This window comes from Eubalaena glacialis, chromosome 15 (genome assembly GCF_028564815.1).
Source record: "Eubalaena glacialis isolate mEubGla1 chromosome 15, mEubGla1.1.hap2.+ XY, whole genome shotgun sequence".
Taxonomy (NCBI): domain Eukaryota; kingdom Metazoa; phylum Chordata; class Mammalia; order Artiodactyla; family Balaenidae; genus Eubalaena; species Eubalaena glacialis.
This window is the reverse complement of record NC_083730.1, coordinates 68,019,064-68,301,349: the sequence shown is the minus strand read 5'-3', so window position 1 is coordinate 68,301,349 and position 282,286 is coordinate 68,019,064. Positions and strand designations below refer to the sequence as shown.

Genomic DNA, 282,286 nt, shown 5'->3' with positions numbered 1-282,286 from the left:
AGCTGGGTCAGCAGGGCCGCTTCTCCTAGTCAGGGGCCGCGTGCAAGCAGGCGGAGGCGGAGGCCGTGCGCCTGGCCAACGAGATGCAGGCCGAGTACTGGTCTGTGTCAGCCAAGACCGGTGAGTGGGCGCGGGGCTGCCGCCATGGTGATCGGGGGTGGGGGGCCCTGCCCTGGATGGGAGGAGTGGCACACCTGTGTTCTCTAGTGAGACCCCCGCGGCTGCTGTGGGGCACATCCATCCCGTCCCTGTGAGGTCACGTCCAGAGTCTCAGGGAGGCAGTGGTGGGGCTGGGGTTGGAACGCAGCCTCACCTGTAACCACACCATCCTCCTGCCCCTGACCTGGTACAGGTGGGAGGGGCCAGTGACCGGCTGTCCCTCCCTTCCCCAGGTGTCATCATAGAAGGCACTCAAACATCCCTCACGGCCCCCCAGCCCTCCCCCACACCCCACCCAGTCTGCCCCAGCCTCGCTGGGTCTCCGGGCCCTGAGCTGCCCTCGCCCACAGGCACTGCTTACCCCGGCCCCCAACGCCTCTGAGCCTCATCATCCTCATCTGGGAAGTGGGGTGTTGCTGTCAATCTCGTTTTATTTTTAATGGAAAAACGTGTTTTAAATGATAAAAGCCATATGATTCACTGAGGAAAAATGAGAAAATGCAGAGAAGCAAGGAACAGATTTTGAAAACAGGTTGTTGGGGGGATGAAATGAAATAACTTTCAGTGCCTGGGGCACAGTAGGCCCCAAGGCTGTGGGGACTCGGGAATTACACCTGGGAGTCCTTACCCCGGGCGAGGGGCCACCGTGGACACCTGCCCAGGGGTTGGGTGAGGCAGCAGGAGTGCGAGTGGAAGTACCACCTCCAGCCCAACACAAAAAGGTGGCAGCCCCCATGTCCAGTTCCCTCTGCTCCTTCCTGACGGTGTCCCTGAGGCTGTGAGAACCCACCCTCTTATTGGAGTAACAGCATGTTCCCTGAGAGCTCCCTATGGGCCAAGAAGGACTGCCCTGTGCGGTGGTATAGGTTGTTAACTGCACAAGGGCAGTATGCGTGTCGGGGGCTGGGCCCGGCCCTGTGCCCAGATGGGTGGTCTTGTCCTCCTGGCGGAGGAGGCACAAAGACCCCACATGGGGGCCAGTGGCTCTAATCCTCATGGCTGCCCGCTGGAGAGGTGCTCAAAGGTTACAGGAAAGCAGGCCCACACAGCTCAGTGCCTGGCCCACGGGTGCTCAGTAGCAATTGATTGGAAGAGTAGATGCCGGGAAACCAGGGCTCAGAGATTTTCAGGAGCGGCCAGGGCAGGTGGCCAGGGTGGGGAGCCCATCCCCTGCACAGCGGGGGGCTGTCCTGGCTCCCACACTGCTGGCTCCCCCACCCCCTACTGCATCCATGGGCAGGGGCAGAGATGGCCGGGGTCATGGCTGTCCCGTGCCCACAGGGGAGAATGTGAAGGCGTTTTTCAGCCGCGTGGCCGCCCTGGCCTTTGAGCACTCGGTGCTGCAGGACCTGGAGCGGAGGAGCAGTGCCCGGCCGCAGGTCGGCGACGGGGACATCATCCGTACGTGCAGGTGATGGGCCGGGCTGGGGAGAGGCTTGCGGCCTGAAATCCGCGTCCACCACCCTCCGGCCCAAGACTCAACCATTCCCTTGGCTTGTCGCCCTCTGCTCTTGGCTCCTGGCTGCCCCTTCCCCCATCCCTCTGACCTCCAGCCTGCAGCCTCCCTGCCCACCTGCCAGCTCAGACGCCCACCCCCATCAGCTGCAGGTGCCTGGTTGATGCCAGGTGACTTCTCCCCTCATTACAGGGATGGAGGGACACCCACCCGAGACCCAGGACAGCAAGAGGCCCTCCAGCCCAGGTTGCTGTTAGCTGAGCCTGCGTCAGAGGCCTCCACTGCCTGCATGCGTGTGGGCAGTGCCTCCAGTGACCTGGAGGGTGACATGGAACACCCACCGTGCTGAGCCCCAGGGCTCCGCCTCTTCTCTTTAGCGGATCGGGAGCCAGGGAAGGCCCCCAGTGGCTGCCCAGCTGGTGGGGGCACTGAGGCTGTCATCTGGAAGGCCAGTTGCACTTACAGAGTCACCCGACAGCCCCCCGGCCCCGGGAGGCTCAGCACCACAGGCACAGACACGTGCCCCCAGGCCCACAGCGCTCGCCCTGGGCACAGTCAGCATCCCCTCGGGCCTCTTCCCCACTTTCCTGGGTCGGCCTCGGAATCCTCCTCATCTCGGTGGTCCAGGCGAGCGGGACTTGCTGAAGTCAAGGCTCCCTGTTTGCTGCAACCCGGATCGGGCAGGAGCACCCAGGCCTCCCCTCCCCAGCTCCCGCCCAGAGCGCCCAGCCCTCTCCATGCCCTCGTGTTGCTCCTCCTCAGGGGCTACTGAGCCCCCACCCACCCCACTCTCCCCAGCCCTGGGTGTGTGCCCCCCAATCCTGCCCTCCATGGCCATAGGCAGGTGGCACGTCTGGCTCCCGCCTGTTTCTCGTAGATGGTGAGCATTTCTCGGGCAGCCAGGTGGTTAGCCGCCGGGAGACTCGGCAGCTTCTGTTCATTCCCCCTTCATTCCCCCTTCACCACACTTTTAGCTCTCCTTTTTTATAGATAGAAGATACTTCTTTATATAAATCACTCCTAAAGGAATGGCATATGTGCTTATTGTGAAACGAGACAGCACAGAGCTCTGCATGCAGTGACAGTCCCTGCGGTCCCGGACGTAAGCCTCGTCTGCAGCGGGTAGGACTCCTGTTCCTACACAGCACGGCCACGACCTCGGCGCCTTGTTTGCTGTTAAACCAGAGTGACCTCTCCCCACGCCCACAGGGCAGGCCGCATTCCGAGGAACTGCCAGAGCGAGCCTGCATGTCCCTTTAGCAGCTGCAGGTTTGCCTTCATGCAGATGGGCCAGAGTCCATTCACCCTGCCCGGCCGTGGGACAGTTGGCTTGTGTCCAGCTTTTAGCTTTTTTTTAACTGAAGTGACCATCCTCATAGTTATAGCTTTGCACACTCGGGATTCCCCACAGAGGCCTTGCTGGGCCTTTGGTGGGCTGGCCCACCAGACCCAGTTTTGAGGGGCAGGCTGTCTCAGGGTGCACCAGGACCGGGTTTGGGGCACACCACAGACAGCGTCAGGATGGCAGACCCTGGTCAGGTGGGCTGGCACCCTCCCGGCTCCGTCCCCCACCCCTCTAGGCCCCAGGACTGGGGGGCGGTAATGCACCCTGCTGTCACTAGCCCCCGAGCCAGGACCACTGTCTCATGTGCACCCACCCCTCCAAATGGCCCTTTGTGAAACTCTCCTCCTGTTGCTCCGTGTGTGCCCAACTGTTCGGTGTTTCTTCTGAAGTGGCAGAACCACTTTGCTGTGGTTCCACTGATACCACGAGTCCACAAAGACATCCTCTACAAGCACTTAAATTTCTGGGGCGGAGACCCAGGGCCTCATGCGAGAGCTTCAGAGCCATCCCGGGCCCCTTCCCTCCTTCGCTTCTCTCACCCTGGCACTCGAGGCCCCTCAGTGGCCGCCCCAGCCCACCCTGCAGGCCCCTGTGCTCCAGCCTTCACCCGTGATCACTAGTCTTTGCAGGTGCCAGGACTCTTCTGTGCCCGGCAGCTCAGGCACGCCTTCTCTGGGAGGACTTCCTGGAGCCCGCATGGCTCCCGCAGCACTTGTTACTTCTGGGTGTGGTGTCCATGTTTGGGCTTCTCCCCCATCCCCCCCTCCACCACCTTGTGGGACCCTAAGAGCCAGGGCAGCAACCCTGTGACCTCATCTCCCCAGCATCTCCTAGACAAAAGGCCCCCGGCAGGTGCTCACCTAGATGTAGTAGGGAGACAGGAATCCCGCTGAGTCTCCCGGCAGACACATTCACTCTCACCAAGATGCCTCTTCTTGAACCTCCTGGGGACAGTCCTGTGCTTGGCCCTCCTCGGTGGCCAGAGGCGGATGTGCCCACTGCTCACTCAGAGGCTCCTGAAGTCAGGCAGCAGCCAGTGAGGGCTGTAGGGGCTCAAGCGTAAGGTCTGTTCCTGGGAGGAGCTTGGTGAGAGCCAGACACAGAAGATTCCAGGGAAAGCCGTGCAGGCCTGGGGAAGGAGTCACATGCAGGCACCACCACTGCCTCCAGCCCATTGGAGGTGGGAATTCTGGCCCATAGCAGGGGCCACCCAGGAATGGGGCCATCCAGCCTCTTGGGGGAGTAGCCAGAACCCCCATTTACTGAGCACTCAGTGGAGGGGGAAGAAGCCCCTTTCATCCCAGTGACCCTGTGGCCTGGGTATCAGGACCTCCTGTCCCCGCCTAACTGGAGAGGAGGCTGAGCACAGAGCCCAGGTGACAGGATGCAGCTGAGCACTTCTCCTCCGCATTCCTGGTCCCTCCTCTGTCTCCGCCTCCCACGCCAGCTTGCAGTCTGATCCCAGCGGGAATCCCACTCCAGGTCCCACACCTGGTCCTCCTCAGGGTCCACAGCAGAGCTAACGAGCTAATCAGTCGCTCCCCATCACACCCTGCTCCCTGAGCCCTGTGATTTTAGTTGGTCCTTCCCCAGCCCCACAGCCACGGGACCAGTCTCTGCAGTGACCCAGAGCAGGGTGGGGGTCTCGGCCTCCTGGCAAGCGGGAGCCTCCCCCTTCCCCGACACTGCTGTGGCCTCTGGAGGGAACGGGGGGCCTCGGATCCACCCAATGCCCACTTCGGCCTGACGATGGGATGGGAGCCACTCCCAGAGGGACTGCGCTCTCCTGAGGGACCCGGGCAGCCTAAGCTGGACACCTGAGGTCACCTGAGATGTAGGTAATGGAGCATGGTGATGGGCAGGGGACCTGCTCCACTCACACCCTCACACAGATAAGAACCTGGGAGAGGCCAGGGTGACAGGCGTTCCTGGCCTGGGGACTACAGAGGGGACTCGGGGACCCAGGAGGCCCAGGGTGGGGACGAGAGGTGGGGTGTGGAGTGGGGGAGATTTCAGAAGCAGCAACAGCTCAGAGAGGGCCCTCATCTTCTGAGCCTTTGGGGCTCCCGGAGACGGGGGCAGGGGGCCCTGGGCGCACGTCACCCAAAGAGGCCCTGAGACGAGACTCTCCCAGCAGCCCCCGGGCTCCTCTGCCATCTGCTGTGGCCTCCCCTGTCACCTCCCATATGTCGGGCAGACAGGGAGCGTGGCTGTCCCACGGCCTCCTTCCAGGCTCCACCCCCTCATCCAGACGCCTCCCAGAATTCAGGGCCAACAGCCACCTGTCTGAGCCTGCGCCCCAGGAGGGAGCAGGGTAGTGCGGCCTGTCCCCAGGCTGCTGTTTGCAGACCCTTCCTTCTGCTCCCTGATCCCCAACAGGTGGATGGCACCCCTGGCCTGAGGGTGCTCTGGGCCTCTGGCCACTGGAAGCCACAGCCTGCACCATGTCACTGGCCGTGCCTTCAGGAACCAGCTCATCTTGTCCCAGCCCCTTCTTCTCTGTGAAGCTGGAAATGGCAGCCTGGGCACTCGGCCGGGATGTCCCCCGCTGCAGGGCTTCATCCAGAATTGATTCTGCAGGAGGTGGTGGAGTTACAGACAAGGGGGCCTGGGAGGAAAGGCCCACAGCTCACTTGTTCAGAGACCTTGGCCAGGGAAGTCCCTCAGAGACCCCGGCTACCCACTCTGGGCCGGGGCTGGTAACCTGGAAGAGGCACCCCGCCAGGCACCATCCAGCACAGAGCAACGAGCAGGGCTAGAGAACAGCTGTATCGATCGCCCCCATTTTCTGATCTTGCCCGCAGCTCCCTGGGGCTGATGGATGACAGATGACAGATGGGGGTCATGTGGCCATATCCCGTTTGGAGGGAGCCCTCCTCTAGCCTCTGCCCCCAAAGCGGGTGGGGAGGAGGGTACAGACAAGGCAGGGAAGGAGCAAAATATGGTCCCCACTTATTGTTGTGTGAGACCATTAGCAGTCACTCCCCATTCCTCCCATCCCCTATCCCCAGGTGACCACCAACCTACTTTCTGTTTCTATAGATTTGTCTATTCTGGACATTTCATGTAAATGGAGTCATACAATATGTGGCCCTTTATGACTGGTTTCTTTCACTTGGCATAAATTTTTTCAAGGTTCATCAATGTTTAGCATGTATTGGTGCTGCATTTTCTTTCATGGTCATATAATATTCCACTGTGATATTCCCATGACGGACGTTGGGGTTGTTTCCATCCCCAGGGTTCTGAGGCATCGGAAATTCTGCGTTCTGTCCAGTAGAGGGGGCCGTTGAGTCCCAGCCGCTCCTTCCAGCAAAGGGACCGGATATCCTCGGGGAGGGGTTGCCAGAACATTGGTCTGGGTTCAAGGACCACTAGAGCTGCTGCTGAGGGTACGAGTGTGTGTGTGTGTGTGTGTGTGTGTGTGTGTGTGTGTGTGTGTGTGTGTGTGTGTGTGTGAGAGAGAGAGAGAGAGAGAGAGATTGTGAAATGAATTATAGAGCCACAAAACCATATCCCAGAAAATAAAGGAAGTTGAGGAGGGGACATCACCAACAATCCCACTTTCCTGTTCCATTTTAGTTTTTAGATGAAAAAAAAAACCCCATCTTTGGGAGTGGTGGTGATTGTGGTGATGGTTTTCACGGGTGCGAAACCCCTGATGTGACATCCTGCAGCCCACACCAGCCTCACCCCCTTACCCAGCTGTTCCTCAGACACACCCAGAACTCTGAACTCCCCATCTTTGCCTGTCTGTCCCCATCTTTAGGACCAGCTCGCCGGCCAGCCTTCCCCTGACCTCTGCCTCCTCCTGGATGCCCGCCCTCAAGGCCCACACACCTCTGCTGTGGCCTGGCTCTGCCTGCCTCACCCTTTCCTCCCTGGGCTCTGCGCTCCCACCCGGGCCAGCACTGGCTGAGCACCTACTATGTCGTAAGCACTGGGGGTTCACTGGGGAACAAGACAGACAGACCTCTGTTCTTGGAAGTTTAGATCTAGCTGGGGACAGACACCAAATGGGGGATTACAGAGTGTTATATACATGGACCCCACTTTCCTCCTCATTCTTCCCTTCCTCAGGAGGGAGGAATGATAAGAAAGCTCTTCGGGGAAGGACCAGAGACCCAGGGTAGGAGTGCTTTCAGGGAAGGCTCAGAGGATGGGATGAGTGTCCTTGGGGCCAGAACAAGCTGTCCCATGGGGAGATAGCCACTATCTTGCAGTGTCCTTGTGCCCAACAAGCCACTTGCTCTACCAAGAGAACAGAGCTTGCAAACCCAAACCAAACAGTGTCAGAGTTTCTGATATGAGCTTGCTTATGTGTACAATATTTAAGGTGGGGCTGAGTTGGGGCCTGCAAACCAGAGAAAGGGACACTTCACTGATGGATGAAGCCACCCCCCGCAAAGTATCCTCTTCTTTCCCAGGTGTTTAATGATAATGTCCCTGATGAGCCCACAATTCCCCCTGGAAAATGAGAGACCCTGTCAGCAAGGGGGAAAAAATGTTTGTGCTTTTGGGATTCTCCGTGCTGACAGCCAGGGAATGGGGTTTTGGAGGCCTGGGTTCTAGTCCTGTCGGACCCACTCCCTGGGTGATGGGAGCAGGTCATCCAAGGAAGGCAACTAATACTGATGCTGAGCTGCTGTGTGCCATGCCCTGGGAGGTCAGGATTTATTATACCCGTTTTGAAGAAGAGGTCCTCAGGATGTGAGCACTGCTGGGATTCCCGCCTCGCATTGCTGGCCACAAAGTCAGGGCATCAACCCCTGTTTCCTCACCTGCAAAACAGGCTTTACAAGGGCCCTGTTGGCCTTGCAGAGGAGTGGGAGGGGACATGGGGCCTGGGAGGGGTGACAGCAGGAGGGTGGAGAGCCTGCAGGGGGCGGCAGTGAGCTGTGCCTGGAAGTGTCTGCCAGTCCCGCCCCCAGGGTTTTCCTGCCAGTCTCCCAGGGCACCAACATTAAAGGCAACCATGGAAGGAACAGCACATGCTTTATGTTTGCCCTATCTGGTTGCCTTACACATGGTGCTCACATCTGACATATGAGGACAAAACTTGGGCTCAGAGAGGGGAAGGGAATTGCCAAGGTCACAAACAGGCCGGCCCTGGGCTCTGTTCCTCTAGGTTAGATGTCAGGGCATCCGCTCTGGGTGGCACTGGAACTGCGGGGAAGGCAAGACAACCCCTCACATCCGTGCAGGGACAACAGCCGCGGGGGCCTGGGAGGGGGGTGGGGAGGTATCCTGGTTCTCATTTCAACGCCCAGGAAGCAGGCACAGAGGGGCAGAGGCGGTCAGGACTCAAGCCGGGTTCTCTGGTCGATAAATCCTGTTTCCGTATCCCCTCACCCAGCAGGCTGATTGGGGTATTTTCACTTGGCGCCCCTTGGACACCCTCCAGGGTGCTGTGTGTCTAAGATCTCTGGGCTTCCCTGGGGGACGAGAACAGATTTTGTTTCGCTGCCCGCCTGGGCTATGCTGTCTTCCGCCCAGCCCTGCGCGTCCCAGTGGAGGCTGGCGACCCCTTCAGAGGCAGATTACAGAGATAAGTTCGGAGTCAGGCAAACACCTGGCCCAGGACCGCAGGAAGGGAGACGTGGGTGTTGAGTGACCTGGGGAGAAATTCCTATTGATTATCTCTGTGACAGTCCCGTGTGGCAGATGTTGCTTCATCACCCACCCCGGGACCCCAGCGCTGGAGGTCCGTTGGCACCGCTGGGTGACCTGTCCGCTAGGGGCGCGCTCAGCCGTGACGCCGGTGAGGGGCTGCCGGGCTGGGGGGCAATGCGGACCCAGGGGTTCCTGTCGCAGGAATGCAGAACTCGCCGTCCGGGCCTCGGTTTTCCCAGGCGCGGGGACGCTGGCAGGGCCACGGCTGGGCGGGGGAGCGGCCCCTTTAAGAGGCCCTCCCGCTCGGTCCGCCGCGCCGCGGCCACCGCCCCCCGGCCCTCCCCTTCCTGCGGCACCGAGTGCGGGCCGGGCGCGAGTGCGGCGTGAGCGGGCGGGCCAAGCGCAGCGCGGGGAGGCGGCGGCGGCTGGGCGAGCCCGAGGAGAGCAGCGCGCCGGCGGCGGCCATGGGCTAGTGGGCCCGGCCTAGCGGAGGTAGCGCCCACCCTGCGCGCGCCGGGAGCCCCGCACACAATAGCGGCGCGCCCAGCCCCGCGCCCTTCCCCCGCGCTCGCGCGCCCGCCCCTCGCCCCGCCCCGCGCGCGGGGAGCCTGGCCGCAGCCTCACCTGCCGCCCGGAGGGGGCGGGCATTGTTCGCCAGCTGCCGCCACCGCTGCCCCGCCGGGGGCATGGGGGCCGCCCGGCGCCCCGGGCCGGGCCTGGCGAGGCCGTGGCGCCGCCGCTGAGCCGGGCCCCGCGGCAGCCGGGCGGCGCAGGTGAGGCCGGCCGCGCCATGGTGGACCCGGTGGGCTTCGCCGAGGCGTGGAAGGCGCAGTTCCCGGACTCGGAGCCGCCGCGCATGGAGCTGCGCTCGGTGGGCGACATTGAGCAGGAGCTGGAGCGCTGCAAGGCCTCCATCCGGCGCCTGGAGCAGGAGGTGAACCAGGAGCGCTTCCGCATGATCTACCTGCAGACGCTGCTGGCCAAGGAGAAGAAGAGCTACGACCGACAGCGCTGGGGCTTCCGGCGCGTGGCGCAGCCCCCCGACGGCGCCGCCGAGCCCCGCGCGCCGCGACCCCAGCCCGCGCCAGCCGACTGCGCCGACCCGCCGCCCGCCGACGAGCCCGAGGCCCGGCTCGACGGCAAGGGCTCCCCGGGCAAGGCCAGGCCCGCGGCCACGCGCAGGCCCGGGGCCTCCGCTCCCGCGGACCGCGACGACCGCGGGCCCCCCACCAGCGTGGCGGCCCTGCGTTCCAATTTCGAGAGGATCCGCAAGGGCCCCGTCCAGCCGGCGGCGGCGGACGCCGAGAAACCCTTCTACGTGAACGTCGAGTTCCACCACGAGCGCGGTCTGGTGAAGGTCAACGACAAAGACGTGTCGGACCGCATAAGCTCCCTGGGCAGCCAGGCCATGCAGATGGAGCGCAAGAAGTCCCAGCAGGGCGCTGGGCCCGGCCCTGAGGACCCGCCCAGGCCCTCCTACCGCGGGCGCCTCTCCGAGAGCAGCTGCGGCCTCGACGGCGACTTTGAGGACGTGGAGCTGAACCCGCGCTTCCTGAAGGACAACCTGATCAACGCCAATGGCGGCGGCAGGCCCCCCTGGCCGCCCCTGGAGTACCAGCCCTACCAGAGCATCTATGTCGGGGGCATGATGGTGGAAGGGGAGGGCAAGGGCTCGCTCCAGCGCAGCCAGAGCATCTCGGAGCAGGAGAAGCGCCTTACCTGGCCCCGGAGGTCCTACTCCCCTCGGAGCTTTGAGGACAGCGGAGGCGGCTACACCCCGGACTGCAGCTCCAACGAGAACCTCACGTCCAGCGAGGAGGACTTCTCCTCGGGCCAGTCCAGCCGCGTGTCCCCGAGCCCCACCACCTACCGCACGTTCCGGGACAAGAGCCGCTCACCCTCGCAGAACTCCCAGCAATCCTTCGACAGCAGCAGCCCCCCCACGCCCCAGTGCCAGAAGCGGCACCGGCAGGGACCGGTGGTCGTGTCCGAGGCCACCATCGTGGGCGTCCGCAAGACGGGGCAGATCTGGCCCAGCGATGGGGACAGCTTGTCCAGCAGGCTGCTTCAAGACGGCACCTTCCATGGAGACGCAGGTGGGTACCTCTACCACCCTGGTGGGCACAGCTGCCCTTGGCTGGAAACCACTGAGCAGTAGGGAATGCGGGGAGGAAAAGGTGGATAGTTTTTGGAGTGATTTTCAAATACTGTTGTGGACTGGAAGGATTCTTACTGATTTTGAGCCTGAACAAACTACATCCCACCTTCCTCCTGAAGGCAGATTCCCAGTGTTTGGAATGGGATTGGGGTGGGAGGGGTGGTGTGTGGGATGGTCGGTGGCTCCTTCCTTTGGGTCTGAGCTCTGTGCTTCTTGTGGGAGTTCTCTCTGTGGGTTGGGACCAGGATGCCCTGGGCAGTCATCTCCTTGCCTTCTGATTCCCCCCACCCGAGCAGTAGGGATGGTATAAAGAGTGGGTCATCTCTGCTGCTTGGATGGATGCTTTTAGCCGGGATTGATCCGTGTCTTGGGCAATCCCCGCCACCTGTCCTGGAAGAGTTATATGACACGTTTGGGGAACCCAAGAGGTGCCAGCTGCTCCCAGGCCATAGGAGTGTCAGGTTCGCTTGCTAGTCAGAGCAGGTGAAAATAGGAATGAAGAGGAAGTGAGGTGACGGACAGTTCTGACTCAGTGGGCCACTGAAGATCCACAGGGTGAAGATTTTATCCAGGGCTGAAGCAGGGCCACGCCCGTTCTGATCTGCCCAGTTTTGATGAGAGACATCACCCATCATTACTCACCTCTGCGCATCTTACCCAAGCTCCATTTTCTGATCCATCAGTGTGCTCTTGCCTCCTCGTCTTCCCTGCCCACTGATGCTCATTTTGGGCTCCTAGTCCACGGTCTGACTCCTGGCCCTGAGATTAAACCTATGGGATTTGTGTATATAGTACGTGTACACATTTGAGTACAAATACCGTGAGGCGCAGGGGTGATGGGACTGGGTTTTGAGATCCAGGCACAGTTCGTGATTGGAGTAAGGAGAGGGATTTGGGGGGTGGGGGTGGGGGTGAGGCAATCGGGAGTCTCTCAGAGTCCTGGTCCCTGTTGGGCTGATCCGGTTTTCTGCTCCATTGATTTTTCTTTCTCTGCTGATGGAGTTGTATGTGCTTCGTTGGTCAGCATCCTCTTGAAACAAGTGAGGCTATTTTTGGCTCTGTGGAGTGGCCTCTTTGCGATCAGTGCCCCGTCCTGTTTGTTTTAGGCACATCTAGTTGCTGACTTCATCTGCTGCTGGGGTGGGCTGTGGTGTGTCGCCGGGATCTGTGGCCTGGCCCAGCCGCATCCCCTGAGTCCCTCGTGGGACGGGTTGGGGGGAGGCCGTAGTATTTAGAAGCCTGCTTTGCAGGCACGTCAGCTCCTCCGGGGTCTGGAGGATTGCCCTGTGGTCGCTGGGCACCAGCCCCGTCTGGCCAGCTGTCGGCTGAGCGAGCCAGCTTGAACTGGTCCTCGGCGCCCGCCAGGGTGTGGGAGAATGTCGTTAATAAAGCAGAAAATGAGGCGTTTTCGTGGAGACCTACAACCTGAAACCATGATGTCTTGCTGGGGGAATTCAGAGTCTCCAGGGACCGGGGCCCTGTTAGAGGGGGTGTGTTTCGGGGCCCTCCCTGCGGGCCGTCTCCCCAAGCTCACAGCTCCTCGCCTGCCTCTCAGCCCCTGCACACAGGAGAACCCGGCTCCGTGGGTAACGCTGGGTAGGTTCCCAGCCGAGGAGTTAATTTGACAGCTTGGACCCCACTCTTAGCACTTTCTGGATCCTTCTCTGAAAGTCCTCAAGGTCCCACGTTCTCTCTCCTGTTAGGTTTTGAAACTCTTGGTGTTTTTAGCTCCGGGAGCCTGTAAACTCAGTACCCAGCAGGCTCCTCTGAGCGTTGTGGCTGGAGGGGAAGGAGGGACCCATTGGCCCGGCCATCTGTCTCAGTCCTGACTATTTACCCATGTTCTTTAGATGCCTGCTGGCCAGGGCTGCGCCTCTGAAATGTGACAATGAGGAAAATCGCTGTGGGGAGGGAGTGGAAGTCACCTAATTCTCTGACGTGGCTGCTGCCGACATGGGGGCCCGGCCCTAGTAGCTTCAGAGCCTCTTTACTCTCGTATTTCTGAGTTGAGGAAAGGAGCTGAAATGACCACTAGCCGCTGTGCGCCAGGCATGGTGACAACATGCTTCAGGCAGGGCCCCCTGTGGGCTCTCCATCACCCCACCTGCTCCACATCTGCAGGTAAGGATGCAACCAGGAAGTGGCAGAGCTGGGCCTCCAGGCCCCGCGGGAATGCAGAACCAATGTTCTTCCCACTGCCCCACACATGCCTGAAAAATGCGAGTGGGGTGTCTAGGGGTCCTTCGAGCTCCGCACACCCAGGGCCCACCGGCTGCGAGCTCTGCTGTGTGCAAGCCTGTCCCTCCTACAGTACGGGCTGCGTAGAAGGAGAGAGTGTGGTCCTTGCCCTCTGGGAGCTTACAAGTTAATGGGAGATAGGAACACACACATCACTTATGTGTTCAGAGGGCGTGCCATCAGGGAAGCTTCTGGAAATAGCTGCATTGGAGAGGGGCCTTGTCTAGGGGCAGAGGGTGGGGGCTGCCGTCTGCCCCTGAGGAGCAGTGGAGCAGAGGCTTCTGTGACTCTGGACTGTGTGCTTTGTCCTTTATTTATTTATTTATTTATTTATTTTGTGGTACTATATGACATAAAATTTACTACCTTCACCCACATTAGCCGTTTTTAAGTGTACAGATCAGTGGCATCAAGTACGTTCACATAGTTGTGCTACCATCACCACTGTCCGTCTCCGGGACTTTTCATCTTCCCGAGCTGCGACTCTGTCCCCATCAAACAGCAGTGCCCCCTCCCCCAGCCCCTGGGACCGGCTCCTCTACTTTCCGTCTCTATGATTCCATGACTCTTGGCGCCTCGTCGCAGGAGTGGAATCACACACATTACGTGTCCCTCCGTGTCTGGCTAGTTTCACTTTGCGTTGTGTCCCCAAATGTCATCCATGTGGTGTCACATCCACGTGTGCGTCTTGAAGGCAGGGATCCCTGGTTCATTCCTGGGCCTCCCGTGGAGCCCAGCTCAGAGCCGTACACACAGCACATCCCCAAGATCCTGTCCTCCTTTCCACAGCCGGGGGGCCGGGTCGGGAAGATGGGAAGGTGGCTGGTCATTGGGAAGCGTCTTAGCTGCGTCCACCCCTGTCCCTTAAACTCCTTTCGAGGACTTTGGCCACCCTTTCCTGAGAGAGGTCACACAACCAAGGACCTTTCCTCTTTTAGGTCTGAGGCACCCCAGCCCCGTGTGTCCCTTGTGAGATGGGACCCTGGATCTTGTGTTTCTTCCTGGGCGCTTCTGCAAGTGGCTGCCCTGTTGTTTCACATTTCTGTTAAGCAGCTTAATTTGCCCTTTGGATTCTGGTGACATGTTATCATCAGAATGATCACAGCTTTGTTTTTCCCTTGGGTGGTTGAATGGACCAGCGACGAGCGTGAGTAACTGTGGGGCAGGAAAAGGTCACCCAGGCCTGGCTTGGGCTCCACCGGCATCTCTAGACCAGAGCCTGCCGCCACCTCCAAGTTGAGTGCAGGCTCCTCCCCGGGGACAGAGGCAGAGTCCGAGACCATTTAAATCATCACCAGGGTGGAAACGGAATGTAGATCCAATTTTACAAGGATTCTCCAGCTTGGGAAGGATGACTTTCATGTTTTGGGAACAGAAGGAAGCATTCTGGACCTTTCACTGAAGAAGGAGCTGGGAGTGTAGATTCGTGTGGGTCCAGGGGTAGGTGCCCCCCCATTCCTCCCTGTTGCTTCTGGCTTCAATAGCCGCCTCCCCTCCCTGGCTGGGAATCCCGTGGTCCAGCCTGCCCTGTGGTTTCAGAGGGTTCCACTTTCACGGTGAACGGATGGGCATCTTCTCCAGTTGCCAGACAACAGGCCTGAGTTTTCACTGAGGCTGCTTTTCAGATCAAGGCTCAGGAGAAGGTGGTGGCAGATTTAATTAACTCTGAACCCCACGGGGGTCTTGACCCCGACTAGAATTATAATCCCTGTGGCTCATGTAGGATTTTTTCCTTATTCTTGAAAAAATGTAATAACTTTAATTAAAATAACTCATTTATGTAACATGTGATAGGTTTTTCTTTACTGTGGTAAAATATATGTAGCAAAACGTGGCATTTTCACCTTTTTTCCGTGTTCAGTGGCATTCTGTATATTCATGCTGTTGTGTAACCATAACTATCTCTAGAACTTTCCATCATTCCTACCAGAAACTCTGTATCCATTACGCAATAACTCACCTTTCCTCCACCCCCAGCCCCTGGCAACCACTGCTCTACTTTCGGTCTATTTTCTGTGAATTTACTTGTTTCACGTACCTCATGTGAGTGGAATCATGTAATATTTGTCCTTCTGCGTCTGGCCTGTTTCACTCAGTTAGGGTTTTGAAGTTGCTGGGTAGCGTTCATCCTTGATGCCCCATCTCTGGTTCTTCATAGGTGTCTTCTCTTCAGGAGAACACCTGTTAGCCATGGCGATGTTTCCTTGGCTTTCACACCCACGTGTTTGAAGCAGCCCAGTATGTTAGCGTTCTGGGGCAAAATGCCACAGACTGGGGGCTTCAACAACAGAAATCTATTTTCCCTGCAATTCTGGAGGCTGGGAGTCCAGGATCAAGCTGCTGGCAGGATTGGTTTCCTCGGAGGCCTCTCCTTGGCTTGTAGGTGGTCCTCCCCTTCACATGGTGTTCCCTCTGTGCCCGTGGACCCCTGGTGGCTCTGTGTGTGTCTAAAATCTCCTCTTCTTATAAGGACATGATTCAGATTGGATAGGCCCCACCCTGATGACCCCATTGTAACTTAATCACCTCTTGAGAAACTCATCTCCAAATACAGTCACGTTCTGAGGTGCTGGAGACTAGGACCTCGACGGGTGAATTTCAGGGGGACACAGTTTGGCCCCCAGCACTCAGTGAGTCCCTGATTGGGCAGCAGAGAGATGGTGTGTGTGTTGTGCTCACCAGCCGGGTCTTAGGAGGAGTTCAGGTGGAGCATCAAGCGGCGCTGGGCGGCCTGGTGGGCCAAGACCACCCGGCCGGTGTCAGGAGAGCTGCGTCCTAACACTTCACGTGGCCACATCTCTCTCCTCATCTAAAATGTTAGGGGTTGGACCCTGTCGTTGCTAAGATCCTTTCCTTCCATTCTTTTTCTTTTCTTTCTTTTTTTTTTGGCCTCACGGCTTATGGGACCTCAATTCCTGGACCAGGGATTGAACCCGGGGCCACGGTAGTGAAAGTGCTGAGTCCTAACCACTGGACCGCCAAGGAAGTCCCTTTAACTTTTTTTCTTTAAAATTTATTAACACAATTTTTCCACGTCTTTCTTCTTTACTCTGGTTTGTACCTACGTTTCCTTTACTAAGGCAACCACCTGTCCCCCGTTCAGGCACTCAGAGGTATTTATTGAGCATCTACTAAGTGCCAAGCACTGTCTCCTGGAAATTCTCTCTTGCCTTTATTCACGGGTTTGTGGAAAGGCTTCTTACCATGCGCCTTGTCTTTAAAAAACCAGTGCAGACAAACAAAACCTTTGTAATGTCCTTGCATCTTCCCTGACGGTGTATCTTTCTTTAGCTGTATGTTTGCAGCTATTTCCTGTGAATCCTGTGTCTGTCCGGCTTCCTTCTTCAGGGTGGTGAGATCCTCTAGATAAAGACCTACCTTGGTGTCTTGTGTCTTGGGTGCCGTGGTGTTTGTGGGTCACGGATGGAATGAGACCCCCATCTCTGAGGTTTCTGTTTGGTCTGGCCCCTCCCTGTTCGAGCCCCACTCCGCTTTCCCCCATCTAATAATCGGCATTGATTTTGGGGAGCCTGATGACACAGGTGCCCCAGCAAGGAAGCTGTTAGCTTTGGAGATGTCCTGGAGGTTATTTTTCCTTCCTTGCTGAGGTTTGGGCTCCTCTCAATCAATCCCAAGAGCTTCCTGAATCCCCGGCCTGGGGCCTGCTAATCAGCTGTCTTGGATTCTGGTGCCCCCTGGCCACTGCCACCTTGCAAAACAGGGACGTGGCGGTGGCGGTGCCCCGGGGAGACGCGCCTGCCAATGTGGGGCGGGGGCGGGGACTGCGATGCCTGACTTGGGAAGTAAACATGACTTTGGTGGAGGCTGTTTCTCGTGCCCTCAGAACATTCTTGTGAAGTGGCTGGAGTGAGATTATACGCTGTCGCTGTCGTCAGGTTGGGTCTGAGGGGGTGTGAGACACACACACCCGCCCAAGGTCAGGCCGTCAGTGGAGGGGCCGGTGCTGTCCTCTCTCCTAGGCTGGGGGGTGATGCCTCTCGCATGAGAGTGGGCACCGAGTGACCTCCCCAAAGGTGGAGGGGACCTGATCAGTTGTTTGGCAAACAAAAAAAACCTCCCGGAAAATGCTGTAACCCTGTACATCCTCCTGGGGCACCTGGCTCAGATTCCTCCAGCAGGTCACGTGGCAGAGCGCCCAAGAGGACAGACGTGTTGGAAGGACACTGCCTGTCCATCTGCCTTTTCCCTTCAGCAGTCAGGGCACTGGGGCAGGGTCGTGGTGCTGACAGGCTCTGCTGTGGGCAGTCCTGGGAGGTGCAGAGGGGCAGGGGCTGTCTGGGAAAAGGTGACAGAGGTGGCCGGCCGTGTGCACAGAGGGGTCAGCGCATGGCCCAGGGAGCACTAGGAAGGAGCTGTCAGTGGCTGGGAGACCGTGTGGAGACACCGGAGGGAGCGGGAGGGCCCTGCTGCCCCAGCTGCCGGGGGGCTTCCCTGGTGGCGCAGTGGTTAAGAATCCACCTGCCAGTGCAGGGGACACGGGTTCGATCCCTGGTCCGGGAAGATCCCACATGCTGTGGAGCAGCTAAGCCCGTGTGCCACAACTACTGAGCCTGCGCTCTAGAGCCCGCATGCCACAACTACTGAAGCCCGCACGCCTAGAGCCTGTGCTCCGCAACAAGAGAAGCCACCGCAATGAGAAGCCCGCGCACCGCAACGAAGAGCAGCCCCTACTCGCTGCAACTAGAGAAAGCCCGCGTGCAGCAATGAAGACCCAACTCAGCCAAAAAAAAAAAAAAAAGGGCTGCCGGGGTTAATTGGTCTGCCAGGGGGGCAGGAAGAGATTTTCTGCGGGTAACACATGTACACATACCAAGGGTAGCCTTCTGGAACATATGTCCACATAGTCTGGGGAAAGAATGCAGACCTTGAAGGTAGGAGACCTGGACATGCCTGAGATCCAGCATGTGGCTTTGTACGGGGACTTGGTTCTGTCAGCTGGAGAGGACGCCCCCTCCTTGGGGGCTTGGTGGGAGCCTGAGTGCCCAGGATGGTGGCCCCCGGGATCTGGACCCCTCTCTGGTCTCACAGAGTCACCCCCTCAGGCATCTAATGTCAGTTGATTGAACACCACTTAGCAAGCAATTTTAAAGGAGAAATGCATAATTCAGTAGGTGCAGGCCTTTTCACCCACTGGGCTCAGCTCCAGGAGGACCCCGGGGTCTGCCGGGCCCTTCCTCCCCCTCTGTTCCCTCTCCTAATGTGTCCTCCTGGGCTGAGTGGAGTTCTTAGGTCTTAAAGGTACAGTATGTGTGTATTTTTCTGCATCATGGCCCCAAAGGAGAGCCAGCTGCTTCACCTAGTGGGCTGTTCGTCGGCCCAGGGCACCTGGGGCCGGGCACGCCCCTGTGGGGTGGAATGGGGTCTTCTTGCAGTGTTCCTGGGGGCCTGGGAAGCTAGGAGCTGCAGGGAGAGAGAGACAGCTTGATTTTTCTCATAGGGCCCCCCCACCCCCAAGTTTGTAGAGAGAAAGCTTAGAACCACTTGGTTCTCGTTTTTAGTGATTGTGAGGCCGTTAGAAAGTAAGAACCACAGACTTTCTTACTTCAGTGAGAAACAGAGGAGGAAGACAGGAAGCCACGAGAGTGGCTCACGCTCGGTGCACTCAGGCTGCTGTGTGGGCTGCCCAGGGCTCCGCCAAGCAGAGGGTGCTGCCCTGGGTCGTGTGGAGGGGACACAGGACAGCTGGGCCCCATGTAGCGTCTGAACCATTTTCAGTGTCTAGCTCAGTGACATCAAGTATTGGGTTGGCCAAAAAGTTCATTTGGGTTTTCCATACCATCGTAAGGAGAAACCCAAACGAACTTTTTGGCCAACCCGATACATTCACATTGTCGTGCCACCATCACCACCACCATCTCCAGAACCTTTTCCCAAAATGAGACTCTGTCCCCATCAAGCAGTAACTCCCCCCTCCCCGTCCCTAGCCCCTGGCACCCCCAGCGACCCGCCATCTGTGGATCTGCTGTGGGGCCTCTCGGAAGTGGACTCACATGGCCCTTGTCCTCTTGCGTCTGGCTTGTCTCACTCAGCGTGATGTCTTCACCGTTTCTCCCTCAGGCCTCGGTGGTGGTTGGACAGCAGGACCACGACCAGGCCAAGCTGACCGAGGCCTCTGCTCAATGGGGAGGCACATGGTGCTTGGGGAGCGGGCTGCATCTTGCACAGCACCATCCCTCACAGGGGTCCCTGAGGAGGAGCAGCAGGGATCCCCATAGCTGAGCTGTCTGAGGCTTTAGGTGAGGAGCTGGGGGAACCTGCAGGCTCGTGGTTGAATAGATGGGGCAGTCTTCATCCCTGGCCCTCCCCAGTCTCGTGGAGTGGCTGTGCTGTGAGCGGGGACGTGCAGGCTGGGCCAGCCACGCTGGTGCCCCCCTCTCCTGTCCTCTCCGAGGCGCAGGGGTCCCCGTGCTGGGCTCAGAGCCGTTGTCCAATTGACTGGAAGGCCCTGCGACGTGACCTGTGAACTCTCTTAGGTGATGCTCGGCATGGCGGCTCAGCCTCTGGGTGTGTGTGCAAGCCGGCATGTGCAAAAGCAGGATTCGTACCTGCTCAAATCTTAGACCAAAAAATGTAACTCACTTATGAATGTTGACTTCTGAAAGCTTTCCACTTTCTCCCCTAGGAACATGGGTGGAAGTGTCTGCTTTGGGGCCCCGCGGGGTGGTAGGGATGGTCTGGATCCGAGACCGCCATGCCTGTGGGCGCCCGTTGGGAGGCCCTGTGGGATAGCATCTTGCTGGGGGCAGTCAGATGGGCCCCCTCCCCCACCAACCCCCGAGGCACCTGGGCAGCCGCTGTCAGAATTCAGCTGTAAAGCTCCAGGGTGTGATGATGAACATCAGTCTGGGTACCCCTCCTGTGGTATTTTGTCAGCACCCAGATGGTGCAAGTCGCTCTAGAGCAGACTCTTCTCTGCGGAGGGGCCAGCGAGACTCCAGAAGGCGGGGTAGGGAAGTATTGGAGACCCGGTCCGCGCACTGCTTGTCACCTCCCAGCTTCCCCTGCCCCGTGGGCCCTGTGCTGTTAATCCCTGCTATGTCTGCAGTCTTGGGGTGCAGAAACCCCGGCAGGGTAGCAGGGAAAGTCAGAGGGCTGAGACCCGGCTGCTGGCTGCCTGGGAGAGGCCCTTTATTCTAATCGCTGGGCTGGGACACTGATTCCGCAGGTGGCAGGTGGGAAGCCATCCCAGTCGGCTGATGGGGTGCGGCAGGCAGGGGCATGGCTGCCAGAGCCTGAGTGCCCTGCTGGGCGCCCCAAGAGTAGGGGGGACGTCTGGGAGGAGAACAGAAAGTGTCTGTCTCTCTCTGTCTCTGTCTCTCCCTCCTTCTCTCTCTCTCTCCCCCTCTCCCCTCTTTCTCTCTGGCCCCAAAGCACTGGGCCCCCTCAAGTATGTGAGTGGATCAGAGCCGGTCCTAAAGGAGGAGAGTCACTTTATATTTATTGAATTCCAAGGCAGGCATGATGGGGCATGACAGTAAATAAGACCTTGGACATCAAAGGTCAAGGCGAGGCTTTCTTGGGGGAGCTCCCTCTGTCATCGGGGACACCCACGCCGGCCCCATAGGGCTCGGGGGCATGTAGACCAGGCAGGAGCAGCGGGTCAGGACCCTTGTACTGTCCCTTGGCTTTTCCCTTTCACAGCTATTTTCAGGGGGCTTTTTAAAGGCTGGGCTGGGCTGTGGTTCACTTGGGAAGGGTCTGGGGGGTTCATTTGACTGGGGCCTCCTATGGGTCAGCGGGACAGCATGTGACATCTAGGGGCCCACGTCCTTCCCGGTGTCCTTGGACGTGTCCAGGCTGTAGCTTTACTCTGCTCGGTGCCACTGAGCCCAAAGACTCAGCAGGAACTGGGGGGCATTTGACCTGGTGGAGATTGAAGGCAGTGTCTCTGTCCTGGTTGTCCACATGGACCGCCTCTGCTGTAGTTAGAAAAATCACACACATCCCCACAGCTGGTCACTCCTGGCAAGTCTGATTTGTGAGGTTCTTCTTGTTTTTGTTTATCGATATCAGTTTCCCTGGGTCAACAGTCCAGCATGGCTTAGCTGGGTCTCCTGCTCAGGGTCTCCAAAGTCTGCAAAGTGTCGGCAGGGGCTGCATTCCCATCTGGGGCTCCACATCCCCTCACCAGCCCAGGTTGTTGGCAGAATCAGTTCCTGGTGGTTGTAGGACTGAGGTCCCTGTTTTCTTGCTGCCTGTCGGTGGCTCCCAGCTCCCAGAGGCCTCCACTCTTCATAAGCACTTTCTACACGGATATCTGATTTCCTCCTCCGAGCCAACCTGGATTTCTGTAAGTCTCCCTGGGTGATCTCCTCTGCAGCCAGGCTTGAGAATTGTCCACCTCCGGAGTCCATGAGCACTAGCTATGTGTCTTGAACAGTTGTCATGTGGAAGAGGGAGTAGATTTCTTTAGGGTCATACCTGGGAGGCTGGTCTGTTACTAATGGTTAGAAGCTTCAGGGAAACACATTTCTGCTCAGTGTTAAGGGAGGTTTTCTTTTCTTCCCGACTTTACATAAAATCATATCTCTGATTATTTTATGTAGCTGAGATCTAGCTGCACTGGGGGTCCTGTTTTTGTCAATTAGCGTGAGCATTTTCTTGTTTTACTGAATATTTTGTAAACATTATTTTTAAAGTCTACATTATTATTTGTAATAGAGTTATAGCTTAATTGATCTAATTTTAATGAATTTTGTTGGACATTTAACGTTTATTAAATGTAGCTCGTTATTATAATGTTTCAGCGAACATCTTTTTTTTTTTTAATGAAGCTTTATTGAGATATAATTCACGTACCATACAATTTGCCCATTTAGAATGTACAATTTGATGGGTTTTGGTATATTGCATTATTAACTTTTTAAAATTATGTTTTTGTGTGTGTATGTATATATAAGCATAAAACTTACCATTTTAAGCATTTTTTAGTCCATAGATCAGTGATAGTAAGTACTTTACATTGTTGTGCAGCCATCACCACTGTCATCTCCAGAATTCTTTTCATCTTGCAAAACTGAAATCTGTGTCCTTTAAGCAATAACGCCCCCTCCCTCCCCCGGCCCCTGGCACCACCATCCACTTTCTGTCTCTGAATTTGACTGCTACAGGGACCTCACAGAAGTGGCCTCATACGGTATTACTATAAACATCTTATTTCATTGAGCATAATGTCTTCGAGGTTCATCCATGTTGTAGCATGTGTCAGAGTTTCCTCCTTTTTTAAGGCTAAATACTTATCCCATTGTTTTGTACTTAAACCACATTTTGTTTTAAGTACAATTCAGTGACATTCATTAGTCAGTGAGCATCTCGTCTTTTTACATGTGTTTCCATTTGCATTTCCGCTCCCTCCTTGAGGGTGAGCATCTGTCAGTGGATTTAGTCGGGGTGTGGGTGGTTTTAAGACACTTGATATCTGCCACCAAATTACCTTCCAGAAACGCTGTCCCAGTTTACCTGTGGTTTTGCAATGAATCCTCTGCTGTCCTCTGACTTCTTTCTTGCCAAGCTGGGTCTCACTATAACTCCTGATTCCTTGGTGCTCCCCAAGCACTCTGGATCAAGAGAGGCTCAGAGCTGGGGCCACACCAGTCCTATCTCTCATTTGGGAAGATCTCTGAGGCTACCAGCTATGTGACAGTCCTTTGTCAGCTCCGTGGTCCTTGGCAGGGAAGGAACTCACTGTCTCCTTGTTTAGCATAGAAGATGCTATCTTATTGCTGCTCTGGGCTGCTTGTAATCGAAACTGAAAAGCACCTCAGCCTCCCTTGCATGCATCCTGGCCGTGGATTGAGTCAGCTAGACAGCATTGTCCAGTTAGTTCTGGCCCCTGGAGTTCCTACCTGCCTTAAGGGAAGCTCCAAGGAAGCCAAACACTGTGATGAAAAGGGATTTTACAGAAGGTAGTACGTGGTTGCACTCAGGCTGCAGAAGCTGGCAGACGCGGGGCCGGGGCAGCAGGACGCTGTTGGGCTTGTCAGGTCAAACACCTCCCTGTGCCTGAGGACTTGGAGCCTGTAGGCTGTGTAGTTGTGTAGGCTGTGTGGTTGTGTAGGCTGTGTAGTTGTGTAGGTTGTGTGGTTGTGCAGGTTGTGTGGTTGTGTAGGCTGTAGGCGGGGCAGGTACATACAGGAAGGTCATATCTGGAGGGTGGGCAACGTGGTATAATGGCCTTGGGGAGGAAAAGAGAGGGATGGACTCTTTTCCATGCTGGTGAGTTGTCTTCCACTGCGGATGATCTGTCTTATATTTAAGTGCTCGCTGCAGCTGAGAGCCAGCACTTGTGGAGTTTTAATCATCACAGCTTGTGAGCTATAGAGCTGGGGCTCTTACTTGCTCCCTCCTCTCTGTTGCCTGTCTTGGCTGTGCCATCAGCTGCTGTTCTGATTCTGAGTAAATCACTTAAACCCTGTGGGCCCCTGACTCCCCCCCACCCCCCACCCCATAAATGAGGAAGCTGCACGGTAGCATCTTTAAGATCTCTTTAGTTTTGTGATTCCAAATAAAATTAAGTCATGTTGCTCTGAGTTGCCAGCAAGTCACTTGGAAAACCTTACTGGCGGGTGTCCCGAAGCAGTCTTCCCGTAAGACCCCAGTTGGGTCTGGCTGCCTGCAGTGACGGGTCCAGGGAGCCCGTGGTGGGCCAGGGGGTGGATTTGGCTCTGCGTGTACATTTAATGGGAACCAGGATGCTTCTTTGCTGGTTGATTTATCTCCCTTACTGCCCACCGGCCAGCCCTAGGGTCGGCCCCCAGGGCGGGCACAGATGCTCAGGCTGTGCAGGTGTCACCTGCGTAGCGTGCTGAAAGGCATAGCGTGGACAGCTGGGAGGGGGGGCCCAGCCTCAACGTGAGAGAGGGTGAGGGCAGCGTGGAGGGCGTCTGCCGGGGCAGAGGTGGTGGTATCCAGGCAGGTGGTTGGCAGCGGGAAGCCTGGAGGTGCCAACTGGTGTCTTGCCAGCCAGAGCACAACCCTGCGTGGTCAGGAACGCTTGTGCTGAGGCCAACCCTGAGACAGCGGGGCTTGCATGCAAGGCTCTACCTGCAACATCTCTGTGCCGTGGGGTTGGGGGACTTTTGGTACCTTGGGGCCATTGTTTTCCTGCATCACAGATGGCCAGTCCTCAAGCAGCCTGCTGCCTCACAGGCCCCACCTGGGATCAGAGTCTGAGGGGAAGCTCTCTGTCTAGTCCCTGTTACTTTCTGAGCATCCTCAGTGTCTGCCAGAGCAAGGACTGTCTTGTGCCCGGGCTGGCCAGCCCCAGGGATGGGTTGGTCAGTCTGGAGGACACGAGGAGGAGAAGGAGACCGTGCTGACCGTCTGCACTGCCGTGGGGCTCAGATGCCTCAGCAGAAGTCCGTGCTTTCCTTCAGGACTTCTTGTTTGGTGAGCTCGACTGGGACTCCCAGGGACCCCCAGAGTGGCTGGCATTCCCTCTCTGGCGGTCTTGCAGGAGAGAGGACCCCTCCTTTTACTGGAACTTTGCACTTGGGTTTGGCTTTGCGCTTTGTAATAGAATCCCGTGTGCCTTCTGGGATCTGAGCCCCACTCCACCCTGCAGAGAGCTGGGTGGTACCCGCCATTGGCAGAAGCTTAGACCGGTCAGAAGGTTCCATGGCAGAGCCTGGATTTGAACCAAGCATGGTTCTGTGAGCCTCTGCCCTTCACTGTGCGGTATTGGGGTGGCCAACCTTTCCTTAAAGAGCCAGATAATAGCTAATTTAGGCTTTGTGGCTGAGAGGCAAAATTGAGACTATTAGGTAGGTACTTATATAACCACTTAAAATGTAATCACTTAAAAATCGTTATAAGATCCATTCTCAGATCCTGGGTCACACAAACGGGTAGTGACAGGCTGGGTTTGGCCCGTGGGCCAGAGCTTGCTGACAGCTGTCCTGCAGTGCGCTGCCTCCTGATTCCTGGTGATTGTGAAATGAGATGACGGAGCCGCGTGTGGGTGTCTTTCCTCTGTGCTCGGGAGCCCTTGTGAGGCAGGTAGGGTCAGTCCTCCTGTCCCCGTGAGGCCTCCTTCCCCCAGGAAGTTGCGGGGGCGGGAAGCAGGGGTGGGGAGCGGTCACCAACAGCGCCCTGTCTCTCCCCCGCATCCTGCTGCTTCCAAATGTTTATCCCCTGAAACCAGGCTGCCCGTGGGTTCATGACGGTTGAAGCTGGGTGATGGGAATGGTATTCGTGATACTGTGCTCTCGATTTTGTATGTGCTGGCAATTTCCTGTAATAAAAAGTTAAGAAAATAGTCATTTATTGATCAAAGTTATAAAAGAGAACCCTCCAGTTTGAGAGAACAGGGTGTTGGAATCCTGAATCTTTCTCAAGCTCCACATATGTGTGAGTCGAATCTAACTCATCTGTTCCCTAGTAGCAGATGTTCCGGGAAAGCCAAGCTGTACTTGAGCCACTCCATCTATCATCCATCCCTCCATCCATCCATCCCTCCATCCATCCCTCATCCATCCCTCCATCCATCATCCATCCCTCCATCCATCCCTCCATCCATCATCCGTCCCTCCATCCATCATCCATCTCTCCATCCATCCAACCATCTGCCATAGTCCATTCGGGCTGCTATACCAGAGTACCATAGATTGGGTGGTTTATAAACAACAAAAATTTATTTCTTGGAGGCTGAAAGTCCAAGACGAGGGTGCCAGGAGATTCAGCGTGTGGTGAAGGTCCACCACTTCCCAGTTCATAGACGGCTGTCTTCTCACTGTGTCCTCACATGGCAGAAAGAGTGGTGGATTTCTCTGGGGTCTCTTTTATAAGGACACTAATCCCATTCATGAAGGTTCCACCCTCATGACTGAATCACCTCCAAAGGCACCCCCTCCTAACACCATCGCACGGGGGATTAGGTTCCGACATACGCATTTTAGGGGGACACAAACATTTATTGCATAGCTCCATCCATCATCCATCCATCATCCTTCTACCATCCAAATATCCATGCATCCATTTACTCATCATCCATGCATCTGTCATCCAACCATCCGCCTATTTGTTCATCTGAAATTTGTGTAGCACCTGCTGGGGTCCAGACTCCATGCTTAGGCCTCGACACAGTCCATGACCCCAAGGAGCTCATAAACACTGATAAATGGGGGCTGCGATGGAGGTCAGTACCAGGTGGGCACCAAGAAGGGGTAACTCTGCTGGGTTAGCTCTCAGAGGGCATTACAGAGGGAACGGCCAATTGGTTGGGTCTTGAATGGACCCCACTGAAAAGGAGAGTGTTAGGCCATTGTGGGGGATGGGGAGAGGGGGCATTTCAGGCGGAGACGGCCTGTGCACAGAGGCCTGGAGGAGTGGGACAGCAGGGTTCTGCAAGGCTTGGGACAGGTGGAGCATGGCTTTGGGATAAGGGACTGGCTGGCGATGAGGTGGGGAGATCTGGTGTGCCTCCCACCCTGGGCCAGAGAAACCCCTCAGTGACGCCTGCATGGAGGATGGGGTGAGTATGGGGTGGGAGAGCCACCCTGCAGCCACGGGCCTTGCTCGGTGCCCCGCCCGGGCCACTGTGGGTTCCGGGGCCCCTTCTGGACAGAACTCCTCCCCAGCTGGGCGGCTGCCAGCCTCGCTTGGGCCGAGCAGGTGGCTTACCTGCACTCACCTTTGCTTTGGCTTCTTGGCTCACGGACTCCTGTTGGGGAGCAGCGGTCCAGACATTGTGGAGTTTTGTGTCTGCCTGCAGAGCAGACGCGCTGGAGCCTCAGTGTTGGTGGACCTTTGCGCTTCACTTGGCTCCTCCGGGCCGGGGTGGGGCGGCTGTCTGCACTGCACACCTGCGGCTGGAAGGGCAGAGACAAGCAGCCCTTTCTCCTCCAGGGCCCCCCTCCCCGCCTGGCGTGTGTCTGCACGGTGTGGCGGGTCTGTGGCTGCGTGAAGGCCATGGCTGGGGCTGCGATGCCAGGGCCTTGCCTGCCCTAGAGCTCACGGTCACTTAGGACAGTGGGAAAGAGTCGTTGGGGTTTGTTTGTTTGTTTAATTGTGGTAAAATACACATAACATAAAATTGACCGTGTTAACCATTTCTAAGTGCACAGCTAAATGGCATTAAGTATATTCATGCTGTTGTGCAACCGTCTCCACCATCCGCCTCCAGAAGTTTTCATCTTCCCGAACTGAAGCTCTGTCCCCATTAACACTAATGCCCCCCGCCCCCCAAACTCCCTCCCCCGGCCCCTTTCAGTTTCCATGCATCTGACTCCTCTAGGGACCTCATGTGAGTGGAATCCTACAGTATTTGTCCTTTTGTCCTGAGCATAATGTCCTTGAGGCTCATCCATGTTGTAGTATGTGTCAGAATTTCCTTCCTTTTGAAGGCTGAATTTTATATATTCCATTGTACGGATGGACCACATTTTGTTTATCCATTCATCTGTGGATGGATACTTGGGTTGCCTTCACTTTTGGGTGTTGTGCAATCATGCTGCCGTGAACATGAGTCTCCAAATTCAGTGGTCTTTTTTTTTTTTTTAGCATCAGAATTTTACATTTGTTTGCCTCCCCCTTCAGCTGTTTGGTTTGTTTATTCATTTTTATTGAGATATATTTGGCATTTAACATTGTATTTGTTTTAGCTGTACAATGTAATGACTTGATAATATGTATATGTTGCAAAATGATTATTGCAGTAAGTTTAGTTAACACCTGTTACCACACATAGTTACAAATTTTTCTTTTCACCTATTTGTTTTTCAATCAATTCCCTTTTCTCTTTTGACAGATTTCCAATTACAGGAAATTTTGTCCATGTTAGGAAAATGAAATTTTGAGCTGAGGGTTAAAAAAAAAAAACATATAAGTTACCTGTTCTTTTTAAAAAATGCCAAAGATTCAAAAGATGCTGTGATGTCAGTAGAGGTATATGTGCATTGAAATGTAATTCACAGACAGTAAAAGTCACTCTTTTAGGTGTACTGTTCTGTGAGTGATGGCAGAGTGGTGTAACCACAATCAAGATACATAAGAGGTCCGTCACCCCAGAAATTGCTATCACCCCCAAAAGCTCTATCACCCCAGAAACTTCTATCACTGTGTCTCTTGTATACACCTCTCCCACCCCACCTGCAGCCCCTGGCAACCACTGATGTGCTTTCTCTCCCTCTGGTTTTGCCTTTTCCTGAATGTGGAATAAATGGAATCCTACATTGCGGAGCCTTTTGGATCCAGCTCCTTTCACTTCGGGAGGGCACTTGTGCCTCATCCAGGTGGTTGTGTGATACCTTGTTTCCTCTTGTTACTGAGACGTTTTTTCATCAACTGATGGGTGGACTGTTCCTTTTCCTTTCTGTTCTGTTCTAACAGCTTTACTGAGATGTAACTTACATCCCGTCTAGTTCCCCTGCTGCACGTGTACCGTTCAGTGGCCTTTATAGATCCACAGATTGAGTGATGCAGCCACCATCACTCTCTAGTCCCAGAACCTTGTCATCACCCCCAAAGTAACCCCACACCCATCAGTGGTCTCTCCCCACTCCTCCCCTTAGCCCTGACACTGCTTTCTCTCTGTGTGGATTTGCCTTTTCTGGACATTTCATACAAATGAGTTCTATGATATGTGGCTTTTGGTGGGCACCGCCCTTTTTTATGGTTTCTTTTGGAAGACCTGTCTTCCAGGCCACCCCGCATCCTGGGAGGGCAGCTGGAGGGTGAGGAGCTGCTCCTCATAATATGTGCCCAGCTCCTCCCCAAGCCCAGGCCTTTCTCTCTGGGTTTGGGGCTGCTCCCCGCAGGGTACCAGGGAACAAACCCCTTTTTCTCCTGGCTCCCCTTCCCCATAACTGGGGTCCCTGCTCTCCCGTCCTCGGCCTCCCCCAAGGGTTTGGATCCCAGAGTGGGCAGGTGGATGGGAGGTCTGACCCTTCAACCTCTGAGAGGGGCCTGCAGCTTCCTGGGTGCCTCTCTCTTCCCCGTGAATCCAGCTGCTGAGTCCCCTTTGTCGTTTTTGCCGCCGGATTGTCCCGGCCCCTGGGAGGGGGCTGAGGCAGGAGGAAAGCTGCCCGGCTGTGGCTGGAGGACCGCTGCTGGGTTTGGCAGACACGCCAGCTGTGCAGGAGAAAGACCTGCAGGGTGGGCTGTGATCACAGTTGGATCCCTTTGCTGCCCATTGTCCTCGGCCTGTGACTGCTGACACGTGTCCCTGGGAACCGCTGTGGTATTTGGTACCTACAGGGACGCCCATTGTCCAGGGCCCCGGGCCTCAGCAGGGAGCACGCGGGCTTCTGGAAACTTCTCAGAGCTGTCGCTGCAGGTGCGCCAGCCTAGAATAAGCCCCTGGGGGCTGGGCTCTCCCAAGGAGCACAGTTTTTACTCTGGGGACGCAGCGGCTTCTGGCACCGGGCGGTGGTGTAGACATGTGTTCGTGGACCGGGCCCTCCCGTGAGCATCCCCCCCCCCCACCTCACGACCTCCATGGGCTCTGATTCTGACGGACATGGGCGTTTATGACTGTGCTTTGGTTTATCCCCTTGTTTGAAGAGCAAGCTGGATGCACCTGCTCTCGGGCCAAGAGCCGTGGCAGCTGCAAGCTGCACGCCTAGCGCCGAGTCTTACTCAGACCGAGGGATGAATTATTTGCTCATAAATCAGTGTCTCGTCTACAGAGGACTCAGAGAAGTGAGGGCCAGCGGGCTTTCTCTCCATCGCTGGGAGGGTGGGGGCTACAGAAGGCACGAGAAAGGACAGTGCTCTCTCTGGAGACTTCCAGGCTCCCCCACCCCCGGAGCAGCATCCTGGGGAGGCCCTGCGAGAGCCTCCCACGTGTGGGCTCATCTGCCCATGGTCCCCTTGCTAGTCTGGGTGGGGCCTGGCTGTAGCAGGGCAGCCATCCCGGAGGAGATGCACTGACCCCTGCAGCCCTCAGGACCCTCACGGCCCTGGGCTCAGTGGGAAGGTCCCAGGCACAGGTGGGCACTGGCCAGGCTGTAGGTGGCAGCACTGCTGACCCAGCTCCCAAGCCCTGGGGTCTGGGTGAGGCAGGGGCTGGGCTGAGGGGTGTGGAGAGCCCCTCCCTCAAGGGACACAGAGCTGGGGACATCACTGGTCATTGCATTCACCTGACACTCCGTCGGTGGCCGCTGAGCAGGAAGGCCACGCTGCCAGTTAGCATCGTGAGAGGCAGGGAAGAGCAAGAGATCCCACTTTGTCACGTCGAAATCTTCGGGGGACTTCCCTGGAGGTCCAGTGGTTAGGGCTCTGCGCTTCCACTGCAGGGGGCACGGGTTTGATCCCTGGCCGCGTGGTGTGGCCAAAAAAAATATTTCTTTTCGGAAAATCCGTGTCTGAGAATGCAAGAAGGATGGTTACGTTTCCTCATCTGTAAACTAGAAGTCAGAGCAGTCATGCGTTCTGGGGCTTGTGTGAAGGTCCAGTGAGATGGTGCACACGAGGAAAGCACTTAGCCCGGCTGCCGGCGTGCCTCGGTGCTTCATAACACTTGTTATTCTCGTTTTATTGTTGTTATGACAGAGAGTGGGGAGGATGTTGGCTGCTTCATCAGCTGGCTGGACATGAGGGTTTGTTTTTTTTTTTTAAGAGACCGCCGTGGAAGATGACAAGCTGCCTTTTTCCATCAGAGTTGGAAACGCCCAGAGTCCATTTCCAAGCAGTGATTTTTCAAATGCTTCGGTTTTGTTCTAGGAGCACAGCCCTTCTTTTCAAATGACATTTTATATGACACCTCAGTACATGAAACAGATGAAAAGGGTCCCCGCTAGCTGAGCCCAGCCCCGCTCGGCCTCCCACCCCTCCTGGCCTGGCGGTCTCCACGTGGCTCCGAGGACCCAAGTGTGTGCTGTCCCGGGGGTGGCGGCCGAGGGTCTGGGGGCAGGTTCTTCCTGGAGGTCGGTGTCCTGTGTCTTCTCCAAGGTGGAGTCGGCCGGGCAGGGAGCCTGGCACAACTTCCTTCTTGGAGCAGAGGAACAGACTCGGTCCCCAGAATGACCAGCTCTTTTCGTCCGCAGATGCGGGGTGAGGTGAGGGGGCGCTCTGGCTCAGAGCCTGGGTGTGAGCCTGTGTTGTCCAAACCTGCATTTGGAAGGGGTTAAAGACAAGACTTCTGTCTGTCACAGAACTTTGCTTTTTTTCTTCATTTAAAATTGTGATAAGTGACACCTTAGTGGCATGAAGTACGTTCGCATTGTCGTGCAACCATCAACACTGTCCAACTCCAGAACTTTTCACCTTCCTCCTGAAACTCTGTCCCCATTAAACACTAACTCCCCCCTCCCCTCCCACCCCTGGCACCCCCCTTCTACTTTCTGTCTCTATAGATTTGACTGCTCCGTGCACCTCACAGAAGTAGAATCCTACAGTACTTGTCCTTTTGTGTCTGGCTTATTTCACTCAGCATAAGGTCTTCAGGGTTCATCCACATTGTAGCAGGTGTCAGAATGTCCTTCCTTTTTAAGGCTGAATAATGTTCCTCTGTGTGGAGGGACCACGTTTTTCTTATCTATTCATCCATCGGTGGACCCTTGGGTTGTGTCTACGTTTGGCTGCTGTGAACGTGGCTGTAATGCTTTTACTCTTGATTCCTTGCAACCAGGACCCGCCTGCAGGAGCACCCAGGGCACCACTCAGCTGCTGTTGATGGGGGATGGGAGAGGGCACCATTTTCCTGAGCACAGCCCTCTGGGATGTAGCAGGTGTCTGATGAACAGGGCAGGAGTTCTTGGAAAGGGGTGTTTCTGGTGGCAAGTCCCACTGCCATTTCCAGCCACTTTCTCTGCCAAGGAAACTTGAGTCAGCCGCTCCTGGGATGTGGCAAACCTCCGATCAGGTTCCGGGGAGATGATGGAGTGGTTTTCTGGGTGATCCGCCTCCCCCGAGCCAGTCAGTGACAACGCCAGTGTAGTGGTGGGACAGGGACACCTGTCCCTGTTTGGTTTTGACACTTTGCTTCCTGAGTGGAATGGGGTGGGCAGGTGCCTTCCTCCCAGCAGCACCGACAGTGTGGGCTCAGCCCTGGGGTGGACTGTGGTCCTGCCCTGCAGTCAGCAGTTCAGGAATTGGAGGCGGGGAGCCTGCCTTCAGGCGATGGGGATGTGTAAGGAAGCTTTGGGACCAGGGAGTCAAGGAATCAGGCAGTGACTGAGACTTCAGGCATTGGCCCTTTCCTGGAAACCTGGGTCATTTTCTAGAATAACCAGATTCCCTTGAATTTTGCCAGGTTCAGGAAATCTGGCTGAGCTGGCCTAGCTTCAGAATACAGATGCCTGGTTTCTGCAAAGCCGAGTTTATTCCCAGCCCCTTTCTCTGAATTCTCAGTGTCTACATTGTTTAGGAGTCATTAACATGTTTATAAGCAGAGACCCAGGAATCCCACCCTAGATTTTCCTAAGGAAATAGGACTTTTTTTTCCCTTTTCCTTTTGGTATTATTATACGAGCTGATTCATTGTATTCATAACAGTGGAAAGCTGGAAATAAACTAAAACTAGTCGCGCAATAGGAAAGGGGTTACATTAGCTGGGTGGACTATGATGTAATCAGCACATGGTAACAATGAAGATTATGTAGCCACGTGTAGCTCCTAAGTAGAAAGAGTGACACACAGAGCTGTATGTGTTAGGATTTGTATCTGTCATCTCTTGCTGTGTAACAAACCATCCCCAAACTGAGTGGCTTAAAAGAGCATGATTTAATCTCTTGTGACTCTGTGTGTGTATTGGTGGGTGGTCACCTGGTGGGGACAGTGGAAGGCTGGGACCTCTCTCTCCCTGTGATCAGCCCTCATTCCAGCCTTAGTGCCTTCACACGGAGCCTGGGTTCCAAAGACAAAGGCAGAAGCTGCAAGGCCTCTTGAGGTCTGGGCTGTGGAACTCAAACCCCATCACCTCTGTCATATTGGTCAAAGCAGGTCCCAGGGCCAGCCCTGGTCCAGGGCGGTGGAGAACTAGGACTCGACTCTGCCTCTTGACAGGAGGGGTAGCAGCATCCCATGGCCACAGTGCGTGGACACAGGTGGGTGTGATTCCTGGTGCCCTGGTTATGCTGCCTTCTCTGGGGTTTTAGTTACGTGGTCACAGGAGAGGGACTTCTGGGATTGTGGGAAAATGAACCTAGGTGATTGGTCAAGGAGGTGAGGATGTGGGTGAGTTCTCCCTTTAGAGTCTTGCTACTGCCATGTTTATGTAATAGGCTTAAAATAAAATTCTCTGCACGCCAACCATTGGGTGCCTAGCTTGAGAATGATGGCGTGGGGGGCCCAACTGTTAGGTCCCCTAGACGTGCAGTCTTGGCTGGTGCAGGACACTGGGGCCTGGACTCTGGGAAGAAGATAGTAAGTAGGCGCCTTCCAGCTCCATTGTGCCTTGTCACCTGGACAGAGGGTGGATGGGCCTTGGGCAGCACGAAGGGACCCAGGCCATTGGAGGTGTTGGTTGACCACCTTCAAGAGGCAGGCGTGGCCCCAGCCAGCACCAGCTGAGCATCCTCATAGGATGAGGGGGCATCGCGGGGCCCCTGTTGTCTGAGGACAGTGTGGGCAGGAGGTGTATTTGTCTATCCTCCCGGCTTTCCTTTTTAGGTCATTGCTGTCCTAAACAAATGGTTCTTTGTACTTAGCTTTCAAGTTTTGTGTGAGTTTGAAAGTGTTTCAAAATAATAAGTTAAGCAAATAAATGCACGGGAAACCGCACTCCGCCTACACATGGGACGGTCGTGAGGACTGGAGGGAGGAAGGGCGTTCCCACGCAGCCTGGGCTCTGGGCCGTGGCCAGTCGGTGGGTGTGAGATCCTGCTGGAGAGAGAGCCGTGGCCCAGGTTCCTGAATCTCCGCCTCATGGAGAAAAGTTGGGTCTTGCACAACTGTGCCCAGGGAGCAGGGAAGCGGTCTGGACCTGCCCGGAGCTCATGGGCTTTGCTCCAGGGGAAACTCAGGCTGTGGATTAACCCTCCTCTGATCAGAGAAAATCCCCCCTGTTGCATGGGGACCTGTCCCCTTCTTGGCATTCCTGTGCTCACTGTTCTCTTCCTCCTGGGCACCCAGGCCCTCAGGACCCCACTGGCCACCCCCTCTGGCCTGATCTTCGGGCCCTGCTGGTGCCCTGGCTCCCCAGGCGGGTCGGGGGCAGGGGGGAGCCCTCAGAGCTGGGTGAGCATTCAGGTCTGCTCCTGCTGCTGCAGGTGGCCAGCCTTGGAGCTTCTGTCTCCTCACCACCCCAACCCCGTCCCCCAGGAACCCTGTAAGGATTCCGGGAGGTGACCCAGAACAGGGCCTGGTGCCCAGCTGGGAGGAATCACCCAGAAACTGAGTTCTTTTCCCTGACCCACTGTTTTTCAACTTTTTCTTTAACAGCTGCAGAATCCTTAGCCAGAATTTGTGAGACCCCCAGGATATAAGGCAGATGAACCTGGTTGACACTCCCCCCTCCCGTACATCGTCCCAGCTTGGCTCCCACCTTGGGGGCCGCCATAGGGTCCGGACAGCTGGGAAGGCACTGCCTCAGGCCCTCCTGGTCTCAGGGATGACCACAAGGAGGGGTCTGGTCCTCTCTGCAGCACAGTGGACCTGGTTGTGAGCCCTGAAACTTGTCTGGGGCAGTGGTGGCTGAGGACCAGCCTGACGGTGTGCTGGCAATTCAAGCCACAAGGGACTGGACAGGCATGGTGGACCCTGGTTCTCATAGTGGGGATCCTTTGCTTTCAGCCCAGGACATCCAGGTGGTGGCCCAGGCCCCAGCGCTGGGGGAGGGGAGGGGAAGGGAGAAGAGGTGGAGAGGGCTGTTTTATCCATGCTGGAGTGAGCCAGCTCCGAGGGTGAGTGGCTGTCAGCAGCTAGGATGAATCACCTATTTACTTGTTCCATTAAGAGGCCCCTGGCCCGTGGGAGAGATCGCTGCCGGCCCGGCTTGGGAGGACGTGGTGTTTACAGGGCCCAGCGGGTGCAGGGCGAGGAGCTGGCTCATGGGAAGGACCTGCAGCATGCCCGCTCCTGCCCTGCCCCTGCCCCTCCGGTAGTGACGGCCATGGATGGACAGAGGGCCAGGCCAGCTCCACAGTGAAAACAGGAAATCTAATCTTTTAAAAATAATCCGGGGGGAGGGGAGAAAGTGGAGGAGCAGAGAGTGTGAACCAGCAGCAGGCGGGGCGGCGGGGAGCATCTTCCAGCGGCCAGGGTTTCTCAAGGCTGGAGATCCAGCGAGTCAGCAAAAAGTCGAAGATGCTCAGTGGGCGGAGGGCGTCTTCCAGATCTGTCCCTGACATTAGATGCTATCTTAGCAGCAAGGCTCCTACCCGGCTGCTCCCCACTGTGCTCCAAACCAGCCCCACACAGAGCCCAGCGGGCAGGCCTGACCCCCACCATGACTGTGATCCGTCCTTCCAGCCCGTGTGCACACCAGACTGTCTTCCCAGAGCCCTAGCCTCTGCGCTTCCCAGGCAGGCAGGCCTGCAGGACACCTGCACTCCGCTTCCCCAGCCTCGTGGGAGCTGCCCTCGGAGCAGAACTCCCTGCTCCCCACCAGCACTGAGATCCTACTCCCTTGCATGCCTCCCAAACCCCATCTCTTCGCCTGGAATTCCATGCTCCGCCATGTCTCCACCTGCCCAGATCCATCTGTCCTCCGGGGCCCAGCTCTGATGCTATTTTCTTCACAATCCTCCTTTGTCCCACCCCACGTCCCTCTCTGCCCCTGGACCCCGCTCCCTCCTCTGCCCTGTCCCGGCCCCTCATTCATGCCTCCTCATGCCTGTCCAGGCTCTCCAGTGCTTATATGTGCACCACCTTGCCACCTGGGGCGTGGAGGCCTCCTGTTACCACCGTCACTGCCCATTGATGGTAGGGCCCATCCGTTGGCGGTGGGGCAGGGTCTGCACAGACCAGGCCTCCTTGGGTTGAGCGTCTCACTCTAATGAGCTCACGTCACCTTATTGTCTCCTGGTTCCAGCTGCCTTGACAGTGAACCAGAATTGCTTTGGCTGCAACACTTCATTCTTCCCAGTGTATGAGGATTTCATATCCATAATTTACTCCCTTTCTTACAAATTGGAGAATCAAGACGTGGATGTAAAATGACCTGCTCACACCCCAGGTGGAGATGGCAGGTTTCTGATGCTCTACCCTAAGGCTGACCCTCCCCAGGGAGAGCGGAGGTACCTTTGCTTCACAGAGGAGCCCTGGGTGGGCCATTTCCGGCTCCCCCTGCCCGGTCCTCACGCTGCTTCCCACCTTCTCATCTTCACCCCAGTTCCTTCTGGCAGTGGTGTAGATGGTGGGTCTCCTGCTTCTGCACACACACCTCACCCCAGGGCGGATGGGAGATGTCTTCACAGAAGGGGTCCCAGATGATGGGTTCAGAGCAAGGGGCTGGGGATCCTGTAGGACCTGGGGGGAGGGGAACAGGTAGCCCCTTTTACCCACATGCCTGCTGAAGGCAGAGGCCAGATAAGGGCACCCACGTTGCTCAGTGCCTCTTAAGGAAGGTCCCAGCTCCCTCAGGTCTTTAGGGATCTCGCTTCCAGGGTGAAGGAAACTTTATTTCTTAAGACTCAGGACAGATCCCCCACTATTGGCGAATGTAGCTTTTTTCCCGGTTGGGTTCACTGGTTTCTCTGCCTTCGACAGGCAGCTTTGGGGATGAGGGAGTCATCTTTATTATGAAAAGTGACACTTGTCCAGCGTTCCCACACGCGTCCCTCCTGTCGGTCTCCCTCCAGAGCAAGCTCCCCGAGGCCTGCAGTCACAGCCTGCTGTGTTCACTCTCGCATCCCCATTGCCCAGAGCAACGCGGAGCACGTAGTAGGGGCTCAGTTAATGTTTGCAGAGGGAAGGGAGACCTGCCTGTCTCATCTTGGGCCCCCTGCAAGGCACAGTGAGGCACAGACAAGTTTGACACGGGCAGTTTCCAGCCTAAGTGGGAGATGGAACACAAATATTTGAGAATTAAAATGAGAAGTAAAGTGATAGTTCCCAGCAGATGGTGGGAAACGTTCTGTGACTGTCAGTAAATTGCACAGATGCTAAGTGCTGTGAAAGTGCAGAGCAGGGGGATTGTTCCAGCACGGGCTGAAGTGTGGAGATCTCGTGGAGCAGGGTAAGGGAGGGTGGGATTTGGCAAAGGGCGCAGGAAGACGTGCCTGGGTGGGAGGGGGCAGCTAAAGGCCCCGAGCAGAACAGAGAGGCCGAAGCCGGGTCATCGGGGCCTGGGACACTGGTTTCAAGAGCCTGAGCCTCCCTCTCGGGCAGAACAGAGAGGCCGAAGCTGGGTCATCGGGGCCTGGGACGCTGGTATCAAGAGCCTGAACCTCCCTCTCGGGCAGAGGTGGGGTGGATACCTGGGCGGAACTCCTGCCCTCACCTTGGTCCCTCTGAGTCTCTGGACGGCATCTCTGAATAGAGCAGGGGAAGGGGCATCATCTAGCAGTGGGACGAGGGATCAACCAAGGGAGTCTGAATGAGTGCACGAGGCTGTGGGTGTGCACACGTCTGTGAGCGCATGCACATGAGTAAGCTTGTGTGTGTGTGCATGTTTCTGTGCCCATGCAGCCCATGGGGGAGAGGAGCAGCGGTCCGGGGCTGGGCTCTGGCCCGTCCACACAGGCATCTCTGAGCCTCATCTCATAGATGAGGACGCCCACTCCCTCACATGCCTCTGAGAACATGAAACGAGAGCACGTGCACAATCCTGCGTGTGGCGGTGCATCCGCAAGGGCTCTGAGACCCCTGGAAGGCAACACACAGCAGTGGCAACAGGTACTGGCCAGGTGCACTGCCTCAAACCAGTGAGCATCCTAGCGTCTTCGCAAGAGAGCCATTGGCACCTTGTTTTCAGAGAAAAGCTGAAGGTTTACAAGTGCAAGCCATGTGTCCTGAGCCCCAGAGCTGGCAAGTTGAGTTGCAAAGCGGGGTCCACACAGGCAGGTCTCCCCGGCCAAGGCTACCTCCTGGAGCCTCATGGGTCCAGCCACACCCTGAGCTGGATCCCCAATTTCAGACACCCTGGGACTGAACCCAGAGTGGGCTGGGGCAAGGCAGTGCTAATCTGGTATTTTACGCCAGAATTTGAGATGTATCGGATGTGAGCAGATGTCAGAGGCTAAGGAACAGACCCGGAGGTGCAGGGTCTCAAAGTCTCATTTTCCCTCTGGAAAACCTTCTCTGCCCAGGAATCCTGGGGGTGCCAGGAACTCACGCATCCTGGACTCACACATTTGGAAAAGGGAACATAACGCCATCTGTTCCCAGCCTCCCCCCACCTGACCTTCAATCATCCCTTCGGAAAAGAGAGACAACAGACAAGCCGGGCTCACTGCAGGCCGGAGGACTTGTTTCATCTCTTCACGTTCCCACCAGTGAAGTGGAGATAGTGACAGCCCACCCACGCACCCCTGGGGTGACAAGCAGGCCCCGGGGTTCCCCTGCCAGAGGGGGACGCGTCGAGAAGCACAAGCATCATTTATCGTAATTATTAGAAGCCTCGGCTGTTCACGTGGTCCAGCCTGCGACGGCTGCTGGCACTATGTCCCAGAAAACCACACCACGTTCTCCTGCCTGACTGCACCCTCGGTGCTGCCCTCTACGTCCACGCCAGGCTGAGGGCTCCACTCTGGGAAATGGGATGGGGCCCACTCTCATGGGGCTGCTGGGAAGGTTCTTCCCAGGGCTGGGAGCCATGTGACAGCAGGGCCTGTGGCACCTGTCGGGCCGCCGTGGGCCGGGGTGACCCTGGCACGGTGATCCTGTCCCTCTGGTCCACTCTGAAAGCCACCATCTCAGAGCCACCCACCAGGAAGGTGTGGCCCCCCAGTGTCCTGGACACGAGGTGCTTCCCCACCCCTTGGGGTTCAGGGTCTCGAAAACAGCTGAGGAACCAGGAGGGGAGTAAGCTGGCGAGGATCTCTGTCCAGATGTGAGAGGAGACGGAGGACTAGCCTCAGCTCTTGACCTGAAACTTGAAACTGTCATGTGGGAGTTACCACCTCCAGTGATAATCCCAGTTGTCATTGCGGTGTGACAGCCTGCTCAAGCCCCATGGCTCACTCCGCAGTCGGCCAGGCTCCTGTCCTGCTGCCCTGGCCCGTGGGAGGAAATGGGACTGGTCATGCTGCCCCCAGTGGGCACAGCTGCCAGACCCCCACTTAGGGCTCCAACTGGCCACCCGCAGGCCACCAGGAGAGCAGGTTCCCATGGGGCCTGGGGTATTGGTTCTGAACACCTCCTGGGGAAAATGAGTCCTCCAGAGAGACTCAATCCGCAGACAGGGCAGCATGGACCACCACGCAGCAGGAGGCCCTGGGCCCATCAGGTGTAGATCCACTAGGAAGAGGCCCTTCCCTCAAGAATTGTGTTATCCAGGGAGGACAAGGCATCCGGAAGGGCTCCCAGGGGTACCTGACACCAGCTCTGAGCCTGGAGCTTCTCCCAGAAATACCCGTGTGGTAGAACACCAGCTTGGCTCAGCCAGATCACCCCCCCCACCCCAGCACGCACGCCACAGGCTAGCAATTCCTGCGGGTGCTGTTAAAGGCACAGAATCTGAGCTCGGGCTTCCCGAACAGGCCTGGAGAAAACAAGCCCGACTCCTGGGCCCCAGTCCACTGCCTCAGGTCACTGACCTGATGTCTCTGTCCTTCCAGACCGGGCACTGCCATCCCCCTGCACAGGAGAACAGTGGAGACCAATCAGGTCACACGCCCATGCAGCACATGGCACACAGCAGGCACCCAACAGGTGTCAGTCCCCTTTCCGTCACCATGAAGGAGCCCGACTGCTTATTCCCAGGGCTCTGCCCACAAGGACCCTCCCCACATTACACGCTTTCTAAAGCATTTCTGAGACTCAGAATTAGTCCCAGCCATGCAGGTGTATGTCTCCAGGTCTCGCCTTACTCCAGCCTGAGACGCTCTGCTCTTGGGTGGGGGCTGGGGAATGTCACCCAGGGCAATCAGACGGTGGAGCTGGTCTATCTGGATGGCTGGACTCGAGCCAGCAGCCCCCTCCCACCCCTTCCAGAGAGGCCGCGTGCATTAGCACTGCAGCGGCAGTGCAGACATGCATCCCCTGGCCTCCTAGCTACTCAGCCACGGTGCATCCTGGGGAGCAGACGGCCATGCCCCGAGCCACATGGAACTGGACGGCGGAGCTCAAGGAACCTGTGTGGTGGGACCAGCCTTTCTCTGGGGGGCATTGGAACCTGGCAGGCACCTGGGCTGGCCAGTGCCCAGCGAAGTGTCACATGAGAGGCCTCAGAGTGGGGGTGACAAGCCAACCTCTAACCACTACGCCCTTCAGCCCTGGGGAGTCAGCCCCCACGGGTGCAGCCCCTTGGCCTTCGGGGGGAAGGCACTCCAAGATGCCCCCTGAAAAATCTGACCCCCTCACCCGCCAAGGGTCACTCCCCCAGGTTCTTTCTCCCACCCACCGTGCATGAGCCCCTTCGACTTTCTACCCACTTCACAACCTGCATCCAGATGCTAGAACCCTCCTTACACACTCATCCGAGTCCTGTCCTTCCTCAGACCACTGACCATCGGGACACAGAGGCCATTTGTGGAGGCACTCTCCCCCACCCCACTCACTCACCAACCCAGGGCCAGATCAAGAGAAACCACACCCACACGTAACCACCAGCCCACGGGGGTGCTGGACCCACAAGGCAACAGGCTGATAAGACAACGGGGTACAAGTGCCGTCCACCTTCTCCAAGAGCCTGGCTATGTGCTAGTCTCTGCAAAAGTGCTCGCACAGATTCCCCCCCGCCACCGCCCCTCCCCAGTTAACGGCCACCAGAGGACCCGGCTGGGTTTCAGGACATCTGAGGGGTGAGGGGCTGGGCTCACTTCTGAATCACAAAAACCGGAAGTGATTTTTTGGGTTAGTGACAAAGGGAGAGCCTCCAGCATCTGCCAGGGACCCCACGTGTCCATGGTCCAGGCTGGCACACCTTGCACAGCAGGCGAGGTCACCGTGCTTCCTGGGGACCCAGAGGGGAAGCGCTGATGGGGAGGGGGCGTGCCGCCACCACTTGCACACGCAGAACCAGCACCCAATGCAGCCTCATGTGTTGGGAAAGGGGAAGAAAAGCAGCGATGGTGTCTTCTCTGTTTCCAAACAAGAACAGCCTGTCAGCACCAGGCAGGGAACTGCCAGCGCCAGGAGGGGGCCGGCGGGGGCGGCGTGGAAACACCTGCACGGGCTGCTCCATGCACATTTCAAGAATCAAGCATTCAAGCGGGAGCCGGGGTGCACGCGGGCCCTCAGGATGCTCAAACGCAGACACTCTGCTCGAGGACGTCAGGGGCCTGGGAGACCACGACAGGTGCAGAGGAGCCCCACGGGAGATTTCCCACCAGATCCTGAGAGTCCGGAAAGATTCTTCTCTCTGAGGCTCTGGACCAAGTCCAGGCTGAAACCCTCTGAGTGGATCTCCGTCCCTCCACGTTCTCCCCTTCCTTGCAAAGAAGTGTCTGTGTGTGCGTGAGTGTGTGCATGTGCATCTGTGTGCGTTCTTATGTGTGCACATGTGTGAGGCACGTGCACCCACCAAAGGGAACCTAACCCAGCTTCTCAGACCGGCAGCTCCCACTTGTGGTCACCAAACTGACGCAGGACAGAAGCCCCTTGGTCTGGCCCCCGACGCAGGACCTCGTTAAGGAAGCCTCCCCACATCCTTACAGCATAGCCGCAATTGTGTCCCCCTCCTTGGCCATCTCCCCTCAAGGCTGAGGGGCCACATGTGCCCACAGGCACATCAGGTGGGCTCGCTGACTAGCCACAGGGACACAGAGCTGATGAGTGACCTCCAACCTGGTCAGGCCCCGTTTGCCCCAAGGCACCAACCTTTCCAGGTGGCAGGATGGCCACCTCCATGCCGGTTGGCTTGGGGCAGAACTCAACCTGCAGGGCAGAGCAGCGCTTGGCTCCAGCCCAGCCCCACTACTGCCCAGCTGGGTGACCTTAGCAATTTACTATGTCTCTCTGGGCCCCTGGCTTCTCATCAATAAAAAGAGGATTCAGCTGGTCTGCTGGCCTAACGTCCTGAGGGGGAGGTGCTGGGCAGTGCTCTTGGCAAGGCAGCATCCTGGAAGGTGCCTGCCCAGGGGCCTTTGGGGCCTGGGTGCTCAGCCCAGCTGGGCCGGGACTCGAGATCAGCACACTGTCCTTGGCTGAGCACTGGGTCTCAAGGCTTCCGACTGCTGGAGAGCAACATAAAAGTTAGGGGCTCACGCTGAGGTCTGAGTTAATAGGTGGAGAGCAAGTCCCTGGGAGGGGAGGCTGGAGAAGATGGACAGGGTGGCGTGCAGGGGATGAACGGCCTTCGGACCCGCTGAGGGCGCCCCAGGGAGCAGGCGGGCAAAGCAGGGCCACGGGGGGGAACCGGAAAGGGCTGAGGAAGAGGGTGGGAGACGCCAAAGACTTACTCCTCTGGGACTTCCCTCCCCCACCTGCTGTTCTAGCCTGGTGTCCGATCCTCCTTCTGAAAACGGGACAAAAATGTGGGAATGGGCATGGGTGGGGGCATAACTCAAGGGCCCATGTGCTGCACGGGCCCGGCCAGATGGGGCAGGTGGCTAGAGTATCCGGGGAAGAACGCATGGCGCGTTCCTGCTGGATTCCAGGCTTGCTCCTTACGCCAGCGGGCAGTGGCGGGGAGAGCACAGCCAGCTCAGCCTCCCTCCACGTGCACTGCCCGGCCCTCTAGGGAAATCATGTTAGGGAAATCATGTCGGATGCAAAACCCCTCCTTCCCGAGGCACCTACCACGTGCCAGGCTGTTACAGACCTTACTGCAAATCCCGGCATAGCCCTACAAATTCCTCAAATCACTCCCATCTGACGATGGGAAAACAGACACAGAGAGGAACGATCACCACCTGACACCCTCTGCCCCTCCAGATGGTCCCAGACACTGTGCTCCCTGCTCCACCCATGGCCCCCACCACAGAGAAGCAGGAACCCCATACCACGGGGGGCACATGCCACAGAGGACCGCTATGCGTCTGGGACAACTGCAGGGGTGGGTGACAGCTGGCCGTGGGGCTGCTGGGAAGGCAGGGCTGGCTCGTAGGACAACTTCTGGCATCCCCCGGTCCCAGGAATCCCCATGTTGGCAAAGGTCTCCATGCACAGGTGGCCTGAAGCCTTTCTCCCCCTGGAAGTGCGGGCAGGAACTTTAACGTGCAGCTGTGGCCACCCTGTGAGGACCTCTGAGTCAGGCCTCAGAAATCCACAGAGGGTCCTGCAGCAGGGCAGGGACGGGCCCAACCAGGGCATGCGTCCGAGGAAACCGGGGAGGCAGAGAGGGGCTCCCAGCATCACAAGCTGGACACCGTCCTGGTTGTTAGGGACACGGGGCTCCCCCGAGGGCCGGCCTGAATCTGCAGTGCAAGTGTCAGCTGGGCCAGGCTCGGGGGTTTCAGGAGGGACTGCAGGAGAGCTCCCGGGAGCTCAATCCAGGGAGTACCTCCACACACAAAGGAGGAGAGTCAAAGGCAGAAGTGTGAACTCCCAGTTCCAGGGGAGGTGGAGAAAAGTGTACTAACCTTCCCACTCGCCCCAGCTAAAATTTCTGGACAAGTCACATGAAATAGCCGTCCAGGGGCTCTGAAAGGCAGATAGGAACAGGAGGATGGGGTAGGAATCTCAGGACTTGAGGGATGTCCTGGCAGTGACTTCTTTGTTGTTGTTGTTGTTGTTTGCTTTTTTTAAAAACTTTATTTCTTTTAGAGCAGTTTTAGGTTCACTGCACTTTGAGAGGAAGGTCCAGAGATTTCCCATATGCCCCCTGCCCCCACGCAGGCACAGCTGCTGCCATATCAATGCCCCCTCCCCCCACCAGAGTGGGACATTTGTTACCATTGATGAACAGAGTCTGGGTTCCTCTCAGTGGAACCTGCTGGGACCCCCACCCCCACACCCATGCCCATAACCACTCCAGGGCTGACAAGGCCGCCCTGGGGCTGGCCTGACGGAGGCTCAGCACAGCAGGCACCAGGACCTCGTGAGATGGTCCCGCCTCCCGGGAGATTTCTTCAGTTCAAGAACCATCCCAGAAAAGAAACCTCCAGTAACTCAGGGCCTTGGACGTTCTCACAGGCTCTGTGCTGCTGGGATCTGATGAGCCAACGATTTGTGGGGGGGACCTGGGGGGGAGAGAGCTGCTGAATCAGAGAGGAGGAAAGGTTTTCTTCCGGGGGCCGACAAGGCCAATGCCAGTCACCAGGCATATGGTTTACCCTTCCCAGAGCCCTCCCCAGATGGGAATTTCTCACACTCCCCTGACAGCTTTTCCATGTTTAACCATGCTTGCAGTCAAGATGTTCTTCCTTCTGTCCCGCAGGCAGCTCAAACGCTGGCTAACTCCCCTTTCTCTCCGTGAGGCTGGACCACAGGGCAACACGCCCCGGCGGCTCCCTCCTCACCTCTGTGGTCAGGGGAGCCACACGGCTGGGCCTTGCTGAGGTTGAGCATAATGACAGCGCCTACTGCCACCGGGCACACTGTGCAGAGTGGAGAATGCCAACAGCAAGTGGCACCTTTAGTCCAAGGCTGCAGGCCGTCCAAAGCCACATCTTCACCTGCTTTCTTCAAGGCTCTACTTTATACTCTTTCAATCACTCAGTGTGTTCGGGCAGCTCAGGGTTTGCGTGGTTTTGGCTTTGAGGGGACTTTTTCAAGCTCAAGGTGAAGCTGTGTTCACAGCAGGCAGCTCCCTGTCACGGAAGCACATACACAGCCGCCTCCAGATCACCACCGGCCGATCCTGGGCCTGGTCCCCAAGCCAGGTTTAACATCAGTTCCACCCAGACCTAGATCTCATGACCCAGTTTTTCTGGCCCCTTTCAGGTGGAAATGAGGGGGCTGGCATTTTCATATTAAACCTATTTTAAAAGATAAAACTGCCGAGAAGAGACTCTCTTTACATAGAGCCATTATTCTGGGGCCTCTCCACCTCTGCTTTTTATCCTAAACCAGGGGTCAGCTACCTTGTTTCTGCAAAGAGCCAGCTAGTAAACATTTTCAGCTTTGCAAGCCATGTGGTATCTGTCACAACTACGCAACCTCATCATCACAGCGCGAACGCAGCTGTATGTCTTGCAGAGACCAATGAGCTTGCTGTGTTCCAGTAAAACTTTATTTACGAAAGCAAGCCGTGGGCTGGATTGAGCCATAGTTTGCTGACCCCGGCCCCAGTAACCGGGAGAAGTCCCCACCACCTTCCTCTCCTCAGTTGCATAACCTGGCTGTTTCTTGCCATCACCATAGACCTAGAAGTTTGTTATGCAGCTTGGGAGACTCTTCCTTCAACTCTGCCAAGAACCCATCAGCACAGGTGACACACCATAAGACAAAAAGAATGTATTAGCTCCCTTCACATGCAGCAGAGGTAAAACACACACACACACACACACTCACACTCACTCACTCTTATAGAAGAATGACTTTGGGCCCTGTAGGAAGAATATTTCTAAAGGGGAAACTCACATCAGTCATGGCAGAAAGTGTGAGCCAGAATCTTGATTCATATAGAACAGAGATTGTGCTGGAAAACAGCACAGGACACTTGTAGGAAATGAATCACTTATGGAGCCTAAGGAGGATGTTTGTAGGGTTTCTCGGGAGACACCCCACCCTGCCCCTCCCAGAGGAGGGGCTTGCACTGCACCAGGGCCTCCAGGTCCCAAGGAAGGAGAGCAGGATGGGGGCCAGGGAGCTTGCCAGGCTGGGTGGAGCGTGTGTTTTTGTAGGTTTTATTTGCCTGTTTTCAAAAGGACTGAGGCAGCTCTCAGAAATTAAACTGTGAAATAAGACCATGGGGAGAAAACAAAAATGAAGGTCCAAAGAGTGTTTGAGGTCCCTGGGGTGCATGAACTGTGCCAGCTGGCCCCCAAGCTTCCTGATGGCAGAGGCCAGAAAGGTAGATGAGCCTTGGGTAATGGCTGCCCTCAGAGGGGGGAGCTGGGACTCAGGAAGACTGGGGGCCGGCAGTCACTCACTGTGGACTCCTTAGGCCTACGGTTCTCCCCCACCCCCTGATCTGCTGGAGCAGGTGATGCCAGAGGTTGAAAATGAGGGCCAAGCCCTGGGTCACCCTGGCCTCCTCCAGACCCACAGGGATTTCCCCAAAATCAAAGCCCTGATCAGCCTCCAGCACAGACTGAGCAGGAGGGCACTCAGCCCACGCCCTCCGAGTCCCCGGGTGTGAGAGCCCCAAGCAGGGGCCCCGCAGTCTGGTCTCCGGCCGGCTGTCTTTGCTTTGGCAGAGCCCACGCCCTGCACCTGGCCAGCCTGCCGTCGGTGGGGTCAGAGAAGCAGGGTGGGGTCCACCGAGTGAGTGGTCCTGGAGCTGCACAGAGAGGAAGCCCCCAAATAATCACCACCTGCACTGCTCTGGGCTCCAGTGATGCCTTTGGTCCAGGTCCCCCATGGCCGGAGTCCCCTGTATGTACGTGGAAGGGGGCGGCCAAGGCACAGGAAAGGCACAACCCCAAACTGCTTCTTGCACTGCTTCACACACGTCTCTTGGGAGCTGACCTCAGTTCCACTCCAGACACATTCGGGCACATCCTCCCCGCAGCAGCCAGGCCAGCTGCCCCAATGCCGGCTCTGCAGTGAGGTCTCCGAGACTGTCCCCGCACCATGGTGCCAACAGGACCAGAGAGCACTTGGCTCCAGGCTCCTCCCCACCTCCCCCCACCCACTCCCGCTCTGGGCTCATTGTGGGCTGCTCTGCCCAGGTCCAGGAGGGAGTCCCTCCTGCCCTGATGAGCGAAGGGGCTCCGGGCAGACACGGCACCACAGCAGGCGGCAGGTGGGGAGTGGGCTCCCCTCTCGGCCTCTGCCCTCCCTTGCTCACAGGTGGCTCAGAGTTCGGGACCTCTGACCCTCCCGGAGGCAGAGGTGGAAGCTGAGCTCTGGAAGAAACGGTGTCTACCCCAGGCGCTGCCAGCAGCCAGCCCCACCTGGACCCTGGTGCTGCAGGCAGGTCACCCTGAATGTCCCCTTGTCCAGTCTACTGAGAGCTCTAAGAACAGTTAATCAAGTCAGCAGTACAGATGCCACTTCTGAGGCAGCCCTCCGGACAGGAGAGCCCTGGGGGCCAGAGGTGTGTCCCTGGACAGCAAGAGTGACCATGTGAGGCGGCTGGTGCCAAGGGACCCGCACCCACGCCATCTTCCTGTTGTGGAGTCGGTGCCTTCATGCACCCCTTCAGCACCAGCTTCCTTTCAACCGCGTGGAAAGGAGAGAGAAACGGGCCCTCCGGGCCGGTGGCCGAGATAAGGGTACTCTGGTCACTCCCCCTTAGCTGCTCGTGGAGCTGGGTGCCAGGGCCTCTGCCCGTGGGAAAGGCAGGGCCAGGCCTCGCTTGGCGGACAGGGGAGGAAGAGGGGGTGAGCCCAGGGCTCATGCTGCAGGAGGAGAGGGCCAGAGCGCCCAGTCCTCTCTGTGTGGGGAGGTGGGTGGAACAGGTACAGTGGGGGCCTAGAAACAAAATGCGGAATCTCAAGGCCAGGGCTGCAGCCCCCTGTGCGCTGGGAGGGTGGAGGTGTGCCGAGCCCTCCTTGGTTTGTAGACAGCCGTCCTCCTGTTCACAGGGCGTTCTCTCTGTGTGCCAGTCTGTCTCCAAATTTCCCCTTTTTGCAAGGACACGATCATGTTGTGATTGTGCCCAACCTAATGACCTCATTTCAACTTGGAAAAGGCCCTGTCTCCAGAGAAGGTCACACTCTGATGTACTGGGGTTAGGACTTCAGCATAGAATCTGGGGGGCACAGTGCAACCCGTAACACTGCCCTTCTTTTGTTTGTTTGTTTCTTAAATCTCCAAACCTGGGTGATCATTTGTGTGTGTGTGTGTGTGTGTGTGTGTGTTAAAATATACACAACATAAAATTTACCACCTTAACCATCTTTTAGTGTATAGTTCAGTGGTGGTAAGTACATTCACGTTGTTGTACAACCATCACCACCATCCATCTCCAGAACTTTTTCATCTTCCCAAACAGAAATTCTGTCCTTATTATAACAGTCACTCCCCACTCCCCTCTCCCCCAGCCCCCGGCACCACCATTCTACTTTGTGTCTCTGTGAATTTACCTGACCTGGGTACCTCACAGGTCGTGGACTGATGTCCCCCTAAAGTTCATCTGTTGAAGCCCTAACCCACAATGGTAGTAGTGAGCTACGCTCACTGTGTCCACGAACATGCAACCAGACAAGGCCGGATGAGGACTCAGCCAGAACTCATCCATCTGCACACCAGGAAGAGAGCTCACCCTAGAACCAACCCAGCTGGCGCCCCATCTCACACTTCAGCTCCCAGAACTGGGAGAAAATAAGTTTTTGTTGTTTAAGCCACTCAGTATGTGGGATCTTGTTATGGCAGCCTGAGCAAACCAATGTCTCCAGACAAGTGGACCCTATAGCATCTGTCCTTTGTGACTGGCTTATTTCACTTATATAGTGTCCTCAAGGCTCATCCATGCCCCTCACATAGAGCAGAACTTCCTTCTTTTTTAAGGCTGAGTGATGTTCCATTTTATCGCTGGACCGCATTTGGCTTATCCATTCCTCTGCCGATGGACACGTGGGTTGACCCCACCTTTCAGCCGTTGCAAATGATGCTGCTGTGAACACGGTGTACACGTACCTCCTCTCTGGACCCTCCCCAGGCTTCCTGCAGGAGGGGCAGTGCCGAGGCGGAAGTGGGGAAGGTGGGTCCTCCTGCCCGTGGCTGGGCCCTGGCCTGGCCTCCATGTGATGTCCACCAGATAGGGAGCCCTTTCCTCCTGCCATCTTTTCTTTCCTACCCTCCGTGTTTCCTCTTTGGAGTGGGAATGGGCTGGGGGATGGGGGCATAGCCATGCAGTGACCATGACCTGGCTCCTGGCCGGGCACCTGGGCCAGCAAGGAGGGACCATGCTGATGGCTTCCCCTCCACTCCTAGACCACGGTCCTGTGCCCGGCGCTGCCCTCTTGCAGGTGCCATCCTGCTGCCTTCACCACTGCGCCCCTCCCACCTCCTTCCCTGAGGTCTTGGCCTCAGGCACTGGGAACTCAGCATCCCCTTCACTGTTCCTCCCTCCATCCAAGCCCCTTGGTCTGGCCCTGTCTGTTGTGTGTCCATGTCTTGCTCTCTGTTCCCACTGAAGCTGGGCCCTCTACCAGTTCACCTGGAGTGACCGTCACAGAAGCCTCCGGCCGGTCCCACCTCCAGCGCCACACCCAGACATACTGCCAGTGTCACTGGCTCCCGGGCCTCACTCTTGCTCCAGACCTTCGAGGCCCCTGAGTCCTCCTAAATGAAGCCCGAGTCCTTGGCCCGCAGCCCACAGCCTCCCCAGGAGGACTCCTGCCGCCTCTTCTCTAGTTCCCAGCACGTCACCCTCCCAGCCTCCCGCATGCGGGACCCTGGAGGCCCTGACCCCCTCCATTGGGCGTCTCTGCTGGCTGAAGGCCCAGTCGTTCTTCTGTCTCATGTGGACCTCGCCTCCGTAAAGCCCTTCTGGATCTCTCGGGTCAGTCGTCTCTTTTCTGACTCCGTGGCACCACTTCCAAGCCATGGGCTATGTCTGTGTCAGTGTCCTGTGGCTGCCGTAACAAATTATCGCAAACTGTGGCTTAAACAACAACTGTGTGTGCTCTCTGGTTCTGGAGGCAGAAGTAAGTCCAACGTGAAGGTGGGGCTGGGCCGTGTCCAGCTCTGGTGGCCCCGTGGACTCCTTGGCTTGTGGCCGCATCATTCCAGCCTCTGCCCCCATCCTCACACGGCCTCCTCCTCTTCTGTCCTTCCTGCCTCGCGTTCTGGGGGAACTAGCGTCTGCCCCCTCACTCCATGGTCACTTCCTCGGGGAGACGGTCTCTGCTGCCCGCCTGAGGGTCCAGCTGCCCCTCATCGGTGGCCTTGCCATGATGCATGTGTCACGTGACTCCTGGGGTTCTGCAGACCCCGGGGGCAGGGGCTGGGCCTGTGGTGCCCGCCATCGCGTGCCCGGCACCGTGCCCAGCATGAGTCAGGGGTGCCCTACGTCTTGGCTGAGTATTGGGTGCTCAGTACATACATTAGTTTGATTGTCTGAGGCCAAACTGCCGCCGTGGTCACAGAGTCAGGCTGTGCAGAGTAACAGTCACATCATCCTAGCCCGAGGGCTGCAGCTTCTCCCAGCTGGTGCTGCAGCCTCCGCCCGCCCCTCCCGGCACCAGCTGGCTCCGGCCCGGGCCCAGAGCATAAGTGATCTTTCCCTTCCCGAGGATCTGGGAGCGGAAGGCACAGGTGGGTCCTTGGAGACAGAAGAGAGTCCTTTGATAATGTTCTAGATGCTGATTGGAGAGGGTCCTCGTCTGCCCACACTGGGGGCACTCGGACTTTAGTGCTGAAAGTCCTCAGCAGAGTTGACCTTCAGGCGATTCAAGCTCCACCCAGCTGGAACCCAAACCCTGGGTGGGAGGGGCCGTGGGAGCTGTTGGCCCATCACCCCAAGAGCTCAGCCTGGGCACCTGGGGCTGCCTGGAGAGTGGGGCTCAGGCCCCTCCCGACTGCATTTTCCGACCTCTTGTGGGGACTTCACCAGCCTCGGGGCCTTCTGTGTGGCACACGCTGGTGTGAATTGTGAGCTCCCCCTGCCCGGGCAGTTGGGACTTGCCATGCTGGCCTGGTGATGTCATTGTCGGGGTGGCAGCATGAAGGCTGAGAGGTCCTGGTTCCTGGGGTGCCCTCTCTGCCCCTCCTTCTCCCACAGAACCACGGGCTCTGACGGCAGGCTCTCGCCAGGATGCAGCGGCTGACTGGATGGGGGATGTCTCGATGGAAAGGATTTTGACCCACGTGGTGTAGTTGCAGGAAGGGACGGCTGCCAGCCTGACGGTGGAGGAGAAAACAGAAGAACCACCCAGATATCTCAGAAAGCGCAGCAGCCTCTCACTGCCCGTGGGTGGCCTGGGGTTACAGTGCCAGGCTGTATTGACCTCTGTCCAGAACGATGCTCCGGGCCTTCAGGAAATGGCTGGATTATGTTCTGAGGTCCCTGTTTAAGAGAGAAAAACAGGTCTGTTTTGTTCTGTTTTGTATTGAGATGAAATTATACAGCAGAAAACTAAACATTTTCAAGTGAACCACTCACTGGCACTTAGTTTATTCACAATGTTGTGCAACCACCACCTCTATCTAGTTCGCAAACATTTTTTTTTTTAATATTTATTTATTTATTTTTTGGCTGCGCCAAGTTTAGTTTCGGCATGCGGACTCTTAGTTGCGGCATGCAGGATCTAGTTCCCCAACCAGGGATCAAACCTGGGCCCCCTGCATTGGGAGTGCAGAGTCTTACCCACTGGACCACCAGGGAAGTCCCCCCAAACATTTTCATCACCCCAAAAGGAAGCCCCATACTCATTAGGTACCTGGTTTCTGTCTCTATGGATGTGCGTATTCTGGACATTTCATATAAATGGGATCAGGCAGTATGTGGTTTTTGGGGGCTGCCTTCTTGGCATAATGTTTGGGAGATTCATCCATGCTGTAGCCTGTGTAAATACTTCCTTTCTAAGGCTGAATAATATTCCCTTGTATGGATAGACCACTTTGGTATATCAATGTGTTTATCCATTCATCAGTTTTTTTGTTTTATTTTATTGGGGTATAGTTGACTTACAATGTTGTGTTAGCTTCACGTGTATAGCAAAATGATTCAGTTATACATGTACATATATTCTTTTTTAAATTATTTTCTCGTATAGATTATCACAGACTATTGAGTAGAGTTCCCTGTGTTATACAGTAGGTCCTTGTCGGTTATCTGTCTTATATATAGTGGTGTGTGTGTTCACCCTAGGCTTCTGATTTATCCCTCCCAATCCATTCATCAGTTGAGGGATAGTTGTGTTGTTTTACCTTTTGACTATTTTGAAATATTGCAAAAGAGAGTGCTCTTTGAACATTCTGGTACAAGTTTTGGTTTGAATACCTGTTTTCATCTCTTTGAGTTACATACCTCAGGAGGGTAATTGCTGAGTCATACGGTTATCAGTTCGGCTTTTTAAAAATGTCTTCGCTTTGAAATGTGTTTGCAAGGTGACCGAACTGGGCAGGTCACACGGCGGACCTGGGCGTAGTTTTTCTCTCGGAGACTCAGTTTCCCTGTCTGAAAAATGGGCATCTGGAAGTTCCTGCCCCCTAAGGGGATGGGGGGGGATTCAAGGAGATGATGTGGGTGGGTGGCCAGCCCTGTGCCTGGCCCAGAGGCTGTGCCGGGCAAAGGTCAGCAGGTATTTGGCAAAAATACCCACTTGCTACATCAGAGATTTGAGGGTTTTCCACTGTTTGGGGAACTTACTTCCCTGTAGCACCACAAACATCCTCTGACTGTACCCAAGTTCTGCTACAAATAAAGGAGCCAGCCTTGGACACCGAGCCCCAGGACCAGTGGCCCGTCCCACAGATGGAATCTGCTCTCAGCACACAGGGCAGCAGGAGGAGGAGGGCTCAAAGCTCAGGATGAGTGTGGGGTCCAGAGCCAGCTGTGTCCCGTGGAGCCTGTGGGCCCTTTGGTGAGACCTGGACCTCCCTCCCCGCCCAGTTTTCTGAGCCTCTCCCAGAGGGGCGATGCCTACCTGGCAGGACCCCCCAAGGATGTGAGCTACTGTCTGTGAAAGTACCCAGCACTGCACCACCAGCACCACTGTGCTGCTGCCCTGGGACCAGGAAGGGGTGCGGGACCGGGAGAGGAGGGCGGGAGCCGGGAAGGGGGCTTCTGCAGACACGATGCGATGTGGTGAGGGCTCCAGGGCTGCCTCACGCTGCAGCTGGCTGAGACGCCGGAAGGAAGCCAGTATTTGATCTGCTTTTAACTTTGTGAACAAATACGGCCCAGCCTCTGCTGGCGGTGTAAATGGGGATGGAGACCACCCGCTGCCGGGGTCTTCCTGTCACCCCACCCGAGTTCCTGGTGCCCCTTTTCCTGTTCTTCTTTTTTTTTCTTTGGCTGCGCCACGCAGCTTATAGAATCTTAGTTCCCAGATCGAACCCGTGCCCCCTGCAGTGGAAGCACAGAGTCTTAACCGCTGGACCGACAGGGAAGTCCCCTGTTGTGTCCTCTTGACCCCATGTGTATTTATCAGCGAGCCCCTCCCTGCTCCCCAGGCGTCTCTCCGTCGTCCCTTGTCTGTTCTGGGCAGGGAGGGCTGAGAGCGTAACCTTTGCTCCTCCCGAGGGCCTGCTCCAGACTCACGGGGTGGGGAGGGCACGTTGACCTGAGGATGGGACGGGGCTGGGATCTCGCAGCAGCAAGGCAGCCAAGGTGGGAACCGGGGACCCTCCAGGCACCTCGGGTCCGGGAGGGCCCCCCTGCTCGGCTGCCCCCAGGAGGTGAGCAGCCAGTGGTCCGGGCACACGTTTCATGGGAGTCCTGCAGCGGGGGTCCCGCAGGGCCCGGCAGAGGCCTCGGAGGGGTTCTCGCTCCCTGAGGTGCAAAAGCAGAAATGGGGAGGGGCGTGTCGAGGCTCCTGGGGGCCCTGTGAGGGGCTGAGGGACTGAGGCTGGTCCAGGGGCGGGTGGCGCTTTCCGGGCTGGTGTGGCGTGGCTCTGCCAGGGCAGGGAGGACAGCGTCCGGGAGCTGCAGGCGCGGATCTGCGATGGGCCAGGTCCTCCTCTGACCTCAGGAGCCCGGCTGGCGGGGATCGCATCCAGCCTGGCTGGAGAGAGTGCAGGTGGACAGGGAAGAGGCCCGGGAAGGGGTGTGTAAACTCAGAGGAGAGGGGCGGCTTGGACCCGGCGTGCGGCTCTGCCAAGTTGACGGGTGGGCAGCGTGATGGCAGGGGCTGCCCTTGAGGCTGCGTTTACAGAGAAAGCCCAGGCTTCCCTATTGTCTTTATTGCTCAACAAATACACAGGTGGGAGGGTGTCCTGGAGCCTGGGTGGCCATCACCCAGCCCTCTCTCAGGGAGCACACCCTTGGAAGTTTCAATTCTGTGCTTACTTTGTGCGTATTTTAGATGTGATTGCCGAGGGGCTGCTAGAGATTAAGGGAAGCCGCCCTCGTCCGCTCCCCCGGTACCGCCACCCCACCATTGCCACTGGTGGGAGGGGCTTAGGAATGTGTCATGTACGTAACATAAAGTGGACCACTTTAATCGTTATAAGTGTGCCGTTCAGTGGCATTAAGTACATTCACATTGTTGTGCAGCCATCCCCACCATCCATCTCCAGGACTCTTTTCATCTTCCTGAACCAAACTCTGTCCCCATTAAAAAATAACTCCATTCTCTTCTACCCCCAGCCCCCGGTAACCACCGTTCCACGTTCTGTGTCTATGAATTTGACTGTTTAGGGACCTCATATAAGTGCAGTCATAGAGTAAATTTGTCTTTCTATGACCGGCCCATTTCACTTAACATGGCATCCTCAGGGTTCATCCACGTTGCAAGCAGATATTGGAATGTCCTTCCTTTCTAAGGCCGAGTGATATTCCGTTGTATGGATATATGGATAGACCACGTTTTGTTTATCTGTCGCCCATCGATGGGCAGGTGGGTTGCTTCCACCATTTGGCTCATGTGAATAGTGCTGCTGTGAACTTGGGTGTGCAAATATTTGTTCGTGTCCCTGCTTTCAATTCCTTTGAGTGTATACCCAGAAGTGGGATTGCTAGATATATAAGAATTCTATGTTTAATTTTTTGAAGGATTTTTTTAAACCAGCGTCGTCCTCGAGGTGTAAGAAGGGGGTGTGATCCCCAGCCTCTCAAGTTTTTGCTCTGATCCCTGGCACCCCCTGGAGCTGTTCCACCTTTGGAACCTTTCCTGGGTAGCAGGAGTGCCTAGCACAGGGGTAGTGACCTAAGTCTGAGCACTGGCGACCCTAGAAATCTGTTACAGAAAAACATTTTATTGAGCAGGAAGGGACCCCACTGGGGACAGAAAGGGCTGGGAATAAAGGAGCATGTGAACCTCGGGGCAGGGTGCATGCTGCTTGACTCTCCATCCTGTTCTTGCTTCAGGGAGCAGGTCTTCCTGGGTCTCTCTATCCTGCCTCCTGAGACCCCAGGCAGGAGGCTCTTTGGGAAGCCACAGATTGCTGCTTTTAGTTTCAAAAAACCCAGCTCCCCCCTGGTTTGTGGTGGTGGCCGCTGACAGTGGCTCAGAGCAGGAGCCCATGTGGTAAACTGCTAAGGCTTCTCTGCACCCTGTCTCTGCTCCTGCATCCTCCTCGGCTCGCACAGTGCAGACTTTTCTTTCTTCAGCTCACAAAGGGGCCCCTAAGGATTGAGCAGAGGAAAGTCATGTTTTCTTCCAGGCCAGCTTCAGCCCTGGGATGTTCAGGGCAGACTCTCATTTCAAACCTCAGTTTCGGAGGCTCCTTGCTTATGGCCATTTAGTGTGGAAGGAGGCTCCTGGCTGAGGAAGGCTCAAACAGAACGACGCAGGTTCTAATCTGTGGCAGTGGGCAGTGGGGGGACGGGGTGGGTCACTGCAGGAAGAGGCATTCGCTGCCTTAGGCAGTTAAACCATTGCCCTCTCTTCAGAATGGCTCACCAAGCAAGATTCTGTGGGGTCCACCTCCTGGCACCATGCTGCAATCGCCGGATTTTGGGTCTGGGGCAACCCAGATCTTCGTCCGACTTTTCCGGAGCGTGCTTTCTCTTGGGAGCACGTCTGGGGACTGGCTTCTCTGGTTCCACCTTTGCTGGCGTGGCCAAAGGAACATCCCCGTAGGCCCGGTAGCCACCAACCAGGCAGTATGTCTCCCCATGCCAGCCCAACTGCGTTTCTCCACACCCTCGGTTGAGGACACGGTAGTGACCAGGTATAGGAGGAGAAACGGGAGCCACTGCTGCTGCAGAGAAAATCAGAACTGATCAGTCACTTCTGCTGTACACAGTCTCCTGCCAGAATTTCCCTCTCTCATGTCTCTCCCAGTTTCTGGCTGAAGACCTTTAATCTACTTGACATCCAAAACACAGCCTTGGCCCATCACCTCTATGAGTCCCTAGAGAAGGGACACTGGCTGCAAAAGCAATTCCTAGAGCCTACGGCTGCAGCACATGAGGAAGTCTCTTCACCGTTTCCAGGGAAAACAGTAGAACCCGAAAGTAATTGCAATCATGATCCTCTCCATCTCTCCCTTCCACAACAGAGAAAACATTTCTTGCAGTCTGTCACTTCTGAGGCTTTAATGGAAATGTCTTTCAAGGTTTGGAAAAAAATAATCTAATATAAATTGGTTAAGAACCCCTCCCACCTTGGCAACCCCTCTTGGGCCCCATTTATACTGCCTGTTTCAACCACACTGAACTCTAGCCCTCTGATACTTTTATCTAGATTAGAACAAGGCCAAATACAGAGGCAGAGTGATCAGGAGACTGAGAACCGCGTTCTGGGTACCAAGCCTAGGCTCACATCAACCTAGCCTCCTGGGACACCATCTCCTCAGCCCTCCAGTCTCATTAGCACTTCAACACCCCTCTTTTTTCTTCCAGTCTTCCCATCAATATGGCACCACCCTCTCCCCTAGTACTCAGCAGCTCAGGATGGGATGTGTCTGAGGGCACCGATATAGATGTCTACATGACAGCACAGAGGTGCCTGGGTTTGAAGGTGTGTTTCAAGAGTGGCCCTCTTCCTCAAACTGCTCCATTTACCATTTGCCAGCAAAAATGCACTTGTGTTTTGTTAGGAGGCCAATCAGGAAAGGGTCTGAATGGAAGCATCCTGTAGCCCAAAGGGGAAGGCTACATTTATAAAGATCAGAACCATCCTGCACACTTGTCCAGGGATGACCTTTCACTTGTCCTCAGCAGTGAGCGCTGTGGGTCCCTGAAGGTGTCCCAGGTCACTGGTATTACTTACAGCTGGGAAAGTGCTCAGGTGTATGTGGTGGGCAAGCCCCACAGGAACATGTGGCAGCCAGGGGAGGTTGTGTGTACACCATGCCTCCTGTACAGATGCCCGGTCTCAGTGTACCTGCTGCACTGCCCTCCCAGGGAACAGAGGACAGGTTAGAGTAAATATAGACGATCCGGTCAGACATTCTCTCTCAGACAACCAAAGAGATTGGTATCTGGTGGAGAACTGGCAGGGAAGTTTCTCTGAGGGCAGCACGTTGGCATAGTTACCCTGCCATGGAAACTGTGAGAAGGCCTGTGAGGTCATCATTACCCAGTGAGGTCATATAAGGAACCTGTGACTTGAGGGGCAGGCTTCAGGAGGAGGGGCAGTTTTGTGGAGGAGAGTAGGGTGGAGGCAGAGGTACTCTGCCTGGCCCCTCACACCTGGGCCTCCCCACCCATGCCCTAGTCTAGTAGACACCCCACGTGGGGCGTGCCGGTGGGCTGGCACAGCCCCAGGGGCCCCAGGAGGGCAAGAGAGACCCACATTCTTAGATTGGCTTGAGAGGCAAGATTAACGTAAGAGACAGCTAGGTTGTATGGCACTGACCCTAAGAGGCAGAGATTTGTGTGGACTGGGGAATCAGGGAAGGCTCCTTGGCAGTGGGCCTGAAGGACAAGTGAGATTTGGACCCATGGGGAAGAAAGGGAAGACATTCCAGATTGGAAGAATAAAAGCAAAGACACACTCTCCTCGACCTTGTCCTGCCCCAAATATAAATTCATAGAACCCTCACATTTTCACAACTGAGGACTGAAGAAAACCAAGAGGTTAAGGGGCCTACCCAGTGTTACACAGGTAGTGGAGAGGTGTTCTGCTCAATGGTTAGGTTCATGTTGGTGCTCCGGATTTACAGCTGATAGGAATGTGAGGACAAGCTCATGCCATTTCAAACATTTCCAAGTGATACTGAGAGAGATGTTAAAGGTGCAAAATGAGGGTGCTGAATGACCTCACAATGTGGGAATGGTGGGCCCATTTTAATATGAAATTCAAAGCAAATTCATGACAAAAGGACATAATACAAATTGACAACATAATCATTACACTCCCCTCTCCCCTAGAAGTAAAAATCATTATAATCCTCTCTCTCTGCACCATGAAAGGATGAGATAAAGGCTCAGCAGCAGCCCCTGTGAAAAACATGGTCAACACTGTGAAGGGGTGTTACTAAGATGATTTGGTCCGACTCAGAGAAGGAAAGAGACAACTCTGCCCTTAGCCTGATCAGCCCCACAGGAAGGAACCACATTGGGGGCAGCCTTTGAGAGTTTGGCAATGAGAGAGAACCTTCTTTAGGAGGGGACTCCCTGTTGCTGACCTTGAAAAAGCAAGGATGGGACATTCGTTTACTGGGGCTGTTGCAGAGGGGATGTGCCCAGGAGGTAGAGACTGCTTGGACTACTGTTTTAGAGGTTGGGCCACCCTGGTTGAGAACCACAGCACCTTGTATTCCTAAACTGCTTGAATCAGCGGGTGCACATTAGGACAGACGAAGTCAGGCCTCATTGGAGCAGACTGCCTTTGGGAGTGGTAGAAGGTAAAATGTGAAGGGGAATGCTCTGGAGGAGGTTTGTCATGGCAGGTGGGCCAACACGAGACCATTCAGATTCTCCAAGGCTCCAGAGATTACTTGGCTGGGAGCATCCCTCTGATGTGGTACGGGGACTCCTACCTTAACAGGACCTGGCTGGGCATCTGGGGGAGGCAGAATAAATGGTTTATTAACTTAAGAGAGCGAGAGACTCACCTGGGGGGTTCCACAAAACCACTTAAAAAGACTTGTACCTGGATTCTTGAGCCAACCCTCAGAAAACTTACCTAGATCTAGAGTAGGGCTCAGGAAGCTGCACTTTTAATAAGCTTCCTGGGCAGTCCCACCACAGTGGTCCATGGATAGAGTGACCAAATTATTGTGTATTCTCGGTTGCTTTTGGGAGTCAAAGTGGGCAATGTTAAAAACTGCAGCAGGCATACGTATAAACAGGGAATATTCAAGGCAAACAGAGGTGTATAGTTATTCTATGCATGAATCAGATTTGAGAAAAGCTAGCCTGGTGGTTAAAGAACACAACCCTTGGGACAGACCAGATTCTGTCCTACTTACTTGTGTGATTTTGACCAAGTTCTTTTATCCTTCTGACTGTTTCTTCATATGGAAAAGAGCTATGGCTGTACATTTAGCACAATATTCTCTTTTGGCAAAGGTTGCTCTGGGTCCATTTGTGTTCTCTGCAACTTAATCCTTTCCGGTGTGCAAGCATTTTTAAGTTGTTTGGTGAAGTATTACATTTGACTTTCAACTGTTCACTACTTTGGGCAAAGCTTATATAATGCTGCAGAGACTAGAACATATGCAGAGATAGTGAGAGGATGTTATAAGCTTATTCTGCCAGTTTATAAAAAAGTTTAACCTTTTCTCCTCTTCCTCCGCCTGCCACCAAGAGATGAGAAAGAAGGCAGAGCCTGGAAATGCACACCAAGCAATACTTCTGTGTCAGTTTGCCTTTTATTCCTCTGCCAGTACTTCCCAGAGAGATTTCACCAAAAGTGCCTAAGCTTGCCATGGCCATTGTTGTGAAGAAAATTTCTCTCTATTGCTAGTCACATCCCCTTTTCCTTCTCCTGGGCGCTTAATGGATGTTTGGGGGCAGGAAATAAAATTTAAACTAAAAAAAAAAAAAAAAAAAGAAGGGGATGTGACCTGGGCACCGACTGGGGACACCCCCCCCCCCCGAACTGACCCAATTCCTTCTGCTTTTTTGGAGGGGGGTGGGGGCTGCCTTTTTTCCTTGCATCGGAGGATGGATTTTAGATTTGCAGAGTGCTTGGCTGGAGGCTGCTGAGCCGACTTGCCTGGAGAGGAGGTTTCAGATTTCACTGTGCAAACCTTTTTCCACACTAAGCCGGGAGCTGTGACTCAGCCTCGCTGCCCCCTCCACTCCCTCCCCTCCCCTCCCCCCTCCCTCCCTTTCCCCCTTCCCCTCTGGCTCTGAGCATTGGGTTGAGCCGCCTTCATCTCGGTGAGCCTCTAGAAGGCATGGGATCCCAGGCCCATGCCCACTTCTTTCCTGTGTTTGGCTTCAGCTTTGGGTAGAACTTTGCAGGAAGTGCCTGGCCTCTGTGGCCACCGTGTCACCAGGTGGCCAGGCCCAGAGAGGTTTTCCCGCTGGGTGTTGCTGGCAGAGGAGGGGAGAGCAAGGCCTCTCTCTCACTTTGCTCTGGTTCTGGGGAGACAGTGCCTTTCCAAATCCCCAAATAATGCACCTTGTGCTCAAGAGGAGGGAGACCCCTGTGGTGTGGGGACCTCGGGTATGAAAACCCGCAGGGTGAGAGGAAGGCAGGTCCCTGTGTGCTGGTTAGAAGCGGGAGGAGGCAACTGAGGGCTTTCTTCCCACCCGTCACACTTGGCATCGGAGCAGTCTTGGGGGGTCAGTGAAATGAGGGGTGCTGAGTCCAGATGAGCTGGACAGTGGGCTGAGCCCTCAGGTGGGATGCAGGAGGGGTGCCATCCAGAACTCAGGCTTAAAAGCATCAGTTCCTCAGACGTTGGTTTGGGGAGGTGTGTGCAGAGGGAAGACAGCTGGGTTTTTAGTTGCCAGGGAGCCTCCTCACTACCCCATGGCATCTGGCTGCAAACCTGGCCCCTCAGTCTCACCTGGTGGGTGTGAAGCATCCACGTCGGAGCCGCTGGTCCCCCTGGACACGGGCCAGCAGACCCTCACGGGGTGGGGGGGATGACTTGGTTTTGCACCAGGTTTTAGCCCGGATATCATGGAACCAGCACGTGGTTTCACAAACATGAATTCTTGCAGTTCTTGGGGTGAGCCTTGGGGCCCTGAGCCTGACCCTGAAGTTCTTACTGGAGACTCAGTGTTGACTTGACCTTGGTCGTGAGCTCAGCGCAGTCACGGGCCTGGAAATCAGGTGGCGTGCTCAGTGTTCTTCCAGGCGATGAAGAATATGTTGACTTTTTAAGATTGTTATTTTTAAAAAACAGTTCAAAGGTTCTTAGGATATGTGGATGCTGGTAATTCTGAGCTAATGGAAAAGCCGGGCCCAGAGGAGGAGTTGGGGGCAGAGGATGGGACCTGTTGAAGGAGGTGGGGAGGGCACGGCCGGCCGCCCTAAAGAGTGACAGTGATGTTTTAGAGCCGAGGGGACCTCTATCCATTGTCGAGTTCACGGGCCCAATTTTAAGTCAGCAAAACTGAGACATGGACGGCTTAAGTGAACCGCACCATCTCAGGTGTGCAGCCCACTGGACAAGACCAGAGCCTCTCGCTTCTGAGACATTCCCACCACGGCTTAGAGCTGCCCACCTGCCCCACCTGGAGGATGAGTCCCAGGTTGCAGGGCCAGAGCAGAGAGCCCCGTGGCCCAGGGGGACCATTCAGGTTCACGGGGAGTGAGGCCCTGACAGCTGAAGCCTTCCGCCCGTGCCCAGCTGCTGTGGGAAGCAGCTCCCGTGGTTGGCAAGTTTCGAGTAGGGGTTGCTGTAATTTAGAAAAAGAAGGCCTCGTGTTTATTTTATTTAAACAAGCAAACAAACCTGTGATTCCCAGAAGGAAGTGGAAGCTGGAGTCAGACCTGTTTGGAGGGTGGGGTACAGAATTAGGATTCTGCATTAACAGGGTTTTGTGTTTTTTAATACAGTTGACCCCTCCCCAGCTGTCCTTGGGGATGCTGAGTGAAAGCTAGTTAAGTGCCTTTGCAAATTCTCAGGAGGAGGAGGCAGAACTTGACCATGGCCTTGGACTGTCCTGCAAGGACAATACAAAACCCAAAGTCCAGGGGGTCTGTGGGTGATAACCCAACACAATGATCTTGGTAACTAAAGCCCCTATGATGGTCCGTGGATTAAGGGTCCATGGGATTAAGAGGTACCAGGGTGCCTCTGTGCAGCTCTTGGGGTCCTCCTGCTACACTCACCCCAGAACTAGCCTCTGCTGGGACCCTCCTGTGGACACACACACAGGCAGAACCCAGCCTGGCCTTTGCGGCTGGCACCTGAGTGCAGACACCAGGGACACGGGTGGATCGGCATGGCAACCAGCACAGTGCCAGGCCGGGTGGGGGTAGTGCAGGATCTCTGCCCTGGCTGTCTGCTGGAGTCCCATGGGAATCTTTTACAGCCACCAGGTCCCAGGCCACCCCAGGTGTCTGACTCGGTCTGTGTTGGGCCCGCCCATGTTATGTTTTCAAAGCTCCCCAGGTGACGCTGCCCTGTAGCCAGGGCTAAGGACACCTGTTAGAAGGCGTGTGACCAGCTGGGACCGGAGGTGGAGGAATGGGGTGAGGCAGATGCGTGGGAGGGAGCTGGGACTTTGGCCATGTGGGCGCCCGCAGCTCGGTGGCCGGTCTTAGCCTGCAGTGAGCACCTGGCCAGTCCAGCCGTGGCTCCTCCCGGCTGCCCACGTGGGAGGAAGTGAGAACAGCCCCGTTTCAGGCTCTGGAAGCCGGAGAGTGGCCCTGTGCTGGGCCCTGTGCCCACCTGGCCTGGGCAGTGTTTGGTGGTGGCAGTTGTTGTAAACTGGTGACTGACCTCCCCGGAGGCCACCTGTGCTGTAGCCTTGGGCTGCTTGCAGGTGAGTCACAGTGACGTGACTTAACCCAGTTGGGATGACCTCTTGGAAATCCCGGGTGCCCTTTGGAAGGAGTCGAGAAGTGGCCCTCATGTGAGATTTGGAACAGGCTGGGCCATTGTAAGTTGATGTCCCAGTGAGGGGGTCCCCTGAATTAGAACAGTTCTGGGAACAGAGCTACCAAAGGGCCAAGGGCTTGGAAGCACGTGTGGGCTTTGTGGTTTGGCCTGGGATGGGGCTGACTGCCGTCAGGTGCCTGTAGGAAGGTGTTAGCTCTATAACTAGGTACCCCCAAATAGGGAGCCTGCTGTAGCATAGGCCACTCTCTCTGCTCACAGGGACACTCAGCTGGGAGAGGCCTGCATCCTGTTTCCTGGCCCTGCACCTAGGTCAGCAGGATCAGGTCGGATCCCACAGACAAGGTAAAAGGATGTCCCTGACAGCAAGACACTGGCATTTGGGGTCCACCTTTCAGGGCCCCCTCCCGCTGCCCCACAGCTATCGAAAGCCCAGCCTCGTGTCGCCTGACGAGGGGGCTGCTGCTTCGTCCCCTCCTCGCGCTGCCGTCTTTGGCCAGTCAGTTGTGAAGGTGAGGTCAGCCTACCTGAGGCCCCTGTTCCACGCCTGTAGGTGACCGGTGGGGCATGGAGCCCCTCTCCTGGCTCTAACACAGGCTGCTTCTCTGCAACGTAGATGCACCATTCGGGACGCCGCCGGGGTACAGCTGTGCCACGGACCGGGCCGAGGAGCAGCGCCGGCACCAGGACGGGCTGCCCTACATGGATGACTCACCCTCCTCCTCGCCCCACCTCGGCAGCAAGGGCAGGGGCAGCCAGGACGCACCGGAGTCCACCAAAGTGGTGAGTCCCGGGGTGGGAGGGCGGGTGCCAGCAGTAGCAAGTGGGTCATGGGGCAGCCAACAGTCGGCAGTCAGTTACTAAAGCCCTTATTCCCCCATCTGGTGCATGGGGACCACCTGCTGGAAGCATGAGCTGGGGGATTGTGGGGCTCTGTTGGCGGGTCATGGACGAGGCAGGCAACCCGTGCTGAGGCCCAGAACTCGGCTGCCGTCTAAAGCAGCGGAAACTGGGGTGGTGGCCCCAGCAGGGTGCCGAGCAGGGTGGTGTCCGCACCCAGAGCACTGGCCCCCTTTTGCCAGAGGAGATGCTGAGATGACTCATCCACTTTCCAGGGTCTTTCTCCTGAGGTCTCATTGTCATTAATGATCCCGCCGTCACCTCCACTCTACAGATGGAGAACTGTGGCCCCGAGGTCCATGGCGAGTGCAAGCTGGCACATCCTGCAGGTGCCTCTCTCGTGGGCACACGGCTGGGGTGGTGGCGGAGCTGGTGTGCCAGCCCAGCCTGGCTCAGTGTCCTCACGCTCCCAGCGGTCCCATGGCTCAGGCGGGCACTTCTGAGGTGCATTAGGGCCCAGCCGGGCACCCCTTTGACCTGTCGGGATCTTTCCTTTTGGGCTGAGAGGGTGCTGTCCTTGGGGCACCTCTGTCTTTCTGGTCCCACTGTCCCTGAGGACAGACACCTTCCCCCTTCTGCTTAGCTTGTTTCTGGGTAATCTCCACTCTGAGTTTAAAAATGAGAGAGAGGGACTTCCCTGGTGGTCCAGTGGTTAAGACTCTGTGCTTCCACTGCAGGGGGCACAGGTTTGATCCCTGGTCGGGAAACTAAGATCCTGCATGCTGCATAGCGAAGCAAAAAAAAAAAGAGAGAGAGAAAGAGTGAGAGGACTCTGCTTTTCCCTGTGGCTGGAAGCATATCTTTTCACTGCAGTGGCCTCTCCGCTGGGCTGGCGCCTAAGCTGCAGAACTACTTCTTTCTTTTGCTTTTGTGATTTCTGAAGACCGCCGTGCTGGGCAGGCTTCTCATCCTGAAACGGGGGTGGGAGGGGAACCCATGTGTAATGCATACCTCCCTCGTGCAGCTTCTTACCAAACAGCCAGTTTCACCATTTTACAGACGAGGAGACTGAGGTTCAGAGAGGCAAAGTGACTTGCTTGAGGCCACACAGCTACCAGATCTGAAGCCTTCCCCACCCCTCAGCTGACAGTCTTTCCCTCAACTGCCTTGCCTTTTTTTGATGCATCCCCTTTCTTCCTGCGTTGTGGGTGTCACTTGGTACAGACAAGCATCCTTACGGCTGAGCCCTGAACTTGGACAGTCGTCCCTGTCCATCTATGGTCCCTGAGGGCTGTCTTCCCCCCGCACGACCTTGCTGTACTTCAGGCCCCTTGAGGAGGCTGCTCTGCCCTCCCTGTGCCCCAGGCCCTGTGCGGCTGGATGCCCACCTACCTCTCCCTGGGCTCCTGCCCTCAGACCCCTGCCACACTGACTTGGGGTTCTGCCCCCACCTTTTAGCCCCCAGTTGAGGGGCTTATCTGCTGTGGAGCCTGTCCAGATCCAGGTGCTCACCCCCTCCTGCCTCGCGGAGCCCACAGGCATTTCTCACGTTACACACAAGGCAAGAGGCTGCACCTGCTTGCCAGGCCTGGGGGCTCCAGTCCCCAGCAGGCCACCTGGCCCAGAGAGGTGTCAGGAAGCACCTGGGTGAGATGGGGACCTGATCAGAGGAGGGCTGCACTGTTTTGTTCCAGAAGCCCCGTGGTTAGGTGCTTGGAGCCCCAGGGTGGGCACCCTTCACTCCCCTGGAGACAGGCACAGCCCTGACTTTCTGGGTCCCCCGTCAGCTCTGCAGTGAGACTTCCTTCTTTCATCTTTGATTATGGGTTTGAAGACGATGCAGCTGTCACTTTCTAGCACCCACAGAAAGCATGGTGGTCTTGAGGTCACAGCTGCCTCATCCCCATCAGCCAGGGGAGGGGTCCCTGCTCATCCCTCTCTGTCCCTACCTTCCTGGGTGGGGCTCATCCCCGGCTGCCGAGCTTGGGCCCTTTGAGCGGTGAGCTGTCAGGAGGACCTTCCTGGGGACTCCATGGCAACTTGGGGGCTTGGTGGCCTCCTGGGGTGCAGGTCAGCTCCATGCATACCCGTCCCCAGGGGTGGGTAAGGGGTCAGCAGAGGCCAGGCCCCCCCCTTGCCTGGGGCACTGTGGAAAGGATGCAGGTGGCCATGTAGGGTAGATCCTGGTGACCGAGGCTGTCCCAGCGACATTCTCCATCCCTGGTCGTTCTCAGAGGTGCCTGCCAGTCTTGTCTGTGTTTCCCCTGGACCCATGACTATGCAATGCCAGCCAGCGAGTGTCAGGATAAGGATGAGGGTCTGGGCATCACCCCTGGCTGCCATCCTGTGGGGAGGCGGTGTCCTTTGTTCTGCAGCTGTGCTGACCACCACATCCCAGCCAGGAGCAGCCCAGCCCTCACGGCCCAGGTTCTGCTCCCCAACCACCCCAGGCCCCAGGGTGGGGGTGGGCCTGGCAGCTGGCTGGCGGGTGGCAGTTCTGTTCCCTGGGTCCCTCCCTCAGCTTCCCTACCTTGTTTCGCCAAACCCAGTTCATTTTTTATTTTTTATTTGTTCTTTTAGCCTCAGGGTTGTGTTGCTTTGCCCTCTCCCCTCCCGGGCAGCAGTGAGAGGAGGCCTCCTTCCTTCCTTCTTCCACTCGCCCTTTTCCTCCAGCTTCCTCCTGCGGTCTCCCGTCTGGACTGGGTGCATTCACGCGCCCTTCCCAGCGCTGGCACGTGCCGAGGTGGGGTCGTAAACATCGCTGGTCCCCGCCCTGGCCTTTGCTCTCTCTTCTGCACTTCCCCTCCACCCTCTCTCCTCCGGGTGGGGTGGGCCAGTGTCCAAGCCGAGCCGAGCCGTCCTTGTCTGCTGCCACTGGCCCGTTTGAGGCTCAGAAGAAGGTTGTAGTCTGAGGAGAGGTGCCCTCGCCCCCGCCCAGACGTTCCCTTGAGCTGGCTGCGCCCTTTGGAACGGAGAGCTGGACGGGGCGCTGTCCTGCCTACGTGCCTTTTCCGCCCGGCTCTCCAGGCCGCGGCGGTGGGAGCAGCCCCACTGACCGTGCTCACAGTAGTGGGGTTGTTCCCGGGCGCACGAGCCTTCACCCTGGACCCGCTGGGAGGCACGTGCAGGGTCCGTGCAGGGTCCGCTGGGAGCTTGCTTCCCCGAGGCGCCTCCGCTCGCGACGTGGCCTCTGTGGTCTGAGGTGAGAGGAGATGATGGGATCCCTCCACCCTGCACATCTGTGCTGATGGTGGTGGCACTGGGGGCCCAGGGCAGGCTGCATGGATGGTCCTAGACCCCAGGACCTGCTTGTCTCACGGACAGGGGTTCCCTGGAGGGGCCCTTGGAGCTTCGTAAAGATGCGGCCAAGCCAGGGCCCAGCCAGCGGTTCTGGATCCTCTCATTGGTTGGTTTATTCTGTGAGTCTTCGTGGAGCACCTGTGTGTTCCGGGCGCTGTGCCCCAGAGGCTCCCATCCTTGGAGCCACTGCCCAGCATGGCCTGGACGGGGGCTGTGGTGTGGGATGTGGGTGTCCTTTCCCCGGAGTGGCTCTAAGCCAAAAATCTGATGGCTGTCCCCCATGTGTGCACACACAGGTGTCTCCCATTCACCCACAGGCTGGGAAACCAATGACGGAAAGCGCAGGGCTGTTACGTCCCCTTCTCTGGACACAGGGCCCCAGCTGTCTGGCGCCTCCCTCGGACTACAGTGAGGCCGGTCAGCACAGGCCGGGCAGAGGGAGGGCAGCCTCAGCCTGGTGGAGCACAGGCCATGGGCACGGCCAACCTGACACCGGCTTGCCTTGGTGGTGGTCCAGGAGCAAGTGAGGGGTGTGGCCAGGAAGTCAATGAAAACAGCACTTTCATTGCCTTTGGAATCATCATCTGTTTTAGTTTCCTGGGCATCTGTAATAAAGTACCACAGACCGTGTGACTTAAACAACAGAGGTTGATTTATCCCAGTTCTGGAGGCTGGAAGTCAGCAGGGTTGGTTTTTCCCGGGGCCTCTCTCCTTGGCTTAGAGATGCCCGTCTTCTCCCTGTGTCTTCCCGCTCTGTGTGTCTGTGTCCTAATCTCCTTCTCTTGTTCTTTTTTATATTGAGGCATTGACATATAACATATTCGTTGTAGGTGTACAACATAACGATTCAATATATGTATATATTGTAAAATGATTGCTAACCATAAGTCAACATCCATCACCACACGATTACAAATTTTTTTCTTGTGATGAGAACTCTTAAGATCTATTCTTTCAGCAACTTTCACGTATACGATACAGTATCATTAACTATAGTCACCATGCTGTTCATTACATCCCCAGGGCTTATTTATTTTATAACTGGAAGTTTGTACCTTTTGATCGCCTAGTCTCTTCTTAGAAGGATACCAGTCATTTTGGACTAGGGCCCACCCTAATGACCTCATTTTAACTTGATTACTTCTCTAAAGACCCTTTCTCTGAACACAGTAACATTCTCGGGCACCAGGGACACATCGCCCCCATAACACCATCACAAGTAGGGATGGAATGTGGTCTTCCAGCCTCTTGGACCCTACCCCCTGCATCTGCATCCAGGGGTGCGTCAGCTCTGTGCTTCTGAGGCAAAGGCAGCAGAGCATCACCCCACATACAGGAGGGGCGTTTAGTAGTAGGGAGGGGGGACCTTGCCGTAGCCCACATGTATGCGGGTCCAGAGTCTGGAAAGCAGGCTCAGAAGAGCAGGTTCAAGGGACAAAGGCCCTGAACCCAGGGGATGGGGTTTCCCTTGGGCAGGTGGCCACAGCCCCCAGCCCCACCACTGTGGCTGGGAGGGAGGCGGTGCTGCCTGGGCCTGGTTGGTCCAAGGGTCAGGTGGCAGTCGCACAGAGGTCGGCGAGGCAGGTACCAGGAGAGGAGAGGGGAGCTGTGGAAGGAGTCGGGGTGGCCGTGTGGGGGGCCCGACGCCCCCTGGGCTCAGCCTCTTCCAGGACAGCCACTCCTCGGTCACGGGTAGAAGGTGTGGAGAGAGGCCTTGCCCACCCTGCTCAGCTCCAAACTGCCCGTTTCCTGGTGTCAAGACCAAGGGTGGCCTTCGGCTTAGCTGGATGACCATCCAGAATTTGCAGCGACCACAGTCGAGCTGACATGCCGGGACTCCCGTGCCTTCCTAATTTAATCCCACCTGGAACCTTCTTGGGAAGCTTGTCCTCAGGTTGACAAGCCAGCTTCCTCTCTGAGAGGGGCCGCCTCAAGCACCCTCCCCCGGGTCTGATTTTTGTCTCTTTCTCCTGCAGAGTGAGCTGGACTTGGAAAAGGGCTCGGAGATGAGGAAATGGGTCCTGTCTGGAATCCTGGCTAGCGAGGAGACTTACCTGAGCCACCTGGAGGCGCTGCTGCTGGTGAGGAGGGTGCAGGGGCTGAGCGGGCAGGATGGGCCCTGGCGAGCTCTGCTCATGCGTCCCAGGTCCCAGGTCAGCCTGGGAGCAGCCCACCCTCCCAGGATCCTCGACACACCTGTGGGCAGGCAGGACATGCCACCTCTGTGGAGGTTGGGCCTCCCCAAGGGGCAGTGGATGCCAGTGAAAGACTCGGGTACCAAACCAAGCTGGCTTTAAATTTTTATTGTTAATGGAATTTTAAAAATAAAAGCATGTATGTCATGTGACCACAGTGCACTTGACAAGTGGCGAGACCTGACACCTGTGCTGCCCCACCAGTCACCTGTGCCCTCTTTCAGCCCATGAAACCTTTGAAGGCTGCTGCCACCACCTCTCAGCCGGTGCTGACGAGCCAGCAGATCGAGACCATCTTCTTCAAAGTGCCTGAGCTCTATGAGATCCACAAGGAGTTCTACGATGGGCTCCTCCCCCGCCTGCAGCAGTGGAGCCACCAGCAGCGCGTGGGCGACCTATTCCAGAAGCTGGTGAGTGACCCGGAGCAGGGACCCGGCAGCCTCCTGGGGGTGACAGGGTGACGGGGTGATGGGCGGGGGCCAGGCCTCTCCCTGAGCCTGGTGCCACCTGCGGGCGAGGCTGCTGAGGGCACGATGGGGAGGGAGAGTCCGGGACACATCTTACTGCCTGGGATGCCGAAGGGGGGCTGCGGGGAGGGGGCACCGCCACAGCACCACTGCTGGACCCCGCGTGAAAGCAAGGCTTCCCTCCCTCTGCTGGCCCCAATGCCATCTCTGGTCCTTTCCGGGTCCGCTCAGTTTTACTCAAAGTTCCCAGTCTCCAGACTGGTCCCCTGTGGACCACAAAGAAGCCGCTGCCCTGGGAACAGGACTCAGACTCTGGGCAGGGGGACTGGGGCAGGCAGAGCCTGGAGGGGCAAGCACAGGTGGGGACAGCGGGGGTTTGTTGTACTTTATTTCATTTTTGCAGTTCTATGAATTAAAGGCTCTTGAATTAATCAAGAATTTTTTTTAAAAAAGTAGTTTGGGGAGGGAAGGTTGGTCAATAAAAGTCAGGGTCATACGAGAGGAGCCCTTGGGTCCCCAGGGGGTCCCTGGCTGAGGAAGTGGTGAGAACAGGCCTTCCGTGTGGCCCCAGCTCCCGCCGCAGCCATTTTGGGGACCTGGAGGCACATTTAATGCTAGCGACTGTGACAGCAGCTCCCTGGAGCCTTGCAGGAATCAGGACGCGTCCTGTGGACAGGCTGGAGGAAGGCAGGAGGGCTGGTTTGTACCTGGGGACGGCCATGCCGGGCTGTGAACCGAGGGACCATGAGGCCATCTGGTCCCCGGGTAGTGGGTTCAGCTCTGATCAGGGGGCTCAAGGGGGCCTGCGGGTGCCCTGTCTCACCTGAGCTGAGGCAGCCCCACCAGGCAGGTCCCGTCTCTACCCCGTGCAAGTGAGGAGGCCGAGGGGCAGGAGGTCACCTGCCCAGACGGTACCCCTGGTCTGTCTGCCTCCAGGAAGAGTGCTTTGCCCTGCCTTCAGGGGCATAATACTGGAGGGTGGGTGGTGCTGGATGACAGAACAAGGGTTTCTGCCAGGGCTCAGTGGGCCAAAAACTGGCTGGGAGTCCATTCGGCAGACGTAGCTCTGGGTCCCTGGTTAGAGGGAGGGAGAGGCGGCCGTGGGGGCAGGTCAGGGACCTTCTCTGGCCATTTGCTGACCTCGGGGCCCACGAGGAGCCAAGGATTCAGCTTTTAAAAAGTCAACGGGATTGGGAAAATCTAGTAATCAGATGAAGCGGTTTGGTGGACCCCTTGGCACTGGCCAGGCCACCCCCGGAAGGGACCAGGCTCGGGTGAACACTGAACTGAGACATGGGTAATGTAGAACTTGTCCCAGCAGAAGGGGTGGTTGAGGGACCTGAGGATGATGGAGAAAACTCTCAGATGGAGCTGCCGGATCGATGTTTGTCTTCCAAGGTGTGAGGTTCATGTGTGAGGAGCCCCCCACCTCTGTGGGTCTAAAGGGGGAGCCAGTCTCTTTAGGTGGAGGCTGGTGGGGCATGTCTCTATATTAGGGGCAGCAAAGAGGCCACCTCCCAGCACTGTGAGCCCCCATCCTGGGACGCCCTCGAAGGCGGGTGCTGGGTAGGCCTGGGTGACCGGGATTCCACCTCTGAGGACCCCTAATCCTGATTAAAGGGTTGCCCGGGCCTCCTGTGCTCTTTCCCTGGAGTGTTCTCCCTCCCGAGGGAAGCCGGTCCTCTGGGGGTGGGGTGGCCAAGGTCACCAGGCCCTCTCTAAGTGCCCAGAGCATGCGGTGAAAGAATGCCAGCCCCCAGCCCTCCTGGGCCGCCCAGACGCCCAGCTGGCCCACCGCCGGCCTGTCTTGGCTCATACTGGGCTCTGGCGTTCCGCCCGGGTGTGGCTTTCCTGTTGGCCACCGCCCCGGGCTGCAGATTCTCCCGCCCGGGACCCCTTTCCCGTGGCCAGAGAGCGGAAGGCTGTGTTTTGACGCAGGTGCTCCCCATCGTTGAAGCCCACATCTTTGAAGAATTGTGTTGTGGGCAGAAACTGCAACCACACTCTTCCCCAAATAACACTCTGAAGTCACTCGGAAACTGAAAAAAAATTTAATAGTCTGATGAACACCAGAATTTGGAAAGTTTCCTCTGGTTTCCCTGGTGTCCTTGAACTACCTTCACGTATCAGATGTTGCAGCGCAAAGACGTGGGGAGAGAGGTGGGGCCGCCGTGGGGAGAGGAGCCCCAGGAACCACGTGCTGCATGTTCACGTGTGTGCCGCCGGGGCCGGGCGCTGGGTCTCCCCAAGGACAGACAGACACCGTCCCCGTCCCTTTCAGATCAGCACAGCGGGGTCAGGCTCCCCAGCTAGGAGAGTCTTAGGACCCGAGGCGCCTGTGATGCCCCAGCCCTGGTACCTCTGCCACGCGGGAACTCATGAGCCACACCTGGTAGCTAGGAAGCCCTGTCCTGACGGCGCCTTGACTCCCCTTCCTGTGGGGCTTGGGTTATTGCTACCCATCCGGGGGCTTTGTTTCTGGCTGAATTTTTATCAGCTCCGGTTTTTTGTTTCTAATCATTTCAAACTTCCTGAATTGTTGCAAGAATAGCACAAAGAACTGGGTGTGCGCCGGATATACCAATTGTAACATTTTGCACTGATTGTAACATTTTGCCACATTTGTTTAATCTTTATCTCTTTCTCTCTCCTTTGTATACACCCCCCCCCCACACACACACACATGCACACATGCTGAATAGTTTGAGAATAAAATGCAGATCCCTCTGCCCTTTTACCCCTAAATACTTCATCGTGTATTTGCTAAGGACATGCTCTTCCACAACCCACAGGACAGTCCTCCATCGGAGGACGGTTCACAGTTGAGTGATACTATTATTTAATATGCGATGCTTCTACAGATCTCTCCCAAGTTAGCCATCATGTTCTTTGTAGCCATTTTCCTTCTGAGTCGGGATGCAGTCCAGGTCACGAGATGTACGTGGTTGTCAGGTCTCCTTAGTTTCTTTCCATCTGTACCAGTTTCTCAACCTCTGCTGGTCTTCCACAACCTTGACATTTTTCTGAAGGGTGCATTCTAGTTTGGGTCTGATGTTTCTTCAGGAATAGATTCAGGTTCTGCGCTTCTGGCAGGAAGAAAAAAAAAAACCACTGCAGTGATGCTGTGTCCTGTCGGTGCCTCACATCGGAGGGCATGTGATCTCCATTGGTTTATTGGTGCAGCTCGGGTTCTGATTAATGCATGAATTGCTTGGAACTTCTCAAAAACCACTTGGAAGATGTGAGCTCCTGGAAGAGGGGGCAGGAGAGGTAATGAAAGGGGTTCTCCTCCCAAAGACCCTGTGTTAGTTTACTAAGGCTGCTACAGTCCGGGTGGCTCAAACAACAGAGATCTATCTCCCATTTCTGAAGGCTGGAAGTCTGAGATCCAGGTGTGAGCAGGGCTGGTTTCTCCCGAGACCTCTCTCCTCGGCCTGTAGAGGCCGTCATCTCTGTGTCCTCACGTGGTCGCCCTCTGTGTCTGTGTCCTAATCTTTTCTTCTCATAACGCCCCTAGTCAGATTGGATCAGGGCCCACTTGAATGGCTTCATTTTTGCCCGATCACCTCTTTAGGTCCATCTCCAAATACAGTCACATTCTGAGGTGCTCAGGGTTAGGGCTTCAACATATGCATTTTGAGGGGACACAGTTCAACAGTGATATCCCCTCAGGACTTGGCTGAGCTGTTGCCTCTTTAGAGAGACCGCCCTGACCACAGTATCTAAAGCAGCCCCGCTGTTCTCCTCGCCTGCTCTGCCTTCAGCCATCTGCCATATTACTTGTTGCTTTACTTATTCATCGTGTGTCTCCTGCTAGCCGGCTGTGCTGTGTCTGAATGATTCGAGGTGACAGTGCCTCAAGCAGGGCCTTTGTTTTTGTGGGAGATGCTCAGTGAGTGAGGGTGAGGGGGAGAAGGCAGGGCTCTGGGTCCAACCGGATGGCAGGGAACCTGGCACCTGGAATGCAGCGACTCGTCCAGGTAATCAGCGGGGCCGGGCAGGGCCTTCTCCAGCTGCTGCTTTTTCTCTTGCGCCCCCAGGCGCGCACGCAGCCCCTTCAAGGAGCGAGTCCAGAAGACCAGACAGTGCCAAGGGCGTCTGGGATTGCCATCTGAAGAAACATAAAATTCAATATAAATGCAAATGCACGTAGAAATAAAATTTAGGTTCGATGCAGACCAAACACCAGGATCAGCAAAAGCCTCAGGCCTCCCGCTCCTGGTTGGCTGCAGTGGGAGGCCTGGCCAGCAGGTCACGGCGTCTGCCCTTACACCCCAGGCCGGGGTTTCCCTGCTGCCTCTGGAGGTGACCTGGGGCCCAGCGATGGTGGTGGCTGCACACAGGACACCTCCCCCCAACCATGGAAGTCTTTACTCAACTGAGTGTTGGAGCAGGAGGCTGAGTGAGGAGACACTCTATTAATGCCTTTGGTTGAGAACAGGACAAACAAACACCTCTCGCCTTGCACCCGGCAGCAGAGGTCTCCCACCTGCCAGGTGTGTAGCATGACACCTGGGCCCCGTCACCAGGTCTGGGCTGGGCTCATGTCTGGGCAGCGCGAGCCCCTCTTCTCCAAGGGCAGCTCAACTGAGTGTTTCTTGCGTGTCTGAAGAGATCAGGTAGGAGCAGAGCAGTGGCCCCTCAGGCCAGGGATGGGTCCACTGAGGTCTCCCGCAGCCAGGATGAGAAGGGGCCGCTCCATCCCACCTGCTGGAGACGCTCATCCACGTTCACTGATATCCTGGAACTTCAGCTGCTGCTGGTGGCCCCATTTAAATGAGTGGGGTGGGAGGACGAAGAGAACTGCTACCCGCCCGGGGCTGTGAGTCACTTCTCAACGTGTTGCTTCGCAAGAAGAAAGCGTGCTTAGCGCGTGGGGAGGGGAAGCAGGTGGGAGGCAGTGACAGCGTGGAGGAGCTGAGTTTCCTGCAGCCCTGCACTGTCTGCCGCACCTGGGCTTCCTCCAGAGCTGTGCACAGAAGCCCGTTACCCAGAGGGATGGAGACCGCCTGTCCCGCACCTGTCCCACACCTGCCCTACACTTGTCCCACACTCTCTTCCTTCCTCCCTGCAGGCCAGCCAGCTGGGTGTGTACCGGGCCTTTGTGGACAACTACGGAGTTGCCATGGAAACGGCTGAGAAGTGCTGTCAGGCCAACGCTCAGTTTGCAGAAATCTCTGAGGTACGCGTGACGCTGTTCAGACAGGTGCGCCCCTCCACCTCCTGAGGGTGGGCTGTGGGCTGGTCGTTGGCACACCGTGACCCGGGAGAACAAGGCACAGCAAACTAAGGTCTGGTTGTGAACCTCAGCTGTGTTTCCAGATGCCTGTGGGTTGTCATGAGCAGACAGATGGAGCAGCCCGAGGAGCACCCTGCCTCCCCAGAGGGCAGGGCCCAGCTCTGGGGTACCCCGGACAGACTTGCACTGTCTGTGTGCAGTTCGGGGTGTCCATAGTTCTGCCTCATTAACAGAGGTCTCGACACTTGAGTCCTGAGGCCGACTTTGCACCTTGCGGATGGAGAGCAGGTGGGGAGATGTCATGCTCTGCTCCTCTGGGGTCTGCAGCCGGCCCGGGGGATGGGGCTGGTGTGCGTTCTGTCGACCCGCGTGGGAGGAAGCTGCAGGCTGTGCACCGCACCGGCCCGGGGGCTCTGAAACCTCAAGCCCTGGAGTGTTAGCACGAGGGGCCTCGGAAGAGCCCCCCGGATGCAGAAGACAGGCGGCCATCGGGGGCTGGTGGCCATGCCAGGTCCTCCCTGCCCCGCTCCATCCTGCTTCTGCCCGTGGCAGTTGGGTGATACCTTCTTCTTCCTAGGCCTGTAGTCCTCAGAGCCCTGACCTGCCTTTCCCGCCAAACAAGGATTCTGGGTGGGAAGACCTCCAAGTGAAACCCCAGCTTTAGGAAGAGAAACGGAAACTAGAAATAGGCAGGGGAGGGTCTCTTGCTGGGATACGATCGTACCCCGACTGTCACACCTGGGCTTTGTTCCAGGGGATTTGTGCTGTTTTATAATTTATCACGGGGGCTGGGGCCTGTGGGTCCCGGCACCGGCGTCTCCCATGGTGATAACGTGCCACACCGTTCCCCAGAGCCCATGGGTGCCCTGCTCCCCACCTGGTGCCGCTGGTAACGGGCTACATGCACCCAGGGCTGCAGGCTGGCTCCGCACTTCCCTCTGAAGCTGCCCTGGTTTGCCTGCAGCATTGGGTCTGTTCCTCTCTTTAGCTCATTAAACTAGCAGCCCCCATACCCCTAACAGCTGGAATGCTGGCGCCGAGTCCCAGGTGACTTTGACAAATTAGAGTCATAATCTTTTAAGAGCAGGCTGTGGTTAAATGGAGCCAAGTTCACGTCCACCAGGACAGGTGTCTACAGAGGAGGGAGGAAACGATGGTGGGACACCACCCAGGAGTCACGTGGTCCCACCAACCAGGCACAGGTGGGAATCTGAGCCAAGGCCCAGGCCCAGGCAGCAGGACGGGGTTCGGCGCAGCCAAATGCCAGTTCTGTGAAACTTTTACCATCAGGTGGTATCCACTTTGGTTTTCCATCCATGTTTCAAAAAAGACCCAGAGAAATTAGAGCCACACAGACAGTGAAATGAACCAAAAGGACACAGAAGAAGCAGGCCATTTAGAGGTGTGGGGAGTTGCATTCTGGGGGGTCAGAGCTCAGCCGTGGAGACTGGATGTCCATCTCCAAGGACAGGCAGGGTGGAGCAGTGGTCCTTCATGTCTCCCAGGACTGGCCTGAGAAATGGCTGTGCTGCAGTGTCCAGTCAGACTGGAGTTGCCTGAGATGGGTTCTGCGAGCTCGAGCTCCCCAGATAATAAGTAGGTAACAGGAATCATGTGAAAAGGGCTTCCAGAGTCTAGTCAGTTTGGGAAATGTGGGGTTAAACCAAACTTGTAAGTTTTCTTAAGGCAGGCCTCCCAGAGCCCCGAAATGCTCAAGGTGCCCACGTTCATCACACCTTCCAGGGGCCCTTGGCGCGTGGGCTGCTGCCCTGGCTCATGTGAGCGGCACCTAATTTTTGCAGATTTGAGCTCTCACGCCCCCTCACCCCCCCGCCCACCCTCTGGGAGCTGCTGAGGCAGACGGATGGAGGAGTCATTGAGGGGAGCTAAATTCTCAGGAGAGGCACCAAGGTGCATTGTGAGTTTGGCCCCCGTGAGTTTAAAATACACTATGTTTTCTAGTCCCAAGAGGTTTCCCACAGCCTGAGAGGTTGGGAGGGCCATCTCCAGGCCCCTTCCCATTCCTGTGCTGTTTTTTGTTTGCTCAGAAGTCTCATACTGGGATTAACCACAGCTTCTTTCCAGAGGCTATTTCAGGCACACAGGGACCTTTTATCCACATTTCTCTTGGTACCGTGGACCAAATCAGCAGTGCCTTTGACACGGTTGTGTTGAAAAATGACCCACCCACTAAAAAGCTCTGCTTACTTCCTGGGCAAGGACGTTTGCAAAGTCAGGAGAGGGGAGGCTGGGGTGGAGGCAGAGTGCGTGCCAGCGGCCTGCCCTGGCCTCCCCGAAGCTGAGTGCTCTTCTTTCTGACCCACCAGCCCCTGCACGTTGTTTAACTGCTCCAAGAAAGCTGATCCGTGCACCCAGCGTGGGCGTTGCCAGTTGCCTTGCTTTGCAGGATCCTCTGTGTCAGAGGTTCTCAACCAGCGCTGATTTTGTCCCCTGGAGACACTTAGCAATGCCGGGGGACGTTTTAGATTGTCACAGCAGGAGGAGAGGGTGCTGCTGCACCCATAGGATGCTATTCAACATCCCAGGGTGCATAGGACAGCCCCTTAGAATAGAGAATTTCTGATCCTAATGTCAGCAGCGTCATCCAGGGCGAGCGTGTGCTCAGTTTGCCCCGTTCTGCAGCCTGTGGCCCAGACACAGCCCTGAGGTTTGCCACATCTGGGCTTCTCAGCGGTGAGAGGAGGGTGAGAGTTCTGCTGAAGGTTCCTGACCGTGAACTCGCTGCCACATCAGAGCTGCTTCATCTGCCCTGTGGAAAACGTGCTTTTCTCTTTGCAGAACCTGAGAGCCAGAAGCAACAAGGATGCCAAGGACCAAACGACCAAGAACTCTCTGGAAAGTGAGTTCTCCATGCCGAGGCCCCTGCATGCCCCTGTGGTGGCGGCCGCTGCCAGCAGACAGGAGCAGCCAGGGCCCCCAGCTGGGTCATACTCTGGCCCCTCTGCTGCTCCAGATTTCCAGTAGTGGGGGGTGGGGGGATGGGGAGGGAGCAGCGCTGGCCGTGGTGGGTGCAGAGGGACGTGGTCAGGACCTGTTGCCACCAATGGGGGGTGGGGGGTGGGGCAGGGAACCAGGAAGAGGTGGGAGTTATCGGACACCCACAAAGCAGGCACTGCCGGGCATTTACAGTGTCATCGTGTTGTCCCAACGGCCCTGCAGGAGGCTCTTGTCTTCCCTTGTTTCAGATGATAAAACAGGTTTAGAGTGGAAAGGACCGTGTAGAACGCAGATTCAGAGTGGCTGGGCAGGGGTCAGGGCCAAGTAGTCGGGCTCCCGGGCCTGTGTTTTCCCTCATCCCTCTGGGCAGAGTGAGCTCGGGAACAACAAGGTACTTCTCGTTTCTGGCTGTTAGGGTCTTGGGAGGAGTTACGCTCACAGAGAACAGCAGACGTGGGCCGGGGCCACAGCTACACCGCCTTCTGAGCCGGTTTCCCCCATTTCTGTAAAATGGGGATAACAATGCATGCCCTGCACTAGTCGTGGGGGTTACGGGCGGAGCTGCACCCTACATGTGAGAACACATGAAGCGCCTGTGCCTGTGATGGGCTGTGACCACCATGGAGAAGCGGGGATGGCCCTGGCCGGTTGGGGCTCCATGCGGCTGGCGTCCAGGGGTCCAAAAACGCTTATAAAACCAAGAGCCACATCTCAGCATCAGGCTTGGATCCACATGGAGAGTAGCGTGCTGGTCCGCACCCCCCGGCCTGGGATCTGCGCTGGCGCTTCCTCCCCAGAGTGCTGGCCAGCTCCCTGACCCCAGGCTGGAGGGCCGTCAACACGGAGGCCTTTGAATGCTTGCTGCTGAGTCAGCCACGCAGGTTCGGGTTCTGATCAGCCCTGGACCTGGCACTGATGTCACAGACTGAAGGCTTACAGCCATGTTCCCGACCTTCCAAGGCATCGGGTTCAACCTTGTCACTGAGCGGAGGGGATGTGGGGTTCCCAGGGTATGTGGAGGCTGGGGCAGCCCCCACCTCCACCCTTGCAGTGAGGGTGGGTGGGCAGGCGGGCGGTCCGCCTTCTCTCACCCTTCGTCTCTCCACAGCCCTGCTCTACAAGCCTGTGGACCGGGTCACGAGGAGCACGCTGGTCCTGCATGTGAGTCCCTCGGGCCCAGGGCCTCCTCGCCCTGGGGTTCTTGGCTTCTGTCCTGGGGCTGACGCTGATGTCTGTCAATTTTGCCCGCCTGCCCCCTTTTCTGCCACACAGCTGTACTGAGGATGCAGAAGTGAGGCACCTCTGCCATCCCTGGGCTCCTGGGGGTGGGAGGGGGGGAACGCAGCAGGCTCTCCAGGTGTTCCAGATGCCTCATCAGAGTGGGTACAGGTAGGGAGCATCCCGTCCCACATGGGCAGAGGCTTGCGGGTGGAGAAGCTTCCCGGGGGAGGGGGCGGGGACACATAGTACAGGTTGGGGCACCAATGGCAGGTGCATCCCGGGGCTGTGGTCAGACCACATTCTCCAGCCGGGAGAGCGTGTGCAGAGAGGGTGTGCAGGGAGGCCCACCTGGCGGGGCTGCTCCTAAAGGCAGTGGGGAGTCACTTGCACATTATTAAGTGGTCGTCTTAATACTGAGAAACAAAAGCAGGGAAAAAGAAGCCCCCAGTCCTACTGCCAGGTGACCTTATTCGTCTGTATTTAGGGCAAGTCTTACATGCGCTTTTTTTAAAAAAAATAAATTTATTTATTTATTTTGGCTACGTTGGGTCTTCGTTGTCGCGCGGGCTCTCTCTAGTTGCGGCGAGCGGGGGCTACTCTTCGTTGCGGTGCACGGGCTTCTCATTGTGGTGGCTTCTCTTGTTGCGGAGCACGGGCTCTAGGTGCGTGGACTTCAGTAGTTGTGGCACGTGGGTTCAGTAGTTGTGGCTTGTGGACTCTAGAGCGCAGGCTCAGTAGTTGTGGCACACGGGCTTAGTTGCTCCGCGACATGCAGTATCTTCCCGGACTAGAGCTCGAACCTGTGTCCCCTGCATTGGCAGGCGGATTCTTAACCACTGCGCCACCAGGGAAGCTCAACATGCGCATTTTAAAATAAATGTACAACCAAGTCACAGAAGTGTTTGAAGTGTCCGTTTCCTGTCTTGCTTCCTCCCCACAAAGGAGCCACCACCACAAGGATCTTTATGCCGACACACGTGGCATCTTTCTAAATCACTCAGACGGTGTGGTGCTGTGCATACCATTCCACGTGTGGCTTTTTACCCCTTAATGTTATATTGTGGCAGTTGTCCCACTTTGGCTCAAACAGCTCTGCCTTGTTCATTTTTAAGCTGCGTGGTTTTCCATCCATTGCACGTTTCATAACTTCTTACCATCCTCCGACTAAGAGTTCCTGGATGGAGGGAGATAAGCTGAGATTTACGGTTTGGGAGGCTCTGGCCGGTGGCCCATCAGAGTCCTGGAGACCCTTTATTTGGTCCCCTCACCACGATGAGCCCAGGTCTGGCAGGGGGAAGCCAGAGCCACCAGGAGCGGTTGGCGGGGGGGCCTGGGATCCCCAACACCAGAGCCTCCCCTGAGCTTATTTCATCTCCCCAGGTTCTCTTTGCTGTAGGATTTGGGAGCTAAGAGGGTTTTGTTTCTCTGAACCAGGAAGCCGTAGACTTTGAGCACAAATTACGTGCATTCGCAGTAGAGAAGGATTCTCAGGCTCTGATCTAAAAGAGGAGGAGCCGGGAAGGTCAGGGGCTTTCTCCTGACCTCACACGGACCGGCGGATCAGGATCGGTTTTGCCCCAGGGCACCTGTGACAATGTCAAGGGGCACTTTTGCTTGTCACAACCACACATGAGGGGGCTCCACTGCCATCGAGTGGGCAGAGGCCAGGGATGGTGCCAGCATCCTCCAGTGCCCGGACAGCCCCCACCAAAACCAGCCCTGCATGTCGCCAGGGCCCGGGTAGAGAAACCTGCCCCAGACCTGTAGCGTGGAGCCCCTCTCTGCAATGTGCAAACAGCATAGGCTTGTGGGGCGCTGTTAGGGGCCTGCTCCCGGCACAGTGCTCGCACGAGTGCTGCCGCGTGGCCCAGGCCATGGTGAGAAGCGGCCCCAGGTCACACCCAGCGCGTCTGCGGCTCTCACGGCAGAGATGCCGGGGCTGCTCTGACTCCATCCTTCGTCCGATGCAGGACTTGCTGAAACACACCCCCTCTGGCCACCCCGACCACCTGCTGCTGCAAGATGCCCTCCGCATCTCGCAGAACTTCCTGTCCAGCATTAACGAGGAGATCACGCCCCGCCGGCAGTCCATGACCGTGAAGAAGGGAGAGGTGAGCATGGCGGCCGAGCAGAGGTGGGCGTGGGGCCCACTGTATCTGCACAGCTCAGCCCAACACAGAAACGCCTGGACTTGGGGGCCCTTGACCCTGGCAGGGTGAACCCAGGCCGGTGTTCAGGGCATCGGGGTGTGGTTTCAGGGGTGCGGGCCTCACTTGGGGGGTTATGTCCCGGGCACCCCACACCCTGCCGGATCAGGGTCCCCAGCTAAGGAGACCGGTGAGAAGGAGGATGGCATTTGTGTGCCTGGGGACCACTCGGTTTCTCTTGAGTGTTCTTTCATTAACGTATAGTTAACAGTGGGTTTAAGGACTTTAAAGGTGATGAAGGGGAGGCGGGTGTGGTTTGTGTTTGCGGCCGGAGAACGGCTGGAGAACGAACGTGGTTGACTTCTTCGGCCAGGAGGGCTCTCCTTCCCCTCCTCCCTCCCTCCCTGACAGCCCCTCGCGGTCTCCATCTCTCTGCACATCGTAGATGAGAGGGTGTGGAACAGAGGGGCTCAGACGCCACCCCTGCCACCTCCACTCCTTCCCGGGAGGGGCCCAGCCCGGTGCCAGGCAGCTTGCAGCAAGATGGCAGAGGTGTGCCAGTCAGGGGCGGCGTCTAGTGTGAGCATCTTTCGTTGGAAGCGGCACCGCGGGGCGGGGTGGGGCTGCGGACCCGTGGCCTCTGGGGTCTCGTGCAGGGACAGGAGCCGTATGGCCCAGCAACACGTGGGCTGGCAGCGAACCTTACTGTAGCTGCCACTCGGAGCCACTCCACTTCCCGTTAGTGTGCCAGGTGCTCGGCGGCGCCGAGGCTGACCCGCCAGGACGCGGGGCTGGCGGGCAGGCTGCTCTCAGCCCTGTGCTTCCACACCTGTGTGGGAAGTGGTACCTGAGTGCTCGGCCTGCCTTGTCAGCAGTTCACACGGTCTCACCAGACTCGGGATTTGCTTCCGTCAAGACTCCCGTCCCTGTCAGGTTCATGCTGCTTGGTCTCCCCTCCTGGGACACCATGCCCTCTCGCAGGCAGTTCCTTTATAAGAGCACCGCCCTCCTGGGAAGCAGCCGTGCGAGTCCTTCTGTGGGTGCTGAGTCTGCGCCTGTGTCTCCCGCTGCACTTAGGTTCCCCGGGGAGAAGTGCCTCCTTGCTCTTCGGATCATTGGAAGCAGCTGCCTTCAGGAATTGAGGAAAATCAGATGTCGCCTGGCAGTTGTCAGCCAGGCCCTTGAGCCCGCATCTGTATCCCAGGCCTCCTTCCCCGTGGACCCGTGGTCGGGGTCCCGGGGCGCCTGAGTGGGAAGTGTGTAGGGGCCGGTGCTTCACGGGGGCAGGGCTTCTACCTGCGTCCACCCCATCCCCACCAGCATCTGGTCCTGTTGACCTGTGGTGTCTGCTCCTTGAGGGGAATCGCTTGGGTGCCTCAGCCACGAATGGGGGAGAAAGGCCGGTGACCCTGAAAGGTCGGGAGTCTGAGTCGCACACGCCTTCATTCAGGGCTCTCCGTCAGGAGCACAGTAAGGGAGATTGATGGCGGCTAGACCAGGATGCAGGCAGATCCACACCCACACCCCTGCCTGGGACGTCCTCTAGAGCTGGGGGCTGGGGTCTACAGATAGAGACAGAATGAGGCCTGACCCCTGGGCCAGGGTCCGGGCTCCCTTGTGGATTTGCCAGTATCGTGGTTGGGGGCCCTGCTTTCCTGGAGCTGGGAGACCCTTCTTGCCCATCTGCTGCACATTTTCTGTTTGAGCCACTGCAGGACACCAGGGTGGGCTGGGGTTCAGAAGTGAGGCCTGGGGCCTCCTTGGGAGGGAAGACATCTGCCACGATGGGGAAGCTCGTGGTGAGAAAGTCCTACTGCGCTCAGAGGACAGCCACACCGTCCACTCCCCGCGCTGTGCACCTCGTGTGGCCCTCGGAGACGGGGTGCAGCACAGAGCAAGGCTCAGGCCAGGACGTCATGGGGTGGGGGGCTTCTCCTGGAAAATGAGGATTTGCACAGGCAGGGGTACATGGGGAGGGGCCTGGCAACTGAGTCCACCCATCAGAGCCCCCCAGGGCTGCTGTCTGAGCCCGTGTCTGCTAACACGGATGGGTGGATGTACGGGCTGCCACAAGTGCCAGGGTGACACTGGTGGCCTCTGGAGGATGAAGTTGGTGGCTGGGGTGGGACTTTGGATGAACCTGTGAGCGGCAGGACCCGGCGGAGGAGGGGAAGGGCCTGCAGGGGGCTCCATCAGGGCTGGGACCCTGGACCATTCTGACCTGCCGGCAGAGGGGACGAATCCACCTCTGAGCTGGACGTCGGGGGCCCTCTGCTGGCAATGGCCAGAAGCTCAGCTCCTTTGTGTGGAGAAAGGAGTGCAGTGCCCCTTTCACAGAAGGTTCCTTGGTCCTGCCTCCTGGGCTGGAAGACCATCTGCCGTGTCCCTGCCAAGGGGGCATTCCTCGAGGACCTCAGTGTCCCAGGACCTGCCCCCCAGCACAGACCCCGCAGTCAGGCTGCCCAGGTCCCCAGTGCTGCATGGCCGTGTCCCCAGGTGCACATGCTTCTGTGCTTCCCATGGGTGCGGACGCGGGGCTTGCCTATGCCCACAGCAGGCGGGGGAGGGCAGTGACGATGGGTCACGGCCTGGGCACGTGGGCAGCCCTCCTGCCCTCCCACTTATGGTCTGGTTGGCACTGGCGGCTCCCATGTAAATCATCCAGTCTCCGTGCCAGGGCCTGGCCGGCTGCTGTGAGCCGAGCTGCGCATGACAGTGATGTGGGAGTGTTGGGGGGCCTGGCCCAGGCTGCATTTGCTTCTGGGGGGCTCCTGCTGAGAGTATGGGGGTAGTTCAGGGAGGCACAGGCTCCCTGATAAGAACCTCAGGCGGCAGGTGGCAGTGGAGCCAGGTCCCCAGACCTGCTGGGGGGGGGGTGTTGGGGGGGGTGACAGGGGTAGGGAGACGCTGTGGGTCTTTGCCCCCTGTGGTGTGTGTGCCTGACCCTCCGGACCCTTCCCAGGCCATCACAGAGAGGGGTGGGGAGTTGCCCTTTCTGGGGGGCCTTCCCTGAGGCCAGGTGGGCAGGGTCCCCGATGAGCACCTGGTCTCTCTCCTCCTGGGCACAGACCCCTGAGCGTCCCCGCTCGCTCCCTGTGCTGCCTGGGGTGGATGGTGGAGCTCCCTGAGGCTCAGGCTTCTCATCTTCGAAGTGGGCACGAGGACTCACCCACAGCAGGAGGGTCACATCCAATGACAGGCCACGTGCTGGCACAGCACACCCGGGGTGTGCGTGGGGCAGCCTCTCATCCTGTCTCTGTGTCCTCGGCACAGCACAGCGCCAGCCCGGATGAGGTGGCGGGCACTGTTTGTCAGCTGAATTACCGACTTACCTCCATGTGCCCTGGAAACTTGGGAGCCATGGACCATTCCTTGTCTTTCAGATGAAGCCCCCAGGGGCAGAGAGGCACAGGGCTTGCTGGTGACTGGTGCCTGTAGTCTCCCTGCTCCTTTGAGGATGCCTCAGGGTCAGGGGTGGGCATCAGAGGTATAAAACCCCTATGTGGGCCCCTGCCTATCAGTGGGCACTGACCTCAGAAGGACTAGAATGTGGGGTCCCAGCTGGGGGACCCCTGCCCGGCCTCCTGATGCCCTCAGATCCAGGCCCAGCCCTTAGCGTGACTGCCCCCTCTCGGAGTTCTCCCAGCCCGTCTCCTCCCCCCTTACCAGGCAGTCCCCTCTAGGCCGAGCACCAAGCTCTTGTTACCTGAGCCTTGACGGTCCCCGTACGAGAACATCCCCTCTCCACGTGGCCGGCCTCTTGCCTGGGTCTCCAGGCCTGTCCTGGGGATGTATGGGCCGCCCTGCTCAGAGGGGCTCTCCCGTCACCTTGGCTGCAATGTTCCCTCCGGCCTCCAGGCCAGTGGCGGTGACTCTGTCTGGGGCTTGGGAACTTTGATGAACAAAGAGCAAGGCGTTTGGCGTGTGTGTTTGCGGGCGGATGAGGTGGAAGGAGCGCTGGGAAGTGGGTGTGAGGGTTGGAGGTGGGGGGAGTGGAGGCCCAGGCCGCCCCTGCCCTGACCAGCACCCCCCCCGCCCCTGCAGCACCGGCAGCTGCTGAAGGACAGCTTCATGGTGGAGCTGGTGGAGGGGGCCCGCAAGCTGCGGCACGTCTTCCTCTTCACTGACCTGCTCCTGTGCACCAAGCTCAAGAAGCAGAGCGGAGGGTGAGTGACCGTGCGGCCCCGGCTGAGAGGAGGGTCCCCGGGGTATGGGGTGGTTTCTATAGAAGGAGACCTGGTGTTCTTTCCAGTGAGCCTCGAGGGGTCGTAACCTGTTGCCAGGCTGCTCTTGTTAAGCTACATTCTGTCTCCAACTGGACGTGATGCCAGGCTCAAGGTCAAAGTTCATCATTAGGAATCTGGAGACATTCAGGGTCTGGGTGGGTGACCAGGCTGTTGACTATGACTTCAGGTGCTACTGGGGGGCTGTCATGTCGTGACCCAGACAGGTCAGGGGGCTGCAGGGTCTGGTGCAGGTGGGGGATGGACACTGGCTGCCCCTCCCCTGTCCTCGGAGGGCATCACTAGGTGATCCCTACATTTTGTCTTCCCGAGATCATGGTGGCTTCTAAGTGATTCTCAGCATTGGCCTGAAGACCCCACCCAAACCCCCAGGGATCATACCACACAGGTTGCAGCAGTGGGGGGCCGGAGGGGGGAGGCAGTGGCTGGAATGGAGGAAAGAAGGTCACGTTGGGAAGAACCAGAACTGGGCTCTTCACCCCATTCTGCCATCACCACGCTGAGTGGATTTAATCAGAAGAGAGCCTTGGTTTGCCCATCTGTCGAGGGAGGGATTACACCGGGTAGATTTGCAGCCCCTCAAACTCTACAGCTCTGGACGTGTCTGCAGTCCGGTCCTGACTGTCATTGGCGGCCTAGGTGGTCTCCCGTGTCAGGGAGCCTATGAGCCACCACCGTCAGCACAGAGTAGGGTGGATGAGGGCTTGTCAGACCCGTGGGGCCTGGGTCACTCGTACACAGTGCCTCTCCCCAGGGGTCACCGAGGCTGGGTCGCCAGTGTCTGCCTGTGGCCTTATCCCAGCCTGTCTCAGGGACCATGAGCAGAGTTTGAAGGTCAGGTAAACTTCGTGGCCATGAACTTAGGGTTCCCCAGTGTCGAAAGTAGTGACTTAAGCAAAGGAAGGTGGTCAGCCTGTTAACCTGCCCCTCCCCCCACCCAGCAAAACGCAGCAATACGACTGCAAATGGTACATCCCGCTCACGGATCTCAGCTTCCAGACAGTAGACGACTCGGAGGCCGCACCCAACATCCCCCTGGTGCTGGATGAGGAGCTGGATGCCATGAAGATCAAGATCTCCCAGATCAAGAGTGACATCCAGAGAGAGAAGGTGGGCCTGGGGGGGTGGTGCCAGGCCAGGCTCTGCAGCTCGAGTGGGCAGCATCCCCTCAGGCTGGCAGGCGGGCGAGTTCTGCAGGGCATCTGACCCCACTGCTGGTCTCTGGGACCTGCTGGGACCCCAGTGAGCCTTCTCAGTGCCAGGCCTCCCATCAGGCATGGAGATGTCCAGGATGGGGTGGGGGGAGGTGCCCCTCTGTCCCTCTTATAACTGCCCTGATCCGGAGCGAATCCCAGGCTCGGGGGAAACACGGCCCCTCCAGGGGTTCTGGACTGCACCCAGCAGGCCCCTGGTTGTTTCTGGAGAAGAACAGTGTTCTGGAGGAGCAGTGAGGATGAACCCCTCGCCTGTAGGGTCAGCCCAGGCCAGAGCGGGTGCCTCATGGTGGCCAAAGACAAAGTGGGTCCCCAGAAGGTTGATGTTCAGGGACACCCAGCTGAGGTGGGTGCAGCAGGACAGGGGTCCTTCTCAGCCCTCACCCTACCCAGCCTTCTGTACTGCAAACCCCGCAGGATGAGGAAAGCACAGGAGCCCCAGGACCGGCGTGAACTCTGGGTTGTTTATTCGTCCCGACGGACCCGTGGCCCCCATGGCAGAGTGTCCCGAGGCAGAGGGGAGCCAGGGCTGCATCCGCGGGGCTGTCAAGCTCTCTGCCACCACTCACCCATCCGAGCCGTGCCCTCTGCCTAGTGGCAGGCAGCACAGCCTCCCCCGGGGACAGAGGGCTTCAGGAGGGAGGAACACGACACGCGGCAGGGAGGATTTTCCCAGCCAGGTCGTGGGGGTGCATGTCATCCTCCATCAGGACCCTCGCAGTCACTCCCGGGGGACCTGATGCTGAAATGTGGCAGATCCGGGAGCAGGGAGGGGCCTTTGGGGTCACGACAGGCCCCTTCACATTGTCTAAGTTTGGAGCAAGTGAAAAAAGGGAGGTTTGTGAGAGGAAGAACTTAATCCCTTAAGAAGGATGGGCTGAGCACATCCGGCAGCCTATGCCGGGCCTGGACGCTGTGGCCGAGACCCTGTCCACGCTGGGCCGCCAGACGGTCTCCCGTCCTCCACAGACCGAACATCAGGGGTGGTGGGGCAGGCAGAGCGGGAGCGGGCCGCGCTGGACCAGAGCTGGAAACGTGACCGTGCCCTCTCCCCACAGAGAGCGAACAAGGGCAGCAAGGCCATCGAGAGGCTGAGGAAGAAGCTCTCGGAGCAGGAGTCGCTGCTCTTGCTCATGTCCCCCAGCATGGCCTTCCGCGTGCACAGCCGCAACGGCAAGGTGAGCGCCCAGCGTGGCACACAGGCCGCTCTCTGGGGCTTTGGGCCGGAGCCCCCATGGCTGGGAGGTGGTGGGGTCTCCAGGGAGTCTCAATAGGGCGGGGGGCTTGCAGGTTTGTGCAGACCCAGCCCTCGGTGCAGGAATGCTGTCCGGGACCTCTTGGGCCAGAGAGACAGCTGCTCTCCTGAGTGGCTTCTGCTGCCTCTGTAGCCGGGACCTTTCCCTCCATGGGCATCACGCACTTGTCAGGGGGCAGCCGGTGGGGGGCAGCCGGTGGGCTTTGCGGGAGCCTTGCCTCTGCGTCATGGGCCCGGCTTGTGGGCATCCGCCCTCCCCTCTGCAGGTCCCACCTGGTGACCCCAGTGGCCCTACACTCTGATTCGTCACGCCCTGACCCAGGCGCAGCAGGAGGGGCGGAGGGTGCAGGGAGGGACGAGCAGTGCTGTGAGCACAGCCGCCCCAGCTCGGCCGGCCTGCAGCACGGAGATGCTCGTGCCTCCTGTGGGCGTGCTGCAGGCTCCACGCGGTGACCAGGACGGAGCCCTGGATCCACTGGGCGCGCGCTCAGCCGGGGTGGAGATAACGGGTGTGCTCTCCCCCCGCCCAGAGTTACACGTTCCTGATCTCGTCCGACTATGAGCGGGCCGAGTGGAGGGAGAACATCCGGGAGCAGCAGAAGAAATGTGAGTGGCCTGTGCGCCCAGGACGTGGGCTTAGGAGCGTCAGGGCTGGATGGTCACCTCCCATGGTCTCAAACCTTGTTTTCCCCAAGGGACAGTGGAACTCTTATCCAAGTGAGATGTACCGTGGAGCCCTAATACGGGAAATAATGGGGGAGGGGCTGTCCTGATAGGGCCCCCTGCCCTCTGTGCCCCCCTGCCTGCCCTCTGACCTCCTCCCATGAACCCCCTTCCCCTCCTCTGGCCTTCTCTGAATTCCCGCCTGCATTCTGGACCTCCCTACTCTGGATTCCCTGCCTGCCCCCGGGGGCCCCCCTGCACCCCTGCTGCCTTTCCGAGGCTGCCATGCACGTGGCCCACCCGCCTTGCCTCCCCCCAGGCCTGCCACACACCCCAGCAGATGCTGATGCCATACGGCCCTCGACTGGGCCCACCTGGGCAGCCGTGCTGGCCCTGCTCCCCTGTGCTTGACCGCTGTCAGGACAGGGCGCCTACTCCCCTCTGGACGGCCCCTTCTTTGGGCGCTTCCCTCCATTAGCAGTTCTTTCCTTCTGCTCAGCTCAGAGCTGCCCCGTCCTGCCTGGCAGCCTTCAGGGTGGGATGGCAGACCCTGCCCCAGGTCCTGGGGCTGCAGCTGCCTGGTTCCCTCCTCCACCCCCAGCCATACGGTTTGGGATTCCCGAGCCATCCTTGCTAAAAGGTTTCCGCCTGTGCCCTGTGTGCCCCCCAAGGTAGGTTGGGGGCTCCGCACGCCTCTGCCCTGTCCTGAGCGCCTGTCCCCCCAGGGTTGTCACTCATGCCTGTGCTGAGACCCCAGTGCCACTGCCTCCGGGGGCAGGACGGGCGCTCCTGGTGACTCTGATGGCCAGTGCCTGGGGCCCTGCCAGAGTTCCTGTTCCAGGTGTCCTGTTGTAAGCAGGGGCCCAGACCATTTACAGCATGTGTTGTCTGCTCAGACATAATCCCCTTTCCCCACCTGGTGGAGAGGAGGGGGCGCAGGGGACATAGCCCCACAGGAAGGTGCCCCAGATCACCCCCTCGCAACCGCCTTGAGGTCGTGCCAAGGTGGTGGGCGGCCCTGTGTTTGTGAGCGTTGTGCAAAGATTCCTCCCACCCTCTGAGCCTAGCCTGGGCCCCCCGGGGCCATGCCTCACCTGCCCCTTACCGGCTCCTGCCTGGGAGCAGGTGGCCCCTGTGGTCCTCCTAACCAGGGTGTGCTGAGGACCCAGTGGGGGGACGTCTGAGAACACCCCATGGGGGCCCTGGGGAGTCCGAGAGCCGGGCAGACTCACCAGTTGGTGCGCCTGTGCCCCCATCTCAGGTTTCAAGAGTTTCTCCCTGACGTCCGTGGAGCTGCAGATGCTGACCAACTCGTGCGTCAAGCTTCAGACCGTCCACAGCATCCCACTGACCATCAACAAAGAAGGTGGGCTGTGCCCCCCAGGCCGCTGTCCCTTTCTGCTGTTAGTGCCATCCTGGGACCAGAGACGTCCATTCCAAGGCTGGGTGCGCTGCTGAGGGCCTGTCAGCCTCTCCAGGGTGTGGACGGGATGGGTTAGGGGTGGTCGCTCCCAGGTGGCAGCCACCGGGTGGCTGAGAAGACCTATGACTTGGCCCCAAGTCCCGAGCCGCTCCTCAGACCCTCTGTGCCCTGGTCCCGCTCCCCGTCCCCCCGCCCACCCATCAGCCTGGTGCCGCCCACCCCCACCTGTGGTTGTGCTGCATCTTGCGTTCACTGTTACACACACTCATGCACATGCAGCCACACACACGGGTATGCTTTGCACACTCGGGCACACACACCCCATCCACGTGGCATGCTCCCCGACCCCTCTCCTGTCCCAAGAACCTGTCACGTCTCTTCTCGGTCCCTGGTTTGCCCGTGTTGTGAACCCAAGTAGATCCTAAGGTCCCCGAGACAGAGACCACGATGGGTGTGTTTCTGCTCCTGACATTGCCTTGTCCCCTGCTAAGCAAGTGACAGTCACATGGACTCCCATGAGGGTCACCTTGAAGCAGAACCTGTCACCTGCCTACTTCTCCCAGGAGGACGGACGCTCACCTCTCTGGTCTCTCGCACAGATGATGAATCTCCCGGGCTCTACGGGTTCCTGAATGTCATCGTCCACTCCGCCACTGGCTTTAAGCAGAGTTCTAGTAAGCGGCTGGGTTGGGGAGGAAGGCGGCCGGACACTGAGCCGAAGGGTGCGGGGACCAGAGAAGCAGCTGACCGCCGGGAGGTGGGGTGCTGGCTGACGCCCACTGGGTGTGGGGTTGCTTTCCCTGGGGTGGACCCTGCCGTTGCCGGCGCCTGGCTCAGACCCTGCGAGCTGGGGAGCTGCCCCCTGCAGGCAAGTCCTGCAATTGCAGAGGCTGGGGTTTGCTATAGACAGAAAACGCTGCCTAGGTTGCTAGGAAGCCAGGAGGCTGAGGGCCGGCACCCTGACCCTGGTCAGCAGAGGAGATTCTGCCGCTCTGATGAGCCAGAGGGATACCCTTTTAATACTTCCCCCTGGGGGCACCTCTCCCAGCCACTTGAGCTGTCAGAGTGGTGAGGGCTGGTCGCATTTCAGCCCAGGTACAGCACACGCTCACCTGTCAGCTTGGCACCAAGTTCTCAGGGTCCCTCGGAGGAGGACACAGGGCAGGCACCGTTCTGCTGACCTTCCCACCGTTGCTACAAAACCAAACAAGAAATCCCTGATGAGTCACAAGATAGAAGATATTTACAAACTGTGTATATATGATCAGGGCCTTGTATCCAGAATATATAGAGAACTCTTACAACGCAATGCTTGAGACAACCCAGTTTTTAAAAAATGAGCAAGAGATTCAGATAGACGTAAAAAACAAATTTACAGATTTGTGGTTGAATGGGAGAAATGGGCATAAGAGATCTTTTAGGGGTGATGGAAATGTGCTACAATTGGATAGTGGTAGTGATTACACCACTCTGTAAACTTACCAAAAAGCATTGAATTGGTCACTTAAAGTGGGTAAACTTTAAGGTATACAATTCATACCTCAGTAAAGACATTTTTTAATAAAAAAGAATGGAACACAATGTCTATTGAATAAATTCTCACTAACTAGAGGTGAATAAGTCTGAATACAAATACTTTTTCATTTTACCCTGTACTAACTTTATTAGTACACTGATGGACGCTGCGCCCCTGCACCCACTTTTCTCCCAGCACCGAGCTGCTGTCAGTGAGCAGGGGAGCGAATGTTCTGAGAGGTGCCGGTTCCCTGCGCACTGTTGTGAGGTGCTGCTAACCTTGCCAGCCGCTGGTTTGGTGTCTTGTTTTAAAAAGAAAACCAAGGACTTCCCTGGCAGTCCAGTGGTTGAGACTCCGCACTTCCACTGCAGGGGGCACAGGTTCGATCCCTGGTCGGGGAACTAAGATCCCGCATGTCACGCTGTGCGGCCAAAAAAAACAAGACAAAAATAAAACCAAGACTGTTTTTTATGATTTAGAAAATAACACCTGCTTTTATAAAAAACATTGGTAATAAGGGACAGCATGGTCACCCTCTCTGTGTCGCTCTCCTGCAGGTCTGTACTGCACCCTGGAGGTGGATTCCTTTGGCTACTTTGTAAATAAAGCCAAGACACGCGTCTACAGGGACACAGCTGAGCCCAACTGGAATGAGGTGAGGCCCGACTTCTGGGTGATCAGGAGGAACATCTTTCAGGGAGAGAGTGTGACCCCCAAGGGCTTCCCCGCAGGCAACGGTGCCAGCATTCCCGGAATCTCCTGGAGGACCGGGCATGCCAAGAGATAGAGATTTAATCTCCATGTTCCTGAGAATTTTCCACTCCCCTCCCCCCAGTTACAAAGAAACTTGTTTTGCTGGTGAAGCATCTGGAAAAAGAACTTAGAAGGGCTTCTTGTTACTAAGGCGTTTGTTATTGCTCAGTGTTTCCTTGGGAGGTTTCCATGGCGTTTTTCCTCAGAAATTGGAATGAGCGTTCGGCTCTGTGACCCTCTCAGTGTCCGGAAGCTGGGGCTCTGCTTGTGTGGGGGGCCTCGCTGGGCTGGAGGGAACCCCAGTCTCTTTTCTCAGCATCAGTCCTGTGATTATTAGTTGTGCCGCCTCCATAGGACTGGGGCACGGGGAGCCAATGGACTACCTGGTCCTTATAGCTCTGGGTGCCCATTCGGAAAGGGCTGGTGTCTGCTGTGACAAGGGGGGATCACAGCCAGGTGGATCCATCGAAGAAGGCTTTGCGGAGAGCGAGAGGGCCGTGACCCAGCAGAGGCGACAAGGGCAGGGCTCTGGATACTATGCAGAGGGTTCTGGTGTGAGGCAGCCTTGGGGGCTCGAGGGACCGATCATGGGGTAGGGGGAGCTTCAGAGCATCAGGCCACCCGGCGGCCACCCTGGCTGTGTGTGTATGGATTATCCAGGGCCTCACAGGTTCTGGGCATACACACCCTCCCTACCCCTATTCAGGCTCAGAAATATTTGCTCTCCCCTCCCCGCTGCTTCCCCAGCAAGAACCCATGCCTGCAAAAGCACTGGTGTGAAATGCAGCATTTACTGAAGGTTTCATAGGGGTGATGGAGGAGAAAGTAGACACCTTGAAAACCTACGGGAGAATTCTTTCCTCCCAGGTCCCTCTCTCGCCCAGGTTGCCTCCCTGGATCGATTTTTTTTTTTCCCCTTTCAAATAGACTTTATTTGTAGAGCAGCTTTAGGTGCACAGCAAAACTGAGCAGAAAGGACAGAGATTTTCCATGTCCCCCTGTCCCTGTCCCCCCCCCACTATTGACTCAGCAGAGTGGGGCACTTGTCGTAATTGGTGAACCTCCGAGGACACATGCCCCAAAGCCCACAGAGTGTCTGCATTTGTAACCAGCACCCCAGAGCTTCTGGTGCAGGTGGTGCGGGGACCACGCTGTGAGATGCTGGCTTAAGGAGCTTGGATTAGGTTTGAGAGGCGCTCAGAGCTTCCAGAAGCATCCAGACTGGGCCACGGTGTGATGCTCACAGGGAAGTGGCTTCCAAGGGTCTGCATCGCGGGACGAAAGTGAGGAGAGTCTCGATGCGGGGCCTCCCGGGGCAGCTCGGGAGCTGTCTGTGCAGGAGCCGTGGTTCAGAGGCCCCTTCAGCCAGCAGCACTGACCCCCACTCGCCGGGGCCCCCCCGATTAACTCGGGGCTTTCCTTCTCTCTCGGGGCCACAGGAGTTTGAGATCGAGCTGGAAGGCTCACAGACCTTGAGGATACTGTGCTACGAGAAGTGTTACAACAAAAGCAAGATCACCAAGGAGGACGGCGAGAGTGCAGACAGGATCATGGGGAAGGGCCAGGTACAGGTGAGGCTGCCGCCCTCTGCTCCCTGCAGGGTCCTGTCTGCCCCCACCACTGCCATGTAGTCGTCCCCCGGCCCCGGACGCACTCACCCCAGCTCCAGATGCTCTGTGTTCTTCCCCACTTGACACTCAGGGACACCGAGATGGGGGTGAGGCAGCCCTGGCTCTGAATCATCTGCCGTGGGAGACCTGGGCTGGCACCTTCGTGGGTCCTTTTCTGCCCCTCTATCTGAGTGTCTGTCATGCCCCGTCTTGTCCCCAAAGGAATTTCAGATCCACCTGTTTTTCCAGTGGGGCTGCAGTGCCTCCATGGCTTCCAGAAGACCCCAAGGCAGGCCGCTGAGTTGGTGCCCTGGGCTGCAATTGGCAATTAGGAGCTTCCTCTTCTTGGAAAAGCATGAGAGTCTGAGTCTACCTTCCTGACATCCCCTCTCTGGCTTCTAGACTCAGATTCCAGGGGGTGCAGCTGCATCCCTCCTGGGGCACAGGTCCCCCCTGGAGTTGTCATAGGAGCCCCTGGTGGGCCAGGAGTGTCTGTACAGGACCAGTGAGGGGTCCAAGCCATTCGGGCCCTCAGTCCTTCCAGTTTACCCAGGCCCTGGAAGCACCCCACCCCCACCCCCCAGCTCTCGCACTGCTTGGCAGACAGGAGCTGCACCACCTGCCTTGCGCTTCTTGCAGCCTCACCTGCACGGTTCTGCCGCCCGTGGAGAAAGCCCCGGTACCCTCTTTCCTTACGGGGCATCTTACTGGACCCAGCTAAGCGGGTTCCTCCCTGCCCTGCCCTGGAGGTGGGCCCTGACTGTTCCCCACTCCCCCTGGTGCCCCGGGACCCCTGGATGAGGCCTCCTGGCGGGGGAGTGGTTGGACATTCCAGGTGCCAGTCAGAGGACAGGGCTCTCCAGGAAGCCCCGCCTCCCTTCCCTGGGGCAGGAAGTGAAGATCCTCACAGCAGGAATGACAGGAGAAAGGGTGACTCATCCCTGGGTAGTTCGTCATCTCTGTTGGCAAGTCTGGGAGTCACCACTCCAGCTGGCTGGCTTCCTGGGAGGTGCACGCTGCTGGCTTCCCCACCTTGGAAGCTTATTAGGGAATTTGATGGCTCAGGGTCTCCAGGGACCCCTGTACGTTGAGAGCAGGTCTGAAAGCAAAAACGCCCCTCTGATCACCCTGTTCTGCTCCCCTCACCCACCCACCAGCTGGCGCCACAGGGCAAGACAAAGACACAGGGAGAGGAAGCCAATGACACCTGGGGCTGGGCTCTCCTAAGGTGGAGACGGCCCAGGGTGGGAGGGGACACCAGTCCGGGACGACACTCTAGTGAGCCCACTGAGGTTGGGGTGCGTGTTGGGGAGCAGGGCGGCAGCCTCGCCCAGCACAGGGAAGGCAGGACTCGTGGCCCCTCTTGGGCGGGGCTGGTCCACGAAGGCCGGCTCCTGGTCCAGGGTCGCTTGGCGGCTGTCCTGGACCTGAGACCTGCCTGTGGCTTCGATCCTGGGTGAGAAGGGGATGGTCCCTCCTTGCTCCCCGTCAGCCCAGGGTTCCGTTGGGCCAGTTTTAGGGTCTTGGTTTAGAGCTGGGCTTCTGGGTGGAAAAGCAGAAAGGCAGGCCAGGATTTATCAGTCGTCCCACTTCTGGCCTCCCAACCAGGGACCTGTGGCCAGCCAGGTCCCTCCCTCCACCAGGGCCACCCTGCGTGAGCTTGGCAGACAGGGTGCTGCGTGGGTGGCTCCTGTGGGTGCTGCCTGATATTTACTGCCTTGCGGCTCACGTGCATTGACTCCCCGCAGTGATCTTGAGACCCAGCCTTGTGTTTCCACATAGATCTTGTCCACCCTCCTGGCTTTACGTGGAATCCCATGGATTCCAACCGCACTGCTGGGCCGTTTTGTTCTTGATGGATGCTGGGGCGGTCCCCAAACGGTGCTGTTCCGTGAATGTCCTGAGCTGGATGCCTTTGAGCGCCGCCATGTTTAGGCACCTGCCTCATGCCGGTCATCACTCTGGTCCTTAGTCGTCACCTCTGCTGCTCGAGGATGGGTGGCTCCCTTTGCTCCCTCCCACTCCCCTCCGTGTCTGCACCTGCCCCCAGCCCTGGCGTCCCTCACCCACACGCATCTTGCAGAGCCTATGATGAGCTGACAAGCTGGTGCCCGGCTCCTTTTCTTGGCCCCGGTTCCTCCAACCTTTGACGCCAGTCATCTGCACCCTCCACGGCTGGGGTCCCAGGGGTGGTGGGCTTTGAACTGGGGCCTCTAAGCACTGCCACTGGGTAACTGAGGGTCTCAGAAAGGAAAAGAGAAAAGAACTGACACTCGTTTTCCTCCTTTACTGAGTCAAGCCGTCTTTGGAAACCCTCTGCCTTGATACATCTTGATGTAAACAAAACATTTCCTTATGCTCACACTTGCGTTCTCCGACAGTCAGGGGGTACCAGGTGAGTGCCTGCCCCATCTGGGGAAGACGTGAGCGGTGAGGTTAGGGGGCTGGTGAGGGGCATCTCCCCGAGTCCCTGCTGCTCCCAATGTCTGATCCCAGCCTGTGCTTCCCCATCCATGGTGCTTTGAGCTCCTCAGACAGTCCTCCTTACAGTAGGACCCAGACGTGAGATGGGAGGGGGGGAGGGGTGGACTCTGTTAAAAAATACATTCATGGCCTTGTTAAACCAGCAAGGCGGACTTCATTCCAGGGGGCTGTCGAAGTAGGAGAGAGATGGGGCTCAGCTCTGGAAACAACAAGGAAAGGTGGGAATTTACCGCCCGGGGGACAGGGAAAAGATGGAAAATGACTGAGAACATCAATAATGGTAGAGTAGTAAAATAACACCAGGGCCAAGGGGGGCTCTGGCTAAGCCGACCTAATGGGATTCTTGCTAAAGACAGGCCCAGGTGATCAGACATCACCAGGGGACGGTGGGGAATGAGTAGCTTGGTCAGATGTCGAGGTTGGTTAGATATTGAGCGAGGATGGGGAATTCTTGCTAAACTGACTTAGCAGGATTCTTGCTAAAATTGGCCTCTTGAGGACATGCCCCAGGGACAAGACCTATAGGCATACCTCAGATATACTGCAGTAAAGCAAGTCAAGTGAATTTTCTGGTTTCCCAGTGTGTATAAAGGTTATGTTTACACTGTACTGAAGTCTAAGTGTGCAATAGCATTATGTCTGAAAAAACAATGTAAGTACCTTAATTAAAAAATACTTTATTGCTGAAATATGCCAAGCAGCATCTAACAATGCAGGGTTGCCACAAACCTTCAGTTTGTATAAACACAGTATCTGCAGAGCACAGAAAAATGAGGGATGCTTGTAGTTGGAAAGCAGCTCTGAGAAGCCTGTAGATTTGAGCCAAGGAGAGACTGTCAAGTCCCCCAGCCCCACTGCACCTCCTGGGACCTGGGGTGAGTCATAGCTGTGTCTGCCCAAACTCGTTGACAGGCTGTCCAGTGGGGACGTGGCCCCGGGGTCGTTGCAGGCAGGTGTAGAGGACCCAGTGAGCTCCCTCTTCAAGCCAGATCTGAGGCTCAGCGAGCTGTCCGTCCTCAGACCCCAGGAGCCCGCTGTGCCACCCTAGTGATCGACGGCCTCTGTGTGCCAGGCCCCGGGGAGCCCGAGGACAAGAAGACAGCTGCCCCCAGGCTTCACGGTCCAGAGCTCAGAAAGGAGGATGCTGCAGACGGGCCTTGAGCCGGAGCAGGCCCTGCCTGGGGCAGCCGGTGGCCTTGATGGTGCAGTTATGTCAGAGGAGGGAGGGGTCAGGACAGACACCTTCACTGAGGGTCATTGCGTCTGGGGCTTCAGGGACTGGTTCCCTGGGTGGAGACGAGCACATCCTAAGCTCCAAGAGCAGCCAGATTCATGGGGCTGTACGGGGTGCCGTGGTCTGAGGAGTCGCTGGGCCAGGACAGGGGCCCCAGTGCCCCAACATGTCCTGGGTAGGGAGCGGGGGGCATCACCAGGGTCAGCAAAGCCCAGGGAAAGTGGAGCCTCACGCTGTCGTGAATTTCTTCCTTCAGTTTTCCTTCTCTCACTTCCCTGTGCAATGTCCTGTCTCTTCTTTACATCACGTCCTAGAATTTTGCCTTCTCCCATTTCCCTCGCTCTTGTGTGTGTCTTGCTCGGCTCACAACTCAGGTTCTGATGGGAGCATCAGAAGTGATTTTTTTTTTTTAATGTTTTATGTCTTATGTGAGCCTCATGGGTGAGACTGGGGCCTCGGGTGTCTGGCTTGACCCTCGCTTTATTTGAGACTACAGCTCGGGGCCGGCTCGGGGTGGGACACGGTTTCCCAGACTTCTCCTTCAGCTGGGAAGCTTGTACCCGGACTGGGTATGGGCCAGGGGGTCCGACTGTGCCCCTTTTGGGGCGTCCTGGCACCCACACTCCAGCCATCACCAAGCTGTGAGGTATACCCACTCTCAGTCAGTCTCCCCATTCGACCACCAGTTCTGGGCCATTGTGCCCCAGGAGCCCAGGGGAGTGCCTGGCAACATCACCAGATGTGGAAGTGCCACCAAGACTTGTACACACATGTTCTCAGCAGCACAGACCATGACAGCCTCAAACTGGAAAGAACCCAAGCATCCACCAGCTGCTGGTGAGTAGATAAACAAAATGTGGCGTGACCATACTGTGGAATAGTATGCAGCCATAAAAAGGGAAGGATGTTCTGACACACACTACAACATGGATGAACCTTGAGGACCTTCTGCTCAGTGAAATAAGCCAGTCACAAAAGGACAAATACTGTCTGATTCCACTTGAATGAGGTACCCAGGGTAGTCAAATTCATGGAGGCAGAAAGTAGAATAGAGGCCACTGTGGGGGTGGGGGTGGACAGAGAGCTATTGCTTAATGAGGCAGTTTCTGTTTGGGAAGATGAGCAGGTTCTGGAGATGGACAGTGAGGATGGTTGCACAACACTGTGTATGTACATGTTTACATTATGTATTATATGCATGTATGTCTGGGCACAGAGATACCACAGTGAATGAAACAGAGAAGGCCCTGTCCTCGGGGCGCCTGCATTCTAGCAGGAGAGATACACACCAGCCAAAGTGTGGATAAGAGCCCTGGAGACCCGTCAGGCAGGAAGGAGATGGGGAGGGGGCAGCTGATCCTGTCACAAAGTCCCCGAGTCGCACCTGCCATCAGGATCATCTCAGGACCATCCACATTCCGTCCACATGGCCGTTCACCGTGCCAGGGCCGCTTGTGCGCCTGGGGATGGAGGTGCGGTGGGGGGGGGGGAGGCGGTCAGAGATGAATGGGGTGAGACTGTGTTGTAAAATGGGTGGTGATTGCTTTTCACAAACATTTGAGGAAGATTTTAGATGTTCAACTGTAAAAGTTGTGAACATGTAAAACCACAAGAGCACATCCTTGTACGGATTCCCTGGGATTTGTCCTGAAGAAGCATATCTCTGCCACTGTGGGGAGAGTGGTGCTGGGACCCAGTCCCTCCTTGGCTCTATTGTGGTCCAGTTTGGGACCCAATATCTTTTTTTCGTTAACTGACATACCATACAACATCCCTTTAAAGTAGGTAAGTCAGTGATCTTCAGTAAGTTCCAGCATTGTACAACCATCACCAACAATCCTGTTTGAGAATGTTTCCATCCACCCAAAACCCTTTCCCTGTTCCCACCCCCAGGCCCGGGCTGACCCGCTTTTTGTCTGTAGATTTGCTCATTCTGCATGTTTCCTATAAACAGAACCATACTCCATGACGTGGTCTTCGTGACTGGCTTCCTCCACTTAGCAAAATGTTTTTGAGGGTCGCCCGCGTCATAGAGCATTTACTTTATTCCTTTTTTGGCTGGACCACATCTCATCCGTGTATCCACACGCCACGTTTTGTTTATCCATCTGTTCACCAGTTGATGGATACTTGGGTTGTTTCCAGCTTGGGCTTGTGATGGTTAATGCTCCATGAATGTGTGCACGGTCTGTGTGTTAACAGATGTTTTCCTCCTTCCTGTGTAGAGACCCAGGAGGGGAATTGCCAGGTCAGGCAGCCAAGGTTAACTTTGCGAGGAGCTGCCCTGCTTTTCCAGAAAGGCCACAGCAGCTCACGTCCCCGTGGTGGTGTCCGAGGGCTCCTGTTTCTCCACATCCTCCCTGACCCTTGTTACCATCTGTCTTTTTGATTGGCGCTGTCCTTTGTCTTTTGGGGTGATGCTGTGGCCTGGTTGGGGTCAGGGAAGGGCAGGAAGGAGTTAAAGATGTAGAGGATAGAGCTCCCGAGAATAGACTAGTGAGGGGAGAAGCAGGAGAGCAGATTCCCCTCCTGGGGGGAGTCTCTGGTCCCCTCTTAGGGACCACTCCAGGGAGTGGGTTACAGTGCAGACACGTGGGGCTCAGTCGGGAGGCTGGGGAGGCCCCACTGGACCGTCCTGGATGTTGACAGTTTCCCGGAGGAAACTACAGTCTCCAATGAGGTTGGTGAGGAGGGAACAGCATTTCCTTTTTGGACAGGTCCTGCCACCGCCCAAGCTGGGGTGGGTGAGAAGATGCCCCGGGGTTGTCCGTCGGTGACCCGTTTGGCCGTGTCTGCTACAGAGCAGGCAGGGCAGTGCCTGGTCCTCAGCGCCTGCCCCATCCTCACCGCCTCCCTGGCCAGTCGCACAGGGCTGTCTTCCAGGCAGACCTTGGGGCAACCGTCCACCAGGCTTACCGCCCACATTTGTTCCTCGGAGGCCCCCCTTGCCCAGCCCTAGGAGAGATAAACGGGGACCTGGACCTTCCTCCTGGGAAGACGGGTGTGAGGCGGCCCTGGGTATTCCCTTGACTGTCGTTTTCCCGTCCTCTCCCCTCCATGGTCCCCACTTGTTTACTTCCCTGTGCTTTCAATAGCCCAGGAGAGAGCGTGCCAGCCTTGAGTGTTGTTTGGGGCTGGACGGAACCGAGCCGCGGCCTCACCGCTGTGTTATTCTCATGCTGCTTCCGCTCTGCTCAGCACGCTCTGTTTGTTGGAGCCGAGCCAGCCTGGGGACTGTCTTCCCACTGGAGCCGCCCGGGCAGCGCCGTGGCCCAGGTCTGCACTCTGGGGGCTAGTGCGCGCCCCGGCCTCTGGGGCCTGGTGGAGGTGGGGCTGGACGTCGGTGCTGGGGGTGGATGGTGACACCAAACCCCCTTGTCACTGGGCCAACTGGCTGTGCTCTGGGGGCTGTGGGGTGTTCTCCCACCCGAGTCCAGCCCTGGCAGTGCCTGCCGTGATGGGGTCACTGGCTGCGGGGAGGTGCGGGGGGGGTGTCCCCTGAGCACGTCTGCCCTGAAGCAGACTGGCCAGGCAGACACAGGTTACTCAGCGCCTCCAAAGTCACCGACAGGAAACCAGCCACTTGAGAAGGAAGCTTGGCTTTTCTGGGCTTCGGAGAAAATCGTGACGCATCGGAATTCCCAAAACCAATAGGCTGCTGGTGGGGGTGTTTTTCCCATATAAACAAAAAGTAGAACTCAGGGGTGATGGGAAACTTTTACCTTGGCTAGACTGCAGGGGCGGGGCTTCCCGAGAAGCCTGGTCAAAAGGCGGAGGAGGCCGGGAGCTCGCCGCACTGCTGCCCATCGCGCTCCTGCCCTGCCACGCTCCTGTCCATTGCGCTTCTGTCCATCACACCCCTGCCCTGCTGCCAGCCCCTCGAGCAGCAGGGCTGAGGATGCGAGAGACGCCGTGTGCAGCCGCCCTGCAGGGCTTCCTGCGGTACCTCCACCCCAGCCGGGCAGGCCCGAGACAGGTGGCCTCTGTCGAAAAGCACCTATGTGCTTGCGGCACCGCCCTGTGGACACACATCCGAAGCCTCATGTGCAAGAGCAAGGTGGGCCTGCGGGTGGGCCGGGGATTCCTGGGTGGGTGGTGCCAGGCAGGGTCCCTGCCGCCCGGTGTCGGGCTCTGTTCCCCTCCCTGTCCCTCTGCTGGTCGGCTGGGGCTGGGCTGTGTGTGCCAGTCTCTGTCCTGGGAAGAGGGGAGGGGAGAGGGGCTTAGTGATTACCGTTCTTTGGAGAGAAAGGAAAGGTATCTTTCTGCTGCCATGTCTCCCTGTTTACAACTGCCAGCGGTGGAGGGAAACTGTCCCTTTCCTTGGGAGCAGGAAGAACCGTGCCTGCCCCCTTCCTTCCTGGGCGGCCAGGACACGGGAGTTGGGGGTGAAGGACCAGCAGTGTGCATCCTTCCCTCCCGCCACACCTGGGCTGGTTGAGAGCTGGGAGCTCCACTGGCCCCAGAGCTGTGAGGGCCCTGGTGTCACCCCCCTGCACGCACCCTCCCCCGGAGGAGGTGTGACCCCAGCTGGGTGTCGGGAAGCACCGTGTGGGAGTGTTCTGTGACTGCTCTCTGCTCACAGACCTGCCCCTCAGGGTGGGGTCCCCACGGCCCAGGAGTGTGGCCCCCGAGACCCTCCTGGAAGAGAAGGAGAACCTGTCACCACACGGCCCAGGAGGGAGATGCTCTGCCTCCCTCTGTTTGTCTGTGTCAGTCTGTCCATGCATTTCAGATCCTTGCGAATGGTACCCAGTAGGATCTAGAGGGGAGGTGAGGAAGGCTCACCCCCAGGAGTGCCTGTGATGACCTCTGTGCCGAGCGGGGGCAGGGGGAGGGCCTGGGTGCACACACCTGAGAGGTAGGGCTTCGGGGCCTCGCTTTCCAGCTGCCTCCTCTGCACACGGCCCAGGTGGCTGTCTCCTCTCGGGTCCCTTGCAGTGGATAAACAGGTGATGGCTGGCCTGAGCACACTGTGCGCAGTACCGCCGTATGTTGGGGTGGGGTGCACGCGTGGGCAGCAATCGTGAAGTGTGGTCCTGCTCTTAAGCAGCTTTCTAGTAGCAGAAATGAACCACCACCCAAAGCAAGTGATGAAATCCCGGGGCACCGTGCAAGGAGTGCCAGGTTATGTGGTGTTGGATGGTGGCTCCCTGACCTGGCTTCACACCAGAATCACCTGGGCAGTTTTTGGTTGTGCTGCCGTCAGTTCTGCGGAGACTGGGGAGGTATTTCTTTAACAAGAGCTCCCAGGTGCTTATTCGTCCAGCCCAACCCGCTGGTATAGAACATGTGCTCCCCAGAGCAGGGGAAATGGAGCCCTTGTGGATAGGGGACACGCAGCCTGACCAGAAAGATCAGGGCATCTTACAGCAGCACAGTCAGGTGACACTAAACAGCAGGGTCCCGAGGACCGGCGCTCGGACAGCGCTCTATGGGATAGAAACGAGAGGGGCTGCAGGGAGCCTTTGTCCAGCCCCCTCGCCAGTGGCGTGATTTGGAGCTGGGCTCCGGGTCCTTCTGGGCCTGACTCTGAGCCATGGGCCCGGCCTGGACTGGAGATCCCGCCTGCACGGGCTCCCATAGCCAGAGCTCGGGGCAGTGTCCCCAGCTCTTGGATGACATACCCCCAGGAAGATGCTGTTGAAATCGGGCTTCCCAAAGTGTGTCTAAATCGACTGTTCAGCCTCCTCCGAGCTGCATGAAGCACCTCTGATGCCGGGGGTGGGGGCAGGGAGCAGGACGGCAGGGCTGCCAGCACTGATGTTAGCTCCCATTAGGAAGGGACCGGAGGAGCAGGGTACAGGGCCCGAGCTGTTGCTGACATCCCGGGGGCAAGCCTGGGCTACAGGCAGCGAAGGTCTAGGGGCAGGAGGGCTCTGAGGTGCCGGGGGCTTCTAGCAGGTCCTCTCCTCTCTCAGGACCCCTCTTGGTCTCTGGATAGAGGTGCCGGCCAAGGTCTGGCTCCGATTCGACTTAGACATGGAGAAGTAGCAGGCTTGGGCTGCTGCCCGGCCGGGGCTCTGCACAGACCCCAGGGCATCTGATAATCGTGACCCCTTGCTTTCAGCTGGACCCCCAGGCCCTGCAGGACAGAGAGTGGCAGCGGACCATCATCGCCATGAATGGGGTATGTACCCATGGGGCTGTGTTGGCACCCGCTTCCTGCCGAAGGCTGGGGTGGTCCCGGTCTCTTCCAAAACAGTCGGAAGGAGGCTGAGCCTGAGCTGGTGTCTGAGGGGGAATGTGGCTGAAGGAGGCAGAGGCACCGTGGGGCAGAATCGCTGTGTGCAGGCAGGAATCCGCCTGGTGGCTGGAGTGCAGTCACCCGCCAGGCACTGAGCATCCCTCCTCAAATGGCAATCCAGTGGCATCATGGGGACAGACAGGGCCTTGACCCTGGGGTCTGCCCGTAGAAACTAAGACCCCTGATTAGCCTTCAGTGCCCCAGAAGGATTTTTTTTTTAACATCTTTATTGGAGTATAATTGCTTTACAATGGTGTGTTAGTTTCTGCTTTATAACAAAGTGAATCAGTTATACATATACACATGTCCCCATATCTCTTCCCTCTTGCGTCTCCCTCCCTCCCACCCTCCCTATCCCACCCCTCTACGTGGTCACAAAGCACCGAGCTGATCTCCCTGTGCTATGCGGCTGCCTCCCACTAGCTATCTATTTTATGTTTGGTAGCGTATATATGTCCATGCCACTCTGCCCCAGAAGGATTTAGACCTTAAAAAGAAAAACTACTACCACACACCAAAAAAGGTCTGGGCATGTAGGACAAAATGTTACCATTTGATAGATAATTCATCTTTTTGTTATATTATTCTCTATACTTTTTCTCTAGTGTTTTGTTGTTGTTGTTAGAATTATATAAGAAAGAGAAGCAATGGGGTCGTTGGGGGAGGTTCTGCAGAAGCTGGTCCTTAGATCACCCTGACCATTCCTGGCTCTTGCTGAGTTGGACTAGGGGCCACCCCCCACCTGGACCTTACCCTGCTCGCCCCGGGGGTGGGGGGTGGAAAGAATTGCTGAGATCCCGGGGCCCCTGGGAACACAGGCTGTGAGGACCAGGAGGGTGAGAGGATCATGCCCCCTCCACCTGCAGATTGAAGTGAAGCTGTCAGTCAAGTTCACCAGCAGAGAGTTCAGCTTGAAGAGGATGCCTTCCCGAAAACAGACGGGCGTCTTCGGCGTCAAGATCGCCGTGGTCACCAAGTGAGTGGTGAGGGGTTGGGGCTCATGCATCTCTTGTCCCCAAGGACCAAGGGCGCCCCATCCCCAGGTGTTTCTGGAGGAAAGAGCAGGTGTGGGTCTCCTGCTCTGTGCACAGTCACTGCACGGGGACGCCTCCCAGGCCCTTGGAGCACTGTGCTCAGCTGCCTCCCGTGTTTACCATGAAAGGTGTCCCCATAAGCTCAGGGGTGTCCCACCCCCTTCCTGTGCTGCCCGTGGAGCTGCGCTTGGCAGGGTTTTCTTCCCTCACTCGGAATTTGTCACGATCAGGCCTCCTGTTCAATGATGGAAACCCTGCCCCTTTGTCACGAGTCAGTTGCCAGGAGAAGCTTGTGTGTAGGTTTGAGGGCAGTTCTCAGGGACACAGGCCGCCTCCTCCCAGAATCCATTCGCTTCCCCAATTTGGAATCTGGCCGGGCCCTGACCTCGCTGGTCGTCAGGCAGGGGACCTGCGTCAGATGCTCCCTGGACACCTTTTGTGTCCAAACACTGCTCCCTGCTGCACCCCAGCCGTCCCCCCCAGCACCTCCGGGTGGCTCAGGGAGGGAGCAGAGAGCACCGTCAGCAGGTACCCCAGAGAAGCACTGCTTGTGAGAGTGTCTAGGGACAGAGCTTTGCTGGGCTCCCGAATGCAGTCACTAAACTAGACTGAAGCTGACCCTCCAGACAGCAAGTCTCCTGTGTTTGAAGTGCTCTTACCCTGGCGTCCTGCCTGGAGCTACTGGAATTGTCCGTTGTTAGGACGTAGAAGAGAAAAGTGTAGAATCACAGGAGTCTGAGCACGGGCGTGAGGCAGCCCCATGGAGCTGGTCCTCTGGCCGGGCTGCCTGCTGGGCTTAGGGCTCACCTCTGCCCCAGGCCTGAAGGGGTCAGGATTTTTCTCTCGCACAGCAGGTAGGGGGCAGGGCTGAGATCGGGTCCCCTGACCCGACTCAGAGACCAGACCGCTTTCCAGGACCCTTGCAGTCACCTGTTAACCCAGGGCCTGGGATCTTTTAGCTGACTTCCAGTGGCTGACCTCACTTAGAAAAGCCTCCTGACTGTCCCTCAAAGGTCATGTGTGACTTGTAGGGTGTCCAGCCATCTGGAGCTGTTGGAAAGGCCCCGATAAGATATAAGCAGTGATAATCGTGAGATCTCAGAACAGAGGGAGAACACACAGAAGCTCTGGGTGTGCCCAAACCTGGGTGCTTCAGGTGTACAGAGAGGTGTGGGGATCAGCCCCACTGCAGCCCGAGCCCGGGCTGCCAGGCACTGAGGGCGTCCCCTCCCCTGCAGGAGGGAGCGTTCCAAGGTGCCCTACATCGTGCGCCAGTGCGTGGAGGAGATCGAACGCCGGGGCATGGAGGAAGTGGGCATCTACCGCGTGTCCGGAGTGGCCACCGACATCCAGGCACTGAAGGCGGCTTTTGACGTCAGTGAGTGTCGGGCTGGGCAGTGCGGGATGGTGGTGTGGGCACAGTGCCCAAGCCAAGATCCCGGGGTGCCCGTTTATGTTACAACGAGAAGGAAATGGCACTGTGGGAGGAGGTTCTGCACAAGCCAGTTCTTAACCCGTCCTGACCACACGGGCGTGGCTCTTGCGGAGTTGGACCAGGGGCTTCCGTGGGGACGGCCCCATCTCGCACCAGGGCTCCGCCTGCTTGCCCCTGGCCAGGAGTGGAAAAGAGGTGCCAACCAAAGCCCAGGGGTCAGTGCGTCTGGCTGCAGAGAAGCCGGTGGAACTGCCCCAATTGCCAGATAAGGACACGAGACCCCAGAGGGTCCTGGAAGTGGAAGGGGGCAGAGCCGGGACTTCAGCCTGGCCTGGAGCCCTGGACGTGTGGGCCCAGCCACAGTTACAGCTCCCTTTGGGTGGCCAGCATGGGCCCAGCCTGTGGCTCAGAGGGTAGAAGTGACTCGGGGTCCATTGTGGGCCTTGTTCCATGTCTGCGCTCTCTCCAGACAACAAGGACGTGTCAGTGATGATGAGCGAGATGGACGTGAATGCCATTGCTGGGACGCTGAAGCTCTACTTCCGAGAGCTGCCTGAGCCCCTCTTTACCGACGAGTTCTACCCCAACTTCGCCGAGGGCATCGGTGAGTGAGGGGGGTCAGGGGCGAGGTGAGGGAGCCCGAGTTTCAGCCCAAACCCTGCATGTGGCTTGGGACCGAGAACCAAGCCGGTCCCGAGAGGCCTCTGCCCATCCTCAGCGGGCTGCCCGCTGTCCCGGTCCCTCCAAGTCACCCGAGAGGCTGCAGCAGCTGGCGCTGCTGTGGACACGCCTGGGTGCGGGGTCCTGGAGGCCACTGTCCTCCTCACCTACCCTAGGTCCTGGCCCCGTCAAGCAGGGCTTCAAGCCCGACCTGACCCCTAGTCCACCTGGAGGGTGGGGGGCGCTGGCGCATGGGGCAGCTGCGGCCTCCGCACCTCCCTCCAGGGCCGTTCAACAGAGGACCTGGCCCCCTGAGTGCACAGGGTGATGTGATGAGGGGGCCTTGGGGCCTCGCGGCCCTCCTGCTTGTCACTCTTCCTGCTTTATTCCAAGCCCGGCTTCCCCTGCCTTGGGCTCTTCCGAACAGGAGGCGGGAACGGCCGAGTGTGCCAGGAGGGCAGCTGTGCCCGGCGCCTCCTGCCGCTGGTCCCTTTGGTGCCGTTGACCCCTTTGAGATTCAGAAAAGGCGTCCAGGGTGGCTGGCTCCCCACCCCAGCTCCCACCACAGCATCCTCAGTGGGGGCCAGTGCTGTGTGAGGCAGGATGGTGACGGCCCTGGGCTGTCCTGTGCCCTCCGACATGGGCCCTGGGAGAGGCCTCCAGCCCATGCTTGTGACCCTGAGAAATAACCACCCCCCCGCCCCCTGCAGCTCTCTCAGACCCCGTGGCAAAGGAGAGCTGCATGCTTAACCTGCTGCTGTCACTCCCGGAGGCCAACCTGCTGACATTCCTCTTCCTTCTGGACCACCTGAAAAGGTAACCCCGGCTCCTATGTGGAGGCTCAGGGCTCCGGGACCCCCAGGGCAGCAATGGGAGGGGGTCCTCCGTGCTCCGCTGTCTCCCCGGTGTCAGACTCCCCGGCAACCCAGGGCCTTCTCTCTACACCTGCCCCAGTCTGTGGTTATCCCCTCTGGGTACCAGAGCCACTGCCACCCCCATCCCTCTCTGCCACGGCGAGTGGTGTGCTCGGATCATCACCACCACCGCCCCGCATCCATCCCAGAACCGGCCCCAACACCTGGTGGCCTTGAGCACTCTTCATCCCGGGCCCCTCTGACCCAGAAGAGCCAGGGTGGGGTCTGCTTTCTGCACAGCTGGGGCTGAGCCCTTCCTCCCGGGGTGGCCTGGGTCCTCGCCCACCTCCATCCTCAAAGTGGTGTCACAGCAGCACCCGCTCTTCTGCCTCGGCCCTCCGCAGGGTGGCAGAAAAGGAGACAGTGAACAAGATGTCCCTGCACAACCTCGCCACGGTGTTCGGCCCCACGCTGCTCCGGCCCTCAGACAAGGAGAGCAAGCTCCCTGCCAACCCCAGCCAACCCATCTCCATGACCGACAGCTGGTCCCTGGAGGTCATGTCCCAGGTACGATGGCCCTTGCCACCCGGCCTGACACAGGTGGCCTCTGTCTGCCCCTCCCTGCATCCTGCCGGTGGTTCCCACCGAGTTGTGCAGGGTGGGTGTCCGAGGTTTGGAGAGGGACTTGTCCAGGGCCACGAGACAGGGAGGAGTGGGGAGGACCCAGGCCACTGCTTTTTCCTCTGCACCTTTGTGGGGTTTCTCAGGGCCTGCCCCACCTGGCCGTCCTTCAGGGGCAACCAGATCTCTTGCTGTGAGGGGCTCGTGTCACCAGGAGGGCCCTCGGTCGCCAGGCCCTGGGCTCTGCTGGAAAGGCCTCTTCTCTGAGCCGCTGTCCCCTCCTGCTCTGCCCGGCAGGTCCAGGTGCTGCTGTACTTCCTGCAGCTGGAGGCCATTCCTGCCCCAGACAGCAAGAGACAGAGCATCCTCTTCTCCACCGAAGTCTAAAGGCCCAACTCCGCCTCCAAGATGCCGGCAGAACGGCCTGGGAACCTCCTAGGGAAACGGGCTATCCACAGAGCGGGAACCGAACCTTCTAGAGGAGTCATTAGGCCACCCCCCAGGGCCAGGCTGCTGCCAAGAGACAACTACCCAAGGCAAAAGGCCAAGTGGCCTGGGCAGTTCCAGGCCCCCCTCCGGTGGGGCCTGAGAACCCTGGGCTGGCCTCAAACTGTGGTTTTCTACGCCGCCACCAGAGGGCGCCCCAAGCCAACCCTCGTGTCTCCGGTCACGGGCCTGGGCGGGACCAGGCAAAGGGAGTGGTTTTTACGAATTTAACTTATGAGAGTTTAAAGATTTCTACTGGATCACCTGTCGAGATGCACCCTCTCCAGGGAGAAGGCAACAGGAGCAGATTCCCTCGGTATCGTGTCGTGAATAAATACTGCTGCTGCTTCGTGCCCAGGGGCCAGGCCCTGTCCAGCGTGGGTGGGGGCGTTTCGATTTCCCAGACTTAGAAATTCGACTCCTGTTTGTAACAGGGTTTGAAAAACTAAATCTACACTGTGTAGCGCTTGACCCCTTTCACCTCCTTTCTTCTTTCTTTCTAGAAGAATTTGTGCAGAAATGGGTCTTCTTCCTGTTCTATCCTGTTGCTTTGTTTTTGCTGATCACGTGCCCCTCGGAAGGCAGCTCCCTGCGGAGCTGCGTAACGTCCAGCACCGGACACCAGGGGAGGGAGGCCCAGGCTGCGCACTTTATGGCTGGTTGTCTAGGGAGAGTGATCCTGTTCACCATCCCGACTGCCCCGCCGGGCACGCACTCTCCTCATCAGCTCAGAAAGGCCTTGATCTCTGGCCTCCTCCAGCCTGTGGCCCATCTGCCCCCAAATCTCCCTTCCCCTAATCGTGTCCCGCTGCCCGCCGCCCGCCGCCCCCCGCCCCGCCCCGATCGCTTCATTCCTCGCTCTTTGCTACACACACTGAGCAAACTTTTGTAAAGCTTTCCTCTGGGCGGCAGCTTACCGACAGCTTGTTTTAAACTTTGATCTGAATAGCCTTTTGATACTTGAATATTTTTAAGTTTTATACATAGTTTCTAATTTTTTTCCTAACAGATTCAGATTCCTAATAAGATGTTAGAATGTACTCTGTGGACAATCTGTGTCCCAGCGGCATCTCGTCTTCCTCTGAGCGCCAGCTCTGTTTCCATCAGGAGCCACTTCTGAAGTCTCCTGAGCATCTGGAATTGTGGGGCGGGGATTAGGAACAGGCTGGGCCGAGGGTAGGGGCTCCCATCCCGAAGCAGGTGGAGAGACAGAGCGCCCCATGCTCCACACACCTGTGCGGAAGCCAGGATGCGCCTGGTAACCCTCCTGACCATCTGACTTGGAGGAAAGAGAACTGGGGAAACCACTAAGTATTTTGAAGAAACAAGTCTGTGAAGAATTCCATCACTTTTTTCAAAAAAGGGATGGGGGCGAGGAGAGAAGAAACTTCCATGCTGGACTTGCAGGAAGAGAGGATGTAGCTGAACCGGAGGAGGGAAGCGGTGGCATGACTCAGGAAAAGGCGTTTGCTTGTCACGCGATTAGACCAGTAACAGGTGGCACTGTCCAGGACCCTTCCCGTGTCCCTGGCGGGGTGGGAAGACTCAGCTGGTGTGTCAGCGGGCAGCTCCTGCCCGAGGTCGCGGCACACAGGGGGCCACGTGCCCCCCCCACTCTGCCCTCTGCTCGCGGACCTGCCGAGGCAGGGACGGAAAAAGAAGTCACTCGAAGGTCTTAAGTCTGCATACTGTATTTATTTAGTTGTACTTTTTTCTCGTGAGGAGAGCAGACCCACCGTTTTAAAGCAGTGCTGCTCTCCTGGGGGATGAGGGCGGGGAGCAGGGTCCTCTGTGCTTTGCATGTCTCTGGGATCCATGGGTTTCCCAGGCCTCCAGTCCCTGGCCTCTTCTGGCCTGGCTTCCCATCCCCGTCTGGCTCTGCAGGGGAAACACACTTTACTTAGAAAAGCTAGACCTGGCCCCGGTTTCTTTTTCCCTGGAGTCTCATGATTTGCGTCTGTCGCATTGAAACTGGAAAGCAATCTCTCAGTGTCTGTGCCAATTTTCGTTCCCTCCCCCCATCTCCTTCCTCTGTTTGCTTTTTATTTATGTAGGATGCGTGGTGTTTAGTGATGGAATGACCACTCTTTCTTGTTCAGCTGTCAAAGCACTCCTTTGCCGAGCCTCAGTGGTGGCGGTCGCTTTGGGTCGCTGGGCGCCCCTGTTGTCCGTCTGACACTCAGGCCTGAGGGTCGGCAAAACCGGTGGGCAGGTGATTGCCTGGAGGCCAGACGTGACCTTCCACAAGGCTCAGCCGCTGGACTTGGCAACGAGAAGTGATGCCTCGCCGTCTGGGCCTTAGGTCTGGGTCTGGAGCCTGAGCAGAGGGCAGCCCAGCCTCGGGCTGCGGGTGGCAGGCAGTCTCTCCGCAGCCGCATGTCTGAGTTTGAGCTCGGCCGTGTCTGTACCACCACAGGGGAAAGGACAGCTGCCACTTTCATTAAAGTTCCCCGAGACGACTTGTGTCAGTGGTGATGGCTGCAGTAGAAATAAACACCGTGATCAGAGCCTCTGGGAGCATCCCCGGAGCCACTGGGTTGGGGCTGAGGGTGGGCATTGGAGCTGGAAGAAGAAGCAGGTGGAGTGGAGAGGTGGGTGTCAAGGAGGCCTTCCTGAGGGTAGTGGGCACTGCTGGGGACAGGCCAGGCCCAGGGCGCCCACTTGCCCACAGGCAGTCACCCCGCTGAGCATGGGGCCGTCTGGTTTGGGACGAACGGCAGAGGGGACACCAGTCGTGCCAAGCCCGGGGGCAGGGAGGGCTCCAGCCCCACAGAGCCTAGCCCTGCACGAGCCCCTCAGCCTCTGTGGTTTCCGGTGGTGCTGCCAGGTGCAGCCTTTCTGTTGCCAGCAGACGGGACATGGGTCACTCTTAGCCGTCACCAGCCTTGCCCACAGAAAAAGCCACCCAGCTTACAGGGAAGCCACGCCCAGGTGGAGAGGGGTGTGCAAGGTGGGCTCTGCTGATGCAGCTTGGGACGAGCTGGGGCCACACCCACTCGGACCCCTATTGCCGTGCTCGGTGCCTGTCAGCCATCACCCTGAGGCTCCCCCAGGGTCTTCATGTACACCATGCCATCTGCCCACCTGACACCTGCTGATAAGGAAAGGGCTGCCACTGGCCCTCCTCCAAGTATTTGGCCCCTAAAAGGCTACTTAGCTCTCTCTATCCCTACCTTCCTATTTGAAAATCTGTTCTAAAAAAAGAAAAAGCCCCATTGCATCTCTCTTACTAGGAGTTGATTTTGGGGGCAAGCTGACTGTCGCCATGTTCCTGAGAGCAGGTGCTGTGTCCAGCCAAGCCCAGGCCAGTGGCATGGCCCAGGGAGCAAGACCGTTCACTGCTATGGAATTTGAGGTCTTACACCTCAAAGACCCTCAGAGGCCTCTTAATCCAATCCCTTTACTTGGTAGGTGGGTAAACAGGTGCGCGAAGGCCTCCCCACACACCCGGTGTCCCAGAGTTGGTTGAAGAACAGAGGCTGGGAACTTTGTGTCTTGATCCCTATAGGCTGGCTCCCTTTCTGCTGGACTGGACATGGCCAGCTGAGCAGGCCCTGTGCCGAGGCCCAGCGTCACACACGTACCCTGGGCAGATAAAGGAGGGCAGGATTTTGTGTAGAAATCTCAGAAGAGCTTGTATACCCGCCCCCCCCAAAAAAGGATGCCCCAGTTGCCTTAAACGGAAGCATTTCCATGATGAAGCTAATGGTGGGCTGTCACAAACAGCTCCGGAAAAATAAACAGAAAAAGTGAGAGGGCGACAGACACACCAGCTCTTGAAGAGGCCCAAATGGCCTCCCAGAGCAGCTGCCATGGGTCAATGGGCAGGATCGGGCCTGAGAGTCACCTCTGGGTGAGGGAGCTGTCAGACCAGGGGAGAGAGCCCTGCGTCACCACAGCTCTCCCAGGGTGGGAAGCCAGACAGGGCATGACAAACAGGCAGCCACGTAAACGGTTTCCTGGAAGATGGAGCCCTGCTGCGTCTCTCAGATGTGTCTAGGTTGGGAAGGAAACCAGCTGCTTGGGGGACTGAGGCTGCTCCTCTGCATGTCGCCAAATGAGATGCACCAAGTGCCCGGCCAGACCTCATAGGCCACGTGTCCCAAGACAGGCCTTCTCAGGGCCTCTCTGGCCAGTTCCGCCAAGTCACCAAGGGCTCAGTCCACACACCGACTCCTTTCCGTTCCCCTCCTGTGGGTGGAACCGGGCGACCTGACCAGAAACTCTCCCTTGGGGTTTTCAGTCACTTGGTGGAAACGAGCCCAGCAACTGGGGATGGGGAGGTTCAAAGGGGATTCTGGCCAAGAAAGGGGCCTGAGGAGCATGGTCTACATGGGCTCAGGTCCTGAGCCACTGCCGGCTGAGCAGCCCCAGGAAGAGGGGGCACCAGGATGGTGGCCGCCCCAGACGTGGGGCTTCCCCGGGGCTCGAGGGCTTGAATGACCCCTGGGCGTGGGCCTCCCAAACCCAAGGCCTGGCCCCAGGGCCAGCGTGGGAAACCGGGACCCATGCAGAGGGAAACAGATGCTGCAGCTGCTTGTTTAAATAAAACCACCACTTAAAAACTGCCTTGCTGGGTGGCACTGCCCTGGTTCCCTCTGGGGCTCCCCAGCCCCCATAAGCCCAGCCTCCCCACTGCCGCTGGGCCAGAAGGAGGGAGAAGCAATGGGGAGGGGGGAATGGCTGCTGTTTCTTCTATTTTCTGAAAATAACGTTTCCAATGTCGGGGTGGCGATCAGAAGTTAGTTGGAACAGGCTACGGCATCTGTGACTTTTGTCTGTGTTCTTCATTAGATAAGCACTCCTGATCTGCATTTTCCAAGCAGGGCCCTTTCATCTGGTGACGGCCAGGAAGAGACTCCTGGGACTACTGGTCAGTGGGCAGCGGCTGCAGGAGCCTGTCCACCCCGGCAGGCTGGCCTCTAGCCTCTGAGTCTCTAGCCCACCCAAGCCATCTCATGCTAACCCCGCCTCCAGGTGGTGCCATGCTGGGGTACTAGAGGGTAGTAAATTCCTCTTCCACCAGCTGGCATTGTCCACACCCTCCCTGTGCTCCTTTCTGGCCCCCAGAGTTTTCTAGACTCCACTGCTCCATGGTAGTTATGAACTGAATTGTGTCCCCCAAATTCACATGTTGAAGCCCTAACACCCCATGTGACTGTGTTCAGAGATTACCTTTAGGAAGGTAATTAAGGTTAAATGAGGTCATAAGGGTGGAGCCCTAATCTGATATGACTGGTGGCCTTATAAGAAGGGGAAGAGAGGGACTTCCCTGGTGGCCCAGTGGTTAGGACTGTGTGCTTTCACTGCCGAGGGCCCTGGGTTGGGGAACTAAGATCCCACAAGCCACGGAGCACGGCTGAAAAAAAAAAAGGAAGAGCCACCAGAGATCTCGCTCCACTTCTCACAGAGGAAAGGCCGTATGAGGACACGGAGAGAAGGGGCTCACCTGCAGTAGAGGCCTCAGGAGGAACCAACCCAGATGGCACATTGACCTTGAGAAAAATCAATGTCTGTTTAAGCCCCTGGTCTGTGATTTATTGTTATGGTGGCCTGAGTCCACTAATACAGTGGCCTTTGGCTATTCTGACCCCTGGATGTGGATCCAAGCGTGGAACTCGAGTCCTCCCCATGCTGCTCCGGGTTAACGACCCTCTTAAAGGGTCCCAGGGTGGTTGACTGATCACACCGAGGGCAGGGGGCTGTCACCCTCCTTGTCCGGGCCACACCAGTGAACCTCATGGATGAGCACATTCTGGGGGACCGAGGCTGCTCCTCTGCGTGTCCCCAAATGAGATGCACCAAGTGCCCGGCTGGACCTCACGGGCCACACGTCCCAAGACAGGCCTTCTCAGGGCCTCTGACCAGTTCAGCCAGGTCACCAAGGGCTCAGTCCGCACACCAACTCCTTTCCGTACCCCTCCTCCTCCTCCTCCTCAAGTCAACTGGAATCTCTTCCAGTTCACACTTGGCCCGTGGCTCCTCTGGCGACCCAACCACAGCCACCTCCTGGGTGCTGGCCAAAAAAAGAAAGGTGGGGGGCTGTGAGTCCTGAAGATGATTCTCGATTCTCAAAGAGGAGACGTGGGCATGTTCGGAGCCTTGGGATGTGTGCAGGATTCTCGGGAGACTAGTTTGCAAGGGGGGGCACCAGCGGCTGAGGGAGAGGGCCCAGGGTCCAGAGGCCAAGCCTTGGGCAACTCATGCAGCTCCCAGAGCCTCACCTGTAATTTTTTTTTTGGCTGCGCTGCGCAGCTTGTGGGATCTAGTTCCCCGACCAGGGATTGAACCCGGCCAGGCCCACAGCAGTGAAAGCGCGAGATTGCCAGGGAACTCCCTCCTCACCTGTAAAATCGGGACTTGCTCACTCTGACACTGGGAAGGGGCACACACAGGCTGAGGAGCGCTAGTTAAGCCTCAGGCACATGTGGGCGGAATCCCTTTATCCGGCTTACCATCCCTTGTCTTCCGTGTCCCCACCACGATATGCCGTTGTTTCCTGAGGTCCCCATGGAGTTGAACCAGGAGGCTGCACAAGGGTGACTGCTTTCTGTGGTTGGGGACCTAGAGTTGAGAGATGACAGAGGAAGCATTTCCAGAGCCCTTGCCACATGCCAGGCCCTGCCCTTGGGACGCTTACAGTCTCTGGGGCCATAGACATTACCGTTTACTAGCCATGTGATTGCCGTGTGCAGAGAAGCACGGTGTCCAGGGGGGCACTTATTGGGGTGGGGACCTATTATTTAGTTCCCCAGCATCCCTGACCAGTGTGGGAGAATTGCCATTGTTCACAAAAGAACTGGAAGTACAGAGAATTTGAGGGCCCTACTCGAGGTCACACAGCTGTCCCGGCCAGAGTTTGGGCTCAAGTCCAGAGACCAGCAGACCTGGTACATGGGTTCCCTTCTTGCTGGCATCAGTTTCTCTGACTGTGAAACAAGAGGGTTTCATGATTTCTGATCTCTGTGGGCTGTGAGGAAGGGGGGACACCTGTCCTGAGTTGGTGTCCTTCCTGTGTCTCTTCTGGATCACCTGCAAGCCAGCTGGGCATCCCAAGGAGTCTCCTGGGGTTCAGACCATGGCTGCTGGGTACCTGAGTCCCTCTCAGGGCGAGCAGCCCATCTCTGTCTGCAGACACATCTTTGCTCAGCTGACAGCTGAACTTCTCCTGGGACTCGGCGCACCCCTGGCTCCAAGAGAGGCATGTCAAGAATCCCAAGCTGATGTCCTGGCACTCGGAGCTGATGATTTGCTAACGGCTGGGGACAGTTGTTTTCTGATTAAAACTTGGCCTGCGGACCCTGCCTGTTTGGCTCCTCCAGCTGTGGTGCAGACAGAGCAGCTGGGCCCGAGTGGAACAGTCAGTGTCGGGGGTGAGCGTCAGGGTGAGCTGAGGGGGTCACCAGGAAACCAGAGGCACAGAGCTCAAGGGGGTTCCGGGCTGCAGCGCTCCACCCATCTCAGTGGTGGTGAGACCCCAGCACTGCAGGGCTGGCGGGGCCTGACCAGGGGGGGAAGTGTCAGCCTCTGAGGCTGATCATCACAGTGTCCCAAATCCTGCCACTTGGTGGTTGTAGGCCGTGGAGGCTGGGCCCTGGGAAGGGCTCACACAGTGATAAATGCTCTGGGCACCTCGCCAGGTCCCTTCTTGCTCCTGGCCCGCAGCTGCCCAAATTGCCTGCTCTTTCTGCCCCTCCAGTCCTGACAAGCCGAGGAGAAGGGACCAAGGTGTGGTAAGGCTGATGGGACCACCCAGCGCTGAGGCCCAGCCACACACTGGGGTGGTCTGGACAGTCCCGTGCACCCCACCCTCTGATCTGTGTCCTCTCCTCTGACACCATCGCCATGCCAGGCCTCCAGCCTCCCCAGGTCTCCTGACTCTCAGGGTCACCCTCCCCATCCTGCATGTGCCACGAGGGCAGTCTTCCTAAAGAAGATCTCACAGCATGTCACTTCCCTGTCCTAAAGCTGCAGTGACCGGCCCCTGTCCACATTATAGAAGCCCAGTTCCGAGGTCTAGTGCGGGAGGCGCTCTCTGCCTTAAATCCTCCTCAAATGCCACCTCCTCCCAGAATCCTGCTGATCCCTCCGGGACACCTTAGCAGCATCTCACCTGATTCAGGACCAGGTTACACTGCTGTCCCAGGCAGAGAAGGCTCTCAGAGGCTAGGGACCTGGTCAAAACCATCTTTGTACCCTCTCCCACCCACCCACCCACCCAACCCTGCACAGGTGCGGTTCAGCAGACCTGGTTCCTACTCAGGAAGTGTCAGCAGCCTCCTGCTTGGTGGAAAATGGCGCTTTTGCTTTGGAATTTCAATGGCAGAAAATCTAGGTTAGTAGTTTTGGTTCATTAAAAGTACTTCGCTGTGTATAAAGACGTTCATAGGAACTTTATTCCTAATGTTAAAGGGTAATGTTTTAAAAAGGTAAAATCATGACTCTTATACAAATATAAAATAAACATATATCGAAGAGTTTACTTAACTCATTCATTAAATGAGGGAACCAGTAAGATGTTACCATCAGTTCAAAGGAGAACTCCAATGTCAGACACATATATAGAACAGAAATATTGAAATGAACTTGGAGGCAAAGCTGGTTCTTCCACTGTGGGGGAGGGTTGTCCCTGGACAAGAATTATTTGCATTGCTGTCAATTTTCTACAATATTGCAAAAGAGCTCAAAGACAATATAAGGCCCAAAGCCCCCACAGAATCAGAATCAGATAACCTAGAAGGGTGTGTACCAAGGATGCATATAGCTTCCCACTGGAGACTCCAGGAATCTTTTTTTGCTTAATCCAATTTTCATTCCACAAATAGCTCACAACTGGAGACAACCCAAATGTCCATCAATAGAATGGATAAACCATGGAATGTTAAATTCATACAGTGCAATACTACACAGCAACCAAAATGATATTCATTTTGCATGCCACAGATGCATGCAACAAGATGGATGAATCTCACAGAATTCATGTTGCATGAAAGAGGGTAGACACAAAAAGATACTTGCTGTAGGCTGAATAATGCCCCCTAAAGATATCCAGTCTTTCCCTGGGACCTATAAATGTTACCTTATTTGGGAAAAGGGTCTTTGCAGATGTGATAAATTAAGGATCATGAGATGGGGGGTTATCCTGGATTATCCAGGTGGGCCCTAAACGCCATCATGAGTGTCCTTATATAAGAATCAAAGGGGGATTTCACACAAACACAGAGAAGGCCATAGACCAAGGCAGAGATCGGAATGATGCAGCCACAAGCAGAGGAACATCAAGAAATGCAGGCAGCTGGCAGAAGGCAGAAGAGGCAAGGGATGGATCCTCCCGCAGGGCCTTCTGAGGAGACTCAGAGATGCTGACACCTAGATGTTGGACTTCCAGCCTCTAGAACTGTGAGATGATACATTTCTTTTGGTTTAAGCCACCAAGGTTGTGGTAATTTGTTACAGCAGCCCTAGGAAATCAATACAATACAATTCCATTTATTTAAAGTTCAAAATCAGCCCATATTCATCCTGAGTTAGATGTCAGAATGTGGTTACATTTGGGGAGGATGTAGTGTTGGCAGGGGAGAGGAGGGACTTGGCAAACTGCTCAAGTTCTTTTTCTTTTTTTTTTTCTACCATTTTATTTGTTTTTCCTGTATCAATATCTTTAAACTATTGTAGTTTCATAATTTGTCTGGACAGCTAGAAGATGGAATCCGAATTGTACTACTACTTTCTTTCCTCCTCCTCCTTTTCCCCCTTCTCTTTCACATTTCTTGTACTCTTCCTTCTTTCTTTTCTTTTTATGTTACTTTTTAAAATTTATTCATTTTATTTACTTATTTTTGTCTGCATTGTGTCTTCGTTGCTACGGGTGGGCTTCTCATTGTGGTAGCGCACAGGCTCAGCTGCTCCACGGTATGTGGGATCTTCCTGGACCAGGGCTTGAACCCATGTCCCCTGCATTGGCAGGCGGATTCTTAACCACTGTGCCACCAGGGAAGTCCCTCAAGTTCTTTTTCTTGACCTTCACTTTTTTGTATTTCATTGAGTTGTATATTTATTTTGTGCACTTTAATATAAAAAAAGTGTCTCTTGTCCTCCATGCAGTTCTTACAGGGCTGGCGTGAAGATCTAAATGATGTTGAGTCCTGTTTGAACTGTAAATGCTGAAACAGATGCAACATGAATGCCCTTCACAGTCACCAGGTGTTTACTGGGTGCTGGGCATTATGCTAAGCTCCCTTCATGCATTATCCCACTTAATCCCCCCAACCCATAACAGCTCCCATTTTGTAGATGAAGAAACTGAAATGCAAAGACAAATGGTTAGTAAGTGATGAAGCCGGGATTCAAACCCAGGCTGTCTGGTGATGAGGACCATGACCTAAGTCCTACACAAATGTTGAATGATTGATTATCTCCAGACTATTAAACCATCATGGCTATTCCGGTTTTAAAAAGAAAGGTACAGATCATTATGTATAGTAGACTACCATTTGTGTAAAAAAAAAAAAAAGGAAGCTAAAGAACCAATCTGCTTATTTTGGATATTTGTTTATATTCAAAAAATATTTTTATCAAGAAACTGAATACATTTAGTTGCAGCTGGGAAGAGGAACTACAGCAATGGAGACGGGGTTGAGAAGGTGCTTTCTGAACTTTGAAGTATGTAAATGTATTAGAAATTTATTCAGAAACAAAAAGAAACAATGATTATAACAAAAACCATCAGAGAATTACATGAACAACGTTATGCCAATGATTTGGAAAACATTAACAAAAGACACTTTCCTGCAAAAATATAACTCAGTAAAAATGACACAGGAAGAAAAAGAAATTCTGTCTAGACTTAGGACCAATAAAGAAATGTTGGGGCTTTGCTCGTGGCGCAGTGGTTAAGAACCCGCCTGCCAATGCAGGGGACACGGGTTCCAGCCCTGGTCCAGGAAGATCCCACGTGCCACGGAGCAACTAACCTGTGCGCTAACAACTACTGAGCCTGTTCTCTAGAGCCCGCGAGCCACAACTACTGAGCCCACGTGCCACAACTACTAAAGCTCGCGCACCTAGAGCCCGTGCTCCACAAGAGAAGCCACCGCAATGAGAAGCCCACGCACTGCAATGAAGAGTAGCCCCCACTCGCCACAACTAGAGAAAGCCCGCGCGGGGCAACGAAGACCAAATGCAGACAAAAATTAATTAATTAATTAATTAAAAAAAAAAAAAAGTTGTGCTTTTTTTTAAAACCTGCATCCTATCTCCCCCAAAATCTCCGGGGAGTACCGGGAGGGCAGGGCTTCTGTGGTTTCCCACCACTGTCTAGCTCAAGCCCAGCGCCGTCCTTGGCACGCTATATATACGTCCCTGAATGTTGGACCTCTTGGCTAAGCCGAGCATGAACGGTGGACCTCTGGGCTAAACCGAGCCTTTGGGATGCTGGAGCGTTAACACATCACTCGGCAGTGCCCAATGCATCCTCCAGGAGCATCCGCTAGCCAGAGCTCGAGCAGGAAGCCTGACGCATGCGCACTGCCTGCCTGAGGACTTTCTGTGGCCGGCCGGATGGTACGGCGCCTGCGCGATCCAGAGCCGGGAGGGACGCGAGCCGAGTGGGCTGTGCTGTAGACGCCTGCGCGGCGGCGGATGTGGGCGGGGCATGCGCCGCGCCTGCGCAGTCTTCGGCGGCCGTGTGGGACGGACAAGGGGCGGGCTGGGGGCGTGGGCCGCGAGGGAGGCTGGGCTGGCCGGGCGAACGGCGCCGCGGGGTTGGCTGCTGCCCTGAGGCCGGACTCAACGGATTCGGGCCGCGCCACCGGGCGAGCTCGCCGCCCGGCCCCAGCCCGGAGCCAGCGAGCAAGCGAGGCGGCGCCGCGCGGTAAGAGCCGGGGCCGGATGCCCTGAGTGTGCGCGGCGGGAGCGTCCCTCTCCTCAGCGCCGCCCGCGCGGCCAGGCCCCGGCGGCCCCGCAGACCCCGGCGGCCCGCGCCTGCGCCGTCCCCTCCCGGGCCCCCCCCCCCGCCCGGCGCGCGCCTGCGCCATCCCCTCGCGGGCCCCCGGGCAGCCCAAGCCGCGACCCCGGCCGGCGGGCGTCCCGGCTGCTTGGGGCCCGGCTGGTTCTGCGGCCGCGCCCACCGGTCTCCTCTCCTCGCGCCCCAGGAGAGGCTGGGGCCGCCGCCCCATAGCCCCTGGCCCCCAGTCCTTTAGTCCCCGGCCTCCATCCCCGGGCCCGAGGACGCGGCGGGCGGCCGACCCGGGCCTCCTGCGGGCTCTGCTTCCGCCGGGCCGCGCCCCCACCCGCGCCCAGCTCCGCCGGCGAGGTCAGCCCGGAGCAGGAGTATCCTTTTTTCTCCAGACCTGGTTAATTGCATCAGGTTGGATGTGAATAATCTTGTGTTCTGCCGAGGAAATTCTGCCTTTCCCGCAGTGTGGTCATTGTATGGCTTCAGTGGTTACGTTTAAGACATCAGAGTTCGTTTCTGGGCAGCTCCGCTGGAGGTGGCTGGAAAAGAAATCAGTTTCCACTCAGTTTCGGCCCATTTACAAAACCAAGTAACTCCTGTGATCATTCAAGCGCAGAGAATCTTGATTCGTTAATGCCCTTGGTAATTCGCCGGCAAGCACGGGAGGACCCAGGGAAAATTCCCATAAATTTGCCGTTCTGTATTGATCACAGGGGGAAATGTCTGTTGTATTAAAAAAAAAAAATCATCTTAAGCCACTGATAATGTTTTGTAAGTTTGCAACAGATGCAAGAGACTAAAAAATGTTTGCTGTCACCCCGGGGGCTGCATCTTGAGATGAAATCAGAGCCTGGGGCTTGCTTGGTAGATACCAGCAGACATCACTATAATATGGGTAGGTTATCAAATAGACACATCGATGCAGAAGGGTAAGGAGAAGTAGGGTATTGACCTAGGTAAGATTTTTTTCTATAAAGAGATAGCTGATCCAGTAATTTTTTTCTCTTGAAAGATGTCTCCTTTTCTCCTTTGAATGAGTGTACTCCAAGCATCTTGAGATAGCTGGAGAATGCTTTTTAATTGCCTGTGCATACTCTACGTATGTAGGGATTTTCTTGACATTCATTTTCAGTAAGAAAGTGAGGGGTTCCCTGGTGGCGCAGTGGTTAAGAATCTGCCTGCCAATGCAGGGGACATGGGCTCGAGCTCTGGTCCGGGAAGATCCCACATGCCGCAGAGCAACTAAGCCCTTGTGCCACAACTACTGAGCCTGTGCTCTAGAGCCCGCGAGCCACAACTACTGAAGCCGGTGCACCTAGATCCCGTGCTCTGCAACAAGAGAAGCCACCGCAGTGAGAAGCCTGCGCACCACAACTAGAGAAAGCCCACGCGCAGCAACGAAGACCCAACACAGCCAAAAATAAATAAATAAAATAAATAATCTTTTTTAAAAAAGAAAAGAAAGTGAATATTGTGCCATAGAAAAGCTTTATCACTCTGCACCTTAACAACAGTCCAGATACCTAAGTGTGCAGTTCAGCATCATAGTGAGTGGGAAGTGATTATAGCAGTTTTGGTTAAGGTGAGGTTTGTATCAAAATTTCTGTTTTAAACTTGAACTTTTGGGGTTGTGTATCTGCAGTGTGTCCTCTTGAGACGGGATTTCTCTGAAGCAGAGGTTCTCTTTATAACTGACTCCATAAAGTACATCTTATATTTTAGATGACTCAGATGATAGTATTGCTTTGGTTCAAAATTATTATTAGGGATGGGTTTTCGTAATACATTAAGATTTGCTGTATGACCATATACATATTTAAATCACATGGCTAACTTGTACATAGTCATTACGCAAACTCTCCACCTCAGTAGAGGAACAGTGGCAGGGTGTCAGTAGGTGAGTTAAATTCTCTTGGCTTTATGGCTTTGGGCAAGTCGGTTTTCCTTTCTGGGCTTCATTTCCCCATCTGTAAAGTGTGGGGTTTGGGGGTGGAGATGGAAAGGAGCTTGAGTTGCCAATTTTAATGTTTAATGGATCTTTGCCTACTTAGTCCTCTTCAGCCAGGGGTAGAACTGGGCCTTCTCACCAGTTCTATGACATTGTGGTCCCTCGTCAAAGACCAGGTGGTGGTGTAAAGCTGGTGAGAACCAATCTCGGAGACTCTTGGTCAGACCCCTGAAATGAACTGTTGAGTGGGCTTCAGTGTATTAAGAAAAACGAGGACAATATAGGGAGTTTTTCATAAAACTAAATTTATTCAACTAGGACTTCCCTTTCTAAAAAATGTCATTTTCTTGATATTAAAATTAAAGCATCTTCTATGACATGATGGTGATAGTAAATGGTGGTAAATGAGATTGTAATAAATGGCAACTACAGGTTGGTTTTCTTATCACAATAAGGTATTTTTAGAAATAAAGAGAACGTAGAATCTATTGTTTTGCTGTTGTTGTAAGGGAGTTTAGTGAAAAAGTTCCTGGGGCTTTTGCTGCTGAGAAGATTAAAATATAGATTACTTTTTAAGAGTAAATATGAGTTACTTTGTGGTCATTTGTCCCAATCCACAGGCAACTAAGAAGGCTCTGTTGAATTTGCTTGGTATTAAAGATACTTCTGATCATCCTTTTCTACCAGATATAAAATGTCAGGATATTTTTGTGTGTGTATAAGCCTAGGCAGGGAAATTCCTCCTGGTGGTTGGAATTGTTAGTATTGAATAGACTGGCTGCTGAGGTAAAGAACCCCTGTGGGGATTCTCTGTCAGCTCCGAAACCTTTTAGTATTGTGGCCCCAGTCTTTTGCTGTGAAACACCATGACCATCAAGAAATTAGGCTTACAGATTATATTTCAGATACGCTGAGGGGAGAAGTGGCTGTCCAGCACCCTGTCCGGTTCCAAAGTGAGTGTAACAGATGACCATTGTGTCTGTGAAATCTTAAAAATTTTTAAAGATTTAAAAAATCTTACTAGATTTAGATTTAGAGTTATTGTAAATTTTCTTTTGTACTTACAAAACTACAATATATAATGTGTGTCAAGCATACATTTTAAAAGTGTCTCAAATTAAAATTAATAATGCAATCTGTAATTCTTCAAATACTCATGTTCACATTGGGAGGACTGACTGCTCTCACCCACCTGAGTTCTCCATTTTCAAAGGATAACATGGAAACTCTGTAAAGGACATTTGTCCAGAAGAAGAGAATGCAGATCTGTTAAATGTTTTTCCTGACCTTTTTGCACATCTTCATTGTAGTTCTTGTCTTTATTTTTTGGTTAAATCCTGAGGTTTGCCCCGGCCTTTCTTTCTAAAATGTTAATCTGTTCACGGTTACTGCCCTGCTCTGCACAATTTAAAATCCTTCAATGGCTCCCACTATCTTTACAATCAGATCTACCGATCCTTAGCTTGGTGTCACTGGGCTCAGGCTGCCATTCTCGTCCTGCCCCCACCTCCTTTTAGGTGCTTCGTTGAGCTCTTGGTCCTTGGAGCTCTCTCCAGTCTCCTCTGCTGAAAAGCTTTTCTCTCACTTCATCCTTCAAAACTCAGCTCAGATAGGACCTGGCCTGAAAGGCATCCCTTATCCTGTCTCCTGCAGGCTTGTCCAGCACCCTGTCCAGTTAGGATTTGGCTCCCTGGTTTTGTCTGCTCTTCTCCACCAGCTGGGACACCGCAGTGCAGAGCGGGGTGCGTGTCATTGCATCTGCTGGGTGAGTAGTTTGTCAGGCATGGGTCCTGAGGAAGTGGGTCACTTAGTCCCTGCCCCTGAGGAGCTTTTCACTCCAGGTCCACTTGGCCTTGCCATCCCTGAGACACCTCCCAGCAATGCACACCAACTTGCAAAGTCCATATAATTGTGTCTTAGTGTCTAATTAAAATCTAATTTCTTGACGGAGGAGACTCTGTCTGTGATGTCTATTATATCACCTTTGTTCCGGGCTCTGGAAGGAATGTGCATTTGTTTCATGTTGTTTCCCTTTTTCCCCTTGTATACCTTCCATCTTGGTGGTGGTGGTTTTTGTTGTTGTTGTTTTTGGATGGTAAAGTTTTAAGAGATGAAGATATTAAATTTCAAGTTCGTCTCTTGTGCATATAGCCCAGGGGAAACAGAAATGTTAAAGGGGAAAAATACTTTGTCTCTTGAAAAAAAAAAAAGCCCCGTATTACACTTCTTTTCAAAAGAACTGAGTTTGTACAAAAGAAAAAAAAAAAAAAAAGACCCTGATTAAGCTTGGGAAAGAGGCAAAGAAACTGATGGCAGTGTTAGGATTTGTCAAGAAATACTTGTTAAAAATGAAAGTTGTCCCTTTCTTCCTCTCTCACTTCTCATGTTCTTGGGGAAAGTCCCAACTCAGCCATTTTCCAGGGGCACCTCGTCCCCTGAGAAGTCCTGAAGCAGTTTGTTGGGGCTGCTTTTTTCCAGAACAGTCACAACTGGACACTTTCTTCCGAGAGATGCCCCTGTCCTCCCATGTAGGAGACGCCAGTGTCCTGAGTCCCACTCCCTTCTTTCCCTGGAAGCGTCTCCTGGTCATAGTTTGTTCTACCCCACCAGGCCCAAGAGTTCTTGAGCAGGAGCTATTGAGTCTTCTCCTTGCACATTTTAAACCTTGGTGGGTTTGGATCAGTCTCCCCCAGCCTCCTGCCCCAACCCGCCAGCCCTGGCCTGGTGGCTTGCTGGACCTTAGTTCCCTGACCAGGGATTGAACCCAGGCTCCAGCAGTGAAAGCACCGAGTCCTAACCACTGGACTGCCAGGGAAGTCCCTGGTTAGGGTCAGTCTTAAATCTTCTGTCCCGTGTTCTTGCTCTTTTCCCTTTCTGGCCTCTGCATTTCTGCAAACTCCGTCACATCATTACACTTAGTCAAGTGTGCTTTCTCTGCCCTGTTACAAATTACCTGCTGGATTTTTAAACCCTAGTTCCCTCATTTTTATTCTTTTTTTTTTTTTTTTTTTTGGCCGAGCCGCAAGGCTTGCAGGATCTTAGTTCCCTGGCCAGGGATTGAACCCTGGGCCCTCTGCAGTAAAAGCGCTGAGTCCTAACCACTGGACCGCCAGGGAAGTCCCCCTCATTTTTATTCCTCAAGCTTACCTCATTGCGTACTTACTCAACTTTGCCTGGCCCCTGCCACTCAAGGCCACCAGCCTTGGATTTTTTAGTCTTTTTTTGTTTATCTTTTCCTTCTTGCCTCAACACTTGTCTCCTCTGCCCACCCCACTCTCCCCTCCCCCGAACTCGACCACCAGGAATGTCAACCTTTCATACCACTCTTCATCGTTCATGTATTCATTTGAATACAAGAATCGTGTATGCATATATTCATTCATGTATTCATTTGCAAACATGTATGGTTTTTAAAAATAACAGCTTTATTGAGGTATAATTCATATACCATAAAGTTCATCCTTTTTGTTGTTTTCCAACTTAAATGAGTCAAATTTATTTATTTGTTTATTTAAATTTTTATTGGAGTATAGTTTTTTTTTAAATTTAATTAATTTATTTTTGGCTGCATCCAGTCTTAGTTGTGGCATGTGGGATCTTTAGTTGCGGCGTGCGGGCTTCTCTCTAGTTGTGGTGCATGGGCTTCTCTCTAGTTGTGGCGCGTGGGCTCAGTAGTTGCGGCGTGCGGGCTCAGTTGCCCTGAGGCTTGTGAGATCTTAGTTCCCCAACCAGGGATGGAACCCGTGTCCCCTGCATTGGAAGATGGATTCTTAACCACTGGACCACCTGGGAAGTCCCTAGAGTACAGTTGATTTACAATGTTGTGTTAGTTTCAGGTGTACAGCAAAGTGAATCAGCTATATATACACATATATCCACTCCTTTTCAGATTCCCCTCCCACATAGGCTATTACAGAGTACTGAGTAGAATTCCCTGTGCTATACGGTAGGTCCTTATTAGTTATCTATCAATGTTTTATACATAGTAGTGTGTATATGTCAATCCCAATCTTCCAATTTATCTCTCCCCCCGACCCCCTGGTAACCATAAGTTTGTTTTCTACATCTGTAACTCTATTTCTGTTTTGTAGATAAGTTCATTTTGTTCCCTTTTTTTAGATTCCACATATAAGCAATATCATATAATATTTGTCTTTCTCTGTCTGACTTACTTCACTCAGTATGACAGTCTCTAGGTCCATCCATGTTGCTGCAAATGGAATGATTTTGTTCTTTTTTTATGGCTGAGTAATATTCCATTGTATATATGTACCACATCTTCTTTATCCATTCCTGTGTTGATCGACATTTAGGTTGCCATGCTTTTTGAATTGCATACCTCAGTGGTTTTTAGTACATTCACAGAGTTGTGCATTGAGCACCACTCTCTAATTCCAGAACGTTTTCATCACCTCAGGAAGAAACCTTGTACCCAGCAACAGTCACTCCCCATTCTCCACTCCCCCAAGCCCCTGGCAATCACTAATCTACTTTCTCTGGACTTGTCTGTTCTGGATGTAAATGGAATCAGACAATATGTGGCCTTTTGTGTGGTTTTTTTCATTTAGCATAATGTTTCTAAGGGTTATCCATGTTGTAGCATTCATTAGTACTTCATTCCTTTTATGGCTAAATAATAGTCCATATTTTGTTATCTATTCATTAGTTGATGGACATTTAGTTTATTCCACTTTTCTTTTCTTTTTTTAAAAATTTTTTGGCCACACAGCATGTGGGATTTTAGTTCCCCGACCAGGGACTGAACCCGCACCCCCTGCATTGGAAGTACAGCGTCTTAACCACTGGACCACCAGGGAAGTCCCTAGTTTATTCCACTTTTGGATATTATGAATAATGCTGCTGTGAACATTCATGTACAAGTTTTTGTGTGGACAGATGTTTTCTGTTTTCTTAGGTGTATACGTAGAAGTGGAATCACTGGGTCATATGGTAGCAATGTTAAACTTTTTGAGGAACCACCAACTGTTTTTCAAAGCTGCTCCATTTTACAGTCCCTCCAGCAGTGTGTCAATTTCTAAGTTCTCCACTTCCTGATCAATGTATGGGTTTTCAGGGCATACTTTTTAAAACATGGGATATTTTTGGCACTTCTGCTTTTTGTTTTCCTCACTTAATACTTCTGGAAAGTCCATTAAATCAGCTGGTATCATTCTGACTCATTGTGATTAATGGCTTCATAGTAATATTCCATAGTATAAATATACTGTTTATTCATTCAATTCAGCAGATAATAAAAGGCTATTATGGATCAGGCACTGTTCTAGGCTCTGAGGCAACAGCATGAACAAAACAAACAAAACACCTTGCACTCTTAGAGTTTACTGTCTAATAGGGGCAGGGGTGGAAAGTCAGGCAATAAACAAGTAGCATAGCCTAGGGTTTTACCATTGCAGTTTGAGTCTGTGGGGGCTTTCTGAGTAGTGTATATGAAGTACCAAAGGCTAGATTGCCCTAAATGTTGTTACAAGTTACTTTAAGTCAGTATTAGTATTAATAATCTTGCAGGAGAAAGTAGAAACATTTTCATAAAATAAAAAAAAGGAAAAAAAAAAAAAGACCCAATTGGTTAATGTGGATATGGAGTTCTAGGAGATCCACATATGAGTCCTTGGTAGCAAAGTTTGCACATTTATAAATTGTATCCAAATCCTCTTATTCTGTTGGCAAGTAATAGACATCGTTCCCCAAAAACCAGGTGAGATATATGTGCTGGAGGTTTCTGATGGATGCAGTTGAGAGTACTTTTGGGGGACATGGCAAAACTTCTGGGCCCAGTCAAGACTCTTGTTTTCTTCCTGAACTTTTCTGTGTTTGTTATATTGCCCTATGAATTATTGAGATTGTCCCTCCAGTAAAGCCTACTTTAAATTATTCATGGTGATGCTTAGGGAAAATAATCTGGGTCATCTAGAGTGGTTAGGCCTGGAGGGAATTCCCTCCCAATAAGGGCAGATTTATATTGATATGCAGCCTAGTTTGGCCTGCACTAACCCTTCTATGTTGGCCCTAGTGGTAATGCAGTTAAAATAAGCATTTCGGTTCTGATTTTGTTTTTTTATATTTGACTTTGAAATGAAGTTAGAAATGCACATTTACGGTTATTCACCCTTCGTGTTACCCATGCAGGTCAAAGTCTTGCTCATCCAGACCAGCTCCATCATGATGGAATGCTAGTCATCTATTAATAATCAGAATGTCACTCTAATGAATAAAACATTATTTTGCAGAAAATTTTTTTGGGCAATTCAGTTACTAATGTTCGTTTATAAAAATTCAGAACAAAACACAGCCTGCAAGTTTATGTTAAAGTAATATTTCTGAAGGTCTAGTGTAGAATATAAATGCCAACCAGCATACTGTCTAGCAGTACAGGGATCTTAGTCACCTCCTCTCCTGCCTTTGCTTCTCGCTGTCCTCCCCCACCACGCATGTGCTTAGTTGGGTTGGGTTCCAAAACTTTATTTATAAAACTAATTTAATTCATAAGGTTTATGAGGTTTAGGTTATTAGTACTGTGGAATCTAATGAGCATCCATGGCAGCATGGCTGAAAAAGCATACATTTCATGTGTACCTTTCATTAAATACGGTCCTCTCACCATACAGCTTAAGGTAGTTATTTTCCTTAACTTTATAAATGAGGAAACGAGGTTAAGAATACAGAGTTAACCAGGGGCCAAGCTTGGACTTGAGCCCAGTTTTCTGACTAAAAGTCCTACGTTCTTTTCACTGTAATATGCTGCCTTTCAACTGGAATGCATTTGCCATATGGTTGAAGGAACGACAGTGCCATTTAGCCTGGAGAATAGAAGACTATGTAGGGCATTGTTTCTCTTATAATTGAAATATTTGAAGAGCTTTCACATGGAAAGAGGGCTGGACTTACTTTGTGCTGCTCTGGCAGGTTCCCTAGTAAATGGTAGTCATAGTTGCACTGACATTTGGCTCCACGTATGAAAAACTGCCCAAGAATTGAAGGGGCAACTAGTGACAAAGGCTGTGGGGGTGTCATAGGACGATGGCTGGGGGACTGACCTTGATGCCTGCCTGGTCTTACTGAGGTCCTCTTCTTTGCCTCCTCCTACACCCTTTCTTGCCTGAGCGCTTGGCTGGGCCCCCTCTCTTCTCTTCCTAATTTCATGCCTCTTCTCCCTTAAGCCACTCAGAGGCAAGTTTTAAATATGGGATGGTCACTTGATAGTAGTTAATGATGATTTTGTTTGATTTGTTCGTTTTTCTCACATATGCAGTATACACATTATTTTAAATAAAGTGACAGTGAAGTATGAATTTGGAATTTATAATTTTTTCCAATACTATTTCTGTAGTGATTTTTTTTTTTAAGCGGGAAATAAAAATTGAAGAGTATATCCTGTAGGCTAAGGGGGGGATTTATTATGCAAGTATGAGAGTCTCTGCTGAAACGCTAACGCAGTGTTTACTTTCTCACCCAAGGTTCATTATCCTCAGGGATAACCACCCAAGGTTCCTATGCTGTTTCATTCCTCGTCACATGTGATTGCATAGGTGCTGCACCTTGTCCGGCCAGGGAGTCCTGCAGGTGGGGAGAGGGTGGTCAGCAGCAGCAGGGTCTGTATTGATGCCAGAGAGTGACTTCTGTGAAGGGTTCTCAGTCTCTGAACATCTTTGCAGGTGAAGCTTCAGAGCATAGTGAGGTCAAGAGGAAAAATGACCTGTTATCTCTCAAACAGCTGATTAATTTTTTCATAGCAGTTACTGGTTTCTTTGTCTTTTGTCTACATACTTTTTTTTTTTTTTTTTAATTGTCAGGATACTGGAGCTTAGATATATGTGCCATGCTGCATCAGAAGCGAGCTTGGGACATTTCAGGTGATGGGGGTGGCTGGTGGCTGCCCTGAGAAAGAGATTCCCTCAGGAAACAGGCAAGTGAGAAAGTGAGCCCAGCAAATTCCCCCGTGTAAGTTCAGTGTGATGCTCTTTAAATAACAGTTGACGATGCACCACTGTTACCTGGAGCCCTGAGAGCTGAAGCGTTGTGACTGTTCAAGTATCTAGCTCACCGAAGTTAGTGCAGGAGCCGAACATTCAGCTGGTGTCTGATGACGAGCAGTCCTCCTGGCCCTGCTTGAGTGCCTTTGGCGAGGGGAGGACCCAGCCAGTTTTAAGGCCGCTCGGTTGGTGTAGGGACATCGCTGATTATTAGTTGCCTCGGAATCTGTTGCTTGATAACTTTCACTCTCTAGTCCTATTCCTGCCTTCCGGACCTTTTGAAGTTTGAAAACGACTATTTTCACTTACCGAGTTGAAAGTCTCACTTACTTGAGTTTTCAGAGCTCTCTGGACTGGAGACAAGCTGGTTATTAGATTTTCTCCTCACAGTGTGGTTCCAGAACTGCACACAGTACCCTACCAGCTCCTCTGAGGAGGACAGTCTACCTGGGACTCCTGTCTTCCTGGATCCAGACAGTGTAAATCAGATGATTTATTTCAGCTCAGGACTGTATTGTTGCCCTTGGAAGAGCCCTGCTGTGCTGTGGGGACACCTTAAGCCCAAACTCCCTCTTCTGCTACAGAAGCAAGTCTTCCAGAGTCTGTCTTTCAGAGTTTTCCTCTTCCCGGGAACTTGTGTACGATAGGATCAGATTCTAACCTTTGACAGCACCTGCACCCTTCCAAAATCTGCTTCTCACACACACGAACAAAAGATAAATATGTGAGGTGACGTATTAATTAACTAGGTGGTGGGAATCCTTTTACAATGTGTATGTACATCACTTGCCATGATGTACATTTTAAATGTGTTACAGTTTTATTTATCAATTATATCTCGGTAAAGTTGAAAACAATTTGAGGTGAAAACATCTTGCCTTCAAAAGGTCAGGGTTTCCTATCTGAGACTAGTCACAGAGATGCATTCCGGGTTTCTTATTTCTTATTTGTTCCCAGATGGTGTGCAAGGAGGTAGTGATCCCTGGGGTTAGGCCACCTTATGTAGCGTGGCAGCTCGAGTGGGTGAGGACACCCAATGAGCTGAGGTTCCAGCTTCATAGGGACCTTCCTTCTTAGGCTGCTTTGGCCTCCGGGGGAGGGCTGCCTGCCCCTTTAATGCTAGGGTCTCCACAGTTTTCCACTAACCACAGTTTGTGAGAGTCTCTAAGTTGTCGGTTTTCTCCTCATCCCCTTCTGCCCCTCCTCAGCTTTTTCTTCCTGATTTCTTTTTGAAATTCTGCTGTTTTGAGTTGGTATCTTTTTGACTTTCACCTATACTGGTAACACGTAAATGATGACATTGTGGTACAGGACAGACACATTATTCCCATGGCTTCCTTGAGCATTTCTTTCAGTACCCTATATTGCATGCTCTCTTTCCTAGCTGCTAGCCTGCCAGCCCGCTGTGAAAGATTGGAAGTGAATAAGGGGTCATCAGCCATCCCTTGTACACACGGGGACAGCATCACCAAGGCCTCAATCTGTATAGTAACAAGGAATGTTTTGCTTACCTGCTTCCACATAAGCTGCTGGTAATGGTTAGGATTTGGAAAAGGGGAAAACATTCCTGAGGTGGGGAACTTAGTCACCTGTAGTTCTATATGAAAGTCAACCCAAAAAAAAACAAAGGGACTTCCCTGGCACTCCAGTGGTTAAGACTCTATGGCGCAGCCAAAAAAAAAAAAAAGAAAAGAAGAAGAAAGTCAAAGTCATCCGAGAGGAGGGGAAGGCATATCATTATAGTCTCAGTAGAGACTGAGAGACTGACAGGCTTTTTCTGTAAAGAGCCAGGTAGTAAATGTTTTTGACTTTGCAGGCCATATAGTCTCTGTTGCAACTAATCAGCACAGAAGTAGCCATAGAAATACATGAATGAATGAGTATACCTGTGTTTCAATAAAATTTTCTTAGTGGATCTGAAAACTTGAATTTTGTATAGTTTTTGATGTCACAAAATACTCTTGATTTTTTTTTCTCCCCAACCATTTAAAAATGCAAGAAATATTCTTAGTTTGTGGACTGTACAAAAACAAGTGATGAGCCGGATTTGGCCCATGGACTGTAGTTTGCTGTCTGTCCTCGGTCATAGGGAAACAGGAAGCAGAGAGGACTGATTAGAGGGCCTGGGAAGCCAGGCCCAGAGTTTTTTCTGTTATTTTCTAATTTAATTAATAAAGAATCTTTTACAAAAACCCACAATACCTTTATCTCATCTTAAAAAACAACAATTCAAAAATAAGAAAGATGGAAGGATAGAAGGGATTGAAAGCATGCAGAAAGGCTCAGAGAGAGATGTGTGTCAGCCAGGAGGTGTGATGAAAGGCCGGTGGGGAGACTCACACTGGGCGAGGGAGCGAGTGAGGAGAGGGCTGGACACCAGGGACAGAGGAAGGGCAAGTCCAAGTTAGTGACCCACTGAATGAGGAAGGCAGAGGAAGGCCGTGCTGAGTTAGACCCCACGGGGTGACAGCAGCAGTGGTTAGGCCCCAGAGCGGGTGGCACACACCTGGAGTGGACCGTGGAGTTTTTAGTTGTCTGGAAGATGGAGCGGAGCAGAGCAGCCCTGGGGATTGTCCTGGGGGGGAGAGAGCCCTTCTTTTCTGCTGATGGTGTGAGGAGTTGGAAGGAAGAAGTAAGAAGTTAGGGTACAGGGAACTCACCTCTGTGGTGTAGGGAGGATAGCAGTGTGCTGTTTGGTGTGGTTCCTGTAGCAGTCCTGTGTAGGAGCTCTTAGCCTCCACCTAGAGGTGCAAGGACTGAAGTTTGGACATGAGTAACATGCCCAGAGCCACATAACTAGTAAGTGGTGGAGCTGGCACTTGAACCCAGGTTCTACCGGAATAATCTGTGTTCTTTCCACTAGACTGTGAATTCCTGAGTGCACAGCCGCAGTGTCCCAGGCTGCTAGTTGGAGATCTGCCTTCTGGCACCGTGCTCTGTGTTTAGTGTTACGGCCCAGAACAATGCTGCTCTTCTCTCTCTTATAAAAATCTGTTTGTGTTTTGCAGTCCTTAGAAGGGATGGTTGTTTGTTTGTTTGTTTTCAATTTATTTTTGCCTGCATTGTGTCTTTTTTTCTTTTTCAATTAATTAATTAATTAATTAATGGCTGCGTTGGGTCTTCGTTGCTCCGCATGGGCTTTCTCTAGTTGCGGCGAGTGGGGGCTACTCTTCGTTGCGGTGCGCGGGCTTCTCATTGCAGTGGCTTCTCTTGTTGCAGAGCACGGGCTCTAGGGGCGCGTGGGCTTCAATAGTTGTGACACGCGGGCTCAGTAGTTGTGGCTCATGGGCTCTAGAGCACAGGCTCGGTAGTTGTGGCGCACGGGCTTAGTTGCTCCACGGCATGTGGGATCTTCCCGGGCCAGGGCTCGAACCCATGTCCCCTGCATTGGCAGGCGGATTCTTAACCGCTGAGCCACCATGGAAGCCCAGGATGGTTGTTTTTAAAGCTGAAATAGTTAAATTACTCATTTGCAGTAAATCAGATTAGGTAGGCAAAGTTCTCAGAGACAGGATTTGGTAATTTTGGGGGTAATGTTTTAAACCTAAGAAATAGTTTTGAAGGATTAGAATCTGAAGACCCTCATCTGCTGAGTTTGGGGTGAGCTGCTGTGCTGTATGTATGAGAGTCTATTATTCTTTTTTTTTTTTAAGATTTTAAATTTATTTATTTATTTATTTTGGCTGCGTTGGGTCTTAGTTACGGCACGTGGGATCTTCGTTGACGCATGCGGGATCTTTTTGTTGCTGCGCATGGGCTTCTCTCTAGTTGTGGCGTACGAGTTTTCTCTTCTCTAGCTGTGGTGCGCAGGTTCCAGAGCACATGGGCTCTGTAGTTTGCATCACGCGGGCTCTCTAGCTGTGGTGCGCAAGTTCTGTAGTTGTGGCCCACGGGCTTAGCTGCCCGGTGGCATGTGGGATCTTAGTTCCCAGACCAGGGATCCAACCCGCATCCCCTGCATTGGAAGGTGGACCACTGGACCACCTTCCAATGAACCACCAGGGAAGTCTCTATTACTCTTAATATGTTACTAGTAACCTGTTACTGAAGCTCAGAGTTTGCTAAATCAGGTAACATTGTTCTGAAATTTTACTTGTTAAAAATTAGAATGAAGCATTAGGAAGAAACATTTATTTTACACATTCTATTTTCTTGATACCCTGTTGGTTGCATTGTATTGAAATTCTGACACCTAATTAAGTTCGGTGCTTGGACTTTGTAATACATTACTCACGCAGTAAAGACAAACAGCATGATCCTAAATTGGCAACAGCAAAGTCAGTGTAATTGAGTTATATGGTGAGTCTCGGCATTTTCACAGGGATGGGTGCACCATGACATCTGGAACTCAGAAGGAAGTGCTTGCCATGGTTTTCCTCTCTTTTCCTCTTACATCCTCATCCTGCCACTGATAAGTGAGTAGAAGTTCTACCCCCAGTTGCAGGATGTGGTGTGACAGGCTATGAACTGGGTAACAGGTGTCTCGAGAGCGCTTCCAGGATTTCCTTCTGACACGCTTGTCCTTTCAGCAGTGGCTTGGGCTCTTCGCATCCTAGCTCCGATTTTGTCTGTCTGTCGGGTGTTTGGTTCCCTTCTCTGTGTAGTTCTTAAATGATGCCTTTGGCACTGGCCCTGCCTCGCCTCCTCTATGCGCCTTGCGGTCCTGGTGAGGCTGAGAAGCCTCCACGTGGCTGCCCTGAGGGCATGTTGATGGTGCTGGAGGGACAGTCTGGGGGCGGGGCTTCGTGTGACCCAGGTCCTCTGAGCTGGGCTTCGAGGGGCTTGAGCTGCTTGTCCTTCAAGATTGCTTTGAAGGAGGAGGGGGTTTTCAACCAGTGGACACTGGACTTGGGGGAATAAAGTGCGCGTGGGAGGGAGCTGCGCGAAGCGGGCAAAGGGCCCAGCACAGGGGTCTGGTTTCATGAAAGAAACGTGCTGCTCTAGACCCCGGCTGCTGGAGGGAGCCCTGGAGAGTGGCTTTGGAGTTCTGGATCGGGCCGTTTTGTGGAGGACTGACTGTCGAGCTCCTCGGTTCGGGCTTAGTGTTCTTGCTGTTCTCTGTGTAGCTTCTGCCCATCGTTCTCGTCCCGGTTCACCTTGTGTCTCGTCCCCGTGTTCTGCTCCCTCCTCTCCCGGCGCTGGCGCTGCCCTTTGCTCCCTGTTGGCCGGTCTGTGTGCAGGGCCTAGGGTTGCCAGGTAAGATACAGGACGCCCACCTACATTTGAATTTAGGGTAAAGAGCGAATATTTTTTAGTCTAAGTATGTCTCAAATGTTGCTGGGATGAAATACAGTGAGGTGGGTGCTGTGGTCGCAGTGCCTGGCGACAGAGTCTTGGCGTGATGTGGGAGAAGACCGTAAGGGGCTCTTGGGGCGGGAAGGCCGAGTGGAAGTGTAGGTGTTGGAAAGAGCGTGGCTGCGTCAGACAAGGGGTAGGGAGAGGGTGGGAGAGAGGCGTTTGGCCTGAGGCAGGTAGGCAGGCGCCTGGAGAGGTGGGGGGGGGAGGGGCGGGATTCGGGTCGCCAGGCTGTGATTCTTCCCTGACACAGAAGGAGCTGGAGCAGGGCTGGCAGGGGTGGTGGGCACGGAGACGAGGGGATGCTGTCAGCCAAGACCTGCGTTGGGGGGCCGGGATGAGTCTCTACCGTGGCTCAGTGTCTCACTGTGCAGGCCGCACCTGAGATTGAGGAAGACAGCCTAGGGAGCTACCCTGCTGTGGTGCCGTCGTGGGGCATCTGGAGTCAGACCTGTTCAGACCCCTACCCTTGCGTCGGAGCTGTGGGAGGCTCAGGTGATCCTTTTCACGGTTGCTCTGAGGTCATCCTTACCTCTCAAGGTGAAGGAGGGTTGAATGAAATGCTGTGTGTGTGGAATCCCCAGCACAGTGCTTGGCATGCAGGGGGCCCTCAGGGTTTAGTTCCCTGCTTTCCCTCTTGCCAGTGAGGTTTCAGATGGACTGGAGAACAGTGGATTTTCACCATCCATTTGGGATTGTCGGTCCGCCAGGCAGCTAGCTAGGACACCACAGAAGGAGGTGCAGGTCAGCAGTGAGTCCCTGTGACTCTCCTTACATTTCATTCTGGGAGATCAGAGAGAGCCTTCTTTGAGCTGTCTGTCCTTTCCCAGAAAATGTGGATGGAAATCAAGGGTGTAATAGGCTCCATGTCATACACGTTCCCTGCTCTTTCAGTCAATTCTTTTGAGTTGGCTTTCTCAGCTCAACACAATGTCTGTGCAGGTGAGACTGTATTTATAGTCTGCTGCAGAAAGACGAACATCTCCCTTCCCTCCTCGGTTTAAACCAATCTTTTCACGCCAGAGTTTTTCAGCCTTGACACTATTGATTTTTGGGGCCCTATAGTTCTTTGTTGCGAGGCGTATCCTGTGCATTGTAGGATGTTTAGCAGCATCCCTGGCCTCTCACCCAGTTGTGACAACCAAAAATGTCTGACGGTGCCAAATGCCCCCTAGAGGGCAAAATTACCCGCTGTTGAGACCACTACCTTATACTCAGTAGATATAAGAAAAAAGTACTCCTTCATATTTTTTTATTGATTTTCATGTTATCTAATCAGTGAAGTGCTTATTGAAAAAAGATTTCAATTTTTATTACACTGAATTCAAATTCTAATTTATTTTAACTTGTTTAGTTTGGAAAGACTTTCTTTGTGCCATTGGCGAAACATTTCTCAAATCTAAAATTTTTAGCTTATTATTAAAGGGTTTATTACATTGTTACATTTGAATGATTAGTAAAATAAAAGAAAATGTTTCATTTTGAATTTCAGATCACAGTTTGTTATAAATGTACAAATATATTGAATTGATATTTTTAATTAAAAATATGGCCGACAGTTAATTTTATGAATACAGTATTGTGAAATTTTGTAACTGCCTGCCAGAAATCTGAGCATAAAGCCATGGTTTGGAGGGATCATGAATAAACATTTTCTTTTTGTAAATATGGCTGAAGAGGGAGAGGAGACTCAAAATTTCTTGCATTCTGGGAGTTTGAACTTTGGGAACCAATTTGTTTTGGACTAAATCTGGAAAAACCATTTGTGTACTATAGCCAGAAATTCTTTTAGGCTGTCCTTTTCCAGCCTTGTCACTTGTCTGGAATGTTAAGTATCAGCAGTAGTTTAACGGCCTTTTAGCGACTTGTATTAAAAAGATCTCCAGAAATGGATCTAAAGAGGTCCTAGTATAAGATTAGGGTTTTTTTGTTGTTGTTGTTATTTTTTTCAAAGCAGTAAGAAGGAGAAGACTTATGGTTCTAAGTTTGAAAAATGCAGGGAGCTTCTAGTTGTTTCTAATTATTTCCTTGTGTTAAATCTTGCAGAGTAATAGAGAGAAATCATAAATTAGTATGAGTGGGTTTTTCTGTGGCCAAAACAAAGGGAAATAGAATTGCGCTTTTGGATTTTTGTTGCTGATAATTAACTCTTTTTTTCTAGTATCCTGTCTATCAGTAGTTGTGGTTTAGTGAAAAGAGTTCAGACTTTGGGCAAACTCCTTACTTCTGTAGCCTCAGTTTCTTCCTCCTTTCCAGGCACGTAAGGTGGTTTCGAATCAAATGTGCTAGTGCTGGGCAGCACCGCCCTCCCCCAGGCAGCTTGCTCTGGCATTTACACAATAGCAACCTCAGCAAAGTGTCTCACCCTCCTCATTACCCTCTGACTCTGTGCCCTTCACAAAGCCAAATTTTTGAAACGTTCTTCCTTCGTCTCCTACTCAACTTTTTATCCCGTTCCAGTGAGGTCTGACTTTGCCCCGTCCTTCCACTTGGAGCTGTGTTGGCCCTGCTTGCCATCTCCTCCTTCTGGCCGACTTCAGTGTCCACTTGGGCACTTTCTCCTGTAGATTTGCCCCCAGGCTCCCTTCACCCAGCGTCGCCAGGCAGAGAGGAGGTAGCTGTGACGGGAAGGGGTGGAAGTTGGAGAGGAACTGCTTTTTCCTTTTCCTTCTTCTGTGGCCGCAAGGGCGTTTGGAGGGGAGTGCACACTTGGGGCTGGAGGTGGAAGTGGAGGAGAGGTCGCTCTGAAGGCCACCTTTCCTCAGTGCCAGAGTTTGCATCATCGGCTTCTGGGAGCAGGTAGAACCACCATATTAAATGTGCACATTAGTTGATAATCACACCCTAATTTTAGGCATGAAGTAAAATCTGTCTTAAAAATGAGAAAACATCATGTTATAATAAAAAATAAACATTTAAAAGACACAGATAATAGAGAACAAAGCACTGATTAGCAGTGGGGAGAGGGATGGGGGAGGGGCAATATGGGGGTAGTGGGGTAAGAGGTACAAACTGTTAGGTATAAAATAAGCTGCAAGGATATATTGTACAACATGGGAAGTATAGCCAATATTTTATAAGTATAAATGGAGTATAACCTTTAAAAATTGTGAATCACTATTGTACGTCTGTAACTTAGGTAATGTTGTACAGCAACTATACTTCAATTAAAAATGGACATAAAAAATAAGCTTTTAAAAATTGCCAGTCAGCTCCTTAGTCAGTAAGCATGGAAGTATTTTGAGCAGTAATGGACTTTTGTATTTAGATTCAGGCTAAGCACAGAATCACATGCCGGAAGGCATCTCCCTGGCCCCTCTCCTTCATGTCTCTGTCTCTTGCACCTTGAATACACGCCCACTTGCACATGTGCAGTGTTTTGACCTGGCAAAGCTCAGGCTTTTGTCTGAGTAAGCCTTGCCTTTTTCAGTGGAGTCCACTCCAAGTCTGTCTTTAAAATGTACACCTTTAAATGCACTTTCTGGTTGTGTGTTGCAATTCACAATAAGAAAGTTTAAAAAAAAATGTATATGTTGAGGAATTCAGTATAAGAAGTCTATTGCATTATGATTTATTTAATTAAAACATTTCTCATTGAATTTCTTTTCAACGTTTTGTTTGGTTTTGTAGAACTCACGGTTTTATCAATTGGTTATTGGTTTTGATCCATTTAGTAGCAACTTTTACTTACAGACTCTTATTTATTTATTTAAATTTATTTTATTTTATTTATTTATTTTTGACTGTGCTGGGTCTTTGTTGCTGTGCACAGGCTTTCTCTAGTTGCAGCGAGTGGGGGCTACTCTTCGTTGAGGTGCGCAGCCTTCTCATTGTGGTGGCTTCTCTTGTTGTGGAGCACGGGCTCTAGGCGCACGGGCTTCAGTAGTTGTGGTACGCGGTTCAGTAGTTGTGGCGCATGGGCTTAGTTGCTCCGAGGCATGTGGGATCTTCCCGGACCAGGGCTCAAACCCGTGTCCCTGGAATTGGCAGGTGGATTCTTAACTACTGCGCCACCAGGGAAGCACCACACTCCAATTTAGTTTGCTAAATTTCAATTTTCCCTTGACAGTGTGATTCCTTCTCAGTGTTTTAGTCTCTTCTTAATTTAAAATTTTAATATGATCCCTACATTTTGAATATGGAGTTTGTGAAATAAGAGATAAATGTATTTAGGTTGCTTCGGTTGAAACCTTTTTTTGAATTTTAGTGGGATATTATCAATATATAACATAAAAACATAAAAACATCATAGCTAATAAGCAATTTCCTTTTTTAAAAAAGTTTTGATTCCTGGTTCTTGGGGTATAAATTGTGAAATAGAATATTTGAATTTTTGAGTGATCCTAATCCATCCTCCTCGCCTATAAACAAGGCTCACAGAGTTAGCATGACTTGCTCAGCGTCACGCAGGCATGCCAGGCCTGAGACCACAATCCAGGTCTCCTGATTAGCGTTCCAGGGAACTCCCTACCATATATTTTCAGTGTTTCCTGATATGTAATTTTCAGTGGGAAAGAACCAGAAGCAAGTGTTGTTTGTTGACATCTATGTGCCACAGTGTATAATTTAATGAAGTAGTGAGTAAAAATAATCTTTAGTCATTCCTTATGAAGGGTTTCTCTGACAGAGTGTCTTTTGAGTTGCTGCTTTTATTTAAATAAGGCATTAGTCATACTTGGGGCATGCAGTGTGTTGTTATAGATTACGATAGCTCACATTTATGCCATCATTACTGTGGGCCACCCTGCTAAACACTTTAGGTTCATTATTTCATTTAATCCTCCCAAAATCCTTATAAGGAAGGGAGTATTATTACCAGCCCATTTTACATATGAGGAAACTGAGATTTCAGAGAGGTTAAGTAACTTGCCGAGGGATACAGATTTGAACAGACATGGTGGGTGGGGCAGTCTCCAGATACTGTAAATAAGCACAGTGGATTTAAAAGTTATCAATTAAATAACAATTCCTTTCTTTTTTTTTTTCTGGCTGCTCCACCCAGCATGTGGGATCTTAGTTCCCTGATGACCAGGGATCAACCCGTGCTCCCTGCAGTGGAAGCCCAGAGTCTTAACCACTGGACCGCCAGGGAAGTCCCCACAATTCTATTTAAATAGTTTTAAATAGTAATACATTTAATGTAACAGAGGGGACAAATGATTCTACTTGGAGGTGAATAGGAGGTGCATAGAGGAGTTCAAAGGAAGAAGTGGTGACCCATCAGGATCCTTGTGTGTCTACAGGTGGGAGGATTAGGGACCACCCCTGTAGTTAACACCAAGGGCTCCTGTCCCGCACTGTGCCAGGGCTGAAGGTGCTTCTTGGTGAGGGATGGCCTCAGAGCTCCTTTGTGGTTTCCAGGACAATCTGTCTTCTCCTCCGCTCAGGGAGGAGCCTTCTTGTTGCAATATAATGACAGTTAAGATAAATTCTTAAGGTCCTTTTGGCATTATTTCTGAAACTTGATTGGTGTGCTTTTCATGGGTGGATGGTTGGGGAGGGTGGAGTTTCTGAATCACTGAAAGAAATTGCCATCCCTGATCTTGGATTGTTGCACCATTTTTCTGACCTTGGAGCCCTGGTGAAAAAACTTCTGGAATGAGTGTGTTGGGATTTTTGTTCTCTTTGTTAGTCTACACATGTTATTTTGTACAATAACTATAAATTAGGTTTTATCAACTCCTCTTTATAGGAGAGGAAACATTTGCAAACATACGAAGTGATGAAGTGATTTGCCTGCAGTCACAGTTTGTGTGGCAAAGCTGGAGTGTGAACCCAGCTCTCCTGACTTGAAGTTCAGTGCTGTGCTGCTGTTTTGAGGCCCGGGATTGGGTGGGGGTCTGGTGACACATCACAGAGCCTGTTCACCGCTCTGTTCTCTATCTGTAACATCACCATCAGCTGCGTGAGGTGTATTAGAAGGATTTTGGAGTCAGGAGGTACCTTCAAGATTCCTTAGAATTCAGCCTTTTATTGTAGGTGAGGATCCTGGTTGGACAAGTGACTTAAGATTGAAGACAGTGCTTTTTAGAGAAGAACTAATGGGTTTCAAATTGAAGTCAGAATTTAAAAATATCTCAAAGGCTGGACCTTAAGCTGAATTTGACCAAATGATAATTTTAACAGATAGGTGTAAACTTTTTCAGAATATAAATTACACAGCTATGAAACGGAGAAAAGTGGAGTATTTACTGTTCAGTTTCTTCAACATTTCTGTGTGTTTGAAATTTTCATAATAAAATGTTATCGGAAAAAAAGAGAAAAGCAGCTTAGCAGCAGTTTGTGTGAAAGAGGCTTTGTAGTATTAGGTAACCATGAATTCAGGAGGAGCCTCTGGTAGCTCCTGGCCAAACAGGGCTTTTTCTTAGATGAAGTTGAGAAGTTCAGTGTCTAGATGGAGAAGGTAATAGTCGGCTGGACTCTGTGCTTGCAGACCAGGTCCTCCTCCTGTCTGTGCCAATGGCACAGGTGTGCGAAGTCTGGAGTAGGGGCTGGAGACTCTCAGACCGACGTGGGGGAAGGGCAGACTTATCAAAGCACTGTGCTGGTCCTCAGATCCTGGGAGAGCTGTGGGCTGAGGGTACTTTTGTTTTGAGTGTGGCGCTCAGATTCAGGTCAGAGGAAAGGAGTTACAGGGAAGGAGATGCCCTTCTGGCCCCTCTCCCCGAGCCCCCATATGGTGTCCTTCAGTCCATCCTCTGCAGCACCAGGTTTCTCTTTAGGAAGGACACATCCAATCAGGGCGGCACTGCCTTCAGTCCTCAGTGCTGTGTGTCAGTCCGAAGCCCTTCCCCGCTGGTCGTCACTGTGACGTTTCTCTGTTTGAGCAGGCCCAGGTCTTCAGGGGCCCCGTGCTTTCTTACACCTCTGACCTGTACCTCCCTCCCTGTTCTGCAAGGGCAGAACCAGGGACGATGTCCCCCTGCTCCCACCATACCTTGTACATGTATGTCCCTCATGTTTGCAGTAGATTCATCAAGGATGGAGACCTGTTCACTTATGCACCTCATTCTTCCCCTAGACTGTGAGCCCCTGGAAAGTAGGTATTTTTGTCTTAATCAGCTTAGGATGTCCATCTATTTATTTATCCTTGTTTCACTAGCTTCCCAGAGAATTGGCGTTTGGCTCGTCTTGGCACAAAATAAGTGTTCAGTGACTGTTAAGCAAGTAATGACTTGCTTCCTAACTTAGTAGTCAGTATGCTCCATTTTTTGTCAGTGGTGCTGCATGTGGGGTTTCCTATAAGGGACCTCCAAGATATTTTCCATTTTTAAGAGTCTGTGGTTTGATTTTTAAATAGTATTTTACCTGCCATGTGTGGACAGTAAGAGATGGCCCTTTGTTTTCCTTATGTGATCTCCTTATACATGTAAAGGAAACTCAAGCTTCCTGTGTGGCTGCGGCTGTGTAATTAGCTTTAGGCAGGGCTCCTAGAGCTGTAAATCCTGTACTGGGACATCCTGGTAAGAGGTCCAGCCACCCAGATTGCAGCCTTCTCACTGAATGCAAGCTTATTTGTGTAAATGAGAGCAGTTGTGTCTCTGCCCTTGCCTAACAATTATTTTAAATAAAAAAGTAGCAGCCCTCTATAAATGAATATGATTATAGCTAAGGTTTTTACTTTTACAGCTGTAACATAATACATACTGATTTAGACCTGGTAATAAGTTTTCTAAAATCTATCCAAAAGGTAGATTTTATATTAAATAACATGGTAATTTGCACCTTCAAAATGAAAAATATTGGTCAGGAGTACCAGCACTGACCGATAGGACAAGTAGGTAAGTCTAGAAGGGGCAGATTGAGCAGTATAATTTTAGTGTTGTTACATTTTGTTCATCTCTTGTGAAATCTTCATTGAGATAAAAATTGCCGGTTTCTGAGGAAGTGCTTGTGTATGGTTGCATTGGAGGCCATATGGATTGGCGGGCAGGGTGTGGGGTTTGGATTGAGACTACTGTCACTAAAGAATGGTTGACCCAGGGAGAGTTACATCATCAGCGCCCACCTGTGGAGATTCAGGGACCTGTGCTGGGTGTGGCGCAGCTGGGGCATGATGCCTGTCCGTGGGAGGGGCTCGCAGCCTTCAGTGTCTTTCCCTATTTGGGGAGCAGTGCATATATTTCAATGTTTTTGTTTTAAGAAATATTTAATATCTTAAGAAATATTATTTGAGAAATACATGTGACACACTCCTTGGATTATTGTTATTTGAGATTATTCTTAGCGTATGTAGAGAGACAGCATCCATCCTGTTTTTGTGAGGAGAGCTACTTTTTATTCCCCCCCACACCTTGATTTCACTGGACTAGAGGTGGTGGTGGGTGCCTATGTGACACCCTCGTGCAGGCCGGGGAGGCGTAGTGGTAACTTCCATCGCACTCCTTTCGAAGCTTTCAGACCCTGGAAGTGCTGCATGCTGTGTTGTCCTCTCCCTCCACTCCGCATCTCTCCCAGGCCTGGTGCTCCAGGGAGGGTCTGGGCCAACAATTCCTGCTCCTTAACCTGGTGCGGGGGGCCAAGGTCTCTGGTGAATTACCACCTGTTTTGGAGGATCCTTGTCCTTAATAGGGGTCATTTTAGAAAATTGTGGAAGCTTTTTTGACTGTCTCAGTGGTTGGTAGAGACTGTTGATATTTAATAGGTAGGGGCCCTGGAATTCTAGACTCAATGAAGTGACAGTTCTGCAGAATGAAAACTTATCCTGAGATCTGCAAAACTTTGGAATATCTTTCTGAATAATTTATGTGGATTTAAAAAAACCTGTTTATGACTGAGCCTAGAATCTTATTCCATCTTACACAAAGAAAGCATTTTTTTAACATACTTTTTGGTATATATGGAATTTTCCAGGGTTGCAGTTACTGTAGACACTGAGGGGAAATTGTTTTGTTCTCAGCTATGAAGTATATTAGTGTTCTCCAGAGGGATGGAACCAATAGGACGGAACCAACCTTATTATAAGGAGTTGGCTCACATGCATATCGGGGCTGAGGAGTCCCAAGATCTGCAGTTGGTAGGCTGGGGCTTCCGGAGAGCCACTAGCCTAAGTTCCAGTCTGAGAGTTGGAGTCCAAAGCCAGGAAAAGACTGACATCCCAACTCAAGAAGTCAGTCAGGAAGAGTCCCCTCGGACTCCAGCCTTTTTGTTCTATTCAGGTCTTCGATTAGTTGGATGAGGCCCGCCCACATTAGGGAGAACACCTGCTTCACCCAGCGTATGAATTCAATCATTAATCTCAATCAGAAACACCCTCACACCCAGAATACTGTTTGACAAAATGTGTGGGCGCCCTGCGGCTCAGTCAGGTTGACATAAGATGAGCCGTCACACCAAGCGTGGTTCCCCCTTTTAGAAAATCACATTCTGGAGAGCGTGCATGGAGATGGCATGTATCTGAGTTGCCAGGACCTCGTGCCCAAGTCAACACTGTTTGTAACTGTCAGATTCACAGTGATTCAACTTAGAGCTGTGCATTTCTGACTGTTTTATTCCTACTATAGTCTGGCTTGAACAGTTACGTGTCAAAATTCGTATTTATTTTATTTTATTATTTTTTATAAATTTATTTATTTAATTTTGGCTGCGTTGGGTGTTCGTTGCTGCACGCAGGCTTTCTCTAGTTGTGGTGAGTGGGGGCTACTCTTCGTTGCGTTGCGTGGGCTCCTCATTGCAGTGGCTTCTCTTGTTGCAGAGCATGGGCTCTAGGCGTGTGGGCTTTGGTAGTTGTGGTCCGCAGGCTCAGTAGTTGTGGCTCGCAGGCTCTAGAGCGTAGGCTCAGTAGTTGTGGCTCATGGGCTTAGTTGCTCCGCGGCATGTGGTATCTTCCTGGACCAGGGCTTGAGTGTCCCCTGCATTGGCAGACGGATTCTTAACCACTGAGCCACCAGGGAAGCCCAGCAGGCAGATTCTTAACCACTGTGCCACCAGGGAAGTCCTAGTAACTCTGTGTTTAACCACTTGAGGAACTGCCAGACTATCTTCCAAAGTGGCTGCACCATTTTGCATTTGTGCCAGCAGTGCTTGTGGGTTCCAATTACTCCACGTCCTCTCTAACATTTGTTACCATCTATCTTTTTGATTATAGCCACCCTAGTGGGAGGGAAGTCGTAGTTCATTAGGTTTTAACTCTGGGACAGAGACAGCAGCAGGAAAGGGACAGTCTATTACGTTGTCCAGTATGGTGTCTACCATGTAACCTTAAATTTAAAAAAACTAAAATTAAATAAAATTTAAATTTTAGTTCCTCAGTCACACTAGCCACATTTCAAGTGCTCAGTAGCCACAAGTAGCTAGTGGCTACTGTATTTCGGATAGCACAGATGGATACAAAACACTTTCATAGTTGCAGTAAGTTCTGTTGGATTGTGCTGGTCTAGAAAAAGTTAATTTGACAACAGCTGGAGGAGTAGGCAGAGAATGGGAGAGGGTCTGAGTGGTGTAGGAAGGAGTGCGGGCATGGAATTTGGAGCAGAGAAGAAAGAAACTTTGGGGAGCCATTTACAAGATATGAGACTTAGAAAAAAGGTAAATACAAAGGGAAAGTGAGACGTTGAAGGAAAGGTTCTTAGGAACTTGATTTTTCTACAAAATCAACTTAGTGATGGGTCCAATCTAATTCCTTAATTTTACAGGTAGAAAAGCACAAAGTTGCCGGTTGGCAGGGATCAGCATAACTGTGGTGCACGTGTTGTGGGAAGCCGCTCCTGTCTGTCTTGGCCATTTTCAGTGTCCTCTGGGAACCTATAAGGAGCAGCTTAGTGGAGCTAAACTAGAGGGAGTGCCAACTCTGGGCTGAGTGCTTCAATGGGAAGGGAAGTAGAAAGCAGAAGGCTTCAGGGCAAGCAGACGGGTGATTTGATTGTCACCAAGTACAGCATTTTCTGGAAGGAAGAACCAGGAAGTTGGGAGAAGTCTGCAGAGGAGACTGAGGTCTCGCTGTGTTTTGTTTGGTGTCAATAACAGTGTTCTTTTTGCTCCGAGGTCTTATCACGGTGAGGGTGGAGCGGAGCCCCCTTTGCCCTGTCTCACTGTTCTGCCACCAAACCAGTTGGTACAGTTTGTGTTACGTCAGGCAAGATAAATCTGGAGCGTTCGAGCACAGTCTAGGTGAAGTGTTCATTGAAGCTATTGGAATGAGCCTTTTCTTTTCCAAAAGGCTATTCTGTAAGTTTCTCTTTATTTTTATTAGTGTGTAGAAATCTTCCTAAAATAGACCAACTTCTTTTTTGTGCTCAGTGTAGTTTCTCAGCGTCATCATACATAAACTTCCTTACGTTCACAGTAGGCTTTCATTTTCGTTAGTCGTATTATTTACTTTACCCAGACCAGGCCAATGTGTCTTTCCAAACATGATACTACTGTAGAGACTGCTTTTCTAGCTCAGCTAATAGAGGTATGTTGAAGGGTTTTTCTGGCCGTAGTTCTGTGTGTGGCCAGTGTTATTCCAGGTCGTCTAAGCTTGAAATCGAGTTTGTTCCACTTAGGCGAAAGGTTTGCTGTCATGGTTTTAAGGGTGTAAAAGAGTGCCCTTACTTTCTGAACCAAATATTGAGGCTTATGTTCTTATAAGACATTTTGATGCTTCCTCTTGATAAAAGAGATATACTGGGAAATATATTTAGATCCTGAATGTTGGAGTTTCTGGGCTGTTTTGCTGGTTTATGTGGAAATATCACAACAAATATTTGAAATTAGGACTGTGCTGGATAATTTGGAAAGTGTGATCACCTTAGAGACCTGCGGAGTGGCTCATTCTCAAGTGCCAGGATGATTATTGCTTCACTAAATGTACTGTGTGTTAGCCAGTTCCGTTAGAGATGTAGGATATTCTTTTTACTGAGAGAACTAGAATGCACAAAATAATTTCAAGTTAGTAGTGTTCAAGAAGGAAGCCTTGAAAACAGGGTGCATTCTGATTAATAAGTCTAAGAATTTTTCATCCTTTATTTTCTGTAGCGACATCCAACTTTCAAACATTTTTATTTAGTTCATGGTAAGATCCTTCAAAAACAAATTTTTAAAGAGCTTTCTTACAGTTTTGTTCTCGGTATAATGCCATTTCTCTCCACAGATTTGCTTGTAAATGCATCACGAAGAGGCAGCCCAGAATGAAGAAAACAAGCAGGAGTGTTGGCTCAGTGCCTAAGGTGTCTGGGATAAGCAAATCTCAAACAGCAGACAAAACGAAACCCGAAAACAGCTCTTCAGCATCTGCAGGAGGCAAACTCGTAAAGGCTGGAACAGCAGCTTCGTTGTCAAAGGTATTTACGTGGTTTTGTTTAAATATGTGACGAATTGTAGGAGGAGTGAGTCTTCATATGATGTTTGATTTATCACATAAACGTTATTTAGGATTCACCCTCTTCAAAGAGAGTTCACGGTGTGGTGGACTTAATTGGTGTTTCGTCGGTCTTGACGAACGAAACCAAGTAGCAGGCTTACTTGTGAGCAAATCGCTGTGCCGGTGTGGGAGAGCCTGCCTTCAAGGAGCTTGTGGAGGAAAGGATGGAGGCAAGTCACTTGCACAAACAACTAAAATACAGGTGAAAAAAAAGTCAGATGCCCTGGGAGAGCAGGAGAGTAGCGTAAACAGTTTCAAGTAGGAAAATATTGTTTCTGCCCGAGAAGGCTTAATGAAAAGAGCATGTGCGTGAGGTCTTAAAGGACGGCCAGTATGACATTCCTGAAACCCCTGAACAGGGGTTTTTATTCCCACCCACCCCCCTACACTGTTACCATAAACTGTTACTTGTTTTTTGACAACTGATCCAGTATTAATCCCAGGCAAAATTGGGTGATATTAATTTAGTCAGAGCATAACTAGTTTTCTTGTTACACTCCTTTCTTTAGAGGCTAGTTTAGTTCTTGTTAGTAAAAGGTAGTGGTACGTTAGATCCCGGGCTTCGGGAGCAGACAGGCCCAGGCTGGGCATGTGCATCCTAGGGCTGCGGTCAGGATGGAAGTGAGGGTGTAGGAAAGAGGACGGCGCAGGGCCTGGCTCACAGCAAGGGCTTTGTAAAGGACTGGCAGTAGGGTTTTTCCTGGTTAGCTCTGGAAACTTCCTGCAGCTCCGGATTGATTCCTGACAGTAGCAGGCTTCCCATGGGTGTTCTCAGTGTCTGTGTTGAGATGACTCTGGGCCATTTTTCTGCTGGTCAAGTCTTAGGTTCACTGGACAGAGATGCACATGGTCTTCTTCCAGTCTTTCTCAGTCCAGAATTCATTTATTTGTTCTTTGCTTGCTTGTTTTGAGGTTTGGTGTTTTGGGGTAGAAACTTTGACTCTATGGAGAAAACCTGGAGAGAGTTTTTGCTTGTCTGATAGGGAGGAACGAAGAAGTACCTGAAACGCGATCTGTTCAGAAGCCTTTTGTCCAGGAAAGGCTTTACAGATGTGACTTAATTATTTTAAGAAGCACCTCACAGGAACAGCTGATGAGGGACTTCCTTATATGTGTTGAAAGATCTAGCAGGAAATGCTGGTTTTTCTATTCCAGGGTTGTCGAAACTGAATGCAGCCTTACTCTGTGGGCTTGGAGATGCCACCAGATTTTCTCCTTGCTACATCCCTGATGAGCAGCTGGGTGTCATCCTGCGGCCTGGAGGGTGATACCAGGAGTAGACCTTTGCCCTACTTCCGTTAGTCTGAATCAGCACGCTGAGCAATTTCCTTGGTGGCAGTGCTGCCTCTCTCTCGTGTAAGAAAGCTGATATTTTCTGCCCCAGCTGTTCACTCAGTTGCTCGCCTGTTTTCAGAGTGGAGCGCCTGTGTGCCTGGGTGACCCGTGACTTATGGGGCTGGAGGAGCAGGCTGAAGCGTTGGCACGGGGTGTGCACTACTGCCTGCCTTGTTGCCTCCTCCTCGCTGGCAGGCAGTGTCTCTGAGGTTCACTCCGGAGCGTGCCCTGAGCAGCATGTCAGGTCTTCCAAAGCATGTATCCTGAGTCGATGGCAGCCTAGTCTTGAGCAGTGAGTACTTCTTCATTGTAAGGCAGAACCGTATCCCTGCTCTGTGCCAGCTGTCCATGGCTTTGCTGAGTTGGCTGATTTAAGTAGTTCTGTGTGTGCATGTGTGTGTGTGTGTGTGTGTGTGTGTGTGTGTGTGGAGTGGGGAGGGTCATAGAAGAGGTGAAACTATTTGGGAACACTTTACTTCAACTGGAGCAAGTGCTTTTACTTAAAAAAGGAGGGGGAAAAAGTCATTGAATAGAAATTAGAGTAAGGAGATAAGGAAAGAAGAAAATAGTGAAAATGATAGAAAAATTGGAAAAAGCGAAAGGACCTAGGGAACCCACAAACTTGTGTTATTTTATTTTTCTAAGTTTCCATATTTCACTGTGCTTCTCTAGCATATGGTCACATCCCACAACTTGAATTCTGTAACTGATGGAGCCTTGATGATTACCAGAAGAATGAAGCATTTGGCTTTTAATCATTGAGACACCGTGTCCACACATCCACTCTCGTGGACACCCACGCGGTGTCTGTCACTGCGCAGGATTCACATAACACCAACACTTTTCTTATACTTGGCAGGGTACAGGGATATGTGTTTCTTTTTTTGGCTGCAACCAAGGATTGAACCCAGCCCTGGCATTGAAAGCGCCGAGTCCTAACCACTGGACCTCCAGGGAATCCCCAAGGATATGTGTTTCTTTACCTCTCATTTCAAATGTTGTTTGCAGCTAGATCTAGTGAGATGTAGGGAAGGACCTTTTTGAGTCTGAATGGAGCTTCTGTAAACATGAAAAGAAGCACTACGGCTGTTCACAGCATGTTTGGAGGAAATTGGTCCCATTTCTGTGAGTAGCTGTAACATCTGGCTTGGGCCTTTGTGTGGGTCATTCTTCTTTGTCACAGCCAGCAGAGAGGGTTATTTCCAGGTAGAGGTGGTCTCCTACATGCCTGCACTTTCCAGCTGTCCACACTTAATCCTTTAGAAGTAGTACACTTTTTCATTGTCCTGGGGATACTTTTTTCTAAAACTTGATAGATGAGAGTTAATAAGTTAGGGTTTATCTAAATAATTGATGATTCTCAGTGATGATTTGTGATCATACCTTTTCAGTGTAAAAGTTAGTTCACAGTTTGACTGAGTAATCCATCTCTGAAACATGGAAGGTAGAAATTTTAAACTAATCTTAAATTATGAGGTGGAGATGCAGACTATGAAACTTGGACTTTACCTGGAGAAACATGTATTCTTTGGTTGTATTATTTCGTTATTTGTATCTGTATGTTTTTACCAAATGATTTGTGTTTTGCACCTGTTATTAAAAAGTAGGCTAAAAATCTATTCCTTCATCAATTTTGTTTTTTGGACTGTTGCTGATGGATGTTTACATGTGGGAATGCACATGTATTTATAGAACTGTGTAACAAAAATTAAAACAGAAGAAGTATCAGAGCCTTCGTGTAAAAGGCAAGTTGGAAAGTGCAGAGTTGTTTCTTGTTTTGTTTTTACTTTTCTGATAAAGTAGAACATACACCCAGAGAAGTTCACAAAGCATCTGTGTTGGGCTTAGTGAGGGGTGAATGTACCCTGGGCCACCAGCCAGGTCAGGAAGCAGAGCCTGCCTGCACCTCAGTGGCCTCCCCCCCGACCCCTCTGTGCCCCCTTCATCACTGTCCTTTCCTTCCTCTCCGGAAGTAACTACCACCCTAACTTCTAGCCCCCAAGATTCATTTTGCCAGTTTTGGATCTTTATATAGATGTTTTGGACATGAAGTTCTTTTTATGTGTGTCTGGTTTCCTTAACTCTGTTTAGGTCATGATATTCATCTCTGTTGTTGCCTATAGCAGCAGCTCCTCCCTTTTTTTTTTTTTTTTAATTGAAGTATAATTGATTTACAATATTGCGTTAGTTTCAGGTATACAACAAAGTGATTCAGCTATATTATATATTTTTTTAGATTATTTTCCATTATAGGTCTTACAAAATATTGATTATAGTTCCCTGTGCTGTAGTAAATCCTTGTTGCTTATTTTATGTATAGTAGTGTGTATCTGTTAATCCTGTACTCCTAATTTATCCACCCCCCTGCCACCTTCCCCTTTGGTAACCATAAGTTTGTTTTCTATGTCTGTGAGTCTGTCTGTTTTGTATATACATTCATGTGTAAGCAGCTCCTCCTTGCTGATTACTAACCGTGGAATGTCCACAAGCCATAGACCTCTTCTGCCCTTGATGAATATCTATCTGGAGTTTCCTTTGGGGCTATTAGTCATAGTACTGTTATGAACATCCTACACACGTCTTTTATACGCAGGTACACCCATTTCTGTTGACTCCATAACCAGGAGTGAAATTGCTGGGTTGTAGGGTGCATGGCGTTCACCTTTCATAGGTAGATAACCAGTCATTTCCCAAAGGGGTTACTCTGGGATGCCCCACATCCTCACCTGCACTTACATTACTCTTTTCATTGTAAACATTCATAGAGGCATTATAAAGTGGCTTTAATTTGCATTTGCGTTGTTATCAGTGAAATTAAGCAGCTTTTCATGTCTTATTTTTAAGTGTTTAGTGGACATTTAGATATTCTCTTATGTGAAGTGCCTGTTCAAATCACTTGCCTATATTTTTACTGTGGTGTCTTTTTTTCCTCAACTTTTGTGTGTGTGTGTGTGTATGTGTGGTAAAACACACAAAACATGTATCATCTTAACCATTGTTAAGTGTACAGTTTTGTGGCATTAAGTACATTCACACTGCTGAGTAACTGTCACCACCGTCCATCTTCAAAACTTTTTCATTTTCCCAGACTGAGACTCTGTCCCCATTGAAGACTAACTCCGCATCTCCTCCTCCCAGTCCCTGGCAACCACCATTCCACTCTCTGTCTCTGTGAGTCTGACTACTCTGAGTACTTCATATGAGTAGAATTACACAGTATTTGTCTTTTTGTGACTGGCCTATTTACCGTAGCAAAATGTCTTCAGAGTCATCTACGTTGTAGCATATTGCAGAATTTCCTTCCTTTTTAAGGCTGAATAATACTCCACTGTATGTATAGATCACACTTTGTTTATCCATGCTTCCATCGGCAGATACTTGGGTTGCTTCTACCTTTTGGCTATTGTGAATAATAGCTGTGAACATGGGTGTGCAAATATCTCTTAGAGACCCTGCTTTCAATTCTTTTGGGTATATACCCAGAAGTGGAATTGTGGGGTTGTATGGTAGTTTGATTTTTAATTTTTGAAGAACAACCATACTGTTTTCCACAGCACCTGCACCATTTTATATTCCCACCAGCAGTGCACAAGGGTTCCCCTTTTGCTAATCCTTGCAAGCACTTGTTTCTTCTGTTTTTTGATAGTAGCCGTCCTAGTGGCTGAGGTGGTGCAGTGTTTCTTTGTACTGATTTATCATTCTTTACCTATTCTAGACGTGAACCCTTTGTCATTTATATGCGTTGTACATATATTCTCCTACTCTGTGCCTTCTCTTTCTACTTCTTTTTGTTTTAATTAATTAATTAATTAATTATTTGGCTGCGTTGGGTCTTCGTTGCTGTGCACAGGCTTTCTCTAGTTGCGGTGAGCGGGGGCTACTCTTCGTTGTGGTGCGCAGGCTTCTCATTGCGGTGGCCTCTCTTGTTGTAGAGCTCAGGCTGTAGGCCCGTGGGCTTCAGTAGTTGTGGCACACGGGCTCAGTAGTTGTGGCTCACGGACTCTTAGAGCACAGGCTCAGTAGTTGTGGAACATGGGCTTAGTTGCTCCGTGGCATGTGGGATCGTCCCGGACCAGGGCTCAAACCCGTGTCCCCTGCATTGGCAGGCGGATTCTTAACCACTGAGCCACCAGGGAAGCCCCCAGAAATACGTAATTTTTTTCTTGATCTGTTTAAGTGTAAATTGTAGAGCTAATGCTCCTTTACTGCTGAATATTTCAGTGTGTATTTCCTAAAAAAACAAGACCATTCTCTTAATAACCATAGTACAATGATAACATCTGGAAATGAACATTGATAAAATGCTAGTATCTGATCTGTAGACTTTAGTTAAATTTCACCAATTGTGCTAATGTCCACTTTAGCAAAAAAAGAAGAAAAATTTTTTTCTGGTCCAGGATTCAGTCCGGGGTCGTGAATTGCATATAGCTGTTCTTCATTCTCCTTAAATTTGGAATAGTTCCTCAGTCTTTGTCTTTTAGGACCTTGACATTTACTAAAGCGTGTAGTCCCGTTTGTTTGGCTGACTGTCCTCCACATTTGGGTTTGTCAGTGTTTCCGTAGGCTGGGGCTGCAGGGTCCCGCAGGAGTCCCACAGAAGCTGGGCGTCCTAGGTGCAGCATTTCCAGAGGCACGTGGTGTGTGGTGTCAGTGTTCCTGGTGATGATATAACTTGGTGAAGGTGGTGTCTGCTAGGTTCCTCCACTATCAGGTTACTATGTTGCCTTTTGTAAAAATAAGTATCTTGTCGAAAATACTTTGACACTGTAAATATCCTCTCTCTCATCAAACTTTCACGTTAGTTTTAGCAATTTTTAGTAATTTTCCAGAATCAATTATTACTATGATTATTACTATGATTTTTGCCAAGTGGTAATTTTATAATTCCATCATTCTTTCTACATTTATTAGTCAGCATTCTACTATAAGGAAGAGTTTTTACTTTTCTCCCATTTGTGTATTCATTTATATTAGTATGGATTTATGGGTTCTTCTTCAGTGGGCTGTAAACTGTTAGCATCATTTATTTTGATGCTCAGAATGTCCCCAGTTTGGCCGGTGGGAGTCCCTTCAAGCTGGCTCTCGTGTCCTTCTGACATGTTCCTCGTATTCTCTGAGCAATTTCTTAATTTCTGGCACAGTAAATATCCTGCTTTTCCAGCCCCAACCCTAGAATCAGCCTTGTCTTCAAGGAGGCCTTGATCTTTTCAGTGGGGACTAGAATTTAAAACATCTGGAAGCTAGGTGCGCTCATGGCTTTTGCACATATTGTTTCTAAGCCCTTTTAGCAGACAGAGGTAGGAGCACGCACACGTGTGTACATGCATATCTATACCAATTTCTGTATCTGCTTCTCTCCATACACATTAAAACCTCAGAGTTCACACTGATACTTCCAATTCCAGTTACTACACAAAGTTGCTAGTAGCCTTTGCACTTTCCATAATTGTAATCCCTTCCTCTGACAGTGGCATTGGTTATCTATAATAGATTTGTTTATTTTCTCATTCCTAGAATATACAGAAAATACAGATTTGCTTACTGTTACCACTGCAAAAAACAATTCTACCAGCTGGAATTCAGAATTTATACTTTTTTGTATTTAGCTTGAGAGTTTGAGAGTTTATGGTCAAAATAGTGTGTTCAAAAGATACTTGATTGCCCCCATCCCAACCCCATGTGGTTGTATGATTCATTTGAAATGGAGTTGTGTCCATTTGTTCCCATCGTGTTCCACTTTAGGGTCCCCCCACCCTTGTTTGTTTAATTACTCATTGTGAACACGTGAAGCACTCCCGTGGTTCCACGCGTCACAGCTGTATGAGATGTGGTCAGAGAAGTGCCCTCCCCATCCTCCTTACTGTGTCTCCACCCACTGCTTAGAGGTAAGCAGTCTAATTTAGCTTTTCTATGTTTCTTTTTGCATAAATGAGCAGATGTTTATTTTGTATTTCTGCTTTCTTACACAAAAGTTGACATAATTAGATATACTTTTGCACTTGGCTTTTTTTCACTTAATGTATTCTAGAAATCTCTTCACACCACTTTTTAGCAGTCTTTCTCATTCTGTTTAACATTTCATTGTATGGATGTATATAGTTTATTCAGCTACTAACCTATGTACAGGCGTTTAAGGTGTTTCCAGTATTTTGCAACTAAAAACAATGCTGCAATGAGTAACTTTATGCAAATGTATTTTTGTCTTATTGGAAGTGTGTCTTCAGGTTTAAATTCCTAAAAGTGGGATTGCTGGGCAGGAGGTAAAGGCGTATGTAGCTTTGTTAGATGTCACCAGACTCCTTCCGTAAGGCTCTGTGAATCAAGCTGCATTCTCGCCAACAACTTATGACAGTGCCTGTTTCCTCACATCCTTCCCAAAGGAGTGTGTCATACTTTTTCCTTTTGTGCCAGTCTGAGGTGAGAAGTGGTACCTCAATGTTGTTTACTTTGTATTTCTAATATGAGTTAGACTGACTAATCACCTTCTTTCGTACATTTGTGTGAGTTGATTGTATGTGATTGTTCATTTTGCTCACTATTCTTTGTGTTTTTTGGTCTCTTTCCCCTTAATTTTTAAGAGTTCTTTGTGTATTAGGGATATTAGCCTTTTATCTGTGAGATATTGCAAGTATACTTACCCAGTTTCTCATGTGTGGATTTTATTTTTAAACTTTGCTTATTTTTTTTGGCCATGCAAAAATTTAAATTTTTTCTTAAGATTTTTATGTAGTCAAATTTTTCAATTTTTTGTTTTATCATTCAGGATTTTGAATGATAGAAAGCCTTGGAATTTATTTTTGATATGGTGTGAAATAGGGCTCATTCATCTTTTTTCCTTTGTGAATATACAGTTGACCTAGCACCATTTATTGAAAACTCCATTTTTTCTGTACTGCTTCTTTGGTCATAAATCAAGTGCCTATATATACAGTTTGGTTAATTCATGTGACAGTATTGTGTTATTCTAGTTATTGTGATAATTGCATAGATTTTGATTTGGTGCTCTGATGTATGTTTAACTTTGGCATTACCCAAAGGCAAATTGTAAACAGAGAATTGTGACAATTCAGCCACTTTTTACAGGAGTATGTAGGGTGGTCTTCAGATGTAATTATTATGGAAGGAAAGAATATTTAACTTATGGAGGAAGGAAAATTAGTTCAAAGATAATTTTAACTTTTATTAACAATATAAAAAATGATTTGAAAATGTAAGTGTATGCTAAGTTTATTTACTGATTAGTAGACGAGGTACAAATTGACAGGGAGGGGGTGTAACTTGATTTACAATTTATTTTTGCATCATACTTGATAACCAGTTTTATTAAGAGAAACTAGTCTTAAAGAATATGAACAATCCTTAATGATTAATGCAATATCCCCCTTTCTTATTATGTGATCTAGATTTTTCATAATGTGACAACCCTAAATTACCAAAGCTTAATTCTGACAGTTCATTTAAAACACTTATCTTCTTTCTGCCTTTTTTTAAGTAAGACAGATTGACCTACCTAATGGTACTACTCCATATACAGTCACTGACATTTAGAGCTGGGAGAGGCTTCAGATTTAGAGATGAGTTGTTTTTGAACCATTTTAATTTGTAGAAATGAATTCATTGTGATTATCCGAGGGTGGTTATCTCAATGGGAAACAACATAAGTTGGCTTGTTAACTTGTGCCTTCACCTTAGTGGGCAAAACTTTTGGTTCTTTTATTTAAAAGCAGGGTTTTTTTTTCCCCGCACAGACCTTTAACTCCTCTTTGTTCTCTCTCATTTCTAGGAGAAGTAAAATCAGATTTCTTCACTGTTTTTCTTAAGTAACAAATTTATACCCAATCCAGTTCTCCAGAGTGCTTGTTTTCTTTTTTAAAAGCTCACATTTTTTTCAATCATCTTCGTAAAACATAAATAAATATTACAAATGGTCTTTCTCGAGTAGTATGATCATTTAACCCTTACTCTAACCATAAAATCTCTAGTTTTTTATTTGTATATTACTTAGGCTTTAAAAAAAAAACAACCCTCCTTTCAATTTTGGCTTAAATTAGACTACAAAAAAAAAATAGAGGTAAGAAAAATAGATTTCAGAATATCTTCTTTTAGACATTGGCTCCATCGTTGCATCACTTCAGAGCAGTGAAGATTCCTCCTGACCCTCAGTACTGCTTCTCTCTAGAAACTGCAAGGTGGCATTTCCTGTGGCCTTACAGACCTTTCCTGAGATAGCACATGTGATGTTGCTATCCTAGAGTCACATCCTAGATGAGCGGTAGCAAGGAGGATGTCTGCACTTTCTCCCCCCCCTCACTGAATCTGGCACGTGGGGGCACACTGGGCTTCCATAACATCTCTGAGTACATTATGATTTTCATATTTTAAAAAGAAGTGTGTGTGTGGGACTTCCCTGGAGGTCCAGTGGTTAAGACTCCGTGTTTCCAATGCAGGGGGCGCAGGTTTGATCCCTGGGTGGGGAACTAAGATGCTGCATGCTGTGTGCGGTGCGGCCAAAATAAATAACTAAATAACTAAATCAAATAAAATTAAAAATGGCTTTATAAAAGAAAAAAAGAGGTATATACTAGGGTGAAGATTTAATAAAATTAATTAAAAAAAGAAGTGTGTGATCATTTATGAAGCAGTGAAGAAGTTCTGTTTCTGTAGCACAGAGTGATGTGCTGCTTGGTAACTGTCAGAAAGTCCTTGTAGAGTTCTTGAACTCAGCGTAAAAGTCAAGGGCTTTGTTTAGTGTCAAAATGTTATTTAATCTTGCTTCATCTAATCAATTTGTTTTTATCTTCTGTTGCTTCTAGACCAAGAGCAGTGATGACCTTTTAGCTGGGATGGCTGGAGGGGTGACTGTGACTAATGGTGTCAAAGGGAAGAAAAGCACCTGCCCTTCCGCAGCACCGTCAGCATCCGCCCCTGCCATGAGCACCATGGAGAACAGACCCAAGAGTAGCACAGGTATGCGCGCACTCGGTGTGAGGGTTACACTGCCTTTGTGTTTGAGTAGGTGAGTGCAGTGGTATTTAGGGAATTCCATCTAATCGTAGAAAATTTCAAACATGCACAAAAGTATCTGGTATTTCATCTCTGTGTACTCATCACCCTTATCACCTGATGGCCACTCTTAGCTCCTTGACACCCACCTTCCCCCTCTTATTATTTTGAAGCAAATTCCAGATGTCATCCACAAATATTTAATTATCTTTGAAAGACAAGGATTCTTTTAAAAATATATTCATAATACCATTATCAGTCCTTAAAATAATTAATAATCATTTCTCAAATCATAAATTATCCAGTAAGTATTTAAATTTCTAACTGTCTTATAAATATTACATACATATATTTACTTATTTGTTTGGATCAGGATTTACCAGGATTCACTTAAGGTCCATATATAGTAATTGGTGAAGTGTCTCTTAAATCTTCATTTTTTTTAAAAAAAAATTAATTTATTTATTTATTTACTTTTGACTGTGTTGGGTCTTCGTTTCTGTGCGAGGGCTTTCTCTAGTTGTGGCGAGCGGGGGCCACTCTTCATCACAGTGCGCGGGCCTTTCACTGTCGCGGCCTCTCTTGTTGCGGGGCACAGGCTCCAGACACGCAGGCTCAGTAGTTGTGGCTCATGGGCCTAGTTACTCCGCGGCATGTGGGATCTTCCCAGACCAGGGCTCGAACCCACGTCCCCTGCATTGGCAGGCAGATTCTCAACCACTGCGCCACCAGGGAAGCCCTAAATCTTCATTTTAAATCTATGAGTTCATCCCACTTTTTTCTTGCAATTTAATTTTTGTGGAAACTGGTTGTTTGATCTGTAGAGTTTCCCATGATCTAGATGTCCCCCCACCCTTGGGTCGTGCTGTGTGGCTTGCGGGATCTTAGTTCCCCAACCAGGGATTGAACCCAGGCCCTGGCAGTGAAAGCGCCGAGCCCTAACCACTGGACCACTATGAAAGTGCCTCCCATGATCTGGATTTTTTTTTTTTTTTTTTTTTTTTTTAGTTTATTTATTTTTGGCTGCGTTGGGTCTTTGCTGCTGCACGTGGGCTTTCTCTAGTTGCAGTGAGGGTGGGCCATTCTTTGTTGCAGAGCACGGGCTCTAGGCATGCAGGCTTCAGTAGTTGTGGCACACGGGCTTAGTTGCTCCGCGGCATGTGGGATCTTCCCGGACCAGGGATCGAACCAGTGTCCCCTGCATTGGCAGGCGGATTCTTAACCACTGTGCCACCAGGGAAGTCCCGTGATCTGGATTTTGATGTCACATTCCTATGATGTCCTTGATTTTATTCTTTCATTCTCTCTGTTTACTATAAATGTCATTGAATTTAGAGCCTTGATGGGACAGACTCAGGTTCCTTCTTCTTACCCCCGCCAATGCCTTCTTAGGTAATAGTTGTCTGTCCGTCAGGAGGCCCATTGTTTCTGGCCGTGTCCCACTCCATGTTGTTAGCAGCCTCTGATGGTTGATGCCTAGATCCATTCATTCCAGTCCTACCATTCTTTCTTCCTTCATTAGCAGCAGTTTGTTTCTAGATCTCATTCTGTAGTCCAAGGAGTAATGTTATCATATTTTACTTCTTACACTTACAGAAAAAAACTTTGAAACTTTCAATAAACTTAAGGTCATATGTTTGTAATAAAGTGTATGAAAGCAACTTGGCAGAAATTATAGCAGACCTTCTTTTGCTATCATTATTTAGGCTCTTGTCCCCTCTTGTGTGTATTGGATTTTTTCCTAGCCCAGGTTTGCCTACTGTCATCTCTCCTGCTGTGACCCTCTGTGGATTCTTCCGCCCACTCCAGGTCACGCCCCACTGTTAATTGTAATAGCAGTGCAATATGATCACCAGGAGGAAACGTGGAAGTCCTTACTTTGCTTTAGAGGCGTTATTCCATTTTATCCTCACTACAGCCCTGTGAAGTAGAGGCTATCATTAGTCTCATTTTAGAGATGGCAAGCTACACTTAGAAAGCTCAAGTATCTTGCTCAGGGCCATGCATTCATTTGCTCAGTGAATGCTTAGTGGGTGCCCATTTTGTACCAGGCCTCAAAGCTGGTGATGGAGCAGAGACTGGACCTTAAGTCTTTCACCCTCAAGCCTGGGGTCGTCACCACATTTAACACTCTAGCTTGTGTGGTAAGAAGGAAATTCAATACTCTAATCCCACCAGTATCTCCTCCTGGTTCTAGCCTTTAGAATTCCCTGGGTGCACACCCATGGTTCCCTGCTGACCAATGCCTCCTGCCCTCACAAGGCTGGACTCAGTTATCACCTCCCCGGATCAGTTGCCCCATCTTTTCCCTCTTTTGGCCTCCATTTGCAGTTGTTCCTCCTAATCCTGTTACTTCTGCCTTTGAAATCTATTACAGATTTATTATCCCTTCTCTGCTCTTATGGAGATCTAGCTCTTGCTCCCCGAATGCAGACCTTCCTTTAGTTTTACTGCTCTTCCTTCTTCCTCATGTTTCACTTCGCATCCTCTAGCTTAATTTCCATCAGAGTAGTCTTTCTCTGTGTTTCTAACCTGCTCAAGAAAATTTATTGAACGTTTGTTGCTGCAACTCACCAAGTTCTCCCTGGCATTCAGGGCCCTATGGAAACCTTCCCCTGCTGCTTCCATCGACTGTAGGACCTTACTTTTCCTTCCTGTGTATGATGCTGCTTCCACTACCTCGCCCGCATCTGTCTTGTGGCCACCAGCATTCCCTCCCCTTCTCTACACCTGATCCCTGGCAGAATTAGTGGCTCTCTTCCCACATCATCATCCCTCGTGTAGACCTTTTACTCCCCGTTACCTGGTTAGCCTGGTGCCTGCCACATAAAGAACCAGTTGGTTCTTTAAAAATATTTATTGGTCAGGTCTAGGACTTATTTTTCAAAGTAAAAAATAGTCTAATGATTTCCTTAAGTGTTTGTGGGTATTTAAACATACTCCTGTTCTTTTTATATTAAATACATGATCATGTCAATTGTTTGCACAGGTTTAAAATTTTAGCAGTTAAGTAATGGTGTGCCTTGTGCAGCATATTTGACGAACGTGCTGCTATAACTTAGCAGTGATGCATCATCGTTTTCTAACACTTAGGGAGGCAGAGTGGCATACTGCTTAGACTGCCTGCCTGTGTGTGAATCTTGGCTCATCCATGTATTACCTGTGGGATGTCAGCAGATTATTTAACATCTCTTTTTGGGTTTCTTCGTCTGTAAAACAGGATGATGATAATGAAGCTTGTGTAAATTAATGTGTATGAAGTGTTAATATGTGTGTGTAGTAAGTATAAGTGCATGTTGTCTATTCTAATAATTCTTGTTATTGGTACTATTTATGTGGCATTTTATGGTGTGAAAAATTTTTTGCGTTTACTTTGATCATAGTTTTTGTGGTTATTGTATGTAGCTTAGGTTTTTTGTTTGTCCACAGGCTGCCTCTCACTTCTGGTCATCTGTAATCTTCCTTCACTGTTTCTGCAGTTAGGTTGCTACCTGACTGGCTATCCCTAGAGTCACCTTCATCTGGCTTGCCCTAGATACTATGTCCCTGGCCACCTGTTGAAAGCCGTGGTTTGGGATTCAAGTTCATGTGTATAGCTTTTTTTTAATGTGAAAGCTTTATTGAGATATCATTCATATTCCATAAAACTCACCCCTTTGCGGTATACAACTCAGTATATAACTTCATTTTTCATTGATAATTAAAAGATGATTGATCTTCCAGTTTGGAGGAAACAACTTTACAGTAACCAGACTCTCAGGCAGAATTAGTGTAGGTCAGAATCACTGTGTGATTATGATTATAGATCCTTAGATTATATCTCATTCGACCTGGGGCATAACTATGTGCCTTTCTTTTTTTAATTAATTAATTAATTAATTTTTGGCTGCGTTGGGTCTTTGTTGCTGTGCGTACGCTTTCTCTAGTTACGGGGAGCGGGGGCTACTCTTCGTTTCGGTGCATGGGCTTCTCATTGTGGTGGCTTCTCTTGTTGCAGAGTATGGGCTCTAGGCGCACACGCTTCAGTAGTTGTGGCTCACGGGCTCTAGAGCGCAGGCTCAGTAGTTGTGGTGCACAGGCTTAGTTGTTCTGCGGCATGTGGGATCTTCCTGGACCAGGGATCGAACCTGTGTCCCCTGCATTGGCAGGCGGATTCTTAACCACTGCGCCACCAGGGAAGTCCCACTATGTGCCTTTCTATTGCTAAGTTTTTGCCTTATATTCTTTGTCTTAAACATGTAGGCACGAGTTCTTCAACCAAGCGGAGCACTTCCACAGGTAATAAAGAATCCAGTTCTACTAGAGAAAGATTACGTGAACGTACCCGACTAAACCAGAGCAAAAAACTACCTTCTGCAGGTCAGGGGGCTAATGACATGGCGTTGGCTAAACGTTCCCGCAGTCGCACGGCTACGGAATGCGACATTCGTATGAGCAAGTCCAAATCGGACAATCAGATCAGTGACAAAGCTGCTCTGGAAGCCAAAGTGAAGGATCTTCTCACATTGGCAAAAACCAAAGACGTGGAGATTTTACATTTGAGGAATGAACTCCGTGACATGCGTGCTCAGCTGGGCATTAACGAGGACCCTCCTGAGGGGGATGAGAAGTCCGAGAAGGAAGCCGTCATTGTTCACCAGCCCACTGACGTCGAGTCCACTTTATTGCAGTTACAGGAACAGAATACTGCCATCCGCGAGGAGCTCAACCAGCTGAAAAATGAAAACAGAATGCTAAAGGACAGGTTGAACGCACTGGGCTTCTCCCTGGAGCAGAGGCTAGACCATTCTGAAAAACTGTTTGGCTATCAGTCCCTGAGCCCAGAGATCACCCCTGGTAACCAGAGCGATGGAGGGGGGACTCTGACTTCCTCGGTGGAGGGCTCTGCCCCTGGGTCAGTGGAGGATCTCCTGAGCCAGGATGAAAACACCCTCATGGACCATCAGCACAGTAACTCTATGGACAACCTGGACAGCGAGTGCAGCGAGGTGTACCAGCCCCTCACGTCCAGCGATGACGCCCTGGACGCACCGTCGTCCTCGGAGTCAGAAGGCATTCCGAGCATAGAGCGCTCTCGGAAGGGGAGCAGCGGGAACGCCAGCGAAGTGTCCGTCGCTTGTTTGACGGAACGGATACACCAGATGGAGGAGAACCAACACAGTACGAGTGAGGAACTTCAGGCGACTCTGCAAGAGCTCGCTGATCTACAGCAGATCACCCAGGAGCTGAACAGTGAAAACGAAAGGCTCGGAGAGGAGAAGGTGATTCTCATGGAGTCGTTATGTCAGCAAAGCGATAAGTTGGAACACTTCAGCCGACAGATCGAATATTTCCGCTCCCTTCTAGATGAGCATCACATTTCCTATGTCATTGACGAAGATGTAAAAAGTGGACGCTACATGGAACTGGAGCAGCGCTACATGGATCTAGCTGAGAACACCCGTTTTGAACGGGAGCAGCTTCTTGGCGTCCAGCAGCATTTAAGCAATACTTTGAAGATGGCTGAGCAAGACAACAAGGAAGCTCAGGAGATGATCGGGGCACTCAAGGAGCGCAACCACCACATGGAGCGAATCGTTGAGTCTGAGCAGAAGGGCAAGGCCGCCTTGGCAGCCACGCTGGAGGAGTTCAAAGCCACAGTGGCCAGTGACCAGATCGAGATGAATCGCCTGAAGGCCCAGCTGGAGAACGAGAAGCAGAAAGTGGCGGAGCTGTATTCCATCCATAACTCCGGAGACAAGTCTGACATTCAGGATCTCCTGGAGAGTGTCAGGCTGGACAAAGAAAAAGCAGAGACTCTGGCCAGTAGCCTGCAGGAAGATCTGGCTCACACCCGGAATGATGCCAATCGATTGCAGGACACCATCGCAAAGGTACTGTTTAAGTAGGTAGAATGTTCTGGACCAGTGTTATGCGGCTGCAGTACATGGCATGCTTACTGAGAGCCAGCAGCCCTGGTGGTGTGTCATTAGCTTTTGTTAATCAGATATTTTTTTAAGCTTCAGAATGGTTTTTTTGTATTGGGATGGAGTGAAAAGTATTCTTACAATAACGTCACTTCCACTCACTTGTACTTTGTTACTGTTTTCCTGCCTGTGAGAGGATGGGGCTGGAGTTACAACTAACTGAAGTTGTAACAGAAGTTGTCCCTAGTTCTGGGTATGCCCAGGGGAGTGTGTCATGCAGTTTTACATCCTCCTCTGTAGTGTAGTTTGGCATAAGAAAAACGGAGAGCCAGTATTCCAGTCTGTGGGACCAGCAATGTCTGCCTCTTCTTATCCTTTTGTGGTTGTAGTTTTTCAAGTAGAGTTCTGTTGTGATTTAAAAATACTTTCGGAGTATGAAGGCTCCTATTTCTTAGAGGCCCATGGTTTGTTGCTGGTGGGGACCTTAGTGATCAGTGGTCCAGCCCCCTTCTTTTACACGCAGTGTGATAGTGAGGACTCAGTCAGAACTGCAGCCCAGGGTTGCTGGCAGTTGCCAGGGCTCTGTGCCCCACGTGGTTGCTGATGTAGTGTTTGTTATTATTTTTTAAAATAAATTTATTTATTTATTTTTTTGGCTGCGTTGGGTCTTTGTTGCTGTGCGCAGGCTTTCTCTTGCTGCGGCGAGCGGGGGCTGCTCTTTGTTGCAGTGCGAAGGCTTCTCCTTGCGGTGGCTTCTCTTGTTGCGGAGCACAGGCTCTAGGCGTGCGGGCTTCAGTAGTTGTGGCTTGCGGGCTCTAGAGTGCAGGCTCAGTAGTTGTGGCGCACAGGCTCAGTTGCTCCGCGACATGTAGGATCTTCCCAGACCAGGGATCAAACCCGTGTCCCCTGCATTGGCAGGTGGATTCTTAACCATTGCACCACCAGGGAAGTCCCTGATGTAGTGTTTATTTGCATGAGTTATCTAATTATCCTAGCTTACATTTTATTTACTGTTTCAGTGCAAAAATTTTTTAAAGTAGGAAACAGTATATCTTTGCTCAAAATTTGAATAATATAAACCTTAATTTATTAAGTGACAACTTTCAGAGATACAGTTTAGGAGATGTGGTATTTGTCGGAGCATGTATGTTGGGGGCCACTATGAACTAACACTGACTATATTAGAGAACTTTCTTGTTTCCATTTTTAATTTGATTTTGAAACTGTCACAAATCAGACATCATTTTTGTGGGAAAGCATGTTAATCATTAATCAGATGCATGCCTTCAGTCCAAACTTTGGAGAAGGGAAAATTTCCAAAATTTCCTCATAAATAATGTAGTGAAGTTCAGTGAGATGTCAGTGTAATTTCAGTCAGTGATGTGGCAGCAGATCATGCTTAAGCATACTGTGTGAAGTCCATGTTACTGGAGAGCGCCTTCCACCCAGTTATTACACAGGTCGTTCTTGTTCACGCAGAGCAGCTCACGCTCAGCTCCCTGCTGAGACAAGGTGTGCCTCCGTCCTAGGACCTGTCTTAGAACAACTCTTACTTTTCTGATCTGCACCATCAATTTTGCACAGGTAGAAGATGAATACAGAGCCTTCCAAGAAGAAGCTAAGAAGCAAATAGAAGATCTGAATATGACATTAGAAAAATTAAGATCAGAGCTGGAAGAAAAAGAGACAGAAAGGAGTGACATGAAAGAAACGATCTTTGAACTTGAAGACGAAGTAGAACAGCACCGGGCGGTGAAGCTTCATGACAACCTCATCATCTCCGACTTAGAGAGTAAGTGAGGTCCCACCCATCTTAACGTGTGCGAAGAGTTTGCGTTCTAAGTAGCAAAGTGACAGGGGGTGGCTCTGCCTGGGGCAGGGGTTCAAAGGCAGGAGCACAGTGGCCGGCAGACACGCGTGTGGGCAAGAGCTTCCCATGGCCATTGGCAGTCTTTCAGCTGCTATTTGGCTCCTAAAGGACTGTTAAGTGGAAGCATCTCTTTAAAATTGCTTAATTATGGAAAATCATTTAAGTGAGAAGCTAATGGGGCTGTTAACTTTCTAGATCTTAGGAAAAGCCATTTGTTGTCGATGTCTAGTGGTTGCAAGTATACTGAGACCAAAAAATATTTATCCTTTATAATCTTATGCCTGAGGCACAGGTTTTTGTTTATTTGTTTAATATTCCTCCCTTTCACGGAGATTTTATGATCAGGTAGACTTGAAACTCAGATTTTGAGTTGCTTTGTTTGCTTTTTAAAAGAGTCTAAAAAACTTGTAATTATTTCAGACTTTAAAAAAAGTTGCAAAAATAGTGCAAAGCATTTCTGTGTGGAAAATTTGATGAGGAACAGAAATTTGCATGATCTTAAAATGTCTTCCCACAGGCTGTTTATTATGTTACAAGTGAGGAAAAAGAAACAACCAGAAATTACACAGTGGAACAATTGGGCAACACTGTGACCCGGTGATCGGGTGACCGGGTGATCATGTAAGTGACAGAGGCATATCGCTAGGCTGTATTCTGGCTGAGGCATAACTTCAGTTAATCATAAAGAAACATTAAACAGACAAAAAATGAGGAATGTTGTACTAAAAGCCCAGGGTCGAATGGTGCTGTGTCCTCAAAAATGCCAGTGTCATAAGAAAATGCCAGTGTCATAAAAGACAAAGGCTGAGGGAAAATTCCAGGCTGTAGGAGGCTGAGGAGAAGGACAACCCGTGCACTCCCTATGCCTGCACTGGCTCCAGTGCTGTCGAGAGCTGCTGTAAAGGTGTGGTGACGGAACTGGAATGTGTGTGAGATTAGGTAAACGTATTGTGTCAGTATAAACTTATGAAGTTGATAACCCAGCTGTGTCTGTGTATTCTTGGGAACCACACACTGAATATTCAGGGGTGAAAGACTGTGATGTATATCCTTAAGGGTTCAGGAAAAAGGGACAATTAGAGGCAGACGGACAGGGATAGGAGATAGCAAATGATAAAACCAATGGTAAACTATTAACAGTAGGCGAATCTGAGAAGGAGGTAAATGGGTGTTTGGTTCTTTGTGTTACTTCTTGCACCTTTTTGTAAGTTTGAAATTATTTCCAAATAATACATTTAAAAAATTCTTACGTATTCTTCATCTAGATTCCTCAAATGTTAACAGATTTTAAGTTGTAATACACTTTAATGATGGCCTGGTGGGGACAGGGAGAATGGAGGTAATAACCTTTTTGGATGCCTTGGTTAAAGCTCTTAAAATTTCTGGTTCATGACGCTGCTCCTTTGAGCACTGACGGTTTACTATTTATTTTCTGACAGAGGATTGACAGGCAGATACAGTGTGTCAATACAGTAGCCAGAGCCCCTGTGCTGTGGATGCAGAGGTGGGGTGGAGGGGAGGTTTGAACTATTGATATTTCCAGGAAAGAGACGGTCATTTGCAGGAGCCCTAAATGTGTCTGGTGGCAGTTCTGAGCTCTGGCTAGTTGACCCAGCATCTGTAGGTTGACCTCAGGGTCATTTGGAATATTCCAGGGTATCTGGATACTGAAGTAGTGGATTGTGGGATTGTATTTCTTACATAGTGATGAACTTTTTCATCTAAAGTTTTAAAAACTTTTAGTTTAACATTTATCTCTAATCTGTATTTCATTGTCTCTGAACTGAGCAAGTTATCTAATTTTACTTCCTAAATATAAGAGGTTCTAAAGTTTTTCAGATTAACTTGGGGGTTCAGTGTGTTTTCCATTTTGTATGGATAATAACAGCCTTTTTCCCTTGCAAACCCTTTGATTTGAATGTGGAAAGAGTGACACCTTGTGGTAATTGGGGTAATAGCTAGAAAACTGTTAGGTGATAAGGATTCCTGGGACAAAATTTTCCATATCATTGCCAAAATAAAAGTTACATTGACATTGTATGGATTTTAATCATAAAATGGCTGAAAAGCCTTAATAAATTTTTTTTTAGCCATATAGTTTCTCTTCCCAGTTTTTTGAAATGAAAAGTTGAAATATATAGAAATACTGTGAGAGTAGTGTGGTAGTTAGCACCTCCTGCCTGGATGTGACAGTTGGTAGCATTTTGCAGTGTTCGCCTTCTGTATGTGTGTGTTTAACTGAACCAGTTGGCAGTAAGCTGTGGACTTCATGATACTTAACTTCTAAATATTTCAGCATGCACCTTCTAAACATCCTCCTTGAAACCACAGTGCCATTATCACATCTAGTAAAATTAGTCATAATTTCTTAGCATCATCTAATACCCCACATGCAGATTTTCCCAGTTGTCCCCAAAATGTCCTTTATAGTTTTTTTACAGGGACTGGGATCCAAACAAGTTTCTTGCGTTATAATTTGTTGTTACATCTCCGTAGTCTGATAGGAGTTAATTTTTTTCCTAGAGAATTCTGGCATTTGGGATTGATGCTAAGTCAGCACTTGGTATAGGGGACTCAATGACAGAGAATACTATTAATTGGGAAATTGAGATTTTCTTCTGTGGATGAAACCATCACCATAGTCAATTTTAGAACTTTTTTATCACCCCCAAAAGAAATCCTGTACCCATTGGCAGTCACTCCTCATTTACCTCAAAGCGATGCTGACTTTGGAATTAATGGACAGGATTTTAAAACAGCTATTGTAACTGTACTCAGGGTGTAGAGGAAAATATGCTCGTCATGACAAACAAATAGCAGATCTCCACAGAGGAATAAAAACTGTAAAAAAAAGAACCTAGTAGATATTCTGGAACTAGAAAATTAAACAGCTAATATAGCAAGTTACAGAGTCATTTAAACAACAAATTAGAGATACAGAAGAGCCAGTGAACTTGAAAACCAATCAGTAGACATTATCCAGAGAGAAAAAAGATTGGAAAAAATGAGTAGAGTATCAGTGATATCTGTGGGACAGTATCACAGGTGTATCATGTAGTTGGGAGTCGAGGCGGCCTCCCAGAGAGCATCAGTGCCGTACTGCGTAGACCTGGCCTGCGGTACTTCTCAGCAGCATCTGAGCTGGAAAGATTTGATGTAAGAAGTCACTCAGTAACTACTGTTAAGACTTTCAGTTCAAGATGATGGCCTGAGGTCATACATACTTCCTTTCCCTTCCAAAGTCCAAGTGACATGGCGGGAGAGATATAAAAATTACAATGAGCTTGAGCAAAGATAGAAAACAGGGGAAGGGTCCTATCAGTAGGTCAGCAATTTGGGGTAATTTCTGGAATACTTTATATAAAGCTGATGGAATTGGCTATGGAGAAATCAATCAGAATAGAACATTCTGCAGTTTAGGAGAACACTAAAGCTCTGAGTAATAATGTTCCCAGCAGAGCCCTGGGGATGGGGGCACTGAAACCTCCACATCAGGGATCGTAGGGCCCCGGGGCCAGCAGCGGTCTCAGGCCACAGTGTAAGGGATTGCTGCGCTGTACCGCCCCCTCCTCTGTCGGGGCTGTCTCTGGTGTTTGCCCCCAGGCTGCTGCTGCGCTCACCTCTAAGTAAGGTGGGAATATGGTGCCAGGGACTCCCAGCACAGCCTTCACACTGTGCCAGAAGTAACTGCAGCCTGCCCTGTTGTCTTAAAGAGAAGACCACCCAGAGGGAAAGGCAGCTCGGCCCAGCAGTGAAACGGATACACACGCACATACACCTGTTGCCTCAGCAGAAGCCGCCCGTTCCATCTTGTACATCCAGAGGGCCCCACCCACCCACCCACCCTGCAGGCTCGTGTCATCAGCAGAGCCTTTAGCCATTTGTTCTGTTGAGAAGCATGCAGGAGTCACTGATGCTAATCATTCTTTGCAAGTAAGAAAGACCAACCAGGACTTATTAGACATTTAACACCTTAGACGAGCTTAAGGGAGAAACAGCAGAAAGAAGCAGCTCAACTGAATCCCCAAAAATAAAGGTAATAACTTGCCCAGCAAACCAAAGCTGACTGGTATTGCGAGTAGTGACACCAGCGAGACCTCAGGTCTGGCTCAGTTGCGACCTTATCAACCACTTAGTGTCTGCATAGTAATGCTCTGTGCATGCTTGCAGTTAAGTCCTGCCCTTTTCCTGCCCTCTGTAGTTCCCAAGATTGGGGCTAGGGCCTGACATCCTGATACATGGAACATTAGCGACAGTGGTGAGCAAGGGTGGCTTGAGATTAGAGAAGGAGCAGAAGGAAATAGAGGAAAGCTGTGTAATTCTGTGATGAGAAAAGCCTGGAAGGTGGAATACTTGGAAGCCTTAATGGAAAAAAGTCTCATATTTGACTATGTATAATTGAAATTTTCAGTTCAGCAAAGTGCCAGAAATAAATGACATTGGGAGAAATATTTATAATGCATGTCAAATATGTAAAGAGATTCTGTACATCAATAAGACTAGAATAACCCATTAGCTAAATCAAGTGTATGAATGGATAAGTCAGAAAAAGACACAAAAAGATGCTTGACTTTTAAAAAAGCAAAGAAACTCAAAACAAGATGCAGGTGTGAAAAATTGAAAAGATTGCTAACGTGTAAGAGAGGAGAAAGGGTCCTCTCATATACTGCAGCTTTTTTGGAGTATTGATCAAAAATTTTCAAGTACAACAGTAATTTAGCAATCCACTTCCAGAAACCTGCTCTTCAGAAACATTCTTACAAGTTTGCAAATGTATACATAGATGTGGATGCTTGCTGCAGAGTTGCTGGTTACCACAGAAACTTGGAAGTTACCTGTATTTTCAGAAGTCGAGATCTAGTTAATAACCCATGTGCACAGCACATCCCTACTGTCGCTGCTCTTTCACCAGCCAAGATAAACGAGGCACGGAGAAATGTGTGCACAAAATAAGGCAAGTCGCATAGAGGATGAGCTGAGTATATTACTTCTGTAATTAAAACCATAAAAGTTTTAAATACAACATTACACTGAGATTGTAGCCAGGCATAATGGTGTTCCCTAAGAAATACTGATTTCAGTGTATTCTGTACCATAAATTCTCTAACTTGGTGACTTCTCAAAAAAAATTCTGTATTCTTGAGCTAGAACCTTCTAATGGATTGACTTGGATCCTGTTGATAGTTTCAAATGGTCCTTCATCACTTCTTCTACTTCTAGAAATGTGTCTTCAAGTAACATCTGAAAAACTGTAAAGTCATTTATAGTGTTTATAACAAAAATTGGAACCCTTCTGGCTGTTCATTAATAGGAGGTTGCTGAGACAAATCATGATATATCCAATTGATAGAATACTATCATGGCCATCAAAATGGTGCTGCAGGTCTGTATTTATTGATAAAGGTGTCCAGTATCTACTGCTTAGTGGAAGGGCTTGTGAAGCAGTATAAATAGTATAATTTCATTTTTCTTTAAAAATAATACACACATACATGGAATCTGGAAAGATATATGCCAAATGTAAATGCTAGGTAATCTTATTTTTGTCACCATTTTCTGTTTTCCAGACTTGTTACTGTGAGCGTGCATTACTTTTAGAATCAAGGGGTAAAAGTTATATTCACTTTTTTGGAGGGGGATAAAAATGAATAAAATAAAAATTAAAAAACAGAGACAGGGACTTCCCTGGTGGTCCAGTGGTTAAGACTGCTTCCACTGCAGGGGGCACGGGCTTGATCCCTGGTCTGGGAACTAAGATCCCGCATGCCATACAGTGCGGCCAAAAAATTAAAAAAATAAAATAAAGACAAATAAAAATAGTAAATGGTTTATTTGAAACTCATGTCTGTCCTCTTCCTGCATCAGGAGTTCTGGTTTGGGAGTAAAGCTGTTGTCTGGTAGCTGGATACACCACCTGCCCTGTTCCCCTGCCCCTGAGGTGTGGAGCTTTAACTGATAGGTTCCTCTGGTCCTTTCCCTTCCTCTAAAAATTGCACCTGATGGCAATTGGAGGTGCTTGACCAGATGCAGGAGCCTGACTTGAGTACGCAGGTATCTGTACCCTAAGGGTTTTCTGGGATTCAGAGGGCAGGAAAGGTTGGTGGAACTTTCATTACTTTACACCCCAAGGGTCGTAGGTAGATCCTGTGCCGTGGTAGCTGCCCAGTGACACCCTCAGGAGTGATCGGCCTGTAACTGGAACCAGCGTGGAGGCCTGGTTGATGGTTCTGGTTTTGTTGGTGATGATAGGTCTTGGTGGTGAAAAAGATTATGAACCTCATTATTAAATGGGCAGGGCAGTGCCCAGAATTGTTCAGAGCAAAGTTGGACTAATAACAATGAGAATAGAAATTTACCTTATTTCTAGAATAAAGATAACATTGTAAAATTGAGTTATAATTTATAATTTTAAAAATGAGGTCATAGTAGTTCTTCTGTTCTTTGATAGAATTTAATGTTGCATTTGAGTTGAAGACAATAGATGGCAGTGTCTCTCACACTTAAAGCTTTGAGGAAGGAAACTGCCTTTAGAGGCCCCAGAGTTGCAGGCTAAGCAGCCATGTGTGACTGGTCACTGGGAGAGGCGGCCGTTTGCTAAGCCTCTTCACAGCGAGAACTGGAGCATAGACGCCTTTGTTTCCAGGGAGGAAAAGCTTGTTGTCACTTTTAATGCTTTGTAAAGTTTAAATCAAATTCCCTGGAGACACTTGTAGTGCGCTTTATTCGGCCTGAATATGTCCACTGGCTGCCAGCTTCCCTTCTGTTTAAAAGAAGACATGCCAACAGTAAATACGTAGTGCTGAGGGTAAAAGAATGTCCTTTAAGAGTAGTGATCATGTGAATTCTGTGGCCATGAATGTAGAGGTTGGTGAAAAAAGGATAAGAACAAAATAAATGAATGAAATTTGGGATTTTATGATCAGTCTAAGATAGCCATGTGGCTTAAAATGTCACCTGGGAATCAAGGCACCAGATGTTAAAGTGGGCTGCAGCAAGATTTGCTGTCATCTGTCTCATGTAAGTTACCTAGATAGGTCCTTTGTGACCAGAAGAAAAGGCAAAGGATTTTCAGCAGAGGAGAAATTACACATTTTTTTGTTTGCTTGTTTTAATTATAAAATATTTTTTGTACATAAATATAGTGTAAATGAAAGGTGTAACCCCTAGTGTTTTCCACACTAGAAATATTTTAGCTTCTGTCCTTATTCCTTGTCTATGTCTGGTAATATCACCAAGACCCTGATTTCATCTACATGTAGGTCATACGGAGCCAAGTTCCCTGCTGGTTCCAGAGTCATCCTTTCCTCTGGAGGTTCGGGTCAGGGTATTGGACTCACTCACTCACCTGCTTGTCCACTTTGCCCTCAGCCAAATTGGATGGCCCGTTTGCCCCTTAAGTTACCAGGTTAAATGAGGTCTGAAGCAGCTTGTATAGAGACAGACTTTTAAAGTTTAATCCTTTGCATATGAAAACATCCTCTTTTCTGTCTCTAAAAGGGTAGGAACTGTACCTTTTTTCCTTTCCCTTATATCTCATGCACCTTGTAAAAAAGTCTGATACAAAGTAGGTACTTATGAGCAGTTTGTTGTATTACTGAGTAAAAGTAATTAATTAACTTTTTATTTCATAGGCCCTAACTTTTTGGAATAATTTTGGGGTGATGAATGGGAGGAAATTGACTACTAGCTACCAAAAATGGCCATTTTTTTTCACCCATGTTTTATCTCATTTTTTAATTAAAAAAATTTTTTTTAATCTTTTTAAAATTTATGTATTATTATTATTTTTTTGGCTGCATTGGGTCTTGGTTGCTGCGTGTGGGCTTTCTCTAGCTGCAGTGAGTGGAGGCTACTCTTCATCGTGGTGCGCGGGCTTCTCATTGCGGTGGCTCCTCTTGTTGCGGAGCATGGGCTCTAGGCACACTGGCTTCAGTAGTTGCAGCATGCAGGCTCAGTAGTTGTGGCTCGTGGGCTCTAGAGCGCAGGCTCAGGAGTTGTGGCACAGGGGCTTAGTTGCTCCGCGGCATGTGGGATCTTCCTGGACCAGGGCTCAAACCCGTGTCCCCTGCATTGGCAGGCGGATTCTTAACCACTGTGTCACCAGGGAAGTCCTCATTTATTTATTTTTTTATTTGATTTATTATTTATTTTATTTTTGGCTGCTTTTGGGTCTTCGTTGCTGCACGCGGGCTCTCAAGTTGCAGCGAGCAGGGGCTACTCTTCATTGCGGTGCTCGGGCTTCTCATCGTGGTGGCTTCTCTTGTTGCGGAGCACGGGCTCTAGGCTCTCGGGCTCAGTAGCTGTGAGTCGTGGGCTCTAGAGCGCAGGCTCAGTAGTTGTGGTACACGGGCTTAGTTGCTCTGCGCATGTGGGATCTTCCTGGACCAGGGATCGAACCCGTGTCTCCTGCATTGGCAGGCGGATTCTTAACCACTGCACCACCAAGGAAGCCCCTCATTTATTTTTTTATTCAGCTTTAGAAAACATACCATTATTATGTTTTTATAGTAATCATTACACATATAATTGTTATAAATATTCTAGACTTTATATTGTTACTGAAGTGAATTCATGCCTTTTAAAAATGTCAGAACACAAATGTATCAACATTGAATTAAGGTTTCAGAGGTTTCAGCAGAGCAGGTTCCTCGTGGAACTGGGAGGAAGAAGACACGGAGCAGTCTCAGAAAAAGCATCAGCCTGCTCATACTTCAGGGTCTTGATTGGAAGCTAACAGCCTAAGAGGTGTTTTGGGTACATGTTGTTGCACACAGGTGTTGGCTGTGCCTGGGTTCCCTCTGCTACGTGTAAGGAGTAGGGGGAATGTTTACTCAGAAACACCAGTGTCCATGGTTTGCCATCCCTGACAATAAACAGTTACGTTCTGGCAATGGTATATTGAAACACTTGATGCTAGGTAATGACCTTAGGATTGCTTTCTCTTCTGCTTCCATTAGCTTGTGTATTTATACACTTGCTCTACTCTACAGGCCTGCCTGTGCTGGGGCTGCGACCTCGGCATGTGGCTCCTGGCTCTGAGGTGTGCTCAGCCTCTGGGTGAAGAAACGCACCCCTGTTGGCAGTGGCAGCAACAAGGCTGTGTAAGGCAGAGTCGGAACACAGAAAGGACAGGGCTCTGCTGCAAGGGGGCGTCGGTGAAGTCAGAGTGTTTGTCACCAGGTGTAAGTGCCTGCTCTGGTGCTTAACCAGAGAGACAGTGATGGGTTCCTGAGCTGTCGGAGTGACCAGCCGTGGGGAGGCGCTGGGCAGCAGCACCAGCATGGCGCCCTCCCCAGGCATTTCCCCTGATGCAGGGGTTTTTGAGCAGAACCTCCAAATAGAAGGGGACTTCCCTGTACATTTCTGGATCCCAGGGGACTGGCCTTGGCTGTGTCTTCATCTTTGCAGCCCCACTCTGTCTAGATCGGCCTTTGCATATTAGTGGTGCTCATCAGATGTTCACAGTGCATGACATTGTTGGAAGGAAATTTGTATTATGCTAGAAATAATTTGAGGAATTGATTTACTTAATCCTTTATTTTGTGAAAGACTTTGCATAGAATTAAATAGCACCTCCCCCAAATTACTAAATAATTAAGTTTGTAAACATTTTACTAATTCACCACTTTTCTGGAATTTATTCCAGCATGTAAAGTAAGTGATGCTTGCAAAAATACTTTAGATTTATAACCCTTTTGATTAAAATCTCCCATTTTAATTGCAGTCAGTGTTGTTTTGATTGGTTATGAGCCAACAGTGTGTGTGTGTTTCTAACAATTGATTTTACTTAACTTTTTGTTTCAGAATTAAGACGCTGAGGAAGGAAGTCATCCAGAAGTTGTGATTTAAATTTGATATTTTCCTTACAAAGTAATACTGGTTTATACTTGGATTGGACATTCCTTTTTCCTTTTAAAGTTTTGTATTAAAAATAAAAAGTCTTTGGGCAGGATGACTTTCTGAATGTCATATTTAAGTACCTCCTCCCTTTATATTATTCCTTTCGAACACAGTTGTAAGAATAAATATTTAAACTTTTGTGGTCTTTTCAGATACAGTTAAAAAACTCCAGGACCAAAAACATGACATGGAAAGAGAAATCAAGACACTCCACAGGCGACTTCGGGTAGGATAAATCTTCACATACTATCTCATTAGAAAGCACAGTTTTCTGAAAGTTGAGCACTTTGGTGTGGTTGACCCCACTCTCCTTCATCTGAAGCTTCAGATACTGTTACAATACTGAGCCCACTGGGATCTGGGCAGAAAGCTACTGCCCATCACTTCAGAGTGGGACTGGTGCTAGATTCTGGTTGCAAGACTGTACTAGTAATTGATGAGTGGTAACTTTAGAAAGAGGGATTTAGGAAGCGAGTGTTACATTTTGGAAAGAAAGTTTATTAGCTCTGGATTATGAAGCCTCCCAAACTAAACTGCTTTCTTGTCAGTTTTCTGTCTTCTGTGGGTTTGATCAGCCTGGCGACGGCAGCGATGCTCTGATGCAGAGGGTCAGGAAAGCTGGACTCGTAGTTTGGGTTGTGCCTCAGTTGCTCAGGCTGCCTTGGGGTGATGGGCACTGGGCCCAGTCAGCAGTTGTAGCTCTGGGAGACGGGCTGCCCTGGGGAGCACGCCCGGCCACGGAGGCTGCGGGAAGCAGCAGGCTGTACAGGTCCTCAGCTCCTCTCTTTGTGTGATTTTTTGTCTGCCTAGATTAAATTCAGTGTTTTTCTTCTGGCTTCCTCTTCCTTTTCCTTTACTTTTGATTTTTTTTTTTCCTGTTAGTTTTTGATGTCAGGATATTTATAGCTTTTCCCTGTAAAATCTTTCAGTATGGTTCACACACCATTTATCTACCTTCTAGAGCTTTTCAGAGGTACATTTTGGATGCTGTGTTTATTTTTGTAAGACTAACTTTGATACCTGCCATGAGGAAGGGAGGCTTGAAATTATCATTGTTAATACTGAGCACCCTGAGTGCCTGATGCCTCAGTAGGCAGATGAGCTGGAAACTCTTTTCCTCACTAAGAACACGTTCACTAAAAATAATTACGTTTTCTGTTAGAAATAGGTAATAGCAATTCTCTGGGATTTAAAAGAAATTAGTCATCATTTGAGATAGTGCATTACAGCAATCTAATCATAAGCACATTTTATTGCTTTAAAATAAGTCTTTACTGCTCTCTTTTGGAAATAAAAGTTTAGTTTTTTAATGTAGGAAGAATCAGCAGAATGGCGGCAGTTTCAGGCTGATCTCCAGACGGCGGTGGTCATCGCAAATGACATTAAATCTGAAGCCCAAGAGGAGATTGGTGATCTGAAGCGCCGATTACATGAGGCTCAAGAAAAAAATGAGAAACTCACAAAAGAATTGGAGGAAATAAAGTCACGCAAGTATGTTTTGAGAAACCAGCTGTGTACTTATGTTTCAATAGGGAGCACTTGAGTCACGGTTCTGTGATGTGGTTTTATGGAAAGAACATAGGCTTGACATTGGTGTGACTGAGTTTGGGTCCAGTGGAAGTTACTCACCTTTTCTGGCCTCGCTTTGTGACCCCTGTAAAGTAGTGTGGTCTCTGTGGCCTTTCAGAGCTGTCAGTGTCCATAGTCAACAACGCTGGAGGGGTTGGAGTGGCTGCTGGCATTTGGTCCATTGTGGTTCCCGCCAGTCCTCTGTCCCCCGTCCCAGCCCGTTGCTCTTCTTTGGGTTGTACTCCTCACGGAGGATGTGGATCCTGGAGGCAGACAGACTCGGCCCCGTGCAGCTCTGCCTCTGCTGGGTGTGAGGGCTCGCTCAGGCCCTCAGTTTGCTTGTCTGCAGTGGACACAGTCCTGCTTGTGTCACAGAGTTGTTGTAGGGCTGAAGTGAGACACCCCTAGATGGCGCTCAGGGTCACGGCCAGTGTCCATTAGCGGGTATTTTAGAGACCCGAATGAAGAATGCAGGCTGATTTCTCTCCACCGCTTGCTTGAGGAGTTGTCTTATGCTTAATACCCACGGGTATTTTTCCCATTTAACATAGAGCTCTTTGGAAACCCGTAAAAAGTCTTAGATGATGTGCTCTGAGTTCCTAGTGAGATTCTATCTGTGAGCGGGGGAGAGTGGTTTTTGAGATTTTTATTAAGTATCAGTAGAGTTTGAGGTTATTGTGAAGAATTTGATTATTCATTACTTTGAACAATTCTTAAGCAGCCCTAGGTAAAAAATTTAGAAAAATATTTAACAGGCCAACTTGGAAAAGCTGTCTTATTTTATTGTTGCCTAGGTCTAATGGATGCCCAGTGGGAAGTATTGTTAAACCATTTTTCTTTGGCTTCTTTAATAAGCAGAACACGGAGGAATGAGTTGGAAGATTATTATTTCTCCACTAGTACATTACCCTTCCTCCTTTGTACCACTGAATGAATAGAAATGCTCCATTTGAAAGGTAACCCAAGTGACTGAAATTCTACTCTGAGAGACTTGTTCCACTGGCTCCCAAGAGCCTGTCAGTGTTTGAGACACATACTTAAAGGATGTGCCCCCGAGAGAAGTAGCATTGTGTAGAGCAGCACTTCTCAGAGTGAGGTCTGCAGGCCCAGGGGTCCCCAGGGCCCTTTCAGGGGCTCTTCGAGGTCAAACTGTTTTCATAATAATGCTGACGTGCTGTTTGCCCTCTTCACTGTGTTGACTTTTTGCACAGATGGTGGACAGCAATTGTTGATGGATCAAGGCCTTGGCACCAAATCGTACTTGTGGTCATTGTGCTCTTCCCCACCAGCCACTCTCATTTTCAAAATGCAGGTTTCCCTTACAGATGTCCTTGGTGAAGCAGTAAATTAGTAACATCACTCTGTCTTGAGTATATTCTTTGAGTATATTCTTGAGTATATTCTTTTTTTTTTTTTTAAAGATTTTTTTTTTGATGTGGACCGTTTTTTTTTTGAAAGTCTTTATCGAATTTGTTACAGTATTGCTTCTGTTTTATGTTTTGGTTTTTTGGCCGTGAGGCATATGGGATCTTAGCTCCCTGACCAGGGATTGAACCCGCACCCCCTGCATTGGAAGGTGAAGTCTTAACCACTGGACTGCCAAGGAAGTCCCCTATTGTATTCTTTTTAAGGTCCTATGAGATGGGTGGGAAGTCGCGTAAAGAGCTGCTGCTGCATCTGCAGCTGTGTGCCCAGGTGTGCGGCGGTCTGGAAGAGAGCATTGCGTGCCACTGTAGTTTGTGCTGTTTTCATTTTTCATGGAGTGAAGATTTTTACTTGAGAATGACTGACACAAGCTATTGGTATTCAGACTTCAGTGTTTGGTGGATATTTCTTGAAAATGATTAAGGGAGCCTGTCACTTCAAGGAAAGCAACTGACAGTGTTTGGTACCAATGATAAAACATGGGCTTTTAAGTGAATGTTAGGATTTTGGAAAACTTGTATCTGCCATTTCAAGCTCAGCAGCTTCCCATAAAGAGTTTCCTGATGAGATCCCTAGTGATATTAACAAGAGACTTTTAAAGAATAAATTGTTTAATGACAGGCATCGACACTTGGAAAATCCGTGTAACTCTGTGAACCAGTATTTTCCGTATGACCAGGGCATGATGTCACCCAATCCTGTGTGGGTAAAGGATCCATATGCGTTAAAAGTGCGAGATGGACAGAGTAGGAAAATTTCATTCATATGGTTTCAGGTTACACATTTTAACTAACTTATAAGTTACTACCACTTACTGTGTTTTAGTGTTTATCAAAGAAGAATAGCCATAGTTATCTGTTTTAATATCATTAAAATATTCTTCCCTGGAGTTCCCTGGTGGCACAGTGGTTAGGAATCCACCTGCCAGTGCAGGAGACATGGGTTTGATCCTTGGTCCGGGAAGATCCCACATGCCGCGGAGCAGCTAAGCCCGTGCGCCGCAACTACTGAGCCTGTGCTCTAGAGCCTGTGAGCCACAACTACTGAAGCCCGCATGCCTAGAGCCCGTGCTCCGCAACAAGAGAAGCCACTGCAATGAGAGGCACGCGCACCGCAATGAAGAGTAGCCCCTGCTCGCCGCAACTAGAGAAAGCCCGCGCGCAGCAACGAAGACCCAGTGCAGCCCAAAAAATAAATAAAGAAAATAAATTTATTAAAAGAAAAAAATATATATATATATATATTATTCCCTTTTCCAACTACATATCTGTGTGAGGCCTGCTTTTTTTCATGTCACAATAGATTGAATACAGAAGAAATGAGAATCTGACAGTCTTCTATTAAGCCAAACATTAAAGAGATGTACAGAAATGTTAAAACACTGCTATTTTGGGGACTTCCCTGCTGGTCCAGTGGCTAAGACTCCACGCTCCCAATGCAGGGGGCCCAGGTTCGATCCCTGGTCAGGGAACTAGATCCCACATGCCGCAACTAAGACCCGGTGCAGCCAAATAAATAAATAAATATTTTTTAAAAAAAAATTTAAAAAATAAAAACATTACTATTCTTCTTATTAATTTTTTTGTTTTGGAAAACATAGTTGTTTTTCATAAAAATATGTTAATTATGTTAATAAGCCCTGAGTTTATTTTTATTTTTAGATGAGTTAAATATTTAAAATATTTAATATGGTAAATGTCAATCTCTGTAACCCACATAAACAAAAGCTCTTTGGGGTCCTCAATAGTTTTTAAGAGTGGAAAAGGGCTCTAAGACCAAAAAGTTGGATAATGGCTGTTGTACATTCTTTATTAAAACTTCCAAGCATGAGGCATTTTGGCAAAAAAACTCTGTCATAAGAGCCAAATGGCCACCAAAGACAAATTTTCCTAAGGACTGGCTTAATTTTTGTACAGTATGAACTGGCTTGTAGTTACATGACACATGCAAACTCTGCAGCTGGAATCTCTTTCCAGATGTAAACTTTAGTGTTTGCTCAGTGAATGAGAGCTTTCCAGAAATGAAGTGGAATTGATATTTTTAGTTGACTCACACTGAACATGTAGGAGATTCATGTTACCAGTATGGGTCCAGGCTTTCCCTCCTCCCCCTTTGTAGAAATTCTATTTGGTGACTATACCATTTTTTAAAAAAATTTAAGAGTATGGGCTTTGATTTCATTTCTTTGCATTTCCACGCCTATGCATGGCATGTTAGATAGAGCAGGTATCAGTTGTCTGCATGTGCTGTGAATTCCCAGACCCACTCCCCTGGGAAGGGCCTTCTCCACAGCACAGAACCTTACAGTCCCCAGTTCTGAGCCCACCTCCCATTTTACTGCTAATTGATTACTGATGTTCTCACCTTACACTTACACAAATGAAAATGGAAACTAATGGTTACTTAACCTAGTTAGGATAACCTGATATAAAAATTCTAGTATCATTTCCTGGAATTCACCAAACAAATAAGAATATTAGACCAGGTAATTTACTCAGCTCAACTGATACTATTTTCTTGTTTTTAACTGATACTTTTTAATAGTTCTCAGTTGGGAAGGGGAAATGTGTATTTTCTAGTATATATACAAAAAAGCCCTGATTTCAGTATTGTTTTCAGGCAAGAGGAGGAGCGTGGCCGGGTGTATAACTACATGAATGCTGTTGAGAGAGACTTGGCAGCCCTGAGGCAGGGGATGGGGCTGAGTAGAAGGTCCTCGACTTCCTCAGAGCCGACCCCTACGGTGAAAACCCTCATCAAGTCGTTCGACAGTGCATCTCAAGGTAACATCCATCGTGCCCTAGCGGGCGGTCGTGTTCATGTACCACGTGTTCTCTGTTCTAGTTGATGTTCTTTACCATCTTACTCTGAGTCTCATCACATTTCATATGATGTTAGTGAGTTAGTCTTCCTACAAGGTGGATTTTAACAGGAGATTTGGGATCTGTTCAGCCTCAGAGATCTCGGAGTCAGACTTGGGCCTTACCCCATGCATGTGTGTCTTCTCCGTGCCTGAGAACTTCCAGATGTGGGACTTCAGCCCTCTCCCTTACTTTGAACTCCTCAGGCCCAGTGTATTCAGATGCTACTTGACACTGACACCCAGGTGTCTACCAGACATCTTCTCACGTCCAAAACCAGATCTTGTCCCTTAACTTCCGTCTTTCCCCATGTGTATGGCAGCACCATTCCACCCAGTCACTTAAGCCAGAAATCTCGGAATCTTCCTTCTTCCTTCAATCCTCCTTCCTCACCTTGACATTGACCCATAAGCGAGGCCTCTTGGTCTGGCCTCCCGCACCCACACCTGCTCTGCTCTCCATCACTGGGGGCGCACCATCCATTGCTCATTCAGTGGTCTCCTCTTTATTCTTTAATTTTTTTTTTTTTTTTTCTGGCTGCGCCATGCGGCTTGCGGGATCTTAGTTCCCTAACCAGGGATCGAATCCGGGCCCCGGCAACAAAGGTGCTGAGTCCTAACCACTGGACTGCCAGGGAATTCCCAGGATCCTACTTTTGAACAGTTCAGTCTAGAGAGGGAGACTGACGTGTGAGCGGACAATTACACACATTTAATTGCACTAAATGAAATATGTGTGAAAATCTGTGTGGAGGGAAGTGATGAGCTCCTCAGGAGGAGGTGAGGGAAGATGAGCAGAGCCCGGCGTTCCTTCATTTAATATGCCGCGAACTGCACGCCAGGCTTCTCATCTGATGCAGTTGCAGAAACACTCATCCTGGGGCTTTCGTATTTTGATTTTCTTGGTTTATGGAGCACTTAACCACGTAATTAAATAGCAAAAGTGAAATGACTGGTATAGTCAGGGTTGGAAATAAACACAGGTAGTCTCAGGAACAGACAGTCCGCCTGACGGCAGGACGGCTGCAGGGAGCAGCCATGAGTTGAGGAGGTGAGGCGTCTCCCATTCCCAGGGGAGCTGCGAGCGCTGGTTCATGGGGTGAACCCTTAAGGGGAGAGCAGTTATGAAAGCTTGCACTGCATCTTGTTGTGTTCATTATTTACTCGTGTGTGTGTTGTTTTTCTAGTCCCCAGCCCTGCTACAGCTGCAATTCCTCGAACGCCTCTGAGTCCAAGTCCCATGAAAACACCCCCTGCGGCAGCCGTCTCCCCCATGCAGGTAAGTGCCTGTGACCGTGGAGGCTCTGGGGGTCCCAGCTTCTGAAAGCTTGTCCTCTTCAAAGTCACCTACACTATGGCACGGGGGGCAAATGGCTGCCTCTTGAGGGATACAGTTGCGATTGTTTTCCTAGGATGCTGTGAAATTCCCTAGTTAAGATAAATTATGTTAATGTCAAGTATGTTATTCTTCTGAAATTCTCTAATAGTGATAGCTAACAACTACTGAACACTTATTATATGTTCTACATTGTTCCCAATGCTTTATAATGTTAACTCATTTAATCCTCATGACACCTCTATTGGCTGTTAGGTATTATTCTTATCCCTAGTTTTCATATCTGGAAACTGAGGCCCAGAAGGGCTAAGCAGCTTGCTGAGGGTCATACAATGAAGTGTTCGAGCTGGGATTTGAGCCTGGGTGGCGTGACTTCAGACACGATGTTTTTAACCCCTACACTAAGATAACTTTCTAAGTAGAATGTACAGTCAACCCTCGAACAACGGGGGGTTAGGGGCACTGACCCTCTGCATAGGTAGAAATCCACGTATAATGTATGGTCAGCCCTCTGTGTCTGCGCTTCCACGTCTGCAGATTCCCAGCTGCAAGTTGTGTAGTACCTGGAGTATTTACTATTGAAAAAACACACATGTAGGTTGACCTGCACAGTTCAAACCCGTGTTCAAGGGTCAGCTGTATAGTTGGCATGTCTCAGCCCCTGCTGCACTGCAGATCACCCAAAACTTAGTGGCTTAAAACAGCAATTTTACTATTTTTCGCATTTCTCTGGCTTTGCCTGGGTTCACCCCTGCAGCTGCACTCAGCTGGAGGGTGGGCTGGGCTTGGGCTCAGCAGGGTGGCTGGGCCGCCCTCTCCACGTGGTCTTCCTCTCAGGCTCCTTCATGGCCTGGTGTCTCAGGCTCCAAGAGACTAGAAGCAGGAGTTAGCAAAGCCCTTTAAGACCTGGCTGGGAACCTGGACTGTGTCACTTCCATCCCATTATTTTGGTCTAAGCAAGTCGTAGGCCAGCCCAGATTCAGAGTCAGAGTGGGAGGGGTCTGCACAGGCATGAATCCAGAGCAGTGTGGCTCTTTCTGGGCCGCTTTGTAGCAGCCTGGCCCAAGGGCATTGCTGACTCATCACCAACAAGTGTCACAGGTGCCCTTCTTGCCACTGTGGGAGTGCAGACCAGAAGCAGGACAGGTGGCGTGACTGTCAAGCTCAGGAGGCCCTCTCACTGTGCCCTTGCTGTGAGCCACTTTGGGGACAGTAGCTGAGGTGGAGTTTCTCCACGTAGGTGAGAGTAGCCTAAAACCCAGTCCCCTGTGATCTAGGGTAGCCTTGGCTGCACCTCTTCCCTAAAAGATTGGGTTTGAGAACATTTTCTCTGAGTGGAGACTTTTGTAGGTGTTAACTACTGGCTGTGTATTTTGTGAGTGAACTTTTTAACCTTTTCCCTTGTAAAGTTTAGGGTAGAAGTGCTCTCCCTCTGCATTTGTAATGTTGCAAGTTGTGGCTTTGCATTTACGTTTATGTAGAAGATGTTATACTCTTAATTTGAAAGGAAGGCAAAGGGAATTCCATATTCTGTCTATAATGAGCTTTTTATATACTCGATTAATCAAACTTTCTAAAGACATGAAGAGGGACTTCCCTGCCGGTGCAGTGGTTAGAATCTGCCTGCCAATGCAGGGGACACAGGTTCGATGCCTGGTCTGGGAAGATCCTACGTGCCGTGGAGCACCTAAGCCCGTGAGCCACAACTACTGAGCCCATGTGCCACAAGTACTGAAGCCCACGCACCTAGAGCCCATACTCCTCAACAAGAGAAGCCACCACAGTGAGAAGCCCACGCACCGCAATGAAGAGTAGCCCCTGCTCGATGCAGCTAGAGAAAGCCCACACACAGCAACGAAGACCCAACGCAGCCAAATAGATAGATAGATAGATAGATAGATAGATAGATAGATAGGACTTCCCCAGTGGTGCAGTGGATAAGGCTCCACGCTCCCAGTGCAGTGGGCCCGGGTTCAATCCCTGGTCAGGGAACTAGATCCCACATGCATGTTGCAACTAAGGAGCCTGCCTGCCACAACTAAGACCCGGCGCAACCAAATAAATAAATAAATATTTAATAAAAGAAAGAAAAACAGAATCAAAAATAACATTAAAAAAAAAAAAGTTGAAGATATAAATGAAAGCAGATGAAGGCTCAAGATATAAGGTGAAGTTTCTCTAAATAGTGTTTGTCAGTTGAAATTTAATGTTCATGGCGTCACTCTGTAAACTTTTGTAAAGATAAGAGGTAAAAAGTGTCATCTCTCTAACTTGGAAAAAAAACTAGTAATTACAAGCCACATTCAGTAGCTTTTTAGTACTTGATTAGTTAGTACAGTGCTTCTCAAACCTAATTGTGCACAAAAGTCATGTGGAATTTTTAAACGTGTAGATTCCCAGGCCTCATCCCAGTGAACAAGAATCCCTGGGGAATGGGGCCTAAGATTAGGATTGTTAGTTTTTCAAAACTCCATGAGTGGGAATTCCACTTCTGGCTGTGAGGGAGTCGAGGGCTGGATTATTCTGCCACCACAGACAGCTAGAAGGCTGGACAAAATGTAGGAAGCAGTTACATTCATACGTGGTAGGACAGGTGGTGCAGGACTGAAATCTTTGGAGAAAAGTTAAGAATGAGCCGAGTCCTACTGTGGCCCACGCTTTTCCAGATGGTGAGCAGGGAGGATGAACCCACACGGAGCAGGGAAGGGAATGCCAGCTGTATCCGAGGAGACACAGATCAATGTCCAGGGAGAACAAGGGCTGGGATTTGGGGGCAGGGTGCCTGGGAGGAGAGAGCCACGCAGAAAAGGTCTAGAGCTCTGCAGAGGCCTCCCTTTGAGTCCTTGCTGAGTGCCAGTCTGCACATGCATAGACATGGGTTGAACCCTGCAAGGCTGGGCAAGAACGATTTTGCAGGAAAGATCAGTTAGCGGGGATCTGGCAGATAGATGCTTCCCATAGTTTACACAGAGCAGGGATCATTTGAGTTCCTACTGGCCACTGTGGAAAAACCTCTTTGAATACTTGGAGCATTCATTAGAGACCTCAGTGACCACTCTGTGAAGTGGAACTAAATAGCCCTAGAGTAAACACTATTCTAGATCTGCCCTAAATGACCTTAAAAACAACCTCAAAAGGTCCAAGGAGATCCATTAGTAACGGGGTAGGCAGTCTCTGAACTGCTTACCAGTGATCCATGCCTCCTGCTGCTGTGCTCTTGTGTCATCTGCTCCATCTGAGGGTTGGCTGGGCTTCGTGACTTGCTTCTCATGAACAGAATGTGGCAGAAGTGATGAGCTGTCCCTTACAAGATAAGGTGGTGAGAAAACTCGCTTCCGTCTGGAGGACTCCTCTTGCTATCTCCTAGATTCAGTCAGTCCAGTGAACAATTGGAAATTGAAATACTTAGTGATACATTGAATAAAATATTGTGCAAGGCCTTGTAGTGAAAACTATAAAATAATGCTGAGAGAAGTTAAAGGCGTAATAAATGGAAAGATACATTATGTTCATGCGTTGGAAGACTCAGTCTTGTTAGGATCTTGCAGTTCTCCCTCACATCGAGCTGTAGATTCAACTCATCCAACTTACAATCCCAGCACGCTGTTTTGTAGAAATTGATAGTATAATTTAAAATTTATGTGGAAATTTAAAAGACCCTGAATATCCAAAGCATTTGGGGGGAAAAAAGAAACAAATTTGGAGGACTTCCACTACTTGATGTTAGCACTTAGAGTAATCAAGACAGTGTGGTTCTGACATAAGTTTAGATCAGTAGAATAGATAGAGAATCCAGAAATAGGTCAGCTGATTTTCAACAAAGGTGCCAGGGTAATTCAGTGGGAGAGGGATAATCTTTTCAATAGGATTCCAGAACAACTAGATATCCATATGGAAAAAAAAAAGAAAAAAAAACACCTTTACCTCATGGCATTCATAAAAATTGAAAATGACTGTAGACTTAAGTGTAAACGCTAAAACTACAGAACTTCTACGTGAAAACATTAGAGAAAGTCTTCATGACCTTCGACAAGGCAAAGATTTCTTACTTAGGATACACAAAAAAATGAACTATAAAAGAAAATTAACAGCTTGGGCATCAAAATTTTAAACTTCTCTGAAAGTTATTAAGAACATGACAGACAAGACTGGGGAGAAAATATTTGCAATTCATTTATCTGTCAAAATCTTGTATTCAGAGAAGACTCGTTTGTCATCTTGGTTCAAGACAACCCAATAAATAACGGACAAAAGAGTTGAAGAGTCCCTTCCCAAGAGAAGATACACAAATGGCCAATGAACACATGAGAAGTTGCTCAACATCGTAGTCATCAGGGAAATGCAAGTTAAATCCATCATGAGATCTCAGTACGCACCTTTGGGATGGCTAAAATGAAGACTGCCAGTATCAAGTGTTGGTGAGGGTGTGGGGAGGCTGGCCCTCTCACACATTGCTGCTGGGACTATGGAATGAGTAGTCAGAATTCAGCTGGATAAAAAAGGACTGGGAGAACTGAGGAAAGAAGCATGAGGACAAGCCCAGAGCTGGTGAACAGCGTGTCTTTGTGGGCGGGAGTGAGTAGTTGGTGGTGTTGGGGCATCACACAGAGGTGGCAGGAGGTGGCTCAGGAGAGCCGAGAGGGTTCAAGTATTTGGTAGGTACGTGTATGTATGAGACCGGAGGAGAGGAGGCCTGTGACCAAGCCGGTGCTGAGTTAAGGTGCCAGGTTGTGCCCGGCAGCGGTGTTGGAGACTTAGTGAGGAGGTGACAGAGTGAGATCCACTTGGTACTGGGGCATGAATGGCCAATCCAAGTACTAAAGGAGCACATCCGGATTTTGCTGATTGGCGAGTGAGGGGCATGTGGGATCTTTCTGTGTTCATTTTAAAATAGTATACTGATCACATTATATGCCTCTGGGAGTGTGTGTGTTTTTTTCAGTCTTACTGTAACAGTGTGGAAGGAATTATGCAAATTTGTAACTAAATATTTACTCTCTGCAACATTTACTCTGTGAAACCCAGCTCTAATTTAACCTAATTTGGACACTGTTTGTCTTATGATTTCAGAGACATTCCATAAGTGGACCAATCTCTACATCCAAACCCCTGACAGCCCTGTCAGATAAGAGACCAAACTATGGGGAAATTCCTGTTCAAGGTACATCTCGTGTGCAGTATTTCACTTTTGTTGTTACTTTTTTTATTCATCTGACTTTTGGGGCTAACTAACTTGTTTTTCTTTTGTTCTTGACATTATTTCTACCAGTCTGATATACATCTTTATCACAGGTTTACTAACAACACGTCTTAATTACAGATGAGGAGACTGGTTGTTAATAGATGCATCTTGGAAGATGACTCTTATAGTGTCATGAGGGTGACAGGGAGTCCACACTGTTGCCAGGCCCTGTTTTTACAGTTCTTCTTGGGGCGTGTATAGTTATCCCCATTTTATAGATGCGAAAAATGAGGCTTCAAACAGTTAAATAACTCATAAACACAGGTTGACATTTAAGTTAAGGAACAGTAGACCCGGATAGCCTGGCTCCAGAGCTCATTCCTTTGGCCTTTGTGCTCTGCGTCACTTGTGAAAGGAAAGTGAGCCTCTGAAAGCTGGGGTTCAGTGAGTGCCATTTCCACGCGGCTCTTTATGGCGGCCCCAGCACCCGAGCCCAAGGCTTCTGCCTTTTGAGGTCAGGGGTCTTTCTCCTCCCCCACTGCCTCCCTACGTGTGGTGCTGAAGTGCTTTGGAAAAACGGTTTTGGGCGTTGGGCCAGGTGCTGGGAAAGGCACACTTGGTTGGGGTGGGTGTGGAGATGCCCGGCAGGTGTGACACCTTCCGGAGCCCAGGCCCCTCCTGGCTGGGCAGGCTGGGCCCCTCCTGCACTCCTGGTGTGGGAGTCGGGCTCTGGGGCTGAGACTGTGCAGTTTGGACGGGTGTGGGGGAGAGAGAAGCAGAGAACTGGCTCCGTGGGCTCTGGGGGGTGCCAGGCATGGGGTTCAGTGGGCAGTTTGTGTACAGGGGGGATGGTGGAGCCCAGGATGGTGCTGTTGCCACTGCCCCTGCAGACTTGCCTTCCATCCCGGCTTCAGCTTCTGGTTCCTGCGTTAGCTGTGGCCTGAGCTCTCTTCTCCCCTCGGAAGGTCCTCCTGCTAAGGGAACAAGTGTGGATGGTTTAAAGTCTCCCTTTACATCTGTGCCGAGTTCCCGCCCTGGCCCCCAGATGGATCCGGGGATTGTGTGTGTGGTCACGGGTCCTGCTGCTGACCTCTTGGATGCTGTTTCCTTGTGTAAGTCGGGGTCATCGTGAACATCTAGCTCAGGGCCTTGGCTCCCTCTCCCAAGGCTCTCTTACCCCTGTGGTCAGCTTTGTACCCTCTCCTGTCCACCTGAGCTGCTGTGGTCCACAGTGTCAGTGGCTGTGGGCAGCATCTGGCCGTGTTGAGCCCGCCCACCCCTGGATGTTCTTTCTGGTGTCCTTCACGCCCACTCTGCGTCTCCTTCTCCGTCTCCTGTGCTCGGTCCTCCTGCCTGGCCTGTGAGGGGTGCTGTGCCTGGGGCCTCTCTCTCCTGTCTGTACTCACTGTTACTACGTCTGAAGGGGCCTTCTCCCCTTTCAAGGCTACCTTCCCCACTTATCTTGATCGGCCCACAGCAGCACAAGGTTTACTGGGGAAACCTTGCCAGCACCAGTGGTGTTTCTCAAACTTACCTGTTGATAAGATTTACCTGAGTCACTTGGTAAAATGTGGAATCCTGGGCTTCATCTCAGATCTGCTGACATGGACTCTCCAGGAAGGGAGCTTGGAAACTTCATTTTCACAAGCACCCCAAGTGATTCTTAGGAAGGGACAAGTTTGGGAAACTGGGCAGAGATTACCATTTAGTTTTGCTCTTACCCTGGCTTTGTGGGTGGAAAGTGGGTGTGGAAGGTCTGCGGGCCAAGGTTATTGAAGACACAGACAAAATGTGTTAGGTGTCTCTGAGGCTCTGCCGAATTAAACCTCTTTTTGGCTCTCTTCTTTTTATTACTGGTAATGGTCAAATGATAACACCATTGGGCACATTGTGTGTGCGGTCTGCCTGCAAGTGCCGGCCACATTCTCCACTTCTGTCCTGGTGCCTTAACTGGGCTTAGTTGAAACTGCAAATACAAGAGAGAGGGAAATACACTTGGGTGAATTTGTATCTGAGAATTTGTTGATAGTGTAACATTTTATCTTAAACGTTCACTAGGGAAAGAAACCACTTACAAAACTAAGAACAACCAAATGATTCTAGGTCATAAAAAGCCACCGTGGTTCTCCATGCCGGTTAAGAGAGTAGTTCTGAGCTCTGCTGGAGGTGCTTTTCTCCCCTGATTGTCTCTTCTGTCCTGGCCGAAGTCACACAACACAGCCTGTGATTTTCAGGTTGAAAATTTCAATGGCTTCATTCCTGAAAACTTGAAAAGTGCTGCCTCTTGTTCTACTATACTTAAATTGGATAATTTGTTGGTTTTTCCAGTTAAGTATTTTATAAAAGGTGTGGTTTTTTTCTGTTTTTCATCATGTTTGTATGTCAGTTGCAGGAAAATGTTTTAGACCAGAGATCTTACTATAAATGGACTAATCAAATGCTCTTTTGTTGGTATTGTTGGCAGTTGAATTCAGTGGTCTGAGTCATGACAGGTGAATCTTTGTAGATAGGATGTGAGTTGGTGTTTGTAGCCTAAGCAGGTACATGGATACAGGCAGTTGGGAGGGTCTTCACTGTCCCCACTGTCCCCTTGCACAGTGATCTTAGAAGGCCCAGTGCAAGCAGAGACCTCGGCTGGGCGATGCAGATGGTTGGGGAGTCTGGGGTTGCCCAGCGTCAGTGGGACCTGAGTGTCGTGTTGGTGTCATCAGCTCAGATGTACAGGGATCCAAGAAAGCTGATTGGTCCAAGGATAGTCATGTTCTGTAAAGAGATTCTTGCTGTGATCATCTGTCTAAATTGTGTTGAGGATAGAGATGTAAACCTTTTTAAAAATTCAGTATTTTGAAAAAATTGATTTATGGTGAAGGTACATGTAATAAATGTGATACAAAGTTAGGAGGTTTTACTAGAAAGCCAAATCTTTGTTTTAAATTAAAATAAAAAGAACCTTTTATTAAAAAGTTTCACAGCAATTTGCATTCTCCAAAGGGTAGATCTAAGTCAGATTCTGGCCCAGCCCTAGATCCAGCCCTAGCTGGGAAATTTCGAGGAGAAATTCAGGTAGAAATCCTACCCTCCTGTATTCACAGCCTAATGGGTATCTGTTCACTTCCGAAGGTCTTTCCTTCCTTGTAGTTCTTAGTATTTGTCTTGATAAACCAAACCATCTAGGCTCCCATATTTTCTCCATATTATTATATAAAATTTCAAGCATACAGAAAAGTGGAAAGAAGTCACGTATCCGCATCTCACTACCTCGATTCTATGGCACTTTGCTATATTCGCTTTATCACATATTTATCCATCCTTCTATCTTTCCTTCAGTTCATCTTTTTTAAATGTGTTTCAAGGTAAGTTGCAGTCAGTACCTTGTTGCAATAAGCATGCATTGCACTATTTGTTTAAGGTGTTCTCTCTGTCTCTCAACTCTTCGTTTTGAGATAAGTTTAGACTTGCAGAAGAGTTAACAGAAGTATTAGACTTCTCTTAAATCCTTCACGCAGGGACTTCCCTGGTGGTCTAGTGGTTAAGACTCCGCACTTCCGTTGCAGGGGGCACAGGTTCGATCCCTGGTCAGGGAACTAAGATCCCGCAAGCCACAAGGCCAAAAAAAAAAAAAAAAATCCTTCACCCAGCTTCCCTTATGTGGACAACCTACATAACCATAGAATAGTTATCAAAAGTAGGAAAGCAATATCGTGGAAATGTTATTAACTGAAGTGCAGTCTCTGGATCTCACCGACTGTTCCACTGCTGTCCCTTTTCTGTTCCAGGATCAAACGCAGGATCCCAGTTTGCACTGAGTTGTCTTACCTCCTTGAGTCTCCACCCTTCTGCAGCAGCTTGTCCCTCTCCCTGTCTTTTAGAACCTTGACACTTTAAAGAGTACTGGTCAGTTATTTTTTAGAATGTCTCTCAGGATGGGCTGGTCTCATGTTTTCTCCTGCTTAGGCTGAGGTTACGTACTGCTGGGAAGGGCAGCACAAGGTGATGTGCCCGTCTACGTGCATCACGTCAGGGGCACATGATGTTGATGTGTCCTGTTACTGGTGACGTGACCTGGATCACTTGGTTGAAGCGGTTGTCTGCTAGTGAATAATAAATATCCTATTCCTGCTTAAACTTCCTCTCACTGATTTTAGCATCTGTTTGTGCATTTTGCCTGCAGCAGTTAGTACTGTGCTCTAGCGGTGATTTTCTATTTCCTCATTCTTCCTGTAAGGAATCATTTGTGTTATATTATTATACTTATTGTTGTATTTATAGTCCTTATTTGTATTAGTATGGACTCGTGGATATTTATTTTATTCTTTGGGTTAGTCTATTACTATTATTTATTTTGCTGCTCATGTTATTCCAACTTTGGCCATTGGGAGCTCTTTTCATCCCCCACCCCACCAAAGTGCCAAAGCACTTTCTTACTTTGGGGCACCACAGATGATCCAGGCTTGTTTTTTTCCCCTGCATCAGCTGTGGAATCAGTAGTATTTAGAAAACGAGATCTGGGTGCGAGGCGTACCCATTACGACTGAGGTTTCACCTCCTCCAGCTCCTCTCTGGACAGAGCCAGGAAGACTGTATGTATGTGCACCAACCCATACGTACACACGTGATGATTATTTCTCTATCAAAAATCATGAGTTTATACATGTACAGTAGTTTCAAAATTGCTAAACCGTACCCTGTGAGAAGCAAATGTACCAGAGTGCAGTGTTTGTGTACAGTTCTTTTTGTGTTTAGCCTGAGAGTCTCCACTCGAAACAACATTCTTCTCACAGTTACTTAAGTCAGCTCCTTTTTTCACCTCTCTCTCGTTGTGGTTAGGTCATGCTTTTGTAATACAGTTAGTTTTATCACAGTTTGCATTTCATTCCCCCCCACCCACAATTCCGGTTGATTTTTTTTTTTTTTTTTTAAGTATATACATAAAATTCATTATCTGTTCGCTGCATTGTAGGATGTTTGGCAGCATCCCTGACCTCTACCCACTAGCTGGTAAGGTCCTAGTAGCACCCCACTCCCCTAGTTGTGACAACCAAAAATGCCTCAAGACATTGGTATGTTGGCAAAACTGCCCCAGTTGAGAACCAGAGATGTGGTTCTCACAGTTTTATTTGTCTAATTTCAGCAGAGAGGTGGAAACTATAAGTGAAAATCAAATAGGAAATTGTAACTGTTGCATGTTGTCTGCTATTTCCACCAAGGCTTTAGCATAATTAATCATAGTTATTTTAAATGACCTGTCAGATAGTTGCAGCATCTGTGCCATGTCCAAGTCTGGTTTATTGATTACTTGCTGTCTTGATGCAGTGAGCTGGATGTATTGTTTTTTCTTGCTTTCTGTATATTTTATAATTGTCGAAAGCTGGGAATCTTGTGTAGGACAGCAGTTTTATGCCTTGACATGAGCACCTCTTTCCTTCTAGGTGTTTAATGTGGGAGTTTGAGTTAATCTGCTCAGGAGCTGGGCTGGGTTTGAGTTTTGTTGTTGCTGTGATGTCCTCAGTGCACAGCAGGCTTCCAGTTGCTCTGGTGATACTTTGTGTTTAGAGTGGGGCGGGTGCTCCAGAGGATTTTTCTGTGTCTGCCCTAATTTCAGCTTTAAGCTGTCCTTTGCATTGCGTCTCAGGAAGGGCATGTCTCATACTGTCTCAGCAGTTTCAGCTGAGATTTCCTATTCATTTGTTGAGAACATATTTTCCTTTATAATGTTGAACATATTTGCAGTAGCTGCTTTAAATGCTTTTCTGCTAATTCCAACATATAAGTCATCTTTGGGTGGGTTTCCATTTCTTTTTTGAGTATGAGTCACTTTTTTCTTTTTCTTTGTATGTCTAGTAATTTTGGATTGTATTCTGGGCAGTGTGAATCACACATTGTAGAGATTCTGAATTCTGTCTTGTTCCTCTGCAGAAAATTGGTTTTTGTTAGCAAGCAGTTAACTTGGTTCACCTCAAACTCTAACCTCTTTCCTTCAGTTGAAATACCTGTTCAGCTATTTTTCCTTAATTCAACTCCTTGGAATCTGAGTGCTTGTGGATTTCAGAGGTCAGTGGGATACGAGCAGAGTTTATATACAAAATTTGTGACTCTTTCCTTTCTGGTATTTCCCCAACCCCCTTGCTTTCCAGCAGCTTTGGTTGTCCTGAGATATCTCCTCTGCTTCTTCAAGGCAGTGATAAGACCCTGGGTTTTCTACCAAATTTCATCTGCCCTGTATGGCCTCAGCTGGGGCCTACACTCACACCTATAGTCATAAAACTAGGAAACTCACCCACCAGTTCCTTCCAAATGCAGATTTCTTTCATTTTTGCCTGCTTTTAGTTTCTCTTCAGTGCTTTTAAGTAGTTGACGTTTGTATGTTTTCAATGTTCAGCAGGAACATTGGTCCGTTTGGAACTACTCCTCAATGAGCAGAAGTTGGGTATTTAGGCTCCTATTTTTATTTTTTTAAAGAGTATTTTTTTTTTTTTAATTTTTAATTTTACTGTATTTTTTTTTGGCCACACCACGCAGCTTGCAGGATCTTAGTTCCCCGACCGGGGATTGAACCCGTGCCCCTTGTAGTGAAAGCGCAGAGTCCTAACCACTGGACCGCCAGGGAAATCCTTAGGCTCCTGTTTTTATTTTTATTTTTATTTCTTTATTTCTTTTTTGAAGATTTTTTGATGTGGAGCATTTTTAAAGTCTTTATTTGTTACAATATTGCTTCCGTTTTATGCTTTGGTTTTTTGGCCCCGAGGCATGTGGGATCTTAGCTCCCCAACCAGGGATCAAACCTGCACTCCACATCTTTCCCTGGATATCTCATCGGGTCCTCAAATTGCATGTGTCCTCATCTCTTTCCCTCCCAGAGTCCTCTTCTTCTCTCTTATCTGTGTATGTGGAACCTCCTTTCTATCTCCACCATTTCCAGGTGGTCAGCAAGTCTGTTGATTCTGCCTCATTGAAGAGCCCTTGAATCCGTGTACTTCTCCCATCTCCCCTGGTACCACCTGGGCCCAGGCTCTCTGCTCTCTGCTCTGGGTATAACTCATCACCCTGCATGCACTGTTGCCCTCCCACCCCCTGCAGCTGGAAGGAGGTCCACCCGAGACACCGTCACTGGCTCCATGTTGCCAGTGGGTGAAGGCCACACTCTTCAGCCTGGCCTGCTTTGGCCTTCCAGCCTCGCCAGCCCTCACAGCACTGCTGTCCTAGATTTCCTTTGGTGTCTGCTGAACACTGTGCTGGGAACACGCTCTCCTTTGCCTGTATAAAAGCTATTAATTATCCTTCTAGTCTTAACTGAGATGTCGTTTCCCGAGGAGGCCTTTCCGGACCTCCTCTCAAGAGCAGGTCACGTCCCCTGCTGTGTTCCCAGAGCCCCTTGTACTGCTTCTTTCCTGCATCCCTCACGCGCAGTGATTTTTTAAATGTCTGGCTTCCGCTGTAGACTCCGAGTTCCAGGAGGGCAAGTTGCTGCCTTCTTTCCTCCTTTCTCTGACCTTTGCATCATGTCCAGTGCCTGGCAAGTCATGGACACCCAAGTGGTTTTTGTTTAATGAATGGATTAAAGACAAGAATAGCTCCATATGGCAATAGAGTAGACCTGATTACTGTAACGTCAGCTCTCTCCTGCCTGCCACATCTGATTGTGACACACTTATCTTATTTCCCAAAGAGGGATTCGCCGGCAGTTTCACGTGAAGCTGTAATCTAGCCGCTGCTGCAGCAGCAGAGGGGCATGTGCTCGTTCCGTGGCTGGTGTCGCGGGCAGCAGTGAGAACACCACCCGGAGCGGCAGGCAGCGCTGTGCCCATTGGAAGGTGCCTCCGAACAGTACCTTTTTTGTACCTTCTCAGAAGAGCAGCGTTGGCCTGTGCCAGGGACTGTCTACTGAGTTGAGACGGATTTGGATCCTTAGACATGCAGCGAGAGCAGGCTGCACTGGGTGGGCGGCAGGTCCGTGCACCGTGCCTCAGTCGCGCGCCTTCCATGTGCCCAGTGGCAGAGACGGAGATGGGGCGCCTCCCGCTTGCTCTTAGCTGGCACCCTCCTTGTTCTGACCCGTGTGTCTCTATAACCTGTCCTCACTCTCCTCATGTGCCGTGTTCTTTGGGAGATGAAGCCTTCAGGGACATGACCAGTCTCGTAACTGTGAAGTGGACATTTGGACTAAATTTAAAATGTTGACTCCTATTTCCTACTCTTTCCATGTTCCACGAACTTTGCTTTGTCTGTCAGTCTTTGTGCATAATGTACTCTTCCTGTGAAGACGAGTGCAAGCACCACGGGGTTCAAAATTTTGACCGATGCTTGCTGGTGGGCTCTGCACCGAGGCTTTGTTGGTTCAGGATAAGAAAGGCGTAGTGGGCTTCCCTGGTGGCGCAGTGGTTGAGAATCTGCCTGCCAATGCAGGGGACACGGGTTCGAGCCCTGGTCTGGGAAGATCCCACATGCCGCGGAGCAACTGGGCCCGTGAGCCACAATTACTGAGCCTGCGCGTTTGGAGCCTGTGCTCCGCAACAAGAGAGGCCGCGATAGTGAGAGGCCCGCGCACCGCGATGAAGAGTGGCCCCCACTTGCCGCAACTGGAGAAAGCCCTCGCACAGAAACGAAGACCCAACACAGCCATAAATAAATTAATTAATTAATTAAATTTAAAAAAAAAAAAAAAGAAAGGCGTAGTGGCTATGGGCTGTGTGAGTCCTGTCTTCTGGAGCCTCCCTCCAGAGTGCTGTGTGATCACAACCACACAGTCCTCACACGCTTAGAAAACACATTTTGGCATGAAAGACGTGCTCTCCTTGAAAGATACTGTGATAGGCCATTACTTTTGACATCATGATATTCTGAGAGGGAGTATTTTTTAAATTGTTAATTCTTAAAACGAAGTGCTGATGGGGCTGTTTGACTGGTGTCTGGTTGATCCCGCCTTTCCCCGTCGAGTGTGTTTGCTCTCAGACAAGACTAACTGTCTTCACTCAGCCCAGCCCCATCACATGTCCCTGACACACCGGACCAGGCGGAACACGTCCAGCCTTCCTTGCTTGTCGTCCTGGCCTGGTGACAGCCTCGCTGGGCTTGTCCTGGCCAGGTGACAGCCTCGCGGGCTGGCCTGTGTCTGGGGCACCCATTGTGGGGAGCAGGTGCTGAGGAAGGGGTGTCACACTGGGCCCAAAGGCTGGTGAATTTGGCCGGGCTGAGGGGGTGAGGGAACCACTGTGCCAGGGCTCGGGGGACTGCAGAGACTCCAACCCAGCCTGTGTTCAGCGAGAACAGGCGGAGCTGTGCCCTTGATGGGGAGGCAGGATCTGGTTGTGTCCCTGCTGAGGGTCCTCGCTGCCCTCAGACTGAAGTCCACATGCCAGGCAGTGAGGCTCTTGTCAGTTAGCCACATCCCCGCTTTAGAGCTATCCCCCTGCTGCCCTCTCTGTTCCCCACCTGCCCCGTGGTTCACCCACGCTGGGATTTATTGTCCTCTAACTTGAATGTCCTTCTACCTCTGCTCTGAATGTCGTCTGGCTGAATACTGTTCCCCAGCCCTGTTCTCCACTAGTGAAGCCAGCCGTCTGGCAGACAAATTCATGTCATTATGCTGCTGAAGGCTTCCCGATGCCTGAAGTCGAAGCAAATGGCTTCTACCTCTGTGGCTTGATAGATCTTTTCTTTTTATTTATTTATTTATTTGGTTGGTTGTACCGGGTCTTAGTTGCAGCTTGCCGGCTCCTTAGTTGTGAACTCTTAGTTGCGGCATGCAAGTGGGATCTAGTTCCCAGGCCAAGGATCGAACCCGGGCCCCCTGCATTGGGAGTGCAGAGTCTTAACCACTGTGCCACCAGGGAAATCCCTCTCTGTGGCTTGATAGTGCTTTATCATTCTCTTATTCCGGTTTCCATCCTGACTTGTCCCTGGTTGTAGACACGTATGGCTCCTCCACTAACTGTAGGCACACAGGGCAAGGCTTTGATTTAGTTTGTACTTTTAGACCTAGATGCAGTGGGGGATCTTGGAATTTTGGTTGAATTGCATCAGAGGTAAGTAGCAGTCCGTGGTTTAGAAGTGTTCATCTGTGTTGCATGTCTCATCCCTAGAAATAAAAGTTGAATGAGATGTTTTCCCTTGGTCCTTGTCTACGGGAGTTGTTTTGTATAAGGGACTCTGTTTGTGGGGAGCCGTTGAGGTGCCCTGGGTGGGAAGGAGGGACGAACGAGCCTCAGGGGCAAAGGGAGCAAAACTCACCTTCCTGCTACCTTTACCTCTTGAAGTTCAGGGTCAGGTCTCTTTACTGTGACACTTTCCACCCTGTGCAGAGCATCTACTAAGAACATCTTCGACCAGCCGACCTGCTTCTCTGCCGAGAGTACCTGCCATGGAAAGTGCCAAGACCATCTCAGGTAATACTTTTTATCTGAAATTTCTTTTAAAAAGATTCTTCCAGAAGTTTTAGTGATGGTACCGAGTACTTTCTCTTTAGGTTTATTTAACCTTACTTGTCTCTTTAGCTCTTTAGTTGATTGTTTTTCACTCTGAATTTCCCCTATTGTATCTTACACATTTCATAGAAATCACATTTCGTGGCCCTGATTTCAAAAATAAAAAATAAGAGCTAGATAGTTCCATTCACTTAACAGGTGTTGATTAAGTGCCTAGAGTGGGTTAGAAGATATACTGAAAATATAGGTTCATACAAAGTTGCGTAGCTGTGAAAGGTTAAAATATTTATCCCAAGATGTGTCATGACTGTTTTTGAAGAGTTATTTCAGAGCACACCAAAAATTCTCCAGAAGCCAGATTTTTCCAGTGTTATAGCCATTTTACAATGATGAATTTGATGGGCTTACTCTTTCGGTCTCCTAGAGCTAACTCTTCAATTTATCAGTGTTCATATTATTTTCCCCTTGTGGCCTTTTTTTAACCCTTAATAGCTCAACTAGAAATTGGACCAGGAAAGGAGAGATTCCTATAACCCTGCCTCCTGTGGTTAATGTCCCACTTGTATGTGGATTTAAGTTAGTACAGTTTTTGTACATCTTAGCTGGGTCTTTAAATCAGTGGGAAGTCCAGCCAAAATCACCGCCCCCAAAGCCCAGATCCAGAGCCTTTTCCTGTAACAGAGTTCTTCTGATTCTTTCTCAGTCTGTTTCCTCTGTTTGATATAAAATTATCAAAGGTGTTCTCATCCAATTTCCTAGCATACCGCTTAAAAGAAACTGCTGATTTAAGGCATATAGAGATCTGACATTGAAAGGAAAAGGCAGAATAATTATAAAATTATGTCAAATATGCAAGTGCATCATTCTGATAAGATCTTGTAATAGGAGAAAGCATGTCTCCTCTCGATCTTTAAACACACCGCTTAGCTGATGCCGAGTTATAGTCTGCTGTGGCTATCCTAAAATCATCAAGAGAAGTTTAGCCAATGAAAGGGGGCAGTTCCAGTCATCCGGGGGAAATTACTGGTGTTTGGCACGATTGCATTACAGCCAGCCCGGGATGATGCAGTAATGGCTCCCTCGCATCCAGCATCATCTGAGGTGAGAGACTCTGAGGTCAGGAACCTTGTCTGGCGTCTCACGTCATCGTGGCCAGAAAGCCGCTTCTGTTGTGCCTCCGTTTTCAACGGCTGCAATGGCTGCTTCCACCTCCCAGTTCTCAGGACTTTCGTAATTTCAGCAAGGCGTAGTGCCTTACGCTTTCAAAATAGGACTTTCCTGATTGTTCTTCTCTCTCGGTAGTTGACTTGACACGACACCTTTTGCTTTTCTGTTTCGTTGATTCATGTTTTTTAAAACGTGGCTTGGGACTTCCCTGGTGGCGCAGTGGTTAAGAATCCGCCTGCCAATGCAGGGGACATGGGTTTGATCCCTGGTCCGGGAAGATCCCACATGCTGTGGAGCAACTAAGCCCATGCGCCTCAACTACTGAAGCCCGCACGCCTAGAGCCCTTGCTCTGCAACAAGAGAAGCCATTGCAATGAGAAGCCCCCGCTCGCCACAACTAGAGAGAGCCCATGCGCAGCAACGAAGACCCAAGGCAGCCAAAAAAAAAAAAGTCTTGACCCAGAATTAAGTGTGGCCCTGTAACAAAGTATCTTTCCTTTCTGTCTCTTCAGCAGTGTTTTTGGCCACGTTCAGAAGGGTTGTGTTGATTTTGGTTGAGAGTGAATGTTGCTTTTGTTAGCCTTTGGCTTTGGTCGTGTTTGTAGTTGAACGCAGGTTTGCGGGGGACTCACTGTGGGCCAGGTGGGTGCTTTGAGTGTTAAGGGTGGATGAGACACACTCCTTGCCTTCAGGGAATGTGGGCTTCTGTGCATATTTCAACAACTGTACCTTTTTTACAGGTTTTTTTTTGTTTTTTTTGTTTGTTGTTGTTTTTAATTTATTTTTATCTTTGGCTGTATTGGGTCTTTGTTTCTGTGCGAGGGCTTTCTCTAGTTGCGGCGAGCGGGGGCCACTTTTCATTGCGGTGCACGGGCCTCTCACTATCGCGGCCTCTCTTGTTGCGGAGCACAGGCTCCAGACGCGCAGGCTCAGTAGTTATGGCTCACGGGCCTAGTTGCTCCGCGGCATGTGGGATCTTCCCAGACCAGGGCTCGAACCCGTGTCCCCTGCATTGGCAGGCAGATTCTCAACCACTGCGCCACCAGGGAAGCCCCCTACAGTTTTTTAAAATGGGAAAAAAAAAAACCTTTCAAGTTATCAGTAAGTTAAAGAGAATGTTAGTTTTTCCTCCTGTATGATAATTTCTGCTCTTTTGGGGACCTGCTGAAGAAGATGTCTCAAGAACTCAGCTTAAAATGTTTTTGCTATAAATTGCATAATGGCTGTTTCTTACACTCAGTGTCCAGACGAAGCAGTGAAGAGATGAAGCGAGATGTCTCTGCACCTGAGGGCGCATCTCCTGCCTCACTCATGGCCATGGGTGCCACGTCGCCACAGCTGTCCCTGTCCTCCTCCCCCACGGCCTCCGTGACCCCCACCACTCGAAGCCGGATAAGGTAGAGGACAGTTAGTATTGGTGCATTTCATGCCTGCCGTTCCTGGCCTTTTGAAATTAAATGATCAGGTTATAAAGTAACGGCATTCGAGCACTGATGTATTTTCATTCTTTATGTGTTATTTAGTGTTTTCTGATCTAGTCTTCTATGCCTAGAATTGGGAAAGATGATATGAAAGTAAAAAAGTAAAGCAAAGTAAAAGAGATAATTATTTTCCCCAAGCAGCTGGTGTTTTTGGTTTTGTTTTTTGTGGGGTTTTTTGGTTTTGGTTTTTTCAAGTAGAAAACAGCTGAGTACAAAAGTAAGTTTAGTGAAAACAGGGTGTGGATAGAGTGTTGGGGAGGCTGGAAGAGGGGAACTCGAGTGAGGCCTTGAGGGTGGTGGACGGGGAGGAAGGTGAGCGTTACTGGTAGGGTCAGTGACTCCAGTGAGTTTGCAGGAAGGCTGAACACGAACTGAAGGAGGGATGGGAGTGGGTTTCAGAACTTTACCGTATACTGACTTACAAGTTTGAGTAAAAGTGGAATATTTGGTGTCTCAAACTCAAATTATATGCTCACTTTTAAAACCCTGCCTCTCGGGGACCGACCTCTTAGAAGAGTGGTACCATACTCAGTGCGGGTCAGGCAGGTCGGGTGCAGTGGAGAGTGCGGCTCATGCCGCCCTGGCCAAGCCCGGGGGAGCACTGTCCGCGCTGGTGGGCAGGGCCCCCACTCTTCCTGGTCCCCCACTTAGAAGTTGTGAGCCTCCACAAGGTGTCTCCTGGACTTGGTTTCCTTATCTTACAGTGAAGATGTTACAGGAGAGCACCCTCTGCTCTAGGAGGCTCTTTGCTGCAGCTTCTCATTGTGCCCATAGACTTTACTCGTCTTTGATGCTTTTTAAGCTGTTTCTATAGCAAAATGGCCTGTGTGAACTAGAGGAAACCTTTCACAGTGATTGTAGTAGTTACTTTTATTTTGAGCATAATAGGGGTTTGTTTTTTTTTTTTGGCTTGCCCTTTTGTTTTCATTCACATATCTCACCTTTATCTTCATTCTCATTTCCTGTGATCAGTGGTGTTATAACAAACTTCTTTGAACCCTGTAAACCAGGGCAGCAATCTGATGGGCAGGTACACGAACATAAAAGTATATTTCTTCAAGACAGCAGTCTAACTGCAAGTTGAAATATTTTCATATTTTACTTTTGGTTCTAAATAAAAATTGGTGCTATTTCAGTGCACCTCTAACTTGAAAAAGCTTCAGTTCTACATGTGTGCTCTTTTATTTCCTACCATACTTTGCAGGATGAATATGGACAGAATAATAGTAAGCCACCTGTAACATCATAACCTCTAGGACAGTTATTGGACTGTTAAGTGTATGGGTCGTAGGGCTAGAATCTCCACTTGTGCAGTCATCACTAAAAATTAGACCAGGCTTTTAAGAGTGTGCTGCTTGTCAAGAAACAGGTTGTTTTACAGAGCACTCTCTCTCCAGGTGCTCCTTGGTATTCTGTTCTGCTTCTAGAATAGTTCTTGGAAGGAAGGATTGGGTACTGGAGGAGTCGGTTGTATGCCTCCCCTGCTCCATCGCCAGGGTGATCACAAAATCTTTTTTGATTCAGTGTCTGGTCTGGGGTAGGATATTTTTTCTGCCTCCAAGGCAGTTGACAGTGCCCTAAAGTACCCTCCATATAATTTTAAGAAATGAATAATGTATAGCCATTGATTTTTTTTTTCCCCCCAAGCTTCTGTAGTTGGTCTGTCCCGTAGTAAACTCTGAAGTTCCTTGAGAGGCAGGGTCTCTTTGTTGCTCACCGCGCCCTGCCCAGCACATGCACATGGCCTGGCACAGTGGTGCTGTGCCGAGAGAGGGTCCTTCCTTTCTTCCCTAAGTGAAAATAAGGAACCCAAGATTCAGTGGTGCTGAATCTTTGCCAGTTTCCGTGTGGATAATGAGTAGAGCCCCCTGCAGATGGCAGAGCCCCCTGACGGTGGTGGGTCTGTGAGACCCATAAAAATTGACAGGCAAAATCCAGCGGGTGAAGGTACATCTTGCCATTGGATGCCTCCGAGTGTGTGTTTGTTCTGTTCAAATGTTCTGTTGTGTTTGTTGGACTTCTGGTTTAGAAGGGTGCTCAAATAAGAAATATTTCAACTTGGGTTCCTTATTTTCACTTATCAGGGAAGAAAGGAAGGACCCTCTCTCGGCATTGGCAAGAGAATATGGAGGATCCAAGAGGAACGCCTTGCTGAAATGGTGTCAGAAGAAAACCGAAGGCTATCAGGTAGCCCCATGGTTCTTTTGCCCCAGGGGAGCAGCTGCCATGCCAGGTGCTGACGGCGCAGCTCACCTGAGCAGTGACGAGTCCTGCACTGGGTTCCAAGTCTACCCTGAACGTGGCGGAGTATCCCTTGGATGAAATAAGTTTCTTACCTTTCCAGAGTAGCTAACCTTTACAATACTCTTGTTCAGCTGTTGTAGCACTTTCTCATTTAAGTCCCAGTTAATTGCTTTTGTTAAGGCCTCATCTGGACTAAGAGTGAAAATATATTTATTTTACTTTAAATTAAGATTTTACTTATCATTGATATGTTTAAAGTTTTCTCTTAGCTTTTTCCCCTTCCCGCTGGGCTGTCTTTGTGCCCTGTCATTTCTCATCTGGACTGTTTTATAGCCTCTCCTTTCTTGCCCTGTCAGTCTCTCTCTCTTTTTTTTATTAACCTTTTTTTAAAAACGGAAGTGTAGTTAATTTATGATGTGTTAGTTTCAGGTGTATAACAAAGTGATTCATTTATACATATATATATTTCTATTCTTTTTCAGATTCTTTTCCATTATAGGTTACTACGAGACATTGAATATGGTTCCCCTTGCTATGTAGCAGGACCTTGTTGTTTATCTATTTTATATATAGTAGTTAGTATCTGCTAATCCCAAACTCCTAATTTATCCCCCCCCCAACACACACACACACACACACACTATCCCCTCTGGTAACAGTAAGTTTGTTTTTTTATGTCTGTGAGTCTGTTTCTGTTTTGTAAATAAGTTCATTTGTATCATTTTTTTAGATTCCACACATAAGTTATATCATAGGATACTTGTCTCTGATGTACTTCACTTAATATGATAATCTCTATGTCCATGTTGCTGCAAATAGCATTATTTCATTCTTTTTATGGCTGAGTAGTATTCCATCATATATATGTACCGCATCTTTATCCATTCATCTGTCGATGGACATTCAGGTTGCTTCCATGACATTATGCTAAATGAAATGGGCCATACACAGAAGTACAAATATAGGATTCCACTTATATGAACTCCGTAGAATAGTCACATTCATAGAGACTGAAAGTAGAATGGTGGTTGCCAGGGACCGGGGGCAGGGGGTAATGGGGATTTATTGTTTAAAGGGTACAGAGTTTCAGTTTGCAAGATGAAGAAAGTTCTGGAAGTGGATGCCGGTGATGGTTATACAACCATGTGAATGTACTTAATGCCACTGAACTGTACACTTAAAAAATAATTAGCCCCCCAAAAAAAAAAAAGAAGTAAATGATTGGGATACAGCTAGATAGAAAAACCTAGCAAGGACATACAAGATTTGAACCATATACTATATACATGAACTCTATACTAATTAGACCTGTGAGACATCTGTTGAACACTCTACCCAACAACAGCAAAATATGTATTCTTCTCAGGTGCATGTAGAACATTCAGGATAGGCTGTATGTTGAGTAATAAAACAAATCTCGATAAATTTTAAAAGATTGAAATTTCACAGAGTATCTTTTCTGATCACAATGGAATGAAATTAGAAATTAATAACTGAAGGAAAATTCACAACATAACATAACAAAACTATGGGAGGTGCTGAAAAGCAGCTCTCAGGGAAATTTATAGCTGTGAACACCTACCTTTATAAAGAAGAAGAATCTCAGGACTTCCCTCGCGGTCCCAGTGGTTAAGACCCCGCTCTTCCAGTGCAGGGGGTGCAGGTTTGATCCCTGGTCGGGGTACGAAGATCCCACATGCTGTGCGGTGTGGCCAAAAGATTAAAAAAAAAAAAGAAGAAGAAGAAAAATCTCAAATCAGTGATCTAACCGTCAACCTGAAGAAAGTAGAAAAAGAAGAGCAGACTAAGCCTAAAGCAGTCAGAGGAAGGAAGTAATAAAGGTCAGAGCAGAAATAAAGGAGATAGAAGAATCAGTAGAGAACATCAGTGACACCAGAAGTTTGTTCTTTGAAAAGATCAGCAAATCTACAGATCTTTACCTAGATTGACAAAGGAAAAAAAAAGAGGAGACTAAAATTACTAGAATCAGGAATAAAGGAGAGAACGTTACTAATGACCTTATAGAAATGAAAGGGATTAAAAGGGAATACTGTGAACAGTATACCAACAAATTGTTTAACGTAGATGAATTTGACAAATACCTCAAAATACACAAACTATAAAAATTAACTCAAGGACTTGCCTGGTGGCACAGTGGTTAAGAATCCGCCTGCCAATGCAGGGGACACGGGTTCGAGCCCTGGTCCGGAAGATCCCACATGCTGTGGAGCAGCTAAGCCCGTGCGCCACAACTACTGAGCCCATGCGCCGCAACTACTGAAACCCGCATGCCTAGAGCCTGTGCTCTGCAACAAGAGAAGCCACTGAAATGAGAAGCCAGCGCACTGCAACGAAGAGTAGCCCCCACTTACCGCAACTAGAGAAAGCACGCACGCAGCAACGAAGACCCAATGCAGCCAAAAATATAAATAAATAAATTAATTAATTAAAAAAAATTAACTCAAGAAGAAAGAAAATCTGGGACTTCCCTGGTGGTCCAGTGGGTAAAGACTTCACCTTCCAGCACAGGGGGTACGGTTTCGATCCCTGGTCGGGGAGCTAAGATCCCATATGCCTCGCCGCCAAAAAAACAAAACATAAAACAGAAGCAGTATTGTAACCAAAAAATTCAATAAAGACTTTAAAAATGGTCCACATCAAAAAGAAAAAATCTTTAAAAAAAAAAAGAAAGAAAATCTGAGTAGGCCTATAGCAACTAAAGAAACAGAATTAGTGATCAAAAACTTTCAACAAAGAAAAGCCCAGGGCCTGATGGCTTCACTGGTAAATTCTACCAAACGTTTAAAAGAAGAATTAACAGCAGTCTTTCTCAAACTCTTCCAAAAATAGAATAGAGAACATTTCCTAATTCATTCTGTGAGGCCAGTATTACCCTGATAACAAAGCCAGAAAAAGACATCACAAGAAAACTACCGACCAATATTTCTTATGCAAAAATCCTCTATAAAATACGGACAAACAGAATCCAGCAGCAAATAAAAGGAATTGTGCACCATGACCAAGTCGGATTTATCCCAGGAATGCAAAGTTGGTTCAACATATGAAACTTAAAGTAATACACCATGTTGTGGAATAAAGGTGAGAAACCACAAAATCATCTCAGTGGATGCAGAAAAAGTGTTTGACAAAATTCAAAACCCATTCATGATAAAAAAAAACACTCAACAAACTAGGAATAGAAGGGAACTTTCTCAACCTTATAAAGGGTATCTGTGAAAACCCACAGCTACCATCGTACTTAATGGTAAAAGACTAGGTGCTTCCCCCCCAAGATCAGGAACAGGAAAGGATGCCCACTCTCACCATTTCTACTGACATTTTATTGGAAGTTCTCGCTAGGGCAGCTGGGCAAGAGAAAGAAAAAAAGGCATTGAAAAGGAAGAAGTAAAACTATGTCTATTTGCAGATGACATGATTGCTATCTAGAAAACCTTCAAGAATTCACATAAAAACCTTTGGAGCTACTAAACAAATCCAGCAGAGTTACAGGATACAAGGTCAATATAAAAAGCAGTTGAATTTCTCTATACTAGCAGTGAAACTCTGAAAATGAACATAAGACAACATTTCCATTTATAATAGCATCATAAAGAATAATATATCCGGGGGAATTGCCTGGTGGTCCAGTGGTTAAGACTCCTCACTTCCACCGCAGGGGGCATGGGTTCGATCCCTGGTCCCTGGTGGGGGAACTAAGATCCTGTGTTCTGCGAGGTGAGGCCAAAAATAATAATAATAACATATCCGGAGAAAAGCATGGTCCGGAAGGATACATGCACCCCAGTGTTCATTGCAGCGCTGTTTACAGTTGCTGAGACATGGAGGCAACCTAGGTGTCCATCAACAGATGAGTGGGTAAAGAAGATGTGGTACGTATGTACAATTGCATGTTACTCAGCCATTAAAAAGAGTGAAATAATGCTGTTTGCAGCAACATGGATGGACCTGGAGGTTATCATACTTAGTGAAGTAAGTCAGAGAAAGACAAATATATGGTGTCGCTTATGTGTAGAATCTTAAAAAATGATACAAATGAACTTACTACAAAACAGAAACAGACTCACAGACTTAGAAAACAAACCTACGTTACCAGGGGGGAAGGGTGGGAGGGAGAGATAGACTGGGAGTTTGGGACTGACATGTAAACACTGCTATATTTAAAATAGATAACCAGCATGGACCTACTGTATAGCACAGGGAACCCTGCTCAATATTCTGTAATAACCTAAATGGGAAAACAGTTTGAAAAAGAATAGGTACATGTATATGTATAACTGAATCACTTTACACCTGAAACTAACACAACATTGTTAATCAACTATACTCCAATATAAAATAAAAATTTTTTTAAAAGAATAAAAGACTTAGAAATAAATTTAACCAAGGGGGCACAAGGCTTGTACACTGGAAACTACAAAGATTGTGAAAGAAATTAAAATCTAAGTAAATGGAAAGATCCTTTGTTCATGGATTAGAAGTTTTTATACATGCTACAAAGTGGATGAATCTTAAAAATATTATGCTAAGTGAAAGATGCCAGACATAAAACTCCATCCCAAAAGACTTCAGTCCTCCATACCTGAAAGCGGAGGTAAAACTGATGCTCTCAGCTTTGCCAAGTGGCAAGAACATCAATGCTGTGGCTCCCAGTTTGATCGAGGACCGAAATCTTGAGCATAAATCAGTATTGCCCAACTCTTTACATTTTTTTCTTTAACATCATTTTTTATTGGGCTGTACTTCACGTAAGATACAGTTCACCCATTTAAAAATGTACATTTTAGTGTCTTCACAGAGTTGTGCAGCCATCACCACAATTAGTTTTAGAGAATTTTCATCAATCTGAAAAGAAATCTTGTACCTGTTAACAGTCCCTCCCCATTTGCTGTAGGCAGCCACGGATCTACTTCCTGTCTCCATAGACGTGCCTGTTCTGGGCATTTCATGGCACTGGAATTACACAGCGTGTGGTCCTCTGTGGCTGCCTCTTTCAATTGAGCATAATGTTTTCACGGTTCACCTATGTTGTAGCATGTTCTCCACGTGTCACTCCTTTTACGACTGAACAGTATTCCACTTTGTGGACCACCTGTTGTCGTCCCATCATCTGCTGATGCCGTCAGGTTGTCATGGCCATTACATACGATGCTGCTGTGCACACTGCGTACGAAGGCTTTGCATGGACATAAGTAATTTTCTCACCCTCCTGTCTGTCTTTTACTTGGCTGCCAAAGTGGTTTGAAATTGTGATCTGGTTATTTCTCTTTAAGCTGCTTCTCCTTTGCCGTTTGGTTAAAGCCTCCAATCCTTGGTGTGGAGAACAAGACCCCTTACAGTTGATCTGGCCCCTGTGTAGTCTTATCGGCTTCTCCACAATCACACCTTGGCCACTGGTGCCCCCCATCCTGTCACTTCACCCCCTCCATCTGGGGAGTGTCTGCTCCTTCAGCTTCGAAGTCAGCATCTGTGCAACGTTGCCTTTGCCCTGCTCCGTCCCCGCAGGGGTTCATCCCTAACGTGCACCCCCTCCTCCCAGAGCCCCGGGAGCCTAGTTCTTCCTTGACTTGAACCCAGTCCAGGGCAGAGTGCTTTCTGTATATCAGGGCATGTTTTTTATTTTTTTTTTTGGGTGGGCGGTCTTTGTAATTCATTTTCCCTGTGTTACAGAACCCCACGTGATATATCACAAGGATACTGAAGTTGTCAGTTTGTGTGTGTGTCTTCCTTTCTAGACTGTGAGCTCCTTAGAAGGGCCTGTCTTTCCCAGCGTCCAGCAGAAGGCCCTGCACATGGCAGAGCTGAATGACTGTCTGAACCTATATGTTGAATGTCACGGGATACCTTGGAGGTTCATTTTTAGAACAGTGGTTCTCAGGCTTGTATGCAAAAACCTGTGAAGATTGTGGGAAAAGTGCAGATTCCTGAGAACCAACCCTCAAGATTTATAATTCGAGAGGTGCGTTGGGAGACTCTGGAATCTGCATTTTTACAGGCATTGCACTTGATCCATAGACCATGCTGTGAGAATCACACATAGAGTCGTGATTAAGACCTTGGACTTGAGTGTCAGGTAAGGTTTGAGTGTCAGGTAAGGTTTGAATGTCAGCTCTGCCTCTTACTGTGTGACCTTTTGCAAATTACTTAGCCTCTCTGGGCCTCAGTTTCCTCCTCTGTAAAATGGAAGCTTAAGTGAGGCATTTCTAGCATATGCTATGCATTTAACAGATTTTAAAAGTATTATTTTTCTATGTTATTGCATGTCATCTTGTAACATAAGCTTTAAATTTTCCTAGACCATTACCCTTAAATTGAGTAATTTTAGATAATTAGAAAGTACCTCCCCCTTGATTATGGCATTTTGCCATGTAGCAAGTTGATTAAAAATTAAGTAACCAAGTTGATTGAGGTAATTCAAGCATTAAATCAATGATTTAACTAATGTCTCTTGGTTCCCTCCACTTAAATTCTCTGATTCTGTGATTTTAAGGTACATTGTATTAAGTTAAAAAAAAAAAAACCACAAATCAATTCCTTAAGATCCTCAATTAATAATTTTAATTTTTTTTTGTTTACTGGGTACTTAAAATGCAAGAGGAAATATAATGCAAAACAGAATGGTTAGCCATACATAAAGAAAAACCTTTTTATACATTGGGCAGTCTGTGCTACAAACCCGTTTCCCCCCTTCCTTACTTCCTGTGGACACGTTTGTAAGGATGTCTATGTATGGCTTTTTTGTTTGTCTGGCTTTTGTTTCCTGTGAGACTGGTATCTGTTTTGCTGTTTAAAAGTAGATAGGATGCTGGTTCTTTTATTTCAAGGTCTGTGAGTTAAAATTGGACATAATTTTATATGCATAATCTTTTTAAGCTGAAAGATATATCTGATAGAGCTCTTAATTTGTCAAGAGCCACGTAAGAAGTGCCAGAGCCCTTTCCTTATCTAGCTGTAAGTATGGATGAGCGTACCCCTCCTTGAAGCCAGCAGTGTGGGACCAGTCTTTGGTCTCTGACTTCCCACAATCAGCAGGAGAGGGCAGGCTGTGACACTGGACTGGCTCACTAGAGCAGGAGCTGTTACGTGACACTTAGCACATTCTGCACTCTCAGGCCCCAAGTGCATCGTTAGTGCTGGGACTGCGCGTGCTTTATGTCGTAGGAACTGTCTAATCAACAGAGATAGATTCCCTAATACTCATATCATCTTCCGCTAACTCTCTTAAGAGTCATCCTAAAATAATTGTACTAATCACTGTAATTTCATTAACCATCCATTACAAAACAAGCCCTTGTGAGTTGGCCTTTTATCTGACAAATACATTTTTCTCTTTTAAATTGCGCCCTGCCACCAATTATTCACTGAAGTTTTAGAATACTAGAATATTACCCTTGAAGGGGACTTGACGATCTAAGTTAACTGTCAGGTTTACAGATGTGGGCCTGAACCCCTGCCAGGATCAATGCCTCCCTCAAGGCTGAGCCATGAGTCTGTGGCATCACAGACAGCCTTCAGAACTATTGCTTTAAGGATTGAGTCTTTCTTCTTTTTTAATCAGTGCCTCAGCTTGTATACAATTGTGGGGGTTTTTTTGTTTTTTAATTTTTTTTTTATTTGTTTATTTTTGGCTGCATTGGGTCTTCGTTGCTGAACACGGGCATTCTCTAGTTGTGGCGAGCGGGGCCTACTCTTCGTTGTGGTGTGTGGGCTTCTCATTGTGGTGGCTTCTCTTGTTGCGGAGCACAGGCTCTAAGCGCATGGGCTTCAGTAGTTGTGGCACGCGGGCTCAGTAGTTGTGGTTCGCAGGCTCTAGAACACAGGCTCAGTAGTTGTGGCGTGTGGGCTTAGTTGCTCCGCAGCACGTGGGATCTTCCCAGACCAGGGCTCGAATCCGTGTCCCCTGCATTGGCAGACGGATTCTTAACCACTGAGCCACCAGGGAAGCCCTACAATTGTGTTTTAAAATTAATTTAAATGTATAGATACCGCTAATAATTCTTTAGTGCTTATGGAGAGAAGTGATGCTCCGCTGCCCTATACCATCACCTCTGTAAATTTTGCTTCCCAGAGGCAGCTACTCCAGTTCTTTGACTGTTTCTTTAGGGATTAACAATGTAAGATTGATGGTATGAGACTAACCAGGTAATAAGGAAAATAACTCGTACTTTCAGTATACTTTTCTTTGGTTCTAAATTTTATATTTAACAGCTTCTGTTGTACTGTTGTTTTCTTGTTCTGGGAAAACCTAATTGAATACAATCAAGGAGCCTCTAACGGTTAATTTAAGAGAGCTTTACTTTGAAATCTCATTGTTTTCTGATAAAATACCAGGCCTAGAGATGGATTAGTTAATCCAAAGGATAATGAAATCACTTAATCTAGTACAAAATAGTTTTAATAAATGGGCAAAAGCTTTTAGTACTGCCTGAGGTAATGTAATCTCAAATAAACATTAAGAATGCACAGTTTTATTGAGGGATTTGCTCATTAGTGCTTGGGCCAAAGAAGGAAAGATTGTACATTTCTTAGTGGAGGTTAATGGAATCAGAAGAATTGATGGACTTGAATGGTTTAAAAGTGATGTTTTTATGTGCTGTGCTTTACTTGCTTTCTAGCAATATTTCCTAATATAGAAATTAACTTATCAAATACATACTAAGCTCTGTGCCAGGTAGTGTGCTGGGCATTGAAGCAGAAATCAGGAAATAGAAAAGTAGTTCCTGTTTCTGGAAGCTTGTGGACTAGTCAGTGAAATATGCATTAGTAATTAAAACTCCACATGGACTTCTGTGTATGGTTATGATAGGTTATCAGATCAAACTCTGCTGAGAACTGTTCTGTTTAAAATGCAAATATATGTATATATGTCTGTGAAGGTACTGGGGACTAATGAAGGCAGCTGGGACAAATTTGGCAGGAGCCAAGATTGCAGGGAGAAAGAGATCACACTGAGTTGAGTTTCTGTTTACACTACCTTTTTCAACCCTTGGAGCATTTGCCAGCTCCTGGCATGGGTCAGAGACCAAACAGAAAGCAGTGGTCCAGAGCTTGTTTGAGAGTCACTGAGGAGGGAAACTAAAATCTGAATTTGGAGCTACTAAGGCAACAGAGATTTGAGGGTCCTAAATCCCAGGGAGAAGACAGTCTCAGAGTAGTGAACTCAACATTTGACTTAGCTCTTGTCCTCAAGGTATTTGTCGCATGCTAAGATGCGTGGAGGTGGACCTAGAGAACTTCAGCAGAAATCTGCTGCTGAGAGGATAGAGACTTCAGCACAGCTTTTGTTCTCCTGGTACCAGGAAGATAAAAACCAAAAGTTCAAGACCAGCCAAGGGGGGGTGACCCTGGCAAACATCCTGGGAGTTCAGCAGAGCCCTCAAAAGAACTGTGCCTTACAGATAAAGGTTGACTGGAAAAGGCCAGCTTGAAATTCAGCATCAGAACTTTCACCTGCTACATCGAGGTGATCAGCTGCCAGAAGAAACTTAAAACCTTTCTGCAGGGAGGTGGCACCATCCAGCCCCTTATATTCTGATACCCAGTGTCTTGCAGTCCATCAGAAATACCAGTCGTGCCAGTAAACATGATCAAATGACTGAAAATCAAGGGAAATAATGAGTAATATAGGGAGAAACTTCAGGTGATGCAGATACTTAGATTAGGCCTTTAAAATAACTGATTAATGTGTTCAAGAAAATAGATGAAGAGAAAGAAAATTTTACCAGAGAAATGGAATCTGTAAAATAGAATCAGATGGAAATTTTAGAACTAAAAAAATACAATAGCTGAAATTAGGAATTCCAGTACATGCACTTAACAACACACTAGATACAATACAAATTTGTGAATTGTAGGGTTGATCAGTTAAAAATATCCACAGTGAAGCACTGAGAGATGAAAGGTTGAAAAATACGTAAGAAGGTGTCATAGATGTGGGACACAGTAGAAGATTTAATACGTGTGTAGTTGGAGTCCTAGGAGGAGAGGGAAGGACAGGAGTGTCCTACTAAAACTGCCAAAAATGAAAGTCAATGAGAAAAATCATAAAATAGAGAGAAAAGGTAGTAGCTTCAGAAGAGTACTGATAAGACTGGCAACTTCTCCATAGATGGACAAAAACAGAATTTATCACCAACAGGCCCACTCTGAAAGAAAAAAGGAAATTCTTTCAGCAGAAAGAAAATAATCCCATAGGGAAAAAAATTATAGGAAGGAATAAAGAGCAATGGGAGAAATAAGTATATGGGTAAGTATAAATGAATATTGACTCTGCAGTATAATAAAAATGTCTTGTTTAACGATGTATTTAGGTTTAAAATATAAAACAAAAATGGCTCAAGAGGTTGGTAGAAAAGTAAATGTCATTAACATGTTGTAAGGTCCTTGTATTGTCCAGAAAGTTATAAAATTCTGAATTTATGGTAGATATTAGTGAGTTAAGGGTCACATACCATAAGTCTCTAGGGCTGCACTGTCTGATACAGTGGCCATTGGCTGCATGTGATTATCGAGCACTTCAAATGTGGCCAGTCCAAATTGAGATGTGCTGTGATTATAAAACACACATCAGATTTTGAAGACTTAGTATGGGGAAAAAAGGATGTAAAACAACCCATTTAAAAATACTGATACATATTGAAATGATCATATTTTAATATATTAGATTGAATAAAACATATTAATATTATATGTCTTTTTACTGTTTTAATGTGACTGCTAGAAATTATATATTGGTAACAACTAAAACAATAATAAAAAATGGAAAATTAAGAGGCTAATAGAGGGGGAAATGGAGTAATAATAAATACTCGATTAATCCAAAAGAAGGCAGGAAAGGAGAGAAAAGGAACAGAGCATAAGGGTACAGAAGTAAATTTAAACCCAGGTATATTACAGTTGCATTATTCATACATGGACTGAGTATTACAGTTAAAAGACCAAGATTTTCAGATTATAAAAAACAAACCCAATGCTGTTTTGCATGTAAGAACCATCCTTTAACTGGAAAGACTGAAGAAGATAAAAGAATGGGAAAGATACTATGCAAGCACTAATCAAAAGTTGGGAGATCTGTACTAACATCAGACAAAGTACTTGTCACAGAAAGAAATATTACTAGGGATTTCCCTGGTGGTGCAGTGGTTAACAATCTGCCTGCCAATGCAGCAGACATGGGTTCGAGCCCTGGTCCAGGAAGATCCCACATGCCGCGGAGCAACTAAGCCTGTGCGCCACAACTACTGAGCCTGCACTCTAGAGCCCGCCAGCCACAACTACTGAGCCCGCATGCTACAACTACTGAAGCCTGTGCACCTAGAGCCCATGCTCTGCAACAAGAGAAGCCACCGCAATGAGAAGGCACGCACCGCAACGAAGAGAGTAGCCCCCACTTGCCACAACTAAAGAAAGCCCACGCGCAGCAACGAAGACCCAGCGCAGCCAAAAGTAAATTAATTAATTAATTTTTTTAAAAAAAGGAAACATTACTAAAGTTAAAGATGGCACTTCATTATGGTAAAAGGATCAAAACAAAAATAGCAACAACTGCAGTAGTCAGGGCAGTCTTGGGAAACAGAGTTGGAAGACTTGCATTGCCCAGTAAGAAGATTTCACAGGCACTTATATCCTAAACTCATATGCGCCTGATAACATAGCCCCAAAGAACATAAAGCAAAATTGACAGAACTGAAAGGAGAAAAAGACAGTCTCTCAGTCATATTTGGAGGTTTTAACACACCTCTCTCAGTAACTAGTAGAAGAAGCAAACAGAAGTTTAGTAAAGCTATAGAAGATTGGAGTAACACAATTAACCAATTTGTCCTGACTGACAGCTATAAAATGCTGCACCAGACAACTGCAGATTGCCCATTCCTTCCAGTTGGCCACAGAATGTTGATCAAAATGGGCCATATGCTGAGCCTTATGTAGCAAGTCTCAAAGAATTTCAAAGAATTAAAATCCTTCAGAGTAAGTTCTCAAAATGAAAGGATAGATATGATCAGTAGATGCAGAAAAAGCATTTGATAAAATTCAGCAGCTGTTTCACTGTTTAATTTTTTTTTAAAGGAACAAATTTCTAACAAATTAGGAATAGAAGCTGCTTTCCTTACTCTGATAAAAGGTATCTAGAAAAAAATAGTAGACAAGACATCAATCTTAATTGTGACATCAAGAGCTTTCTGCCAGAGATGAGGAAAGCAAGAAGACTGCTCTCACTTCTCTTCAATGTTGTACTGAAAGTCCTAGCTAGGGCAGTAAGGCAGAAAAAGAAATAAAAAGTGTAATGATTGGAAAGAAAGATATAAAACTGTTTATTTACAGACACAATTATGATGTAGAAAATCTAACAAAGATGCAGATATAAGCATAAGAATCAAACAAAAATTTTTTAAAGATTTCATTTTTATTAGCATTTTAAAAATCGAGTACATAGGAATGAATCTAATGCAAGCTGTATAGAACAGAAGAATATAAAATATCATTGTAAGAAGTTAAAGAAGACCTAAGTAAATGGCATGATGTGCTAATAAGTTCATTGATTGGAATGAGCAGATAATCTATAAAGTAAATGTAATCCCAATCAGAATATCAGCAGGGTTTTCTTTATTTTTTTAATGGAAATTGACCAGCTGATTAACATTTATATGGAAACCCACTTGGATAGATAGCCCGGGCAGTCTTGGAAAACAAAGCTGGAGGACTTGTACTGCCCAATTGGAAGACTTCACAAGCACTTCATAAAAAAGGATATCCAATGGCCAGTAATAAACAGCTGAAAAAATGCTCAGCGTCATTAATCATCAGGGAAATACAAATTAAAACCACAATGAGGTGATGCTACAGCAGATTAGACACAGAATGGCTAATTCAAAAAGCTGATAATGCCTAGTGTTGGGAGAGAAGCAGAATAAGAACACTTAGACATTGCTGATGGGGTTGGAAAATGTTCCAGCCATTTTGGAGAACTATTTGGAAGTATCTACTGAAGTTGAATATTCATATATCATATGAGCAAGCAGTTTCACTCTCAGGTATATCTCAACCGAAGTGTGTACATGCATTCATCAAAAGACATGTATGGAAAAAAAAAAAAAAAGACATGTATGAGGTTGTTAACAATCTTGGGTTGCTTGAAACCCCAGAAGTTGGCAAGATTAGTCTAATATGTGTCAGAATAATGGTTAACCTTTAGGAGGTCACAGGAGGCTTTCTGGGTTATAAGTACTAGGTAACTAGTACTTATGAAAAATGGAAAAAATATGAATTCCATCGTATTTTCTACATAGACAATTTTGCCATCTGCAACTAAAGACAGTTTTAATTCTTCCTTTATAATCTAGATGCCTTTTATTCCTTTTTCTTTCCTTATTGTACTGGCTAGAAACTATAGTACAATATTGAATAGAAATGATGGAAGCAGATATCCCTGTCTTGTTACTGGTCTTAGGGCAGGGGTCAGTAGAGTTTTACTTAAAGGCCTAACAGTAAATATTTTAGACTCTGTGGGTCACAGGTCTCTGTTGCAACTATTCAACTCTGCCATTGTACCTTGAAATTAGCCATAAGTCAATACATAAATAAATAGGCGTGCCTATATTTTAGTCAAAATAAGCAAGAGGGTCATAGTTGCTGATACCTATCTTAGGGGGAAGGCATTCAGTCTTCTACCATTAAGTGTACCATTAGCTCCAGGTTTTGTTGATGGCCTTAAGCTCCCTTCTATTCCTCGGTTGCTGAGAGGTTTTTTTGTTTGTTTTTGTTTTTTAGTCAGGATTAGATGCCGGATTTTGTCAAATGCCATTTCTGCATCAATTGAGATGATCATGTGTTTTTTTTCCTTCATTCTGTCCATATGGTATATTTCATTCATTGATTTTCATGTGTTGAGCTATCCTTGAATTCCAAAAATAAATCCCACTTGGTCATGGCGTATGATCCTTTTAATATGCTACTGAATTTGGTTTGCTAGTATTTTGTTGAGGATTTTTACATCATTGTTCATAAGGGATATTTCTCTGTAGTTTTGTTTTCTTACAGTGTCTCTGTCTGGCTTTGGTATCAGAGTAGTGTTGGCCCCATAGAATGAGTTAGGAAGTGTTTCCTCCTCTTCAATTTTTGGAAAAGTTTTGAGGAGGATTGGTGTTATTTCTTCTTTAAATGTTTGGTAGAATTCACCCGTGAAGCCATACATTCCAGGGCTTTTCTTTGATGGGGGGTTTTTGATTACTGATTCAATCTTCTTACTAGTTAAAGGTCTGTTCAGATTTCCTATTCCTTCATAATTCAGTCTTTTGTGTTTCTAGGAGTTTGTCTATTTCATCTGGGTTATCCAATTTACTGGTGAACAGTTATTCATAGTACTCTCTTATAATCCTTTTTATTTTTGTAGAATCAATAGTAATACCCCTACTTTCTCATCTTAGTAATTTGAGTTTTCTCTCCTTTTCTTAGTCTTTCTAGCTAAAGGTTTATCAATTTTCTTCATCTTTTCAAAGAACCAACTTTTGGTTTTACTGATTTTTCTCTGTTTTCTATTATTTATTTTGTTTATCTCTGTTCTAATCTTTATTATTTCCTTCCTTCTGTTAGCTTTTGGGTTTAATTTGTTCTTCTTTTTCTAGTTCCTTAAGATGTAAAGTTAGTTAGTTTGTTGATTTGAGTTCTTTCTTATTTCTGAACATTTAAGAGTTTATAGCTATAAATTTCCCCCCAACATTGCTTTTGCTGTGTCCCATAAATTTTAGTTTTAGTATGTTGTGTTTTAATTTTCAATTGTCTTTTTTTTTAATCTAATCTGGGGGCCAGAGTTTCTTTTTTTTTTTTTTTTTTAACTGAGTCTTTTAATTTATTTAGTTGCACTGGGTCTTAGTTGTGGCGGGCAGGCTCCTTAGTTGCAGCTCGCAGGCTCCTTAGCTGTGGCATGCGATCTCTTAGTTGCACATGCATGTGGGATCTAGTTCCCTGACCAGGGATCGAACCCGGGCCCCCTGCATTGGGAGCATGGAGTCTTATCCACTGCACCACCAGGGAAGTCCCTCAATTGTCTTTAATTATTTTCTAATTTTCCTTGTGACTTCTTTGATCTTCCAGTTGTTTAAGGTGATTTATTTTTTAAAAAGTAGTAAACCAACCTTGTATTCCTGGGATAGACTCCACTTGGTTATGACGTATTATCCTTTTTCTGTCTTGTTGATTTGCTAAAATTTTGTTTAGAATTTTTGCATCTATGTTTATGAGGATATTGGTCTGCAGTTTTCTTTATGTCTTTAGCAGGATTTGGTATCAGGGTAATGTTGACCTCACAGAATGAGTTAGTAAGAAGTCTCTCTTCTTGGGCTTCCCTGGTGGCGCAGTGGTTGAGAATCTGCCTGCTAATGCAGGGGACACGGGTTCGAGCCCTGGTCTGGGAAGATCCCACATGCCACGGAGCAACTGGGCCCGTGAGCCACAATTACTGAGCCTGTGCGTCTGGAGCCTGTGCTCCTCAACAAGAGAGGCCGCGATAGTAAGAGGCCCGCGCACCGCGATGAAGAGTGGCCCCCGCTCGCCGCAACTAGAGAAAGCCCTCGCACAGAAACGAAGACCCAATACAGCCAAAAATAAATAAAAAAAAATAAATTAAAAAAAAAAAAAGTCTCTCTTCTTTATTTTTCTGGAAAAGTTTATGTACAATCGGTATTATTTCCTACTTAAATGTTTGGTAGAATTCCCCAGTGAAGCCACCTGGGTCTGGGGTTTTCTTTGTGGGAAAGTTTTTAATGACAAATCCAATTTCTTTAGTAACTCTGGGGTTATTCAGGTTATCTGTTTCTTCTTGAGTGAGCTTTGGTTGTTTGAGTCTTTCAAGGAATCTGTCCATTTCATCTGAGTTGTTGAATTTATTGCCATAAAGTTGATCATAACATTCCCTTATTATCTTTTAGATATTTGTAGAATCTGAAGTGTTGTCTCTGCTCTGATCCCTGATATTGCAGTTTGTATATTCTCTCTTGTTTCCTGATTAATCTAGCTAAAGGTTTATCAAATTTACCTTCTCAATGAACCAGTTTTTAATTTTATTTATTTATTTATTTATTTTTGGCTGCATTGGGTCTTCGTTGCTGCACGCAGGCTTTCTCTAGTTGTGGCAAGCAGGGGCTACTCTTTGTTGCGGTGTGCGGGCTTCTCATTGCGGTGGCTTCTCTTGTTGCAGAGCACATGCTCTAGGCGCGCAGGCTCAGTAGTTGTGGCACGTGGGCTCAGTAGTTGTGGCTCGCAGACTCTAGAGCACAGGCTCAGTAGCTGTGGTGCACAGGCTTAGTTGCTCCGCAGCATGTGGGATCTTCCCAGACCAGGGCTTGAACCCATGTCCCCCGCACTGGCAGGCGGATTCTTAACCACTGCACCACCAGGGAAGTCCCTAATTTTATTTATTTTCTTTATTGTTTTTGTTTTTCTGTTTCATTGATCTGTACTCTGGTCTTTTTATTTTCTTTCTTCTGCTTACCTTGGGTTTTATTTGCTCTTCTTTAGTTTCTTAAGGTAGAAGTTGTTGTCTTGATTTGAAGGTTTTTTCTGCTATAGATGCTTATTGCTAGAAATTTCCGCCAAAGTACTTACTACTTTAGTGGTATCCCACAAACTTTGATATATGGTATATTCTTTTTCATTCAGTTCAAAATACTTACTAATTTAATTTCCCTTTTGATTTCTTCTTTGACCCATGGGTTATATAGAAGTATGTTATTTAGTTTCCAAACACTTAAGGATTTTCCAGAGATCTTTCTGTTATTGATTTCTAACTTCAATCCATTGTGGTCAGAGAATGTACTCTCTGTAACTTGAATCTCTTTTAAATTTTTCGAGACTCATTTTGTGGCCCAGAACATGGTATATAATTTTTAAAAATACTATTCTGCTGTTGTTGGAAAAAATGTTCTTTAAATGTCAGTTAGAGCCTGTTGGTTGAGAGTGTTGTCATCATGTTCTGTATCTTCAGCTACTTTGTGTCCTTGCTCTGTCAGCTGTTGAGTGAGGGGTATTGGAATGTCTTGACTTGAAGTTGTGGATTTTCTGTCTCCTTGCAGTGCTAATAGTTTCTGCTTTGTGTATTTTGAAACTGTTATTAGGTACATAAATGTTAAGGATGAGAAATTGACCTCTGTCATTATGAAATGACCTTCTTTATCCCTGATAATATTCTTTGCTCTGAAGTCTCCTTTGTCTGATACACCCACTCTGGCTTTATTTTGATTACATTTAGCATGGTGTATATTTTTCTAGTGTGTTTCTGATAGGTAGCATATAGCTGAGTATTACCATATTGCTATTTTTAAAGTTATTTTCCTAACGATTACTCTAGGGATTACAATGTACATCTTATCAGAGTTTACTTAAGGTTTTTCTGACTTAATTTGGTAAAATATAGCTCCAGTGTAGCCCCATTTCCTTGCTCTTCCTTTGTGCTGTGATTGTCAATATATTTTAGATTTGTGTTATAAACCCAATAGTACAGTGTTATAATTATTCCTTTATACAGTGCTATTTTTTAAAAAACCTAAAAGAAGAACAGTAATGAGGGCAGCTTCTGGTGAGAGAGCCACAGACTTTCTGTTCTTACCGGAAGTTTTAGTCCCTTTTCATGAATAATGCTTCTTAATTTATTTCCTTTGATTGATTTCCAGAGTCCTGAAATGATTATTTTTGACCGGTTTGTCCAGTTCCATGTTTTTTTTAGGAGAGGATTTGTCGGCCTCTGCTCCACCACAGCTGGAGTCTCCTAGCGTGCTTCCTTTTGGGATTCTTCTTTATTTCCTGACCCTTTTTCAGTAAGCAGCAACAAATTCTCCCAGAATTGTGTGTCCCTGTGGGTTGAAGAGAGTAGAGTGAGAATGAATGGCCAGATAAAAATAGCTTGGTCCTTCCCAGCTCCTTTGAAATAGTAGACGGTCTGTAGAAAGTAGGAGAAAGGAAGTTCCCTCCTTGGGCCGTGTGCCGTGTCCACGGGGAGCGTGCTGGTGTCTGCCCATACGGCCCGGGCGCCGGTGCTGCACCCTCCCCAGGCCACTGCTTGGAAGCTGTAAAGGCAGCCTTCATCCCCGGGAGAGATTGGCCCCAGAGACCCAGGTTCCTTCTGATGCTTCTTGGTCACTGCATGCTGGGAGGGGCCGGGGAAGAGAGCAGCTCCTCTACACACAACCCCTCCTCCCCTGGTCTGTCTGAGGGTGCGGGTGGAACGTTACTGCTGTGGATACTCCCCTCCCTTTTTAAGGAGGTCTTCAGTCTCTCTCGGGAAGACGCTACAAGTGCCACTTTCCCCATCCTCCCTTCTCTCTCTCCCCTTCCACCTTCCTAGCATCCTCTCTTTGTGATTGGAGTTAGTGCTGGGGTGGGGGAGGGCAGAACGGGAAGGTTAGGAAAGCTAGGGGCTCTGCCAGTGGATAGGGTCCAGTTGAAAGAATGCATTCAGGATCCCTGAAGCTCAGAGCAAAGCTTAAAGTTGGTTTGATTTCCTCTGCTGTATCTGGAGTCTCAGGCCACAGGGACGGCTTCCCAGAGTTAAAAATAAAAAAGGTGCAGGCAGTAGATAAGGGTTTTGATCTGAATCAGATCTAGGTTGGAAGTCTAAATTTTTTTGTTTTACATTGTCACTTTGCATGGAAACTAAGTTCCCATACAGAAAGATCTTATTGTTTGTAAATATCACTGTGTTCCAGGGGTTTAAAATACTTGAACAAAGGGAAAAAGAATGGCCAGATTTGTGGTCCCACCCGTTCTTTATGTGGACTTGCATACACTCACAGGTTCTCTCCAGTGAAGCGATTAAAGCTGCTAGTCTAATTGTCCTCTGACCTGATGACACGCCGTCTCTATCCAGAAAGCTTGCAGCAGCTGAGCAAGGTCACTTGTCCACCAGGCGCCCCTGGGAGCAGAGCGCGCGCGGCTCGGGCTGTGCTCTGCACGGCAGTCACAGTGGAGTGAGAGGACTGCTTCCTGTTTTTAGGGATTCCTCTTAGTGCCAAACATAGCAGCTGGGAAACAAAGTTTTCCCAGAATCACGATGTACTTCTTGTGTTCTGTTTAAACATGATTTGACAGCAACTGTTAACCTCTATTTCCAGAAATGTCAGGGCTATAATTTTTAAATTGCTTAGTAACATTGAGATAAATTAGTTTGATCATTGTTTTAGTGTGAGGTAAGTGACACTACTCAGTCAGGTTTCCCCCTGTGACACCAGTTAGGTTTTCCTACGCAGGTGAGAGGGTGTGGGAATCACACACAGCTCTGGTTCTTAAACACTGATTCTCGCCTTTCTGATTGGGAACGTCTTTCAGAGCCACATTCGGGGTCCATACATTCGGGAAGATGTTCAGTAGAGCTGACCTTCCAGCTGCCGGGCGGAGCCGTGGTCAGTACACAGAAGCAACAGCCTCTCAGATATGCCTGCTGTGACCTCACCAACAGGATGGGCTTGTGCAAGTGCAGAGGTGGGAGGGGTCCACGGAGTTTCCACAGTTTCCGCGGAGTCACAGACTCTGTGACTCGGGGTCCTGCTCCTCTGCCCTTCCTTCTTCCCGTGTAACTCCCATGAGGATAGAGAGAAGCCTGCTGAGTGTGGTCGACGGTTTGGTCACCAGCGCTCTTAGTTAGATTTAAGATACTTGTCTCAGGAGTGCATTTGCTTAGATAAAGTTTGAAGTGCTTCATCGGAATCAGCATCCAAAATTCCATTCTCAGAAGTTGGAGAAAGTCAGACTTGAGACGGCCCCTAGAAATCGTGAAGATGGGGCTTCCATTCCATAGGGAGGAAGCTGCAAGCCAGCGGGGTGCTTGCAGCCTGAGCTCTTGCTGTAGGGTCTCCCGACACCCAGCCCCAGGCTCTTCCTACCAAGCTGTCCTGCTTCCCCAGCAGTGCCCCAGACTCCAGTAAGTTTCCAGTAAGTAGGTCTTTTTATTATATGAGTAATGCTGAGAAATAGAAGATAAATCAGAAAAGTAACATTTTCAAGAGCTGCTTAATTATTTTGCTAAAAGCAGAATCATTAAATTGTCTGGGTCACATAATCTTTATGTATCATCTCTGGTAGCATGCATAGTCTTTACTCCCTTACATTGTGAGGGAGTAGCCTTTTTTTTCTTCTTGTGCTTCATTGACTTTGGATGGGGTGCCAGCATAACGATGTGAAGTCCACAGAGGAGTTGAGATTTGACGGGTTAATTTCATTACGTACATGATGCTCTGGGTTTTCACAAATGAGTTTAGCCTGAGGTCATTCGGGAAATTCAGGGTGACCTCTTCATTTGTAGAAGCAGATTATTTGTGAAGATGCTCCATTGCTGCCTCATGGTACACATATAACTATGGAAAGGGTAATTAACCATTAGATTCTGTAGGGAAGAGGAAAGAGAACCTGGTTTCCTTTCCATTTGGGCTCTTCAGACCCAGGAGAAAGGAGGCCGGTCTGTAATCTCCTGCTATGTAACAGGTACCACACCAAGAGTGGGTGACTTACAGTAAGCGTGGCGTTGACTTGGCTCATACACGTACGGTGGGTAGGGCACAGTAGGCGCGGTTCACCTCTGCTCCATTGCAGGCTCCCGCCCTCACACCTCTGGTGGTTGAGACTTTCACTGGTGCTGTGACCGGAAACCTCCGTGCAACCTCTCCCTGTGGCCAGGGCTTCCTCACAGCGTGCTGGCCGCGATCCAAGGGCAAAGGTCCCAAGAGAGGGACAGGTAACGGCCCCTTGCCTTTCATGACCTGGGGGCAGAGGCCTGCCTGGCTCCAGGGGAGGGAAGTAGACCCCACCTCCTGATGGGCAGTGAGACTCTGAAGAGGATGCAGGGCAGAAATACCATCAGGCTGTTTCTCAAGAGTCCAGGTTGCCACAGAGATGGCTTTGTCTTATTTAAGGAAGTAGAGACGCTAATAATGTGACATGAACCTGGCAGAACCTGGTAATGATTTTTAAAAACACTGGCTCACAGGTGAGAGGGAGCCTGGGTGGAGCAGTGACAGTTGGTGAAGAGGTGAAGGATTCCCGCTGTGCAAGCAGAGGTGCCCTGGGGTTCGCTGGAGCCCACCGTGGGTGTCCAGCAGACAGCACCTCCCGTAAGTCACTGGCCTGGGGCGGGTTCTGCCATGGTTTAACCCTGCACTGCATTCAGTTATAAAACTCCAAAACACCAGGAATAAGAGGAAAAGATTAAAAACTGAGAGAGCCTGTGTAGCACCTAAATCTGAATGTGTTTGTGGCTTTGGGATGCCCTTTTTTTTTTAAACAAATGTATTGAGGTAGAATTGACATGTTATTACTACATATATTTTTTCTTCCAGTTTTATTGAGGTAGAATTGACATACGGCACTGTATAGATTTAAGGTGTAGAGCATAATGATTTGACTCACGTACATCATGAAACGATGACCACAATAAATTCAGTGAACGTCCATCATGTATAGATATAAAGTAAAAGGGAAAAATATTTTTATGTTGAGAACTCTTAGGACTTACTCTCTCAAGTTTCATATATAACATACGGCAATGTTAATTTTATTTATCATGTTTATGTTCCGTCCCTAGTATTTATTTATCTTGAAACTGGAAGTTTGTACCCTCCAATTCCCCCTCCCCCACCCTTACCTCTGGTGACCACAAATCTGATCTGTTTTTCTGTGCGTTTGTTTGTTCGTTTTTGAAGTATAGTAGACCCACAGCACTGTGATGCATAACACAGTGGTTTGGAGTTTCTGTACAGTACAAAATGGACACTACTGCTGCACATATTTACATTTTACAACTTGATGAAACACACCTGTGAAACCGTCCCCATGTGAGATGAGCATCTCCACCTCCTCGGAAGCTTCCTCAGGCGCCTTTGCATGCCGGTCGTCCTGCTGTCCCTGCAGGGTTTGCATTTTTTATAATTTTGTATAAATGGAATCATAGTGTGTGCAATTTGGGGAGGGGTCTGGCTTCTCTCACTGAGCATAATTATTTTGAGATTCATTTATATTGTTGTATATATCAATAATTCATTTCCTTTTATTCCTGAAGAGTAGTCCGTTTTATGAATATGTCATAATTTGTTATCCATTTGGCTGTTGGTGGACATTTGTCTGGTTCCAGTTGTTGCTTGTTGTGAGGAAAGCTCCCGTGAACATTTGGTGCAGGCGTTTGTGGAGGCATCTGAAAGTGGTTGGCTGGGTCATGCGGTCGGTATAGGTTTAACTCTTTAAGAAGCTGCCAGACTGTCTTCCCAAGTGGCTACACCCCCTCCGCTCCCCCACGTGCACAAGGGCTCTCATTCCTTCCTGTCCTGGCCAGTCGGCCTCTGTCCTCTCGTAGGTGTATGGTTTTGGTTTTGGTTTTGCAGGTGCCTGTGAACTAATGGTGTTGGGTGTCTTTCCATGTGCTTATCTGTGATACATTCATGTACCTTCTTGGTGAAGTGTCCGTCACAAGGTCATTGAATACAAGGAGGGATGTAATGCCATCTAGAGCATGACCTTTGCCCTCAAGGAACTTCCAACATTATTTTTGAAACATAATATTTCCAGGCCTTTTAAAATTATGCCTTTTCCTAGGCATAAGACCGCCTTTTGTATGACTCAGATTTGTGATCACAAGCGTGCACTACTGTGCCACGAAGGCTCCAGGCGTGAGCGGCCTTCAGACTTCTACCGACACCGTATCCCTCCTCGTGGCCCTCAGCTCTCTCTCTCTGGCTGCATCCTAACATGTTTTATACCAAGAAACCAACTTGTATGCAAAAGAAAACCAGAAAAGTAAGGAGCCAGGGGTTGAGGAGCCCAGCGCCACGCACAGGGCCCCAGCGGGACGGACAAGGGGGAGTCACGCTCCTCCACCACGGGGTCCAGAGAGAAGCGTTTTCCCACTTCCCTCTGCTTGTTGCCCTCAAGGGCAGGTAAGTAAACCATCGAGCTGGGACTTTGGAGAGAAGTACAAGAGGGTGGTGCCACAGCTGTCTGTGTTCCCTATTTTAGATGTTTTGCCATTTTCCCTCTGCCAGAACGGTACCTGGTAGGTGTAGAAACAAATCCACTGACAGATTTGAAAGCAGCAGTTCCTGCTGGAGACAGTGAAGTGAGTTCATCTTGAGGTGAGCGTACTGTGTTGAGCGGCTCTGTCCCGGGATCATTTCCTCCCCTCACGGCCCCTTCACGTGCGGGCTGCCTAGCCCCTGGGCGTCCTGGTGTCCTGGGTCAGACAGACGCGTTCCCTGCAATTTCAGAAACGGGAAGACTTGTCCGTGGTCCTCCCAGGCTAGCCTCTCCTTCTGTCTCAGTGCCTCCGAAGGTGTTCTGAGGGCTGGGAGGGTGGCGGTGTGTCCCCACGGGCACCCTCCCTGCCGGGGTCCCAGCAGTGCTGTGTCCACGCCTTTGCTCTGATGGATTAATACTGTGCTGCAGTCTCTGTGTGGTAGTTTCCTTTTCTGCATAAATTATATTTTTCAAGTGTAAGGTGTTTGAATGAGTCTAGGTGCACTCTGTGTCTGTCCTTTATGCTTTATAAAGTGTTGTCTTATTTTCAGCAGCCCTCATGTTTAGAAACTGAAACTTTTTTTTTTAAAGCCCATTGCTACACTGAAGCTTTCAGATCCTCAGGCCTTTTTTCCTGGATTTTCTCTCCTTCCCTTCAGAGTGCTCTTAAGCCAGCTCTGGAGCAGCCTCTGCGGAGGGCCTTGCAAGCGGCCCAGGGTTCTGCTCAGCGCTTAGTGGAGAACAGCCGCTCGCGGAGCTGCAGCCCGAGCAGAGAACCGGTTGCTTGGTGCTGTTCGGGCCGTAGGCGCTGTGGTCCCACGACAGAGACAGGCCGCTCACGGAGCTGTCAGTTTTCATGTCCGGCCCAAATAGGGGTCCCCAGGGGCTGGGTGTTGACTAGAGGAGAGGGACTCGGACCCAGCGGGGCCTCCCTGGACTGCGCCCGTCTGTGTCATGGAAGGTGGTCAGCACTGCCTCGGGAGGCCGGATGAGGGGCCGAGCGAGACCTGCGAGCTCTAGCCGGCACTTTATTAAATCCTCGTAATTGGGTCTTTTCCCCATTTTGTGTATGAGAAAGTTGAGACTCCTCCAAGTTAAACTGTGTGCCCACAGCCCTGTACCTTGTAAGGAGTGGCCCCAGGTCCCTGGGACCCTAAACCCACGATGCCTCCTACTCTGCAGAGAGGGAGCCTTCAGCTCGGTAGAAGGCATCAACTGAGACATAAGCCGGGGGAGAGTGAGCCTTGAGAGCTGCCCCAGGAGCTCCAGCTAGACTGAGGGCCCTTCCTCGGAGAAGGCGTTTGAACAGGGGCTCCCACGAGTCGGAGCTGCTCATGTTGGGTGGCCCTCGAGGCCGCAGCACCCAGAGTGCACTGCATCCATGTTTCAGAGCCTGAGTACAAGACTGGTGACCTCTGTCCCAAGAATACCCTGAAAGAGGCCGTCCTGGGCAGTTCGGGAGTGCTCCTTCTCCTCCTCAAACACTTCCCTGGGCCGCTGGGGCTGGGACCAGCCACCCTTCTCCCTCTATGCCCAAGCCCCCCTGGAGCACACACAGGGAAGGTGCAGTTGGGAGTACTGTGTCTCCTTCGGTTGAAATTGCATTTTAGTGAGTAGTAACCCTGCCAGAGCTAGACGCAGTCTAGAAAAGGCAGCGTTAGTTCCTAAGCTGCTAATAAAACTGCTCAGATTTGCCCAGTGCTCGTGACTTAACTGACCTCACCAGGGGCTCTTGCCGACCGTCCCTGCCTGGTGGCCGTTTCCTGAATTTTCAGACAGCAGACCTCATGGGTCCTGTGTGCTCCAACACAAAAAGTTTCCTTTGGGAGGGGTTTATGGGAAATGTGGGGACATCAATCCAGTCCCTTAGGGTGACATGAAGTGTCCCCTCAAAATAGGTTCGTTTGACTAAAAAGAGCTATTACAGCACATTAAGCCTGTGGTGCATGGTTCTACCTTGGACTCTGTGGAGCTTCAGCGTAGTTGGAGCTGCTTCCTGGATGTGTGCTCGCACCCTGAGCACGTCAGGCAGTGTCACTGCAGGTCAGTGCGGCCCCTTCCCTCCCAGGACACTGGACAGCCATCCCCGGGATGGGCGGTGGGTCAGGTCCCTTTTGAGTTAGCAGAGTGCTTGGTGTGTCCTGGTGGTAAAGGAAGCAGACTGATACCCTACCTTTAACTGTTTGTTTTTAAGAAATTAAAAAATTTTAGAGCAGGACCATAGTAAATTCCCATAAAATGCACTCATGAGTCATTGCATGTGAGCTGTAACTTCTTCAGTAAACACATGTGGGTAAGTTAGTTGCTCGTGAGGCCTACCTGGTGTACAGACTTACTGAGCATAAGCTACTTCCGAACATCAGACAATTTTTAAAGTTGTAGTAAAATACACATAATATAAAACGTACCATCTTAGCCATTTTTACGTCTACAGTTGAGTGGCATTAAGTACATTCGCATTGTTGCGTGTCCGTTAGCACTTTCTAGTTCCAGAACTTCTCATCGAGAACTGGGCCCCAGCCCCTGACAACCACACATCTGCTTTCTGTCTCTGGATTTCACTATTTTGGGTGTTTCATATAAATGGAGTCATATAATTTGTGGCCTTTGTGTCTCACTTTCACTCAGCGTAATGTTTCCAGATTCATCCACTTTGTAGCATGTATCGTTCCTTTCTGTGGCTCGAAAACTCCCCATCGTGGGGATGCTGCCCGTTTTGTTTATCCATTTTCCGGTTGGTAAACGTTTGTGTTGCTTTCACCTTCGGACTCCTGTGCTGCTGTGGGCACTCGTGTGGGGGATTTGTGTCCATGCCATCTTCAGGTCTTCTCGGTTTGTCCCCAAGGAGTGGCCTCACTGGGGCGCACAGTGATTCTCCGTGTAAGTGACCAGGAATCGTCACACTGCTCCGCAGCAGCTGCACTGTCTTACGTTCCCAGCAGCAAGTACAGGGCCTCTGGTTTCTCCACATCCTCACCAGCATCTGTTGTTTCCAGTTTTCCGAGTACTGTTCATCCTGGCGGCGTGAGGTGGTAGCTCAGCCTAGTTCTGATTTGCAATTCCCTGGCGACCAACAGCGTTGAGCATCTTCTCTTGTGCTGCTGGCCATTGTCCGTCGACTTTGGAGAAATGTCTGTTCAGATCCTCTGCCTATTTTCATATTTGGGCCATTGGGTTGTTTGTCTGTCATTGAGTTGTAGGTTTGTTTGGTTTTCATGGAAATTTTCAAATACACACTAAAGCTGTGAGAATAGTAAAAGGACACTCAGTACACCGCCCAGGCCCAGGTGGTCAGCGCACAGTCCTTGCTCTCCCACCCCTGCCTGGTGGTCCCAGCCATTTAGTGTCACCACGTATTTGGACAGAGGTCAGACTTCCCAAATGAATCATGGTCAGTTTTACCGTTGATTTGCTTGACTTAAGATCCAAATAAGGTTCACACGTTGCGTTTGGATAATATGCCTCTTTTAAGTCTGTTTAAATCTTAAAACTCCCATCCCTCTTTTTGTTTCCTTTCAGTTTGTCTTTGGAAGGAACTAGACTGTGTCCTGTGGAGCGTCTGCATTTTAGGTTTGGTGTTGACAGCCCTGCAGTGCTGTCCCTGGTATAAACTGGTAGTAGATTCGAGGCTGGATCTGATTCCAGCTCAGATTTCCGGCAGAAGCCCCTCATGTGGAGTTGTGTCTGTCCGTCCAGGTAGAGGGGAAGGGGGCCGGCTCGCTACCGCTGCTGATTGCGGTCGCCCAACAGTGCTGGTCTCGCTCCGTCTGTCCCAGGAATTCCTCTTTTCAGACAGGCTCCTCCATCGGCTGTTTGGTTGCCTTATGTCCAGTCTGGTCAGGAAGGTTCCGTCCAGTGCTTGATCCTGGCCTGGTTCCCCAGCGCACAGGGTCCTGAGTGAGGTCCAGCAGGCCCGGCCAGGCCTCGTGCTGGGATGTCCCGTCCATCACGTTTCCAGCTGCCTTTGGTCTTCGGGTCGGTGGTCCTGCCTCCTGGCTGCACACTCAGGGCATCTGGGGAACTTTACAGAGAATGGTGCCCAGACTGGCCAGATCAGCCTCTCCAGCGGATGGCTGAGAGGTGTCACCTTGAAAAGGTTTTGCCCGTGATTCTGAGGCCCTTATTGGAACCCTCCCCGCACAGGGCACAAGATGCAGGCCTGTCTCCGGGGTCGCTGGCCCCCTGGGCTGCCTGCCCTGGCGTCCTTCCTTCCTTCCTCCCACTTTACACACGTCCCGACATGGACATCGCGACGAGCGGGCCTAAGACTCTCCCCAGACCCCTGCCATCTCCCCCCTCCTCTGACCTGGAGCAGAGCCTGGCTCAACTTCAAACAGGAGACAGCGTGGAGGCCCCAGGCAGCACCTCAGATGTGCAGCCAGCGCGGGCACCCCAGCACCAGCAGGGTGCTGCGTGTTCCTCCCGGGGCCTCTGGGGCCTCCCGCTAACAGTCGCTCCCGGAGCGCTAAAACCGGCCTCCTGGTGGCTTTTCCCTCTCTTCTAGGCACTGCGTCCCCCCCCGCTCCTCAACCAGATTCCCTAACACCCTCCAAACCCTGCCCCTCGGCCCAGGGCTGAGGCCTCGAGGCCCCGTGGACAGGGGTTTGTCTGTGGCTCTGTCCTGCCTCCCGAAGGCGGGCGGTGTACTCAGTCACGGTCACGGGGGGATCCCACCACGGCGGCTGAGACGGCGGAGGAAGTGGTGCCGTGAGTGTTGCAGAGATGAATCATGGGTTTTGGCCTTTTGCCTTATGCCCCAAAAAATGGCATTTCCTTAAATAGATCAGAACCTTAACAACTATGTGGTATTTGGGGGTGCATTTTATGGCCCTTAATTAAACTTCAGACACATTAAAACATTTTAAGATGTTTTATGACCTATTCTTAATCTTTTTTTGTGGAGATTTGTGTAACTTCTTGGCTCTCAGACTCCAGCCCTCAACCCTCGATGCACAGAGGTGGGACTCACCTGCTGCCACAGGCAGGGACAGGCCGCATCTAAGGGCGCAGGAGCGGGGAGGGCACATGTCCCAGCTCGGGAAGCTGCCCGCCGAGGGCAGCGGGGGCCAGGGGAGTCTGAGCTCTGGTGAGATGAAGAGGGCAGCTGAGGGCCCTGTGCACAGGCCACAGCCATCTGCCTACAGATCACCGTCGGCCCTTCCTGGATGGAAGGAAAATGGGGTGAAGCACCTCATTTGAGTCTGTGCTCAAAAGCTTTTTTTTATAATAAATTTATTTATTTATTTATTTATTTTTTGGCTGCGTTGGGTCTTTGCTGCTGTGCGCAGGCTTTCTCTAGTTAAGGCGAGAGGGGGCTACTGTTTGTTGCAGTGCGCGGGCTTCTCATTGTGGTGGCTTCTCTTTATTGCGGAGCACAGGTTCTAGGCGCGTGGGCTTCAGTAGTTGTGGCTCGCGGGCTCTAGAACGCAGGCTCAGTAGTTGTGGCGCACGGGCTTAGTTGCTCCGCGGCATGTGGGATCTTCCCGGACCAGGGCTCAAACCCGTGTCCCCTGCATTGGGAGGTGGATTCTTAACCACTGCGCCACCAGGGAAGTCCCTCAAGGCTTTTTTGAATTTTTGCTCTGGCCCATCCCGTAACCCTCTTGTTTTTGTCCAAACTTAGACTTATCTTGTGCAGTAGCAAAGCCCTGAAGACACCTGAAAGCTAAATGCGAAATCTGAATTCATTAATTAGCAATTTGTATTATAATTACTATGTGTCTCTATTTTAAAAGAAAACTGTTTCATTCTTAGAGAGCTTGGCATTGCCTTTGAATAGTGAGAAGAAAGTCCTCCCGTTAGTGTGCATGTTCCCCTCAAAAAGCACCAGTTTTGGCTCTACGAGTATTTTTTGAAAAGAGGTCAGCCGGCCACCTGCAGAGCTGTGGTGTCAGGGCCCATAGGGTGGAAGGTCCTTGACCCTGCAGCTGCTTCAGAGAGAAACGCACTGGAAGACGGGTCTCATAGTCAAGGAACTTCCTCTTCACTGGAAGTACCACTTTCTGAAAACAGAAATTTCATTTCTAGACAACTTTGTGAAGGAAATACGTGAAGGGGTCTATCTGTGAGAGTTGCGAGGCTGTGCAGATGATGTGCCCTGTGCTGTGGTGTGTGGCGCTCCTCCTCTGGCGACCTGCTCACTGTGACCCGTGGCGCCCTGAGCGCTGCCTTGTTCAGCGGGCTTTCTGGCAGCACTGATGCTGTTGACCCCTCCCAGTTCTGACGCTTCTTCCTTTGGCTTCTGGTTTGTCCCGCCTGTTGGGCCTTCCCCTGTGTCCCGTTGAAGGCGGTTCTCCTCTGCCTGACCCTTATACTGAGGGGCTTGGTCTGAGGCCTCCCTCCTGCGCACTGTCCGCTCCGGCCACTCCCGGCAACCCCCCTACACTGCGTCCCCAGCTGCAGACCCTCGTGTCAGCACCAGGCACCTCCCTGGGTGCCACAGACGTAATTGTCGGGAGTACCTCCCCCCAGTGAGCCGTGCGTCACTGGAGGGCCCTGCTGTCCAGTTCTGCCGGCACAGACTGCAGGCTCTCTCCTTCCTCACAGCCAGTCATTCCCCAAGTCCAGTTTGCTTTTCTCCGGAGCCTCTGTAGCCCTCACTTCCCCTCCCGACCCGCCACCCTGATGTCCCCTGCTCCCAGCTCAGCCCCAGACGACTCATACCCGGGCCCCTGCCTGCAGGCCTGAGGGTGTCTCGCTGGGGGTCAGCACTCTGGCTCCCTCCAAGGCCAAGGTCTCCTGCACCACCCTGGAGGGCTGCGGCTCTGGTGTCCTCACAGGCCTGCAGAGACGGTCCATGCACGTCCCCGTGGCGTTTGAGTTGCTTTGCGATGAGCAGTCGTAGCGCCGCCGTCCCTCCCGCCTGGGGTGTTGAATGATTTTGCAGGAGCTTGTTATCTGCGCTCTTCTTCAGGAAACCGGATGGGGTGGGGCCCGGGTCCCCTGCCCACTGCTGCTCACCCCCGGGGCCTAGAGTTCCCTGTGGTCCCTGTTTGGGCACAGCCGGTAGTGGGAGGGGGTGGCTCCCGTGGGAACGGCCATTTCTCTGGCAATTTCATACAGTTTTTGTACCTTTCCGCGCATTTATTTCTTTCTATGGATCCTGTCCCTTTATTAATACGCTGTGACAGCCGTGGGGCCCAGAGCACAGACAGGAGGCTGGGAACATCCCACCTTCCCTGTGCTTTTCAGCTTTGGAGACAGCCTTGCTGTCTCCGTGCTTTTCTGTGTTCCGTCTGTGTTATTTCATAGTATCAATAGTTTGATTTTTCAGCCCTGAACATGAAAAACACTGAAGTAGATGGTGAGATGGGAGCAGAGGGTGCAGGCCTCCCCGCCTCCCCGCCCACCCCTGTGTCAGGGCCTGGCTGCTTCCCCAGCATCTTTGGATGGGTCGGGGCCGCACTGGCCGGGCCCCCTCCATCTCGCAGGGGGCAGGGCAGTGATCTGGGTTTTGGTTGCTTTGATTTGGAAGTTGGTCATCGTTGCCCTGGGGCCCCAGGCCCACTGTCTCCTCGGGGTGCCTCATTCACGAGGCGCTGCTCTGACTGCGAGGTCCAGGCTGGGGGTCTGGTCTGTTTGGAGGAAGCTGGATGGCCGGGTTCCCACAGCTGGGAGCTGGGGCACAGCCGCTTTCTCTGGTGCTGGGGCCTTTGCCTTAGGCCGGTGAGGCCAGGCACGTAGGCGGCTCCGCCAGATCAGGCCTAGCGGCAGGAAGTAGAGATTTGTTTTCCTCCAGGCGTGCATGTGACCCGCGGACAGGGGTCGGAGCCTCGGCCTGCCTGCCGTAAGCTACACTCAGCCCCGTGCGGAGCTGTGACACGTCGTGAAGAAGCTCCTTCCCTGCTGCCCACGCTGTCCTGGCTGTTTTGTCAGGGCGTTTGGCCCTGACGACTGGGAGGAATAATCCCACAGGAATCATCTGTGACCTGAGCCTCCTCATGGAAAAACGCTTCTGGGGTTTATGAGAATTAAAGTGACACATGGCCCGGAGGATGCTGGGGACCAGGGTTCCCGGCCCTGTCCTCCCAGCCACCAGCCCCACACCTTGGACAGGTGACTTCCTTCCCTGGTCCTAGCTTCCTCTCAGGTGGGGCTGAAGCGCCCCCGCTGGCTGCTTCTTGAGATCCCGATGACATCAAAGGGGCAGGTTAGCCATGGCCGTAACTGTGGTTGTTGCCAGAGCAGAGGCCTGTGAGGGCAGCCAGCCTGTCGGGGCGGTGTCTTCATGGTCACAAGTGTGGGGACCAGTGAGGCAGGGGCTGCCCAGGCCTCATCTTAGGGGGGCGGTGATGTCACTGAGTGGCTGGCACTGCCCTTAGGTGGCCGCGTCAGACGGCCCACGGCCACTGCACCTTACCGCCGCCTTTCCCTGGGGCTGTCAGCAGATTTGCGCCCCTTTGCACCTTAACCTGATCACTTTCTTCACCACAGTTTATGGACAAGGCCTCCAGGCCAGATTGGCGGCCACTGAGGGAGTGACCTCTGGGATCACTGCCCCCAGAGCTGCTGCCCTTCAGAGGGTCATGGTTGAGCAGTCCCCAGAGGGCAGCGTCCTGGGTGCCTGCAGTCAGGGCTAGATGCTTCCTTTTGGTGACAGAGTTTGTGTCCACACTACCTGCTGGTTTTGTCAGGAGAGCCCCACCCTCCCCACCCGCCCTTTGTCCCTGGGCCCTACTTGGTGTCAGGACCTAACGGTTTGTAAGGGGGTCGGGCGGGCAGGCTTTGTAGAACTCCCTACGGAGGTGAATAGCGTTGTTGTTCTTTGGCCGCTGCTCCCGGGGAGTGAGGACTGCCGCCTGGAGCACAGTCACCCAGGAAGCGGACTCGTGCATTTGAAGGCTGCATGAAACAGCAGTAAGACATGAAGCAGGAGGTGCTGGGGGTTGGGGTGCTCTCTTTTTCAGTTTGCGGCATTTTCATAAAGCGTGTGAATTTCCAAATTTCATTGTGGAGTTTCAGCTTCAAAAGGATTCTTGCAAATAAAGGTAAAGGCTACTTTCTAGCTGAATTGCTTTATCATATAATAAAATACTCTGAATGACGTGTTTCTTCTATAGTTGTGAACAGTTTAATTTGAATATGGAGTAGGTGCCCCTTCGAAGAGTCGAGGTGGTTCTCGGAGATGCACTGTGGGAGCCTCACCCACCCCCCACGTCTTTGGCGTGGAGTGCAGGCTGGCGGCTGGTCCTCAGAGTGCAGGGCTTGTGATGCCCTGCAAATGTTGGGGAGGAGGCTGGACCACAGCTCTTCCTAACACAGCGCTGCTGCTCCCCGGTGCCCCAGAGGCAGAGCCCCAAGCCCCCACGGCTGTGTCCTCCCAGGCCAGGGTTTGGGTGGCTCAAATTTCTGCTGCTGTGGTTGCAGCGATCTGGTGTGCAGGGTGGGGGCCGGTCACTGACACAGCTGGTCCTGGGCCCAGCCCCCAGCCCCCCAGCCTGCCGTGCTTCCTGCAGAGGCTCAGCCTGCTGGGCCTGGGGGCCTCCGCCCCCCTCGGCCATCTCCTGAGAAGCCCGCGGTGTGTGTTGCTCACGTGTTTTCTTTCTTTTCCTGCAGAATATCGACATCACCAACTTTAGCAGCAGCTGGAACGACGGGCTGGCCTTCTGTGCTCTCCTGCACACGTACTTGCCCGCCCACATTCCCTACCAGGAGCTCAACAGCCAGGATAAGGTGAGGCCATGGAGGGCAGGCGGGCGAGGAGGGGAGAGAGCCCTCCATGGCGGTGGGGGGGGGGGGCAAGCTGCTGGCTCCTCGCACACCCCAGTGGCCTCTCTGGGTAACGACATTGAGGGTCAGGGCTTCTTGAGGAGAGTGGTCTGGGCAGCGCCACCCACGCCAGGCCGCCTTCCCCGCGTCCAGCCACGACCGGCTCAGGGTGCAGCCCTGCCCAGACGGGCACTGGGAGAGGACCCAGGCCCAAGCCCTCTGGTGTGCACCCCCATCGGCCCCTCCTGTCCTTTAGACGACCTTTGAAGACCCCCACGGAGAGGAAACAGTTTCACAGGTGTTGCTTATTAGCTTTGGGGGTGCTGGGCGGCTCAGAGCTGATGTGTGAAAAGTGACCCTCCTGTGCGGAGAGGAAAGAACAAGTGTGTGGGGGTCACTCCGCAGCTGGTCACCAGAGGGGCGGGGCGGCGGGCACGGGTGTGGACCGGGCTGGTCGGGCCGCCCTCCCCGGCCCCGCTCATGCACCCGTCACACGGTTTCTTTTCCAGCGGAGGAACTTCACCCTGGCCTTCCAGGCTGCCGAGAGTGTCGGCATCAAGTCCACACTGGTGAGCCCCCGTCCCCTGAGGAGAGACCCCTGGGAGGCCTGGTGACCAGGAGGCTGCTGGGTGGGGACCGGGGCCCCTGCGGGCCCTGCACCAGCCGCAAGGACGTCCTGCGGGTGGGGTGCAGATGGTCCCCTGCCCGGCGCTCTTTATGCCTCCCGTCAAGTGTCCCAAGGAAGCGCCCTGAGTGGGGGATGGTCACGTTTCGCTGTCAAAAGCACATTCCAGCAGATCTGCCTCGGGTGTCAAAGTAGAGGCAGAGAAGGGCAGGGCAAGGCCCCAGAGCACTTCTCAAGGGCGGGAAGGGAGGCGGAGGAGCCCTGGGGTCAGGGCTGTGCTCTGGGCTGCAGTAGCTCAGGACAGACGTGTTTCCATGGGGGCTCCTGCCTCGTCACCAAGTCTGACTTCCAGGGAGAAAATACCTCGTCCAAATGCAAAGCCAGAGACTTCCACACCCAGAGACGCTGATGAAATTAACGTGACGGGGGTGTTGCACCAGCTCGGGGGTCCACAGAGTGAAGGACCCCACAGGGCCAGGTCAGGAACCCCCAGTGTCACCTCCCACCCCGAGGATACCCATCACCCTGCCTTGTGACAGCCAATAGCTTTGAAGGCATATTTGCACTCATCTTTACCCTGCAAGAGTGTTTTTGTAGAGTTCCATAAATATGTCTTCTGAATTCACAGAAATACGTGTTTCTGAGTGGCTTCTATTCAATCGTATAGAGAGAGAGAAGTTACAGTCGTCGTAATATTTCTCGTTATCTGGATATTTTACACCATGTGTAAAATTCTGATATTTAAGCAGGCAGTTTCCCCACCCTAAAAACTTTCCGTGAGATTCTTACACTGAACATACATGTGTTCTTTCTCCCCATCCCATTGGCTCTGGTGCTCATTTGTGTCGCGCACCCATGGGACCCCTGGGAGCAGTGCCCTGCAAGGACAGCGGGTCTTTCTTGGGGGCCTCCCGGGCATGTCTCAGAGCCCAGGGTCCCCCGCCCGCTTCCCGGCAGCATCAGCTGATGTCTCCCCGACCACGGGGGCCACACAGGACACAGAGAACTGTGGCTTCTGGGGCTTCAGGGGGTCGCCCACCGTGGGGCAGGCAGTGCCTGGTGGGAAGGACACTCAGAGGTGACGCCGGAGGGGTTAGCGAGGAGAGGCAGGGGTGGGGAGGAGGGCCCAATTCCCCCTCCCCCAGAAGAGACCAGCCCCTTCCAGCCTTGAGGGGCAGCCCTGGGCAGGGCGGGAGGCTTGGACATTGCCTATGCCCAGGGCGAGGAGCTTCCTGGGTACTTCGCCGCTGACCTGTGCAGTGAGACTCGGACAAAAGTCCCATGAGGGAGGCCCCCACCTCCAGAGCCCTTGGTGCTGTGGCTGGGAGGCAACCAGGGCTCTAACCAGCCTCTTCTCCTCTGTCAGGACATTAACGAGATGGTCGGGACCGAGCGGCCGGACTGGCAGAACGTGATGCTCTACGTGACGGCCATCTACAAGTACTTTGAGACCTGAGCACCCGAGGCCCCACGGTCACCCCGGACCCAGCGCCCTTCACTCTGCCCCCGGCCGCCCCGCAGCGTGTGAGCCCTGCCCCCGGCAGGCGGGGGACTCAGCCTGTGTGGCCCGCGCTTGGGCCAGGCTCTTCCACCTGGCCTCTGCGGCCAGGGCCCCACGCACACGCTGACCTGCTGGAGAGATTGGGGAACCATTAGCACTGGGGCAGGAGGAAAGGCTCACTCACGGTCCAACCTAGGGAAGGGGATTCGTGCGCGGGCAGCTCCCTAGGTTGTGAAAGCTTCCTGCAGCACCTCAACTGCTCGCCCCTGAGAACCGGGGCGGGGTGGGGGGAATGGGTACCTGATAGGCCCCTGCTCCCCTCCTGTGTGACAGGGCATCCTCGCCGGCGATACGGACCGTGCCCCCCGCCCTCAGGCTCTGCCAATCTCCAGCTCCAGGGGCTCGGAAACCCAGCACCAACCTCAGGGTTCCAGACAAAGGAATCTTTCCTAAGGAGTTCTCTTTTTTTTCTTATGAGCAATACTGGGGGGAAATGGCTCTTGTTCTCTTAGTACCAAAGTTAAATTGTTTTGGTAAGTGTAGCGATAAAACAAAATCTGGACATAAGGTGATGAAAGCCAGAACCGACGTCGCAAGAAACAGGAGGAAAAGCTGAACAAGTCAAGGGGCCCGGATTGGTGTGCTTTCAGTCCCTGAGTCGCTCGGAAGTGACCCTCCTGGCTGGGGTGGAAGAAAGTGCCTTAGTTCTGCAGGCGAGGCTGCCGCCGCCATCCAGATGACAACCCTCAGCCCTTCTTGGGAATAGGGAGCCGCTGTTGGTTCAAACAGTTTTGAGACCTGCACTTCCAGAACACAAATAAGCAGGAGGAAGAGCGGCCATTGCCCCACAGAATGCGAGGCGGGGGCTCGGGGAGGCCGCCCAGCCAGCCTGGGGGCTGCAGCTCCATGCGTGAGCAGGAGGTTCAAGACCAGGGGTCGGACGAGTTGACAGCCCAGGGCGGAGGGCGGCTGTGAGACAGGCAGTACGTGCAGCCCGCTGGCCCAGGTCACCGCCTGCCACCCCCGGGGAGGCTCCTGGTGAAACGCCTGTTTTCAGCTGCAGAGCAGCGCCCAGCCCAGAGCACACAGGAGACCCCTCCTCCCTGACAGCCTCTGTCCTTGCATCTGCTGCCCTGTTGGGCACCTGTGCTGTCAGCTGAGTGACTGTCAGGGGAGAGTTGTTGCTTTTCAGTGTCTCTCCACTTGGTTTTTCTCTCATCTGCCCTTATGGCGGCCTGTGTGCCTGATCTGCGGCCACGTTTTTGCCTATTTATTATGTTGAGGCGGCTGTTTTGGCCAGTGGAGACTTTCCTGGGTCTGCAGTTCACACCGCTGTCCCTGGCGGCTCCTGCTACAGGGCCTGGGGGTGGGGGTTCGCCGGTGTCCTCTGGAGGAGCGTGGCCACTGCTGAGGGGCTGGTGTTGCCCGGCCTCGGGCCCCGGGGTTGGTGACGGGGCAGAGGGGGCTGCAGGGAGGGCTTCCTGGGTGCCCAGCCGCCTCTCTGACAACACGCCGTGTGGCCGGGCTGCCCACGATTTCCACATGGATCCACAGCTGAGAAGGTTCCAGAAGCAAGACATTTCGCTTTTCCTGGTAGGATCCTTGTACTGTTGGCTTTAAGGGGTGACCCTGGACGGTCCTGTGTTCCTAGAAGTGGTGCTGTGATGTGCTTTGGGTCCAGTGGCAGTTGCTGCGAAGTCTCCAGGAAGACATCCTGCCTCCTCCCTTCAAGCACAAGCTTTACTGCAAAAGGACCAGTGTTGGTTTTCTCTCGACCACAAGCTTCTGCTGATTGATGATACTGTTAAGTTTTTGTTCTAGTAAATGTTCTTGAATGTATTAAAATTGTCGTGACACATCAGGCTTGGGCTTTTCTGGGTCGCTGTAAACAGGACCCTCGCCACCTCCGGGGACTGGCTGTGGCAGGGAGGGCGCCTGAGCCCACAGGCCAGGAGACGTCGCCGGGGGGCCTGAGTGGGGTGGGGCAGGGGAGGCTTTGGCCATCTGCCTGCATCTGGGGTGGGATGGCCCAGGTGAGCCATGCGGCCTGGGCGGCCTTGTGACCGCGGAGGTTCTGTAACGGGCACCAGGCCCCAGAAGCACCGCCTGAGCTGCCCCCACACCCCCCACCTGTGGCCCAGACATGTGCTGCTCTGGGTTGGGGAGGGTGCCTTGAGGTTTTCTGGGTTTTTTTAGAAATGTGTCTTCTTGGAGATAATTTTGAGAATATATAAAATTATAGAGAAAAAAAATAATTATACCACTCACAGGCACCCAACCAATCAAGCCTTTCTTCCTGGGCATCTTGTGTGGAATGACAGTGACTCCACAGAGCACAGCCGGGAACAGCACTGCACCTCGTCACGTTGCACATGACACAGGTCACGTGCAGAGGCCATGGCGTCCTCTCCTGTTCACACTGGCAGACCTGGGCGCTCCTCCCAGGCCTGCGACCCCCTCCCCAGGGTCAGGGTTTCATCTGGTAACTGATTCGCTCCCCGGGAGGCCCAGAGCCGCCAGCTGAGTGGAGGTGTGTGTGTCCGAGAGCGGTGGCCTGGCTTCCGGAGCGCAGGACGGGGTACGGCTCCGGCTTCTCCCCACTCAGCAGCTGTGTGGCCAGGGCTATGTGGCCGGGGCCAAAGACGCTGAGCTCCCTCCCTTGGCTGCTGCAGGGAGGTCGTCCAGCCAAGGCCACAGGCTCTGAGACACGGGCCTGTGGGCCCTGCATGTGGCGGCAGGAGTGGGGGACCCCACCCGGGACCCTGGGCAGTGGGGGAAGCGCTGCTGTTTTAGCTGCTGCCTCGCAGGGTGGGGTCCCTCCCCAGAACACTCCTGCTTGCTGTGCCAGCTGCCTCAGGAGCAGACCGACTCCTCACCTCCAGAGCCTCTCCGGCGTGGCTGGGCAGACTGGGGAGTGTCCTCTTGGGCTTGGGGAGGCCTGGCTTCCCTCCCACGGCACAGCACTCCTGTGGCCCAGGGTTGGCCAGGTTCTGTCTGAGGTGGTCCCTTAGTGGGGGACAGGGACAGACATCAGGGCTCTGGTGCCTGCAGGCCCCGTGCTGTGTCGGGGTGAGGGGCGGTTTCTCGTCAGGCCCCAGGTTGCTGGGATAGTGCTGGCCAGGGCGCCAGCCCCAGCAGGCCGGGACTTCACTGGGCTGCCCTGGTCATTGGTGCAGGAGGCAGCGTGGGTGCACAGAGGACAGGGCTCCACGCTCCCTGGGCTCGACCCGCCCCCTTGGCGGGGAGTACTTGGGAGAGCAGGCTGGGTGTGGAGGAAGGGCCAGGAGCTGGGGGGCTTGTGGGGAGGGGCAGAGGGTAACTGGACATGGCCTGCAGTCCGTGCCACCCCAGCTGTGCCAGGCCCAGGGCAGGGGCCTTGGATGGTGATGTCTGCATTATGGGGGGGTGGGGGGTAGGGGCGGGGGTCCAGGGTTCCAAGGAGGGAGATACCACAAGGTCTGGAATCTTAGGTGGCAGAACCAGAAGGGCTGGGGAGGAGTACGGGGTGGAACATTACCAGCACCCATCAGGCAGGAATCAGGGACACCCAGGTCTCCCCCAGGTCTGCCACCAACACCTGTGAGGGGCTGGGGCTCTTCCCACCTCTGCAATATGGTCACCCCAGGAAGGGTCCCCCTTGGACCGTGCTCCCAGGCTCTCTGTGAAGCGGTGAGGGAGGTGCCTGGTGAGGTCTGAGCCAGGGGTCCTGGGAGTGGCAAGGGGTGGCTTTCATGTTCTGGCAGCTGCTGCTGTGTGGGTGCCTGGGGCCCTGGCTTAAGGCCATTCTTAGGTTGGTGAGTGACAAGTCTCGCATGCCAGGGGCTGTCCCTGCCACCATTGTCCAGGACAAGGCCCCACTCCCACCTGGGCCTCAGTTTCCATATCCACAGGGATGCACCCAGATCAACTCAGAGGCACAGGGTTCCCAGCAGGGTTGCCGTGTGACACCAGAAGTCATCGTGGGCTGAAGCATCTTCCCAGGACTGGGCTGGAGGATGGGGTGGTCCTGCAGCTGCCTGGCTGCGGGCGGCTGGGGAGCTTCCTCATATGATTCTGCTTTTTGGGGGCCTTAGTCTGAGCATAAACTGGAGTCCCGTGAGGTCCCCCCACTTCCTCAATCCCAGAGCCCCAGGAAGTGTGTGGTGCCCGCTCCTTTAGAGGAGAAGTTGGTGAGTACCTCAGGGTGGCCTGGCGGTTCCCAGGGACACTGGCCCCGGCACCCACTGGGTGCTTCATCCTGGGTCTGGCCTTCTTTCTCTGGCCCAGCTGGCCCCAGAGCAAACAATCGGGCCAGAGGCCACCCAGGTGCATCCTGGATAGGAACAAAGAGCCCGCGGGAGTAGGTTGGGGGTGGGAGTCTGAGAATGGAATTCTGGAGCGGGAGAGCCCAGCTGGCCCCCTGCCTGGCCTGCCGAGCCGGGCCTGGAGGGAAGGAAGGGTGGGTGCCCACAGCCTTCACAGCTTGTCTTGAGGCTGGGCAGGGAAACCAAGGGCCCGGAGGTAGTAGATGGGGCCGGCCAGGGTATCCCTGAGCCCATCACCCTAGGTGCTGCCTCAGGCCTGCAGGGCTCCGCGAGCCTGGCACCTGAGGAGGACTCTCAAGGCCAAGGGCAAGGGGCTCGCTGGCTTGGGGGGCGGGGCAGCAGAGGGTACCCCAGGAGGGCCTGGAGGAGCACATCCGCTCCATGGGGGAGGCAGAGTTCGTGAACAGCCCTCCCATGTGCCTGTTTCCTGTCATGTGCTCTCTGGGCAATGGCTTCACTGGGGACCTGGACAAAAGCACCTGGCAAATGACACAAGACCATTGGAGCAAACCCCCCACCCCCTCCTATCTCTAACAGGGGCTGCTGTAGAGCAAGGCTGGGGACCATGCTGCTTCGAGGCCAGGTGGGTTCCAGGGCCTAGGGAGCTGGCTCCAGGGCTGGAGCCAAGCTAGGTCCTGCTGACCACCCTAGGCCTGGGGCACCCACACCGAGGAGGCACTTCCCACTGGGCCCCACGAGTGAACTCTAAGGGCTTTGGCACCCTGGCCCTGAGGGCCAGCTACAGAAATGAAGCCTTCAGCCCCTGGGCGCTGGATGTAGCCATTGTGGGGGCAGGTGTGTGCATGGCCAGGCCACACCTGGGGAGGTCTCGGCAGGACAGCCATTGGGCCCCAGAATGGAAATGGCAGGGGAGAGCTTCATGGGGACCCATGCTGGGGACTAGGGGACAAGAGTGACCCCAGTATTGGCTGAGTGTTGGTCTCTGCCCTATGAACCCCCATAGTCCCGTCTGGGCCCCTGGTGACTCTCAAGCTGTTCCCTGCATGTCTGTTGAGTGAGGACTTGAGTGAATACGGGCCCAACAGATGTTGGCAGGAGGGTTTTGTCCCAGCTGTAGGAGTTTGTCCCATGTAAAGGCCCAGAAGCAAGGGAGGGAAGCCAAGGGCCTGGGGGGAGGGTCCCTCAGTGGGGCAGCACCTCCCCAGGTTCCTCATGGTCTGACTGGCACAGCTAAAGAGGAGGCAGGGCAGGAAGGCGACAGTCCCACTTCACAGGTGAGGCAACTAAGGCAAGCCCAGCCGAGGTCCTGATTCTCCTCAGTGGAGGTGAGTGCGGGGGAGGACGGCAGAGCCAGCTGGGGCTGAACCACAGCCTGGACTGGAGGGTCGGGGCAAGGCAGCTGACGAGGTTGGAAATCAGGACGGGGAGGTTCCCAATTTGAACATTCTCACGTGCCTCTTCCCATGAGGTCTCAGGTTTTTCTCTCATGTCAGAGTCCCAGCCCCTCCCAGCATGCCCTTTTCTGCCTCCCTGTGCCTGGAGACGGGGTCCCACTGGACATCAGGGGAAACGGGGAGCAGGGGATCCAAGCTGGCTGAATGGGGCCGGCAACAAGCTGGGGAGGCTGCCAGGCAATGGAGGCTGGTACCTTGGGCTCTGCTCCTGGGATGGAGGAGCTGGCCAAGTGCCTGTGCAGGCTCCCACTTCCCACCCGCCCTTCCCTCCGGCCTCTGCTCCCACTGGCCTCCACCCTGGGGGCCAGCAACACCCCCTCTCTGCCCCATCCCACCCCGCCGTGACCCTGCTGGTCCCAGGAGGTTTGAGAATGCAAGGTTCCTGCAAACCCTTGGCCACCAACACCCTGGCCTCTGAGAGGCTCGTCCTGCTGTGCACAGGACTGGGGTTACTCCACTTCTGTCCAGATTCAAGGGTCGAAGGGAGTCCCCTTGTGTGGCTGGACTGGGGCTGGATGGATGTGAGGTCGTTTCCAATTTGGAATCACCACAACATGGATCTGTGGGGTGGGAGGAAGATGAAATCCCAGCGCAAGGGTCTGAGATTCCAGGTTAGTCAGGGATGCAGAAGGTGACTCCCCCTCTCTTTGCTCAGAGCAGTTGGGGAGGGAGAAGGACCTGACCAGGCACCAGAGCTGAGGAGTTCTTGGAGGGATCACTGGAATTGGGGCTGACTTCTTAGAGGCATCTTTGAGCTGAGGTACCAGCCCTCCACCCCCACCAGCGCGGGACCAGACTTAGGGAGGGAGAGCAAGGCTGTGGACCGGGCTGGCAGGCGTGTCCCTGAGGTCCCTGGTATGAGGCCGAATTTTCTCCTTCAGGAACTGGGGAGCCATGGAAAGATTTGAGGAGAAGCAGGCACAGGACGCTTCCCGGGATGACACAGGGGTACCGACCCGCTCAGCTCCGATGATGAGGGACAGCAGGGTTCCAGGAGGACCCAAGCGGCAGGGGCAGCCTGGGGCTTCTTGGAGGAGGGGAGGGAGTGTGGCTCTGGGCCCCAGGGGTGAGAGAATCATCGAAGGGGAGGGGGTGTGGTCCGGAGGGAAGTGGCCTGAACGGACGCGAGAGCTGAGAGGGCGCGCCGGAGCAGGAGGCGGGCATCAGCCGGACTTGTGGGCTGGCCGCCCTGGCGGGGCCACCTGGCCTCGGTTTCCCCACGCGGCGGGGTGGAGCGAGAACCGCGCGGGTCTGGAAGCCGCCCTGCAGGGGGCGCCCGCGGGCGGCGCGGCCGGAGCTGGAGACCCAGCGGCCGCCGAGACGGCGGGAGCCGGCGCGCTAGCAGCAGGTCAGCGGGGTCCCGCGTCCGGGATCCCCAGGGTCCCGGGCGGGCGGCCGGGCAGGGTGGGGCCGTCGGAGGCTGCAGGACTTGGAGGGCGGGAGGCGCGGGTCCCCTCCTTCAGGTGCCCTGCCGCTCCGTCTCTTCCCGCCGACCTGAGAGAGAGTTCGTGGGCCGGGGTCCGAGCCCTGCCCGCAGCGGCGGCGGGAACAGCGGGTGCAGGGGCGGCTCGGGTGCGGCTGTCGCCCTAAGCCCGGTCGCGGGACGGTGCGCAGACCCTCTGGGCCGCCCTGAAATGGACCGGAAAGTGCGCAGGGTAAGCGGGGAGGGGAAGGGGCGAGAGAGCGCGGCCCCAGCGTCAGGGGCGGGAACTTCGCCGGTGCGTCCGGGGCCACGGGCCGCCCGGGTACTCAGTGAGTCCTCGGGGCGCGCCCTGGCCTGGCTGGGCTCGAGGCGCAGAGGCCGGCCTGAGCAGGGCGGGCCGGACCCCGCAGACGAGAACTTCCACAGGTGGAGCTGCCGAACGTCCAGGTGTTCCCGGGAGGCTGGGTGAGCAGACGGCGTCCGAGCGCCTGGGGCGCGGCGAGAAAGGGGGAGTCGAACGCCGGCCGAGCGCGGGCGCGTCCGGTGGGCAGTGGTGGCGGGAACCGGACTTAGGGGGCCCAGGAGAGGCCGGGGTTGGGGGCGCGCCTCGGACTGTCCTGGCCGTCCGCCTGGCTGCCCTGAGCCGACGTAGGAATTGCGGGAATGGTGGCGGCCCTCGAGGGACTTGGCGCAGGATGCCCAGGGGATCAAGGAGGGGCCGGGGCCAGCGGAGCAGAGATGTCTGCGTTGCGGGCGCGGCCACCGCGCTTGAGACTTCAATTTCCCCGACTGTACAATGGGAGGAAGGCGGAGGCCGAGGGCTCCGCAGGGGAGAAAAGAGAAGAGAGGGGCGGGAGGGCGGGTCCCCAGGGCGGGTCCGCGGGTCCCCACCCCCTTTTCTCTGGACTGGAGCTGACCCCTGGGGGAGGACTAGGGCGGCCCCTTGTGCCGGTTCTCCCTCCCCATCTCAGGCGGCACCTAGGCCCGCTTCCACCCACAGGGCCTGTGCTCCGTTCCCACCTGGAGCTCAGGCTGCCCTCTCCTTGGCCTCTGCACCCTCAGAAGACACTCCATGTCACCTCTGTGTCGCTAGGGCTGCCCCTGGGTGTCCTGGCCCTGGGGTCCATGATGGAGAGTTCTTGGGAGCACAGTGGGCCAGGGAGGCTGTGTGGCGTCAGGGGCTGCCTCCTTAGTCCTGCTGGGGCTGGTCCTAGATGCCTTGGGTGGGCTGGAAAGGCTCTGCCCTATGGGCCAGGCCCCCTCCCAGGTTCTGGTCCATGGCGGGAGCTCCTCGCTGAGGCTTGTCCACACCTCCTTGCTCTACCTTTGCCCTTTGGGGTTTCCCTAGCTCTCCCAGGTCCTGGTGTCTCTTGAGCCACTGCCCCTCCCTCCCTATCCCCTCAGTGCAGACCAGATTCTGGGCTAAGCTGGCTTCTCTGTTCATCGCCTCAGGGAGGCTGAGGGCAGCCCAGACATGGCTGGCAGGAGACAAGCTTTGGGCCAGGTGGGTTTTGGTGGACTTGTGTGTTGCCTTCCTCACACTGGCCTGGGAAGTGCAGGTCTCTGACCACACACTGGTCCTACCCCCAGGAGTCCACAGCCTAAGAGGGCAATGGCTGGCTTCAGGGGCAACCCAACGGACCAGAGACTTTAATGCCCAAACCTGGGTTCTAGTCTTGATTCACTTGCTGAGCAGCCCTGGGCCAGTCATTGCCCCAGCAAACCTGCCTTCTCATCTGTAAAACAAGCATGATGGTGCAAGCAATGCTTAACGTTCAGGGTTGTGGTGGAGAGTAAATGAGAGACAGGCATTGGTTGTGGGGGACAGATCGGGGTCTGTGCTTGAGCTGGGGAACCTGGGAGGGAGGCTGTTAGCCTTATGGGGTTGGGGGGGGGGACACCACAAGAGATCGCTGTTGGCCGAGGGACGTGTGGACTGGAGTTGGATTGGGAGCAAGCACCTGGCATCACACCCTGCAAAATGTAGGGCCTCTAGGTGGCTCTGGGCAGTGTCTGCTGTGTAGGACCACAGCTCCTGGTGGCCCTCAGCAGTGACCTGAAATCCCTCAGCAACTCTTGCTCCCATTTAACCTGCCTGATTCCTGAGCCACCTGACTCTGAGTGAGCTGGAACTGCCACCCCAAGTGTCTTGTGGGGGTCAGTCTTGTCTGCTGAAAGATGTGTATACATGAGAGCCAAGGTGAGTGCAGCCAGAGGGAAGGCAAGGGCTTGAAGGATGGGCTGAGAAGAAGTTTTGGTGAGCGTGTCAGGGGACCCTAAGGAGATCACTGGTGTCAGGTGCTAAGTTGACAAAAGGATGAGCTCCGGCCCCTAGGGAAGGATCTGGGCCTGGGAAGTGTTGGCGGCCACAGAAGGGAGGGTTTGCCCCATGGTCTGGAGGTTGAAGGGAGCAGTGGGAGTGCGGTGCTAAGGGTGGGCCCCTGGAAGCCTGTGCTGGGCCCAGATGGGGGAAGGGAAGTGAGGAATGGCAGGAGTTCAGAGCTGGGATGCAGGGAGCCCTCCCAAGAGACTGCTCCCCTCCTGGACAGGGCTGGGAGCTCTGGGTGGTGGGAAGGAGCAGTTTAGTGGCAGAGGTCCCCCAGCCCTCGCCCCCAGAATCATGGAAGGGGGCCCTGGAGTGTGGAAGCCATGGGATCCTGACTCCTGATGGGGACTGGAGGGGCTGGATGGAGGGGAAGCTCAGCTGCCCTCACTCTAGCTGGGGGAGCAGGGTTGCGGGGGGAGATGGGGGAGGGAAGGCAGGATGCTTCAGCTTTCCAGGACCCCCGCAGGCCTTCTCTGGCATGCCTCTGGTCCTTGCACAGACTGTTGCCTTTGCCTGGAATCTCCTTTCCTCTCTTCCCCGACCCTTCAAATCCAGCATGAATGCCCCCTCCTCTGAGAGCCCTTCCAGACTCCTCTGGCCCACAACCCCTTCCATAGGACAAGCCTGTTTCAGAAGTTGCTGGGCAGGGTCTTTCTGTGGTTCCCACCTCTGTTGATGCTTGCGTCAGCCCAGCTGTCACCTAGAAGAAAGGCTGCCTTGGTGCGCCATGGAGAGGCAGTCAGTGCCACTCTGGTGCCTCCCTGCTGTCAGGGTAGTGGTTTCTGCCCAGAGGCCCCCAGGGCTGGTATGTGTCTGCCCATCTGTCACAGAGCATTCACCTCTGGCCCCTCAGTGGCCTCTGCAAACCGTGAGCAGGGTACCAGGGGCCACTGAGTGACCAGGAAGCAGTGGCAGGGCTGTGCTGGAGTTGGTCTGGCTGACCCTCTTGCTCTCTCCTTTCAGCCTCCAGGGCTGCATCATCACATCTTCGTCCCAGGGACCCCAGAAGTGGGTCTGCCTGCCTCCCATCCTCAGCATACCCACCCTCTGGGAGCTCCTGAGGCTGTGCACCTGGCACTGCCCCTTCAGCAGGCCAGCCTTCTGTCAGGGTCCCACCCCGGGCCCACTAGGGTCTATGTTCTCAGGGCCATTTAGAAAGTCCCCCCCCCCATCTTGACCTCTTCAGGCATGGTAGTGCCTGTCGTCCCGCCAGTAGAAGATTCACTTGAGAGAGGTGTGGGTGCTGAGCCATGTGGGTGGGGAGGCTGTCTCACTGTGGCCTGCTGTACCAGAGGGGCCACAGTGCAGAGGGGAAGCCTCTTGTTCAGGGTCTCAGGGAGTATGGGATGGAGCAGGAGTGGGACCCCATCTGGGTTCCTTGCAACACAGGGTGGGCACGCAGAACTTTGTGTGTGGAGTGGCCCCTTGGAGGGGGGGAGTCAGGTGAGGCGGCCCGTGGGGGTGAGTGGCCACGTCAGGCTGGGAAGAGGCAGGGCCTGTGGCCTCTCTGGCATCTGACCTGGACACGAGGGGGTGGAAGGGGGATTCTGGGCCCCCAGCAGGGAAAGAGGCCCTGCGGCTCCAGGCGCTGCTGATGTGGAGGCTGCTCTGGGGGCTGGGCTCAGTGCAGGGAGCAGGCTCTCAGCCCCAGTCCTGCCCACATCCTGCCCCCAGGCTCTGAAAGCAGCAGCTGCACACCCCAGGGGCCGTGGGGGAAGGGACACCACTGGTGCCTGCCAGGGTACCTGGGGCCCAGCCCTCACAAGGTTCCTGAAGTTGGAGCTGCTAGCAACCCTGCAGGGAGGGAGAGAGGGAGGGAAGAGGTGCCATGACACAGTGGATGCTCACCTCCAGGCAACACTGGAGACGGCCCTGATCTCATTGATGGGTTCGGAGAGGGGCCTGGCCAGTCCCAGGGTCCTGGGGTTTGGGAGGCTCGTGCCCAGGCCTGGGCCACTCCAAAGGCCACTGGAGGGCTTGTGGTTGGAGCAGAGCTGAGCTGCCTGTCCAGCTATTTCTCCTTTGCTTGTTGACCTCTCCACTCTCCCACTGAGTTCCCTTCCCATTGAGGTGCTGCTGCTCAATCTACCTTCCATTTCTTTCAACTACCTGCTCTGAGGTTTGGGTGAGAATTCCACAGTGCGGTCTTCAGATCCCCAACTGTCTCCTCAAACTGTATGCACATGACGACACATCAATTGTGTTCACCTCAATCCCTCTGTTTTTCATTTCCAGGATTTTTATATTATTTCTTGTTCATATTTGCCTATTCTTGTTTTGATTCTGCCAATAATTCTCATTCTTGTTTATGGATACTACTCCTTTATCTCTTTGAAGATCCTAAATGTCTTTGAAAATCATTATTAGATTACTATATTACCTTCATCTCTTCTGGAATGAATTAATCTCCATATTTTGGCTGCTGTTGCTTATCTTTCTTGCCCTTAATTTTCCTCCTGTGCTTTGAAATTGTGGTTTGCAGGCTCATCTTAGTGGGAGCTGAGGTCTTGGAAGTGGGGAGTGACCCACACACCTGGGTAGTAGCCAGCTCTCAGGACAGTCTCCTGGGACAACTCTGCCTTAAGGCCCCCCACTGTGGGCTCAGGGCCTGTTGGGGTCAGGCTCAGCAGCAGGTGGCACAAAGCTCCCTGTGCTCTAGCAGCTGGGATGCTGCCGGGCACAGAGTAGGTACTTGGAAACATCTGCTGTGAGAAAGTAGTAGAGGATTCTCAGGCTGGGATTCTGGAGCCCAGGAACAGGCCCATTGTGGCTGCAACAGGCCCAAGGTGCTAGGCTGGCCTTGGTACATTGCCCTTAGCTGCACTCAGGAGCAGGTGTGCAGGGTCCTGCCTGGAAGTTGGCGGGCACTTCTATCCAGCAGGCTCTGGGGGGTACAGCCACCACGTGGGCATGCGTACAGAAAGCCTTGCTAGTCTGATGTACAAGGGGCCAGGAAATGTGTGGGTTTTGATTAAATGAAGTTTTAATTAAAGTGGCCAGGCTGGTGAGGGTAAGGAGGAAGGCGGGAAGAAGCGGCAGTTTTGAGTCTAACTGCTGGGGAATCCTGTGAGGTTGTCCTTTCGAGGCTTATCTTGCACCTTCCCCAGCATGTAACTCTTATCTGTATGGGATGGCTTCTGCCCTCTGCCCTGTCCCCAACAAGGGACAATCACAAGGAAATATTCCATTATTAATATTTCATTTCCCCTCTTGGCTAGCAACAGATGACTCAAGGATTAATTAGAGCCAACAGAGAGGGATAGGAAATTGCCAGATCGTGGCCCCGCCCCCAGCCCCCTCCCCCTGGGCCTCCAACCTTCCTGTCACTCTCGCTCTAGGAGGCCTCTGAAGGGAGGAAAGCAGAGAGGGGCCTGGAGGCCCTAGGAAATCTTCCTGCTGCTGTTTTTCATGGGCATTCTCCCAGCCCTGTTCCACCCTTTTATGCTCATGGTAAGACTGGGAGGGCATTAGCCTCTTTGGGCCTTAGCTTCTTCATCTGTAGAGTGAAGTTCATGGGGCCGGCCAGTGAGAACACAGATGACCCACAGGCCTCTGCACCCTCATTTCCTGAGCTCCCAAGCAGGCCGCACAAACTATTGTAGAGCATCTGGAGTGGAGTCCAGGCAGGTGGGCCCTGGGGAGCACAGGGCTTGGTGGCTCAGTGGTGGCTGGAGCCTGGTTTTCCCCAGCTGACTGTGTACGTTGATTCCCAGTTCCTGTCAGTGACTCATTCGTAGCTTGAAACAGGCCACCATGGAAGCATTTTACTACAAAACTCTGGCAAAGGCCCCAAGTTAGGGCGCCCCCAACCCTGGGCTGACTTGCGGTCTGACAGCTGGGAAGCTCCAAACTCCTCCCAGCTACCTCCCTGCCCTGCCCACCCCGCGGTGCCTTGGGCTCCACTGATGTGCTCTGCTTGGGGCTGGGAGATTCTAGTCTGGCAGATAACCAGGTTGCCTGTGTGGCCAGGCAAGCTTCAACCCGGGATGTGCTGGCAGCTGCTGGAGGGCCTGCAGGAAAGCTGTAGAAGGCAGATGGGGAGCCCAGTGGGCAGGGAGGCAGCCTTCCAGACCCAGCTGGCAGGGGTGTGTCTGGCTCCTTGCAGGGCTGACCTGGGCTGGAGGGTCTGTTGTATCCAGTGAGACTGGGAAGGCACCCCAGGCCTGCTGGACAGTAGGAAGGTGCCTTCAGCTTAGTCAGGAAGGGTGCTGGTACCAGGTGCTGTGAGGCCTGAGAGCCCACAGTACAGAAGGTGATGGGGAAACCCCGAGGATTTAGGGGTCCCGAGTCTGCCAGGAGAACCTCACCAAACAGAGGGCTTGGGTTAGGGTCCCCAAAGGCCCTTCCATGCTGGGCATCCCAGCTCACATGGAGTCAGCCCAACATCCAGATCCAGGGCAGATGCTAATGATGTGACCCCATCAGTAGGGCTCCGGGCAGTGGGGCCAGACAGTCCACGTTCAGCTCCACAAAAACGTGGTACTTATCTGGGTCAGGTGGATCATTGGTGGCCCCACCTTATCTGACCCTGGGCAGGACCCTCTGAATCTGGATGATGGCCTAGGGCCAAGTCAGGTTTCTAGCCTGGGCTGGTTGGACTGGCAGAGGCTGAGTCTCTGTCAGTGCAGATTCCCCAGGAGAGGCTGAGGCCAGGGTAAGAAGGATGGCAGGGGGTTGTCAGGAGGCCAGGAAGGTGGGTGGGTGGTTCACTGGTGGTAGGAGGCAGGGTCCCCGGGGCTCACTGGGCCTGACTGGACAGTGGCCCGCTGCTGGTGGTGCTGAACCTGGGAGGCCCCCAGATGGGAGGCAGCTCTGGGGCTGTCTCTTCACTCCTGCAGAACGAGGACGAGACCCTGGACACATAGCCTCTGCAGTCAGGGTGCCCCTGGTGAATGCTGCTCTGGGCTGCAGGCCGGGAGCACCAAGGGACACTGTGTGGCCAGAGATGGCACCAGGAGACTTGGTCTGCCCCACCTCCACCAGTGACATGCTTTGTAAGCAGCTGGCTGGCAAGTGCCCTGTGCACAGCAGGGGCTCAGTGGGACTTGTCCGTGGCCCCTTGGAGGCAGGCTCCTGCCAGGCCTGGGAGAAGCCGTGGGCTGTAGGAACCCCTTGGGTTCTCAGGAGCTCGGCCTCCTCTTCTCTCTCCTGCTTCCTGGGGCTGGGCACTCCCCTCCAAGCCTCCCAGTGGGCATGGGGGACGCCTCTCTGGTGTACCTCTCCGTGCCCACCCAGCTCCTGCCACCTGAGGCAGATCGGAGTTAGAAGGAAACTTGGGGTCATCTATTGCAGCTCTACATCACCTCCTGGACAGGGTAGGGGGAGCCTGGCCCTTGGAATACAGGCAGGGACAATAAGCAAACTTCTCCCAAGGTTGCCAGTCCTCTTGATCCCTTGTATCCTGGAAGAGAGAGGGGGGATGCAGCCCCGAGCCCACACATGAGCCTGAAAGGCAGCTTCAGGCTTCTTGTTCCCGGGCAGGCGGCAGCCACTATCCATGTGCACCTGGACCCCATGAGAGCCCAGGACTGGAGGAGGGGGTGGATTTGGCATGGAGGACACTGCTGGGCAGCACAAGTGAGTGTGACAAGGGGGAGGTAGAGGTGATGGGGAGAGGCCCCTGGACTGGCAGGGGCGATGGAGACTGTTTCACAAGCTCAAGGGGGATCCCTGGGGGTTTGGGCTGGAGAGACTAAGACTTCTGCTTCTACTGGGTGTCACTAATTCTTTACATTTCTATGACATTTTGACTGGGGGAGCCCTTTCAAATGTGTTCACTCCCTTCTCATAGAATCATGGGTGAGAGCTGAAATGGCCCCCAGAGGCTATTGGGGTCCAACCTCCCCACTGTATCAGTGGGGAAACTGAGGCCCAGAAAGGAAAAACATTGTTGCCCACAGTCCCCAGGCAAGCCTGGCTGAGCGCACCAGCCAGGCAGGGAAGCAGGCTGGGGAGCAGGTGCGGGAGGAGGGAGTGAGGGGGGAAGCAAGGCGGCCGCCCCTCCCAGATGTGCAGTCAGCTGGCGGGGGCTGCTGAGGGGCGGGCTCCCTTTGTGCCTGCTCCAACACCCTGTGCAGCACCACCAGTGAGGGCAAGAGGGCTTACCTGCAGCAGTGGGAGACAGGACCAGAGGGCCATCAGATCCTCCCAGATCAGAGCTCTGGGGTCTCTGGGCCTGTTCCTTATGCGGGCAGCATAGGTGGGTGCTGGTAGTCCCCAGGGAGTGCTCTCGGGGGGGATGGAGCAGACTGAAGCTGGCTGAGAGAGACGGTGGGTGGCCCTGGGAGATCCAGGGGTTAAGGAGGCCTTTCTGGGAGGGAGGGTCGTGGGGTAGTGGTGAGCTCAGGGACCCAGGAAACTGGCAGAGCTGCCACAGAAGGCTTGAGAAGCTGAGCCTGGGGGCCACAAGTGACTCAACTCTGAAAGTTCTCGGCTCCTCTGGAAGAAAAACAGACTGGGGTTGATCCCTGGCCCTCTGTGTCAGGTGGCAGAGGCAAGGCACGGTAGGTCGTCCTCAAGCTGATGCCTGGCCTGTGGGGAGGGCGTTGGGGAGCCGGGGCTGAGGGCTGCCCCTGGGAATCTTCAGCTGTGCCCCTGCCAGTGGTCCACCTCCTCACGCGGCTTCTCCCTTGGCAGGTGCCTCAGGAACTCTGAAGCTAAGCTGAGCCAAGATGCCGCCAGAGCCCCTGGAGAGGGCCTGGTTTCTGAAGACTCGGAGTTGGCTGTGAAAAGCCCTTGGGGAGGCCCCCCCAACGGCAGGGACGCTCCTGGCTCCTGTGAAGGGGCTCAGGGCCTGGGCAGGCCAGCTGTGCTGCAGCTATGGACCGTGACCTGGCCCAGCCTGCGTCCTTGCTGACCCTGCCCATCTGCAGCTATGCCCAACATGGGCTCCTCGGTGTACATCATGGTGGAGCTGGCCATTGCCGTGCTGGCCATCCTGGGCAACGTGCTGGTGTGCTGGGCTGTGTGGCTGAACAGCAATCTGCAGAACGTCACCAACTACTTTGTGGTATCCCTGGCGGCGGCCGACATCGCCGTGGGGGTCCTTGCCATCCCTTTCGCCATAACCATCAGCACGGGGTTCTGTGCCGCCTGCCACAGCTGCCTCTTCTTCGCCTGCTTCGTTCTAGTCCTCACGCAGAGCTCCATCTTCAGCCTCCTGGCCATCGCCATTGACCGTTACATCGCCATCCGCATCCCACTCCGGTGAGCCACGTTCTCTTCCCTGGTACACCTCATGCTGGGGGCCACATCTGTGAAAAGGCTCCCTGTGCCAGGGTCTGGTCTGTGCCAGGATCAGGGTGAACTTGGGGTTAGGATTTGGTCTGGTGTCAGTGTGTTGAGCTGAGGACAGGGCCATGGGGCTCAGTCTGGGGCTGCCCAGGGCTTGGCACATGGCCAGCACTTGTGCCACACCAGCTGTCCCTGTGGGCACAGGGCAGGCTGGTCCTTCCCAGGCTCCCCTGGGCTACATGGGTGAGGCTGCCGTGTTTTGGCTGTTGGCAGATGTGTGCAGCCCAGGCCTGGGTGGGCGCATCTGGGCCGTTCTTCACACAGCATGACACTGGGGCAGGGTGGGCACCACGGGAAACCACAGAACCTGAGAGCTAGAAGCCCGCCCACCCACCCGCCTGCCTTCCTCCAGCTCCTCCAAGCCAGCCTGCAGCTTGCACATTAGGAAAATGACCCAGAGAGGGGAAGTGACTTGGTCAAATGCCTTCGTGAGTCACTTGGACCTTTATGCAAATTCTGTGCTGCTCAGTCACCAAGTGTTCATGGGGGACGGGGGCTGGCTGGTGGATGGGGGTTTTTATGGTGAAACTTTTGTGAAATGACTTCAGCCATGTATTGTGTAAACGAAGACATTCCCTGAGGCTGAGTTCACTTAAACGCAGCCTCCACCTACCACCACCGACCCATGGACAGGGCTAGAAAGTGTGTCCCTCCCCGCCTGGGGGCCTTCTGCCCTACCTCCTCGCCCCTCCACCCTGGAGCTGGGTTCCACTGCCTAGATAGCTGCAGGCCCTGAGGGAGGTCTCAGAGGATGGTGTGCCCCCATCCAGTGGCGAATTCTCTGAACCAGAGTAGTCCCACCAGCCCCACGCTGGGCTGAGGGTGCCCCAGCCAGGACAGGGAACAGGCTCAATGAGCAAATGGAAATATAGAGTGTCAAACCCAGGGGCACCCTTAGAGGTCATTTTCTCTCATCTTATGGATGGAAAAATGAGGCTCAGAGAAGGGAGTCAGCCCCCAGGGCTACACAATGAGTTGGTAGCACAGTCAGGACTGGGCCTGGGAAGAAACATGACTGCCACCCTCGGTGACTTCAGTCTTTTGGGAGCTGGTCATAGGGTGGCCCCAGTCTCCCAGAACCTGGGCCACCTGGGCTCTAAGGGAAAAGCAGACACTCTCATCATGCTGCTCAAATGAAGGAAGGAGCCTGGGCCCCGTGTGGCCCTCCTGGAATACTTTGTCTCGGGACAGCCTAGGACCCTTGTCAAAAGAAAAGGGGACTCTGGCTGGTCCTAATAGAGGACTAGCCTAAACGGGCAGAGCCAGAGTCCAGGCTCGTCCAGGACACAGAGGCCTAAGGGCTCCCAGGCTGGCTGATTGGTGTCCACTTCGGGGCCAGGCCAGTGTGGGCTGGGCCGGGCCGGGCCGGCCCTGGCAGAATGTTCAGTGGGGAGCAGAGGTGTCGTTCTCACTTTCTTCCCTGATTCAAGGAGCAGTGGATTCAAGGGAGCGATCAGGGCTGCTGGTCTCAATCAAAAGGGCCTTGGCTTCTTTTTCTTATCTCTGTTTTTCTTTTTTTTTTTTATTTTGTTTCAAGATAGATTTATTGATTGATTTATTTTTTTAACATCTTTATTGGAGTATAATTGCTTTACAATGGTGTGTTAGTTTCTGCTTTATAACAAAGTGAATCAGTTATACATATACATATGTTCCCATATCTCTTCCCTCTTGCATCTCCCTCCCTCCCACCCTCCCTATCCTACCCCTCTAGGTGGTCACAAAGCACAGAGCTGATCTCCCTGTGCTATGCAGTTGCTTCCCCCTAGCTATCTATTTTACGTTTGGTAGTGTATATATGTCCATGCCACTCTCTCACTTTGTCACATCTTACCCTTCCCCCTCCCCATATCCTCAAGTCCATTCTCTAGTAGGTCTGTGTCTTTATTCCCGTCTTGCCACTAGGTTCTTCATGACCTTTTTTTTTTTTCCTTAGATTCCATATATATGTGTTAGCATACTGTATTTGTTTTTCTCTTTCTGACTTACTTCACTCTGTATGACAGACTCTAACTCCATCCACCTCACTACAAATAACTCAATTTCGTTTCTTTTTATGGCTGAGTAATATTCCATTGTATATATGTGCCACATCTTCTTTATCCATTCATCCGATGATGGACACTTAGGTTGCTTCCATGTCTTGGCTATTGTAAATAGAGCTGCAATGAACATTTTGGTACATGACTCTTTTTGAATTATGGTTTTCTCAGGGTATATACCCAGTAGTGGGATTGCTGGGTCATATGGTAGTTCTATTTTTAGTTTTTTAAGGAACCTCCATACTGTTCTCCATAGTGGCTGTATCAATTTACATTCCCACCAACAGTGCAAGAGGGTTCCCTTTTCTCCACACCCTCTCCAGCATTTATTGTTTCTAGATTTTTTGATGATGGCCATTCTGACCGGTGTGAGATGATATCTCATTGTAGTTTTGATTTGCATTTCTCTAATGATTGATTAATGATGTTGAGCATTCTTTCATGTTTTTCAAGAGTCAAAAGTCCCATCCTCCCTCATGCAAGAGGATGGGACATGCTGTGTGACTGTGGAAAGTCAGTTGCCTCTCTCTGGGCCCATTTTTCATCTATAAAAGGGGCCAGGTTTCTATCCCTCTGAGCTCACAAAGGTGTTCTGAGGACCCAGTGAGTGGACTGGAGTGATGGGTCCCTGAGGAAGGATGGCAGGGTGGGGTGGATGGAGATTCAGGTCTTTCTGAAGCTGCTGGAGGTTCAGAGCCATGGACCTGGCCCCCCCCGCAACCCCATCTGCCTGCCTGACTCCCACAATCTTCCAGAGCAGGACCTAGTTCCACCCAGACCTTGGCCATTTGAGCTCCACTTGATGATAGGGCTTGGAAGGGTCAGCCTGGCTGTCTTGGGTCAGGGAGCCAATGGGATGACGGTGGTGAGGATGCTCAACCCCCTTGGGGCAGAGAGCGCCACAGTTGCCAGAGGATGTTGGCTCAGCGTCTCCTTTGATCTTCTCGGCCGGCATTGTGGCCAGGCGGATGTTATGACCCTCCTGTTACTCGTGGGGAGGCCAGAGCCAGAGAAGGAAAAGTGTCTCCTGACGCGGGGACTCCAGGGCCCTTCACGCTGCTCCAGGTCCCCTTGGGTCCCTCCACTTTCCTCTTCCTCAAGGGTACTGGGCTGGCGAGGGCTGGGAAAACGAGGTACGTAAAGTTGTCCGTGTGGGGCTCCTGAGAGCAAGCTGGGCATCAGTGGGGACTAGATGGAGGCAGATGGTAACCCGGGGCAGCTCTGGGACTGCTGCCTGGCTCAGGGTGCCCATTCCTGCCCCCCTTCCTCTGTCCCCTTCCAGCTGGAATCCAGTCTCTCCTGTGTGCTGTTTCCTGATCCACTCAGTAAGTCCATTTGGCTACCCTGAAGTCTAGCCTCTGACCGATGCTCTGGATGCCTAGCTCCAGGCCTGCACCATTCACCATTAATTTCTTTTTCTTTTTTTAAAAAAGAATTCAGTTTCAGAAAAATCTTATGTGCTCCTTCCCAAGTGCACAGACCCTACTGGGCTAGGGCAGGGCCTGGACAGAGGCAGGGATGGGAGCTCTCCGTGTCCCCAGAGGATAGAATTCCCAGGGTGACAGACAAAGGCTTTCTTTTCCCAGGGGAATTCCACACCCCTTGTCTCCCATCTCTCACTTTAGCCCCTTCTGACTGCTCTCCCCCTTTGGGAAACAGACCTTCTTATGGGGCAGCAGAGTCCTGTGTGGTGAATTGTCCCAGGGAACAAAACCTGAGTACCCTGGCTTCTAAGGGGGCAGGATTGGGAGAGAGGACTCCCTGCAGGAGATGACGCCATGGGTTGCTGGGGATGCGTTGGAATGGGCATTGGCGTGTGTGGGGGAAGGGGTAACAGAAGGGGGCCAAGCCTGGACAAAGGCCACAGGGAAAGAATAAGCATGTGGGCTCTGGGCCAGGGAGAGGTGACAGAGAGGAGAACAGGCCTACAGGGAGGCTGTGAGGCTGGCTCAGGCCTGCCCATGCCTGGGAGGGAATTTGGGTTTTAGCTGTAGGTCAGTGGCTCTTCAGTTCTTGGTCACTGGCTCCTTTGGACAACTCAGGAAAGCTCTGCCTTCTCCTGACTGAAGGGCAAATGCACGGGAAGCCCTGACCTGAATTGTGGGGGGTGCTATTGGATCATAGGGTAAGCCCCCAATGTGAGTAATGGGGAGCCCCCAGGAAGGGGCAGCTTGTGAGCTGGAGGACACAGGGATGCAGAAGCACCTCTAAACGCGGGGGCTGTGGTTCTGGCACCGGCTTCCTATGACACTTCTGGGCTCCCCAGAACAGCAGAGCGTGACCCTGGATGGCCTTGGCACCCCCTCCACCAGGCAGGCAGTCTATGTCTGAGGCCCAGGAGGGCAAGATGTGACTGCCTTAGTCACAGACACAGCTCAGGGGATGGGAGATGCTGCTGGGCCAGGCTGTGGCTTGGCCATGGTTCCATCTGGGGCCTAATGTTGATCCAGTCCCCTGGGAGCCTGGGTCCAGGGCTCTCAGCCTAAGAGGCTTTCTTTCGAATAACAAAATTAATCTATTTGGTATCTTTCTAAAATAAATAACACCTGCATGTATTACAACATCAAAAAAGAGCAAAAGCATACACGGTAAAGAATTGTCCCCCTTGGCCCACCTCAGCTCCCTTCCTGGAAGGCAGTGTTGGGAATCCTTCCAGACATCCTTTGCACACACAGACAAGTGCTATCAATGTGTTTGTGTTTCTGTTTCTGTCCCCAGGAGGGGCTTTCTTTTCAGAATGCAGTGGCAGACTTCCTCTCCTGGGTTTCCTCATCTAAATGTAGACAAGTGGACAAAACAGGGATTTTCAAACCGTGTCCCCAGAAGCCTTCAGGCTGGGCCCTGGCTTCCCCCACAGTTCATTCGTTCAGTGAATATTATTAAGCCTCCTCTCTTCCTCAGCAGCTCCAATTCTGTGATTGCCTGGGAATGCAGGTGAGAAGGGTTGCTGCTGGAGAACAATTTGAAAATCCCCAAAGCAGGTGGCCTCCAGGATCTTCTACACCATCCCTATTACTGCTTGCTTCTGCTTGACTGCCTCAAATGACAGGAGCTTCACCACTGCCTGAGGCAGTCCATTTCTCCTGTGAATAGCTCATTTACCCTGAGCCACAATCCATCTCCCTATAATTTTCACCCAACATTTCTACAATCTGCCCTCATGGGACAGTGCTCACAAGCCCCAGATTCTTAGTCCCATTTTACAGATAGGGAAACTGAGGCTCAGAGAGGCAGAGTGACAACATGGCTAAACAAGAATGCACCATCGCTAGAACCTAGAGAGGGAATATGCTTTTCTTCAGAAAAATATCAACGTTAAAATAGCCTCCTGGGACTTCCCTGGTGTCCAGCGGTTAAGACTCCGAGCTCACAATGCAGGGGGCCCAGGTTCGATCCCTGGTCAGGAAACTAGATCCCACATGCCGCAACTAAGAGCCCGCATGCCACAATGAAGATGCCACATGCCGCAACTAAGACCCAGTGCAGCCAAATAAATAAATAAATAAATATTTTAAAAATTAAAATAGCCTCCTATTCAATCAGGTCATATAAATTACTATTTGTAGAGTACTAAAAACAGTGCCTGGCACAGAGCAAGTGCTATATAAGTAATAAATGGGGAACAAAAACCTGTGACCTCACGTTTGAAGCTCCAGAACAGGAAATAGGGCAGTGTAGGCTCTCTGTGGCTTGGCAGAAATGGGCAAGTCCATGATCCTCTTCCTGCTGCAGGCACCCAAGCCCCCAGTGAATGGGGCTGCAGAGCTCGGGAGAACTGTCCTGCTAGGTTACTGTTTGGGTTCAGAAATGAGGAAGTTACCTTGGCCCGAGTTGCCTCTGGATTCCTGGAACGTCCAGGCAAGTCCATTCCTCTCCTTGGGCCTCAGTTTCTCTACCTATAAAATGAGAGGGTTGGAATAGATAAGAGGTCAGAGGCCACCGTGTTTTTTTTTCCCTTAATTTGAATTAGTTGACAAAATTTAAACAATGGGAGATTTTACCCAGAAAAATCAGCTCCCAGACCTTCCTGAGATCTGGCAGCACTGGGCAAGTTTGCATGGTGCGGGGGGAGGGGGGAGGGGGGAGGGGGGTGGCTGAGTGGTATCAGCTGCCTCCTGCACACAGGGTAAATACCCACCAGCCTGCCTGCCTCACACGTTTGTGACCTCTAGGCCCCTGTGTTTGCTACCCCATGGACTAGTTTCTATGGCTACTTCCAACTCCGGAATTAAGCATGTTTTTCCTTGACACCTACTATGTCCTGTCTCAGTGATGGTAATGCATAGATGGATGTAGGGACCCAAGGGGCCCCCAGCCTTGGGAGCCCAGATTGGGTAGGGATTAGTTGAGCTTGGGTAGGAAACTTCTCTGAGAATCTGTCTAACCTGAACTTAGAAAGGATGAGTAGGGTTTACTAGGTACAAAGGAGGGCAGTCTGGTGTTGCCGGAATCAAAACTGTTAAACACAAAGTCATCCCTCAGAGATTACTGAGGTCACCTTCCTCAGTCAGGGAGATGATTTTTTGATTGCCCTTTCTTTTAATAAAATCTATACCACCCTTTTTTGTTGGCCTGAGGTCAGCTTCTGAGCCAGCAGATCAGGCCACTCCCCGAGTCTGGAACTGAGTCTGGTGCTCTAGAGTACTGAGTGATTTGGGGCAGACTACTTCTCCTCTCTGGACCTTAGAATCTCATGCAACTCTTTCCTCTTGAATGTTAAGGCTTATATAAATGTTAAGACATACTGATCTCATCTCTCTCCAGAGGGCTGTGGGTGAATTTGGAAGGGAGAGGCGGTATCTCATTTGGCCCGGGACCTCCACCCCTCCTTTTCCCACCTGTGCCACCTCTCCTTGGGGGCTTCTGGAGACCCTAAGTCAAGTGGGGAAGGAAGAGCATAAGCACAAGAGATGTGAACCACCTACAGGTTTGATCTGGCTGGTTCGGTCCCCAGCCAGCGAGTACCCTCCTGACCCGTTCCCACTCTAAATAAAGGGACACCCACTGTAGCATCGACTGAGATCAACATGGAGGTTATAACTTCTCCCCTCCTCGCCCCCAAAATCACTTATTAATTCATTCAAACCAAACTAATTAAGTCCCAGGACTACTCGTAATACTATTCAAAAATCATCTGGACGTCTGTGCAGTGGTCTCCCTTTCCAGGGTGCCTGCTCTCCTGTTACCTCCTGTGAGAAAAGGCCAGGCTTGGCCCTCCCCTGAACAGAAGAGGATACTGAGGCTAGGAGGCAGGAAGTGACTGGTCCAAGACCTCACAGCCAGTGGATGAGGGTACAGGTTGCTGCTCTGGGTTTCTGACTCTTGGACCTTCCTAGCCCTGGTTTCCCAGGCCTCTGACGCTGGTCTCCTCTCCCCAGGTACAATGGCTTGGTGACAGGCACGAGGGCCAAGGGCATCATTGCAGTCTGCTGGGTGCTATCGTTTGCCATCGGCCTGACTCCCATGCTAGGCTGGAACAACTGCAGTCAGCAGGAGGGCAGAAACCACTCGCAGGGCTGCAGGGTGGGCCAGGTGGCCTGTCTCTTTGAGGACGTGGTCCCCATGAACTACATGGTGTACTACAACTTCTTTGCTTGTGTCCTGGTGCCCCTGCTGCTCATGCTGGGCGTCTACTTGCGGATCTTCCTGGCGGCCCGGCGACAGTTGAAGCAGATGGAGAGCCAGCCTCTGCCGGGGGAGCGAGCTCGGTCCACGCTGCAGAAGGAGGTCCACGCTGCCAAGTCGCTGGCCATCATTGTGGGACTCTTCGCCCTCTGCTGGCTGCCCTTGCATATCATCAACTGCTTCACCTTCTTCTGTCCCAAGTGCAGCCACGCCCCACCCTGGCTCATGTACCTGACCATCATCCTCTCCCACACCAATTCCGTGGTGAATCCCTTCATCTATGCCTACCGCATCCGCGAGTTCCGCCAGACCTTCCGCAAGATCATTCGCAGCCACATCCTGAGGCAGCGGGAGCCCTTCAAAGCAGGTGGCACCAGTGCCCGGGCCCTGGCAGCTCACAGCAGCGACGCGGAGCAGATCAGCCTCCGCCTCAATGGCCACCCTCCCGGGGTGTGGGCCAATGGCAGTGCCCCCCAGCCTGAGCGGCGACCCAATGGCTACACCCTGGGGCTGGTGAGTGGAGGGAGTGCCCGTGAGTCCCACAGGGACACGGGTCTCCCAGACGTGGAGCTCCTCAGACAGGAGCTCAAGAGAGAGCGCCCAGAGTCCCTGGGCCTCGAGGGTCCCCAAGCCCAGGATGGAGCAGGAGTGTCCTGATGATCCACTGAGTCTGCCCCTTCCTAAGGGAAGGAAATCTTTCTCTTCCTGGTTGGTGGAACCAGTCACGTTGAGAGAAGAGTGCATGTGCCGGAGACCCTTCTCATGGCCGGTTCCCACTTTGGACTGAGGAGGGAGCCCCAGCTGGAGCAGCATGAGGCCCAGAAGGAAGGGTTTGGAGTCCGAGGAAGCAGACGTTTCATGCTGGGAGGCCCTGCATCAGGCCGGAGCCCCAGCACGAGAGCATCTTGGCTGGCCAGGGCTGGTCCCCAACTCCAGAAGCACCTAGAAATGCCACCTTGTCTCCGCAGAGCAGCTGTGGCAGAGCAGGGTGGCTGGCCTGAGGCTGGGGAGTGGTTCCAAAAGGTCCCCTGCCACACACACACCATCCTCCCCAGACTTTCCAAGGATTCAGGAGCTATTGTGCTCAGAGGTGGCGTTTGACTATTTTTTCCAGGAGAAAATGTAAGCGTGAGGAAACCCTTTTTATCTTCCCTCCCTGGTTGCTGGCTCTGTTTCAGCCCTGCTGCTAACCTGGCACCAGGAGTTGGCCCAGGGAGACCCAGGCAGCCCTCTCCCGCTGCCATGAGCTGCCATGCACGTCTCCTTCGAGGACGGCGAGTTGTAATGGAGCCGTGCCAGAGCGTGGGCGCAGGGGAGGATGTCGGGGCTGGCCAACATGGTTGAGCCTGGGGAGCTCAGAGCTGCCCAGGTAGAGGCCCTATCTAACTGCCTTTCCTTCTGAAGGGAATGTTTTTTTTTTTCTGAGATACAATAAAAATGAGCCACGTTGTGTTTTAAGCTTGTCCAATGAGAATGGTGTCTGAGTTCCTTTCCCTACTCCACAGCCAGGCCTGGCACACACACATGGGTATGTGTTGCAGGTGTGAGAGGTGTGTGCGCATATGTGCAGACAGCCTGCCTGCCTGGGGCCGTGGTGGGGCTCCCAGGCTCCCATCTTCCTAGGGAAGAGGCTGCCTGGATGCACCAAAATCCAAATGCCCATGTGCAGCCCCAAACCTGCGTTCCTGTGAGAAGAGGGTGTGAAAGGAGGGGGCCCTTTCTCTAGCTGCTCTCCCTCCAGAAGCCACAGACCCATCCAGCCCTAGGCATTCCCTCAGTGTGGGGACCAGGCTCCTCCCTCCCTCATTACCTTCCTAATGTCCTTTGTAGGTCTCCTATGTTACCTTCTCAGAGTTGTTTCCTTCACTCCCCACTGCCCTGCTCCACCCCTCAGCTGAGAGGGGATCTAGAAATGATGAGGGGGTGGGGTGGGGGGCTAAACTGCCTTCCCCTGGAGTCATCCCTCCTCCTACTCCCACAAAGAAACGTACAAGGAACGGGTGTTTCCTGCTCTAATGCCGTCTCTGGGGCCCCCTGCCTAAGGAGGGGGTGCCACCCTTCTGTGCTGGAGAAGTCTGAGGCCCAGGGGAAATGAGCAGCCTGCCCCAGCCGGAGGGCCAGTCTTGGTCTCAAGTCTCGCAGGCACACTCAGGGCGAAGACGGGCAGGAATGTTAGAACTTCACAGGTAATCCTCACGCAGCCCTGGGAGCCCCATTTTACAGATGACTAAACAACAGAGAGACTGAACCACCTCTCTTGAACAGAGAGGTTAAGTACTTGCCCCAGTCACACAGCTAGTAAATGGCAGAAGTGAACTTAAAACCCAAGGTTTATCTGACCAAAAAATCCATCATTTTTTTCCCCATTAACTTAACGATGAACTATTTCAACCAAACCAAAAAATATGAAATAATACCATGTTCCCACTACTCTGCTCAAGAAACGAAACATGACAACCAACCCTTCCCCATATTATCACCCTGCTTCATGCACCTGGAAACAACCACTTTCCTGGGTTTCATTTTGTTCCACTGCACATCTTTATACTTCTACTAGACAGATGTATATGTAAGTATCCCTAAACCAACACAGGTTTATTTTAGCAATATTTCACTGTCACATCTATCAGAGGTCCTCTAGACTGGCTGCACAGAAGAGACTTAGGACGCTCTAAAGAGCGCCGACACCTGAGCCCTTGCCCCAGAGATGCTGGGTGGACCCAGGCAGCAGCAATTCCCCAGGGGTTCTCATGGACAGTCAGGGTCAGAACCACTGAAACAAACGCACAGCCCACCCCATCCACGCCAGCTCCCTCCACCCTCCTACACACTGTGCTTGCTGCGGGCTGAGGGCAGAACAGTGGCCTGGTTTGTGCCTGAGGCGGCCAAGAGCACAGATGCTGTCAGTCCTCATGACCAATTGGTGGGAAGAGGCCACTAAGAGAACCACAAAGGTGGGTAAAGAAGAAATATCGTGTCTCCATCCTTTTTTGAGGCCTCTTGGGAACAGAGCTTTGGGTGCTGGGCTACATGGTGCAGGCTTTGGGTTGGGGAAGAATAGGGACAGGGTCTTAGGAAACACTTTGGATACAACTGAGCCCTAGGCCCTCGCAGGACCAGCCCCTAGGCCAGCTCTGGAGCCCAGGCCCAAGTGATCATGCTTCCTCGGGTCCCCAGGGGGTCCAGTGTCCCATCACCACACACACCATGTACAAGCTCCCACTGTGAGCCAGGCTCATGTGTAAGTGCACATACACAGACACGAACAGATGCATGTGTCATTCCCTGACCATGAGAGAATACATGTGTATGCACGCAAACATACAAGTGGGCAGAGTCCACCTCAACAGCAGCAGCAGCAGTGAGACATAAGGCCTGGCCCAGCCCTGGGGCTGCAGACGCATGTCTGCCCTGGGCCAAGCTGCCGGGGGCAATACCAGGGCTGCTCTAAGCCCTAAAGCTCTGTCCTAGGGCCCCTCTGCTCTCTCCTTGCTCTTCCCAAAGGGCTGGGGATGGACCGCATGCCTCATGCAAGCCTGTCCCAAGCACAAGAGTTCCATCACAGAACCTGTCCGTGTGGTGGCCCCAGCCCCTCTCCATGGCGGTTGTGGCCAGGGTCCCCAGGGAAGCCTGTGAGCAGAGGCCTGGCTCAGGCCGCGTCCTGGCACATCACTCGCCCCATGAGAGACAGGACCCCTACCTTTGCAAGCCTCCCCATTTGTGTTAAGGTCCTTTCCTCTGGGAGGACTTATATAAAACACTTTGGGCTCCTGGTGGGTGGGGTGGGCCAGCCTCAGTTTTGCACATACTGACCAGGGGACAAGCTCTGGAGACAAACCAAGGCAGCTCAGGGATGTAGGGCAGCCTGGGAAGTAAGAGGAAATGAGAGGCTGCCCCCTGGATCTACTGGGCTGGGTCTTGGTAACCCAGAGCTGCAAGTGGGCCTTCTTTGCAACTGTGGTAGAGAAACAGGAACCCGGGGGCTCGCAGAAGCCAACTGCTTAGGGAGTAGGAATGGTTCTGTGCAGCCTGCCCTGATGCCCAGGGCCTAAATAAAGGCACATCAGGATGGCACTCTGTGCCTAGAACGCACCCCTATCCTGTCATGTCACACAGGCTCCCGGCCAGTCCTGTGGGCTGCTGCCATGGTGAACACTCTTCCCCTGAGCTCCCAAAGCGCTTCCTGAGCATGCTGGGACACCCCTCTGCTGATGGGAGGTTACGTTAGGGGGGAAGGAACTTGGGGAGACCTGAGATCTGCTGTGAGGCAAGTCACTCCCTCAGGGAATGAAAAAGCGCTCTGAAAAGTAGAGAGCACTCTATCAGAATGTCTGATTACCACAGCCCTCTCCTCCCCTCCTCTGTCCTAAGGCAACCCTCACTGCACTGTCACTCATCATTAGCAGTAACTGTCACTGTTGGGATAGCCCCTGTCAGGCTGCAGAGCCGGGAGGGGGGCGGGAGAATGTCAGATGACTCACAGCCTTAAAGGAGAAGGCTGGACACACAAAACACAGAGCCTGGGTGCAGAAGCACCTTCCTTGGTGCTCTGGCTCCACCCTTTCTTTTGCCAGAGGAGAAAGGGCAACTCAGCAGAGCTTCCCCACAAGCCCCCCTGCCCTGCCACTAGTCAGGCTTGGAGAGGGGCTGGGCTCGGGGAGAGGCCAGGCCAGGGTGTCAGCACAAGGCTAGGCAGGTGACAGGTGTGATGACCCAGTGTCCTCTGAGCGAAGAATTTTTTCCCACCAGTAGGAAAGGCTTGGTGCAGAACCATCCACACTTCTCTGCCTTGCCCAGGGAAGCGTGTGTGTATGTGTAGGGGGCGGGGTGGGGGGGAGAAAGAGGGATTGATTTTGCAGAATCAGCCTCTGGTCTGGCACCTAATGACCAGTAAGCTCTCAGAGAGGGCTTGGGTAGGAAGGAGCAGACTAGAACTGGAGTCCCATCTCCTGACTTTCTGTTCCTCTCAACCACTTAATGAGAACCTGCTGGTGATGCTGGGCCTGGGGCAGTAGGGAGGGGGGGTGCACGGGGTGTACAGGTGCCACCAATAGGGGCAGCAGGAGGTGAGGCCACCAGCAGGACACAGGCTCTGGGAGTGCAGTGGAGAAGCAGGTCTCACCCAACTGGGGAATCAGGCAGGTTGAAGTGAGTTAGTCTTTCCAAGGCCAACGGTCAAGTCCAGGGCTGTGTTTTCCAGGTGTTTGTTAGGAGATATGAAGGAGAAGGAGCTGAGTAGACGTGCGCCTGATTTACATCTGCCCACATAGGATTATGCCACCCATCTGCAGGCAATTTTCAAGTTAAAATGTTGTCAGAGGGTTGTCACAGTTTTGATCTTTCTTTTCTGTTCTTTCTCAATCCACCCACATTTTCTAGTTGGTTTAGAAAGGAGAGTGAGGGGGATAAAACCTGGTTTAGATTCAGATTTTTGGAAATGTTAGATGGGACTTTAAAAATTACATAGTTTTCTCTCAGGAAAATTTAGGCCCAGAACCCAACATACATCACAACTGTTGTCTGCTGCAGAATCTTTAGGGGGACTAGAGAGACCAGGCCAGGCCTTCTGCAGTCATCCCCAGATGACTACCTCTGGGGTTTCAGCTTGACTCTCTTTCCTGCCTCATTCAGAGATGCCAAAAAATCCCTCTGCTTGCTCCTAAAACCACCACCTTGCTTCGCCGAGCTCTGAATGGGGGTCAGTACCAGGTTCAAAGAGCCTTGCCACTGACTTCTTCTCTGACTGTGGGCAAGCCCCTCTTTGAACTGCCATGCCTGCTTTTAGATAAAGCAGATAATAAATGTGAAAGCACTTTGGAAGGTATATGAGATAAAGAAACATGGCAAGTGTGAATTTAAACCAGGCACCTGGAAGCCTCTAGTGTCTGTGGGGCCGGGAGCTGGGTGTGGACACTGGCTGACAAATGAGGCAAGGGACACAGACTATGGATCACTTGCTGTCTGCAGCCCAATCCTGTCCCATACATTTAACATCTCAAGTCCAGGGGAGTTAAGGTTTACCAAAGATGCAACAGAGAAGATATTATAAATGTCTGAGCTGACAGAATCAGGATTCAAAATGACCTCAGGGGCGCCGGACAGAGAAAACTGAGCAAAGATCAGTGTAAAGTCCTGTACTGAGTTTGAAAAAGCAAATGTGCAGGGAGAAGTGGGAAGAGAGAACCCAGCTACCATCAGTTCACGTCATGACAATGAACACTTCAGTTGCTAAGGTCAGCAGTGGCCAACTTTGTGCAAAATGCCAGAGAAAGAAATGGCTGCAGCCTCAAGCTGCATTGCATTGCTGTTAATAGGAGCCCCAGGCGGGAAGAGCTCACAGGGTGCAGTTCCTGGCTCAAGGCAGGAGGCTGGTGTTCAGCTCCCAACACCACAGCTGATCATCGACAAACTGAAGTACCCTATGAAGACGTGCCCACCCAGAGAAGGTAGTCTCTCAGTGACACCTGGCAGGATTAACAAGTAACCAAAGGAAGGCACTCAAGACCGGGGGCGGAGGCGGGGTGTGTCTGCAAACCAGAAACTGAAAACGGTTGGAGGAAAGAAGGCTGGAGATGACTGTGGGAGAGCCATGACACCAGGTGAGCAGACCAGAAGAGGGAAGCAGCTTGTCATGTGCTGTCCCAAAGGGCACAACTAGGCTTAGTAGGACAACCTACAGGAGTTCTGGGGCTCACATCAACTCTGGTGGAACAACTATAGTTCATGTTTGAGGCTACCAGGCTGCAGCAAATGGAGACCCCTCCAAGGGCACTCAGGCCTCACTGGCCTGCAAGGGGCCTGGGCACCGTTGTGAGCCTTTGAGGAGCCTCCCCCGAACCACGAGGGCATAAGGCCAGATAAGGATGGCTCTTCTTTCTTGCCCAGAATTGTCTCAGGATCCTGGAAGCCCGAAGCAGGAACGGGGGATAAGATAGGTGATAAGGAAGAGGGAATGACAAAGTGTAAACAAAATAAAACCATCACCTGACTCAAGTTTATAGGTATAGGTGAGGGGCGATGACCAGGTGTGAACTGAAAGGAATCAAAATGGCCCAGTGCCCTATATCGACGGAATATACCCAAGACCTAAAATTCTTCCCACCAGAGCCACCTGCAGTGACAGCAGGTGGTGACAGCTGAAGTGCACTGCTGTCTGGTGGGGGCAACATGTAATTTATCGGGTTAGCATGTGGACATCTGGTGGAGAAGCTTGAGGAGCTGGGACATGGGGTAGATAAGGTTTCACGCAGCACAGGGTTAAGCAAACTTTGCCAGTTTATGAAGTACTCTACCCAATGAGTGCCCGAGGGTGAAGTATGGGAGGGTCCTCACCCACCTCCTCCCTACCCCCATACTTCCCACTGCCACTCCTAACTGCCCTAATCCTTTCCTTATCTCCCCAAGTCCAATCTATTGTATCCTGCTAATTCCTCTTTCCAGATGTCTTCTGAATCTGTTCAATCCATCCTACTCCCAGGAACCCCCCAAAAGTCATGGTGTTAGCTGAGGCCTCACCATCTCTCACCCACCTGGATAAGCTCCAAACCAACCTCTCTGCGTTTCTCTTTTTACCGTAATCGATTCAGCCCCTGCAGTCAGATTACCCTTCCCACAGCACCTCCGATCGCGCCCCTCCTTGCTCAGAACGTTCAGTGTATATCACATCAAGCCTCCCTCTAGAATGGCAGTCAGGCCACAGCTTTGCTCTCCAGCCTTGCCTCCACCCACGCCCCCAGCCTCCCTAGCTGAGCCAAACTGAACAGCTCCCACCCTCCTCCCTCCTAACCCATTACCTGCCTCTCCCTTTCAGGGAGGCCTCTGCTAGGAACGCTGACTCTCTGAATCTCTCCTATTTTCAACACATCCCATGCTTCACAACCAGCTGAAGAGCCACCTCCTCCAGGAGGCCCTCCTGAACCCTCCGCTGGAAGCCTCTTCTCCCTCTTCCCCGTTCCTTTAGCACTTAGTGCCTGTCCTGTGCACTGGAAGTTTGTCACCTACTTCTGGTAACATCTCTTCTGCTAAGGTATGACTTAGCTCCTGGATAATGTGCTGGTTTCAGCAGTGTGTGTTCTGTCTCCCTACCTAGACCATAAGTTCTAATCCTAACCATAGATTTCCAGAGAGTGGAGTGGGAATGGCATCTCCTCCAACCCAGGGCTAAGCATAGTGAGCACTTGATAAGGCGTGGTGACCAGACATGGTGGGAAAGAGCATGGTCATGAAGTTGAGAGACCTGGGTCTTAGCCCTTTGCAGTCCTAACGGGTCACGTGACTTTAAGCATGGTGGCAAGCTTCTTTCCCTGCAAAATGATGAAGCAGAGGGGCAATGCAAAACGTCCCTTCCAGCTCTGGTGCTCCCCAAGTCTGTGTGACTGCGGACTGACCCAGCCCTAGGCCTGGCTAGGGAAGGAGCAAGAGAAGCTATGGAACAGCCCTTGGAGGGAGCAAGGGAGAGGGAGATGCGGAGCTAATAGCTCTGGAGGAAGGAAGGACATGCTGGGCTAATGGGATAATTGGATAATCCTCAGAGCGAGGGGCTGCCAGGCTGGGGCCAGCTGTTAGAAGCAGACACAAATAGCACAAGCAAAACAAGGGCGCTGGTGCAGGAAGCAGCTTGCTGAGAGATATGGGGGAGGGGTTGTGGTGGTTAGGGGGTGGGGGAGGGGGATGGAAGGGAAACTGAAGCCCCCATTCTGTGGGGGACACTAAGGACAGGCCCTTAGGGACCCTGTGCTCCGAATCTGTAACAAAGATTCCATTTAGGGGCCTTGGACCCATTTCCACTTCAGGGGACATTCTTAGAGACCCTGGACTTAGTCTGGCCTTGAGGGTATCCCTCCACCAAGATCATCCTTAGGGATCATGAAGCCCTCATCCCTGCCCACTGGGGTTTATCTGCAGATGGGCCATTTGTTTGACATGCCTGTGAAAATATTGCTGGACTCTTATAAAATAATAATTTTGGATGCAGGTCTCAGGGTTCCCTTCTTTCAGGCTAAAAAGTGGATCTGTCAGGGGGTTGGGCACAGAACAAAAGAAACTTGGGAGGGGGCTATGGTCTAGAGTCAGATGCCTGGCTTCTAGTCCCAGCTCTACTGGGTCACATAATTCATGATATGATTTCTCTGGTCCTCAGCCCATCCATAAATGGGGGCAATAAGCAATACTCTCCCTGCAAGGCTGTTGTGAAGATAAAGTAAGATCATGAATGGGAAAGTAACTGGAAATCTATAAGTGGTCTGCCAAGTACTTTAGTCCTAACTCTGTTTCTAACAAACTCTGTATGATTTTGGAAAGGCTATTTCCTTTCTCTGGGTTCCAGTTCTTCCTACTATAAAGTAATAAGATCAAATGGGACGCTCTTTAAATTCCCTTCTAATCCTAATGATTCTAATCCTTATAAAAATAGTTTGTTTACACTTGTATACACTGTAAGTAAAGCATGAGAAAGGAAAATTTGAGGCCAATATTATTCATGAATTTAGGTATAAAATACTCAATATTAGCAAACCATATATAGCAATGTATAAAAATAATATAAATCATGACCCATTAGAGTTTATCCCAGGAATGCAACGGTGGCTTAACATTAGATAATCAATCAATATTATTCATATTAATAAAGAAACATATCTCAATAGACACAGAAAATGATTAAAAAAATTCAACATCCATTCATATTAAAAACTCATAGCAAACTAGTAATATAAAGGTATTTTCTTAACCCAATAAACAGTATTTTTCAAAAACCTACAGCAGACATCATACTCAGTGGTGAAATGTTAGAAGCCTTCTCTTTCTAGTAAAGACCAAACCCACTATGCTATTCAATATTGTACTAAAGGTCTGAGAGATCACAGTAAGACACGAAAAAGATACAAGACTGGGAAAGGAAATAGTGATATTATTTGCATTAATTGTCTGTATTGAAAAATTCAAAAAAATTTCTTTAGAGATTATTGTACTAATGAGAGTTCATCAAGGCTGCTGGGTATATGGTCAATATAAATAATCAATAGCATTCCTATATATCAGCAAAAACTATTATAAGAAGTAATTTACAAATACATTATTTACAATAGCAACGAAAACTAGCGGGTACCTAAGAATAAATCTAACAAATATGCACAAAAGAGAAGACTCAAACTGATGAAGAGACGTGCCATGTTCATGGACGGGAAGAGTTGATATTATAAAACTGGAAATTATCCCCAAATTAATTTGATATCAAGTACAATTCTCTTAAAAATCCCAAAAGGGTTTCCATGAAATTTTCCAAAAAAAATCATGTGGAAAAAAAAAAAGGCAGGGTCAAGAAGAGCTAAAATAATTTTCTTCCTTTTGAAGAAGGTGAAATTTTGCCTTAACGTATCTAAAGTATAAAGTTCAAGTCATTACAATAGGCAAACAGGCAAATAGACAAAGTGAATGGGATATAAAGGTTAGAAGCAAATTTATCTTGTATGGGCATGTGTTACATAGTAGAGGTCACATTACAAATCACAGAAAAAGGACAGAGTTCCTTAAATGGTTCTGAGACAACAGAGTTTCTTCATGGAAAAATAAAATTGAAAACAAAATAAAGGTGGTAAAAAAAAAAACTAACTCTTTTAAAAGCAAACATAAGAAAATATCTTTATGATCTCTGAAGAAAGATGGATTTTTTAAAACACAAAGCAAAAGCTTTAAGAGAAAATGCTGCTAAATCGACTTATTAAAATTTTTTAACTTTTTTTTCCCACAAAAAAAATTCAAAAAGTACAAAGAAAAGCCACAAACTAGGAGAAAGTAACTATAGTGTATATAATCAATAATCAATAAAGGACTAGTGTCCATAATATATAACTCCTATGAAAATAAACAACCTATTAGAGGGCTTCCCTGGTGGCGCAGTGGTTAAGAATCCACCTGCCAATGCAGGGGACACAGGTTCGAGCCCTGGTCCGGGAAGATCCCACATGCCGCGGAGCAACTAAGCCTGTGTGCCACAACTACTGAGCCTGCACTCTAGAGCCCACGAGCCACAACTACTGAGCCCGTGTGCCACAAATACTGAAGCCCGCGCACCTAGAGCATGTGCTCCACAACAAGAGAAGCCACCGCACTGAGAAGCCCGCGCACCGCAACAGAGAGTAGCCCCCACTCGCCGCAACTAGAGAAAGCCACGCACAGCAACAAAGAACAAAAGCAGCCAAAAGTAAACAAATAATATATAATAAATAACAACCTATTAGATAAATGGGTGAAGTTATAACCAATTTAGATGAAGAAGTCTAAATGATCAATAAACATGTGAAAATAAGTTCAATCTCCTTATACATTATTGGTGGGAATGTAAATTGGTCCAACCTCTATGGAAAACAATATGGGAAAACAATATGGAGGTTCCTCAAAAAAGTAAAAATAGATTTACCATATGATCCAGCAATCCCACTCCGGGGTATATACCCAAAGGAAATGAAAACAGGATTTCAACAAGATATCTGCACTCCCATGTTTATCGCAGCATTATTCACAATAGCCAAGATGTGGAAACAACTCAAATGCCCATCAATGGATGAATGGATAAAAAAGATGTGGTACATATACACAATGGAAAAGGAGAATATCCTGCCATTTGTAATACAGGTGGACCTTGAGTTAAGTGAGATAAGTCACACAGAGAAAGACAAGCACTGTATGATATCACTTACATGTGGAATCTAAAAAAGTTTAACCTGTAAAAAAACAGAGTAAAATGGTGGTACCAGGGGATGGGTGTGTGTGTGCGTGTGTGTGTGTGTATGTGTGTATGTGTGTGTATGTGTGTGTGTGTGGGGGGGTAAGATTGATGGTGTTTAAGGGTACAAACTTGTAATGAGTAGTAAATAAGCCATAGAGTTCTAATGCACAATATGATGAATATAGACAATAATTTGCCTTAACAAATATAATTATGTAATGTGATAAATATTGTTGCATTGGCAATCATATTACAATATATAAATGTATCAAAGTAACACTGTATACCCTAAACTTACACAATGTTACACGTCAACTTTATTCAATTTTTTGAAAAGTTTTAAAAATTAAAAAAAAATTCAATCTCACTAGTAATTAGGGAAAGGCAAATTAAAATATATTTTCTGGCCATTCACGGTCAGCCAATTGGCAACCATTTGAAAGTGCCAATGGGGCCCATTCATGTGATTAGAGGGTTGGGGCTTTAAGGGACCTTCAGGGAGGGGGGAGGACTAGAGATTGAATTCAACATCATGGCCAGTGATTCAATCAATCATGCCTATGTAATAAAACCCCAATAAAAGCAAAACTCTGGACAACAAAGTTTGGGTGAGCTTCCCTGGTTAACATACTCAGTGCATATTGTCATACACTGATGTGCCAGGAGAGTGATGTGTCCTCACTCCACAGGGAGACAACACAGAAGCTTTGAATTTAGGACCCTCCCAGATCTTGCCCTATACATCTCTTCTTTTGGCTGGTCCTGATTTGTATTATTTTTGCTATTATAAAACTGTAAGTTTTAAAAAAAAGTGTTGGTGGGGATGTGAAAAGACAGAAATATGTAATACCTAGTATAGTTGGAGATGTGAATATCCTATCATTTTCCACTTCTAGGCCTCAATCTTCAATAAAGACACACACATATATATATAAAACCATGCATATGGACATTCATTACAATGCAATACTAAAAAGCTGAAGCAACTCTCAGAGTTGAAATGGATACATAAACTGTGGTTTGTTCCTACAGGGAACTGTCATACAGAAGACAAAATGAATGAACTCGCCATATCAACACTTATTCTGTACTCCAAGTTAAATTTATCTAGCAATTTCCAAACTAAGCCTTGAATTTCTGCCTTATGTGCCAGTGCTCATGGCTATTGTCCTTCCCCTCACTTTGAGCCCAACAAATCCCTGAGTCCTTTAATCTTGACATTACAGATGGCAGATGAGCAGAACCGGAACCAGAACCAGAACTCTAGCCTTCTGACTCCTCAAGTAAGGCTGCAGAGAATCTCAGAGAATGGTAAATGCAGAATCTATCCCACCTCCCAGCCTGGGGCACTCCATCCTTTCAACATCCCTGGATAGCCCTGGTCTCAGCTGCTACAACTTCTAGCTAATGAAGTGTTTAGATCTAGCTTCACCTTTCAATCATCGTGTGACTCAGTTAAGTCAATCTCTCTGTGACTCAGTTTTCTCATGTTAGATGCCAATAATCTCTGCCTGGCTGTCACATGACCTCATTAACAGCATCAAGTTAAATAAAGGATAAGAAGCAATAAATGTGTGAAATAAATGAGAAATTATTAACTTTTTATTATTCTCAGGATGCATAAATGCCTACCCTCTTGCTACAGAGATCATGGGATTTCCAATTTGTAGAGATTTGATGTAGAGCATTTTGCCATGAAGCATGGTAGTGGAGTGGGGGGTGCTGGCCTTATACCAGAAGCAGGACTCTGGAAGCTCTACTCCCTTTCCCCACCTCCTCTGGCTTGTCACCTCTGTGCCACTCAGCTCTCTGGCACAGGAGACTAGCAGGCAGTCCAGGGTTCCTGGAGGCAGGGCCAGCCAGCCCTGACAAAATACTGAAGTTAGCCAAGTTGGTCTTCAAAATCTCTTCCTTGTGCCCTTTCTCCTGGTCTAGGCTTCACTACATCTTTCCTGGGTTACTGAGGGAGGGCTTCTGGTTCCACCTCCTCCCCTTCTACCCACCACTGTTAGGTTTCCCACTATTTAAGTAAGATGTATAAGGACCCTGAGGTTGGAAACTATGCCTGGCCCCATCTTGGCAGAGTCCGTATTCAGCAAATGCTGAATTGAGCCAAGGTACTGCCTGTGTATCCCTCCCTTACCAGGTGCATTGTGCTGAGCTGGGCCTCTTGCTCACAAGGAAGATGTCTGATGGGTCCCTTCCCACAGGCTTTTGGGAATCACTGCCTTTGCCCTCCCCTCCCAGGCTCTGTGCTTTTTCCAACAGGCCTGTGGGGAGCGCTGGTAAACCTGGGAGATGGTCACATAGCGCAGTGGAGGGAGTGTATGGGCCGGGGACTTGGCTCCCTGCCCTGACTCCTCTGCTGCTGCCCATAGGTTTCACACCACCATGTTCCCTGGCAAGGGCAGTGGCCTGGGGTTCCCCACGGACAGGGCTGGCACTGAGAAATGCTTCGAAGTTGAGGTTACGCTACTTCTCATTTTTAAAATGTAGAAATATTTCCCATTCTCCTCCTTCACAGTACTGTTAAGAACTAAATGTGAATTAATTAAGAATTAAAGATTAAATGTGAAAACAAGTAAGAAGAGAAGTGAGACAGGCAAGGCATCTCCAGAGCCAGGCTGGTCTGCCAGGCCCTCCCGACTGCGATCCTCGGGCCACTGCCAGCTTAGATGTTGGTCTGGCTGCCCGTGGCCACTTCTGGGGGCCCTCCTCTCACCCAGACCAGAGACAAAGGGATTAAACACAGGAGCCCTGCCCTCCTGAGTGACCTTTTATCTACACAGGATTGTTTTCTCTGACAAATAGACCAAAAGGAAGGAAGGCCAGTAAGACATTAGTTCTTTTCTTAGCTTCTCAATGGCTGACATTTCAGGAAACCAAAATTCTGAATGGGACCAGAGGGGATTTCAATTCACTCTGCCTGTCTGCAGGCAGGGTCAGTCTTACTTTGGGATTCTATTACACAGGGTGCACTTCCAGAGGTTCAGGGGAGGCCTTTGTCCAAAAATCTCTTCCAAACTTATTTGCTCATGCTTGGAAATCCATCATTAGAGCTTTACTTCTTTGGCACAAGCCAAATGTGAGTTTTTGTCTTCTGTAAAATCACACAAATCATACATATAAAATCACATCAGTCACCTCATTGTGAATGAAATAAATTGGTCCTTTCCTGACAATAGGCTCGGATGGAGATGAGAAGGCTAGAAGATTGCCAGCGCAGCCCCTGGGGCTCTAAGAGGGAAGATGGGAAGCGTGCAGAAGAGAAAGGATGTAGAGGGGGTGGAGCTGCTGAAGCCTTTTGACCTGGACAGTCAGGTGCAGCCTCCAAAGCACACAGAAGAACTACATGTAAAAAAAGCCAGGCAAAAAAATAGATCACGCTCTATGATTCCATTTATATCTAGCAAATGCAAAGTAACCTACAGTGACAGAAAGCAGATCAGTGGTTGCCTGGGCAGGTTGGGGGGAGGCAGGAGGGAGGAATGACAAAGGGAATGGGGAAATTTGGGGAGTGATCAGTATCTTGATTATGATGATGGTTTCAGAAGTGTATATATATATGGATCAAAATTTATCAAATCACACACTTTATATATGTGCAGTTTATTTATTATATGTCAGTTATACCTCAATAACACTTTTTGGAAAAGAGTAAAAAAAAAAAAAGCTACGTGAGTACAGTGTGCCTGCCAAATCACCCATCTCACACGCCTCTGGTAAGTTCTGACAGAAACAAGTGTTTTCCAAGAAGACACCTCATCTCTCTGAGAATTGGGTATTCTCTCTGTAAGTTGATAGGGATGAACTAGACAATCCCAAGGTTCTATCCAGATATCACATTCTAGGCTGTGAGGGTCAAATATATTAACTAATAGGAAACCATTATAAAAGCTTAAAGGATTTGATTCAAATAGAAGGCAGGAATTAATAGCCAATGTATATAGAGATACTGAGTAAAAATAGTGGATTAAACACGTGTCTAATTTCAAAATATCTAAAACTCCACTAAAAAGGATTCTTTTTTAGGGCAAAGTCTCCAGTGGGAGCTCTTGGAAAGGAAAAATACGACATCAGAAATAAAAATATAATAAAAGCATTAGAAGACAGATTGAGGAAATTTCCCAGAGAGTAGAATGAAAAGACAAAGATAGAAACTAGGAAAGAACAGATGAGAAATTAATCCCAATAGCTGAATCACAGGAGTTTTAGAAATACAATGAAGGATATAAAATAATTCAAGAAAACACTCCAGAATCAAAGGACATGAACTTTCAGACTGAAAGGGCCACCAAGTGGCCAGCACAATAGGTATGTCCTCGTGACATTTCTTAATGCTGGGGACAAAGAAATCCTACCAGGCCACATGCAAAGAAAGCATGGCCTCAACAGCAGTCCTGAAAGCTAGAAGACAGTGGAGCCACACTACCAAGTGACTCTTATCTAGGGCCCTACACTTAATCAACATGTAAGGTTTCAAAAAATTTCCCTTTCATGCACTCTCAGAAGTTCTAGAAAATATAAGTCATCAAAAAGAGGGAAGGAAGCAAAAAAATGAGAACACATGGGATCCAGAAACAGGTGATCCAAGACAGGAAAGAGGCAAGGGAATTCAGAATTCCCTGGATGACAGTATGGGGGAGGGGTTCCCGAGACGGCAGCAGTGCCCCCAGAGGAGGAGAGAAGAAAGCCTCCAAGAGACTGTCCCAAGAACATATTGAGAGATCTGGATAACTGGCAGGGTTTAGGGTTAATTAGTGCTAAGATCTTAGAAACCTAAATGCATGAAAAAACAAGATAATCAAAACAAAAAGATATGTTGGGAAGGAAAACCAATCATAGTTGACTCCATTGCTTAGCTGTGAATGGGGTTTACATTGTCATAATGACAAGTGCACTAATTACTGATCTACCCAAAATTACACTATAACTATATTGGGAACTATATTGGGCATAGGAAGTATAACATGTGTAGAGGGGGTGAGTGGAGAAAAGGGAGCTGAATCCTCATCTCCCATGGTGGGAAGTCAACAGATAATGCCTGAACTGAAAAATCAGGAAGTAGCAATACAAACATGTTATTTATAGATAGGTAAAAGAATGAGCTAAACACGTTGAAAATGGTCCCTCTACAGAAGGAAAAGTGGGGGTAGGGTGGTGGAGGGAAGCTGAGGACCACTCTTTGTCTTAATAAACCTTGTAGCACTGTAGAAGTTGACTTTTTAAATTATGTGCCTGTAGGGAATTCCCTGGAGGTCCAGTGGTTAGGATTCCATGCTTCCACTGCAGGGGGCACAGGTTCGATCCCTGGTTGGGGAACTAAGATCCCACAATGCCTCGCAGCACAGCCAAAAAATAAAATAATAAAAATAAAAGAACATAAATTACATGCCTGTATAACTTTGATAAAATATAATAACAAAAAATGAGTGTGGTGAAATTCACACTTATTGAGGGCCTGCAGTGCAAACAGGTGTTCCACATGTAGGCACCATGGTTTTATTAAAAACACATGGATGAGGGTGCTTCCATTTGGAAAGTAACACGGGGGGTAATCCCACAGTGCTTACTGCCTCCTCAGTAAGTTACTTGGCCTAAATCTCAGGGTGTCTCCTTGAGAAACCAGATGCAAGGAATGGTGAAGGCTTTTTTAAGCAAATGTCTAGAGAATACAGAGTGAGCAGAGCCTAGATCTACAGCCAGCTGCTTCAGGTCCTAATTTGGAGAAGAGCAGGGAGTAGAAATGTGGTGAGTGGGACAGAAAAATGTGCCATCCTCTAGTAGCTAACAGACTGGCCCCAGCAGCATGAAAAGAACAAGAAGGAAGCCCTCTTTATGAGTTGTCTCATACCCTGAGCATCAGGCTTTGTTTCTTATACTCTTCTGTCTTAAATTTCAGTGGAAACTGGAGAGTTTCTCCTTAAGGATGTTGAAATGGTGACCCCATGAGTCCTGTTGTCAGCTACCACCATCAACAGCAGCATAGGGCCAGATCTCCGGCAAAAACACCCATCAGAGAGGCCACAGTCTCATTAGCAAGCTGAGAAGGGAGAACTCACAATACGAGTGGAAGAAAAACACCCAAACTAGGAATGAAAAGACCCAGCTTCCCAGATTTCCTCTCTGCCACTTCTTGCTTTGTGCCCTTTCTTTGCTTTATAAGTCACTCATACACATGGCTCAACTTTTCTTTTCTGTAAAAGTACTTGACTAGATGCTTTCAAGGGGCAATCCTGGCATGTAAGAAAGTACACACCCTAAGGCAGGGTCCGTGTCTGTCTTGTTCTGGTGGATTGTATACTGCATTCTGTAAACCTGCTGTGGTCCCCAGGTCTACACATTTGCATGGTGGGGCAGGGGGAAGGGGGAGAGGGAAGAACCTGTTGCAGAAGTTCTCTTTCTTTTTTTCTTTCTTTATTTTTCATTCTTTTGGGTTTTCTCCTTTGTTGCTATTGTTTTCTGTTGGCAGGACACACCCAAAGATCCAAGTTTATTTTAAAAAGAAATGGAAAAAAGTACGTAGCACAATGCCTGACACATAGCAGATATTCGATAACTACAGAATGAATGAAATGGAAGATAAAGACAATCAGTTTATTAGAGTCTTAAAACTGGAAAATGACCCCAGTCAATGAAATTCATCACAGATGAAGAAACAAAAGTCTAGTGAGAAGGGAACACATGTGTTTGTGGTCACCCCAGCTAAGCAGGAATGGAGCTGAGTCTCAAGTCCCAACCCTGTGGGAGCTCAATAGAGGGTAGATCAGGACAGAATAGACAGGGAAGGGCAAGAGCGACATATTGGAATATTTAGAGCAAAACATCAGTGTAACAAAATACTATTCTGAACTAACTAGTAAAGTTGGGCAGTGAAGCAAGATAGAGTAAAAAGAGCACACAGTATCTGGTTCAAGTCCCACCTCTGTTACTCACCTGTGTGATTTGGGGCTAACTACCTTATCTGAGTCTAAAAAGTATGGATAATAATAGCATCTGCTTTAGAGAATTCTTGTTAGAGTGGAAGTAAGTTAGATATGGTACATGAAGAAAATATTTTACAGGCTATAAAGTATCACAGATTGTTAACCTGTTTGGCTAGGATCCCTCCTGAGTACCTCACACTAACAAATCAACATGGATTATTAATGACAGTTTTCTTCAGCCAGCTAATTGTCTCTTTGAAAATCAAATGTAAGGACCTTGAAGGGGGGTAAGTTCTGATGGAGGGGGCAGGAGGAAGAAGTGGGCAGTTAGAATCTAGGTGGCGGTGCTGCAGGGGCTGGTCCTGAGTGGTCAAGAGCAGATTACACCAAGGCAGGGCATAGGGAGAGTTGGCCCATGATCTGGAAACCGGTTTCTAGACTTCGTGACTGGGGGGAACTGTGAACCCTCCTGGTGGGTTTCCTCTTCTGTAGAGGAGAGATAATACCACCTCTACTAACTTGGAGACTGCTGTAAGATCATGTGAGATGG

The 282,286-nt window shown here is 51.1% G+C and overlaps 4 protein-coding genes across 19 annotated transcripts in view; all 4 read left to right on the top strand.

Annotated features, from left to right (window-relative positions):
- The window catches only part of RAB36 (RAB36, member RAS oncogene family), a 13,502-nt gene extending 10,859 nt beyond the window's left edge, over window positions 1-2,643 (top strand). For 2 of the 4 annotated variants that reach the window (XM_061169320.1, XM_061169319.1), the window contains 3 exons: window positions 30-120; window positions 1,441-1,570; window positions 1,808-2,643. In XM_061169320.1, coding sequence (XP_061025303.1) covers window positions 30-120; window positions 1,441-1,570; window positions 1,808-1,964 — 378 coding nt within the window. In that variant the 3' untranslated portion in view covers window positions 1,965-2,643. The remainder of the gene's footprint in view (window positions 1-29; window positions 121-1,440; window positions 1,571-1,807) is intronic. The other 2 variants (XM_061169321.1, XM_061169322.1) reach the window with 1 other exon arrangement.
- A 6,502-nt stretch (window positions 2,644-9,145) lies between these two features.
- BCR (BCR activator of RhoGEF and GTPase) lies at window positions 9,146-110,574 on the top strand. Of its 9 annotated transcripts, none has more exons than XM_061170199.1 (26): window positions 9,146-10,669; window positions 62,755-62,838; window positions 63,110-63,276; window positions 68,610-68,714; window positions 69,053-69,238; window positions 74,370-74,477; window positions 77,334-77,394; window positions 78,601-78,653; window positions 80,684-80,824; window positions 84,905-85,026; window positions 86,046-86,214; window positions 87,377-87,496; window positions 88,104-88,179; window positions 89,498-89,602; window positions 90,223-90,333; window positions 91,733-91,830; window positions 93,368-93,499; window positions 100,352-100,532; window positions 100,988-101,313; window positions 103,324-103,383; window positions 104,367-104,476; window positions 105,773-105,912; window positions 106,439-106,573; window positions 107,340-107,445; window positions 107,888-108,050; window positions 108,402-110,574. In XM_061170199.1, exons 1-26 carry the CDS (start codon window positions 9,364-9,366, stop codon window positions 108,489-108,491), a joined length of 4,455 nt encoding a protein of 1,484 aa, XP_061026182.1. In that variant the 5' UTR covers window positions 9,146-9,363; the 3' UTR covers window positions 108,492-110,574. The 9 variants fall into 9 exon arrangements, with proteins under 9 accessions (XP_061026182.1, XP_061026179.1, XP_061026178.1 ...); XM_061170196.1 differs by having other exon boundaries at window positions 9,292-10,669; window positions 86,097-86,214; XM_061170195.1 differs by having other exon boundaries at window positions 9,292-10,669; window positions 90,259-90,333.
- Window positions 110,575-120,338: 9,764 nt separating this feature from the next.
- SPECC1L (sperm antigen with calponin homology and coiled-coil domains 1 like) lies at window positions 120,339-240,507 on the top strand. 4 transcript variants are annotated; one of them, XM_061169081.1, is made up of 18 exons: window positions 120,401-120,462; window positions 124,148-124,259; window positions 147,854-148,043; window positions 158,272-158,425; window positions 162,704-162,739; window positions 162,821-164,334; window positions 165,952-166,159; window positions 176,290-176,363; window positions 177,453-177,628; window positions 181,751-181,914; window positions 183,179-183,270; window positions 188,398-188,488; window positions 198,808-198,891; window positions 201,338-201,494; window positions 203,663-203,765; window positions 236,379-236,495; window positions 237,041-237,100; window positions 238,523-240,507. In XM_061169081.1, exons 3-18 carry the CDS (start codon window positions 147,891-147,893, stop codon window positions 238,610-238,612), a joined length of 3,273 nt encoding a protein of 1,090 aa, XP_061025064.1. In that variant the 5' UTR covers window positions 120,401-120,462; window positions 124,148-124,259; window positions 147,854-147,890; the 3' UTR covers window positions 238,613-240,507. The 4 variants fall into 4 exon arrangements, with proteins under 4 accessions (XP_061025065.1, XP_061025064.1, XP_061025062.1 ...); XM_061169079.1 differs by having other exon boundaries at window positions 162,704-164,334; XM_061169082.1 differs by lacking the exon at window positions 124,148-124,259 and having other exon boundaries at window positions 120,339-120,462; window positions 162,704-164,334.
- Window positions 240,508-245,624: 5,117 nt separating this feature from the next.
- ADORA2A (adenosine A2a receptor) lies at window positions 245,625-264,553 on the top strand. Of its 2 annotated transcripts, none has more exons than XM_061170048.1 (3): window positions 245,625-245,724; window positions 254,762-255,331; window positions 262,839-264,553. In XM_061170048.1, exons 2-3 carry the CDS (start codon window positions 255,000-255,002, stop codon window positions 263,740-263,742), a joined length of 1,236 nt encoding a protein of 411 aa, XP_061026031.1. In that variant the 5' UTR covers window positions 245,625-245,724; window positions 254,762-254,999; the 3' UTR covers window positions 263,743-264,553. The 2 variants fall into 2 exon arrangements, with proteins under 2 accessions (XP_061026031.1, XP_061026032.1); XM_061170049.1 differs by lacking the exon at window positions 245,625-245,724 and adding an exon at window positions 246,080-246,264.
- The last annotated feature ends 17,733 nt before the right edge of the window (window positions 264,554-282,286 follow it).

Excerpts from the sequence above, each read along its gene's own strand:
- BCR (XM_061170199.1), top strand. The coding sequence starts at position 9,364 with ATGGTGGACCCGGTGGGCTTCGCCGAGGCGTGGAAGGCGCAGTTCCCG. Across the intron at positions 103,384-104,366 it reads CCATCATCGCCATGAATGGG|ATTGAAGTGAAGCTGTCAGT; the intron begins GTATGTACCCAT and ends CTCCACCTGCAG. Across the intron at positions 106,574-107,339 it reads CAACTTCGCCGAGGGCATCG|CTCTCTCAGACCCCGTGGCA; the intron begins GTGAGTGAGGGG and ends CGCCCCCTGCAG.
- SPECC1L (XM_061169082.1), top strand. The coding sequence starts at position 147,891 with ATGAAGAAAACAAGCAGGAGTGTTGGCTCAGTGCCTAAGGTGTCTGGG. Across the intron at positions 148,044-158,271 it reads CAGCAGCTTCGTTGTCAAAG|ACCAAGAGCAGTGATGACCT; the intron begins GTATTTACGTGG and ends TGTTGCTTCTAG. Across the intron at positions 176,364-177,452 it reads CACTCCACAGGCGACTTCGG|GAAGAATCAGCAGAATGGCG; the intron begins GTAGGATAAATC and ends TTTTTAATGTAG.
- ADORA2A (XM_061170048.1), top strand. The coding sequence starts at position 255,000 with ATGCCCAACATGGGCTCCTCGGTGTACATCATGGTGGAGCTGGCCATT. Across the intron at positions 255,332-262,838 it reads GCCATCCGCATCCCACTCCG|GTACAATGGCTTGGTGACAG; the intron begins GTGAGCCACGTT and ends TCCTCTCCCCAG.